The 288,358-nt window shown below is 42.5% G+C and overlaps 2 protein-coding genes across 2 annotated transcripts; both read left to right on the forward strand.

The window, feature by feature from the left end:
• Positions 1 to 26,699: 26,699 nt before the first annotated feature.
• On the forward strand, positions 26,700 to 182,683 carry F13a1 (coagulation factor XIII A chain). The gene is made up of 15 exons (XM_041632770.1): positions 26,700 to 26,745; positions 28,580 to 28,727; positions 40,454 to 40,642; positions 71,825 to 72,076; positions 89,074 to 89,192; positions 90,606 to 90,713; positions 109,464 to 109,638; positions 112,053 to 112,191; positions 136,465 to 136,568; positions 138,166 to 138,254; positions 144,985 to 145,138; positions 151,851 to 152,138; positions 157,286 to 157,446; positions 173,232 to 173,368; positions 180,974 to 182,683. The coding sequence occupies exons 2-15, from the start codon at positions 28,598 to 28,600 to the stop codon at positions 181,125 to 181,127; spliced, it is 2,199 nt and encodes a 732-aa protein (XP_041488704.1). The 5' UTR covers positions 26,700 to 26,745; positions 28,580 to 28,597; the 3' UTR covers positions 181,128 to 182,683.
• Positions 182,684 to 277,090: 94,407 nt separating this feature from the next.
• Positions 277,091 to 285,552, forward strand: Nrn1 (neuritin 1). The gene is made up of 3 exons (XM_041632584.1): positions 277,091 to 277,365; positions 281,321 to 281,465; positions 284,354 to 285,552. The coding sequence occupies exons 1-3, from the start codon at positions 277,311 to 277,313 to the stop codon at positions 284,580 to 284,582; spliced, it is 429 nt and encodes a 142-aa protein (XP_041488518.1). The 5' UTR covers positions 277,091 to 277,310; the 3' UTR covers positions 284,583 to 285,552.
• Positions 285,553 to 288,358: the final 2,806 nt, after the last annotated feature.

The following is a 288,358-nucleotide window of genomic DNA, read 5'->3' on the forward strand; positions in this document are numbered from 1 at the left end:
CCTTAACAACGCTTTCTGAGAAATGCCTGGTCAGATAGTCTCTCTTTATCCAAACAACTCCAGTGTGAGTTTGAACAAATGTGGAAATTAACCACTTGGCATGGCAAGACATAAACAAGAAGTGTGGTAACCAGGAGACATGAAGCTGCTGCCGCGCATGCCTCACTCGAGCTACTCATTAATCAGTTTGTTTGTTTATATATTTGCAAGAGGTAGGGTCTCACTGTGTAACCCAGACTGTCCTCTTAGTCTCCCAAATGCTGTGAGCACTGTAAGTGCCCAGAGTAAGTGTTAATTTGCATTGAGAATTTCCTGTGTGCTAAGCATGGGTCTGATCCATTTGATTTTTTTTTTTGTATTAGAAAACTTATAATTTAGTTTTTCCTGGTTAGTTACAGAAAAGGCATAAAATATCCATTTGTGCAGTTTAACAAGAAAAAACAAAGAATCATTGCCCTGAGTAGTCACCCTGGAGAATGTGCCCCTCCACCATCCCAAGCAGCATCGTGTTCCTGTGATGAAGGTCACCATGATCATTTCTCTTTTGCCTTCCATTTAAGTTTAGTGTCTGTAATGAAGCCCCAACTATAGGATTAGTTTTGTCTGTTTTCTAGCTTTATACAAATAGACATTCTTTTGATATATTTTCTCATTAGAAACCAGAGATCGTTTCCCCCTCTTAACTATTGCATAAATGAACACATAAGATTTCATGGGTATGTGGACTCTAAGTTTGGACAATTAAGAGAAATATGACTTTGAGCCCGCTGTGCACATACTTCAGTCCATAGATTCTTGTGGTTCTTACACATCTAGGGTTGAATGGTCAGCGGGTAGGGTTTCCATGTCCTCTAGTGCTGTCCTGCTCGGTGTACTCTTGCCAGCTGCTTGCAGGAAGGTGGACTTTGGCTCCAGGTCTGCACTGTCACAGGTTCTACTTTCATCATGTTGGTGGGTGCAAATATTATTATTGAATTTGACTGTTTTTTAGATTAATAGTAATGTTGAATACCAGTTCTTGTGCATTAGAGGGTCCTCCTTGTAATGCAGTACTGGGGATCAAGGCCAGGGCCTTGTGCATGCAAGCAACACTCTACCAGTGAATTCCAACCTCATCATTTTGTTCTCTAGTCTAAAATGATTGCTGACATATTTGATAGCTTTTGATTAGAATGCTTTTCTCTAATTTATAACAGTTCTTATACAACCTTTGTCTATTGTGTTTGTTACTTGTATGCGTAATCATTTTTCCTCTGGATTAGTATTTTGAATCTTTTAAAAATATTTATTTTATTATTTCATTTTTGTGGGGTGTGCATGGGTGTGTGTGTGTGCGTGCGCGCGCGTGTGTGTGTGTATGTGCATGCTTGCATACGTGCTTGCAAAGACAGAAAGGGCAGTCAGATTCCATTCAACTAGAATTATAAGCATTTGTGGGCAGCCCGATGTAGATGCTGGGATCTGAACTTCTGTCCTCCGATACAGTAATAAATTATTTTAACTACTGTGCCATCTCTCCATGGGCATATGGACTCTATGTTTGGGCAAAAAGGAGAAAGTAATATGACTATGAACCTCTGTGAACCTACAGCCCCTAGTTTGTTTGTTTGTTTGTTTTTTACTCTTTCTTTTGTCTTGGTGAAATTCTGGATTTCAAAATAATAAAGCCATTCCCTAAGATTAGTGCTTGCTTTAAGTAAGCTTCTCCTCCCTTAGGATGATAAAGACTCTCGTTTTGCTGAAGCTTTCTAGTTTCCAGCATTAAGATCTACATCTTTACACGCCCTGAGTTGGTTTCCTCAGAGAAGGATTTAATTTCATTTTTCACTTCCACAGGGGTATCCAGTTGTTCCTTTAGGTGCGTTCTTCAACTTAGTTCTCACTACAGCTGTGGCCAGTGCTCTCATCCCTGATACTAACACCTTGAATCTGTATCAGTTCTCCAGATTAGACTGATCAGGAAACATTTTTTTAGAATTTTCATTAAAGTGTGTGAGTGAGTTAGAATTCTCTCAGCTCGGAAAGAGGTCCCCTGTGAAAATCCACCCTGGGTGCATTTACCTTGACTTTTGTTTCTAGAAACATCACCATTGATTATAATCTCCAAGGCAAGCAAGTAGCTTGGGTCACAAGTTTACAACATCTCCAGAACTACCTAAAAGCTGATGCAATGCTGCATGCATTTTATTTCATGATGTTAGATGTTTATTAATTTGGAGATGCAGGATAGCTATTGGAAACTAATAATAATATCACTGCAGGTAGGAGCCTGTGCCCATTCAAGATTCTTCTAATTGTCTATTCACATACTCTAGTTAGTTTAAGATGGAGTATGATCTTTCAGCTTACCAACTCAAAAGAATTAATTACTATCAGGTTCTTCATATTTACAAATCATTATTAAAATAGACTTCAAGAATTCTCTTGTAGTGGAGGGAGAGGAAGTGTGAAACAACACCTTCTCTAGATAACTATTTTAAAATATAATGTAACAGTTACCCGAGGTCCTTGGAGAGGGACTAAGAGCAGCAAGTGGAAGGTGGTCCATAGCTGGAGGAAGACAGTGGTGATGCACAGTTCACCAAATGACAGTCACTGGGAACCAGATGTGTACAAGCCAGCTGTGTTAGGATCCAGGGATCAGAAGACAGCGCATGGGACCACTCCATCATCTGGAAAATGAGGGCGAAATCTGGAAAATCAAAGAGCTTGGAAGAAAGCCCAAAATTGTGTGAACAAAATCTTCTCAAACATTTGGCTGAGCACTGAAATGTGCATTCATGGACCAAACAACAAAACTTCAAGAAGCTGCTATGATGCAAGAAAAGCTAAGCTGAGACTTTAGCCACTGCTGACCGCAAACATTACATAAGGAACCGTCTTAAAGGGTCACAGCGTTAGGAAGGTTGAGAACAACTGCTCTGAAGCCACATGGGTTCAAAGACCAGGATCCATAATGACTGTATCTAACCTAACCCTACCACCCACCCAAGGCCTCACTTCCCCCCCACAGTTAGAGTACCTCCCTACTTTCCTGCCGCCCAGCAGGGATCACGTTTCAACACATGAATCCGTAGGAGACAGAACCCCACCTGCTTCAGTACAAATCACACATCCCAGTTCCACTTGCCCACTATGAAGTCTCAGGAAAGTTCTGTCCTTGTTAGGAAGACAGGCTTTCTAGGAGAACTGTGTAGGAACTGAGCATCTGTGACAGTATGTGTCCCATCAGCTGCAAAGTTACCCATTCTAAGTGCTTTGATAAGGTCATGCGGCTCTTCTCGTGACCCCACCCCACCTGAGTGGGGACTCTTTCACTTAGTTCTCCATATTCCCCAGTTTTCAAGGTGTCCTCCACGCCTCCCTTGAGGTGAAGGAATGTACCATTCCAAGAGCTCTTAAATTGGGCACACTCATTTTTCTTTTGAATTCTAGCAGGTATTCCTAAAGAAACGCAGGCTGCATTCTGATTATAATGCTGACATGATTATGCTATCCCCTACGTTCACCTGGTTGTCTGCAAAGGGGATCTAGGACCAGAGAGAAGCAGTTGAATTCACAGAAAGGAATGGTGAGAAAGGAGCCACAGGACCACCCTCCCTTAGCTCCCTGATGTAGGAACACCGCAGCCACTTGCCGGCCAGAAAGCCTACTTCCACTTCCCTGATGAGGGGATGCAAATCTTTGTGAGAGGTGGATGAGATGATGCATGGATGTTGCCCTGTGGTTCATAAGATGCCATGTGATGGAAATGTGATTTCATGGACCTCATGAAAGTTCTTAGAGGAGTCAACAGCACCATTCATGTGACTGCTCAGAGGTAGAGGCTTCTACAGTGACTTCTTCACTGTGGGACTCAGCACCTTTGTTTTCTGAAAAGATAAATCATAAATGTGATGAAAATCTCCAGATGTTCATGTGTCCCCACTTCTGGGAAGATTGTCAGACAATGTCAGAGGTGACCACTGGATGGTATAGAGGCCAACCTGGCAAAAGCTCTCAGTGTCTTACAGAGACAGCCAGGAAATCAGATGGTTTCTTAACCATTTAGCCCATCATTTGCAAGTCAACTGATATTTAACCCACAATGCTCATTGGACAAAGCCTGTATTCATATATTAGACTAAATGAACATTTTAAAAATTCTATATAATCTTGTATTCTATCTAAACTTGTATTGACAAAATAATGATTTTTATTTCATTAAGATATACCCAGGAAAGTATTCATCTTTGAACATAAATGTGTGTGTATGTATATGATGCACATGTAGAATGTATATGTTATCTTCAACTTCTGAAGTGAATAAGTAAGCTAATTTTCTTGTTTGGAAACTACAAATAAAAGCCCCTCTTTCTGTTTTTTTTTTTTTTTATTAAGTGCTTTATTTCCCAAGAGAAATGCAAACTGGAAGCTGAAGTCTAAGAACAGACACACGACGTGGCACTCATCAGTCCTGAAACATTAGATGAGATTTCTTTCAGTTTTTGAAAACCTCAGCCAATCAGAGGTCTGCAGAATGATAAATTGTAGTGTGACAGAAGAAGCCAAGTTCCACATCAACATTTATTATCCCCCGACACACCTTATTTTGCTTTAGTGCTATGCGTTCTTTATTTAGCTACCTCCAAGTGAAATTCCAATCTGCTATCCTCCTTTTCTGACCCCATTCAATATGTCATTCATTTACTTGTTCCTGATGAGAGGGCTAAAGGGTTCTCTGTAAGTGCCTATGTTACACTAGGGTCCTTTGCCATCCCTAAGACATCACTATGTAGTTAAGACAAAAATTTTTGTGGTTCTGGTATAGAAGTTTTTTTTATCAAACTGTTGTGTTCTAATGAAAGTATGATTCAATAGACTATGGCTTCATCTGTCTATAAGTGGGAGGATGTGAGGAAGTTACATACTTCCTTTGTTAAGGTCCCCACATTGGGCAAACACAGAATGTTTGTTTCACTGGAAAACTTGGAAATACACATGAGTTCTCATTCTGCTCACAGACTCTGAGATGGTCATCATTAATTGTGAATGTGACACAACCCAGTATTATCTAGGGAGAGACTCGATGAGGGATTGACTATATCACGTTATGGGCGTGTCCTTCGGAGATTATTTTAATTAGGTTAATTTGTATAGAAAGATCTCTCTTGCTGTGGGTGGCACCATGTTCTAAGCAGGGAGGCCTGACCTGTATGAGTGGAGTGACTAAGCTGAGGACAAGCTTGCATTCATGCATGCATTCATTTTTCTCTGCTCCTGACAGTGATGTGATGTAGCAAAATGTCTCCTGCTGCTGTGACAGACCAAACGATGGGCTGTAATCTGGAATTAACAACTAGATAAATCCTTTCACCTGTTGTTTAATGTCAGGGTTTTATCGCAACAATGGAAACCAAACTAGAACCGACCCGTTAGCTAGCAACTGATATCAGGGGAAGAAGTTCTAAAGAAGTCAATACCTTCTTTCAGTTTTGTAAAAATTCTGCTCTTCTCTCACCTCAGACACAGTGCATGAATGGGTGACTTCGCGTTCAGGTCACACAGGTGAAGGTTTTTCCAAGACCGGACGGCCCCAAGTGCCATTCAGTAAAACTATCATATTCATTTTAAAGTCACATGAGCACAACCAGAGTGTTGTGGAAGGGGGATTTGTTTTCCATTTCAACCCTCTACTTCTTTCCTCTCTGAAAAAAAAAAACCATTTATTAACAAAATGGTTTCTGAGGTACTTCCTTAGAAGTGGCCTATAGGATCAAACAGGGGAAACATTGTTCAGTTTGTTGACTTCTCCCAAAGACATTTCATTCTGAGGAATCACAAAGAATCAAGTCCTCTTCTCTCAAAGAAGAGTGGGGACTTGCTCCCCCAGGATACAGCAGCAGCAGTACTCAGTCCCTTAGAGGCTGAATGAGGGCCATATGGGCCAGAGCCGGGACTGTGAGAGGTAGATGGGGCCAAAAGAACCTGAATGTACTGAAACAAGGAGAGGAAACACAAAGGGGCTTCTTTATGGGCCAACAGTAACTTGATAATGGCATCGAGGGACGGTTCACACCATTACAGGAGCACCACACATTCGTGATTATCCTTCCAACAGGAGAAGTCATGAACAGAGCTAGCACACTGTAATCAAACCATGCTGCTTTAATTGTAGTTATTAGCCGACATTAACTGTGCATTTGGAGGATTTACTGTGGTGTTTTCATATGAACATGTATCTCACATTGACCATGTCCTTCTGCTTCTCATGGCCTTCTTTTTCTCTTGCTCTCTGCTTTCTTCTTAGTCTCTAAGAGTTCCATCTCTATTTCCCAGACAAGTTTGGGGATTCTTATTTCTTGGAGACAACAAGAAAAAAAAAACCACCAGTTTCAACTGGATGGAGAAATAGGAAGAGCCTTGGTGTTCATTTTTAATTTTATGGTTCTGGATCCATTTCCCCTAAGAGTCCTTTGGGAATCTTCTTCAAAACATGACTCCATGGCTAGCAGGGTAGAGAGAAGAGGACAGTGTTACAGACTTCACTCAACAGGGACCAGAGAAAACAGACTTAGGCTTTGAGTGTCGCTGGATCAATCTTCCAGTCAGCACAGGAACCCAGAAAGACCCAGACCAGAGGCTGTCCCTGGAAAGACACTAAGTGAGAAGACTCCAGAATCCCCAGTAGATGCTGTGAGAAAATACCATAAAGCCCTCCAGGAGTTCCAAAGGAAAGAACAGCCATGGTAAGCGCCAGACCTTGAAAATGCCTAGAGAGGATGGCCAATCACAGTTGCTTAATTCACAGACAAGGAATTCATGGCAAAAATAAATCCATAAATTGAATTTTCTGTGTCTTCCTAAGAGTAGTGACTCAGAATTTGGAGCTAAGATTTCATATCTTCAAGTCCAGTTGATTTTGATTCTCATCCCAACTAATAGAAACAAGAACAAAGTTCATCATGTGAGCAAAATTATCCACTGCTCTGGAATCCCAGAAGCTGCTGAGTACGTGAACTCACCCTCGGTAGAGTGGTGAAGGCAGCTTATTTGATGTAACTTGTTTACAAGATCCTCTAATGCCTTCTGAGGACACAGATTACCCCTCAATATTCTGGTGTTTCCTTTCAATATACCTTAAAGGGGAAGCCCATGGTCTGAAAGAGGACCACAGCGCTTGTGAAGAGATGTGATGTTAATGTGTGGGGACACTGGGTAGCATGACAACCTACCTCAACTTACACACAATGCACATAGATTCCTTTGACCTTAAGGCTTGGAGTGCCGGACTGCTCAATTATTAGATTATTATACAATTTTGTTATTTTTGTGAAGCTTTTGTTTAAACTGTGGCTTCCTCTTACTTGCGATAAATCCCAGGATAATAAGAACAATCTTGTTTTTCTACTCATCATCTCTACATATGGGGGAGCATAAGCGTAATCATTCTGAAAATATCTGTGTATACTTGAGTGGACCGTTTATTTATTTATTTTGGTACAGATTCCTACAGCAGTTTTCAGGGATGAAGACATTCACATGAAAAACCTTCCCAGTTCCCTCCTAATGAGCGAGCAACTTATGATTTATTGCAAATCTTGAATGTTACGGCATCAGCAGGCTCAGCAGTCCCACATAGCCGGCGACTGTCAGGTGTCTTCTGTGCTGTAATATGCTTCAGTTAGATTTTAGCATTACCCTAAGGCGGCAGGTAACACGTGTAACCCACTGACTGTTTTTCAAATTCCCATTCCTTGCTTCCAATTGTGTGGTGTTTGTTTAATGGTGTCTTTAGCCTGTGCATGTTTACAATGTCACAGAATCTGAATTTTCCCTTCTACCCCCTTCTCTTTTTGCCGATACACATTGCACCATCTCTAAATACTTGATGAAGGCAGGGAAGGGGATTAGCCCTCCTCACTTCAGTGAGTTGTCAATTTGTTCCCAGTTAGAGGCATGTCTGCCTAGGAATAGCAAAACCAGTGACCTTTCGGATGACAATTCGTTTCTCCATCTGTCCCACGATGCCAAGATGAGAAGCCGAGCTGAGGCAATCGAGCTGTGCTTCCCTTGTTTTGGGCGTCAATACATGGATTTCTGAAAATTGAGGTGCTTTGGCAATTTCATCGCATGCTCTGTCTCCACACTAGTGTGAAGTTTGCACAGATCTCTGGGTACTGCAATGAGCCTGAGCCTGAGAGCCCGTCCAGCTCCCTTTCCTACTTGGTTTCATTCCGTTTTTCTAATATTCTAGTCCTTCTATTCTCCCGAATGAAATTACCCACCTTTTTATACCTACGGAATACTAATAAGTTCCAGGCTCACACCAGAACAAGAAGAATGTTTTCGGGAAGATGTTTCTGTATTGTCATCAGTTTTGGCATATTGGGGGTTGGGCAACTGCAGCCTGTTATATTAGCGTACTATGAAATAATGCTGGAGGCTTGTCCATCATCAATTTAGAGACTTACGTGAACAGCTGCAGTCCTAATTATTGCAGGAAAACACTATCAGTTTAAAGTAAAAGGAATCTGAACCAAGTCAAATTAACTTAAGGCATTTTTATAAATCCAGATTGTAGGCAATTAGTTTTTGAGTCATGGGTACGTAGGAATAATGAGGATGAGCCTAACTGTACATGGTCTTTATTTTCTGCATATTATCTTTGATTAACACTGGGCTTTGTTATGACACATAAGAGATCAATGATTTTTCATTTAAAAACTTTAAAAAAATTTTGATTATCATTCAGATTATATCTTATATGCCCAAGAGTCTGACTGGTTACAATTTGGACTAGTGAACTCCTGTCTCTCAGTCCCAATCATTACTGTGTATAGATTTCTCTCCTTTATCTGCCTAGCATTTGAGTTTAGATTTTGGTCTGAGTCATTTTATTAGTCTCTCTAGGTCCAGCCAGCCTCCAAGATAACCACCCAGATTATAACCCTGATGCCGGCGAGGTGTGATGGGGTCTGAAAGCAACCACACACATGTGTCTTATCTTCCCCTCAATAGCAAACTCCTTGAAGCCCTAGACTGTGCCTTACCCAAAGAGTGAAATCTAGTATAGATGCTGGCACAACTATGCGAGGAGTGTGAGCTAAGAACCCAGGCATCAAGACGCACTCACAGACCAGTTTTATTTAGCTAGAAACGTGTTGTGGAGAAGTCTAAGTGTGTTCAGAAAGACTCCACTATGACTTGCAGGCTCCCCGGAGTGTACGTCATACGGCACCAGCTGACCCCAGGCGTGTCTGGGGCTAGGGATATGAGGTCTGGTCTTCACAGCAGCTCTTCTAGGTTTATTCTGTTTTCATTTTATCTTCTTAAGAAAACCCATTTTATCTGAACATTGGTGGCGCACACCCTTAATCCCAGCACTCGGGAGGCAGAGGCAGGCAGATCTCTGTGAGTTTGAGGCCAGCCTGGTCTGCAGAGTAAATTCCAGGACAGGCTCCAAAGCTACACAGGGAAACCCTCTCAAAAAAAAAAAAAAAAACAAAAAACGCTACACAGGGAAACCCTGTCAAAAAATAAAACAACAACAACAAAAAAAAAAAACCCAAAACCAAAAAACACACAAACAAGCAAAAAAAGAAAATATACCTCTTCCTTTTGTTTCTCCCTTCCCTTTTCCTCCCCTTCTTTTTCCCCTCTCCCTCCCCTCCCCATCCCCTCTCTTTCCATTACTCTCTCCTTCTCTCCCTCCCTCTCTCCTTTCATCCATTCCTTGATTTCTCAACACCTCCCACCTCAGTGTTTGGCCTGTTGGTTTGAGTGCTGGATATCACAACACAAGACAATGCGCTCAAGGCCCCAGTGCACTTCTTCGTCTGAGCTCTGCCACCACCTTTCATCTTTTCAGATATGATGTTTGCTTTGTGGTGTGACATCATCATTGTTTACATAGCGGACATTCATTATACTCTGACGATAGCATAAAGACAGACACCAGTGATGGGCTGTGATGGTCGTGCTATCATCCTGCGTGTGTGAGAAGCTCGAAGTCACTGCGTGAGTGAATAAGATGGGTCACTGAGACACCAGAGACTGTGCTTCCTGGTTGGTTGGCAGGTAGGGCTAGGCAGCATAAACACTCATCTCATGCCTTTAAAGAACAGTAAAGTGTATTCCTTGCTTTTTGTTTGCATTGGTGTTCTAGTCATGAGAATTAAGTTTGTTTATAAGTGATTGAAAGACAAAAATAGCACTGTCTTACCTAAGATGGCCCAGGACTGAAATAGGTGCTCAGATTCATTCAAATCTGTTGCTTCAGCCAAATGTGGTGGTAAATACCCATAATCTCAGCCCTTGGAAGGCCTAACCAAGTGGCTAGTTAGGTCAAGGTCGGTCTAGATTCCCAGAGGAGACTACGTCTCAACCAAAAGAGGAAATAACAAGCAACAAATCTTTCATTCACCACCCTTAAGGTTTTTTTGATCCCCACACCACTTTAGCTTCAACCGTAATATTGACATTCCATTCAGTAAAACGGGTAAAAAAGGCAATGTGGAGAACTTTTCAAAATTCTTCTCTGTAGTGATAGGAGCAGCGGGCTGCGTCCCGCCACCCGGCTAGCTTTACCCGAAATAATTACATGGAAACTGTATTCTTTTGAACACTGCCTAGCCCATTAGTTCCAGCCTCTTATTGGCTAGCTCTTAGATATTGATCTAACCCATTTCTAATATTCTGTGTAGCACCATGAGCTGGCTTACCAGGAAAGATCTTAACCTGCGTCTGTCTGGAGTGGGAGAATCATGGCGACTCTCTGACTCAGCTTCTTTCTCCCAGAATTCTGTTCTGTTTACTCCGCCTATCTAAATTCTACCCTATCAGAGGGCCAAGCAGTTTCTTTATTAGTTAACCAATAAAAGCAACAGATTAAAAAGAAATCACTCCCAAATCACTTCTCATCCTCCCTCCTTCCCTCTCTCCTCCCTCCCTCCCCCCTCTCTCTGTGTGTCTGTACCTGTGTGTGTGTCTCTCTCTCTCGCTCCCTCTCCCCCCCCCCCCCTTTCTCTTTCTCTGTCTAAACCTTGTCCAAGTTCAGCAGTCTGGCCACAACTACCCATAAGAGACATTAGAAAACGTATTATTCTTGCAGACAACTGATCAGCTGAAAACTGGAGGCTTGATTAGTATAGGAGAAAGCAAGAACGGCTTTGAGGGATGCAAGCTGGCAGTCCAGTTCTGTGCCAAGAGTCGCAGTTGGCAGAGGACAAGAAGACAGGGCAGCTGTGTGAGTCCTCAGGGTGACGTCTTGGGAGTGCCAGGAAAAGAGGTGACTTCGAACAGTTGCGTGAGACCTGTGGGCCCGTGGCACGAAGCTTTAGCAGAAGAGGGCCTCGCTGCTGGAACTTGGCTTTGTCTGCCCCAGCGGAGGAACTGCTGTCTGCAGCTGTGTCCGTTCCACAGGAACCTGGGAGCCCCTCCCTGGAGCTACAGGAACTGCTGCAGAGAGCTCTCGTTTGTCTTTTCCTACAAGGCGAAGGGGAACTGTGGCTCTTAGCACTTTGATGCCTCATATGTAGCCCTGGTACCTTGATTCATGACACAACATTCACCCTACAGACTTCACTGTGGCCCAAGGATTGGGTTTCATTAGGGGACAACTGAGCCATCATCTCCCTAATCCAGTCACACACAGCATCAGCCTGGGGAGGAGAAAATACACAGAACACAGATGGAATCCTGAGAGCTCGGGAAAAGGGAAAAGGTACATTTAAGACTCCTTCATTAAGGAGACATTCCCAGAGAGCAAACAAAAAAAAAAAAAAAACATGAAGGGATGGATGACATCAGGAGAAACTCACAAAAGCCAGAATGAGCACAGGAGTCCCCTCTTGCCGCCTCTAGCCCACAGTTTTGACCTCTACAGTTTCAAGTAGTTGAAGTTGACTATAGCAAAAAAAAAAAAAAAAAAAAATATTAAATTGGGTCTATGGAGCTGGGGTAAAAGCATTTGCCACACAAACCTGACCCTATACAAAACCGGGGGGGGGGGGGATTTAATAGATAATGCCCAAAAGAAACAAACCATAACAGTATATTTGAGTGCACTTCTGAACGGCATAAAGAAACTGCATGCTGCCCTGCTCTCTCATGAATGGGGCCTGAAGCATTTTTTGCCCATTGTATCTTTGCTTTAAATGTCACTTTAGTTATCAAATTGCCCCAGAGCTCATTTTGTTTAATAGTAACCCCAAAGTGCTAGAGCGATGTTGCTCTACGTTTAGCAAAATGTTATTATAACACTCTATTATTAATTACTATTAATCTTCTATTGTACCTAACTGATATGTTAAGCATTGATATAGGCATCCATGTAGAGAGAAAAGAAGTATGACAGGGTTTAATATTAATTAATTTCAGGTATCCCTTGAGGATCTAGGACAAATTTCCCTCAGATACGAAGGGCTGCTGTATAGAAAAGGACGGTAGGTAAAGTATATATAAGCACAGAGTGCAACAACTTTTCCAACAGATTCTCCATGTCTGGACTGGTTTAACTTTCTACTCATGACCTCTTTTCACCCAAGAAATTTTTAAAACACCTTAGGGATCTAGTACTTAAAATAGGTATATAAATCAAGCAATTACTTACAATAAATCATAAAAACATCTATTTAAAATATTCTTTGCCATACATACGATTTCATTGATTATTGATGTTTTAAATAAATTGGCATACTGACGAGATGAAGGCGCTTGTTTGTTTTAACATGAAGGATTCATTCTTTTTATCTATCTAGCTATCTGTCTATTTTAAATTTATTCATTTATTTTACATCCCAGCCACAATTTTCCCTTCCTCCTCTCCTCCCAGTTTCTTCCTTTACCCCCTTCTGCTCCCACTGTTAGGAACCCCACAAGAGGACCAAGCTTCACAAGTGTAACATATACACAGAGTGCCTAGGTCAGTCCCAAGCAGGCTCTTTGGTTGTCGCTTCAGTCTCTGTGAATCCCTATGAGCCCAGGTTAGCTGATTCTTACTTTGTGTACCCACTTTAAACCTAGAGCCATCCAGAGACAGTCATATGTACATGTAAAAATGGCAGAGCGGGGCCTGCTTATACTAAGTAAGCCATGTGCAGGTTCCCAAGGTAACAACCTCGATGCATCAGGACACACATGCAACCATCAATGGTTTTTATCCCTTCAAAGGCTTTCTTAGTCCTGGCCTGTTTTTCAGGCTGTACCAGAACATAAGGATGGTACACTCTCTTGCTATTACACGACAGGATTGGAGCAAATAGATGCTTTTTGCTCAGTCTTCATTTATTGTTGTAGAAACTACGTTCCTTTCCAAACTCCTTCCAGCACCTCTACATGCAAGGACTCATTGTCACCTCTTCCAGAAAGCCTTCACTGTTCTCTCCCTGCCCACATCACCCTGACTTTCTCCCCAAACCTCACGTTATCCCAGACAGTGGCAAGTGACCCAATGCACTCATTCCACAATGCTCCTACCATCTTCATCGAACACTGGCATTTGACAACTCAACAGCTCATTTCGGACCTTGGCATATTTGGTTTTACTATACTATCTTCTTGTTGTCTACCTTGAATGTGTTTCCTGTCTTCCCATGAAACCAAAGATTTCTCAGGGGTTCTCTCACAACAATGCTACTCAAAGTGGATGCACTGATGTAGCATCAGAACCAGCTTGGGTAACTTTATAAATGTAAATGAACTGAGTCCTTTCCTGTCAGAAAGTTCCCAGTCATCCACATGCATACTGCAGTTTGGGAGGCTCTGCCCTAAAGCCTCTGGCCTTGTTCTTGGGTCCTAGAAATGCTCAGATACATGCAGAATAGAATTGATTGCTTCCCTTTGAATGAGCCAAAGCTTCAAATAGAAGCATTACCTTTTGTCTTCAAGGACTAAATAAACACAACAGAAAGAATATTTCTTTAGCCTGAGAACACAGGGTAAAAGGCACCGAGAAACAGCTCCTCCCACACATTCAGCCTTCACGCGCAGACTTCAAGGAGGGGGTATTGTGATGGTCTGTGAAGACTGCGTTAAATACCAGCACATTTGCAGACTTAACAGTAATGCCAGGCTGTCTACCAGATGGGAAGTCTTGCAGGATAAAGGAAGCTAATGCCCATGGACAGAGCTGTTTCCTAACCAGGGGCTGCATCAAAAGCAAGACACAAGTGAGTGAAGAAATCTCGGGTACTCTTGAGTCAAAACAATAGATCTAACAGAAACCAGGTTATGCTGGCCACGTGACAGATGGAAACAGGAACATAACCTAAATTTGCCTTCCTTCCTCTTTAAACATTGCAAATCCTGCACATTGCATGTGTACCGGGCATCAAATGCAAACCAATTGGAGGACTCAGGAATAGAAAATTAGACCTGGGCTGAATCTTACATGTGGTTTATAGAGGGTATGTGCCTAACAATCAATCACTATAGAAAGACTATACACACTTCCTGTTTACATCTTTTCACTTTAAGGAAGTCCAGATGACTTGGCTTTTTCCTTCTCCTCCTCTTCCTCTTTGCCCCTCCCTCTTTTACTGAAAACACATGAAGTTGGCAAAAATAATGACATCTGAAACCAGTTAAAGTCGAAGCTAGGAAGGGAGACTCCTGGCAATTGGCAGCTCTTTAAGTCTATCCCTTTATATCACGATGTTTTTTGAACAGTCCATAGAGCCTGCTGGCAAAGGGCTGCAAGGAGGATTCTAGAATAGACCCTTACAGCGACTTAGTGGTTCTGATAAAGTATTCAGAGATGTTCTGAATCCAAGTCCAGGCTACAGATGGAATAAGGACAAAACCCCTGCAGTGCAATGGGCTCATGTTGTATCTAACCAAAGAACCAAAGAATAGGCTTCATTTTCAAGGCACCTTGCCTTGGCTTCCCAGATCCCAAACTCTTCTTAAAACTCAAACTGAAATTACAAAATAGTAATCAGGTTCTGCTCCTGTCAGGGCTTTGGATGCAAAGACCCCACTGTGAAAACACTGATCATAAATCCAAAGAAAAGAGGTATCTTTATTCCAATGATGCCTGATCGGGAAGCCACCCGAGGAAAAACACATTTACAACATGGCCCCAAGATGTTAGCCTGCTGCTGATGCGAAGACTGGTAAACATATTAACGCTACCTTAAAATATGAGTCGTGTCGTAGAACCATCTTGGCAATTAGACATGGCGGGGCAGAGTGAAGAACTAAAAGCCAATTATAGGTCCCCTGGCTCTGGAGAAACTACATTAAAAATTAATGCTGAGTGAAATAGAAACCATCTGAACTACAGCTGGCAAACTTGTGGGAAGCACTGTGACAGCCAAGACCCAGGAACAAAGAACATTCTCTGCTCTCATTTGTAGGCTGGGAAGGTCTTCTGTCTTTGCTTCTTCTTGTGCTGAAAAGTGGTTTTAGATTAGCAAAGAGTTGGGAAGTGAGGGTCGGGGTGAGGTTGACAGTGGGCTGTTGTATTGGGAACAAACATGAGGTTCTTATGTACTCTGGGCAGCAGAAGTGGTTCAGAGCATGTGAGCAAAAATTCTGTAAGACCAAGCCTTGTGGGTGGAAGAATTAAAGGCTGGGAAACCTTGGAATATGATAAATGTCTGTCTTCCTCCTTATTAAACTTGAGAGCTAACTGTAACCTAGAAAGCACGATCTCTCCGCCAGTCCCCATTCCTCCCCTAACAACATGTGTTCTTCATCTTTCTATCACATGTTCAAACACCAGACAAGAGCAAGTTGAACCGATGGAAGCTTAACTTCGGCTCATGGTTTCAGAGGACTAAAGTCCAGGAACAGGTAGTCAGTTTGTGTTGGAGGCTGTAGTGAGGTAGCTCAGCACAATAGGGAACCATACACCTCATGGCAACAGTAATGAAAAGAGAACTGGAGTCCCCATATCCCTTCAAAGACACAGCTCCAAGTAACCTAAATTATTCCCTTTGTGTCCCATCCCCTGAAGATCCCACCACCTTCCCAACAAGCCCTTAGCAGTCCCTAAGATCCGAGGTTTCTCAGTCTCCTCACTGTGCACCAGAGCTGTGATGGACGGTTGCCGTGAGAGTTGAACAGGACTTATGAAAGGGCTTTGGAGGGTGCGAGGTACTGGGCAGCTGGGGGTACTGATACTTTGCAATGCCTCGTGACTGTGCGCTCTAGAATCAAACTAAGAGTAAAAGGACACTTGCTGTTTGTTTTTTTACTAGTGACAGTACTAGCATAGCATGGGTTAAAGGGAAGTAAAACAGTTCTGATTTTCTTGAGGCTGTTCAACGCTATGATATGCATTATGTGTTCAGCTGATCCTTGGTATCTGAGGTCTTTACATCTGTGGGGTCTGCATCCGTTTATAACTCCCCTCTAATCACAAATATTCTTAAAAATTGTGTCTGTGCTGCAGTCATTTTTTTTCTTGCCATCCCCTAAAAATGCAGGCTGACAACAATTTCCCATAGTGTCTGCATGATAATAAGCCTTATAACTCACTTCAAGATGATTTAAAGAACAGAAGCTGGGCAGAGGTTCTGTGCAAATATGGAAGCACCTTTGCCCCATTTTTGTCCCTGATTTATTTTCTCTACAAGCCTTCTTAACATGTTACCTATTATACAATTTTATATACATGTATGCAATGAAATATGATTATGTTCCCTAACAGACTCCCCAACTTCATGACTATTTTTTTGATTACCCACTAAGTCCACTTTGTGCTTCTCAGTTGGTTATGAGTGTGGGGCCATCCACTGGAGTGTGGGAACCCTACTCATGCTACACCCTGAAACATGAACATCTGTGGGTCTTGGTTTTGAGAGGAGGAATATACCAGAACCAACCCTTTGCAGATACCAAAGGATCACTATAATGTATACATAAATGTATGTATGTATATACTGTGTCCCCTTGTAAACACATATACTTTATATACATATAGCATATCCTATAGAATTCCTACATGAAAAAGGGTTATCTGCATGTACATTAAAATATATGGTGTAGGGCAGGTAGTTAGGTAGATGGATAGATTAGAGAAATGATAGACAGACAGACAGATAGATAGTTTTAAAGTTAGTATTGTCCGAAGTTAGGGCAACTGTGTTGAATGGCTACCCATAGAAATCATGCCGCATTGCTTCGCCAATTGATTTAATAAAATCAATTTTTTTTCAGCTTTGGGGCGCTTTATATTTTTTCCTACAGCATTGTCTTTCCAGATCTGCTGTCTTGCCTGCTTCTGTGCTTATGCAGGTGGGGAGAGGAGAGGCTGTTGAACACGGCTCAGGTTATTAGTTAGATTTGCCACATCCTTGGGTACTTAGGCCAATATATCCAAGATCAGTCTCCAAAGGTCATTTTACAAGGCTGTCTCTGTAAATACCTTCAGATTAATAAGAAGATTAGGGATATATGGTGGGCTTCCATATCTGGAAAATATAGTTGATATAAGAAAAAATGATGTAAGCAGCAAAAAGATATGAGGGGAAAGGGCACTCACAACTGGGGTGTAAACGAGAGGCAGGTTACTATTAAGTTGGATGGTGGGGTGGGCACATCTTACTTAGTTTAGAATTACTGTGTATGAATAAGACATTTGAGCGAGCATAAACTCTGCCGTGCACTTGCATTTATTTGGCACTTCCTTTTATGAGGCGTTCAGCCTTGGAAACCCAAGTGTAAAATGAATGACAGACTATTTAAGGCAGGAGATAAAATGAAAACCAGCCCTCCATACGTAATTCAACAAAAGCCTCTACTTTTCCATGTTTGGTCAGCAGCACGTTCTGCATTCACTGATTCGAGAGATTTCACTGACTTTAATTCATCAATTAATCAGCATGTATTTCTACACACACGTCATATGCCAGATTAAGTCCATAAAAGGTATTTGTCATGGGAGTGAAAGATGAAATATTTTGAAATCTATGGAATTATGGGGAAAGGCTTGTTGATTAAATTCTAAAAGACTGGCTTTATTCCCCTTTCCCCCTCTGAACTGTATGCCTCAAAGGCAGACAGCATCCCTTATTCATTGTGCCACCCTCCAATAGAAGGTGTTAGATAAATATTCATTGTATTAAGGTGTTTCACTTATCATTGCTGTGTAACCAAGTGCCCCAGGACTTCATGGATTAAGCAGTCATTTTATTTCATGGCTCACAGGTTTATGAACTTTTGTGTGTGGCTCAGCCGGGAGTTTGTCTGATCGCCATATACTTTTAGTGGGACTCCTCTTCCTCTCCAAGGAGACCCCTCTGCTTTCTCCTTAAGTTAACCTGGCTGCAGCAGTCAGCTAAATGTCCTCATAGAGTTTTCAGGTCCTAAGACCATGAAACAGAAACTGCTAAACCCTTGTGAAGCTCAGGTCCTGACCTGACACAGTCCCATCCATGGCTCCCATGGTTTAAAGTATGGAGCCACCACGGGAGGGACGGCCAAGAGATGTGAAAACGTATCCATCTTTGAGTATCTGCTAGCAGACTGAACTCATGAATACAACTACAAAAGAACTCTTCACATTGAGGGATAATGTTTTAAGAAAAAAAGAAATACTTCTTAAAGCAAAGTATCTGAATAATAGGAGAGAACGGAGCCCTGGGAGAGGCCCAGGAGGTGAAAACATGGTAAAGAAGCACCAGAGCTCAGATCAGTTTGGTTCCATGAACCATGATGGTATAGAATGTCTCGGAGCTAAGTTTATACATTCCTAGTTCTGTTCCCCCAATGAAAAGGTTTTAATGTGCTCAGTGGTCAAGAAGGACCATGGGAAAGCAAGGACAGGGAACGATGTTGTTCATGACTTTCACAGGTCTCCTTTCAGAGACTAATCACATACCATTAGCATACTAAGAGTACTGAAGCAGGTGTGGACTCAAGAGCCCTACCATGATTTCTTCCATTCTTGGGCTTCTGAGCTATCTTTCTTTTTCTTCCAATAAATAAATAAACAAACAAACAAACAAAGTATGAGACTTTCTTCTAGGCAAGTTACATTGTATGAATTTATTAAAAATATTTAAGAATGGTATATATGTAAATTAGAATCGTGGGAAGTATTCCAGTGGATCGTGATAAATGTCCATATGGTATAGCGAAAGCGTCAAATGCTATTTTAACTGCTTACAGAGAGAGCTTCATGAGGGGAGAGATGCACAGTTCAGAAACACTCTCACAGGAAGGGCCCAGGCCGTTATCTGAAACTGTCCTGAAGAAATTGCCGAGTGAGCATCAAAGAATAGAGAACTCGCCCAGTTCTCTGGTGGTGTCTTAATGCATGTGCGTGATTGTGCAATGGCTTTGGACATTCATAGATTGTCTCCAGAGGTTCTGCTGTCAGGAAGCTCCTGCAGAACATCACGTCCACCCAGTTCCTGCCAGTCGCCACTACAAGCTGCCCTCCCAACATCTAGGTTTCAACGGTGCTCTCTATTCTTTCTCCCTCCACAAAAGTACTGCAGGCCTGGTTCTGGTGTCCCCTCCCCGACAAGAAGTGCCACCACATCGGGAACCAGCTGGCCTAGAGAAGGGACTGTTATAAACTGGAAGACCCCTTCAACCTGCTTCCACAGGAGAGTTTGTTAAGATGCCCAGACAAGTCTGCTTGGGAGCCCTACCTGGTTGTGGATTCCCAATTGACTGGTCAGGAGCTGGCTTGCCATTGCTCAGATACTGGACATGGTTCATCAAAAATCCTTCTCTGCTCCTGTCTCCAAACAGCTTCCTTGTAAGATTCAAAAGAGAGGGCTTTCTCATTGCTTCCATTAGAAATAGACCCACAGGTTTGTCAGCATATAAAACCACACCATCAACCAGCATCCATCAACCCCTTTCCACACACTGATAAGTGTGAGTTGCAGAAGAAGCTCTCAAAATGGCCTCTGTAGTGAAAGCTACAATAGATGTCACTGATGGTGTGATTAGCAAGTTAAAGAGTTGTTTACCTAATAATGGAAAAATACAGGCAATAATTACAAGAAAAATGAGAATACTTATCAGGGGTGACTGGACGTTGTTCTGTGCACAGCTACCACTCCAATCTTCACCCCCACCCCCAGACACACCCCTGTGCAAAGATGATTTAGTACTGGCCTCATACCCTGGCGGTAACAGTACTTCGTGGGTACTGTCTCTGGTCTTCGTAACCTGTGTGGCAGATGTGCTAGATGACATTTTACATACACCTTTAGATGAGGTGTTCAAAGTTGCCCAGGGAGTGGTAAAGAAGCCTAGATTCTAGCTCTAACACTGCAAAGCGCCAGTTCCCTGGGATACACACATGTATGCATACAGCTTGGTCAACGCACTGGCAATCTGGGTGAAGGGAACATTATCTGTACACCATCTTTACTGTTCAGGGTTAGCTGTGGTTTTCAGTAGCCACTATTGTTAATTAACACATCGATAACAAATTTGTGGATTTACTCTCTTAGGTTTCCCTTTTGTTAATCATTTTTCTTCATGCATAATGTTACATTTTCTTTTGTTCATTTGCTCACTTGAGATGAGGTTTCTCATGTCTTGGACTGCGCTCGAACTCACAATTCTTCCATCTTAGCCTATAAAGTGCTGCGAATACAGTCATGTACCATCCTGCCTAGCTATGTCTCAATGTCACGTTGATTGTTATTTTGTTTTTGTTTTTCGAGACAGGGTTTCTCCGTAGCTTTGTTTCCGTCCTGGAACTAGCTCTTGTAGAGCAGGCTGGCCTCGAACTCACAGAGATCACCTGCCTCTGCCTCCCAAGTGCTGGGATTAAAGGGGTGCACCACCACCGCCCAACTTGATTGACATTTTTAAGCAGCCTTTTATTACCATGTACTGTTTCCCTCTTGCAAAGAAAAATAGATATAGTGTCTGACTTTACTTTGGTGGTCAACAGTCTGGGCATAACCAGTCGAATAGAACTGACAAAAAAAAAAATGGTGAGATGATAGAGCCCAGGCTGCCCTCAGATGCTTCTGCCACCTGAATGCAGGGATCATAGCCATGGACCGTCATGTTATACCTGAATTAAGATAATAAATGTTGTTATGTATATTTATTTTACCAGAATTGAAAGCAGAGTGGTGGTATTCACAGTGATTTGATTATGTGATCCATGGGATTTTTCTTTGCCCATTGGCCTTCGGGTGGCCTGCCATAAGGAGAGGCAGCCCAGCCACCCAAAATTACTGGGAAGGAAAGTGACGGAGACCACTGACAAATGGAGGTCACGCCTAGGGTAGCCAACACAATGAGTAGGCACCTAGCACCTAGAACTCTCCCCAGCATAATTTAGCTATATCTTGAAAAGAGAAGAGCGCAAAGTGCTGAGGAAAGAGGAGAAACTTGTGGCAGCCTTGTTGGGCCTTTCGCTGTTGTTATGAATCTTTGAAGCTCCCGAAGAGCTTCTTCAGAAGTGAGAGTGTACCATGAGGGTCACTTAGCTGTGCCACCCGAATGCCACTGTGGCTGGGACACAGCTGTAAACTTTTCACCCAGCCTCCCTCTGATTCTCTCTGCCATGTCACCGCCTCTGGAGTGGAAAGTTTCCTCCCCAAGTCTCCCAGCAGCAAGGGCAGTGGAGGAGAGAAGCCCTCCCAAGAGGTGGATTTTGATCCTCCTTGGCCGAGGCCAGGACGTCTTTGTACCAGGCCAGTTGTTATTTACAACGCCCTCTCACTTCCCTCTGGAAATCCAGCGCTAACCCATGAAGGTCTTATTCAGCTGGGAAAAAAAAAAAAAAATAGCAGCATCCAGACATGACTGGGTTCTCTGTTTGAGATGTGAAATTTTGCATGTAAATCAAACAGTGTTTGCTGGAACATTCATTACCTGAGCAAACACAGGCCACCTCCTGGGTATTACCATCCCGGAGAAAAATGGTGGGTTCTTTAGCAAGAAAAGTGTCAAGACTGCTGATGTGAAAACTTTTTTTCTCATCTCAAACACCTTCTGTTTGCTCACAACTCCCCTAGGTTGCTCTGTGTTTCTGATAGAGCCAGGATCCCTGAGTGATGTCTCTGTGCATTCCTGTCCACCCTTGGACTAGGCAGGCTGGTACAAATGTCCTTTCTTTGTGTTCCAGTCAACAGGATATTGGGATCATGACCCTGCACTGTAGAATGATGACAAAGCACCAGGCTCATGCAGGAAGAGGAATGCTGCTCTCTTCAGTGGTTCCATCTGGACCCAGTAATGCCAGAGAAGTGGGCCCAAACCACAGTGGCCATAGTGAATCACTGGTCCTCTTGTTCCAGGAGATAGTTGAGGTCTCAGCAGACATCAACGTCTGTAAAGGGAGCTTGCTGGCTTCACGGCCACTGATGGAAACACTGGAATTGCTCACTTGGAAGGTTCCTAGGGGCTTCTCATCCCTGTGTCCTGCTCTGCTAAGGGTATGGGAACTGCAGAAAAGAATCCCACAGTGACCTCCAAACTGATTGGTATCTAAGAACATGGGTTTCAAGACTCTACCCAGTGTCCCTTAACTGAATAGTGCCACCCACTGTGTCTAAACTCAACAAAACTTGGGCTTTATACAGACTACCTGCTTTCCTAACAAAGTCTAGACCAGTAGTTTTCAACCATCCTAATGCTGCAACCTTTTTAATACAGTTCCTCATGTTGTGATGACCCCCCACCATAACATTATTTTTGATACTTCATGACTGTAATTTTGCCACTGTTATGAATATTATAAATACCTGCTATGTGACCACTATGAAATGATTATTTGACATACCCCCCTCCCCCAAAGGGGTCATGACCCATAGTTTGAGAACCTCTTGTCTCTAACTTGGTAGAAGGTGCCTACATGACCAATTCCTGGTAACAGTCCTGGAACAGAATCCATTTATTTCTCTGGTATGCACCATGACACATGCATGGTCACAGCTCATTGCTGTGGTGTCTGGCACGTCCTATGTGACTTGCATGGGAGAGGCCCCTTGAGACTTTCTGCCTGATTGCCTGTGGACCTCGCCCATAGGTCTTTTTGCTGTAAATCACCCACTTGGACAACTAATTCTGTGAAGCACTGATAGCTCAGTATTCAAGGGTGGTCATGGTGACCCTAACACAGGGCCATGGGTCTGGTGCTGTTTCTCAGAATCCTTTGCCCTCTGTAGGCAAAATGATTTCCAGCTAAGTTCAGCAAAGAGGAGGCAATGGAGGAATATTGGACAGAGACAAACAAACAACCAAAAAGACAGACTGGAATAGTCCTGACCTCAGACCCTGTTTCTAGTAATGACTGAATCTCCAGTTCCCACCAGACAGTCCCATGGGATTCTAGGTCCCGCCACACAACCTCAATTCCTGCTATATGGTGACACCAACTACTCCGTTTCTAATTGTGGGGTTGACTCACCTCCCACTGTTTGCCTTCCCGTCTCTTCTATCACCTGTATAAACATTTCCTCTCTTTAAAAACACCCAATGTGCTTTTCATTTTCCTAGTTTGACCTACATGCTATAAATGTCTTCCTCATGCGGACCAAAGGGCTGTCAGGTATGAAGAACACCATGCCGTACCCAAAGACCTTGGTGTCTAGTCACATAGACTGCTTCTGTACATATCACAGAGGCTGACACAACTCAAGACTCATTCTAGGACCAGAAACTGTTGTTCTGACTCCCAAGTCACAGGACCATGAGGCAATGCTCTAAGGTAAATGAGCCTCAGCCACATGCTAGACTTGGTGCCTCTGACACTGGGTCACTGACTGTCTCTTGAGCCCAGAAAATCTGTAACAGTTATAATGTTGCTGAATTGGTGGTGGAGCACTCTTGAACCAAAGTGTGTGCACATCCACAGAGCTGAGTCTTGGGCCAAATGTAGCATGATAACGATGGTTGGGAGATGACAAGCGAGTCTTGAATGCACAGTCAACCAGAGGGTTGACATCTGTGTGATCGGACGTAAAATGTGCAGCCATGGCCACTCCTCCTCAGATCTCACGTAAGTCTAACAGACCACTGTGGAATCTTCACTCAGATCTTCTGGTAGGCAGCAGAGGACGGTGGGCTTTGCGTGGGTATCTTCAGCAGCCTCTCTCTGACTGGAGTCCCTGCTGCCCAGTGACCCCAGAAGTGTCAGAGCACGGCCATTAGACAAGCTCTTGCCGGACAGCTGAGCCACTGATGTGGTAATCAGCCCTGTAAACAGCAGACTGAGCTTCTAGCAAGTGGAGCAGGGGGAGAGAGACTGTGTTTCAGGCTTGAGGCACAGAATAGGAAGTTTAGTGACTGGAGCAAGGTGTGACAGGAAGTGGCGGCAGGAGATGACCTGAGGACATGAAAGAGGGAGGGCATAAGAGGAGAATAGGGTCTAGGTCATATGGAGTCTTTTTCAGTTGAATTTTCTTTCTTTTTAGAATTTACCTTGAAAGCAAAGTTCATCAGTGATGGAAAGATTTGGACAGAGACTCTGAAGCCAGACTTGAGCTCCTCAGTGTTTATGGTGACTGCACTGTGGAGAAAGAATTGAAAGGGATGTAGGGGTAGGTTCAAGGCTAATTAAAAGGTAAAATAGGAGATATCTAATGAAGGGTTGGATTTGAGGGTTGGGGTGGGGTTGTCTGCCATTTGCCCACGGGCCTAGCTTGGTAGCTACTCAAGCTGCTGGCATTCACTGAGATAGGGAGCTCTGTGATTTGTCAAGTCTTCAGAACAAATTGTTTCCCATCAGGGAGATGATGCGTGTAGGCTGCCCTGGGTGTACCAAAATAAGGTGACCAACAGGCAGCTCGTCGGAGAAGTCTCTAGCTCTGGAAGAAACCGTGGCTGAGCACCTAGATTTAAGAGGGGCCAGGAGATACATGGAAATATAAAACCATCAAAGTTGCCGAGACGATCAAAGGATGGCACACTGCACTAGAGGAAATAGCACAGTGTGCCACGTCTCAGAGACCACGGGAAAGACCTTCGAGGACAGAGTAGGCAAGAAAGCTCAGTGTCCCACAAGATTAAAAACTCAGTCTTCTTTGGCTTGAAAACAGACAATTGGAGGTGCTCTCATTTCCATGTGGCTTCTCTTCTCCAAAACTCGGGTGGAAACTGGGGCCTCTGTGTGATATCATTGAAACTTGATTAGACCTTTAAGAGAGATCAGTGTATTTCTCATGAGACGAGGTTGGTTACTCTGAGGGCAGTTCATTATAAAGCAAGGCTGCCCTCATATTTTCTCTTTTCCAGTCATGCCAACTTGCCCTCCTGCTTTCTTCCTCAGTGAGACATGCTGTGTGGTAGACAGTGTCCTTCTGACCAACCGGCTGCACCTTACAATGTACTCAATAAACCATCCCATCCTCACAGAAGGATGAGAAAGCGCATGGCCTCTGCTAGACACTAAGAAGATGACAACGCCGTGTTTTAAAGATTATCAACCTGGTGAGCCATGAGCTAAATAAATTTTTTTTTCTTTATAAATGTCCTAGTTCAGGTATTTTGTTACAGCAACAAAATGTACTAAGGCAGATACCTTTGCTTTAGCAGTTTGAATACACTAACAGAGGAGATAGAACCCAGAAGCCAGAGGCTTGGTGACAGAGGGGAGGAGAGAGAATAAAAAAAAAAATGACCAGAATAACATGAGTTGAGAAAAGGCTTTTTAAAATATTGAAGGGACTCAACTTGAAATTGTGTCAATGCTGACAGGAAGCAGCTGTAAGAGAGCCAGAGCTTGAAGCCACAGGAGGAAGAGCTGATAAGAGGCCGGGCCATCAAAGCCCTTGAGAAAGTGACATGGAGTACAGCGAAGACACAGATGTTTGTTTTTGACAAGGAGGCAGGGGCCCTTTCCCATTTCAAGGATAAGAAGGAAGAAAAACTTGGTAAAGCTGTAGACAAGTCCACAGATTTGTGGCAGAGAGATGGGGTGGGGAGGGAATATGAATTCCTAGCTAATAACATTTCCCGTCTCCCTTTGAAATTTGAAGACAAAGAGGGCACTTCGAAGGATCTGGGGTTGAAATCAGTAGTCTTTAAACACATGACACTCTCAAAACAGAAATAGGCAAAGCCTGGGGAGGGAAACTTCCTTTCCTTTCTCTGTACATCTTGAAGATACTGCAGAATGACTTCAAGGGAAAACACAAAGCATGTCTAACTGCGTGGCTCTCTTAAGGACATCTACACACTTTACTGGGACTGGACATCAGGGTGGCTGTCCTGCAGGAAGTCCTGTGGTTGGGCTTGGGTTCTCTGGGTAACTCCAGGAGGCAGTTTGCTTTGCACAAGAGGGACTCATTGCTCTTGCTTTATGCGTGGTCACAACTGTTTGTGTGACCTGTCTGTGGGCAGGCAGATCCTCCCTCCCGCCTGCCAGCTCACCACCCATCTGCGTGGCAAAGCATTCCTCCACAGAAAAAAGGACCCGTAAGCCCTTCTGTTCCAGCAGGAGGGCAGGGAGGCTAGCAAACACAGCAATGACATTTGGTAGTTACTAGTGGCATCTGGAGGAGGGGAAAGGCTGACCCTGGAGGTGGGATGGTGAGGACGTGCCAGCATGGGAACCCGGGAGCAAATAGGCAATGGAGGCAGGAAGGAGCACATGCAGGCAGTTCAAAGCTGGGTGGCAGAAGTACGTGGAAAGTCCTAGAAACAGTTCTGCCCCCTCCACCAGCTGTCAAGAAAGGGGAGGAGAAATCCTCTGGGATGGGGAGGAGGGTGGGAGCTGTTAGGCAGTTATTTAAGAGACGACTTTCTGGTCACTTTGCCTGAGTCCTTTTGAGGAAGTACTCAGAGGCACACAACGAGCCTACCAGGGCACCCTCTCAGGAGCTCAAGCAGGTAAGAGACCTTCAGAGCAGGTCTGAGTATCACTGCTCCAAGCTGTGGCTGTCCCTCTGGACCTACATTTCTGTATCTCTGAAGGGTTGGGGAGGGTCAGAGGCAGCCCCTCTCTCCAGTTCCCAGCTTTTACCTCTGAGTTTGCAATGTTCAGTCCTACTTCTAAGGACTTCTTTGAACTCCAACAAACTATGCTAGGAGCACGGCTGGTGGAGAAGACTCTTTGATGGGGATGGGAGTGGGGTTGCTCCTCCAAGAGCAGGTCTGCTTGCCTAAGGGAAACCAACTGTGGAATGTGGAGTAAGGTTAGAAGAGAGGGCAAGGCCATCTGAGAATGCCCACCTGGCTAGAAGACAACAGGTTCGGTTGCCTTGACCTGGTCATTCCTTACCCCATATTAACACAGTGTCTAAACTCAAATCCCTTTCCCTTTGTTGCATCTACCAAGAAGGACAGTTCTCCCTCCTACACTCACCCAGTGGTGGGCACTACCCTCTCTTGGCCAGCGCCTGGAATGTTCCAATTCTTTGCTTTACTTGCTCTCTCCCAGAAGGCTGCCTGACTGCCCAGCACTGCTCCCCACACCCTGCTCCTGGCCTCTAGGGACCAGTCAGTGTGTCCTTGCTATTGACAAGACACCAGAGGGTTGCGTTCTCTTCTTTGTCACTAAACTTTTTCTTTAATCTCCTCCTCTGCCTCAGCTCGCCAGAGATTACCTGTAAATCCTGAAAGGTATTTGTAGATAGCCACTCCTGTCTCCTTCTTCCAAGAGCCCCTGTCTCCTTTCAAGAGCAGATACCTTACCAAGTGTTTCTGTGCTCAGCCTGCTCCTCTCATTGCTGCAACCGTCTAATCAAGCTGATTCTGCAATGGCAACATGTCATCTTGCAAGGGTGTGCCTAGTTTCTACAAACAGCCAGGTTGCCAGGAGTCACTGCACGGTGGGTCAGGTAAAGAGAGTTCAGAAACAAAGTCCCCCTTCATTTTGACCAGCTGGTCAACAAGTCCTTATTGGGCCCTGACATTAAGGTGTGTTGTGTTTAGACAGGCTGGTTGCCTGCACAAACTCGGGGAGGGAAGAGGAAACAGGCCAGACTGTGTCAGAGCACAGCCTACTCACAATCCATCTGAACATAGCCACGGTCTCCATGCCACATACCCAAACAGCATCATGTGTGATTCTTGTATGGTCCATTCCTAACCCCACTATACTATAAACTCTTGGGAAAGAGGTGCTGTTTTGGTTTCTGTTGTACCTACTTAAGTAGTAAGATCACAACTAGGCTCACAAGAAGCCCTCATTAAGTAGTGACAGAATTAAATGGCTGGTCTATTTTATCTATCTATCTATCTATCTATCTATCTATCTATCTATCTATGCTATAATTAAATGAAGACTTTAACAAACTACCCTAACCTGAATGTGTTTTTATGAGTCTGATTCTCACAGTGACTTAGGTTTGGTGAGTCTCCATGAGATGAGTAGGTACATGCACCTCCAAACATATAGGCTTTGGGGGTTTGGGGAGAGGAAAATTCTGCTGTCTGTAGTCTTGAAAGATTTTCTTTGCTTCAGACAAACACTCTTTCTCGTGATCTCTTTATGTTTTACCAAGCAGGACGTCTCCCTGAGATCCTTGGGGAACACTCTCTGTCCCTAGGCGCATCCTCACTGCCACCTCTCAACTCTCATTTGTGTGGGATGTGCATGTTGCTCGCTGTTGCTCGCTGTTGCTCTGCATAGGTGCATCTCTGTCTCTACTTTAGACTCTGGGCCACAGGTGATGCTCATCTCATACTCCTCTTCCATGGACTTTCTTCTCCCTTTCCCAAGGATCCAGTAAAGCAGAGAATGTCAGATACTCCAACAACCACCTTTGGGGGCAGGAGAGCAGTGCCCCCCAACAATTCCAATGCAGCGGAAGTTGACCTCCCGACTGAGGAGCTGCAGGGCGTGGTGCCCAGGGGTGTCAATCTGCAAGGTAAGAGGAGCATACCATTGTATCCAGTAGAGCCAGATCCCCTTTCCCATGATGGATCTGTGGAAGAACTTCTCCCACTAAGATCTACAAATGGCAACCTCTCAGTCTCTGGTGTCCAAGAAAGGGTCCCAAAACTCTCCCAAGCTGCAAAAACACCAAAGTCCCTGAATGACAGCCCTAGTTTTACATTTGCTGATCTTGTCATATAGGGAAGTCACTTCCTCTTTCTATTTCTCAGCCTTTCCTTTTACAACACATGCTGGATCGACCAAGGCCTCTTTCACCCATAATGTTCTGCACTTTGGAGAATGTTCTCTAGCTGGAAGATTCCGCTTCTAAAATATTGTGGCTGCAACTGATTGTCTGGCTTGCAACTCCTTCCTTCTCTCTCCTCCATCCATGGCTGTGAATCTCAGAGCTGGTGCGAGGTACCAGATTCTGACAGTAATAGAGATGAAGCCCTCCATCTCCTGAGCAGCCGGCGAAGGAGGCTAGGCAAGCTGCTTCCTCTGCTTCTTGCCTCTGCCTCATCCTGAGGGACCTGCTCTGGGTGCAGCAGTCACTAGCTGACCTCCTCTTGGCCCTGTCAGCTGTGACAGGGCCCAGGTGCCAGCACCAGCTTGGTGATACAGAAGCCATTCCCTTGAGGAATGAGCAGGGACATTCAGACTCTTGTCCCTGGATGGCATCTAGCTGGCAGGACATTGTGGAATATCGTTTATGCACTAAAACCTGGTTTTGTTCCTGTGGGCTCTCAGTGTTGAGTTTCCTGGGGGAATAAACATCTACTTGCCGAGGTAGGTACAGACAGTCACACTGTGACTCTTAGTGCCCAGGAACTAAGTCTCCCAGCTAAGTGCCACATTCTAAACCTGGACATTAAAGCCACAGAACTCGGGTATGCAACCAACCAACCTCAGCTTCCTTTGTTACAGGTTAGAACACTGGCCTAAAGCCATCAGTGGATATTCTTTACCTCCTTGCTACCCATGCTAGAAGTCCTTTTTGTTTTTTATAAGAATGCAAATAAAATCGAAAAGACTGCAGACACCAAGCTCTCCCATGGGTCACCTGGGGATATTCAACTTTCTTGTAAAATTGCCCTCTGGCAGAGAAGGCACGGTACTCTGGGAAGGAGTACATTGGCTCCAGCAGAAGTCAGACATAGGGAAAGAAAGAGGAAGGGGTTCAGACGCCCATACCAGGATTCATGAGAACACATGGATCTCCAGGCAGGTGGTAAAGAGCCCAAAGAATATCTCTGGCCCAGGAGGCAGAAGACGCAGCTGTCCATCCCAGAACGAGTCATCTAAGTCCCCAAGCCTTAATTTTCTCATTGGCAAAATAGAAGCCATGTGCAGGGTTTTCCTAAGGACTGGATAGATATTGCCTGTGACAGCATCTGACCCACCACACACGACAAGTGATGGCCAGTGAGCCTGCATGTGCACAGAATCCTTCCCCATCAAGTTCAGGACATCACCTATGGAGAACCTAAGGAAATTGTAAATCTGAACCAAATGTTGCCAATGACATATAAAATTCATCAGTGAACCTGAATGGTCAGTTGATTATTTTTTTTTTATCCTTATACCTGAGATAATTGGTTTTCTGTACATCTACCTTTGGAAGCAGAGATGGGGAATAATTCACCTATTTTGAAAAAGCAGTCTTTATTTGCTGTGTAATCATGTGTCCACAGCCCACATGATTTGTTCCCACACAGCCTTCACACACACAGGAAAGTGAGGGGCCAGTGACCAGAGGCCTATCCGAGTGGATGAAGACAGCCAGTCCCAAACTAAATGACTCAGCATCCCTAATCACTATAACTTATTAATGACATATTTCAGCGTCCATATATCAGTATATGTTTGCTCAGGGTTTTTCACTGTATACTGTGACGATGGAGCCTCTGCATCAAGAATCATAGTGGAGTAAGCTCAAGAGAGCTGGGCAGGAGAAAAAATATCAGTGGACATACTCTTTGAATCAGGCTATTACTCTGTAGAGTTCGAATTTCTGTTTGTCTAAAAGCACAGAGAGTTTGACACTAAATATACCAAGTCTTCCCACTCCACCCCACCCCCAAATCATCTTAGTAAAGGGAATTATGAATGCCGAGGAAGGCAGTAAGGCTTTTGCCCTGTTCACATAATCATCTTGCAGTTCACCCAGTGGCCACTAGTGGACCCTGGGAGCACTGATGCCCTCTGACTTCAGGGTAAAAGAAAGGAAATGTCTGGCTCTACTGACGGTTACTGGGAAATATTCGAGAATATTCAGTATACCCAGAATATGGCTAATGTGTGTATATAACAGAATTTCACAAGCTAGAAATAGTTGATTAAGAACCATTTTATGAGAGTGAAAGATGCCATATTCCTAACCACTTGAAAGGCTGAGGTAAGAGGATCGGTTCAAGGACAGCCTGGGCAACATAGCAAGCACCCTTCTCAAAATATTACTTTAGTAAAGTTTAAAAAAAACTACATCAGACTATACAAACTTATATATGCTTCCCCAATTCTTTCTATAGTATTTTAAGAAAAACAGATATATTTGATATTTTAACAGAATCTCAGACGTAGGACCAAGCTGTAAACATGTCTGAGGTCATCACATACTTTTAGAGATCCTTTGTGTTCCCTGTGTGTCCCAAACAGGAAAATTATCATGAATATATGCTCATATTGCTTAGAATGACATCCATTGTGTGTGTGTGTGTGTGTGAGAGAGAGAGAGAGAGAGAGAGAGAGAGAGAGAGAGAGAGGGAGAGAGAGAGAGAGAGAGAGAGAGAGAGAGAGAGAGAGAGAGCACTGTGTGTGTACATGGAAACTAGAGATTAATGTTGGCTGTCATCCTTGATTACTTTCCCTCAAGTATTGGGACTGGGTTTCTCACGAACCTAGCTCATTGCTTTGGCTAGTCTAGACAGCTTGTTCTAGAGATCCTCTGCCCCCACCTCTGAAGTCAGGGCTAGGATCCAAACTCTGGTCCTCATCCTTGTGTAGCAAGTGCTTTTACCAGCTGAGCCATCATCCCAGTCCCATCATGGCATCAGTTTCTAAAAGACTCTTCTACACATTCAGTTGTGTTTCTGCAAAATTTCTCTACAGCCTTCCAGGTTTCAGGTTCTGTGTGGCTAGAAACGTAATGTTACATAAGACTACTTCATCCTCTTGGGCTGTGGGACTCTGTTATAAACAGAGAGGTCATTTGTAGCAGTTATTAGAATATCTACATGGCAGGTCTGTTGTTTGTGGTCAAACAAGGAAGCAAGAATGGCCTGGTGAATGTCCAAATGGAGGCAGATCCTGAAGTTTTTTAGGATAGTGTCAGTTTGTGTGTTTTCCTAAGAATTTATTCCTTCCCATAATTCTTTGTCAGAACTAAACCAATCTCTCAATCGGTTAGCAATCAACTTCTCCTTGGTGCCAAGAAGACTCTTTTGTTCAGGGTTATTGAAAGAATGAGAGAGACATTTGTTATGTGATGAATAAATGAAGTTATGAAGTTCTTCACTCACCCAGTTCACAGATAATAGATTTGCTGTCATTTACATGTTAGGAGAGATCCCAGAGTCTGTCTGAGAACAAGAAGAGGAAGTCAGTCTCTAACTTCAAGTGGCTTTCATTCTAAAAAGAATAAGAAAAGGAAAAATCACTGCAATTCAGTCTAATAAAGACTAATTGAAATTTTGGTAAGTTGCAGTAAAACAGAGAGAGAAATAGGCCTTGTGGCATAGTGGAGCAGGGAAGAGGATGAGGAAGGTTTCTGGATAACAGAGACATCTCAGTTGGGTCTTGTAAAATGACAAAGAATGTTTCAGACACACTAGACATGACAGTAGAGACTTCTAATTCTAGCACTTGGGAGATGGCAGTTGAAGGATAAGCCAAGATCATCCTCAGCTACGTGAGTTCAAGGCTAATCTCTGTGATTAGGAGTCTCTCTCTCTCTCTCTCTCTCTCTCTCTCTCTCACACACACACACACACACACACACACACACTCTTTCTCAACAAATTCTAAAATAAAAGGAATAAAAACTTGTAATCCCAGTGCATTGAAGGTTGGGATCTCGAGTTTTGGAGTAGTCTGTACTATATACAGATGATGTAGACCACATATCAAATGAAGAAAGAGTGATGAAGTAGAGAGATGACTTCCTAGATGAGAAGCTTGATGTGCAGTTATGAGGACCAGATCCTGATACCCACATTCTTAATGAGGCATCCTGCACACAGTCCTCTAACCCCAGGTCTTGTGGTGAGAGAAGATGAGGAAGGCTGAGTTCGTCTGTTTTCAAACTAACTGAGAAAACTCAAATCTCAAGCTCAAGGAGAAACCCTGCCTTAAAGAAATACACATAAAATGATTGAGGATGGCACCCAAATCCAAAATCCTTCCCTGACCTTCAAATATGTGTCCCAGACATGCATACCACCCAACACCTACACACACACACACACACACACACACACACACACCACCTGGTAGGCAGAGAAGAAATAAGACCCTTTTAAAAGTTGAAGGAAGAGAGCAAGAATATATAGAAAATTATTTTAAGACAGCGCATACTTAGTGGTGAGAATTAGCTACAGGACACAGAAAAGATAAGCCTTAGAAACTTGGCAGGAGTCATATTACAATAAGTGTTAAAGATCCCACTGTCTCTCTATTCCTCTGAACACAGGGGACTTGCTGTGGACTCTTACTTATGGTTTATAAGAGTAATTTTCATAGCAGATAGAAAACTGAGTGGAGATATTCCAAGCTAGAGGAAATGTAGACCAAAAAACGTTTAGCCTCTGGAGAAGGTGTGAGTCTCATTTCTCTTGTTCTGGGATTTCTAAAGCATTTTAGGCTACAGGACTTCTTAGTAGCAACTGTTTAAATAATAACTGCGGAAGAAAAATGCCTTTAATTGTTCTAATTCTACTTTCTCCTCCTGAGTCACCAAAAGATGTGGGAGAAAAAGCCTTCCTGTGGCTCTTCCCATCATAAACAGACCTCCTTCCTCACGCATAGCATGAACGCCTATAGCTTGGTAATAATGTTACCAAAGATTTCAGGAAGAACTCAGCTCACCAGGGAATTCCTAGAATATGAACCTAAACATTTAACTTATTTCAAGATTCCATCTGTGACAGGTATAATCATTCTCAGAAGAATATTTTTGCAACCCGGGGAGAAGATAATCCACTTTTTTCATATTAGGGAGAGAGTAGGAGGGTAGGGAGGGAGCTGACGCTTGGGGAGAGACTTTCTTTAACAGCCCATTTTCTCATGTGTTGGGAATTAGACGGAATTGTGTTAGGTAGACTTTTTGAAAGCTGTCAGTTTGAAAGGGCAAGCTGCCAAGTTTCTAGCCATGATATAACTTTATTTAAAGATGAAGCAGTGACTTCCCAGTGTTCTATTTTCTAGGAGCTGGGCTTGGACAGGAAGATGTGAATTCACTTGCTGCCTGGGCTGAGGGAGGCTTGAACAATGACGAAGCTCTTTCTATCTAAGTTAGGTCTTGTTAGACCAATAGACAAAGTGCCACACATCCACCAGCTTAACAGATGTTTTCCGTGTACCATACACTTGGAGAGAGGGCCCTGGTAGACAAATGGGCACTAGAATGCCTTATGTCATTTTTATACCTCTGCTCATCTTCCATGGCAACCAACTGCAGAGTCCTTGCTATAACCACGCACTGTAAGAACCAGATTCTGTTCCTGGGGTGCTCTGTGTGTAACCACCCACGGTCAATCAGGCAAATGTCATTCATTCGGTGGCACTGGAGACCTCGCCTTCCTTCCCCATCACTAACTTTGGGTACTGTGATTTGAATGTAGTTTGTTCCCGAAGGTTCGTATGCTAAAACGTGGTCTCAGTGTGGTGAACTGACAGGCAGGGCCTAGTGGAATGTCCTTGTGTCACTGGGAGTGTGCCCTTGGAAGAGATTAAGGTCCTTCTTTTTTTTTTTAATTTATATATTTATTTATTAAGGATTTCTGCCTCCTCCCCGCCACCGCCTCCCATTTCCCTCCCCCTCCCCCGATCAAGTCCCTCTCCCTCATCAGCTCGAAGAGCAATCAGGGTTCCCTGACCTGTGGGAAGTCCAAGAACCACCCACCTCCATCCAGGTTTAGTAAGGTGAGCATCCAAACTGCCTAGGCTCCCACAAAACCAGTACGTGCAGTAGGATCAAAAACCCATTGCCATTGTTCTTGAGTTCTCAGTAGTCCTCATTGTCCGCTATGTTCAGCAAGTCCAGTTTTATCCCATGATTTTTCAGACCCAGGCCAGCTGGCCTTGGTGAATTCCCGATAGAACATCCCCATTGTCTCAGTGTGTGGGTGTACCCCTCGCGGTCCTGAGTTCCTTGCTCGTGCTCCCTCTCCTTCTGCTCCTGATTTGGACCTTGAGATTTCTGTCCGGTGCTCCAATGTGGGTCTCTGTCTCTGTCTCCTTTCATCGCCTGATGAAGGCTAATATTCAGGAGGATGCCTATATGTTTGTCTTTGGATTCACCTTCTTATTTAGCTTCTCTAGGATCGTGAATTATAAGCTCAATGTCCTTTATTTATGGCTAGAAACCGAATATGAGTGAGTACATCCCATGTTCCTCTTTTTGGGTCTGGCTTACCTCACTCAGGATAGTGTTTTCTATTTCCATCCATCTGTACGCAAAATTCAAGAAGTCCTTGTTTTATACTGCTGAGTAATACTCTAATATGTATATATTCCATACTTTCTTCATCCATTCTTCCATTGAAGGGCATCTAGGTTGTTTCCAGATTCTGGCTATTACAAACAATACTGCTATGAACATAGTTGAGCATATACTTTTGTTGTATGTTAGGGCCTCTCTTGAGTATATTCCCAAGAGTGGTATTGCTGGGTCCAGGGGTAAGTTGATCCCGAATTTCCTGAGAAACCGCCACACTGCTTTCCAGAGTGGCTGCACAAGTTCGCATTCCCACCAGCAATGGATGAGTGTACCCCTTTCTCCACATCCTCTCCAGCAAAGGCTATCATTGGTGTTTTTTATTTTAGCCATTCTGACAGGTGTAAGATGGTATCTTAAAGTTGTCTTGATTTGCATTTCCCTGATCGCTAAGGAAGTTGAGCATGACCTTAAGTGTCTTTTGGCCATTTGAAGTTCTTCTGTTGAGAATTCTCTGTTCAGCTCAGTGCCCCATTTTATAATTGGGACCCTGAGCCAGTAGTTTACATGGAGGTGGGTTTTTATAAAAGACGAAGCCTGATCATAGAGCACTTTCTGCAGGCCTGGCCATGAAATTTCTTCTTCTCTGCCAGCTTCTGCCTTTAAGATGCCAGGTTCCAGAAACCATGAGGCATTGTTCAGTTCCCTCAGTAGAGCCAGAATATGTGGTTTAAACTGTCCATCTCCAACCACCCAGTCTTTGTCCTCTCTTCCTCTCCCCGCTCCCCTCTTCCTCCCTCCTTTCCTCTCCTCTCCTCTCCTCTCCTCTCCTCTCTTCTTCTCTTCCTCTATTCCTTCTTTCCTCTCTCCCTATCAATAAGTAAATACTTTCTTTATAAAAACCCAGCTTCAGATATTGCATTATAGTAATGAAAAACAGATTAGAATACCCAGTGAGTCCACTGAGCCATTAGAAAATTACTCTGAGGAAAAGGCAACATGACTGCCATTTCTATTTTTAAAGAATAAGCCGCCAGTTTTATCTTTCCACACATCTTTCACGTTTTCCTGGCATCTCGAACTTGATTGCTTTGTTTGAAATCTTTTACCTATCAGAGTAGCTTTTAATCTTCCACACCTCAGCCAAGTTTAATTTTTGTGTCCTTTTCTTTTCCAAGTTTCACTTTTTAAACAAAATGTTTTCTTAGTTCAGATTGTTTTAAAGTAGATTCTTAAAAGATTAAATGGGAATTTTTTATTTAGCTTTGCCCTGGTTTCTCCTCACTTAAAATGAAGTGTTTTCCTATGAATTTTTCCCTTCTTTTCCAAAGGCACTGGCTTATTAGGGTGATGTTGTAATAAAAAAAATCAAGACACTCAAAACATGATTTTTGCAAGTTCAATGCTTAAAATTTAATATCCGCAATAGCAGAGCAATAGGCATAAACACACACACACATATGTACACATATGCCGATACCAGCATGTGCATGTACCTTAGTGTCATGTACTTTGTAGATGTGTGAGCAACTGAGTAAGTGTGCAGCTTATTCCTGGTCTGTGTTACTCCTTACTCCTTAGAGACTGAGTGTCCCACTAATCTTGGAACCTACCGTTTGTTTACGAGACTGATGGAAAACAAACTCCAGCCATGCCCTTGCCTCTGTCCTCTACAGTTCGAGGGTCACAGGAGTGTATGACTACACCCAGATCTCAAGTGGGTGCTATGGATCCGAACTCAGACCTTCCTGCTTGCACAGCAAGCACTCCTTACCCATCTCCTGGGTCCTATATATTGTTTCCGAAACAAACTGTATGTGTTTGTTTTCACTAAGAAAAAAATCCCAAGAAACCATAAGATAAAGCGTGTGTGTGTGTGTGTGTGTGTGTGTGTGTGTGTGTGTGTGTCTTGTCTGTCTTTCTTAGGCTTGACACTCACTTCAATAGCACCTTTACTTACCCTTTGTTCCAAACAGCATGAAGACTTGGTGGTCTTATCCAATAGGAAACTAAAGTTCTAACATGGAGGCCTTGGTAATCTCAAATCCTCTTCTCCAATAGGCCATGTGGCCCTCAAAATTACTTGTCTAGAGATTAAACTGCCTGGTGAATGATATTTAAAGAACTGATATATTCGCTTCTGTGGTTAATGAAATAATTCTTTTTAAAATGAAAAAAAAAACCATCAAGACCCAAATGTTTAGATATAAGATTTATTTAAGTGAAAAGCAGCAATTGGGACATTGGGGGCAATTGATCATGAGGGAGGGAGGGTAGTGTAAATGGAGGCAAAAAGGGGAGTACCTTAGGACCTGTAGACTCATGCCCTACAGGGAGACTGATCTCAGTACATTCTTTACCCTAGAATGGGCAACCACTCCCTAACTGGCCTTCCAGATATCAAGACTGACACCATCCCAGCTTTCCCCCACTCTGTCTCCAGAAGTGGTTTAAACTTCTGTGTATGAATTTAAGCATTATGTAAGTTTACTGCTTTGGGTTTTAACTGGATCCTCAATACAAAGTCTAAACCCCTGAACAAGGCTAATGAGGCTTGTGGGAGTTCTTGGCCTTGAGCTCTCATTGTGCCCCTCAACTCCCCCAAGCCAGCTTACTGTCTTCCAGCTTCTCTTGTGATCATTCACCCTCTTGCCTGAACCGTTCTCCTTGCCTGATGCATTCTTCCCCAGATGTCTTCATCAACATTGAGGATCAACTTGACAGAGCCTAGAATCACCTGAAAAGGGAGTCTCAGTTGCATATTTACCCTTACCTGATTGATCTTCAAGTATGGCTATAAGGCAGTGAGGAGGCAATTGCGTAATCAATACTTGGATTCATAGCTTGTGAAACAACACAAAAAAGCACACTATGGAAATCGGACTGTAGTGAATTGTAAATGTACTGAATGCACACTGAAGGTCTAAAATGATCATAAGTGTGTGCAACAATGGACCAATTCTACAAGCAGAAATGTAATATGAATGCATGCAAGGCCTTAAAATGGAGCCACAAACTAAAAAACGGTTGCATAAAAGTATAGCCAAATAGCTGCCCAGGTAAGAGATCTTTGGGTGTCTAGGCTAAATTGCTATACACTATTGATTAAAAGAGACATCAGAATGTGTTTTAAGGATTTTGCTTCAGCAGATGCTTAATGTATAATTCCCTAGTAAGATATTAGTGTCCAATGATGCCTGAGATGAAGAAACCAAAATGTGCTTTATTTTTACAAGATTCATTAATGGTCTCATTGTAGTTTACTAGAAAAACTACAGCCAGAATAATGTATTTTAGTGAAGGGAAAACTCTTCATGAGAGAAATTAACAAAATGAAATCCACTATGAAACAGAGGAATTCATAAAATTCTGGAAGTGATTACTTTAAAGGGGGTAAAATATTGAGGTGGTGTCACTCAGAGGGTGTCTCCAAGTGGTCTTTAAATTCCAGTGTACCAGACAGAGACTTGCTCTGGATCTGTGTGGAAGTTCAGAGCCAGGATGTGTGAAAATCCACAGGAAAGCAGACATCAGGCCATCTTGAGAACAGTAGAGTTGTATAAGAGTAGACTGTATGTCCCTCCTGATAGTGAATGTCCTGTTCAGTCAAAGATCAGAATCTTTGCATAGAGATGGCTCATCCATACCTAGAATATCTACCCAATGGTCCATAAGGTGCCGTTGTCTCTGAGATTCAGTGAAGTTGTGTTATTGGGGCATTCCTTCCACCCCTGTACCCCCTGTTCATGAATGGAGAACTGAAGGATTCATTTTGAGATTTTGGATTGATGATGATGAAAATTAAAAGACATTTTAATCCTGATAAGAAAGAGGATTTTGTGTATGTGTGTGTTTGTGTGTGGGTGTGTGTGAGCGAGAGAGAGAGGGAGAGAGAGAGAGAGAGAGAGAGAGAGAGAGAGAACACAGAGAGAGAAACAGTCAGAGAGAGGGTTGTAAACTAGTTTATATGTATGCTCTGTATGTGCTCACATATTGGTGCACATGTATACATGCATGTGGAGACTAGAGGCCAGGCTACTTTACTCAGCATCCCCTACATGGAACTCCAAATATATGTACAGAAACCAGTTCCCTCACTCAATCTCCTAAACTACAATGTAGATATTTCTGCCTTCAATGTGGTGATCACATGCGTGACAGAATGAAGACAGGGCAAGAGGGGAGCTTGCTTTTCTCCAGGGCTAGCATGTGTCACACTCTCTGCAGGTTCCTTTCACTCAAGGAATCTCGTGTCTCCATCCTATGTGTAAGCCTCTGCAGGACTTTGTAACCTGACACAAGAACCTGCAAAATAAGTGGATGTATGCAAAACTACACAAGTAGCAAACATGTAATTGAAATGTATACTCCTGACTCCAAAAGACAAGAAAGCCATGGAAGTTTTGACATCAAAAAGACAAGAGTCTGACACCTAGATGGCTCATTTAGGAACCAAGGAAGTGTGAGTCTGACTCTGCCCATGACAGTGGACATGATTGCGTGTTGTCAGACAGAAAAGCTGCCTTTCTTTCTAGAGAACGGTTCCCCTCCCCGTCTCTGCCTTTGAGGAATTAGATCTACTTTTAGAATTACAGTCGGAGGACATCTGACCCTTCCTGGGGTAGGAGAAGAAGTTTGGATTAATGGATAGCTTTTTGTCTTTGAAGATTTGTCAGATTTGATCCCTCCTTTTTGAAAGATGGGGTCATTGAAGTGGGAATGTCACACAGGGAGGCATAGTCATGGTGGGAAGGACCTGACTTAAAACCCAGCATGAGATGGAAGGCTTGAACTCTGACCCTCGCTTCTCTGTTTCTAGATCTATAAACTAGGTGCCCGTCTCTCCTGAAGTGAGTATTCTGTGCTCTGAAATGAGTTCACAGGTGGAAAGAGGTTAAAAAATACCTGTCTTCCAAAACAAGAGGCTGATTCTCAAATCTGCTGCCCCTCCCTTCCCTTGCAATTTCATTCAGCTGATCTTCTTCTAGAAAAATAGATTACAGAGAGTATATTTAGGTCAAATACCTTTAATGGTTTCCTTATTTTGCTTTCTGCATGGACAGATTACCTGACTGTCACAGCTGTTCACCTGTTCAAAGAGAGATGGGACAGCAACAAGATTGATCACCACACAGACAAATACGACAACGACAAGCTGATTGTCCGTAGAGGGCAGACTTTCTACGTCCAGATTGACTTCAATCGTCCATATGTCCCCAGGCAGGATCACTTCAGAGTGGAATATGTCATTGGTGAGTGCTGTCTGCCCTAACTACGATACCAGGGGTCACATGGCAGAGAGAGGTGGGAACTGGTATGATAATACTCTTCCCAAGTCCTATATTTAAGACTGGTTGGAGGAATGGTAAAATTGGTCAAGCACCAATCATTTGAAAAATCTAGCATGTTTAGTGTAAAAAGTCATTCAACTGTTTTGTTTTTCTCAAATAATTTTGGCATCCTATTGTTTTGGCTTAACTTTAGAATTGTTTAATCAGTTTCATATGCTGGGAGCATTTGCAAACCTTAGCATCTGATCTTCACATTTGGGGCCCCCCAGTTAGATCTGTAAGAAGGAAGTCTCAGGTGGTTCATGAGAAAAGGATGATTCACAAAATTCACAGGCTAGTTTGTACTCTGTTCTTGAAGACTGATGCTCTACATTAGGTTCAGGAAAGTATCATTTAGCTTTGCTTGGTCCATTGATTCTCAAATTAACTTGGTTCTGCTTCCCTTTTACAAAGTATGAGTTTTGTGTTCAGCTGTGTAATATGGTGACCACAGCTCATGGCAATGTATAACAGGCTTTGGTACAAAGATATGTATTGTTTTGATTTGGTGTTTTCAGACTTACTCTATAGTCTTATGACAGTTTATTTTGGGATGATCTTGTGTGCAAAGGCATACAGGACTCAGGACTGGGCAGAGGGGAGAGTTAAGTAGCAAAGCCCCAGAGACCTCATTGAACCCCAAGGTGTGCTGTGTAGCTGGACTAGTTTATTCGGGGTGGTCCTGTTGTAAAGAAGGGGTTCCTTTTTCTCTGTGCATGGATTGGTCCTTGGTTCTTGGATTCCTTTAGGGAAGGACTATAATCTTAACATAGTTGGTTTCCTGTGTTGGCCAGCAAGGCTCTAAGAGCCGATCAGCAGTGGAGGGCAAGACGGAGAGAGGTTTGGGTCACATATTGCTGTATCCACTACAGTGGGCACCAAGGTCTTTAAAAAGACGAACAAAAAAGAAATAGTGTTGGTTTTATTTCTTCAGTATAAAGGGAGAAAACAAACACATAACTCATCTTATTTTAAGATTAAAAGCGTATATAGTCAAACGAACATGTATTTTAAACCTTGTGTAACCTCTTCACATGTTTAACTTTAAGTGCTGTTCCCTCATGGCTCTTCTGGGAATTATAACGTTAGTGGATTTTCTGATTCCAAATTTGTCATCAATATAAGAAAAAGAAAGTAACAACATTCTATGCTCTACTATTTAGTAGTTGGACCTCTGGCTCTTAAAGGAGATAATTAAAGGACCAGGGATGGGGGATTTGTTTCCTGTCCTTTCTCTGTTTCCCATCATTCAAAATGTAGCATGATCACTGCAACAATAGTGTAAGACTGAGACAGCTGGGGCTTTCTCCAGCTCTTGCCATTTTTCTTCTGGAAGAGGATAATCTCTTCTTCTAGAAGGCTAAGGGGCTGGGGGGTGGTCATTCACATGATGGAATGACATAAGTGATTCCCACAAGCTGCCCTCTCTATGCATAAATGCATGTAAAAAATGCTTAAATTATTTTTTTAAATGACAGGGGCCGGAGAAATGGCTCAGAGTATTGCTTTTGTAGAGGACCTAGATTCAATTATAGCTCCTATGTCAGAAATTTGCAACCATTTGTAACTCCAGAACCAGGGATTCCCACACCCACTTCTGGCCTGTAAATACTTCTGCACTCACATGCGCAGACACATACAACTGCATATAATTAAAGCTAAAATAAATCTTTTAAAACTAGATGGTTGAGCACAATTAAAATACACCAACAATATCAGTTGAAACATTCACTTTAAAGAACATATCTACTACTTGCAGAATTTTATTACTATGTTAAGATCATACACACACATACACACACACACATACACACACACACACACACACACACACACACACACACATCTTCCTGCTGATTTGTTTCCAGTCCATAGCCGGTAATTTTTGTTATTATTTCCTTTTGCTTCTCCAGGACCTTGTCTATAGTGGGTTGAGCTGGGACAGGTTGATACTGCGGAGTGTCGCTTTATGCTGTCCTCAGAACCTAGCTCATGGGTCTTATTTAGGAGTGATTCTACCTTCTAACTAATTTTTTTCCTTTTTCTTCCTCCATTCCTTCTCTTCTCTCTTCCCCCTTAGTCTTTCTATTATTGTAAAGAGACACCATGACCGTGGCAACTCTTACAAAGAAAAGGCATTTAATTGGGGGTAGCTCACATTTACAGTGGTTTAGTTCATTGTTATCATGGTGTAACATGGAAAACCTGGTGCTGGAGGAGCTGAGAGTCCTAGATCTTGATGCTCAGGCAACAGAAAGTGGTCTGAATTTGTTACAGTATGAGCATAGGAGACCTCCAAGCCAGCCCTCACATTGACACACTTCCTCCAACAAGGCCACACCTACTTCAACAAGGCCACACCTCCTAATAGTGCCACTCTCTACCAGCTTATGGAGGCCAACTACATTTAAACCACCACACCTCTTTTTCTCCTTTCCTCCTTCCTTCCTTATTTAGATACACATCTAATATTTAAGTGATTCCTTTTAAGGTATTTAAGCAAGATGGTTCCAGATGAACTTAATGTGTACTGGTTTTCTAGGGAGAAGGTGTCCAGGAAAGTTCTGGGGAGAGTTAGGGCTTTTTCTCTGGTCAGGATTTTGCAAGCTTTTGTTTGACAACTGCAGTCATTAGCTGTGGGCTGACCCAGCCAGCTGGAGCATTGGGTGGGAAGTGCTAATGAATTTGAAGAGGTGGGTGTGGCTTTTCTCTCTCACTCCACCTCAGCCTGCAGCAAGGCTAAAACGTGAAAGCTGGAACAGAGTGTGAATTGTGGCTTTGCTAACCCGTGGCTGCAGCTAGGGCTGGGCAGCAGCTGGTGGTGTTACTTTGCTGTTACTTTAGTGCATCCCCCCTTCTTCATATAGTTGAGAGAGAAAAAAACCATTCCTTTTTAAAATCACTAATGGATTCTGTGTGACATTGCCATACATGTATGTACCATGTTGTGGTGACATTGCCTCACATGTATGTACCATGCTGTGGTGACATTGCCACACATGTATGTACCATGCTGTGGTGACATTGCCTCACATGTATGTACCATGCTGTGGTGACATTGCCACATATGTATGTACCGTGCTGTGGTGACATTGCCTCACATGTATGTACCATGCTGCGGTGACATTGCCTCACATGTATGCACCATGATGTGGTGACATTGCCTCACATGTATGTACCATGCTGCGGTGACATTGCCACACATGTATGTACCATGCTGTGGTGACATTGCCTCACATGTATGTACCATGCTGTGGTGACATTGCCTCACATGTATGTACCATGCTGTGGTGACATTGCCTCACATGTATGTACCATGCTGTGGTGACATTGCCACACATGTATGTACCATGCTGTGGTGACATTGCCACACATGTATGTACCATGCTGTGGTGACATTGCCACACATGTATGTACCATGCTGTGGTGACATTGCCTCACATGTATGTACCATGCTGTGGTGACATTGCCTCACATGTATGTACCATGCTGTGGTGACATTGCCTCACATGTATGTACCATGCTGTGGTGACATTGCCACACATGTATGTACCATGCTGTGGTGACATTGCCACACATGTATGTACCATGCTGCATTCACCCTCTTCTGCTATCTCTTGCTCTTCTCCTTACCTCTTCTGATTTCTGTTTGTTGTGACCCAAACACCCAAGAAGGGAGTTTAAAAGAGGGAAATTATATTCTGGCCCATGACTCAGTGATATTGTTCAGACCCCTTGTCTCTGCTAACTTTGAGCCCATAACTGAACAGAATGTGCGGAGAAGGTGGCAGATCATCTCCCCTATTGTGGACAGCAGAGAGACAAGGAATGGAGAGCCAGCTATAAACTTTGATGATAAGCCTCTAGTGTTCTACTCCTTCCAACCAGAACCCACCTCCCCACCTTTCCAGAACCCCTCCAAGTAGTGCCACCACCTAGAGATCAATCTGTGAGCCCATGGGGACATTGCAGATTCAAGCTATAATACCAGGTGTCTCCAGAGGATGTGGCTAGTTTCCTGTCCATCTTTGTCAACCTGTGAACACACAGGAATAGCCCTTCATAACAGTACCACTAGGGTAAGTCATTTATGATTACAGTCATCAAGTGCCCAAGCATTTCCAGACCTAGGCCAAGTGAAATATTCTACACATCTTTAGCCCTGCAATGCATCAAAATATTGTCAGCAACACTTCAATGTCCTATTTCTTTCATTTCTTGGGTAGCGTTTATTAAAAGTCAACAGAGTATCAGGGACTGGGTTGGGAATGGCATAGAGAAGTCTCATTCGTGACTTGTGCCATGTGGTTGTGGAGTATCAAGACTGGAGGAGAGATGCTCAGAGGACAGAGGATGAGAGAGCCCGGATGAGAGCCGTAAACAATAGAGTAATGCCAGGAGGCACAATGAACAAGACGGGTGTGAGGCAAGAGAAAGAATGAATCAGGGGTAACCTTTGTGTTCTTTTGGCTGTGATGACCAAGCCAGTGCAGGAGAGGAACCTGTGAGTATGGGAAGTGATGATGGTGGCGGTGCTTTTCATTGGTGACTCACTGGCAGGGGGCACATCAGTGCCAGATGCTGTGTGTTTTCCACTTGCTTCTTCCGGCACCATTCTGGATTTTGCACTATGCCCACCTCTTTTCAGATGATATTAAGATGAAATGATTCATCAAATAAGCCCAAGTTGAACCCAAAAAGTACCGCAGCTGTTCTTTGGAGCTCCTGAGTGGCTATGGTGGCTACATGTTCAGAGACAAGCTGAGGATGAAGCATAGGAGTAGTGTTTGGGTTGGACAGAAAAGAAATGGAATAACATACACATCTGGTTAGACAAGTTCACTCAGCAAAAATCAATTCTGTACGTTGGGACAGGGGCTTGAATCCTGGGGGAAAACAACTTTAAAGGAAGATGTCAGAAACTGGAATCCTTGAGGGAGAAGCAAGGGCCAAAGCACGGATCTGAAAGCAGGAGGAACTCAGAGAGGGCACGAAAACTATGAAAGCTAAGTACCTTAAAAGGACAAGAGTGACCAAGGTTAGAATTTCCCACTGGACTCAACAGTTAGGGAGACACTGATTATCTGCCTGACAGAAGCAGTTGTAATGTCTGAAGGTAAATACGGTGAGAGGTCATAGGTGTGGCAAAAGCAGGAACATAAAATCCCAATGGTAACTAGAGATGAGAATTATAGGGAGGGCATTTTAGCTTGGGATTTGTTTCAGGACTTGGGGGGACTTGAATGCAGTAGGCAGATGGGGGATGAACAGCCAAGGAAAAGGCCCAAAGAGTCAGAGAAGCCCTGGGTTCCTGGAGGGGAAGCATAGAGCATCAGCATGAGTGAGTGGGGGTAGAATAAAACCTCTATTGTGCTCAGGTGATGCAGGGGAAGGTGAGGCAGAGTGTGATTGTTTGAAGTAGAGATGTGAGTTTAACTAGCACTGTGCTCATGACTCAAGTTAGTCAAAGCCAGAGGAGGTGAACTGCACTGCATGGGCTTAGGAAAGCAAGGGACTCTTATATCAATGTGTCAGTCCATTTTCCATCACTAAAATAAAATGCCTAAAGCTAGGAACTTCATAAAAAACATCAGGCTGATTGTTCGACATCTGGTGAAGGACCAGTTCACAGTATCCCATCACTGGAGAATGGCATCATGGACGGAGCGTAAGCAAAAGAGAGGGGTCACAGGGAAGAAAGCCAGAGGCAGACAAAGATCAGACTCCTCTATTAGAATAACCCACTCTCTCAGAGCAAACTTCCTCTGCAAAACCAGCATTCCACCTTTTCAAGACCAAGTCCTCAAGAACCTAATCAGCTGGCACAGAGCACTTTGCAATAGTTCTACCTCACTCTGACACGCTCTCATACCAAGGACCAAGCTCCCGGCACACGTTCTTTGGGAAACACATTAACACCTTATGTAAATCATTACAGTCTGAGAGCCAAATCTTTTAGGACCTTGTGCCCTTTCTTATTTTTTTTAATAGTTCAGAAATTCCAGATAAAATTATCATGTGGATGTGTGCTTTTCACACATATATAACTTGGTTTCTCTGCAGAGAAATTTCCTGCCCCAAATCTCATAGAGAAATAAGTCAGAGGCCATGTTGTGTCTACACTTTCCACTTCATTTCGCCGAAAGGGGGTTATTTCGACATTTCGGAGGCGCACTTCTACAGGGTGTCATCTCAAATCTTTGCCCCTGTGGGTTTCCACACTGACAACAGGCATGCTCATTTCTAAGCATCCGTGTGAAGCACCTAATAATGGCATCTGAGAAACTAGGACAGTGTTTCCCAGGCTGCCTTCCCTGTGAACAACTGTCAGGAGATGCTCGCAGGGAAAAATAAGAAGTGCTGTGGTCAAATGCATTTGGCGCATGCTGTGCTTGTGTCTCTTCAGCCACTGCATGCATCTGCATATTAGAGGCTCCGCGTGGCATGCAGTCAAAACACAGATCTCCTTTAGTGGGGTGTTTACTAAAACTATTTTACTGTAAACGCTATCCTAGTCTGTTGTTATTGCTAGAATACCCTAGGAAGTGTAAAGCTCCAACTGGATGTTGCCTTTGCTCTGTGGAGCACTGAGCAGAGTGGATGGTGCAACTTGAGGGAATTTGGAGTTATGTGGAGGATGCCTGATATAAAATCCCTTTTTTTACTATGTGACCATTTAAGATTTTGTGCCAGCATTACAATAAATGTCAAGTTGGCATTCTTAGTCAACAACTTTGTTCTCAAAAATGGTTTTTACCCAGATGGTGGTGGTGCACGCCTTTGGTCCCAGCACTTGGGAAGCAGAGCCAGGTAGATCTCTGTGAGTTTGAGGCCAGCCTGGTCTACAAAGTGAGTTCCAGGAGAGCCAGAGGTACACAGAGAAATCCTGTCTTGAAAAATGAAAAAAAAAATAGATTTTTAAATATCCCCTTTTTAGTCACATTTTTATCATCTATCCTTTTGTTTGGCTTCTTTTACAGTAATGCTCATTTTTTTTTTCTTCAGAGTACACTTAGTGGATGCTTACTGAACATTTTGCATGAGCAAGCACCAGGCTGGGGTCAGGACAGGAAGAACCCTCTGTCTTCCCAAGGAATATGGTCAAAGAGACATTTTGAACAGTAAGATGTTCACTCCCGCCCTTGGGGAGTCCCGTGGTCAGAAGGACAATGTGAAAAGTAGGGTGTTTAGTTGGCGTCTGCCTCCAAGGGGCTGATCCACAGTCAGTGGGACAGCCTGAAAGGTAGAGGTGGAACCTGGTGCCAGCTTCTTGGGCAAGCTATTTGCAGCTATTTTGAAAGCAGTGTCTCACTGAGCACACAGCTCGGGGAATCCTCCTGGAGGAGCTTTTGAAGATGGCTCTGAAATGGGTGGTAGCAGCGTCTATTTTGGGACAAAGGCCAAGAAGGTCAGTAGGACATGAAAACTGGAACATACAGGTTGTTTTGTACCACTTGTCAGCAGTTCCAATGTTCTATAAATAACCAGAAGCCCCGTAGATGGGCTGTAAAGTCAACTGTATAGGAGATCTGAAACCAAGAGCCATAGCTCACTCCTGAAATCCTGGCACTCAAGGGATTGAGGCAGGGGGATTGCTGAAAGTTTGAGGCCAGCTTAGACTAGAGTGGGACCCAGTTTAAAAAAAAAAGAATAAGGCACTTCTCTCTGCACAGCTTTGGGGCCTGAGCCAACTGGAGTGATGAGAGGGTTCAGGAAGGACAGACACATGTACAGAAAAGCTGGAGTCACCTGGGCTGTGCTCACCCTGATGGAGGCCACCAACTGCAAAACTCGGGAAAACTCGGCATGCTTGTTGTATGTCTGAGTTGAGGAGTTGGTTTTATTGTAGACAGCCGAACGAGGAGGTAAGTTCACCTAATCTTGGCAGGAGGCTCTATAGGGAGGCCAACACAGTAGGGCAAATTGATCTTAGACTACAACATCCAAACTTAAGGTAAAAATAAATCTTTTTTTCTTTGTAAGTTAATTCTCTCAAATGTTTTGTCATACACTATGAAGCTAAGTAAACCAACTGATGATGGATTAAGGAATGTAATTTATATAAAATGCCCTTTCGTGCTAACAGCAAAACTGCAAACGACAAAACCGAAGGCAGGAAGGGTGATGATAATCTCCACTGAAATCTGGGAGCCAAAGTTCACAGGGACTCAGTAACTTATTTGAAGATACGGGCAAATGATTTCTATAGGCATTTCTCAAAAGAAGAAATATAAATGGTCAACAGATATTGAAAATATATTCTCCCTCCCTAATTACCAACACAATGTGATTTAAAACCACAATGAGATGTCTGTCACCCTTTAGAATGGCAATTATCAAAAAGTTGATCAATGACTAGTTTTGATGTGGATACTGAGAGAAGGGAATTCTTGTAGATTGTTGGTTGGGATATAAACTAGTAGGTCATTGTGGAAAACAGTATGGTCATTCCTCACAAAAATAAATCCATAGCTTATATGATCCACGGACCCCACTTTAGGTATTTATTCCCAAGTTAAAATAAATATGCTAAGGAAAAATGTGCACTTGTGTGTACTCTTTAACATTATTCATGGTGGCTAAGATATGGAACCCAGACAAGAGCTCATCAATAAACAGGGCGCATGTATACAATGAGATGCTATTATACTCTCTTCTTTGTAATGACATAGGTAGAACTGGACATTCTTCTAAGCGAGATAAACCTGTCACAGAAGACCAAAGAGTGTCCTTCCACTTACAGCTTGAATCTTTCATAAGAAATTTATAGTTTTAGTTATGTGTACATGTATGTGTGGGTATAAGAAGAGGCCAGAGGAGCTCATTGAAAGCCTTAATACTGGAGTTGTAGGTGGTCACGAACCATCTAAAATGGGTGGTGGTAGTCACACTCATGTCCTTTGCGAGAGCAATAAGTACCTTTAGTCACTGGGCTGTCTCTCCAGTCCCCACATGTTGAATATTAAAGGTCAGTTTCATAGAAACAGAGAGTGGGAGGGTCATTTGTGGAGGCTAAAGGCTGGCGAAGGGCGCAAGGAGAGGGAAGGTGTTGATCAGGGAGGGCAGTTTCTACTAGATGGGAGGAGGAGGCTGTGGTGACCAACTGCACAGCATGGGGGCCACAATTAATAATGTGCATGTTTCAAAAATGCTGAAATACTAGATTCTTGATGTTTTCATCTCTCAAAAAAGATAAATTGACAAAGTGGTGGCTATGTGAGTTATCTTGGTCAGTTTTTCCTATGACACATATATGTAGATCAAAATGTCACATTGTGTCCTTCCAAATATCCACAATTACTATTTATCGATTAAAAAGAAATATACTCACAAAGAATAAGACACCCTCAAAAGGCAAATGCAAGGTAATTGCTGTCTTGTCTTTTCCCTCCTGGTGACAAAGACAAGAATCCCTGAGTTTCTACACATACTTACCTAGCATCCATGCAACATTCATGCTGATGACTTAATTAGTTCAAGTAGGAACCCTGACAACCCACAGGCCAACTTCTTCCTGGAATGATTTGTCTTCCATTCTAGCTTGAGTGATGGAGGCTTTCTGAGGTTGAAGTAGGAGGGACCAGGGTCCACGTCTTAGTACCTGAGGCCTCATTGCACGCCTCCTCACCCTCCTTAGGAAGAGATGGAAATAGCTGTGCACACCTTTGGCTGTTGTCATCACCTCTTGCTATCTCAGACCCTTTGCTGCTCCTCCTGCCCCTTTCTGTAATGCATCACTCTTTATCTCTTTTTTTTTATTTATTATGTATACAATGTTCTGTCTGCATGTATGTCTGCATGCCAGAAGAGGGCACCAGACCTCATTACAGATGGTTGTGAGCCACCATGTGGTTGCTGGGAATTAAACTCAGGACCTTCGGAAGAGCAGGCAATGCTCTTAACTGCTGAACCATCTCTCCAGCCCTCTTTATCTCTCTCTTATTCTTACCCTTGTAGACAAGTACACACACACACACACACACACACACACACACACAAAGCATACATGTCTAGAAACACAACTTTCTAGGCAAAGTGAAGGTTCCCAGGCAAACAGTCACCAGCATATTTTACATCCCACATGCTGCATAGAACATGCAAGAAAAGAACTATGAAGGTTGGGATGAGCTCTCACCTGTACCTCTCCCCATCCTCTCTTATTTCTCCCCTCTCCTTTCTGGCCCCCTCATCTGACCTTACCCTTGCCTCTCCCTCCCTCTGTAAGCACAGGTCCCCTACACTTCAGATTAATAAGCTTGGCTCATTAGTATCCACACGCAGAATTGAATCCACTTGGTTAGAAACCTGTAATCTGAACTGAGGCGTGATGCAGAGCGGGTACTGCTCGATGTTCCCTATAGCTCTAAGGAGTCACCAATATGAAGTGAGGAGTGAGAAAAGTGGGGGGGGGGGATACCTAATGAAAACTAATGTGCCGACCATCACACCTTGCTCTTACGGCTCCCATCTAAAAGGAAGCATCGTGTAAGTGGAAAGGAAACTCACTAAAGAAAGGCACTAAGTGGACTAATTATTCATCACCCATGCCCTCTGGTTCCTCCCCAAGCATGCTGCAAGGATTGATGGGAGACAACCAGAAGCTCTTTCAACAGTTTAGTGATAGTTTCTTGCTAATAAGGTGACCCAATTACCAGGCTTATTCTGAATATTGCAAGTGCATAGGAAGCTGCATCTTCACGGCGTTTCTTACAGGAGGATAACCCACATAAAGTGGCACTATAGTAGCAGCCAGACAGGCTGCATTAAGATGAGCTATAAATAGCCTGGCACGTCTTCGGCTAGCCTCACCTAAGATTCCAGTATTCATTTCTTGAACCTTTCTTGAATTTCCTCCTATTTCTGTCTCTCCACTCTTTCCTGTTCTCTCTCTCTCTCTCTCTCTCTCTCTCTCTCTCTCTCTCTCTCACACACACACACACACACACATGTCCCAGGCATAAATGGTTATGAATTTATTCACTGATTAGGAGAGGAATGGTTGCTGCATGGCTCTAACTATTCTGTGTATTCACAATGATTTCTTTAGCTTCAGGGAATTGAGGATCAGGGCTCCGGACCTGTACAACTGACTCTGACTGAACACTATCTTGACTGCTATTTTATTTATTGTGCTAAAGGTTGAATCCAGGGCTTTGTGCACACTAGACAAGCACTGTTTGTGTTCCATCCCCAGCCCCTTTCTTGACTGTTTGTTAATTTCTTTGCTAAATTACTAGAGAGCTTGTGAGGGTTCCTTCAATCTCCCGAATCTACTTACCATCTGTGACTGATCACCAGCCTTTATAAGATCACGTCTAACGTCTAGTTCAGTGAATTTGTGTGACACAAAGCCTACTGTGTCCTGAATCCTGACATCCCATAGTATGGTGTGTGTGTGTGTGTGTGTGTGTGTGTGTGTGTGTGTGTTTGTGTGTGTGTGTGTAACAGAAGCTTAACAACACGTCCTATCTTCATTTAGCTTAATTAAAACGAATTTACCTTTAATTGACAGGTAAGAGTTCCACATTTTCCTAGGGTTCAGGATAATCATTTGGTACATGTATGCAGTATTGATGATCAACTTTACGCAAAGATCATCTGTCTTCTCAAACACATTTCTTTGTAATGAGACCATCCAAACCCCCTCTCCTACCAAATTTTTTCACGATACATTGTTGTTGGCTCTAAAACAAAAGCCATTCCACCTATTTGTCTGTATCATTTTCCCCTTAAGTAGTCTCCTTATTCCTCCTTTCCTCATCTCTCCCCAGTCCCCAGTAACCAGGATTATACTCTCTACTTCTGTGAGCTTAGCTTTTTATATTCTACATGAGTAACCTCATGCCCCATCTGTATTTCTATATCTTGATCAGTTATTTAATACTGTGAATCTGAGCCCACTGGTGTTTCCAGAAATGCCAGGGTTTTACTGTTTTTTTTTTAATTTACTAAATAGTATTCCATTTGCATGTGATTCCCTTCCCTAGGGAACCTGGCTGTTGTGAACACTGCTGAAATAAATACAGAGAAGTAGACAATTGTTTTGCACACTGATTCCTTGTCCTTAGGTGCACACCTAGTGTCCCAAACCTTTCTCTAGAATCTGTCATAGTTAGAGTAATAGGAATTCTGAAGTTAGTCAAGAGTTAGTGGACAGGCAGGCAGTCTGGAAGGAGAAGGCAGGCAAGAATTGAAGAGCAAAATCTTAGAGAAGGCAGGTGGGTCTTAAGAAGAAACTTGAAGAATCAGGAGCATTTCAAGGGTAAGAGCCATGACTGCCTCTAGGTGGAAAGGGGCCTGTTCACGGACATCAAAGGGCTTGTTCTCCAGTTGCTCATCAGCTTCTAATATAAGAGAATTCCTTCATGGACTAAAGCTCCTGGCTATATGCAGAGCTTGGGCACCACTCGCTGTCCAGGCACAGAGATGGAAGTCAATCCTGGGGAGCCCATGAGGCCTGGGCATCATAATGAAGCCAGTCTGCTGTCCTTACTGGGTTGGTAACTGGTTTCCTACTTCTTGGTGATTGGCTGGGACATCTGGATTCTCCACACAGCATGTCATCATCCTCCCCCAACAATCCAACTCATTGTGTTAGAGTCCAGCGCAACCCCCACTCCCCAAAAACCTCTTTCTTTCAATGATCAGAAGCTTATTAAAACAATCAAATCCAATTAAGTCACCATTAGTTTCCAAAGCAGTTTCAAACCAGCTCAAAAAAATGTGCAGGTTTCTGTGGAGACAGAGGCTAGGACCTATTCCTTCTACAGATTACTAAGAGTACCTGTGGAAAGGTTCTAGAAGGTAAAGATGGAGAATCCATATTATCCTGCCAACCTAGAAAGAACATAGTTCCACACTTGGAACTGTGAAACGAAACATACTTTTAAAAATAGAGATTTCTGGAAGAGAAAGCAAAATGATAATAATATGCGTTCTAATAAAACCGAGTATTTAATCTCAAGCCTTCATTTGGATGGAAATTGGAGAATTATGTTCATGAGTCATATAGCTTGAGCAGCTGTTGTCATCTGCCTAGTCTCTGGTCAGGTAGAGATGCAGCTATTTGCATGATGAAACAGGAAGTACTCCCAGAACAGCAGGCTGAGTTCATCCATCATGACTCTGCTTCTGGATAGAGCTATATCACCAGCAGTTTCTTTAATGGGATGAGCATGCCCGGTAAAAGTAGCTAATCTTTTTCTGATGGCCACTGCTTATGTGCTTATATAAATGGGATTCTTCAGATGATCAACTGTTCTTCTGGAGGCAGCCGTGTCCTGAAAAGACACGAGAGCTCCACGAGAAAGTTTGGAGAGACAAAGTGGAAAGCATAAGGAGCTGGGGACCGTGAGTCAGTGGAGGCTAGGATGAGGATCCTGAGGGCTGAATCTGTGGTCAAAGCACAACCAAGGAGTAGAAAGAGGAGATGTGTCTAGGGGCAATCATCTGATGAAGAGTTAGGACCGGCTGCTCTGGTGAACACGTCTCTGTAAATACTTCAATACCTGTATCTGCTCATGGGTAAAGGTGATGTCTATCATGAAGTGCATTTCATGAAATTACAGTATAATACTTGTTGGGGCTGCACAGAACTATTGTCACTTCTCCCAGCCCACGTACTTTGCGAGCCTAGAAATTGTCTACATCCAGTGAAGAGTTTAAATACTCCCCTACACAGGGTCAGACAGGATCTGATGAAGCTGAGTGGGTTATAATCTCGGACACCAAGAGAAAAAGAAAGTCTAGGAGAAATGTTGAGAAAGTTGGCATATAGAAGAACTGTCCTTAGCAAACCTAGGCTATATAAGCATAAGAGAGGCCGGAAGAGGAAGTCACTAGAAACCTAGAGGAATGTGGCCAGGGTAAAGAGAGAATTTTATGGTTTAAACAGTGTGAACACATTTCCAAATGGTACAGAAATTCCATTTCTATGAGAGAAATCTCCAGGAGCCAAGAACGTTTGATTGGATAGGGTGTGTCCTTGGTTGCCCTTAAATGTCACAGTGGTTGCATTCAGCATAGTTCAGGTCAAGCAGAGGTTCCCATTCAAGATGAAACAGGGAGAAGAAAACCAACCTGTAAGGGATGGAGCAAACAGGAACAGAGCTAGGAAACAACTCCAGAAAACACAGAAGACAAAATATGGATTCTTTCCCAGCTCTTCATTGCAGAGACAAGAGGCCCAAGCTTTAGCCACTTGTGTCCTCGAGTAGGAAAGAACCAAACTTGTCTCCAAATCTGCCCTTGCTATGCAGGGTACGCAGGATCCTATAGGCACTCAAGGTTCTGGGTGGAGGTTGGCAGATCTGAGCTAGTGGGAAACTCAAAAAGATCACCTGCAGGGTGAATGGGTCTCACCAGTGGCAACTACCAGAAATTTAGTGTAATGGGGGGAGGGGAGGGCTGAATGGGCCAAGTCACGTGCCTCTGGGGCTCTAACACCCTGGCTGTAGTTTTGCTACAGATGTGGTGTGTGATGATATATCAACGTCAAGAAACCTAGACACTATTGTCCAAGCCTCTAAAGAACTGCACGGAGCTTGCTGAGAAGTTTAAAAGCCACACACTTCAGCTGGCCCAGCCCTCACTGGCAAAAGCTGAGTCAGTCAGTGTCTCCACATACCATCCCCCACACAGTCACATTACAGCTCATTCTAAGAAAGCTGGTTTCAGCTGACAGTAGTGGCAAGAGCTTAATATATCCACTCCTGCTGACCTTTGATATCTATGAAAGTCATTGTATTGACTCTTATTCCATGTTTGTATGTTGCAGGAAAGAATGCTTTAAGACCCAACCTTCTGCAGTGGGGTTGTATCACTCTATAGGACGTGCAAAAAGCATTGGGTTCTTCACATTCTGCATACACTGTCTTCTTCAAAGATTTCTCCAGATCTCAGGCCCATGGTCCAGTCATGATTACTGGGATAAGTCAGTTATCGCAATCTGACTTCCCATGGTCCTCCACTAAAGGGAGAAAGTAGATATGATGAGCACAGTCTTAGTTTAGGCAAAGCAAACAGAGGAGCTTTAGTGTGGGAGCGAAAGAAGATTTGGAGAATCAACTGAGATAGGCTAGGGACTAAATGTATTCACTCTTCTAAACTCCTATGGTGATATCCTATCCTCTGGCGTGATGGTCTTTGGGAGGTGATTGTGTCATGAGGGTGGAGCCCTTATGAATGAAGTTAGTGCCCTGCCCAGAAAAAGACAAGACCAGGCATCCATACTTTAATCTCTCTTTTCTGATCATACATGGACATAAAGACAAAAAGTCATGAATTAGGAAATTGACCTTCACAGGGAACCAAAAGTTCCAGCACCATAATTATCAAGAACTAAGCTTCCAGACGTATGAGAAATACATGCTGGTAGTTGAAGTCACTCAGGCTATAGTAATTTGCTATAACAGCCAAACTGATGCAGATAGGAATCAAGGACTTTAACATCTGACCCTTCCCGCAGTCTGGTAGCAAAGTTGTGACACCTCACACTGTGGTAGTGGGAGGCCCATGGAGAAAGACATCAGCAGGACTTTATTTGAGGGGAGGGAGTCCATTCATCTGCACAAAGCTCTGAGCTCCTCCAATAGAGGCACTGTGTTTTCTATTTGCACTATCATAAGGACTGGTGCTATTTTAAGTTCTGTTTCCCTGTCTAGGAAAAATAGAAAAGCAATGCTCCTTTCTCTCCCAACCTCATACCTGGCTCCCCACAGTAAAAGCCACACTCGCTACTCCACACCTTAAAACAAAGTTGACAGTTACCTCCAGGTTCAGCAGAAAGCTGGTGGCCAGATAGACAAAAGCCTCTAATATTCTGAAGCAATTAATTTCTCCGAGGAGATGAGGAGATGTTTCTATGACTAAAGTGACAGAAATGAGGTAGTGGGAACAGCAAGGATGACATTTGCCATCCAACAGCTTTCAAATTTGTGCAACGTATTCCCAAGTGAGAGGAAATGACTCGCTGCCTCCAGGATCTCATTTCAACCATTTAAATCTTTCCTAACTTTTTGTATTTGCAAAACAAATTGCTTTAAACATGTCAAAGACACTTGAGTTGAGTGTTAGCCAAATTTTAAAAATAAAGATGATTCAGAAAGACAACACTTGTGTTTGTAGACTTCAAGATAAAATTTTAGGGAAACAAAAGCCACAGCCTTGATTATTTAGGGCATAGGCACAAGGTAATACCCTTTAGAAATTAAAAAGAAATTCCCCCTCACACCTTATTTTTGCTTTATTTATTGAAGACCTCACCATTGTGGGAGATCAGTCTTCTCTGTTCTCCTTACAGAGAAGGATTCCTCAGCCTTCTGGATTTGGTCTGCCTTCTCAGGCTAAGCCTTTGCTAGGGTTCTTACCCTCTCCCACCAGTCAGTGAATTTTCTCTGAGAGTTGATGTCTCTTGGGTCCTCCTCATGCCTCTTGGTGGAGACATGATGGTCCCTAACATGCTCTTCTGAAAGACTGGGACTCATGCATCAGATAGAGTTCAAGAAATGTTTCTTATCCTAAGAAATCAGAGAGAGTTGCATCCCTAACAGTTGCATCTGTGAAAACAATGAAGGCCATGAATGTGTGAAATACTTAAGCAGTGAAAAATGTATGCATATTGCATAACTTTTGTTGTATAACATTTTGTTACTTTTTAAACAAATTTCATTTTACAGGACATTTGTAAGAACAATGTAAAGTTCTGTTTTTATTCCAGAGTCGTTAGGGCTTTTGACCTTATATCCCGCCATCCCTGAATTTTGGTGTGTGTGTGTGTGTGTGTGTGTGTGTGTGTGTGTGTGTGTGCTTTACTGACAAAGACTTTCTCCTACAGAAGCATGGAGATCATGGACATATCATTGGTATCATGTGATCACATAGGTTTTAGAACCCATGCGAGTTTCATCATTGTTTCAATAATGCCCTGTATAGTATGGAGACCTGGTCAAATCCGGGATCACATAAATCATTTAGTTGGCATGTTTTATGCCTAAAATCTTTATTTTTCTTCAGTTTGGAATCAATTCAGGTGTTTTGTGGGTTGAATGAGAAATGTCCCTCACAGGTTCAGACATTTGAATCTTGATCTCCAAGTGGTGGTGATGTTCTGGAAGGTTAGTGGGGGCAGGGTGCAGGCTTGCTGGAGGAAGTGTGTCATTAGAATGGGCGTTGAGAGTTGATAGCCTTACATTATTTCCAGGGGTGGGGGAGGGAGGGCAGCCCAGGGAAATATTGCTAGCCTGTAATATTTTGGGAGTCTCTTGGACAGCCCTGATTAACAACTCAAAAGAGGGGTTCTCTTGGCAGGTGTTGGGGTGGGCTATGACTCTTGAAGAGAATTGTCATCCTAGAAAGGAAAATTTCACTGAATATATACTTACACACTGATTTACATGTATTATGGGTATTTTAGGTAGAGAGTTAATAGTATGATTTTCTTATGGATTTTTTGTTGTTATTTTATCTTCCCCTTCTGTACTATCTCCCTCCATCTAAAGAGAGCCCCTCATTTTTCCTGTTTCCCTATTCATATCACTTATACCTCTCTCTATTCCTCCTGCACCTTCAAACCCCAAATAGTTCCTTTTTTCCTGCTTACTAGAGTTATTCCAAATGAAGTACTCACATCTGAATAATTAGAGCTAGGAGCCTCAGATAAGAGAACATGCAACATTTGTCTTTCTGGGTCAGGTTGCCTCACTCAATTATGATCTTTCCTAGCTCAAGTCATTTAAAATTATTACTGAAAATACATGCCAACTGCAGGCATTGTGATGTTGATTTTTGGTGTTATGTTCTCAGTGTCTTTTAGTAACTAAGGATTCTTTTTTTTGTTCCAGAGTCCCTTGGTTCTGCTTATTCTTCTCTTCAATCCCAAATATTGCTTTATGTATTTTTTTTAGTTTCAGTTTGCTGGATATACATTTTTAAAGTTGTTTATATTATGGAAAGTTTCTTTATTTCTCCTTCAACTATGGTGAGCCATTTTCCTAGGATTATTAGTCTAGTATGGCTATCACTGTCTTTTAAGACTTGGAATAGTTTGTTCGGGTTCTTCTGGCCTTTAAAGTCTCCATTAAGAAATGAATTATTATTTTGGTGGGTTTTTCTTATATGTGACTTATGTCTTTTTCCTCTTGCAGATTTCAGGACATTTCTTTGTTCTAAATGTTTAGTATTTTAACAATATGTTGTGGGGATTTTCTTGTCTTGTCTGTTTCTTATTTTGTGTACACCTGTATTAGGACAAGTGTACTATTCCTTGGGATGGTTTTCTTTTATGTTCTTGAAGAACTAGTCTATGTCATTGACTTAGAATTTCTCTCTTTTGTCTATGCTCATGATTTGAAAGTTTGGTCTTTTCATGGGGTCTCACATTTCCTGTATGTTTCTTTTCTACCTGTATTTGTGAGTTCTTTTAATTTTTATAGTTGCTAATTTTGTCTAGGTCCTCTACTTTATCTTCAGGTCCTCATATTTTATCTTCTGTTTGATTCAATCTACTTGCAAGGCTTTCTTTGAGTTTTCTAATTGAGTTATTGAGTTTTTCAATTCCATATTCATTTCTGCTTGAGTTATCTTCAATGTTTCTATCTTCTTATTGCATTCCATTTTCAAATCCTGGATAGTCTCTGTCATTTCCTTCAGCCTTATTTTTGTGGGTTTTTTTTTTTTGTCATCACTCAGGCATTTTTTCTCTTTCTTTTTCTTTAAGTTCATTGGGGTGTATCTTTGTGGCTTCCTTATTGAGGGTTTTTTTTTGATAAATTTTATAATTGTTCTTTCAAGTTCTGTGTCCTGCGCTTCATCTAGATAATTTTCATTGGCAAACATTTCTACAGTACTGATAGGTTTAGAGAGGAGATAATGGCCTAATCTTTCATGTAGTAACTTTTTTGTTATGAGATCTGGTCATGTAAACTTCTTTTGTTAGTTCTGTGTCTGATGCAGACAGATCAGGTTGGACAGATCAGAATTGAAGATATGCTGTCAGGTTGAGTCTAAAAGTTAGAAATGGCTTAAGTGAAATAAAGTATGGCAGACACAGGGTGCTAGGATGGTAGGAAAGATGTGTGTTCTAGCCCAAGCCTGCAGGATGGGGGTAGATTTGTGAGCTAGGGAGGGCTTGTGGAGGGGAAGATCAGGCAGACTCACTTATCTAGACACTGGAGAAGGATGTGCAGGATCTTCCTTAGGATAGGGGTTGGGTGTGGTGTGGGAGGGATTTTGGGTTGGGACAGTAGAGCAGAGTGGGTCCTGACAGAAGCCTATAAATTGGTTGAAGTGCAGATGGGGTGGCCAGACTAGGCTGAGCCCTGGATGTGAGACTCACACTAGATCTGAGTGGTTGGGGGAGGGTATGTAAAGGGGACAATCAGGAAGACTCACTGGGATAGAGCCTGGAGAACGATGTTCAGGATCTCATTGGGTAAAAGGGTTAGATGTGGCATGAGAGGGTCCTACGATTTGGGGCAGACAATATAGGTCTGGGATAGACTCTGGAGAAGGATCTCTTGGACTTTTATATTTATTTTTGTTCTACCCATAACTGGTTGAACTGTGGCAATGGAAACTCATTTGCACTTGCTTGTGTATATTGCACATACAGATTGCATGCCAAAGATGAATAATTGTTGTCAGAATTGGAAGTGATTTGTTCTTGTTCCTGTTGCCATAAAATATTAACAAGAATTGGCTGTTTTGGCTAAAATGCCATAAGTTTGGCTTTGCTTTATTCAGACAAGTTTATTTGCTAAGTCTATGATGCTATCCTTGATAGTTTATAGTCCTTCACTTTTTCTTGATTTTTTTATTGATTCTTTGTGGATTTCACATCATGATCATGCATCCCTATCCCACTCAGCTCCCTGTCCCTTCACTTCTGCCTTTTTCCCATTCCAACTTCCCCCCAAACAAAATTTACAAGTAATCCCCCAAAAATCCAAACAAAAAGACAAAACAAAACCAACCAACCAACCTTCAGTCCATACATCTTTACTTGTAAGTGTTCGTTGCAATGAGTCTTTGGTCTGGTTCGAGGCCTCTGACTTTTGCTACACTATTGATACTGGGCCCTCATTGTGACTCCCCTTGCATATCCTGTTGTTGCCTATGTCATGAAGATCCTAAGTTTTGGATCTTCAGATCTTACCCCTTCACATGCTCCAGCAGTTCATAGATGAGGTGGACGTTGGGGTGGGCTACCTTGCAGTCCTGGTTCTGGGCCTGGGAGGAAGCTGGGTTGGTCAGTCTGCCAGCTTTCCTTATTACCACCACCCAGGTGAGCTATCCAGCACTGCCTAGGCTAGCTGACCCAGTGTAGCAGACAGCAAGGTGTGGAGACCTATTCCCCTGCTCTCGTACACTGAGGTTTGGCTTACTGACACTCACACCACCACACCAGGACCAACCAGCTCCATGGTTTTGTCCAGGCGAGGTACAGGGCCTGCTCTCCGGACGACTGCACTTGGTGAGGGGCAGGGCCTGCTCTTCTCTTCTCATGCCCCAGAGGTCAGCTCATCCACCTGTTGCAGGCAGCAAGGAGTGAGCGGAAGGGCAAGTTTCCCTTACCCTTGCCATCCTATGGCATACCAGGAGAAGTGGGGGCAGCTCTCTTGCTCTCACACGCACAGGCCTGACCTGTGCCTCTCACCCCCCACCAACAGGATCAGCTCTAGTGTGCTGCCCAGGTGAGGTGCCATACCTGCTCTCCTGTGTGCTACAGTTGGTGAAGGGCAGGACCAATTCTCCCACTTTCGTGGCCCAGGGACCAGCTCTCTCATCTGCCTCGGGTGGCAGGATGTGAGGGGAGGGAGGACATTGGTTCCTTGCTTGTGCCACCAAATAGCAGGTGGGGGGCACCTCCTGATCTCATGCCCCCTGGGCCCACTCATCTGAGCCCCTGCCAACAGGGTCAGCTCTGCTTTGCTGCCCAGGAGAGACGCAGGGCCTGCTCTCCCTACTGCATCTGCCAGTGGGGGGACATTGCCAGTTCTCCATCTCTCATGACCTCAGAGCCAGCTCTCCCACTTGCCACAGACAGTGGGAGAGGGGGCAGGGATGGGAGGTCATCTCCAAATCCACCCAAAGTTTGCCCTGTCTCTCTTATCCCTTGGATTTCTAGAGGTCAGTGTGAGAGGTCAGAAAACAAAAAGTATGGAAATACTTTTATTGGCTGAACTAGCTGTAACAGCTGAGATGACATGAGGGGGGAAGTCTAAGTAGACAGCGGGATTTTTGCTCATGTAATCCCATGAGGAACAACAAATTAGACCTGTGTCACCAATATCCTCTCTTTCCCCCACACCTCTGCATTCTGAAAGCTCTTGGCACTTGTGAATTGACAAACTGTCACTCATTAGACCCATGCCACCCCTACAACCACTGACAATGTAGGCGAGTTTCTGGCCACACCTTTAAGGCTGCCCCTCCCCCGACACCCAAATGAGTTTTCATATTGCCAATGTCCTCTTCCCTCCCAGCTATAAGAAAAGTCTTTCATCTTATAGTATAAACAGTTTTTCAAATAGCCTTTCCTGCGGATACAAACCCTTAGCATCTTCTCTGATTTCTCCTCTTTTGGCAGAACTTTCATTTATCTGCAATGTCAGAATACAGTTGGAAATCAAGTGATTCTCACAGCAATCTCTATTGTCTACCTGTAGTCTTCAGATAGCAATCAAAGTGATCATTTTAAATAAATTAAGTCAACCTTGTATCATTTTATAGAAACTTTTATTTCTTATTGCATTTATTTATTTAACATCTAGCGTGCAGTTTTCCCTCCCTCCTCTCCTTCCAGTCCCTCCCCACTCTGCCCTCACTCCCCCCCAGTCCACTCCTCCTCCATTTCTGTTCAGGAAAGGGCAGGTATCCCATGGCTAGCAACAAAACATGGCATATCCAGTTGCAGTTCCTATGTATTAAGGCTGGGCAAGGAGATCCCAGTATGAGGAGTAGGGTCCCAAAATCCAGTAAAAGAGTCAGAGACAGCCCCAACTTCCAATGTTAGGAGTTCCACAAGGAGACCAAACTTGGTCTTACACAACTATACCATATTTGCAGAGTGCCTAGGTCAGTCCTGTGTATGCTCCCTGATTGTTAGTTCAGTCTCTGGGAGCCCCTGGGAGCCCAGGTTAGTTGATTCTGTGAGTTTCCTTGTGGTGTCCTTGACCCCTCTGGGTCCTACAATCCTTTCTACCCTTCTTCTGCAGGGTTTCCTGGGCTCTGTCTGGAACTTGGCTGAGGGTTTGCATCTGTGTCCTTCAGTTGCTGGATGAAACCTCCCTGATGACAATTAGGCTAAGCACCAAACATTTTTTCAATCAGAATAAAATCCGAAACCCAAACAGTAGGTGAGCAGGCCCTCAGACTTCATTGCCAATATTTTCCTAGACTCCAGGCACACCAGCTTCCCTAGGTGCAGAGTATTTTCTTAACAGGGCCATTGCACTGATGGCAATACCATTTCCCCTAGTATTTGTGTGGCTCGTTCCCTCCCTTTTCATGCCTCTCTTCTGAAGTCTTGATGTCGTCAAATTAACACGACAATCCCTCTCACTCTTTGTCCCCTTCACAGGTTCATCTTTTGCCACAGCATACCTTACTTACTGTCTGTTTACTCTTTCTATACTGCACAGTCTATGACCCTATCTGTTGATACTACCCTAGTCTCAATACCTAGAACTCTGCTGGCACCCACATGATACACCATAAATATACTGTAAATTGAATAAATTGCTGAATCAGTAGTCGCTTTCTTTACTTCTCATGTGGTCATGCTCAGACAAATGAAAAAACAAATAAGATGTGTTTAGTGAGTTTCCTTTGCTGTTAGGACATCAGTTATTTTGTGATAACGAGGAAAATAGTACCGTGCTTGGATCCTAAAGTGCCCTTACCATTGATTACAGTTCAGCTGACAGCTATAATGGGCATGTTATGGATGGAAGAGACTAGGCAGATAGTTATCAGGACCCAGGTCAGGAATCTGGATCCAAGTCTGTTTGACCCAGGCTGACGGCTGGAGGAGCTGTCTGCCTAGAGCCAGTCCTCTGTTTCCTGCTCCTTGTTTACCCACTTATAAAATGCAGGGAACATTTAAAGCAGATCTGGAGTGAGTTCTTGAAATGGAACCTTCTTTAGATTTCAGCAGCAGGTGCTTAATTTGTGGAACACAGGTGAAGGAATAATCAAATCGAAACAGGTGACATGGCAAAGCCACCCAGGAATTGGTACCTAGAATCAACCGTCACACCTGGAAGGAGAACCTGTGGAGGACGAGGTCCTGTCAAACCCTGAAGCTACCAGCAGAAACAGGAATTACATGGGGCTAGCAAGGAAGAAAGAAAGCCATGAAGGAGATGATGCTTTACTCCAGATCAGAGAAAAGACAGATGTGCCGAGCAAGACAGTGTGCAAAGGGTCTGGGCCTCAGACTGCAAGCCAGAGTGCAAAGGCAGCTGGGAATGTGGCTTCCTGTGGCATCAAACAGAAAGGCAGGGGTGCAGATTATGGATCTGGGCGCAGTCAGGTGATATAGGCACAGTACCTGACAGATAGTTTCTGCTCCTGTGAAGACAGAAAGACTCCCAAATTTAAATTGTCCAAGACCTCTTGTGGTATCATTTTCTGTAACCAACCTTCTCTAAATTATAGGGGTTTTCTGCTGATTTTCTTTCCTTTTTTTGGCCTTAAATAATAAAAATAATGTGCTTAAGGTAGTTTCCCACTTAAACTTACCCTGTTTAACTATTGGCCTGTCAGCTTCTTTACCAAACCAATCACACCAACATGTATTCACGTGGTATAAAGGAATATTCTACATCTTTAACATAGATCTTAAGCAAGAGATTGAAAGAAAGATGGATGTACAGAGAAAGAAAGAAGCAGAGCTAAGTGTGGGTGTGGGCCCCTCAAGAAAGGGGTTCAGTTTTCATTTGGTGAATATTTTTATAAACAAAGCTGTAAGTGTATTTACAAAGGGTATTGTCCAGACTTACAAATAAAAGGGGAGAGCTGAGGACTCAAGATTGCATATCCTATATAAACACAGTTTATTTACCAAGTTTGAAATTTTTATTTGAGATGTCTGTAGAAAAACAGACTTCCTCAGAAGACAATCTTTTGTTTCATCAATGAGGCCTGTAATTTCTGGCCCTTTCCTGTAGATAAAACAGATTTGATCCCAGGACTCAGTGCCTTCTCTCCTAGGCTTTTCTTCCTATGTCATTGTACTTTCCCTGTCTTTCTAGCCAGCCTCCATTGGACCATGGAAAGCTTTTCAATGCTTTGAGAAGCCCCATATCCAGACCCTCCCAAAATACAGCCCCAACACCTTTGCACATGGTCTAAGGTCCCCACAGCTCTTACCTTTCCAGGCTATCTCCTTCTTTTGCCACACAATCTTTAGTTCTTTTTCCTTCCCAAGATATAGCATGCTTTCATTCACCTTCTGCTACTAAGACTTCTCCCAACTTTGCCCACTGTGTGGGCAAAAATGCTGACATAAGCCGGGCGATGGTGGTGCATGCCTTTAATCCCAACACTCGGGAGGCAGAGGCAGGCGGATCTCTGTGAGTTCGAGACCAGCACGGTCTACAGAGCTAGTTCCAGGACAGGATCCAAAGCCGCAGAGAAACCCTGTCTCGAAAAAAATGCTGACATAAACAACTGAAGTGGAGAAAGACATATGGACTAGCGGTGTCAGAGGTTTCTTCCCATCATGGCGGGGAGGGTGTTGTTGGAGGCATAGGCACATGTGTGCACTTTCAAGTGGAGGCCATAGGATAACTGTTCCTGTGTACCCAAATGGATACAAATAAGTTGGTGATGTATCTTAGCAACTAGGTACTCCACCATCACATATACCTTTATGATTGTATCCCAAAGCCATTTCCACATAGGGCTTTTCTTAGATATCTATGATATTATTACCTACCGCCTCTTCTGGATTATATCCCTCTGTCTTCCTCATGTCTAATCCCAGCAGGGTCTTGGAACCATGCTGGCTCCGTAGACACTTCACAAGATTACATATTGCTTCAAAAGAAGGCTGAGTGACTTAGCATATCCTGAAAGGAAAGTGAAATATAGTTAAGGAATACAATCCACCTAATATTAAGGTAGGGTCTTTCACCAATAGCCTAGGTTGCCTGATCAGTGAGCCCCGGGGGTCCACATGTCTTTATCTCCCTAACACTGGGTTGACAAGTACACACCACCTTGCCCAGTATTTTTTAAAGTGACTTCTGGAGACTGAACTCATGTTTATATCACATGCACTTTGCCAGCTGAGCTATCTTCCCATGTCTGAGACTTTATCTGGTGCTGGACACAGAACTGGAGCCTTGTATATGCTAACCATGTGTCCTAACACCAACATACGCCGCCCCCTAAACTTTGAATACTGGTAATTCCCTCCTCTTGGCTACTACCACCCATGACTTCTGTACCTTCTTGGCTTTTTTTTTCCCTAGCAGTAGTATCTTATTTTTACAGTTGCTAACATGGGATCTAATGATTGCTTAAAGACCGACAATATCCTGGTCACTAGGAACTCCTGCATGGTCCTGAGGCTGTTGGAACACAGTTCTCTTTTCTTTCCAAGCCTATTGCATTCAGGCTTCCAGTCTGCACATGCATCATGATGTCCCTGTAAGATTTCTAGAGCCTGTTTGGAGATTGATTGCTTAAAATGTGAAAGATATGTCTAGGGAAAAACCAATGAATTCGATGGGAAGATGAATTAGCTTCATGAAACTCACCTTGCTAGATGGAAACAGGATTCATTCCTGAAGTTTTTTGTTTGTTTGTTTGTTTGTTTGTTTTTGACAGCCCTCTTGAAATAAGGCACTTTTGAAGGGGAGGGAGAACTCAGCTGAAAATGTTTGTGTATGAATGGAAAGCGGGTCCCATAGGGAAAAGGGATGGAGCTATAAATCTGTCTTTCTTCTGTCTGCAATGGATTGCTGGCTTGAGGCAGACACCACATTTCAGAGTTTCTACAATCCGCGAAATGTTCTTCAAGGATGTAATCCAACAAAGTCCCGGTGACATTTATGGAACCATACTTAGTGTGAAGCAATGAGGCATTCTACGGGTTTTCTACAGGTGGTAAGATCACGTCATAGTTTAGTTTAATAGAAGAAAGGGATATTTAAGTGGATATTAAAGAAGATAGGCTTTTTCTTGAACTTTTCTGGTAGCTAGGAAAGGACTCATATGACTAAGCATTTGCATTCATCAACTCTAGCATACTAGAATAGTCTTAAAATGGTGACATGCCAGAAAGGTGGCAAAAAAAAAATGTGGATGTCCCGAGTTATTGATTTCATTTTAAGCATTGATTGTGATTGATGAGTGTTTTCTGGCCTCGAAGAAAATTTGTCCAAAAAAATGTGTGATATAAAATTATAATGGGAACTATTTGGGGCTAGAAGGAAACAGAGAGATGGGAGAGGGGTAAGACAGGGCAATAGATGGATATGTTGGTGGATACGGCTGAAGCATCCAGTGAACCATGTGAAAATTTAATGAAATCACTCTTTTCTGCCTTGTATACTAGGAATATAGGCGAGCAGAATAACAATGTACAAAGGGAAGACAATAATTAAAGTAAACATACGCTCAATTTCTTGATACCTTGAGGAGATATCACCAATTTTAAGTGGGCGTGAAAGAGCACGATTGATAATTACAACCCCTGCAGAATTCTGCTCAGTAGTCTAGCTGTAACGACTACGTTGTTAAAAATAAAAAGAAGACGGTGTGTGGGAACCTCTGCTTATTGCTTCTATTTTCCTTGCTCTCATTCTCCTTTAACATGAAATTGTGCAATTTGGGGGAAAAATGTCTCCAGGGGCACTACACATTGTTAGCAAACATATGTATGAGAATCACCTGTATAGAACCGCATGGCAGCCGTGCGTGCTGATGGATGGGTGTTCCAAGCCTGGCCTGATGCTGATCTCCAGAACATGCTAACTCCTGAGGCTGAGAGGCTATTTAGCGAGATGAAATACTAGTCTGCCACAGCTTCCTCCCTCACAATTCAATCATGGAAAATCCTTCCCCAGTGCTGTCACTGAAATCATTACACTCAGAATTAAACATGGTGTAATGGAGCCGCTGACAAGACCCTGAGGTCCTATTGACATGCCAGGTCTCACATTAATAATCAGCTTTCTGTAGAGTGGAAAGAAAAAGACCTGCAAATTGGGGGTTGTTTTTGCCTCCCTTTAGACCTCGTGTAATGACTGCCTATTCCTGATTTGTTTTCAGATGTTGATCTGCAGCCCCATGACTTCCCAGGTTAACATGGCTGCTCTGCCTTCTCCCTTCAACCTTCACTGCCCAGCCTTACTTTATAAAAAACAAATCTGCATAGCCCAAGCCTCCCAGCCTTCCCTTCTGCCAACTCTGCCTCCTCATCCCTTTTCTGCATCGGTCAAAGCCTCTCAGTCTTCCCCCTTGTCAGCTGTGCCTTCTCATCCCTTTGATTCACACCCTTGGTGCACACATCTGTTGTCCACCACTACAAATTGGCTCTTTGTCTTTTTCCTCGTATTTTTCCAGTTTTGCAACTTGTTCCTTTTGCTTCTTCCATGTTCCCTGGTTCAACCCAGCATCTTCCACCTGTTCCACAGAGACAGTAAGATACAGAGCAATGAGAACTGTCTTCACAGTGAATGATAGTGGCCCAATCTTTCTTTCCGCTTCTACCTAGTTAAGTAACATCCATACCTGGCTTGGCTGGGGCTCACTGATGCCCAGGCCTTGTGCAGGCTTTCATGGCTGCTGTGAGTTATTGATTGCTAATGCGTCTCCCCCATCCCCCTGCCCCGCAATGACATTTCGCAGACTCTGTCCTATTTTCTGGCTCTCACATTTTTTCTGTCACTTCTTCCATAATCCCCAGGCCTTAGAGGAGATGGTGTAAATGGCTTGTCTGAGGTGAAGCATGCATCTACCACTTAGTCTCGGTACCTACCTTGTGCATTCACGAATCCCTGCATTCACCATCATGTTCACTAAGAGAGAGACTTCTCTGATTAAGGTTGAGAGTAATGATTATCTATGGGTAAAAGCATAAATATTTAGAAGGGAAATTTGGCATTATAGGAATTTGGCTCTACCACAATACTCAGCTCCCCTCTACAGCCCGTGATTTCCCTCTCCATGAGTTTTCAACCGAGCTCATAAGCATGTATTCCCTCCCTGGGAATGTGTCTCAAATTTAATCAGGGAGCAGTTGGTTTCCCTCATGAGAGTCACAGCACTACTACAGAAGTGGGCACATCTTTCCTGGCAGATCTTTCTCACAGATCTTAGATCCCAAAGCCTTTTAGAAATGCCATACTCTCAAACCTAGACAGGCATTTGGTGGCACCCGCTTCTGGAAGCACTATAGTGATTGAATTACAAATCATATTTACCTTAAAAGACTGTCTTTATTTTTACATTATGTCGAAAGACAGTGAAGGTCTCTGAAGAACAGCAAGGCCTATCTATGGGGAGAGGAGGCATTATACCACACAGTCATAGCATGCACAAGGAAGACTAGGGGCAAGCAAGGGAAGACAGACAAAGGTTACTCAAAATAAACATGCTCCTGAGGGTGGATTGATCCAGAAACTCCTTGGAGGCAGAGCCAGTCAATCCCCAAGAGTATTTCATGTTTATACAAAATTTACAGTGTTCAGATTGTGATGTCTTGGCAAAGAACCATGTGTGAGTCTTGATTGGATTATGATCAGTTTATGTGATACTTGTTCTGAATTGTGATTAACTGAATCTCTGGACACACAGAAAAGCACCACGATCCTAATCTCTCTCCCTAGTATAATACCTCCTCTACAAATCATTATTTTCACTAAAATTAAACAACCTTATAGACTTGCACAACAGTAACCTAGGAAACTACTTCCTCTTAGATGTTCTGATATATTCCTATCAAAGGGCCCTGTTTGGACCTTGGTCTCTAGAGAGGTTAAGGTTAGCTCTGTTTCTGTAATTTTCCATACGCTCTATGTACAATGGACGTGAATACACTTTGCTCTGGAAGACTTCTATTTGCTTACAATCCAAATAATTTACAGACTTCTCAGTTTTGTATCTTTTTATAAGAAAAAAGAGAAAAAAAATGTTCTATTTTAAAACAGTTATGAATTTGATCTTTCTTGCAAATTACGCAGCAAATTAAATTATAAGCTAAGGAGTTAAAGAATTATGTGCAGTTAACTTTCTATTTATAGCTTAGAAAGTCGGAAGAAATTTAGTTTTGAGGTTAAAGACCATGTAATAAGAATTTGACCCAAAATGGGAGTAATAAGGAAAAAATAGCATATGCCTTGAGATAGCTTTTGCATAAACTATGATGAGCCAGGAAATATTACAAAATGACCTACTGCTTAATCTTCAGCTAAAATGACAGCTTAAGATTTTAAGGTATTTGTTATACATGATAAATTATGCACAAAGGATTTTGCAGAGATCTGGGCCTGGTGGAACAAACCTGTAATCTTAGTTACTCCAGAGGGATTAAGGCAGGACAGTTTGCAAGTTCAAGGCTATCCTGGACTATAGATTAAGTTCAAGGCCAATCTTAGAGTCTTAGTGAGACTCTACAACAAGCAAATGGACAACAGATGGATGCCCCTCAGCATAAGCATTTCAATGCAATATTTTATTCTGCCTTCCATACTCATTAGTATGCCACTATTTTCCCAACTTCTAAATGAAGATAAGGACAAAAGAATTAGAATTTGTAAGGGGCAAGGTCACCAGGGTGACAAATAGCAGAGCCAGGATTTAAATTCAACTCATTTCACAAAAACACTTCAATTCTGAATCCTAGCCTGTGGCATAAGTCTCAAGCATCAGTGAAACGATAAAAAAAAATGTTTAAGTTGAATATAAAAATAGCTGCATCTTGAAAAAATAATGACATCTCGAATTTCACAGGAAAATGGATGGAGCTAGAAAACATTATTTTGAGTGAAGTAACCCAGACACAGAAAGACAATTATCACATGTACTTACTCATAGGTGGTTTTTAAACATAAAGCAAAGAAAACCAGCCTACAAACCACAATCCCAGAGAATTTAGATAACAATGAGGACACTAAGAGAGTCTTACATAGCTCTAATCTACATGGGAAGTAGAAAAAGACAAGATCTCCTGAGTAATTTGGGAATATGGAGACCTTGGGGGAGGATTGAAGGGGAAGGGGAGAGGCAGGGAGGGGAGCAGAGAAAAATGTAAAGCTCAGTAAAAATCAATAAAAACAGAAAAAAATAGCTGCATCTTAATAACCTAGAAATGTAACTCATTACTGGTGATAGCAGTACAATGAATGTAGAATAAATGAAAAATATTAGCCTTTGACCCTAAAAACAATGTTGTATACTTATAGTGGTACCATCTTAAAGTTTCTTTAATTAGAAACTATTATAACTTTTAACAATAAAGTTTTAGGTTCTGATAATCACAAGCTATTGTATAAGCTGTGTTTCACATTCAAATTAATATTTCTATGTTGTGATAGAATTCATTGTCTAATGGTGTGGTTGCAATATAGTTTGTCTCCTCCCAAATACATGTTAAAATTTTACCTCCATTATGAGGTATTACAAGATTTTAGACCTATTCTGAGTATGGGAGCCTTTGGGAGTCATCAGGATTAGATAGTGTCTTTAAGGCCTAGCCTTAAGATTAAACCTAGTGACTTCATAACATGAGAAAAAACATCCTGTGACACTCTGAGCTGCATGAGGATTGGTGTGGCCCAAAGAAACCTCTTTTCTTTGTAAGTAAATCACTCAGTCTGTGCTTGTAGAGTATCAGCCATAGAAAACAGGCTGAACATCAGCCAATGAAAAAAATCTTCCCAAGAAGTGTTCTTTGTAATTTTTTAGTAGTCATGACAAATCTGAGCCCTGAAGAAACTGGGAGAATCAGCTACTATCACTGATCTTGGCAGCAGAAGAGAAATTCATACCCACTCTAAAACAGCGTTTTCCTCCTTCAGGCCCGAAATTTCAGAGTTGGAACAAGAGGTTGGAGAAACCTTTTCATCTTCCATTCCTTCTTTCTTTTTATAGGTCGCTACCCCCAGGAGAACAAGGGCACTTACATCCCAGTGCCTGTAGTGTCGGAGCTGCAAAGCGGAAAGTGGGGGGCCAAGATTATCATGAACGAGGACCGGTCTGTGCGACTTTCCATTCAGTCTTCCCCCGAATGCATTGTGGGGAAATTCCGCATGTATGTCGCCGTCTGGACTCCATATGGCATCCTGCGTACCCGTAGAAACCCCGAAACAGACACATATATTCTCTTCAATCCTTGGTGTGAAGGTAAGGAGCAAGTATTCCTCCTTAAAAGCTCTCACAACTCCAAAGCATCTCCTTTGTAGGAGTAAAAGGGTTACTCCAAAGGATGCGTCCCTTTCTGACTCTATTAATTACTTTTGGTGGTATGACACCAAACAGTACAGGAAGCGACTTTGAGGAGGAAGGATTTGTTCTGGTCTCATTTGCCTGAGAGCAAAGTTCACCGTGGCAGAGGTGCAGCGGGCAGTCGCAGTACATGCACAGCGAGGGCTCAGTTGAAGTTCTTTCCCCGATTTTATTCAGTCTTGAATCCCCTATGGGATGGTGATACCACATCTAGGATGGGGCTTTCTGGCCTCAAGTTAGACCTCTCTGGAAATGCCTCCTAATGATTCTAAATCCAAGGAAGCTGAACTTATCATCACCTTGGCATACACAGTTTTCTCAAGATCGAAAGTGAGAAGGATACACGATTCACCCTCAGTATAAGGGATATGAATGTTGCTTCGCACTTATTTCAGGAATTAAAGCTGGATTAAAGTTGCAGAGTGAGCTCATTATGGACTTATGGTGTCATCTCGATATATTATTTGTTCTATAAGCAAAAAAAATGGCTTATTAAACTCAACTTTCAAAATTAGTAGAACTCATAACTGTACTTTAAAAAAACAGCAAAGTCAAATATGTAAATAGCAGAACTAACTTCATCACCCTAAATCAGGGACAGAAAGCTTAAAGAATCCCACATAGTTACGTATTCTCATTATAGGTCTATATTTTACAAACCATTGGCTTGCAAATACAGATAGGTAATGATATTTTTAACATAGTATTATGTAATATCTAAGGTTGTTTTGAATTATTTCCTTATGATGTGGAAGCTTAACCTAGTTATATTTAGATTATTCAGTTGAGTTCAATGAGTGTTTTAGCGAGTCAGTCTAAAACCTCACATTGCATAGGATTTTCTCCTCTTCTTCATTTTTGCCATTTCATGCCTCCCAGCTGCTTCCATACACAATGTTGGGCAGCTGTTGTTAGGTCAGTGGCCATGAAGCAGCTTGAGATCTAAGGACTTATCTAAGTCCTGCTCATAACGGCCTGTTGGTGTTGGATTTATCACTCCCCAAACATCTTTCAAATAGGAGTCTTGGCTAATTCTTTTTTATATTATTTTGCAAAACCCTTGGTTTGAAGAAGCTGTGTTGGATCTTGATTTTCTGATGTAGATGTAGACAGCGATGGGGCAGCAATGTTTTCTGCTCCTGTTAAACATATGCCTAGATCTCTGTCCTTTCACTTAATTCTTCGGGTGACCTTGGCACATGCGACCTAGATGATCCTGCACTCTCACCCACCAGCTCTTGTCATTGCCTGCTCAACACTCACATGTATATATGACCCATGTTCAAGGTTGATGTAAGCAAGAGATATCACTTGGGCCATGTGTCGCTCAGAGACAGAGTCCCATTTATAGAAATCTCATCAATTCTATATAAAGCATTTTGCAGCTGAGACATAGCGTGCTATTTGCAGAGATGTGGAACAGAGGTACCAACTCAGAGGCTGAAAGTGAATTGGAAGTGATGGCAAAAATGACCTGCGAGGGTGTGGGTCTGTAGCAGGGAATCAGAGTGCATTTGAGAGTTATCTAGACCTGGAGAAGATACATAGATAAGGGAGGAAAGAAAGACAATATAGGCATAACATCATCTAGGGGTCCATGAGAGAAGTTAGTAAAGGAAAATGAGACTGAAAAATATGCAGAGGGCCAAGAAATTAATATTTTCTAAAGTCTACATTTATACAATTAATCAGAAAATTGTAACTGATTTTCTTTGCACTGAAAAAAGATAGTCATAGGCGTCATGTAATTACCCAGGATGTTTGAGGAATGACATGATTTACCCAACGTTTAATTTGTCACAGCTTTATAGATTATCTCATCCATGTACTATGTGGTCACTCCCCTTGAGAAAAAAAAATGTGTTGCTTGTTTTGCCTGACAGTGATTTTCCAAATGAGCGATCTAAGAGGCTAAGACCTCGTAATTTTTAACCGCTTCATTGCTCTCTTGGTCTGCTCTTGGAAGCATGATAAACAGCTACCAGGTACTTCCTTTCAGAATGTTGCTTAGTGACAATGTGCCCTGTGCCCTAAACACCCTCTTACAACACAGGGACCTCCCCTTGAATCTTGTGCGGGAAAAGAACTGAAGGAAGGTAAGACTAAAACCAGAGTAACCCATTTGAAAGCTGCGGTTCAAGACAAAGATGACCAAAAATTTAATTGTTGTAATGGCAGTGGAAATGAGAAAAGGAAATGAATGAGAGATCAGTTTGGACTTAGAACATTGGTTGCAGAGGAATTAGATTAACGGGGAAATAGAAAGATGAGTTAAGGAGAGATAACTAGATGTCTAGTTTGGTCAACTGGGTCAATGATTGTTACATCTTCAGAACTGGGAAGGCTAGAGAGGTGGAAGGGATAATGTAAAGACATTGAGAAATGATAATACAGTGGTATCTATAAGACAACCAACTGAAGACATCGAGGAAACACTAGAATAATTGGGTACAGAACTTAGACAATATGGCAGAGGTAGCCTTGAAAATACCATGTCATTAAGAGGAAAAGCAGACAATGAGTAACAAAAAGGTGAACAAAGCAGACTGGGAAGGAAAGGTCAGTGGTCTTAGGAAATTAAAAAGAGCAAAGAGCCAAGTACCCCTTCGGATCAAGAGTACTGCAGTTAACTGTTGAATATTTCTACAGAGTTGAATTGGTGAAGGAAAGAAGGGACTTGTTCTTGGTGGAAATATGATAACACTATGACCTTGGAGAGGATGAAGCCACTTAAGCAATGTGGCAGAATCCAGGGAGATATACTACAGCACAAAATTAGAGTCAGGGACAATGGGTACTGACATCTTATTTAAGACATTGGGGTGGTTGGCAGGGGAATGGTTCAGGTATTAGGAATACATACTGCTCTGGCAGAAGACTAGACTCCAGTTCTAAACACCCACTTAAAGGAGATTCAAAGCCACATTTAAAACCAGGCACAGGAGAAACCAATGCCTCTAGCATCCATTGGCACCTTTGCATATATCTACAACAGCACACACACACATGCACTCATGCACGCAAGCGTGCCTCAGTGCCTGTGCAGATATTCTGTTGTGGTTACACTAGAGACATCCTGGGCTTAAGGATTTTTCCAAATTTTCTTGAGTGATTCTTCAAGCCATAGTTGGAAAACACTAGCTCTAGAGGCAAATCAGCCTGGGCAGGATTAGGGGACCAGGTGAAGGGCCTACGAGACGTAGCCTAGGCACACTGCCCTGAGAAAGTTGCAGAGGAGAGAAGAGGGTAAACATTTTCAAAATGCTATGAAGGGATGGATGCACAGTAGTGGCCAATTTTTACTCCCTCCATGGGAGGAGAACAAAGTCATGAGTTGAGGGAGTGAGGATGGAACAGAGACCTAGTCATCAGGGAAGTAGAAGATGAGCTTGTCACAGAAGTGTAACAGGTGGGTCTCCTGCCTTCCTGAATGCAGAGAATTGGCCATAGAAGCCTTGATCTCTTGATTGACCTGTGGAACCCTGAATGTTCTACAAAATTCCTGGAGGGTTTCTACCTTCTTAATCATCTATGACCCCAAGATTCCTGCCACCCTTCTTCTGGAAAACTCAGCCCTTTCCCAGATTCAGAATCAACATTAAAAGTGGTCACACACGTCATCTGCATCCTCCAGGTTTTGGCTGCAGTTCTATGTGCAGAAAAGAGACAGGAGGAAGGGGTCTTCTTGGGGGTCCTCAACCCTAGAGTCACATCAGAACTCCCTCCCACAGACTTGTAGACCAGGGGTCGTGCTTCAGATTTTGCATGCCTCACTAGTTCCCACCTAAGCAAATGATCACAGGTGGGGCCACATTAGAGAACCAGGGGTTTATATAATACACACAAGACCATAGCATTGTAACCTAGAAGGATTTCACCTCCTCACAAACCACTAGCTCCTCCTTGAATCTAATCTCAATCTTTCTCACCTCATCATCTCTTCCTCCTCTTGTCTCCACCACCCCATTTGTCTCCCCTTCCCTCCAAACTCTTCTCTTTGATGTTCTCCCAGGAACAAACTCTTTCTTCTCTCATTGAGAGGGACTCAGCTGCTTTTCTGTTTGATTAATATACCCTTACTTTTGGGGAACTGTATGCCATTGGATAGCATTCCCTGCAGATACCATCCAGTGCCAACATTTAAGACATTTTCTTAAGTACCTTCTCTCAGTGTACACTGAGAACTCTCATGGGGAGGTGTCTTAAACAGGAGTGAGAGGTCCCATCATTTCATTTGTTATGTGACTTTTTAGCCTGACACCCAAATGGTTCTGTATGAAAATTCTCCCACATACCCTACAGGGAACCCAGGGACTGGTGATCGTGGCAATTATGTGCTTGTACAGGCTGATGCATTAACAGGGAATTCACTGAGTCCTAGAATGAGGGTTGTAAAAGGGATGGACCTTGGAGCAAGTTGGAAAAAAATAACAAAGTCGATAAAGCTATGGAAACAGAGTCAGGTGGGTCAAGGTGTTGGCAATAGGGCATACCAGGTGTGGCAGTGAGGACTAGCGTGATACTGTACATTGGGTTGAAAAATTGCGCCAGCACACAGAACATTTGAGAGAAAATATTCAGTTGTGCTCCCAGGGGCACTTCTGACTGCCTCACATTCATGGGCAATTTATCCTCCTTAATCACCAAATCATTAATGGGGATCGATAGCAACAGCAGCCTGGTAGGGGCAGGGGTGGATGCAAGGAGAATTCCTGCATAGTGTTTAAGCTAATATTGCTAACAGAGCATTGAGTCCATTCTAACAGGGAGCTCTTCTCTGTGGTGTTGGACTCAGAACTGTTCCCACAAAGGAATTGTAAGTGAGTTGGGCATTTATTGTGAATTTGTTGTCTGACCACTGAAGAACTATGAATTATTGAATATATTTCACTATTTAAATGTCAAATAATCCATTTTAGTAGTGTGACATTACTGCTAGTGAGTGGGTTCTGAAAGATTTAGATTTCTAGTGATTTTGTCTGGCACTCTGGGCCAGTAGTTAGTGTTGATTTGGGTTATATCTGTATTTAGGTTACAACTATACATTTCAGAGGGGCCTCCCCTCTGGACAACTTGTTTAACTTACCCTCACATTCCCAGAAACCCACAGAGTGCCTGGGTACATAGTTAATGCTTCATAAATGTTTATAGAATTTATTTAAAAGCTCCAAGTAAACAGACATAGGTTTACCAAACCATATCACCACCACAGATCAGACACAAGTGTAATCTCAGACCTCACCATATTGTAAAGAGAAAAAAAAAAAAAAACCTATTGGGAGCAATGGTTAAAGAGCATGTCTCAATAATATATGTGTAGATTTCTCTACCAGTTGTATGATAGGGCCTCTCTTGGCTATATTCCCAAGAGTGGTATTGCTGGATCCAGGGGTAGGTTGATCCCGAATTTCCTGAGAAACCGCCACACTGCTTTCCAGAGTGGTTGCACAAGTTTGCATTCCCACCAGCAATGGATGAGTGTACCCCTTTCTCCACAACCTCTCCAGCAAAGGCTATCATTGGTGTTTTTTATTTTAGCCATTCTGACAGGTGTAAGATGGTATCTTAAAGTTGTCTTGATTTACATTTCCCTGATCGCTAAGGAAGTTGAGCATGACCTTAAGTGTCTTTTGGCCATTTGAAGTTCTTCTGTTGAGAATTCTCTGTTCAGTTCAGTGCCCCATTTTATAATTGGGTTGATTAGCCTTTTGCGGTCTAGTTTCTTGAGTACTTTATATATTTTGGAGATCAGACCTTTGTCAGTTGCGTATCCAATACCAAGTTAGTTTCTCAGATTTCTGCCTTGTTCCATAAAAGTTTTGCATTTCCTTTAAAGCAAGTGCAATGAATTAATTTGATGTAAAAAATAAGGCTTGCCATTTATTGGGTATTTTGATAGAGACTATTAACTATGGACAGGCTGTATTTTATTATTAAATCTGCCTTTCAACTATTTGCTTAGTAATTACACATGGTCATTAAGACCTTTCAGTACAGAATGGGCCGAGATTCTCGAGGAACAATGACAAATAGCCCCTGCTCATGGAGCCCCTTGAGCCTGCATTCAGAATTCAGGCCAGAGCCATTTATTCATCAGTTCACAGATGTAGATGGTATGTCTTGCCCATGGCCATGACAACACAATAACCTATGCATGGTCCAACATCATTACTTACTTATTTGCAGATATTAAGGGCACAGAGCTTAATTCAGCTCTAGGGACAGGCAATAAGAATGACAAAATTTTGCCCTTGTAAAGGTACTAACAGGTTTTACAAGTGAGGTACTAATAAAATCTAATTACAACTGTAAAAAAAAGTGCTAAAATAAATCAGGACCAAACAAGAGCATAAAATAGTGTAGTACCAGGCCGCTTGTTCTTCCAAGCCATCCAGAAACAAAATAATCATACTGAAACTGTATTAATTAAATCACTGTTTGGCCCATTAGTTCTAGTTTCTTATTGGTTAACTCTCACATATTAATTTAACCCATATCTATTAATCTGTGTATTACTACATGGCTGTGGCTTACCGGGTAAAATTCCTTCTGGCTCCAGCGGGGCTCCATGGCTTCTCTCTGACTCCGCTTTTTTCCTCCCATGCTATAGGCCAAGCAAGTTTCTTTATTCATTAACCAATAAAAGCAACACATAGACAGAAGGACCTCCCACCAAAACAAGACCCTCTGACCAAGTTGGAGTTGAAGACAGGGCAAACAGTGGCTTATGCCTTACTCAGCCCTTAGAATATCATCATAAAATAGTATGTCAATTACCAGATCAGCTCTCAAAATATTATAATGCTTATATTTATTTAATCATGATCCCAAAGCACACAGAGCAGGGATAGAATACAGTATGTAGATGGACAATTTGTTCTGACTCTTCACGGCAATGCAGCAGAACCTGTGGACAAAATCCTAGACGTCACACATAGTTCCAACCCTCTTTCAGGTTTCAGACTCTGATTTGCTTATGGAAATTACTCTCTTTTTGTCTTTTTATTTATTCTTCTCTCTTACAATACATCCCCCAACTTCAACTTTCTCTCCCTCCCCTCTTCTCAGTAACCCCACATCCCTTCTCTCACAATCCACTGTTCCTCCATTTCCCTTCAGAAAGGAGCAGGCATCCCAGGGATATCAACCAAACATAGCATATCAAATTGCAATAAGGCTAGACATAAGCCCTCATATCAAGGTTGAATGAGGCAACCCAGTAGGAGGAAAAGGCAAAAGATGTAGGTAAAAGAGTCAGAAGACTTCTTCACCATCACTGTTGGCGTCCTACAAAAAACCCAAGCTAAACAACCACAGCACGTATGCCAAGGGCATAGCTCAGGCCCATGCAGGCTCTGTGACTGTTGCTTCAGTTTCTGTGAGGCCCTGTGAGCCCCTGCATGGAAATTACTCTTGATGAGAAGAGGATGATAACTAAAGCATTCATCCCGCCGTCTAAATCATCCATTCTTTTCATACCAAGTGAGCATCATCCCACAGGGCCCTGCAACCAGAAGGGAAACCAGGTAGCTCACAGGAATGTTTCTAAAAGATGAATCTGGTAGGACCAAAGATGAAAGAGTCTAACCTAGAGTTGTATTCATGTGTGTACTTTGTGTTTATGTCTATCGAAAATCTTCACACTCTTCAGAGTTTGTTCATAGCTTGTGTGTTTTGGAAAATGTGACATTTGGGTTTGGTGACACACAGGTAATCCCAGCATGAGGGAAGGTGAAGGAGAATGGCCAGTTCAGGGCTAGCCTGGGATACACGATGAGATTTTTTTTCTCTCTCAAAAGAAGGAGAGACAAAGTGGGGAGGGGGAGGGAAGGGAATTAGAGAGGAGAAGATGGAAAGGGGAAAGGAAAGGAGAGGAGGGACAGGGTCACCCTCATTCATCAGAAGCTCAGAGTCACAGCTCAGGGAGTATCTGCCAGTTGAACTGATGAACACCACACCAAGAGGCCAGGATCAAATCGTTATGCTCATATTTCAAAAAAAAAAAAAGATGCAGGCCTTGTAATGCCACATAAATTTGTTAAGGTCCTATAGAAAATTAGGAAAAAAACTAGGTAACTGGACAAAACCTTGGGAGTGTCTGGACCCACTTATACCAACCACCAAGTTTTTTTAGGCTATTTGTAACTAACTAGCTTTGTGTATTGTGCTGGTTAAATTTTTGTCAGTTTGATACAAAGTCATCAGATTGGACTTGGCATGTCTGTAGGGCATTTTCTTGTGAAAGGATTGATGTGAGAGGGCCTAGCCCACTGTGGGCAGTACCACCACTACGCAAGTAGTTCTGGATTTTATAAGAAAGCAGACTGAGCAAGCCATGGGGAAAAAGGCAGCAAGCAGTGTTCCTCCATGATCTGCTTCAGTTACAGCCTTCAGGTTTCTACCTTGAGTTCCCAGCATGTAAAAAACTGTAAGGTAAAGTAAACCATTCTCCCCTGCCCCAAATTCTTTCAGTCACAGTGAAATTATCATAATAGAAAATAAGCTAGAATATGTATCAAGAAAAACATTAGATGGCCAGCAGATACAATTCTGTGACCATTTGTCAATGTTGGAAAGTCGTGTCCTCAAAATAAACAAACAAAGGAAAACAAGGTTGATAGCGATAACATCATATGGAAATTCTTCTCTAGGAGAAAAAAGAAAAAAAAAAACAAAATTAAAGTGTGCCGGTGCAGGCTCAGCGTCCCTCAGAGAATACAGCTAAGCAAAGAATCCCTGACATTTTCTTTGTAGAATTGCTTCATGAATAATAGTTTACTTTCTGAAGGCACATAAACTAAAATGTCCTCAAGCAGTCAAACAAAGTAGAGCACACCGAATACACTTACAAGCTGGTGCACACCGTAGCATCATGCGCCATGTTTGCAGAGAGTGATAATGGCCCTCCAGTGTCTCATTGTCCCCCTTCCATACTGAAGTTAAAGGGCACATAGCAAAGGACTCCTGAATGGCTACAGTAGACAAGCAGGATGGAAGTGGTTTGGTGTTGTATAAGGGCTGTTGGTTTGTTTCTCGACCACCTGGCAGCTCAGACCCGAAATAACCACATAGAAACTGTACTAATTAAATTACTGCTTGGCTTGTTAGCTCCAATTTCTTATTTGCTAGCTTTTACTTCTTAGTTTAACCCACTTTCATTATTTTATATTTTACCACGAGAGTCGTGGCCTACAGGCAAGGCTCCAGTATGTCTGTCTCTGGCAGCAGCTCCGTGGCTTCTCCTGACTCCGCCTCTTTTCTTCCAGCATTCAGTTTAGTCTCCCCCCCCCCCATGCTACATGCTATCTGCCCTATCAGGCCAAACCAGTTTTTTTTTTTTTTATTAACCAATGGTATTCACAGCATACAGAGGGGAATCCCACATCAGTTTGGAACCTTCCAGAATAAAAGTCCAGATTTCTGGAATTGGCTTCCTTTGTGGTCCAGTGGGTTTGAACCATTCGAGACAGGAAGTTATCCCTACCATGCCTGCAGGGCACACCGGCATCAGCTTGATCCCTCTCTGATTTGACTTGAGATGGAGAAGCACATTGTGACAGCAATCTGGAGACACGCTTGCTGTTCAGATGAAATCGCCCCTCTGACAGGATCACATGTGCTTTGCTTCTACATGTTCAACATTACACTAAAGGGAGGCCAAGCCGTGAAAGGGGGTCAGTCAAAGGAGTCCTGACCCTTCCTGTGCCTTCTCCAAAAGAGTGACTGATACCCTTTGCCTTATTGAAGGCCGAGAAACATTTTTATTCCTAAAAGATTAGAAGCAAGATGGAGCCCTGGTGGAAAGGCCCTGTGTGGCAGCCTTTCTACAGCCACAGTTTTTTTGCTCCTTCAGCTATTGCCTTGATAAAGCGTATGTGCCTAGTGGCCTTGGACATGAGACCTGCTTTAACATTAACTGTATAAATACCAGAATGAGTTTTTCAGCCTACACACTGATAAATAGCCGCCTTCTCCCAAGGGGGCTATATAGATACGAAAAATCAATGGGCTTGGCATTTGTCCTTACATGGTTGTTGTAGAGTCTTTCTCATGCTGGGTGGGAGGCCAGTGATAATGTCCAAGAAGGGGCCTCAAATGAGGCTTATATGTGAGCCTTAAATTTTTTTTTGCAGCCCACAATTTTCTTTCTAACTCCCTCAGAATTCCTATCCACCAAAGGAACAGTAAAATAAATGAGGTCGCCATTCTTTACTGCTTGCCACATGTACATAGTTAGTCATCTGGGACGACTGGGTATTTTCAAGGCATTCTGAAGTATTCTGTGACAGATATGCCAGAGATGATGAAAGGAGAGACTGCGTTACTTCTGCCAGAGGCACCGCGGATGATCTGTTTGCCTCCAAGTTTAATCTCAATGATGGTCCTTGGCCAAAGGTTACTTAGAACTTAAACATATACACCGGCTAACTACTAACAACTAATTACTAACAGCTAACAACAATCCGGATTACCTGACTGTCAAACTTCTACAACAATGAATTAGCTCTTAGTTTGTTTTTCTTATGCCCAAAGTCTGCTTGACTAAGTAGGAATCTGCTTTCCCTTGAAACGGATAAAACTCATGACCCCTCTGAAACCAATCCCTAATACTAAAACAGCAAGCATTAACTACTAAAACAAAAACCACTGGTGACGATCAAATATCTAAATATAAACATGATTACATTTTCCCATTTTTATTAGCCTTTCTAAAACAGGGAGTTAGGGGAGTTTCCATTGTGATTTTTTTTTTCAATTCACTTTGAACAGCTGTATTTTAAAGTGACAGAGCTGAATAAAATGGGGAATACCAAGTGCAGCCTCCACTTCAATCTTCTCCTATAATTAAAAATTTTAAATTAAAATTGGGGCTTCCCATTTGACTTCCTTACCTTGTTGGCGACTCATGATTATGTCTGCCTGATTTGAGGTAGGATTTAAGTCAGGATAGCCTGGTGTGGGCCACAGAACTCTGCCTGTTCACGGCTCTCAGATTCATGACATCCCAATACTAGCAGCCCACAGCACAAAGGGAAATTATTTTCTTGGACTTCTCTCACATTCCAAGCAAAAACCATTGTGTTTTTGGAACAAGTATTTACCCATTTCCTACTATCCTTCCCATAGTGCTGTGCACTGGGGACAGTGACCTGTTGATTTGTGGTGTGGTAGACAGTTAACAATCAAATCCTGGTTTTAAAACTCACTTAGTATGCCTCAGCTTCCTGGAGCAAAAAAAAATGGATATAATATAGTTCCTTTCTCAGAGGGCCTTCGTGAGTTTTAAAGAATCAGTTGGGCCAGGGTTGTTGGTAGTTTCTTTGTGTTTTTTGAAAGAGGTGGCCTCATATGAAGCCCAAGTTGGGACTCAAACTAACAGTACTCCTGTGTCAGTTTCCTGAATGCCAGGGTTATACAAAATGTTGAAAGTTTGTGGCACATACTATAATACCAAATATATATATATATATATACATATATGTAAATATATGTATATATATATATATGTAAATAAAATTATATCAAGTGAAGGGCCATCTTCAAGAAGTAGGATAAATGTTTCTCCAATACCATTGTGAAATAAGAAATCTAGGCTTAAGCCAGCCTCTTCTGGGAATGGCACAAGAACTTAAGTTCTGTTGATATGAGAGGTAATGAAGACATTGATAATTTCAGTTCTATTGCTTATAAAGAGATATTAATGCATCCAAGTTGGGTACAAGCTGGGCAGTGATACAGACCTATAATGTCAGTGCTTGAGATACTGTGGCAGGAGGATGCTGAGTTCCACAGCAGCCTAGACCACATAGCAAGATCCTGTCTCCAAGATAAAAAATAATAGTTGGACTTCTAAATGTCATCATAAGTAGGTAGCTTTGCTTAAATGCAAATACACTTTCAAAGTTACTTTTTCTGATAATGAAAGTTTTACAGAAAGACAAAACAGACTTGGGGAGATGGCTCAATGGGTAAAGCACTTGCCATACGAGAGTGAGCACTGGAGTTCAGATCCCTAACACCTGTGTAAATGCTGGATGGGCATCGGCCTACCTGTGATCTTAGCACAAGATGGCCAGCCAGACTAGCTAAATCTGTAAGCTCTGGGTTCAAGCGAGAGATGCATACTGGAAAGAGCAACTGAGGACTCTGGACATCAACCTCTGGCCTCCACACACACCTTCACACATTTATGGGCTTCCACACGTGCCCATTGGAAAAGCTTGTTTTATTATAAAAATTTTAAAATAACTCAACAGCAGAAAAAAATAATACAATAAAATTTGTTTACATAGCTCCCAGACTTGACAATAATCATGGCATATATATTATACATGTGTATCTGTGCACACTCTAGTCCTCTAACACGTAATCATATGTCTGTCAATGACCATCTTGAATAAATAGTAGTCCCATAAGGCCATATCCTAATGGCATTAAAACTACTTTAATTTCCATGAGAATTCTCAGAAAATAATGAAGATAGCTAGTTAATATCTCTCAGAATATATCCCTGGTGCTGACTCGTGTTGACTATTACATGATTATATAATTATAGTATCAAAATCAGTAAGAGTTCTTGGTTGCCTATCTCTTAACAAAATTTTACCAATCTAAAATTTGTTTCACAGGCTTTTTGTTGTTCAAATCAATGTTTATCACTTAGACTTTTTGGCATGTCTTCAACAATCCTCTTCATTTATTTCTTTGTTTTATCACAAACTTATTGCCGAAACTGTATTGTCATGTGGCGTTGCCATATTATTAATTTGCTAATTGTGAGCCTTGATGTCCTGAAATATATGCCTGTAAGCCCATGGCATTTGCTGCTAAGTAGATACTTACATCTAAAGACTAAATCGAATTTACTCTCAATCATTCTGTATGTTTCCTCAGTGGAGTAAAATCACTTCCTAACATGTATTCAATCAGTAGATATGGATGTTTAGATTAATCAATAGAATTGAATTTCATTGCACTCAAGCATCCATTACAAAGTTCTTCTTTGAGCTAATGATATCAGCTTACTCCTATGATTTCATTAGGAATTACAAATAGTGATATTTAACTCTTCCATTCTTTCTGTATTAGCATCTGTTGGTTCATCACCTTGAGATAAAAGTTTTTCTGATTTCTTTGTGTTTAAAGCAGTAAGCTGGTTCCTAGCACTCTATGAATATGATCAACTCACTCAAAAACAATATTAATTCACAAATACTGAGACATCTCATGTCTTCTGCTCTTTAGTGGCTTTTGCTTCTCCAGCATTGGCTGCTCCTTAGTCCTGGCCCCTGGACTCTTTGATGATTTACTCATTTTGTGTCAGACACACGGGTTTCAGCCTCCTCTCAGGACCCAACACTGTAATAACTTGTTCTTTTTTTCAAGAGAATTTACCTTGCCTTTTGTCCTACCTAATGCTCTGTTACTGTGAGGAAACAACATGACCAAGAGAGATCTTATAATAGGAAGCACTTAACTGGAGCCTTGTTAACAGCTTTGGAGGGTTAGTCTACGGTCATTATGGTGAGAAGTAGACAGGCATGGTGCTGGAGCAGTAGCTGAGAGCTTTACATCCTGATCCATAGGTAGCAGGCAGAGGGAGCCATGGGGTCTTGTCTGGGCTTTTTAAGCCTCAAAGCCTACCCACTAGTGACACACACACTCCAACAAGGCACACCTCTTAATTCTTCCCAAACAGTTTCACCTACAGGGGACCAAACATTCAAATATATGATCCTATGGGGGCTATTTGTGTTAGAACCACCACATCTTATCTTATATCTTTCTTGTACTTGAACTTTTTATTCAAGAATTTCTCAATTATTCTAGATATACTCACAGTGTTCTTTCTGGGTTCCCCAATGGGCTTCATTTAGCATACATGTATACATACGTATTTCTCAGCCTTTTCAATTAATATATAGTAATAATGAAAGTATATGAATACAGATTTTCATATCTGACTGAACATAGTTCATATTTGACTTTTTTCCACATTTAAATTTTGCTTTGATACAGATGCAGTTTCTATTATTAAAGTTTCTTTCAAGTATATTTCAATGGCTAATTGCTTTTCATAGTGTGTGGGAAAGTTGGAGAACATTTCAGGATTTTTTTTATTTCTTTCACAGTAATTATTATAACGAGCAATTATACTTATTTTTTGCTGCACCTCAGAATTATTTCCACTTGTTAGATAGACACATGGTCTAGAATGAAGGACAGGTTCAGGACTAATGAGACAGTTACCAAATTGCTTTTTGAAATATGTAACTACACTCTTATCAGTAGATTGGCAATATTAGTTGATATTGGATACTTTAAGTTCAAAGCCACTAGTACATATATTTATTATGTTTCACTTTAATTACTCTGCAATTTTAGAATGCTATTTAATAAAGGATGTTTTGTTTAATTTACCTACCATTTGCAATTCCTCCTGTATAAACTGGGTTTCATTTTCTAATTTTCTTGTATGTATTTTGGGAAGTCTTTTTCAATTTACCAGGATTCTTTACATACAGGGAGATTTCGTCAACATTTGTAAGTAAATAGCAATAATTGTTGAAAGTATTTCCCTAGTTGGTCACATGCTTTGAAGTTTGTAATACCTAAAATACAAAGTAAATAAACTATATAAGGCATTTCTTTGGTGCTTTCTAAAAACATTGTTTTGATTTAGATAAAGATGTATCATCTGGAATTGAGTATACTAGTGCACACCTGTAGAAGCAGTGGGTTGCTTAGGGTCGGAGGCTCACAAGAGACAGTGGAGCAGTGTGGTGAGAGAGTAATCACAGACAAGTGCAAGGATGCTGTCAACGTGCATATGTTTAGTGTCTTGATTTGATAACCATAAGTTTGCGCAGTTTATTAGACACTGAAGCATACTCTCATAGCTCAGAACCTACAAGTGATCATTTCCAAGACCCCTCTGCAGGGTAGCAAAGTCAAGACCTTTATTTTAAATGGTGACTTATTTGCATAGATTCTACTCACACCATTCTGAGAATTTGGATACCAACATTCACACAAACTCTCTCTCTCTCTCTCTCTCTCTTTCCTCTTTCTTCTCTTTTCTCTTTCTCTCTCTGTGCACATGTGTGTATGTGTGTATATCTGTGTTTGTGTGTGTGTGTGTGTGTGTGTGTGTGTGTGTGATGTAGTTCCCATGCAAATGGAAGCAAGAGGCGAAGACTAGAAAGAAAAGCTACAAGGAAATTGCTAGAGACTACATGAAGGAATTTCCAAAGGTTTCAGGATGGGATCTAAGCTAACCAGATCCAGCAAAGCCTGTGAGAACCCAAGGTGCCTGTCATTCCCTGAGGATTCCATGCATATTCTTACTCTCCAAGACACGGTGGCAGACTGATATTTTCCTCAGTCCATCAAGCATATGAGGCTGCTTACCATTCATCCATTCTTTGAGGAGTGAGGCAGTATGGCTTTGACTATTCATGGGGGGAGCTAGGATAGAAAACAAGACCCTGATGTTTGCATCTCATCCCATTCTGGAGGTTCAGACTGAATTGATGCAGAGTGCAGCCTTGGTATCTCAGTCAGTTTGCTCTTGCACTGACAAAACACCCAAGAGAAATCCATTTAAAGAAAGAAGTTTTCTTATTGGTTTAGGGTTAAGATGTTTTAGTCCCTGGTCACTGGGACCATTGCCTTTGGACTTGGGGAGACAGAATATTGTGGCCAAAGTGCATAGTGAGGAACCTATGGACACCATAGTGTGGACACCACAGTGTGGACACCACAGTGGCTGGAGAGGAAGGGACTAGAGTCCAAAACCCCATTCAAATGTCCTCTGTTTGTGACCTTATTTTCTTCCATGAGACCCTGATTCATACAAACTCCATGATCTCCTGATACTGCTATGGACCACAGATCAAGTTGGTACTGAATGGGCCTTTGGAACACATTTAAAATTTAAATTTTAACCTCAAATGAGGAACTTATTTGTCTATTTACTTACTTATCCTCTGAGAATTTCATTGGTAACTTCTCCAGGAGGTTATAATGTTCAGCCAAAGTTAAGCATTACTACATAAAATAGATTTCATTAATGAACCAAAGAATAAAGAGGACATTACTCTAAAGACTAATACAGATGAGAGAGGACCAGAAATACATGAAAACATTATCCCCAATCAGAACCAGTATTGACCCTATTTCAGTTTATGCAAATTTATCTGAGCGTCATCTACTCCTATATGATCCCACCTGTGTAGGAGATGCCTTTCTGACCTGGGAATATGTACCAGAGAGATGGCTGGATAGGTGGGAGCAAGGCATTCTTGAGATTAGAGCCACCAGAAAGACCTTGCAATGTTTGGAGTGAACTGGGCAGGTTTACTATGCTCACACACCTACCAAGACATCTGCAAAGACTTTTCATCATGAGATAACCAACAGCCTGCCCCTCCCTTCCAACCAATGGGTCACAATGAGGACTAGCAAATGATCCTTCCATAGATTTATTTGAAGCATCATTTCCAGTTGAGCTACGTTTAACTTCAGTAGGTTGGAAATGACTTTTTGATCTGTGTTTCAAGTTTGCCTGAGCAGCACGGAAACTGATTGTGAATCCATGAAGCACCCGCATCTTAGAATGTTTAATGAGACACGTCAATTTAATTGTGCTTCAAGACATCCAGGGCCAGAGTTTGTCAGCATTTTGCTGACAAATGTCGTCATTTGCAGACTAATCCTCGGTACTGACTATGTTCACTGTGGCTTAAAATATTGGGAAATGAGCTATGCTTTGAGAAACAAAAGACATCTTTTCTCTGGGTAGACAGGCTCTCAGGCTAGCAATGGTATGAACTTGCCATGGTTTGGAAACAGACTGGTGGGTTAAAGGTCACTGTTCTTCCATCCTGATACAGAGGACGCGGTGTATCTGGACGATGAGAAAGAGCGAGAAGAGTACGTCCTGAATGACATCGGAGTGATATTTTATGGGGACTTCAATGACATCAAGAGCAGAAGCTGGAGCTACGGCCAGGTGAGCCACTTAAAATTTGTCATTGTCAAGGACATTTTTCCCTTAATATTTTTTGTCACATTTATTACTGTCAGGTGCCATGAGTCAATATTAGAAAAAGCGCAATTTCCTGCTTTTCAGAATCTGAGACTCCAAGACAGAGTGCAAGGGAGTGGAGACCTGGAGAGAAACTGCATAATTTATCAGCTGGAGCCACCTCTCTTCCTCTTATTACAAATATCCCTGAGATGGGGACACCTACCGATAACATGGCAGTCACTGAGATAAACTTTGCCGTCTTAGAAACCATAAAGTCTCATTACTTCAATCTGAAATAAGTCGAAAATTTTCTTTGCTTATAAAGACATTTTTGATGCAAAGAACATAGCAGAGGTGGACTTTCACTTCATGAGGGCTCCTCATGTCTTATATGCAAGCCAAAATCTGACTACCTTCCTGTGATACATCTGAATGCCATTTATTTTCTTTTATGTTTTATTTATTTATTTATTTATTTATTTAATTTTTTGAGAAAAATGGGGTTTCTCTGTGTAGCCGTAGCTGTCCTGGAACTCACTCTATAGATCAGGCTGGCCTTGAGCTCAGAGATCTTCTTGCCTTTGCCTCTGCTGGGATTGATTAAAGGTGTACACCACCCACTGCCCGATTTTCTTTTATTTATTTGGTTGGTTGGTTTGTTGGTTGGTTTTTCAAGACAGGGTTTCACTGTTTAGCTTTGGCTGTCCTAGAACTCACTTCATAGACCAGGCTGCCTCCAGCTCATAGAGATCAACCTACCTCTGCCTCCTTAGTGCTGGGATTAAAAACAAGCGCCATCACCACCCAGCTGTTTTGTTTTGTTTAATTGAGAACAGATTTTTTTATACAATGTATTTTGATTATGGTTCCTCTCCCCCAATTCTTCCCAGATCTTTCCTCCTTTCCACCCACTTAAACCACATTCTCTCTTGCATTCTCTCATTAGAAAACAAGTAGATATCTAAAAATAATAATAATGATAATAATAATAATAATAAAATAAGAGAAAATAGAAAAACAAGTTGTTTTTGGAGTCCCAAGTGACTTTGGGAATTCATTGTGCTCTGGGCAATACATCCATCTGGTGGAAGGATTGTAATAAACTTGTGCAGTATCCTACAGAGCCTAGAGTCGGTTGTGATTCTTGAGTATGCTGTCTCTCTAATGGTTCTGCTCTTATTTCTGGCTTCCTTTTCTGTTCTCCTCTATTTTATGGAAAAGTAAAAGCAGGACACACCCTTTCCTTCACTTCAATAGTTGATGCTAAAGGGTATAGGAGGTCACTCCATATTTCTAAGCAGTAAAGTTGTGGCTGCATTTTGCTTTGCATACAGTTTATCTTGTTTTGCAGAGTGAAGATTATTAAATAGTTCCTCATTGTTTTCTCCCAAACAGTTTGAAGACGGCATCCTGGATGCTTGTTTATACGTGATGGACAAGGCTCAGATGGACCTTTCTGGCAGAGGGAACCCCATCAAAGTCAGCCGTGTGGGATCTGCAATGGTAAGTGGCACAGCTGATGATGATAAAGGGATATTGATGTAAACAGTGACTTAGCTTTACAGTCTTTCATCTGTTAGGTTCGGGTTGATGGTGTCCAGGTGGGTGTTCTTGAATTCCCCCACCTTTTCATATGCTACAAAATGAAAATTCCTGCTAAACGCAATTTGTGGGTTTTGATTCATGTCAAGCTTGGTGCCAGGTCATTTTGATCCACTGAGTCATTTTTCCAGTCCCTATGCAGCTAAAAATCTCATCTAGAGACTAAGAAATGACCATGACAAAAATGTTAATTACTGTAACCAAATGACAAATCAATAAAACATCAAAAAATACAGGTGGCTAGATAAGACATGACTTTTCCGTGTCTACAGCCATGGAAACAATCAGGAAATAAATGGTTGAGGCTGGAGAGAAGGCTCAGTATGGAGTGTGTGTAGAGGACTCAACTTCAGTTCCCAGCACCAACATCAGGCAGCTTACAAGCAACTGTAACTGGAGCTCCAAGGAAGTGGATCCCCTCTCCTGGGCTCCAAAGAGCACTCATCTACTCAGGTGCACCGCATTCTCAACCTACACACATACACATAATTAAAAATAAAGTAAATCCTTTGAAAAAGAAAGAAATACTTTGTGTAGTCAATCCTAGTTGCTATGCAATGCCACCACACCATGGGGCTTTACCGCTCATAAATAAGTGTTGCTTCTTCCCAGAAATCTTCTAAGTCAGTGGACATTCATCACTTACATCACTTCAGGGCAAGAAAACAGGGCCATGAAAGCTTGTCAGAGATAAAGCTCCTGCCAGAACCTAGGTCTGCCCACTCCGCATCTCAAGGCAGTCTACCTTCCTCATATTCACTGTAGGAGATCCCAAAACCTCTTCAAGAATGCAGAAATCCCCCAGGGGAGCAGCTGAAGAGGAGCTAGAAGCCCATGAATAGGAAGGGTAGGACTAGGGTAGGAAGCTAAATAAGCGACTCTGCATGGTCCTATCCTGTACCGTGTCCATAGTACTCAGATGTACTTCAGTGTATGAACGAGCATCACATCTGGTCCAGGAGTACAGCACTCCTCAGTTATAGTAGGCCACATCATTGCATAGGAAGACTGAATGGAAAACATCATTATAGTACCTATGCCTTTACAGCTCCGAAAATATTTTCCCTGGAAGGATTTTATCTTTGATTTTTGGTTTGTGCATCTTTTCAGCCAAACAGAATCAATTTTGTTGACACATAATTACTAGGCCAGGGAAGATATAATATGTACATTCTGATTGGGTGCTAAAAATAGTGATTTTTATTTTTATTAAGAACTAAGTTACATGGAAATTTAAGACATACTAGATCTTACAAAATGAGAGCAGAATCCAACATCTAAAATCTTGGAACCAGAATCACAGCATAGTGGTGAGAGTAAAGAATGTCTACTTAACATGTGTAAAGCCTGGGAGAGGGATGCTCAACACCTTACCCAAATAATAAACATGTGCATCTAAATACATAAAATAAATAGGTAGTTTTTGCATTTTGACGTTATTTGTATTGCATGATGAAGAGACGATCCATCCTAAAGGCCTTTGAGAATGTCCACAGAGCATCCTTGTATAACACACATTGGACCTGCACCTGTTCATTATGGTTCCTACTTGGAAGTGAAATTTCCCTTCTTTTTCCTTCCTCCTTAGAAGCAACCCTGACAGGTTTCAGTGAAGAGAGAAGCAATATTTAGGAGCTATGGGATATGAGTTGTTTCCCTCTTAAGCATTTCAAAATGACATGGTCTTTGACTTGCCTTTACATACCCACTGTGTGTTCTTCCATCAAATATGGAAATCACAAGCCAATGCAAAGCAGTGCAGAAGGAAGGCAAAAAGAAACAATTTTACCCAGACATCTGTGGCTGCATCTGACCTGGTGAAGGATGTTAGGTATTGAATTAAACACGTGACACCAACTCAAATTGCTTCAACATTTCCTTAGGTCTAAAGAGCATCTACCTAAAGTTCAGACTTGGCCAATGCACATCATAGTTACACAGCCTGGAACCAGAGAGATAAAATGTGCACAGAGGATAGCGTGGTGAGGGTTTGATTTAGTTTCTGGATGGGGAGACCTTGGATGTTAAAAGACAGAGGACTGCTCTGAGCAATTCGTAGTGATCTCTCCACTTCCCCTTGGTTTCCCCCGTGCTACTGTTCACAGTACAAAAAGCTCAATTGTGAGAGAAACTCCTTCACCTCTGCCATCTCTCTTAACCCTCAGAGCAGTCTTGTGAGTCTTTCTGAAATCTTTTCGGCTGCAATGATTTTTAAAGCTGAAACACTGAGCCTCCAAAACTGACCTTCTAATATCCCAGTTAAAGATTTACCCTAAAATGTGAGAAGATGCATTAGGAAAATATGGAAAGAACGGGCATGAGGCTGGGTGAGTGCAGCCATAATCAAATTTCACAGGAATATGGCCATGTTATTCTCCCCACCTGGCCCGCCAAGCCCCAGGCAGACAGCACCTGATGCAGGGGTGTTTTCCTTGTCCCTTTCAAATGTGCTAGAACAGAGACATGTGTGAGCTGCAAACCCTTCCGGAGGACCACACAAACCATGCCTGCATGGATTCCAGTTCTTGCACAATGAGAATCGTTGCAGGTAGAAACTTCCTGAAAGCAGCTAGCTACTCCAGCAAGTCATGGGCAGGAGAGGCCTGGCTCTGACTGGGCACCTGAAGGATGTAGAACCAGCAGGAAGATGGCACAGGAGCATTTGACTGGAGCCCCAAAGGCAAACTGGCTTCCTGCAGTCATGGTACACAAAGTTGTCAAGGACAGTGAAGGAAACTGGGTGTGTGTGAGGATAAAAGAACACAGATGTTGACAAACTTTCAAGTGATAATAATGTAAATTTGGTTTTTAAGTGTATGATTTCCAGACAAAAATCTTTGTAGTACAAGCTATCTGCTATACCAGTCATACAAGGTACCTGCTTTACCAGTCTTGTGTGTGATAGACTGTCCAACAGCATCCCTCAGGAATTCCAGGAGCACCTTCCCATAATGCACCAATTGTGACGTTCAAGAATGTCTTCAGATGGTACCAAATATTCCTTGTGGGTACAAATCAACCTAATAAGGATGCATTGCTAGTCCCCTCTGTGCTCAGTTTTCCCTCCTATAGAATGGATGTAATACCTTCTTGCCTGCGTAGTAGGCCTTATTCTGTCTTGCTTTCCATCCTTTGCTGGAAAGACGGTGAGGGCTGCTTTACACTAGAGGGCCTGTGACTGTGTCAAGAGATGGACCCCTGGCTCTGGTTCTTCTGTTAACCATGTGAAGCAGGGAAAAAGACTTAACTCAAGGACATATGTCTTCCTCTCTCAAAGGCAGCGTCGTGTATTCAGATACCTGAAAATCCTACTGTTAGCAAGAACATCTTTTATATTCTTCTAAGGAAAATTTTTTTATTCTGCTTTATGTATCCAGTATGTTTGGTTGCCATTGTTTCCCTTCGATGAGACAGTGGGAAGGATAGGTGACCATCTGGAAGCTTGGAGTTGTTGGCCTTTCGCCAGGGAGTTCACAACCTGAACTCCTCTAACCCTGCTCTCTGAGAACGGGCCTGAGATGCTGTGATCTTACACAGATGGCATTTTATTTAGAATCACCTAAATGAGGAATGATGTATTTTACTAATATTGTATTATAGGTTCATTTAAGAGAGAAAAAGGGGGAAACCAGGAGACTAGACAAAGATATTTGTGCTAAGTCTTACTCCCTCCCTTTAACTGTTTGCCTCACTCCTAATGTAATAGAACCCTCAGAGAACTGCTGGGAGGTATACCAGGAAAAGTTAAGGGTGAATGGTGACATCTTAAAATGTGTTTCACTCTCCTAATGTTAAAAGTCTTCAGTTGCTGCCCTAGGTTGTAGTGAATCATCTGGGTGTGGGCTCTGAATCCCTAAAAGGACACAGGCTCAGAGACCGCAGGAGGCAAGGGCTCAGAGACCCCAGGAGGCAAGGGCTCAGAGACCCCAGGAGGCAAGGGCTCAGAGACCCCAGGAGGCAAGGGCTCTGAGACCCCAGGAGGCAAGGGCTCTGAGACCCCAGGAGGCATCAGTAATCACAGGCTATTGTCACAGTGGTCTCCTTGTTCCTGGACTGCTCTGTTCTTCCTATATATTTTTATTATTGGGGTGCTCAGAGCTCATACCCCAGGGGGCATGACAGATGGGCTCTGGCACTGTCTCTAGGGGAAGCTGCAGCAGCTGCAGAGGTCTCTCTTGCTGCAGATACCAGGCTGCTTAATCACTGTTCAAGTCCTGCATGCCCTGCCTACATGTACGTTTGCTTTGTCTATAGAGGATCTACACGAAAATCAGTCATGAGGTCTAGAAGGCTCTCCAGGGTCGTGGAGATGAGAAAGCAGAAGCCCTTAGAAGCGATGGCATTCATTCAAGGTCATGGGGGAAATAAGTGGCTGAGCTGGAACTAGACACTGTCCTCTTTCTCAAAACATATTGCTCCAGAGCATCTCTGCCAGCAGAGTGTTGCCAATAGCACAATCGCTGCATCAAATTGTGCGGCTGTCACCTAGAAAAGGACAAGTCCTGAAGAATCGGTGGATTTAAAAGGGGGAATAAGTGAGGAAAGGTGTCAAGATCTCAGCAGCCGGAGGCTCTGTGTCCCTGGGAAAGAGGTCACCAAGAGGATTAGATGCCAAATGTGCTGTGGTAGAAGATTGATAATAATGATAGTGACGGCAATGGTACTGGTGATCATGGTGATGATTGAGAGTGGTGATGGTGGTTATGGTGGTGGTAAGAGTGATAACCACGGTGAGGGTGGTACTATGATGGTGATATGATGCGATGATCACAAAAATGGTGACAGAAACACTGAGAGTGTGGTGAGCATACAGTAGAGGTAACCATGGTGGTGGGGATGGTGATGATGATGATGTCATAGTGATCGTGCTTCAGGTAACAGCAGCAATGATAATGAGGATGATTTGTAGAGGGTGGGAATGGTTGTGGTGAACCAAACATAGTTTCTACCCCCACAGAACTTATAATCTCATAGAAAAGACAGACAAATAGAAAAGTCCAATGTAACACAGAAAATTTCCTGATGGAAATAAGCTCGGACTGTGACGTTGTTGTTGTAACAACAAAACCTCTTGAATATAACTACACAGTTCTCTGGGCCTACACAGAACAAATAAGTGTTGAACTATTGGACCAAAGGGTGCAGGGAATATGTGACAATTATTGGATAATAACAAATAGCCAGGCCGTTATTCATAGAAAGTCTTTATCCATTGTGGATCTTATACAAATGGCTGGTTATCAAGTGCAGAGGAGAACAATGTAATGGGGGAGGGGCTCTGACATGTGCTCCTCTGGGGCCTGCTAACATTCTTCCCATGGGGTCTCAACATCTATAGCCCCTTGATCCCAGGATGCTATGTTTTGATTTGATTACAATAAAAATAAAGCTAACATTAATGGGAAATTTGGGAAGATGAAAAAGAAAAAATAAACATCAATAAAGTTACATATTTTGAATTCCAGTGTTTCTCACCTTTATCAACCTGGACTTCTCAGCCTCCCTTGGGGTATGCACATTTATTTTTAACCATAGTCTTTGCTGATATCGAGCCACGATGCCATCATTAATCCCCATTAATGCCTTGCTCTGACTATACCTTTAGGGAATTAACTCAAGATTGAACTTTTTCCACCAATCGATGGTCTATGTAGTCTTTAGTGCTACTTAAAAAAAAAAACAAAACTGAACTACAGCTAGTAAATCAAACTGACCATGCTGCAGGCAAGTCTCAGGTTCCTCGGACCTTTGAGACAACTGCATTGCTGCTTCTGCCTCCCAAGCCCCCGATCACAGTCAGAAAGTAACTGAAAACAGAGCTCTTCTTACTTGGTCCATCTTTCTCCCTGCTTTTTTCTCTAATTGTTAGGAGATTCTCCCATCTGTGGATGGAAAACATAGTCACATCATAACTACTTCTCTACGTTGCCAAGCAACTCCACAGGGGATGAGGTTTTGTTTTGTGTTTTCTTTCTTCATTTATTTCAGTTGTTTCCTTCCCCATCTTAAATGATGGAATAAACATCAATTATAAATATTCAATTACAGTTTAAGATTTCCTCAAATTAAGAAGTTCACACCTGAGTCATTCCAAATGAGCCCTAAGGTCAGAAATAAGTGTCCGAAATCTATTCTCTGGTCATACAACCAGCCACAGTATAGTCCCTAGCATTTTTAGATTTGAAATTTGGATATTTTAGGTTTAAAATTTTAGATTTGTACAAGGAAATACCCAAATTTCCCTTTGGTCCATAAAGCAGACGAAGGCCCCTTTGTTAGGGAGGGACTCCATCAGAGAAACCCTGCGGTCATTGTCCACCTTCCACCAACTGGGCTCTTTCACACCTTCTCATATGGGTCTTTTTTTTTTTTCACCAAAAAACATGATTAAGTGAGAATGAGTATTTTCCCCATTTTTATGCTCCACTTATATAATTACTGCCCAGTATTTCCAATGATTATGAAGGGAATTTCTAGCAGGTTATCTGCGCATGCACAGGGATATGAGTCCATGCCACCTCTGAGAAGTGGGGGAGAAATCTTTCACTGATGTGTTGTAAGAATTGGGTCCCAATAGCTCATTTGCAAATTCCCAGTCTCTTGGCATTGCAAGACAAAGACTCCTGAAAGGAACTGAGAACTGGGTGAGTTCTATGCCTTCAAAATGATCAGCTTTTATTTCTGTTGCTAGCATCTACCTCCATGATTCATGCCCATAAATATCAGGAAAGGCATTCCTCATTTGGAAATGGCTGGAAACTGCAGCTTGACTGATAATCCCTGAAACCCTACAGTAAGGGCACAGCCCAATCAGTAGGCATACCCATGAGACAACTTTTAGAGAATCTACTGATTGGCGCTCATGAAGAATGCTATGGCAGTCTAGCATGGTAAGAATCTGAAAATGAAAGATGAAGATTTTCCTAAACATGAAAGGCACCCGTGGATCCAGAATGACTATGGAAATTGGGTGACACAGGATTATCAGGACAAACCCATTCCCAACAAGACATACCATGGGTCTCTCTCATCAACAGAGACTGTCACTTCTGTTTACTGAAGATTTTTTGGACAACTGACAAATCAATCAGAAGCCAGAGAAAACAGTGGGAAAGTGGAAATGTTTCTCATTGAAATATCTGCCTAAAGCCAGGCAGTGGTGGTGCTAGCCTTTAATCGCAGCACCTGGGGAGGCAGAGGCAAGCGGATCTTTGTGAGTTCAAGACCAGCCTGGTCTACAAGAGCTAGTTCCAGGACAGGCTTCACAGCTACAAAGAAACCCTATCCTGAAGAAAAAAAAAAAAATCTGCCTAACCTCTTGTGAGAAAACATGTCTGTCTATTCTTTAAACAGCCAATGAGCAGCTGGACAAGATGAGGTATCAGGAAGTCAGGTGATGACCTTATCCAAGGTCACAGCTCTGGAAGCGAACCTCTGGCTGCCTGAGCCTACTGTTGCAAACAGGATGCTACACTGCCCCTGGATGCATCTGTGTCCTGTCCTCTGTCCCTAGCACATGATCTCCCTGGGCATAAAGATATAATTCTTGTCACCCTTTCCATCTGAGTGACTCCTTCCCCTTCAGGTGGGGGCGACGAGGGACAGTGAACTGTTCAGGCATCATTTTTTTTTTCTTGTGGTAAAAGCCAGCGATGTAATGAAGTTTCCATTTGTGGGCAAACAGCTTGGCTTCTCAATTATCAAGGTTACATTTCTTATGCCTGTTTGTCCCATATTTTTGGAGAAAAAGAGACATTTATTACAAGCTATTTCTCCAACGTGATAATCATAGTCAATCTAACTGTCTGCTTTCCCTGAATTGCTTCCTGGAATGAGTTTCAACACTGCATCTATTTTGTAATCACACAGGCTATTTCTGAAGCACGGGCTCTTGCTTTTCAGCACTCCCTCCAAGCTGTGCAGACGGAGCTGGTCTCATCTGGGATCAGCGTCTCTAGGACAGATGGCTACAATGCAGCACAGCCTAGGGGCCTCTTAGGACAGAGACTTAAAGCCCTCTCTGTTTCCATCTCATCTTCCCTCTCTCTGGCTTCTGCCTCTATCTTTTCCCCTCTCCCATCTACCCCTTTTCACTCAAGCATTTTTGATGATCTGTTCCATACCAGTGATTCTCAATCTGTGGGTCGTGACCCCTTTGGAGGGTATATATCAGATATACTGCATATCAGATATTCACGTTATGAATCATAACAGCAGCAAAATTACAGTTATGATGTACAATGAAGTAATTTTATGGTTGGGGGCAGCAACCACAACATGAGGTGCTGTGTTAAGAGATCATAACATTAGGGAGGTTGAGAACCGAGGTTCTATACCAACCAGCTCTATAGCACACAGTAAGGATACGGTGGTGGGAAAGACTAGGTGTTTCTCGCACTTGCCTTGTGTCTCTCCCATTGGCCTGCATCCTGAAGAATGCTGCTGTCCTTCCTTGCTGTGAGTTATACTCACCTCCTCTGGAAACTCACACGGATAGGTCATGAAGACTGAGACTGGCTTCATGCACTCCATAAATTGTTCTCAAGTCTTCACCTTTATGACATTTTATTGTCTTACATATTGCAACTTCTCGCTCTGCTTGCCTGTCGATGGGTATTTTAAATGATTCCCATTTGGGGCCACTACACAGCTACTATTAGCATTCTGAATAGCTCTTTTCTCTTTACATTTTTTTCTTGCTAGCATATATTGATTATATGTAATAATGAATTTTATGTGACATTTTTATACCTGTACATAATACAATTTGATCATATTTATTCCCCCCACTACCTTTTCTTATTCTCCCAACTTCCACTAATTCCTTTCCTCTTCCCAAGTAGCTCCCCTTCCAGGTCCACGAGTGTTACCAAGGTTGTTTACAGGAGTGTGGGTAGGAGTTTGTGTAGAGGAGCTTATGTGTTTTATCTGTGGTTATATGACAGGAGAGTAGAAGTTCCACTCCTCTACCTTCATTTGTGTATAAATCCTCAGAGAGATGTGGAATCCCATGAGGCCTCCCCACTCTATGACAGTTGTTGACAGGTCCTCTCTCATGGAGAGCTCACGCAGGCAATTGCAGCGGCGCTGAGTTCGTGAGTATCATAGCCACACCACACCTGAAAGTCATTTCCCACTGCTCCCTGCCTTCCACTGACTCTTCTTACACTTGCTGTGCATTCTTTCCTAAAGTTCTCTGGGCCTTGGGGACAAGAGAGATGTTCCCTTTGTGGCCGCACATTCAACATTCATTTTTTGTTGGCTATCCATTGCTGGTCATGGAGCCTGTCCTTTAGCATGGTATGTATACACAGTGAGACTCCATTGGAGAAAATTAATTTTTCCTTTGGCAGACATTATCAATTGGAGATGGCTTTTGGATTAGAGATGGACGGGCTTTTGATCAGGATTACAATAACCAGTTGTGAATTCCCTTTTATGGGGAAGTCATAAACTCCATTACTCCATAATAGTCCTGGTGTGGGCACCCATGGGCACGTCTTGCCTGTCTAATCGGTATCCTTGCTCACAGGGCCTACAATGGAGTGAGACATTAGCAACAGTTCTTTCTCTAAAACCTGTGTGGTACCTCCCATCTTTTGATGTGCATATTCTCATCTGTGGAGCAAATGTCTAAAACTAGTATGTCTGTGTTACAGGATACGTATGTGTTTGATTTTCCGAGGTACCCCTCCGTTAGCTGCACAAAAGAGTTGCATGTTTTACATTCCTCCAGAAATTTCTACCTTTTTTGCAGGCTCATCTGTTCCTGGTGACTCCAATCTTTTAAATCTTCCCAATCTAATGTGAACGTAGCTGTATCCAATTGTTGTTTTAATTTTATTTTCTCTGATGTACAGCTATGCTGAGCACTTTTTCATATACGTCAGGCCATTCATATACTTCTGTCAGTACAATGTCTTCCCAAGTCTATGCCATTTTCCTATTGGGTTATTAGTATGTTAACTAGGGAGAAGGAGTTGTTGTGTGTTGTATATTCTGAAACCATGCCTTTCTCAGATACATGTAAAGGCTCTTTCCTACCAGACTGTGCTCTGCTGTGTGTGTGTGTGTGTGTGTGTGTGTGTGTATGTGTGTGTGTATGTGTGTGTGTGTGTGTGTGTGTGTGTGAGAGAGAGAGAGAGAGAGAGAGAGAGAGAGAGAGAGAGAGAGAGAGAGGAGGCGGGGGAAAGATGGGTGGCAGAAAGCGAGTACCATAGTCATGTAAGGAGGTCAGTTTTCTCCTGTAGCTGTTATGTGGGTCCCAGGGATTAAACTCAGGTCACTAAGCTCTCTAGTGGCTTCATTACACTCATTTCTAAGAACATTTAATGTATTTGTATTAGGTTTTGTGGTACTGAGGATCATATTAGGGCTTATAAATGTTGCGTGAGTGCCCTACCACTGAGCCACATCACCATCCTTAAACTGTTTTTTAGAAAATTATATCTAGGACATGTGATTTTTATAGGACATATAGAAATTACCCAATGCTTCTTTTCAAATACTTGCAACTTGGGCTTTCACTTGTTGATCTGTTACCATCTTGAGTTTTTGCTGTGTGGTGTGAGGTGGGGTTAAAGGGTTTTTTATTCTCTGAAAATGTATCTATTTTTGCCAACACCATTTGTTGAAGCCATGATTAGAAACGCCATCCTTTGTTGCAGCATTTCCTTTGCCTCTCTCAGGCTCTCAGGCCGATGCGGTGGCTCGGCTAGAAATGAAATGCCAGACGAGTGCGGAGCAACTGCAGACTCTGCTCTTTCCTTACTCCAGGGCAGCAGGGTCTGCTACCGTGTTACTGTAGCAAGCCATCGGATCAAAAGGCCTTCATATTGATCTCCGTCAGTATAGGTTTGGCCCTTCTTGATCCTTTGTCTTCTGCATAGTGCTAGAAATCTGTGTACTTCAAAAAGTCATTGGCATTCTAAATAGCCCACTGTCTTGGTATAGAAGGAAAACATTAAACCTTTATGAGTAATGTCGCATCTATATATCCATCCATCCTGGTATGGAAAGAAAATGTTAAACCTTTGTGAGTAATGTCACATCTAGCCATCCATCCATCCATCCATCCATCCATCCATCCATCAATCCGAACTCCCTTAGTGCCACTACTGATGAATGGAAACAAGAAAAAAACCTAACAAACAAAATGGAAGGACATGACTGGTCCTAGGTGTGGTGGAGGAGGAGAAGGTAGATGTGAGGGAGAGCATAGTTAGAGGCAGGGACCTCTGGGGAGTCCAGAGTGACATGGCGACTTCTTTCAAACACAGGAAATCTGGAAATGGGAGCAACGGTGATCAACCCAATAATACCACACCATGTGTGAACAGGAGAGCAGTGTAATGCTCAGGGCACCGTGTGAGCAGAGCAGGAACATCACAGTGACAGGGAAATTAACATCTGCTCACACTTCGTGGCCATTTTCAGTCTTTTGGATGGCACAGAAAGCAAGCTTACTGTTTACTCTAGAGTGAAGGTCTGTCCAGTGTGATGCTAAAGAACAAGACAGAGCTTTCTCCATCAGCGTCTGTGCTCCATCAGAAGCAAGCGTGGCCAGTTCTGCAACTGTCCCAGTCACACGGGCTTCCTACACAAGAGGCCTGTGTTTCTTGTACATGTCCCGTGCTTACGTGATTTTCCCGGGAAGAGAAACTGATCAAAGAAACCATCCCGCCGGGTCTAGCTTGTAAATCTGTGAGGTCTATTGTGGTCCATTGTGGTTTCTTACGGGAGGATGCGTGACTAAAAATGACTGCTTCAGAAAACCCATCGCAGCGTGGCTGAGGACTCCTGAAAGCTTCCCGGCAGCCCAAGCCGACATCTTTGAGGGGGAGGCCTTGTGAGTCTTGTAAACTTTTTGAGCTGCTGAGCCTTGAATGTTCCCTTAGTTCCCGAATCTTGGGAGCTGTCCTTCCTTTAAGGGGAATGACTCATGCAGAGGAACTAGCTACAGAAGACCCAAACTGCACAGCCCTCTGGTAGTCTACTTCCTGGGCGGATGAGTCTCCCTTCCCGCCTCACAAAGCATTGCTTCTGCTCCCTCCGCAGCTGAACAAACCTAGTTTAACTACTCCCTTGGACCTAAGTCATGAATTTGGGGTAATAGCCCCACTAGGCACCTTTCCTGATATATGATAAGAGCTTTAATCATCCTTTCCTTTTCAGTAAATAATTCAGAAAATATACTTATTAAAATTAAGAAGAAATTTGTAACCAGATTTTTGTTGTAGAAGTAAAAAGAGTCAGTTTATACACATTCCTATTTCCAATGGCTATTAGAAAAGTACTCTCTTCAGTTAAAAAGAAAGCCAAGATCTTGAGTTCTCAGTAGTCCTCATTGTCCACTATGTTCAGCAAGTCCGGTTTTATCCCATGCTTTTTCAGACCCAGGCCAGCTGGCCTTGGTGAGTTCCCAATAGAACATCCCCATTGTCTCAGTGTGTGGGTGCACCCCTTGCAGTCCTGAGTTCCTTGCTCGTGCTCTCTCTCCTTCTGCTTCTGATTTGGACCTTGAGATTTCTGTTCGGTGCTCCAATGTGGGTCTCTGTCTCTGTCTCCTTTCATCGCCTGACGAGAACTCAAGATCAATGGCAATGGGTTTTTGATCCTACTGCACATACTGGCTTTGTGGGAGCCTAGGCAGTTTGGATGCTCACCTTACTAGACCTGGATGGAGGTGGGTGGTCCTTGGACTTCCCACAGGGCAGGGAACCCTGATTGCTCTTTGGGCTGACAAGGGAGGGGGACTTGATTGGGGGAGGGGGAGGGAAATGGGAGGCGGTGGGGGGAAAGAGACAGAAATCTTTAATAAATAAATAAATTTTAAAAAAAAGAAAACCAAGAAAAGGCAGAAATAAAAGCAAAAAAAACATTCCACTTCTCTCAATAAGGAATTCAAGCAATATGTAAAAAATGAAAAAATAAAGTTAAAACATTATTGCCGTATTTTTCTCCATTTTGACTGGGTATCATTCTCTTGTGTCCATATGCTGTGTGTTCCTTACCCAGCCCCCTATCAGTTACAATGATATCTCTTTGACATCTTGGTTGATGCCAATGCTTTCAGATCCATACCAGGAAGTAGATTAATGTCCCATGTAGTCATTCCTTCAGACACTCCCATCCTGCCCTCTGCAATGTCTGTGCTAACTCACGTCCTCACCAACACTGTAGGAAGGTGTTCCCTGACAACCTTCAGCGAAGAGTCTCTTCTTCTTCAACAGATGCTCATCCTGTCCACCATATGTCTCCTCAGGCTTGTGACTCTTCTAACCTCTGTGAGCCTTCCTGAACCCCTAAGGGCCTTTCCCCATATGATACCCTGTTGTTTTACCTGCCTTTGTTGAACCTATTTTTTTTTTTTTGTCTTGGAAATTTCCTTTGCAACTTTGACAAAGCATTAGCTAACTGTGCTTGTTTGGGTCTATTTTTGCCTTCTTTACTGTGTCCCCATTTGTTTGTATTTATACCAAGTGGCATCATGCTATTTAAAGAATTGTGTTTAATTATACTCCCATCCCACTTAATTGTATTAAATCTACTTTTAACAGAGGAAATGCATTGAATTGTACAGAAAAAAAATTTAAAGTTTAAACAAATGTTTCTTCATAAGAGATATAATTTCCTAACAGATCCTTCCGAAATTAGTTCAAATTATAAAACCAATTAAACATAAAGTAATAATGTACTTCTAAATTATATTTTAATTACCATGGTGTCAATTAACGATGAGAGACCAACACACTAAATCACAATAATTTTCTTTCTTTTTCTCCTTCAACACTCAAATCTCATTTTTCTTACAGTGATTATTGGTCTTGCATTTACAGGCTTTTAAACTCATTCTGTACTGTAGTTTGGAAGATGCTTAAGTGTACTTTTCATGGAGTTTATTTTGTTTTGTTGTCTGAGATTCCTCCTGACTGGAATTTTATGCTGCCTGCCCCTATTCTTGTAAAACTTGGCAGTGCCTAATGTCATTAAGACACCTTTCTCCCGGAACTATGTGAATATTGATTAACAATATTTTGTCGCTGAATGATACTGTGGAGAAATCTTAAGACAGCCCAGTTCTCTCAATTTTTGCTTATTTGCACTATTTGTCTAGATGACCAGGCAATTTTTTTCTTCATTGGAAATTTAAATTGATTATGAGTTCTAGGTAAGGGACCTGATGTCAAACTACAGATCAAAGATGACTCTCTAGATTATGGTCATGCCTTTGGTTTCATTTTGAGGGGTCTCTACTTTAAGGACACTAATTACCTTTGTTCTATATCATCAGAGTCCCTGAGAGCTCTTAGCTTTCCTCTAGCAACTTCTTCTGTATTTCCATTAGCATTTTCTATGCTATCTTTTTTCTCTTTGTCGTCATCTGTTTACTTTTAACACTCTCTACTCTGTATTTTGAAGTTAATGATGTATTATTATTTCAGAAATCATATTATTTGGCCATCCACTTGTCCCTCAAGTTAATCATCGCCTTATAGGTTGTGAGAAAAGGCTTCATGCTCCTTAGTTTTCTTTTATATATGATACTCTCTCTTCTTTCCTCTCTTCCTGCCAACTAGGTCTCCTGTTCTTCTGTCTTCGTGCTTTATTTGTACACAGTTCTCTTTTGGTATTTTATTTGCTCTGATTGATGAAATCTGACTCTTCTCCACCTAAGATAGAGTTTGTTTCTCCTCAGACTTAAAGTTCTGGGGCAGTGTAGTTCATCGTCTGCTAGGAAATGCACGGGAGACTGGAGCAGGGAAGGGCAATGCGCTGAGGAGATGGATCATCTTCTCCTTCTTTTAAGGTTCCATTAGCTTTCTCATGCAGAAGTTAAAGGTATAGAGCTCATTCCTGTGAGGAGACACTCCTGGGTTTTCTAATATTTCCATATTATCATCACAGAATATCTGTCTCTTTTGATATGTGACCCTTTCCCACACATTCTTTTCCACAGAAATTGTTTCCATTTCTTTGGTCAGAATATAGATATAGAATAGCATTATAGTTTCAGATTTTAAAATAAAGATGAAAAATTGCAGAGTTGTGTTACTTCAGCAGTGTGGCTACTGAAGAACCGGTGAGTAGATTGGAATCTGGGACCTGCTGCTTCCCTGGGCCACTCACTGTCCTCATCGGCTCTGGTCACTGGGTGTTAGAGTTTCTTGCATTATCTTGTAACATTGATGCCGCTGGTAATAACTTTGGGGGGAGGTCTACTTTCTCATTTCTCCAATTCTGTAGACATGATGAGATGGAAATTTAACTTTTATTAATTTATTTTTAATTATTGTATGTGTATAGTGTTTTACATGCATGTATGCCTGTGTACCATGTGGATACAGGGCCCACAGAAACTAGAAGAGAGCGTCGGATTTCCTGAAGCTGGATTTACAGATGGTTGTGAGCCAACAAATGGGTGCTGGGAATTGAACCTTAGGTCCTCTGGAAGAGCAGTCAGTACTCTTAATCTCTGAGCCATCTCTCCAACCCCTAGAATGGAAATTTAAGGCAGCCATATTAACATTAATGACTACTTCTAGTTTGTAGGTCCAGGTTTGAATTGTGTGCTAGACCACCAATGACTCAAAGCCATGACATTGGATTCTGCCCCGACTAACCTTGAGTTCACAATAGGTTGCTACAACAACCAACGCTAGAAAGTAAAAATCCCAGCATGCCCTTGAATTTTGTCGTCTAGAAGGGACCATTTTACTTTAACCCCTTTTATCTGCCACTGAAGACGTATCTCTCTCAGTGTCTGAGCTCCTTAGAAATCAATGTTCTAATTAGAACACAGTAGCTAATCTGGCCAAATGCTAATAAGTGAGAATTGTGATTTATCTAGCAACAAAGGCAGCATTCCGCATTAACAATTAAATGGTCTGTAGGGAAGAGGGCTATTTATTTCTTACTCTTCTCCCCAGCTGATTGGGTTCAGTTTGTGCTATTAGTAGCCTTCTATTTAATGGCTATCTATCTGAAAATCAGACATCAGAAACACAGTTTTGGGACTTTTGCCTTTGGGATCCATAAACTCTATTTGACTTTTCAATGACAACATGCTCCCCCCACACACAGAGAGAGAGAGAGGCCAGACACTCCCATGTTCCATCATAGTAGTCAGGGATTTTTCTGAAAATCTAATCTACATGCAAGGACAATACTGCTCCAGAATAGGGCCAGAAGAGTGGGCTGAAGTTGAAGCTTGCATCAAAGGCTTGAGCTTGCTGGCAGAGATCTTTAAGAAACTTGGGAACTTTTCATTCTTTCTACATTCAACACATTAACTAAGTACTGCCTAAAAGCCTTCAGTCTCGCCTGCCTAGACACCAAGTCAAGGAGGGAAATTGCATTCCACTCAATATTGACTACTTACATGAGACTTTTCAAGCCAACTCCAATGGCATCTCCTCTGCCAAACCCCAAACAATCCAACTGCCCTCCAACCCAGCTGATTCTCCTCTTCTTTGAGCTCTACCTCTAAGTGTTTCTCTCTTCCTCGCATCAGAATTTGCTTTCACCTGATTGGCCCCTTTTTCTCCTGAGGAAAAAGGCTTAAGCATAGTCAATGTACAGAGCCTATGTGGTTGTTGGGTATGGACCTGATGATTGAACAGTTTTGGAGCGCCAGTTCTTTATTCAGACCTTTATTTAGAAACACATTCTCACAGTCTGAATCTCTGTTTTCAAAGAACTCTTGAAACATTTCAGAATAAGAGTCCTTTTCAGTCAAGCACAGCAGGGTAAATAGAGAAGTCCAGCAGGTTGCAAGGCTGGGGGGCAGCAGGCCTGTGAAGCAGTCAATACGTAAAGACTTGCCTCACGTTCATCTTTCTTCTACAGCTTCCATAATCTAATTGCTCGGCTTCCATGTTAATTAATGGCTTTTCGCTATCATCAGGACCAACACTTCTTGAACTAACGTGCTTGTAAATGGCCTGTGGATTGTGCTTTCGAATGCAGATTCCTTCCCTGTAGGCCCAGGAGGAGTGTGATAGCATGCCTCTCTGATGAGCTCAGAGGATGTTATCACTGCTGATCCCCAAACCACGCTCGGGAGTATTCAGATTCCCTGTCATGCCAGTTACGAGGCAGCACCCACTTGGAAAAGAACTCCCTCTGTTCCTCACCTAGATTCTGGTTACAGTTAAACTGAAGAAAGCTCCATCCAAGGAGGTAGATTCAGCAGTGTCCAAAAAAAATTGTTTTTTGCTACTTTCCACTCTTTGTTTCATTGTCTAGACACCACCTGTCTTTGCCCCTGCACATTAGGGATACTAGATGTTTCCACTCTAAGTGTGTATCAAGGTTCTCCCAAATATTATAGATTGCCACTTTCTACTTAAGTCTCTACCATATTAAAATCATAATATCTCAGACCCAGTAGGTAAAGAGAAATACCTTTTAATATAACCATAAAACTAGGCTGAGATGTAGTTCAATGGTAAAGTACTTGCCTAGTTAAGGCCCTGGCTTAATCTCCAGCTCACATGTGCATATATATTTACATACATACATATATATATATATATATATATATGTGTGTGTGTGTGTGTGTGTGTGTGTGTGTGTGTTTGGTATGCATATATATGCATATATATGTACATTAATCATTTTTTTTTTGGTTTTTTGAGACAGGGTTTCTCTGTGGTTTTGGAGCCTGTCCTGGAACTAGCTCTTGTAGACCAGGCTGGCCCCGAACTCACAGAGATCCGCCTGCCTCTGCCTCCCGAGTGCTGGGATTAAAGGCGTGTGCCACCACCGCCCGGCTTACATTAATCATTTTAAACAATGATTAAAGACTATTTTTATTTTATTTATTGTGTGGGTATGTGTGGCATGTTATGTGCTGTATGCACACATGTTGAGGGCACACATGTCCATGTAGAGCACAGAGGAGGATATCAGGTGTCCTGCTGTATTATTCTCCTCCTTACACCATTGAGATAAGATCTCTAAGAGCTGCAATCCTCCTGACTGCTTCTCACGATACTGGCCATTTCCAACTTTTAACACAGATGATAAGAATTTGAAAACAAGTCCTTACACTTATTCAGCAAGTACTCTTATCTACTGAGTCATCTCTCTAACCTGAAGAGTATTTCGTTAGTTAAATTAAAAAAAAAATGATGTACAGTACCTGTGAGAATCTACTTTCCTACTGACTTTTAATGGTGCCTTTGGCAACAGGTATTATCTTTGTTTCCAGTTCATAGCCCTACTACCTACCATGGAAGTCAAAGCCCACTGGATCACTGATTTCCTATTTGTTGGTCAAACCCACCTTTTACCAATACAAGATCCCATCCTAGCCTTTCCTTCCCCATATTATTCTAGGCCAAACCAAGTACTCAATGTGGATCTTTTTCAAATCAAGTCTAGAAGACTCTTCTAACTCACCGTTCAACTACACTTGATAACACAGCTCAGGAGAGTCTTAGTCATCAGATCTTCCCTTTGCACACTTTGGTCTTCCATCATTGCCCTTGGTGGTAAGATGATAAACTGACCGGGAATGGGAAGTGTTTTCACCATGCAGGATACACTGAAGACACTGGGAACCTCAGTTTGCTCCATGCCAGTCTAGGGAGGAGGTGATCTTCTAAATGACCTTTCTTCTTTTTCACCTCTTATGGCCTCATTCAGGTAAATGCCAAGGATGATGAAGGTGTCCTAGTTGGATCGTGGGACAATGTCTATGCCTATGGCATCCCTCCATCGGCCTGGACAGGAAGTGTTGACATTCTACTAGAATATAAGAGCTCTGAAACACCCGTCCGATATGGCCAGTGCTGGGTTTTTGCTGGTGTCTTTAACACATGTAAGTATCCGATACAGTAATGATTTTTAACACAAAAGAAATTTTACTTCAAGTCATTTTATCTATAACCTGGCAAGGAGACTTAAAAGCTCCCATTGGCTCTATAGAATTTATGGGTGACTATTCTGGGATATAGTCAATGCATAATTAAATTGTGCCGGGCCAAATATGCTCACAGTCTCTCAGACTGCAGAATCTTTATGGGAAGAATGATAGACTGTCTCCTGCATGATCCATCACTCGACGCCCAGAGCAGTGGAGGGTTGAAGGGGCTACGGAAGGAAACGGGGAAATCATGAGCCATTTCAAACATGTCTTTTAAAGATTAAAGGAAAACTAAGATAACAAATAATAAGGAAAGATATGTTCTGATTTTTTCTTGAAACAGTCTATAAATACACTTATTTGTTAATTGATGAGGTGTTTAGTACATACATAGAAGCTTGTCCTAGATTTGAAAGGGACAGTGAGACCACTTCATCTTCCCCTTCGCCTGTCAGTCTCAGGGAGGCAGACCAGGTAAGGATCAGTTCTCACTGAGCACCTTGACCTCCCCAGCTACCCTTCTGGCGTGAAGTCCATCCAACATCCAACCTGCAGAGCAAAACAGATGAGGACAGGCAATTCTCTTGAGTGTTCTGCTTCATTTTACCAAAGAGCACCCGCCTTCCTTGGCCCAGGCAGTGCCACAGTTAGTCCAGTGGATACTTTACAAACTCTGCTTTACTGTCTTCATCGTGGTAGCGATTGCATTCACACACTGTCCCTACCACCTTGGAGAAACATTACGTTCAAGTCCTTTCTGCCACCCATTAATAAAGAGTGCTTTGCCTGGTTAACAGTTTTTAATAAAGCATTTTTAAAGTGAGAGTCTGGGGGATATAGGCTTGGGAAAGGATGCTGTTTTAAATGGCTGTGAGGCCCATCTATTTTAGCAAAAGGTTGTGACAGACCAGGACCTAGTCCTGTTCCACAATAACAGAAATGTCATTTTTGTTCCTTTGTTGTCATTTCCTATGGCACGGCTTGCATAAGAATATTTTCTGAGCAGTTTGACTATATGCAAGTATTAGAGAACATTCGTTTCTTGGGAGCAACTGCCTTCCGGGAGACTGGTCCTGATGTCAGACAGAAGCCCGAGCCATTGTGGAGGAAGGGTGGATGGACTGTGTTCCCAGGGACTTTAAAGCCAGGGCACAGAGAGGAAGTCGCTCCCCTGAACTCATTTCAGGCAACTGTAAAAGACCTCAGTCCTTCCCACATCTAAATCTCTAATCTAACCTAATATTCAGCTGCTGCTGTAGCTCAATACCTCTGGGCTTAGAACCAGATAAGACAGCGAAACCTTGCATCTACATATGCTGTTTGCATAAAGGAAGTTGGTTCTATGTGCCTGCGAACAGGCTTTGGCTGTAAAGTACGCAAAGGCAGATTTGCACTATAAAGAGTTCACAATATGAGCTTGTGTTGGTAGGAAGAACTGGTACCCCAAAGTCAGTCTTCCCCTGTCTTAAACTGAGAGGAAGGCAGACCCTGGAACAAGTCCCCTTCAGGAATAATGTGAACCCAGTATCCAACAATTCCCATTCGAATCCACCAGGAACAGACCATGAGTGCCCATCGTTGTACTGGTCAATAGAGGTTGCAGAGGAATGTAGAAGTGAGAAGCCAGTGGTGGCTGTCACCCTGCTGTTTGGTGGCTGAGGCCAAGTCATTTAAAGGGCAGGACTCAGAGCTCCACTTAACTCACATTTGGACTTCCAAGGTGTTCTGTTGAAAGGGCTGGAGAGTCTTTGTTAAAAAAAAAAAATGCTAAATTATTCTGATGGAGGGGAGGGGGAAGGAAGCCAAGTCATTAATCTTGAAATTGTCAGCTGAATTATTTCCAATGAGCCCTGATGTCTGTCATCCTGGGAGTTAGAGAGGGCATTTGGATTAAGCTTAATCAATAGGTGCATATGGCAAGAGATGTACCCAGGTAATTTATTATCTAACGAGTCCAATGAATCTGTGGTGCACTCTGCACAGAGTGTTCCAAGAGCGAATTTCATCCAGAAGTAGCGTGCCCCACTGAAGGGTTTGATAACCCTAGCTTCTGGTGGGTTTTCTAAAGGCTGTGTTTTCAGAAAATCCCCTGTACAAGAATTACTGCTCCTTTGATGACGCTGTGGTTAGGAAGTAAACTACTAAGTAGCATGTGACTTCTGTTACGAATGATCTCCTTGGCACCCGATCCGTGGTTCCAAAAACATAGTTTCTCTCCAGCTTTCAAGGGACTGAACAAGTTGCACTTCTTAGGTGTGGAGCACCCGAGGACGGGCCTTTTTGTGTTGGGAAGGAGAAAAGCCCCGCAGAGGGAAGGACTTTTCCCTGTGTTTCTCCAGAAGAGCTTATGCAATTGTTTTCACCTACAGTTTTAAGATGCCTTGGGATCCCAGCACGCGTCGTTACCAATTATTTCTCAGCCCATGACAATGATGCCAATTTGCAAATGGATGTCTTCCTGGAAGAAGATGGGAACGTGAGCTCCAAACTCACCAAGGATTCAGTGTGGTGAGTCTGACTCCCAATGGCGTGGACTGGTGTTGGGCAAGCAGGCCATTCTGTGTGCGTTACAACATGGATTTTGACAAGTGTTTCTCTCTTCCATTTTAAGGACCTTTCGTCATCAAGGGCATAAATGTCTTAATGTCACTGATTTTTTTTTTAAGTGGTGAATGGGAAATGTTACTGAGCAGACAGTTTGGGTCCTAGTGATAAAAGACAATCATCCATTTATATGAGAACAATCATCACAGGCAGCCATGGGCATACCTAATTCACGAGTCTGGTTGGTTCTTCTGTATGGTATATGAATCAACCATAAATACTATGGTTGATTGGGGATTGTAACCAACACGCACATCTGCCCATAATTTCCTGTGCACCAGTTTATGTGTTTGTATACTCTTACCTGTCCTAACAATTATATCCAGTGATTGACACAAGAGCTCTTGTTTACAGATGAAGAAACTGAGGCCCAAAGAGATTTCTTTCAAGGTTACATATCTCATAAACTGGCAATACACTCCATCTTCTCCTATTCTTAACCCCACCTATTTTTACCTCTGAAATATGGGATTTCTCCTTGAGTATTGGCTCGAACTTGGCCTTGACAGTGTGCCCAGATTTCATTTAGAGATCAAGATGGGAAAGGGTGACACGGCTTCCAAACACTAGCTTCATGTGTCTTTCACTGCATTGGAGTTCAATACCAGAGGCTGGCTTTCCTATAGAGTGAGCGCCCAAAGAGACTGGGCTTTCCCGGAGAACCTATCGTTCTGATGCAGCGTCCTTACTTACTCCTCTGGGTCCAAATAGAGGAAAGTCTATGTGGGATGAAACTGGGATGGAATTTGAGTTGTCACCAAGCACTGAACTGGGTAACATTTCCAAGCCAAAAATGTGTCCTTCATATTCATCCTTTGTAAGTCATGAAGCTAAAATGTTGTCCATAGTAAAAGCTCCCAGATGGGGATGGTGGGAAGTTACAAGCTCATTTGGAAGAGAAGTTAAAAGTTAGATGCACCTGAGAAAGCCGCACTGTGGGCATGGGTTGGCTTCGGGAGCAGCACTAACTCACTAGGATCTGTAAGTGGCCACTAGAGAGGGTTGAACAAGGGAAATGGCTGAAATGCCCCCAACTCACAGCATGAGGTTATCATGAATAGAGCCTCGAGTTGAGACAGGGTGCTGGAGGGCTTGGGCAAGATAAGGTCTGGCCCATGGAAACCCAACAGCAATTTAAAGGGCCATTTAAGTCAGTGGAATTGCAGTTGACAGCCCTGTCTGTCTGAAATGGCCAAAACATTAGCCCCTAAAGTTCACTGACAATGGTAATGGCAGGATGAGAATTATTCTATTTTCCCTGTAGTACTGGAACACACACACACACACACACACACACACAATCCCTTTATATAGGCACCTTCAGCCTCCCAGCTCCTTTATCCAAATATTTCCATAGGTTCCCTATAAGGAATCTACCAGAAGTGCAATGAGGCCCCACATACAGTTGGTATAAAGTCATGAGGTGGACTGTTCTTGCTGCTGCCATCCCTTTATCTCTGACACTTTTGAGCCCTGTTCCCTGTCTCAGAGCCTTCCTCCAGTATTTCCCCAAACTCATAAGTCCTTGATCCTAGTCTGATCCGCCATAACCCCAGTGTACACAGTGCCCTAGGTTTCCCTTTCCTCGTCAGCTAAGACTAGGGGGTTTCAGTGTATGGAGACAAGGCATCTCTTTGACAATGGCCTGTGCTATCCCAACTCAGGACATACCCAGACTCCAAGGACAGGGACGAAAGGTCTCAGCATCTTGGCTCTACTGCAGACCAGCTGTGTGACCTTGAGAAAGGCAGACTTTCTCTGTGCCTCTCTCCTCCTCTAAAGCAGAAATGACTGAATTCCCGACTTCACTCAGGCAGAGCCGAGAGTAGCAGGTGCCTAATGAACACTGGCTGCTGGGATCGCCATCTTTATTAGATGCACAGCTGGAGTCTCGGGGAGGCAATATGCTTCCATCCTCCTGAGCACCTTCGCACACTCAAAAGAGAGGGGTGCGCAGTGTCCTGATATGACTGGTGCCTCTGTGACTTTGGGGTCTTTTAAAGAAAAGGTAGACACTTGTCGGGCTTGCACAGATACCAGGGTACTCTATAAACTATGTATGTTCCAGGAAGCCAGACCATGTCAAGGACTCTCCTTGCTTGAGGAGCTGGTAAGGACTGTCCTGGACACAACAATCAGGATGCAGCCATCACAGCCACACCCCCACATCAAGCTTTGGGTTAGGCTGTTGTTTGCTGTTTGTCTTTAAGGAAATGACTTCACTTCTCTATGTCTGGGGTCTTTATCATCCCAACAGCTCCGGCTTCCTAGCAGTGACCGTGACGAGTAACTCAATGAGGCTGTCCAGGCAGAACATAGGTTGCTCATGTCTCACTCCCACACCCTAAATCTGAACTATTACACAATCCAGCACTTCATGTGTCCATGCAGAGAATTCCGCACCTGCTCTCATGTGAGAATGAGAATCACCACAGAACACGCTGAAATGTGCCACGCGGAATCACCGTCTGATGGTGTGTGAAGGGTAGGACACCAAGGTCACTGTCAAGTCTAGATTTGGGTTCTCCCAGTAAGATACCTTACTATGTATATGCAGATGTTACGATATCCGAAAAGATCCAGGAACTCTGGCCCTGGGATAGTGTTCTTAGTCTATACTGACTAGTGGCAGGGCTGATGCTGGTTACAGCAAGGCTGGCCAGTGGCAGGAAGGAAGGTTGATCTGCCAGCTGGGGGAAGAGACTGGTGCTAAACAGAGGCTAAAGAGTGGGCGGAAACTTTTGCTGAGCATCCTGTGACTACTCAGACAGAGGTCACTCTTGACCTAGGCAGTTTTCTAACACAGTTCTGAGGAACAAGCAGCCTCGCCCAATCCCATAGACTCACCTCCCTCATGGACTCCAATGTCCCCATCAAAGGATCCCACCCCAGCCTGACTTCTCACTCCTGTACTCGGTAGTCAGCCGCTCCTCTCTCTAAGGAACCCACAAGAATGGATGCGCCACCTTTCTCTCGACCCTTTGACACTTCATTCCCAAAGTCCATGGACTGTACTAATCTGATTTGTTTAATTTAGGACTCTGTGACCTAGGGCATCTCCCTTTCAGAATTCATCCAGGTTTATGAATATGAAAATCAGGACCCAGACCAGCAGAGCCTTTCTGAGAGCAGGCTCAGGAATATGCAAGGGGAGATGGTGTGGAACACCAAGGACAGGCTGTTTAGCTTCCTACTTCTGGTTTGCTGTTTTAGGTCCCTCATGGTAGACAGTCTCCCTTGAGGGTGCCTGGAGAAAATGCAGCATGTAGGGGAGGCCCCTGTGAGTCACTGTAGGCAATTTGCTAAAATGGCTGACCCAGAACCTTACTGCTGCATTATGGGAATGTGAGGGCCTCTCTGTGAGCGAGAGTCATTCATGCTGGGTGGACATGGCAGCTTCACTGGGCTTTACAAGAGCTGTTTGGCCACCTCATGATTTGCAGTGAAGTTGGAAACAATTTTAAGACAGAGATGGTGACTCTTACCAGGTCAGGAAAGGTACTTCACAGCAGGGCTAACCCTCCTGCCTGTGTGTCACCCTGTGTCCCTTGGCTAGAATGAGTAGAGTCTGGTTTGAGGACTCTGAGTGGAAAAGTGTACCCTTCTTGGCGATAGAACGCAGCTCCCATCAGGGAACGGTGTCTGGTTTCTTACTTTTGGAGGGGGTTGTTTAGTTTTGTCTTGTTTTGTTTTTTGCCTTCATCCAGCAGCATGCAGGGCATGGAGCAAGTGTGGAGTAAACAGTTTCATGTGGGAAAACAGTAAAATGCTCAGCAAATGAATGAACATCATTTTCTCATCCTACAAACCCTATGACACATAACTGTCTCCAGACCTCAGGTACTGAGGCTCCGAGACAAAGTAATCAGGCTCAGTGCCCTTGAGAAGCTCCCCAGTGTTTGTCAGGAGACAGCACATATAGAACGCCCTCCATAAGATGCAAGGAGGCTCATGATATGCACTGGGAAACAGAGAGACCAGAGGGAGATTTTTATTCTAAACCCTGGGAAGCAAGGCTGCTCCCATGAGAAATGGCCATGGGAGTCAGAGTCATTATCCTCCTGCAAACTTCTGGCTGTGTTGGCCAAAGATGGAAAGCCCCAGGAAACACCTTTAGCCCACAGATGGAACCCAGGGGCATGTCACTAAAGGTCCAAGGGCTGAACTGAAATAGCCAGACATTTACTGCTTCTGGGACCAGGGATGGACCTGCATGCAAGGATTATCGGTTATTATGAGATAGGCATTAGACATTCAGTCCATTTTCACTCTCATGGAGGGGCCTTTGTAGTCTTTCCAACATGTCGGCTAGAGCCTCTTACTTCATGCCATCCTCTGAAGGGTATAATGCCCCCCCCCCAGCACTCAGGAGCAGTTAGTTCTTGCTCACTATGGCTGAGACTGAGTAGCAGTTACCTAGGTATCATCGCCTCTCCCCTACCCCCATATTGCTGGCCTGTTATGCCCTCAGCCTCCTTAATGCAAACCCAGCCCTTGCTTTCTGATCTGCTTTAGAGGCTCCAACTGTGAATATCCTCCCAGAGTCTTTCTTAGAACGAACAGTTTCACTACCCAAGGATCAGTGACCCTTGATTGTCCATATCCTAGAGCTTCCCTCCCACCCACTCCAGCATTCTCCCTGGGCTAGAGGAAGCACAGTTGCCCCCAGCTTAGGCATGGTTTCAGTTACCACTGTTGACCTTACAATGCAGCAAAGGCACTTCACAATTTAAACCTGACCTTATCCACAGCCGGCAAACTCTAAATGGATCCTCTCTTGTGACCCTGAGCCGAGGCAGATGATCATTGCTCTGGGTTGGACGTACTGCCACACAGAGAGAAGGGCCCACACTCCACAGTGCAGATGCTCGGCTAGTTAGCTAGAGAGAGTTCACACTTAGGTGTTTTAACTTAGGCGTATTCTCTAGAGAAGGAGACGGAATGTACATATTACAGACATGTAGTATAAAAGAAGGCTTACTAGAATGTACACACTGTGTCCAATATTAACATGTGACATTGCCATCTACAAAGTTCATGCTCTAGTCTCTCTTACTCATACACACAAACATACACACACACATGCACACATACACAAGCACACACACAGAGGGCAGATATGCAGAAAGACATTCATAAATATAAAATAATATTTAATAAAGTCTCAATATTTTAGGTAAGATTGTTATTTTGTGTTGGTTCACATTCAAAGCTACCTGAACAGCTTGTAACTCTCAGGCCATGGTTGGCCATGTGCATCCTGAAGAAGCTTAGAACCCAGTAGTTGCTGAGTTCATGAAGCAGAATGTCTCAGTGGCCTCAATCTGGCACTGAAGACCTGGGCAATGCCCAAAGAGTCACTGGTACCCAGTCTTCACTAGTAGGCAAAAGAAGTCACATAGAAACCTATTCTTTCATGAGTTAAACTCTCTCTCTTTCTCCAGCACACACACACACACACACACACACACACACACACACACGCACCCATGTGCACACACACACACAGTGTAAGGTGGTATGATAGATCTGACACTAATTACCCAAAAGACCTTGGACAAGCAGCTCATCATCTCAAGACCTTTACGTCCTCCTATGCAAATGGAATACATCAGTATTAATGAACTGTAGAGCCCCTCCCAGCTTCAGAAATAGCTTTATTTTAATAAGTTATGCTGTTCTTCTCTGCAGGCCTTTTCTGTATAGTTCAGCATTGTCTGTCACTTGCTTTGTGTGATGACTACAAGCGTGCATGTGGCCAGGCTGTGGCCAGTTCACTCATACCGAGGGGCCTCTGGGTTAAGTGACCTCACATCAGTTCCCCAGAGGAAAGAAAAAAGGAAATATTGACCTTCCTTCACTACTTTCTAGAAAGAGCGCAGTTGTATTGTCTGTGCTTTGCATTTCCATGTACCAGTCTCTCTGGAGCAGAAGTGTTAATTTATAAACCAAGCCCTGGCAGAGCAAGCCCTGGTGTCCTGTCTGGAGGCTCATCCTCCTACAGTTAATGCCCAGCACACCCTACACGGTGGTCTATGCAACACAGGTACATTTTACATTAGCTTAGATGTGTTGTATATTTCTATAAGTTGGACTCTCATCTTGCTGTATCATCTTCAGTTTCAATCACCGTGAAAAATAGAATGATCTGAAAATAAATTCCAAATAAAATAGTATAGAAGAAAAATCCTGAATATAGACTGAACTGCTTAAAGATGTTAGAGGCTTTGTAAAATTAGCTCATCATGCATCCAAGTTACTAATTCTGAAACTGTATCCACGATGTTTGTTTTCAAACATTACCTTCCTAGCCATACTTTTGGCCAACTCGCTCTTCTGACAATCAGCAGGAGCTACCCCGTGAGCTCTGTCATTTGCAGACTGGGAATGTACAGCAAACACGGACCACCATGTGAAGCAAAGAACATGCAGTTACTCGAAAATTTACCTCCAGGGAAAATATTGTGGACCACTTTCTGTGCATTAGCCATTGCTCTAAGCAATGACATTTAACCTGTGCAATTCTTACCAGCTTCTCCAGAAGTTCCTGTAACATGGAGGGGGTGCCTGTTTGTTGGTGTTTTTGTCCCACTCAGTACCCCACAACTGTTTAACCCCAAAGAAAATCACACATAGGTCTCCATAAATTATAAGCTGATTGGCCCATTAGCTCTAGCCTTTCACTGGCTAACTCTCACATCTTGATTAACCCATTATTTTAAAATCTATGTTAGCCATGTGGCTCAGTACCTTTTTTCATTGGGGCAGATCACATCCTGCTTCTTCGGTGGTCTGGACAGGAGTGGGAGAAATCAACTTCCTCCTTCCCAGAATTATCCTGTTCTCATTACACCATTTTTACTTCCTGTCTGGTTTTTCCGCCTATACTTTCTGCCAGGCCAATCAGCATTTATTTAAAACATGATTGACAGATTACAGACACTTCTCCCACACCAGGTTCCTATCATTGTCTTCATCTAAAGATGAGGAAACAAGCACAGAACTTGACCAAGGTCCCAGTCAGTAAGTGTCAGATTGAATTGCAACCACATGGACCTAAGCAACCCTCATTATCTAGCACATTTTCATCACTCCCAAAAGAAACCTTCTCATTCCTCCAGCCACTGACAGCTGCTAAGTTTTTCTGTTCTGTGGAGGTGCCTGGTATGGACATTTCATGTTCATGGAATCATACACTGTGTGGCCTTTTATACTGATTCCCTCCACAGATAATGCTTCTCATGGCTCATCCATGTTGGATTACATGCTAAGACGTACTCTTTTTAACTGATGAATGCATCAGTTAAAATGTCTGTGGACAAAGCACATTTGATTTAGCTCTTCATCAGGTGTGCTTTGGAATTACACTAGGGCCTTCTATGAATAACCCATGCTGATCGCCACGTAAGCGTCTTTGTGAGAGCATATGTTTCTAGTTCTCTTAGAATCAACATAGTTAGCATGGTTTGGTCATATGGTAACATTATGTCTAACTGTTCGAGAAACTGACAAACTTATCTCCAAATCAGTCCCACTGTTTTACATTCTTACCAATAGAACACAAGGGTTCCAACTTCTCCACATCTTTGCCAAAATGATGGTTTTCTTGGGTTTGGTTTGGTTTTTAAATTGCTCCAGCCATCCTAGTGAGAATGAAAAGGTATGGTAGATTTTAATATCCATTCCTCTGTGGAATGATGATGTTGAATGACTTTTCTATTTTACTGTTCGTGTATAATTTTTGGCAAAAATAGTCATTTAAACCCCTGTTCAGTTTTAAAATTGGGTTGTCAATCACTGTATTATAACTGTAGTTGCTTGTCCTGGATGCAAATAAGCATTTCTCTAATCTCTGGGCTGTCTCTTTCATGCCATTAATGGTCTATTTAAAAGCAGAAAAATAAGTGTTTATCAAAGCCATCTTATATTTTTCTCTTTGGTTGCTTATACTTTATTATCATATGTAAGAGATCATACAGTTCAAGATCAGAAATATTTACCCCTCTTTATTTTTTTGAGTTTTCTAAGTTTAGATCTTATAACTGAATCTAGGACCCAATTTAAATTAACTTCTACTCAGTGGGAAGGGAAAAGAAAAAGGAAGGGGAAAGTTCAGAAGAGTTGCTTCTAGCTGTTATAGAAAAACCAGGCTATGGGTTTTTCTATATACCAAGTGATCACTGAGTCGAAGGAATAAGAACAAATCCCAACTTTAGAACTTTTCAAGAAGTGTCTAGAACAGCATAATAATAACAATGGGAGTAGAAGGAGCTTTGAGGGCGTTCAACCCTGTCTCTTCTCTTTGCTGAACTAGTTCTAGGCTGTATACGTTCACAGCTACTGAAGCTGCTTTCCAGACTGCCATGGAGATTGGCAGAGGTGGGTGAAAAAAAAAAAAAAAAGAACCACAAAGATCAGGGCGCTTACCAAGACTGACATGATTTTCTTGAATAAATATTGTTTAGCTTGTTGTAAGTCCCCTGTTCATTACTGGAATTCTAGAAGACTTGCTCCGTTTCTCTCCCTGACATTATTATTGCCATTCTGCCATTGTGGAAATGCTTCCCAAAGTGTATTCTTGTAATTGTTTTTTTTTAAATGTGCATAGGTATTTTTTCCGACATGTATGACTTTGGACCCCATCCTGCCTAGTGTTCACAGAAACCAGAAGAAGCCACCGTATTCCCTGGGACCAAAGTTACAGATAGATAGCTATGAATTGCCATATAATATAGGTGTGGGAAACTAAACCCAGATCGTCTGGAGAGCAGCCAGTGCTTTTAACCACTGAGATCTCTTCAGCCCCCACAGTCTATTCCTAACACTCCTTAAGTGGATCCAAATGAAGGAATCCACCAGACCCTCAAAGGGGCTATATTTTATAGAGATATTTTTAGCATCTAATTTAGTCTTCTTACATATATATCTTGAAATATGTAATGCACAGTAATGAGTCACTTAATGAGGAGGATGCCTTCTGGGAAATACATTATCAGGTTATTGCGTTATTCAAATATCATGGAGCACACTTACACAAGCAGAGACACTACAGACCAGCCAGTTAAATTGGCCTTGTAAAGCCATCAGGACATGGTGGATGCGGTCTGCGTGTGCCGCTGGTGTGACACAGTATACCACTTAACAGTAAACTTCGACTCCTTTTATTTATTCTTTGAGATGGCCAAGGAGACATTGGAGGCGTTCTCTCTAACAGCCTTCTTAGATCCACCTTTCAACTTCATTTATGTATTTATTGGGTTTTTGAGACAGGGTTTCTCTGTAGCTTTGGAGCCTGTCCTGGAAGTAGCTCATGTAAACCAGGCTGGCCTTGAACTCACAGAGATCCACCTGCTTCTGCCTCATAGGGTTAGTGAATAACTTGAAAGAGAGGGGGTAGAAGAAAAATTTTAAAAGCCAGATGTTGGGAAAGATTCCTGCAAATGGTGCTGAGATTAAAGGTGTGCACCACCACTGCCGAGCCCTCTTTTTTATTTATAATAACTCACTAAGTCCATTTACTAAGTCCATTGTATACTCATGTGCATGGGGCACCACCCATTGGTGCATGAACAGTTTCACAGCGGCTCCATCCCCAGACAAAACTGATTCTCCAATCCTCAGCAGCCATCAATTCCTTCTGAGCTACTCAAGAGCCACTTCCCCATTTCTATTGGAATGTTGACTAGCTTGGGCATCTCTTGTGAAGGCAGTCATGGCTGCTATGACTTCACAAGGACACCCACCGTAACATGTTGAGAAGACACCATTTGCAGAAATCTTTCCCAACATCTGGCTTTTAAATTTTTTCCTCTACCCCCTCTCTTTCAAGATGTTCCCTGACCCTATGAGGTAGGGAGTATGATGTAGATGTCCCATTTAGGTTTGAGAACTCCATAGTCTCTGTTCTTGGTCCACTTGTGACTTTCTTTTTTTGTTTGTTTGTTTGTTTTTTTTTTCATTTTGTGGTTTCTTTTCTTTTTTTTAATTTATTTATTTATTAAAGATTTCTGTCTCTTCCCCGCCGCCTCCCATTTCCCTCCCCCTCCGCCAATTAAGTCCCCCCCCCAGCCCGAAAAGCAATCAGGGTTCACTGTCCTATGGGAAGTCCAAGGAACCCCCACCTCCATGCATGTCTAGTAAGTTGAGCATCCAAACTGCCTAGGCTCCCACAAAGCCAGTGCGTGCAGTAATAACCTTCAGCAGGCGATGAAAGGAGACAGAGACAGAGACCCACATTGGAGCCCCAGACATAAACCTCAAGGTCCAAATCAGGAACAGAAGGAGAGAGAGCACGAGCGAGGAACACAGGACCGCAAGGGGTGCACCCACACACTGAGACAATGGGGATGTTCTACTGGGAACTCACCAACGCCAGCTGGCCTGGGTCTGGAAAAGCCTGGGATAAAACCGGACTCTCTGAACATAGCGGACAATGAGGACTACTGAGAACTCAAGAACAATGGCAATGGGTTTCTGATCCCACTTGTGACTTTCTGTGTCAATTGCCATCCTCTATCAAAAGAGGCTTCTCTGATGAGGGCTGAGAGTTATATTAATTGGGTACAAAGGAAAGTATTTAGAAGGCAGTTTTATACTGTGCACATTAAACAAAATAATAGTAGTTCTCCTTTAGGAGCCTGTAGCCATAGGTTCTCTGTCGATTGTCCAATGCCAAGCATAAATTCTGCACTGTGGAGCAGGCCTTAAGACATTGGCTCACTTCTGCAATGGCCCCTTCTAGTTTCCTGGATTCTTCCAGTACTCAAGCGAAACAAAAACATATAAATATGAAGAGCTAAGGTCTACCTGTGAGAAAGAGCACTCCGTGTTAATCTCTCTGAGTCTGGGTTACCACACAATATAATTTTTTCCAGTTCCTATGTATTTAAACTTTGTAAATCAATAGAAGTATACTCTGATGTAATGTTTAAGATATGATAAAAAAATACATAGATCAGTAACCTAATTGTCACATACGGTGTGCACAGTAGCATGTACTAAGCTTTGAGGGATAGGCAACATGGGAAGTTGCTTTATCATGGTGTCCCCCTCCCCCCCGGCAGGTGAGAAAGACAGTGTCGTAACACAGGACATCACTGTGAAACAGTAACTTTAGCTCAACTTTAGTAATATGTTATTATTACACATGGAATTCCCCATCAATCAAAACATTGTTATGACACATGACTATATAATACACATGACTTTGCATCTTCATTCCTCCTATATACCATTAGGTATTACACTGAGGTTTTAGAAATTGTGTATTCATAAATATGTCTACAGGTTCCATGTTAATATGGTAAATAAATGTTAGAGAGGGAGATTTTGTCTGGGGGAGGGTACTGGTCTTTAACATTTCTAGAATATCACATTAGATATCTTCTTCTCACTACCATCCTGCTGGGATGAACACTTGAGTGTATGTTCTAATATCTTGTCTGAGAGTGGACAAATAGGATTGCTGTACTTATTGTGTTTATTAGTCAGAATGAGAAAAAAAGTGGGGTATCATCTATGCGGGAAAAAAACACATGCTAAGATATTTTTGTAAGGAAATTCCAGGTTCTGGTTTATCCTGAATTCTGTCTAAGAGAGATGCACCATCTACACCATTCATAGTTACCAAAAATTTAAAAAAAATAGGAATTAATAAAATACATATCATCAAGGCTAATTTAATTAACTAGTTAATAAGATAGCTTTAAACTTTAAAAATAAAAGATATCCTGTACCAGTAAGATAAATGTACTGTTACCCTCTCATTAAAGACACTTCTCTTTGTAATAGACAGAAAGCATTACAGAGAACCATGTCTGGTCAAAATGTAGAGAACAAGAGATCATGGGTGCCCAAGCCTAACTGTTCCATTTACAACACTACTACTGCACCTAAGTCTCAAGAAGCACAGCAGAAGAGGGATCAGAAAGACTGTAGTCATCAGAGAATCAGAAAATCTGCTATGAGATTGCGTCTCCTAGAGATGGCAGGAAAGCTACATCCATGATGCCTCCCTCACCAATGCGACTGCCTAAAGATGACCAGAGAAAAGCTAACACCAATAGCCATGCTAACATGGAAGAGGGGAATCTGACAAGGCCCCATCTTTACACAGAAAACTACAGGTAGCTAAGGAACGCAGAGAACAGGAGAAATGCTTATCTAACACTAAGTGGTCAGCTCTAAAATCATGTACATATAAGTAATATTAAATTAATTGAGCGGGTTGCATACACACACATACACATGTACACAATTAAAGGAAAGGAGACTATGATTTTGAGAGGGAAAATGAGGGGTTATGGAGGATAGTTTGATGAGAGGGAAGATATGATTATATTTTAATTTTTTAGAAATTAAAGAGAAAAAGTAATCCTTTAAAAAGTACAAGATAAGAGCTATCATTTCTAAAATATTTATTCATAGACATCTCTATAATGTAAAATAAGAACTTTGGAATCTACTGAGACTGTTGTCAAAATGTTTGTAATCCTCTCTCATAATTAGGGGAAAACTTGGGCTGAATTTATTATTATAGAAAGTTTTTATACGTTAGAGTTATACAAATGCAGATCTTCAAAAATCCAATCTTTTCTTCATTTTCAGGCAGGAAGGCAATTTCTAACTTGCTAGCCCAGAAAGCATGATGAAGTGATCAGGGTCTCATTTTCAATATGAATCTGGCAGGGTTGTGGGGCTGGTGGCTTCTGCTCACAGTGACAAATACAAGTCAACATGAATGGGTGCCGCTTATTTGAACACTCTGATCTTTGTTTATATTGGGTTGTTTTTCATTTTAAAAATACACAAAGGTGCTGAAAGAAGAAAAAAAAGATATCTGTGTGATCATTCCCTAATTTTCTGAAAATTTCTTTTATTCAAGCAAAATTTTCCCAATAAATGGTCAAGTTAGCCGAGTTACATCTCCAATGTACCTCGAAGATAGAGTGGAATAGAACTGGTGGAGGGCATATTCCCAGATGACCTGTTGAATAGACTCAGATTAAGTACTGCTTTTTCTGTAAAGCAGTTGCGTTCCAGACTATTGTTTAGTCAGTGTTTCCTATAGGAGCCACACTGTTATTTAGAGTCAGTGTCCTTCCTCTTTGATTGCAGTATTTGATGGGTAATGCGTGTCTGTGTCAGGGAAGCTGTTAATGATTTGGGTAAATACACTACTAGTTTTGTGTTGGGCATCACAACACATCCCTAAGTCCACTCCCATATGCACCTTCTCCCTACCTGTATCTCATGTGACTCAAGAGAGTATATTAAAATTAACTTGCCAATGAGAGGAATAGAATCCCTTGCCTTCAGTACAAATTAGAATAAGCTCCTTCGTTACTTATCATTTTTCTTTATGGATAATTGGCGTCTTTCATGGCATCCTTCACTAATCTCCCGCTGAGCATCATCACACAAATTATCAGGGATGGTTCAAGGGGTTCCTAACTGGAAAGAACTAAGGCAACCATGCTTTAAAAAGAGGGGTGAGCTGGCTAGTTTCTGCCTCATCAAACCTCTAGCCTTTGACATGACTCGGGAGTATCGAGGTACTCCTTCCCAGTTTCAGCACTTTGGCAGCCCTAGCAGAGACCAGCTGCATTCTGAAGGAATCCATTGCTCCCAGCCCCCTGCTTCATAAATTATTCCCCAGCCTATCTCTGAACAATTTCATTTCGCCATCTCTCATCATCATATTTCCTTAATGGTCAGGGTTTTCCTCAATCTCAACTTTCATTTTCACTTTGAAGTGTCTCATTTGATAATTCTGAGTCCACCAATTTGATCCCACTTGTTGCTCCCAATTCCCACCCTCTCCATCCCAATCCCATCCGGTTCCCACTGCCACATTCCACGCATGCTGTCATTATTGTCCCCCCCTCCCCTTCCTCATGACTGTATTGGAAAATCAGCAGACCCAGGGATCTTGAGCTAGCTCCATCTGCCACCCAAACACAGATAATATGCAAGGCATCCCTGTGCCTGCCTGCCTTTCAGCTGCTACCAGTTTTGCAAATGAAAGAATTCTAAACATTTGGCTTACAGTTGAAACTGCTCCAAGATCTCCCTCAGAGGGCTTTCTCTGCATCTAATTTGTGCTCCGGTGCAGCTTTAGAAAGAAATACAAACAAATTATTAGCTTCTTTCTTCTCTTTTAAGAACTCTTCCTGTGGAACTTTTCTGGACAGATTATAACTGTGTTGCTTTGCTTGGGTATTTAAACAATTAGCCAAGGCTATTAGGGGGTAATTAAAGAGTTAGCCAAGGCTATTAGGGGGTAATTAAAGAGTTAGTCAAGGCTATTAGGAAGGGGATTAAACCATTAGCCAAGGCTGTAAACTAATTAAACAATTAGCCAAGGCTTTGTGAGGTTTAAATAGTTAGACAAGGCTAGGAGTGTTTCAGCTGTTAGCCAAGGTAGAGGTTTGTTTGCCTAAAGTCACTACTTGGTTTTCTTTGAATCCAAAACAGATGCATCCAGGAAGTCCATCTTGGTCTCAGATACATTCTCTGTCCTCCATTCCATGGGCTCCTGCACCTCTGGACAGGATTATCCTGGTGATAGGCCTAGGGCAGACCTTGAACCATGCTTTAACTTCTGATAAAAAAAAATAGTCATTTTGGGCTGATGAGATGGCTGAATAGATAAAGGCACTTGCCACCAAGCCTAGCAACCTGTTTATTCCCTGGAATCTGAATGGTGAAGGGAGAGAACTGACCTCTGCAATTTCCTCAGATCTCTAGTGGTCTTGGGTAGGCACACAGAAAGAAAGAAAGAAAGAAAGAAAGAAAGAAAGAAAGAAAGAAAGAAGAGAGAGAGAGAGAGAAGGGGGAGGGAGAGAGGAAGGGAGGGAGGGAGGGGGGGGGAGGAAAGAAGGAGGGAGAGAGGAAGGGGAAGGGAGGAAGGAAAAAAGAAATAAAAAAGAAAAAGGAAAAAGAAAAAAATTTAAAATAATATTAATATTCATTTCTGGAAGGAAAGGTAAGGCATGCTTATCATCAAAATTTTTAAAATATTGCAAAAATGTACAAAAGCAAGGGTCACTTTTTTCTAACTACTCAGAACATTGCTAATATTTTTTAACATTCTTTCGTGTCTATGTATAGTGCATGTATTTTTATTGCTGCATAGTGAAGTTTCACAAACTTATCAGCTTTAACCAACATGTATTTGCCATCAAGCAGTTTTTGTGGATTGAAAATCTGGCACAGGTTGGGTGGAGCATTTGCTTGGATCTCAAATGGGCACTCAGATTGTTGGCTGGGGCTGTTGTCCAGTCTGATTCTCAAGGTCTTCTCCAAGCTCATCCAGACAATGACAATGAGCACGTACCATCCATGGCCCTGAAGCATTTCTTCTGAACATGCGTATACCACAGACTTTATTCCTGCCTGCTTCAGGTTTAAAAATATTTGGTCACTTCTTGGACAGCTTAGGTTGTTGTAGTTTTCAGTTTCCCATTCAGGTAAATCTTTCTTTCTTTCTTTCTTTCTTTTTTTCTCTTCCTTTTTCAAGACAGGGTTTCTTTGTGAAACAGCCTTAGCTGTCCTGGAACTAGCTCTGTAGACCAGGATGGCCTTGAACACACAGAAATCTGCCTGTCTCTATCTCTGAAGTGCTGGGATTAAAGGTGTGTGCCACTACCACCTGGCTGAAACCATGAATCTTTTCTTGTTATTACTATTATTGTTGTTGCTACCAAACATTCATTGTCTGAAACAATGTGGTGTGACATTCCTACATAGGCAACAATGTATTTTGATCATGTCCCCCATTTGTTATGTGTTCCCTTTCTCCCTTTCTCTTTTTCTATACTATGTTCGACTTTTACTTTTATGTTCTTTTCCTCCCACATTCCCAGTAAGAGGAACACTGGGCAATGTTTATCTCTCTTAGACTGGCTTATTTCACTCAATGCGATCATCTTCAGTTTCCCTGCAAAGAACCTGATTTTTCTTCCTTTGTAGCTAAATACAACTATGCTATCGGGCAGGGTATAGCTCAGCAACAGAGCATTTACCTAGCACGTTCATGACCCCAAGTTTGATCCCCAGCACGGCAAGCAACAAGTAAATAAAATGAGAAACTATTGTGTATATACACCTTGCAGATAGCCTCACAGTTCTGATGACCAGTTAAGTGGCCCTCCATCAAAGGTTTCGCTTTCCATGAATCTAGTTACCCTCGATCAACCACAGTCTGAAAATTAAGTGGAAAACTCCAGATATAAACAATTTAGAGTTACAAATATTTCTTCTTTTTACCTTGTAAGGTGTGTGTCCATATGTGTATCTGCACAGGGATGTGTGCACATGAGTAGAGTATCTTCAGAGTCCCGAAGACTCCATTTGATTCCCTGGAGTTCAAGTTATAGATGGTTACAGGAGGCATCTAATGTGTCTTCTACAAGGGCAGCAAGTCCTCTTAATGGTTGACCTATCTCTCCAGTCCCTATAATTCATAATTTTTAAATTCTGTGGCATTCAGAGAAACATCATGAAATTCCATACCACTCTGCTCCGCCCCAGCCAGGATATAAAGGACCACATTCATACAAATATTGTTGGCAGTATATTTTTATATGTGTCCTGTTGAAATATTTTATCCTAGGTATGACAAGATAGGAAAAGCTACAGTCTGTGTCAGGTTTGGCATTGTCTGCAGTTTTAGTTATTGCTTAGAACATATGCCTGGTGAATAAGAGGGCCATCTGCGCCCAGCTCCTCCTGGCTGTAGACCTAGTTCCAGTGGGGAGAGCAAGCAAACAGAACCTTAGAAGCAGATTCATATGTGTTACTGCATTACTCAGCACAGCATCCAGGAAACGTGGCCAGCCTTGATGCCCATCAGAGGATGAATGGATAAGAACAGAGGGCCGCATATACAAAATGGAGTTTTATTCAGCCATTACGAAAAATGCAATCACGACATTTACAGGAAAGAATGGATAAAACTAGCAATTATTATATTAAGCAAAGTAACTCCAATTCAGAAATATAAATGCCTCATTTTCTCTCATGTTAAGATCCTAGAGTTTAAAAAAATAATCCTACATTTTAAGTCATATATATGTGGAGGGTATAGGTCATAAAACGAGAAAGGAGGCTGTGAAAGGACTAAGGGAAGGCTGGGTAAGGAGGAAGGGGCAACAGCATGCATACCACATAGAAGCCAAGTGGGGCTCCTGGGGGGAGGAAAACAGAGAGAGGGTGAACACGGAGAAAAGTGGGGGAGGATCAATGAAATAAATATATGAGAATACCACAATAAAGCCCAATGCTTTAAATGCTAATTTGCAAAGAATGGATTCACACCCTCTACAAATCCATGGCAAAATTGTAAGATGAGAACAGAAAGACTTAGGGAGATAACTGGACAGAGAAGGCTTAAGATGAGAAGCAGCATATTGGGAACCTGTTAACAACTGGGGAGTTAACAACTGGAGGCAATCAATTCAGGATGAACAAGTGCTTCAGATCCATGGTGCAGCAGAGTGGCTCGAGTTAGTAATAATGCATTGTATGCCACGCAGTTACTGTGAGAGTGTATTGCAAATGTTGGCATCTACAACAGGAACATACATTTAAAAAAAATCACACTTGGAGCTGGAAAGAAGGCTCAGTACTCAAGAGAAGGTGCAGCCATGTCGGGCAGCTCACAACCGCCCAAAATCTCACCTCTAGGGGATCCTACACCCAATTCTGAGTGTTTCAGGCATCACACTTGCATGTACAAACCCATTCATACACATGCGTATACATATTCATATACATATACATGTGAATTTTTACAGGGCTGGAGCCATGCCTCAGCCATTAAGAGCACTGACTGCTTTTCCAATAGACCTGGGTTTGAACCCAGCAACTACATGTTGGCTAAAAATAGTGTCTGTAACTCTAGCTACCGGGAATATACCAGGCACACACGGGGTGCATAGACATACATGTAGAGAAAACATATACACATAAAAGTAAAATAAAATTTTAAAACCTAAAAGTATATTTGAAATCACATTGGATACCACAAATGTATATTCAATGGGTAGTATTTTTTTATTATCATTATTTGATGATTTAAAATAAATAAAAGGAAATGTTAGTAGAAATCTATCAGGCTAAAAGGAAAAGATGCCATTTGGAAATATCAATCCTCAGAAATGTGTGTAAATTGCATCCAAAAAAAAAAAGTAATTGATAACAGCCAGAAACAAGTTTTTCCCCATTCCACTAAGTACCTCAATCAACCATCTAAATATTTTAAATGAATAATGTCCTATAACTATTGCCTCTTTCATGGGGAGATCTAGGATAGAGCAGACCAGTGTGTATGCTGGATGGAGAACTCTCTCGGTGCTTTCGCATCTGTCCAGAGCAAAGAAAACCACATTGTGAACGGAGTGTCCATGGCTGCTGCTCATGGCCAGCTGACTGCTAAACCATTGGCCTGCCACACACTGCCAAAACCCAACCACAGGAATACAATTTCCAGTCAGTCTCCCTAGCCTGCAAGTGCCTCCACCTGTGAGATGTTCCCTTTCCATACACAGACAGCATCTTAGCAGTTAGTGAAACTGGAAGCTAGATCTCATGGGTAAGCAATTAGGTGACAGACTGAGAGGCAACTTTCTCCACCTCCTGGCCATTTGAAAAGAAATATTATCTTCAAAGAAACGTCTTTGCCTGAGATCTGAACTGCAGAGAGTATTTTTCTTTTCCCAGGCTAACCTTGCCAAGGAGATATGCATTTAAATAAGGATAATTTGGATCCTATTTATCTAGTGGGGACAGGTAGAGTCATAGAAGCCCGGTACTGCCCACTCTGCCCTAGAAAAGTCTTTTTGCTGTCTTTCCTGGTCCATCTGCCTCTCTTCTGGAGCTAGACAGGCAAAGTGCCACACACCCAGTGAACTTCCTGAGACAGAGGTTGTTGTCTGATGGGATCCTACCTCCTGCTCCTGCTCCGGACCACATACTATGGCCATTATCACATCCTCACTGCCCTGGAGACCTGGTATAGTGTCCCACACTTGTTCCACAGATTGCTCCTGGCCTCTGCCTCTTGACCCCTGTTCTTTGAGCCCCTTCTTCCCACTTCCTATCCACTGGCCCTTTCTAAACTAGAAGAAGGAAGTAGATAGGAAGTAGGAGTATATCAGTCACCCCTAATGTTAAATACTCAAAGCAGTCTTCCTTGTGTTGCGTTATATAACAGTCACCCCAACCCCAACCTCGCGCGTCCCTTTTCTCTTCTGGAATACAGTACTGCTCTCTGCCCCATCTTAACCAATGGGATTTCGCCTCACTCTACTACCCACGAACATTCCAGCCATCTCTTTATCAAATCCCAGTAATCACATGTATGAACAAAAATGCCTCTGGGAAGTTAACTCCTGCATTTCCCATAGGCAAGCAAGCGCCTGGAGTCCAGATGGAGCTGATCACCCCCAATCCTCACCACAGCCAATATAAACTTTTGCTCTTTGCTTCTTCACTCTGTCAGAACTTAAGTCTTCCTTGGGGCTTGGGACATAGCTCAGTCGGTAGAATACTCACCTAGCATGCATGGAGCCCTGGCTTCAATCCCCAGCTGCGATGACACTGGCTTGTTGTCCCAGCCTTCCAGAGGTGAGGGTGGATCAGAAGTTCAGGGTAATTCTCAGCTATAGAGAGCTTACCGAGGCACTGGAGTTGGGGTTTCTACCTCCTGTAGTAATGATCTCTTTGTGGTAGATATACTTCATTAGAACTTTGTAGAGTGCTGTAGCATTCTTGTGTGGATAGGAACTCTGCCCAATATGAAGACCCGTCCCACTACCCCTCTTCCACAAACACCAGTTTGCAAATTTTACTCTACTTCTCAAATTATTCCTAGCTTCTAATAAGAACAAAGCACAGACATTAATTTATTTCAGAATGTCCACAATTTTTTCCTTACCCCATAGTACAGCTCAGTACTTAGGAGCATTGACTACAAAGCTCTACCATTGATAGCATATGTAATCTAAAGCTAGGTTCCCTTCAGTCTCCTCCCTTGTAAAAGGGGTGGGAAGGAGTTACAGGAAGGGGTAGTTATGATAGAATTCACAGGGTTCAGGGTCTATCAGGTGCGTTAAGATAGATAAAGATTTTTAGGATGTTGGAATGTTAGGGGTGATCGTTAGTTGTCCCCCAACTCTGATAGGTTTTTTTTTCAGGTGTTTTATTTATTTATTTATTAAAGATTTCTCTCTCTTCCCCGCCACCGCCTCCCATATCCCTCCCCCTCCCCCAATCAACTCCCCATCTCTTATCAGCCCAAAGAGCAGACCGGGTTCCCTGCCCTGTGGGGAGTCCAAGGACCTCCCACCTCCTTTCAGGTCTAGTAAGGTGAACATCCAAACAGCCTAGGCTCCCACAAAGCCAGTACGTGCAGTAGGATCAAAACCCAGTGCCATTGTTCTTGACTTCTCAGCAGTCCTCATTGTCCACTATATTCAGTGAGTCTGGTTTTATCCCATGCTTTTCCAGACCCAGTCCAGCTGGCCTTGGTGAGTTCCCAAAGGAACATCCCATTGTCTCAGTGTGTGGGTGCACCCCTCATGGCCCTGAGTTCCTTGCTGTGCTCTCTCTCCTTCTGCTCCCAATTTGGACCTTGGGGTTGTAGTCTGGTGCTCCAGTGTGGAACTCTGTCTCTGTCTCCTTTCATCGCCTGATGAAGGTTAATATCCAGGAGGATGTCTATATGTTTTTCTTTGGGTTCACCTTCTTATTTAGCTTCTTTAGGATCACGAATTATAGGCTCAATGTCCTTTATTTATGGCTAGAAGCCAAATATGAGTGAGTACATCCCATGTTCTTCTTTTGGGGTCTGGCTTACCTCACTCAGGATAGTGTTTTCTATTTCCATCCATTTGCATGCAAAATCCAAGAACTCATTATTTTTTACTTCTGAGTAGTACTCTAATATGTATATAGTCCATACTTTCTTCATCCATTCTTCCATTGAAGGGCATCTAGGTTGTTTCCAGGTTCTGGCTATTACGAACAATGCTGCTATGAATATAGTTGAACATATACTTTTGCTGTATGATAGGGCGTCTCTTGGGTATATTCCCAAGAGTGGTATTGCTGGGTCCAGGGGTCAACTCTGATAGGTTTATAGTGCCCCAGACATACTGTGGTCACTGCTTTCTGCCTTCTGGCTTCTCATCAAGGCCCTTAGACCAGCTGTCTGTCACTCAGTGATCCTAAGCCCCACCCCAGTGAATTTCTATTTCAGCACATGTCACTTTCATTAATTATGTTTAAAAACCTGAGTTCCTTTGCTTGAGCATTTACATAGCCCTATTCTAAATACTTTATTCTAAATAATTTATTCTCTTAATTAAACTTTGCCATAAATATAAAACATGTTTTAATCAGTGGCAAATAGTATGTATGTTGTTATTCCTTGTAGATTGTGAAGTTCTTTATGAGAGATTCTACAATTTATATCCTGATCATCTTTGACTTTTCAGCACTCAGAACAGTATTCTGTGAATAGCGTGTATGTGATTAGGTTAGAAACTCTTCATCGACCCAATTAGAAATACCTAGAATTGAGAGAGAGACATGTACAAACTACTGACATTGAGGGCATTCCAGGAAGATGGATGATGGCTGGGTCTGAAGCCCTCAGCGCTATAAACAGAGGCTGCAGTAGCCAGCATTAAATCCTGAGCACTGTCTGAGCATTTTCTACAGTGCTCACAGGTTAATGTGCTCTCTTTTGATTCTCTATTGTCGTATAATCCCAAGTCTTTCCAAGGACATAATAATACAATTCACGATGACATTTCATTCTGTGCTCTTGTTTCAAGGGGTCATATGCAAGGTTCTGGGGAGTTTTAAAAGGCCTTACCTCAAGGGGTGCCTGCTTTTGGTGAAGCGTAAAGAGACACTTACCCTGGTGACCTTTTCTTCTCATTGAACAGCAAATGCAAATTGCTATAGATTTAGAGAATTATAATCAGTAGCTAAGGTTACCATTTCTTTTTTTAGTCCTCATTGTATTTTTCTGTTTTTTCCATGTTTTTATTTAGTTAATTTACATACCAACCACAGTTTCCCCTCCCTCCTCTCCTCCTGTTCCCTCCCCCAATTTCCCTTCTGCCACCACCATCTACTTCTCCTCTGTCTCCATTCAGAAGGGTTAAGGGCCTTCTATAGCATATCAAGTTGAGACTAGACCAAGTTGTATCAAGGCTGAGCAAGGCATCCCACCAGAGGAAATAGGTTCCAAAGGGCCAGCTAATGCATTGAGATCAGGTCCTGGTCCCACTGCTAGGATCCCCACAAACAGACAAAGCTATACAACTGTTATTCACATGCAGAGGGCATAGCTCAGTCCTATGCCAGCTCCATAGCTGTAAGTCTGGAGTTGACGAGCTTCCACAAGCTCAGGTCAGCTGTCTCTAAAGGTTCCCTGTCATGATCTTGACACCCAATTCTCATATAATCCCTCTTCCCTCTCTGCAATTGGACTCATGGAGCTTGGCCCAGTGCTTGGTTATGGGTCTCTGTATCTGCTTCCATTGGTTACTGGATAAAAGCTCTTCGATGACATTTAGAGTAGTCACCAATCAGATTACAAGGGAAGACCAGTTCAGGCACCCTCTTCACTACTGCTAGGAGTCTTAGCTGGGGTCATCCTTTAGGTTTCTGGAAGTTTCCATGGCACTAGGTTCTTCCCTAACCATATAATGGCCCCCTCTATCAAGATATCTCTTTCATTACTTTCCCCCTTCATTCTGCCCTCAACTGGTCCATCTCAGTTCCTTATGTTCCCCTGCCCCCAAGCCCCCCTTACCTCCTCACCTCACCCCCATCCCCAGTTTACTCTAGAGATCTAATCTATTTCCTCTTCCCAGGAAAATCCAAGAGTCACTTTTATGGTCCTCCTTATTATCTAGCTTCTCTGGGGCTATGGATTGTAAACTAGGTATCCTTTGCTTTACAGCTAATATCCACTTATGAATAAATACATACCTAGTGTTTGTCTCTCTGGATTTGGGTTACCACACACAGGATGATTTTTTTTCTAGTTTTATCCTTTTGCCTGTATATTTTATGATGTCATTTTTTTCCACTGAGTAATACTCCATTGGGTAAATATACCACATTTCTTTATCTGTTCTTCTGTTGAGGGGTCTCTTGATTGTTTCCAGGTTCTGGCTGTTATTAATAACTCTGCTATGAACATAGTTGAGCATGTGTCCATGTGGTATGACTGAGCATTCTTTAGGTATATGCCCAAGAGTGATATTGCTGGGCCTTGAGGTAGATTGATTCTGAGAAACTGCCATACTGATTTCAAGTTTGTACTCCCATCATCAGTGAGAGAATGCCCCCTTACTCCACAACTTCTCCAACATAGGCTGTCATTAGGGTTTTTGATCTTAGCCACTCTGACAGTAGTAAGGTGGTATCTCAGAGTCATTTTGATTTGCATTTCCCTGGTAGCTAAGGATGTTGAACAATTCTTTGAGTGCATCTCAGTCATTTGAGATTCTTCTATTGTTTAAATCTTTACCCCATTTTTAATGGGATTAGTTGGTATTTTGATGTCTAGTTTCTTGAGTCCCCTGTCAGATATGGGGTTAGTGAAGATCTTTTGATGCAGAATGCATCAAATGGTGGGAATGCGAGTCAAATAATCCCAAGCCAACTCTGAGTAGAGTATTCTAAGTTTTTTCTTTATTAAAAGGGAATTCATGGATCACAGCGAGGAAATAGGAATGGGGTCCAACATCCAGGTATGGCTCGGGGAAGAAGAGAGGCGGAGCAGGGGGGACCACGGCTTTGTGGGAGCCACTGTTATGCCCCAACCTGGTCCAGCCTCTTAAGGCCACTGGCATTTCTTTCCTGCCTTTGAACACTGTAAGCTCTGTCTCAAAGGATGGTTTAGATCAAAACTATTACATTATCTCTGGATGATCTTGAAACCAATTTTAGCAGAGGAAAGCAATGACCAGTCATGTCAGGGACCCCAAATGATGTGCTATAATCTCAAATCAGAATACGCAGGCAATCTCCAAAGCCCTCAGATTTAGTTTGATCTACCCTAGTGATCACAGCACAGAATGGAGGTGACTCTGAATGCTTAGATACCAGGGTATTATGGGAAGTGTAACCTTATCAGGGTTATCTTCTTAGGAACTACCACTGTTGGAATGAAGCTTGGATGACAAGGCCTGACCTTCCTGTCGGATTCGGAGGCTGGCAAGCTGTGGACAGCACACCCCAGGAAAACAGTGATGGTAAGCCTGCCTCTTCCCTATTCACCCTACTGCTCACCTCGGTGTGTGGGTCGCACACTCGTTAGGAACCAACCCTAGAAATGTGCTTGCTGGGCATGCATACAGAATTCAATGCCTGTCAATCAAGTCTCACTTCATTTCAATAGTACGCTTTACCCTGATTGTTCTACAACTTTTGGGAAAGGAATATAACTTATATAACTCATCAAATCTTGCTTTGATAAGCAGTTTTGAAGACAGGGCAAAAAAAAATATATCTGGGTAAGCACTTTTACTAGGCTATAAAATATGACTTCAGCCCTCACTGATCCACAATGACGAAGTGATAAAAGACAAGAGAAAAAAATAAAAGATAATTATAAATTACTTATTAAATTGTTCTTCCAAAGGCTGATGTCTTTTCAAAACTTGAGTGGGTAGATGTCTCTCTTCTAACTTTCCAACCCTGCTAATTAGGAGTGGCTGTGACCAACCCCAGATTTTTATAGAATTGCATACTTGTTAATATGATGATAAACACCAAAGGACTGCAAACCCTGGCTGCATTCAGCTCTTTCCTCTGCTGTTGGTCAGAGACAGAGATGTTATATGTAAGTCTCCATAGATAGGGAAGCATTCAGTCCACAGTCACGACGAAGCTACGCTGTGATGCTGGATTTTATGGAGAAAGCATCAGGCTATCGATTGTTCTGGACTTTATAGTATGAGGAGACCCAAAGAACCCACAGCAGCTAATCTCTTAGAAAACGTGGGTGGGTGGCTAAACTTCCAGGGATCTTAGAAACATAAACATGGGAGTGCTAAGGCTAATGAGCATGGTCAGTGTCCAAATCTACAACTCACCCTGACAAATGTCATAAACAACAACAACAACAAAACAATAAACAGAACAAAACAAAAAGAAAACCACGAAAGCAAGATCAATACAACTACCAAGGATGTATCAGAGACAGCCCTAGTTAGGTTTCTGATGCTGTGATAAACACCACAACCAAAAGCAACTTGGGGTGGATAAGATTTATTTCAACTCGCAGTCAGAGTCCATCATGAAGGAAAGTCAGGGTAGGTGCTCAAGGTGGCTTGCTCGGTCTGCTTTCTTATACAACCCAAAACCACCTGGCCAGGGGATGGTACCACCTACAGTGAACTCAGTGCTCTGACGTCAATCATTGACCAAGAAAATGCCCCCACAGGTCAGCCTGCTAGAGGCATTTTCTCCGTTGAAGTTTCCCTCCCCTAAATGACATTAGCTTGTTCCAAGTTGACAACCACTAACAAGGATAATTTGAAGGAGGGATAAGCGTGACCAGTGCACGTGTTTGTAGTCAGCAGAATAGAATTAGGAATAGTGTTGACCCAGTATTCTTTGCCTGGCCTTTACACTTGGGATTGAGCTGGCATTTCTAGCAGAACTCTTTGGATTAAGCATATTGGTCACCTGTCTTCTGTAGCCAGCAAAAACATTTAGACAAAGTCACTGGTGAATCTGGGGAGCACCGGTGTCTGTAGACACCCCCCCCCCGGCACAGGGCTGTGTCAATGGGCAGAATGGAAAACAACCAACTCATACTGCCTTCCTCCTTGTTGTGTGTTCTAGGCATGTACCGCTGCGGCCCGGCCTCTGTTCAAGCTGTTAAGCATGGCCACGTCTGCTTCCAGTTTGATGCTCCATTTGTTTTTGCAGAGGTAAGTGGAAAGCTGGAGGGAAGTGTCAGCTCCCATCGCAGCCTCTTAACACATCAAAGAGTTAGACACCAGGTTGTTACTTCTCGAATTCCCAGGTACATGGCGTAGGCTTCGCGTCAACCAGACATCTTTCCATCCTTGGGTTCTTAATGCCTAATGAAATACCTACTTAACACTTTCCTGCCTCGAAGTCTTGAGATTGTTTTTCTACTGAAAGCAAGAGAGTTACAACCCCGAGTTTAGTTCTGAGTACCTAGGAACTAGAATCAATAGTTCTGAAGACATTAAGTGATGAACCGGATCACTCAACTAAAACTTGGTTGGCGGCAGCAGCAACAGCAGCTGTGGTAGCAGTAAAAAGAGAAGGTTATAAAGAGCTACTCAAGAAGAGAAATTCAGGCCACTTAATGGGTTGATGATGATGTTAAGTGAAGGGTCTAAGATTCCAGAACAACATGGCAGGAGCTAGAAAGAGGAAACAGCTAATTAAATCAATGTAAGAGGCTTCAGGTAAAAGAGAAGGCTAGGAGTCTCTTGGGGGGTGGAAGGCTGAAATCCCGTATTCCCTTGAGATATATTTGCAGCAATCAGCCCTGGAATGGGACGGCTCTCGTATCCATCTCCTTCTGGACAATCACTCTGGCTGTTGTTTGATGCTCATAGCAGCCCTCTTAAAATGAGTATTGCGGGCCTCCCCACTCAACAGACAAGACAACCAAGGCAAAGGCAAGCAGAGTGCCTAATAGTCTTTCCCTGGTAATCTAGCTAATAAAGAGAGTGCTGGATTTTGAAAGCAGGTGGGCACCTGAGTTTAGGCTGGCAGCCACTCTGGAAAGAGTAAGTATTTAGTGTTAGCTCTCATCAGGGAAGGCTATGGGGAGCTCAGGGACCCACGTACTTGAGATGTGTAATCCTCAGAGGGGAATTTGTCAGTAAGTCCATTCACACAGTGGTAGTTAAAAGTGACAATACAAAGAACACATATACACAACTGTTGTATGAGCAATATAGTCAACATGAGATTGCATTTGTACATGGAGATGCATTCATTGAGAAAATCAAGTCAGGAAGTGAAAGACAGCAAAGGCCTCAATACTCTAAAGCAGGAAGAGACCTGGCAACCATGACTCCCTGTGTAAAAACAGTTGGCCCTGACCCATGAAAACTTCACTCATAATCTTTTAACTTTGTAATGGTGCAAAGAAATACAAATTCAATAGGAACCACACTTTGGATTTTGGATTCAAATGTCTTGCTCAGAGAGTCATGCACTGTTAGATCCTCTCGGATGATACTGGGTGGCAGCGAGCTGCAGCTCCCAGACACCCCATAACCACAGGGAAAATAGCAGACCCCCACAGTGGGCCTTGCCACTCAGCTATGATGTCCTGCAGGGGAGGTATATGAAGTGCATTTTCAGCTCATCATACCTTCAGTTTATAGTGAGTTTAATCGAAATACAATCTCTTTAAAGCAAAGAGCATCTTAAGGGCATAGTCCTGGGAGCAGAACACTGCGGAGTTACAGGGGAAGGAGTAATAGTTACTGTTTATTCAGACAAAGGAGATTAGGAAGAGGTTAGGAGTTGCCCAGTGAGATGGCTCTGTGGGTGAAATCACTTGCTGCCAAGCCTGATGGCCTGAGTTCCATCTCTGGGATCCACAAAGCAAAACCCAACTCGTAAAGTTGTCTTTGACCTCTATATACATAACATGGCACACACATTAAATAAATAAATTTGAAAGGAAGGAAGAAGTTGAGAGAGAAAAAGAAATTTCAGGCAGAGGATGACCTGGGCATCCAAGGGCTGTGTGTGGGCAGCTAACAGCTCTAGAGAGTCACCAGCATACTCATGATGTATCAGGGTGTCAAACAAAGGTAAAGTCTAAAGGCCTATGTGAGATCTTCACAACTTGAGAAATTAATCCTTTATCCTATATGTTAGGGAGAGTTATCAATGCCAAAGGCATCCACCAGGGCACCGACAGCCTGCAGAACATGGGTTGGCTAGAATTGTCACTGAAGATAGGGGACCTACCTGAGAGATTATTGTCTCTCTATGAGGGAAATGGGAAGGCTTCATGTCATTCTAAGCAAAAAGAAAAAAAAATCCTAACAAAAATATCTAGGAAAAGAATGATTTATCTGGGCTGTGGTTTGAGGGGGAATGGGCCACTGTGATGAGAAGGTATGGCAGCTGAGGCAGGAGCCTGAAGCAACTGGCTACCTTACCTCAGGAAGTCTCCTGGAAGCAGGGTTAGCCTGCCCTGAGCAACTCACTTCCTCCAGCTACAGCCAACTCTTAAAGGATCCACAAGCCTCCCCCAACTGTGTCGTCAGCTGGGAACCAAGTGTTCAAACACATGATCCCGTGAGGCACGCTCACACTCAAAGCTAAACAAACGGCAGTCACCAGGAAAGGAGGAAGAGCGTTGAGAAGTACGAGGGAAATAAGTGTCAGAATTTAGACGGCAGAAGCACAGATGTGAAGTGCACAGAAGTAAAACACTGTACCTGCCATGGCGGTTTCCAGATGCCTCGGGAGACTGGTCTCACTGTGCTAGGAGTTTTATCCATTTGATTTCACTTTGGCATTTGAAAATTCGTACAAACCTTCCCTGCTGTCATCTGACAGTTTATGACACTCTGAGAATCTCTTAATGGGAGATCATTCTGAAACCCATGAAGCTTTATTTTTCTATTTTTTTTTTATTGTACCTTATCGCTACAAAGAAGGAGAGAGGCTGGCCTCCTTACAGTAGTGAAAAGCCTAATCGCTGTTAATGCAATCGCTTTTTGCTGTTATTAAATATAGATCAGGGTGTTGGGAATGTCATCAGGATTTGCAGATAATTGCCCTCACTTGCTGCAGGAGAGGCTTCTTTGTCAGAGGGTGCAGGCTGTTGCTTTAGGCTGGGCTGTATTCCAGGTTCAAGATATCTGTCAGAGATATATGAGCTTGCCTAAAAGCAAATGAGGTTTCTTCTCTCAGGAGTGCTCGCCAGAACCCCGTAGGGGTGAGCTGGTAATTTTACTATGGGTCTCCGTGACTCAGTGTGAAGCTGCCGCCCCTTCCCTCCCTCCACGTGTGTGTCATCCTTCCTCTTCCTGCCCCAGGGATGTTGGTAGGTAGCTTGCCTCTTTTTGCCTCCCAGCACACTGACATCTTAGCCATTCCTTTCCAGCTCCCAGGCCATCCAGTTCACTGATTAATCGTCAGCTTTTCTAGGCCTTTCCTTGGACTCTGAGTGAAAATAGAACTTGAAAGGGGAAGGAGGCATGGAAAATGTTCTCTCCTTTCTTCTCTCTCACTCTTCACAAAAAGAAATGTGGGGTGCTTTCGGATGTCACATCTCAGTCTTGCATTCCATCAAACCCCAAGCATGGTGATACCCAAGTAGAAGAGGAAGTATACAATGATGTTCAAGAGGAGAGGGCCAACCCAGGGAAAGTCCAAAGGGATGAGGTCATGGACTAGCCTAGGGTGAAGGTCAAGGATGGGCTGTGGATTTCCAACCCAAAGTGAAGGTCAAAGAGACCAAAAAAAAGGGAAGATCAAAGGAAATAGGTTGTGGACCAGCCAAGGTAAAGACCAGGAGAATGATCTATGGGTTGGCTCGGGATTGTAGCTCTCCAGTAGCTACTCTCCTGATCCATGCCCACAAAACTTCACTTGGCTGATTGATGAGTCTTGGTGATGTCATCTGTAGCAAATATAACAATATAGACTTTGTGAGATTAATGTTCGAGCCTTACTTTATCACCTACAAGGTATCTTGAAACACTGTGGTCATTTACCCAGTGCTGACTGCGTCCTCCTTAGTAGGGGCCTGATTTGTGTAAATTCAGAACAATTTGTGAGGAAGTGTGGAAGGTTGTTCTCTTTAATCTCAAGTTTTAAAGTTAGGAGAACATTGTCATGTTCCCACCACTATCCCCTAATGGTCACATCAGTTATAATCAATTAGGAACTTTTCAAGCCATGTTCACATGGATTTTTCCTCATTCTGGACTAAAAGATTCCTATGAAACTAGCGAGGTGGGGATGATGGTTTTTCGTGTTATAGAAGCCAGAGCTGAAATTCAGAGTTAAGTTAACATGACTTCCTGCAGGTCCACAGCTAGCATCGGAGCCAGGGTTTCCCACAGCTAACCCAGCACCTCTCTGGACCTTGAGTCTTTGCACCTGCCCATCCGATGCCTGCCTTCCCTCATTCCTCAGCTCATAGGCTGACTCCTATGCGTCTTACACATTTCAACCTGTTACTTTTCGGCCACCTCCACATTGCTCTGTGAACCCACAGGGAACTTTGGTGTTGCCCTCTTACTGTGCTTCTTGCACTGTATTCCAAAAGTCCTCAGGCCTGGATATTCATTAGGGTCCTCTGAGACCACTTTAAAACGTGACCTATTTAGAACCCCACCCAAGCCTCCATAATAAGACATCTACCTGTTTTTAGCAGTCCCCATCCCCACTACACAATACACTCAGATAATCGTGACTGCCAGAATCTCCCCTACCTCTGTGTCAACTCTAAAATGGAAGGACCAGATCTATTTTGCTCAACATTACAGCTCTGGCTCTCTGGACACTATCTGAGAAAGCTATTAAATAATACATAATTATTGGTAACATTTACAGAGTGTTACCTCTATGCCAGGCACTATGGTAAGTAGTTCACGTGCATTTACTTCAGTTAATTCTGCCAGTAATTCTGTGAGGAAGGCGCTTTTATTACCTCACTTAAAGGAACAGAAGCTAAGCCTAGAGAGGGCTGGAAAAACCTCCGGTAACTACAGCAATGACCATTGGCAGTGGAGATGTTTCCCACCCATGCCCCGGTAATTCATGGATCTCCAAAACAGAGAGTATATGCACCACAATAGGGGCCTGTGGAGTCACCTTTCAGATAGATTTGACAGTGCTTCTAGAAAGCACAGTGGGGACACAGCACCTTGGAAGAGCGTGAGTTCAGCTTCACTGCAAGGCACTGTCTCCAGTGCCTAGTTTAGATGGTGAATCACCAAGAATTGTCTAAATTCCTCCTGGACGGTTTAATTATACTTTTATATTCATTTTTTGGCTACAAGTAACACAGTTACTATGACTGAAACAGGCAAGAATTTATACTTATCTAAGAAAGCCTGAAGTTGGCAGTCCAAGCTTGGTCCCTTTGAATGGCTCACAGGGCTGGCAAGTCTCCATCCTCGCTGCCATCTTCTCCTGTCTGACCAAGCTTTTGTTCACTGTCCCAGGTAGACAACAGCTCCAAGCAGTATGTCACTGCCCATGACGACATCTAAGGAATAAATGGAGGGATAGACTCCCCAAGTCCCTCTCTCCTTCTGTAGAGGTCAGAATTCTTCCCAGAAAGTCACGTAGCCGACGTTCTTCCATCTTACAAATGGATTGTACAGCCTTTGCTAGCTTAGCAGCATCCAGGAAGGCAAGAAGTGAGCACGATGCTTTAGGGTCCTCTGAGACCACTTTAAAACATGATATATTTAGAACATCACCCAAGCCTCCATAATAAGACATCTACCTGTTTTTAGCAGTCCCACCCCTATACACAACACACTCAGATAATTGTGACTTGCAGAATCTCCCCTACCCCTGTGTCAACTCTAAAATGGGGGTTCAAACAGGGTTGAATTTACCAGGAAGAGAAAGAAAGAAAAGAGACGTTCATTGATGAGACAGCTGACCAAGCCTGCCTCAGATATTCTTCCTTGATTCATGAATGATCCAAAGTGGATTCCCCTTCAGAATTATTTAAAATCCTTTATTTGTTTATTTGCTTGGGGTGTGTGTGTGTGTGTGTGTGTGTGTGTGTGTGTGTGTGAGAGAGAGAGAGAGAGAGAGAGAGAGAGAGAGAGAGAGAGAGAGAGAATGTGCATGCCATGGCTAATGTATGGCAATCAGAGGACTCTGCGGAGTTAGTTCTGTCCTGGCATCCTTGCATGGGTTCTGAGAATCAAACTCTAGTGGTCAGGCTTGAATGGCAAGCACTTTTACTGGCAGAGCCGTATCTCTGGCCCAAGAATGTTTTTGAAAGGAGTTTGCCTGCTGGCTTCACTTCAGTCGAATAAAGGAACACACCAGTGCTAGGGTCTGGATGTCTATAATATGGAACAGCAAAGATTTTTGGAGACAAGAAATTTGCTTTTTTTCCTAATTAAGACATGACATTTGTGCATCTCTGTCTGAGATGGCAGTGTGTGAGGACAAAAGATATTAATTCCAGTTCTTCAGTCATTGTATGTGCTGGGAGCTTTATACTTTCTCAACATTCAAGTGTGTGCCACAGATTGTATTAACCAATGACGTCGAAAAGTCAGAAGGAATTTCATCAGTCAAACTGAAATGTGTTGCTCTGGACTGAACTCTTTCTCATGCCCTTCACTTCACTTCCTTGGCTCTAGTAACCCCTGTTCCATTCTCTTCTTCAAGATCAGCATTTCCGTTTCCGTGAATAAGTGAGAACATGGGGTATTTGTCTTTCTGTATCTGGCTTATTTCATTTAACATAATGCCTTCTTACTACCTGTACTGCTACAACTGATAAGATCTTATGCATTTTGTGGTTAATATTCCTTGCCTATGTGTGTCCCATTTGTTTACGTTTTGACCCACTGGCAAGCATCCGTGTTAATTACGTTTTAGCTATTGTGACTATTGTAATTTGTAACAAAAACATTTGATGCTAATGTTCTCCTCTCCTGTTCCCAGGTCAACAGCGATCTTGTTTACATTACAGCTAAGAAAGATGGCACTCATGTGGTAGAAGGTGTAGATACCACCCATATTGGGAAATTAATTGTGACCAAACAAATTGGAGGAGACGGCATGCAGGATATCACTGATACTTACAAATTTCAAGAAGGTAATTTGCTACAACCAAATTTATTTTTCCCCAATTCCGTTTAGTACTTATTCACTGTCAGAATGAAATATGTTTCAGAGAATGCCCTGGCATTTGCAGCATCTGGTATTAAGGGCAGAAACATAAACTCTTGCAAGCAACAGACACCCACAGTTCTTCATTATTTTGCTTGCTTGTTTTGAACAGAATTCCCCTTGACATGGCTTGTGAAGTGAGTTTTCAAATTCCATTTCAGTAGACTATAGAATGTGTTCTTGCTTATATGAACCTTAATTGTTAGTAATCTATTATAACACACTATCTGGATTATACCAACATAGATAAATAATAGAAATTAAAGTCACTTCTTCATATTTATTGAGTACTTCACAAATTATTTTTAACACATTGTTTCATTAGGTTGTCATGGAAACCTGAGGCATATGACAGATTGATAAGAGAGTGCAATCTCACTAATATAGGCCAATTGGTTTGAAGGCCAGTTTCAATTACAAAGTAACGTTTTGATGGAGGCTTGTTAACTTTGATTATACGATATATGTCAAATGGTACTATTGTGTTCAGTTTCATCTCAATCAATACTATATCCACAGTCCTAACAGTGAACAGGACACAGCTTCTGTCCCCATACAAGAGTTAGAATCATTATACAGAGAAAGCTGTGGGAACAGGGAAACACTGGCTCCTATCAAGAGAGTCCAAAGAAGTGAAGCTTAGGAAAAGACCACATTTAAAGAAAACTGTACTGGGGGTTCCAGGCAGGAGAACTATAGTTGCAGACAGGAAATGTGAAGCGGTGCTAGACGTTTAGGGTACTGCAGGCCTCCATACCCCTTCTAGCTTAGAATGCCCGGTGCCATCTGGGTGAGAATACTGGCAGTTTCGAGAGCAGAAAGATACAATATCTTTTGGAAATGTTTCACCTCCAGAGATTCTTCAAAGTGGCATTTATTTTAGTGAATGAAAAAAATTATAACTAGTTAGCATATGCTAAATATTCATTGGCATTCCTGAAGTGCCAGTGCGTGCAGGGTTTGTTTTAAATGTTTTATACTGCCTTCTTGCTCTTATTTACAAAAACAATTTGCATTATAAAGACAAAGCCTGCTGAACTGAGACAGGTGTGCAGTGTTGGAGTTCAGAGTTTTGGGCACTTGAACTTGTGAAGTTTTACTGGTTTTCTAAAGTAGTTCTGTCTCTGCATTTGGTTGTCATCTGCTGCACAACATAAACACAGAAAAGCAAACCTCTCTCCTTCCTCTAGGTATTTTGACTTTCCTCTAGAAGGGAAGTTAAAAACAATATAAACACAATGAAACCACGCAAGCAAGCAATGCACTCTCTTACTGAGATGCAAAGGAAAAGATTTGAAAAAGCAAAAGGGAAACTCCTTAGAGAATGTGGAAGAACTCTCTGGATCCATTGCAGTCACTCAGTAGCCCACTCTTAACCACACAGCACAACCACATGGAGCTGGGGACACCCCAGCCCTGCCTTCTGGCTTACTAGTAGACAAAGCAGAGTCCATTCCTTGCCATGCCATAAGACAGGGGCCATGACATGGGGTGGGCAGTTGATCCAGGTGCAAAGAAGGACACCCAACAAGAAAGGGGCCTGAAATGCTCACAGTACTCATGACACAAACCTATGTCTGTACCATGTTGATGTCTGAGCAGAATTGATGGAATAATTCATTTGGTCCCAACCTGATAGACTGGCCCCCTAAATGCCATGAGGCCATGATGTATCCACTTGCTCAACACATTGAATTGGCACCTACTGTTTTCAGTGTGACTGAAACACTGACTGAGCTCAGTAGTAGAGCACTTCCCAGATTCGAGTCCTGGTACCACCAAAACTCCTATCCAAGGAATAAGTAAGGATTTCAAGTAGTGCTGGAGAAAGAGTTGTTCAAGAAGATGGGTAGAGCAAAATGACAGTGTAAACTGCTTTTCTTTTCTACTGATGAGCTGGTAGATGCTTCAGTGGATGAGAGGTGAGCTCACCATCGCATGTGAGTAGTGCTTAGACATGGGGCCGGATGCTAGATCAAGGCAGCAGCAAAAACTACTGGAAAGAGATAAACACATGCAGCAGAGCCTAGCCACCATTACCTGTCACCTCCAAGGTAGCAATGGGGACCAAACATGAATGGGGCCAGGATTAGATGTCATAGAGGAAGACACACATCTGTCTGTGAGATAGAAGTTGGGGCTTGGCTATGATATCCAAATGTTAAAATGCAATGCTCAGCTCTCCATGGGGGAGACTTCCGAGCTCCAATGCCACACCTCCACAAGCTGATGAGACTCAGGGAAAGAATGGTAGGAGCTTTGAACCAACTAGAACTCTTAATACATGTGACTAGTTGTAAGAAACATTTCAACCACTTTCTGGGCTACAATTGGGTCCTAAGTGAGAATTAATCTCTTCATCAAGGATGGTGCATGGACTTCACATTCTAACTTGGCAAGTATCCCAAGGGAGTGCTATTCGGAAACTCTAGGGACATGTAGTGGGGAGAGGGATTGATTATTGATGTCTGCTCCAGGCATACAATAAAGCCAGCAACGATTGCTCCTGGCTGTGGCTTTACCACTCTGATTGTCATGCTACATCTTCTATAACCTCTTTGAATCCACATATACTGAAAAGATGGACACTATGTCTATATCTATGGAGATAATTGAGGACAGAAAAGAAATTATACCAGATACGGGAATGAGCTGATTTATAATTGTGAAGAGATTATTTTTCACTTCAGCTAAAACTTAATTTTAACTTTTTTTCGAAAATGTAAGATTAAGAAATGTTAAAGCTTTGGAAACCAGAATTCTGAAAATTCTTCTGTGGCAATATGTCCTCTTTTGTTATGATATATGGACCCATTCCCTCTTCAGTTCATCCATTACTCCAGCTACTGCTTGAGTTTCTCTCTCTCTCTCTCTCTCTCTCTCTCTCTCTCTCTCTCTCTCCTCCCTCCAATAAGCAAGTAGTCATCTCCCATATTGGATTCTTTCTCTAAACAAAACTGTTCACAACACTGTGTTTCTCACCACACATGCCATGCCCATTCTGGGTTCTCCTTATCTGCTAGCCACCATCTTGAGAGACCTGGAGGGGAGGGATTATATCTAGCCTGTTCCTTTCCTGTCCATCCCTGTCCCACTGGGCCCCATCTGCAAACAGAACCCCCTCGAGGCCACTCTTAGTTGCACGGTGGCCGTGTGGCCAGTGTCTACAGGTGCCATCCTACTTCCCTATGTACCTTCCTGGGGGTGTTCACTCTTTTCTTGACACCACACCTGCTTCTGCAACACTAAAGTTGCCTTTCTCCACTCCCTGCTGAATGCCTCTTGATTTCAGTTGCCCTCTGTGAGTCCCGTGCCTACCAAATTTAGGTTCCTCCTAGATAGCAGTGGTTGGCTCTCACAGGTGTGGTGGCCACACCCAAGTCTGCATTTCACCACAGGCCTTACATGAGTGTGCCACAGAAACCTGAAGCCAAATATTCCCAAGTTCTCCTCCCTCTCCCTCCTCTCCCCTGCCTGGTCCGTTCATTCTTCACTTTCTATTAGAATGAATACAACTACCTGACAATTAGGTTGGCAAACCCTCTACTTGTCCCATCTGAAACAGCCCTCCAGTGCACCTTTTCCCTCTGGTTCCTTAGCCATGGTCTGAGAATGAAACAGCACCCCATGTAGAAAACCTTAATAGAGAGCCTGACTCAGGCTGAGGGTCCGGCCAGAGTTAGTTTCCCCATCTAAAAGTAGAGCTACCACAGCTGCCATAGTGCTTGGAGTATCTTAGGCTATGACTGTTTTGGCTGGAAATCAGCCATAGCTTGTCACCCCCTCCTCAGGGCAACCCTTTCTCTCCACAAAAGCTGTACTCCATGACGTGTAAGCCCAAGGCCATCAAAGCCGAAAACACAGCCTCCTGTCTTCCCATTGCTTCCAGAATGTTCCAGAAATTACCCACAAAACCTTGCTAGCTGCCTTTTTGGTCTTCTTGCTAAACTGTCTGATCATCTACAGCTGTACAACAGCCAGATGAGTCTCTTCCTTCTTGTAGCCAGGCCCTTGCATGTTCCCTCATCTTCGCTCGCTGTGTTGAAAAGAGGACTCCTGTGCCATGCAGGCACACTAAGGGTATTTCATGCTTCCAGTTTCCACATGCCCGCATCTGTCCCGGCATCTGTGGTCCACAAATCTATACTGTGACAGATCTTCACTCGCCCCTCTCTACCCTTAAGTGAAAGACTGCCTTCCTTCTTTCCTTCCTTCCTTTCTTTCTTTTTTGAAGGACTCTGTCTTAATGATGCCAAGCACAATGTCCAGTGTCTGTCTGTGGGACTGCAGGGTTGTGCTCTCGGGACAGTCTCTCAAGTTGCTCAGAACACAAACCTCTCTTTGCCACTTCTTGCCTGGACCGACTCAGCTCCTGTATCCCAGGGCAGCCCCTCTCTGGTGCTTTGCCTGGGCTTCCTGTGTTTTGCCTAAATGCATATTTGGCACTCATCCAAAGTGATAATCGTTAATGCCTTCCTTCTCGTGGACCTGTTTGCCAGATGATCGCTGCTAAAGTAGTTTCCTGAACTTTCAAGGCTGGACTTTCTCGTCCTCTCTTCCTGTCTTCCTCTGGTGGCTCTATAAACATGTACCCAAGCCAATTCTGGTAATAGACCTATTGTTTCTGGCACATTCTTTCAGGCTTGACAGTTAAGTTTAGAGCAAACACACATGCACACACATGTGCACACACACACACACACACACACACACACACACACACATCTGTTGATCTGTCATTTCTTTTTCTCGGCCCTCCCAAGCCAGTTTCCATTTATTACATGCCTGCTCCCTCTGATCCACCTAATGGCCCTGTGATGTACATTCCCTTATATCACCGGTAGTATTCATATTCCCTGCCTTGTAGTTGTTATGACGTTAAACAGAGCTACTGTGAGCAAGCACCCATCCCACGGTCTGTCTCATAATTAGCATTTACTGATAGTTAATAGCATCCACTAGCCTCCTCACCATCATTAAATTCAATTATTATTTTCCAACCTAATTCTCAGTATAGCAGAAGGTAACATCTTTAAATGAACATGATTGGAAAAGCCAGCTTTCTTATCTTAAAGTGATCTTTTCCCCACCAGCCATTCTGATACCTAGACCTTATAAAACAAAGAATTTACTTCCATCTTTTCATTTCTGTCCACCACCGTGAAGAACCTCTATACCGAGTTGCTTAGGGTAGAAAAAGAGAAGGGACACCATCTTCCGTACTTCCAGCAGTCTGCCCCCTTAGCCAGGTACTTTATACAAGGATTGTCAGCAATGTTAGTCTACAGCTTGTAAGGTAGTCTGGGTCTGAGCACAGCCACTGTGAGGCCACACTTACGTCCCTGTTGACTGCTTCCTCACCTGCTTATGCTATTTCTTTCTTTTCTCTGTCTCTGCATCTATCTCTCATTCTATGTGTTCATATGTTCTTTCTGTGTCTTTGTCTCTCTGTGTGTCTCTCTCTGTCTTTCTTATTCATGCTCACTCGTGTGTGTGTGTGTGTGTGTGTGTGTGTGTGTGTGTGTGGTTGTATTTGACGAACTAGGTATGGAACACAGTACTTTGCTAGACAGGTGTTCTTCCACTGAGCTGTGCCCCTCAGCCTTTGATTTTTGAAGCAGGATCTTGTAATTAGCCCAGGCTGGCCCTAAACTATCTTCCTGCCTTAGCCTCCCAAGTGCGAAGATTATAGATGCACACCGCCATGCTTGCCTCTTCCTCTCTCCTTCTCCACTTTCTCTCCTTCTTCCTAGAGCAGATCCTTTCTCTCTTTTTCCCTCCAACCCTAATGCCATCCCTCCAGAAACTCCCCCTAAAACATATTAATTGATCAGTACCTACCCTTCAGATAGTCTTACAGTAGAACTGCACTCCAATAGTGGTGCCTCAAAACTCTGGGCTCATACTGAAGTTACAAAGCTATAGGGATTTTCCTCCACACCTTTGTGAGCTCAAAAAAGCTGTGAACCTTCAGCAGGTTGGATCAGGCTTCCTCTAGGGGTCTAACCCAGAAGACCTTGGGCAGGGGGCATTTAACAGTTTACCAGAGTCTAGTGCCTTGAAGTAATCACTTTGGGGCTTGGTGGGCACTGCAGGAGGCATAGAAGGGCATGGAAGGACCCCCTCTTGTCCCCCAAAGTCAGCACAGGAAGGATCCAATTGAAAGGATTAAATGGGAGAAGGGTTGGGGGGGACAAATCCTGTTTGGGTGCAGGGAATTCTATGGACTGGAAGAAACATATACATTAGGAAGTCATCATTGTCTCTGAACTCTTTGCTTTGCAGACCCTAAATTTTAATCTCTTGACTGGAACTCAGGGAGGGAAGCAAATTGCCACCTGCCAAGCCCATAAATAATGTCCCTAGAGAATGGATCCCTTGTATAAGCCCCTTAGTAGCCCTCATAACAGGTATACCTTGCCTAGTCACCAAGTTTTTCTGACAGCCGAGGTAGCCACTGTCTTTCTGGAAGCTTGGTTTTGCAGAACCTAACACAACGGTGGCGACTGCACAGAAAGGTTGATGGGCTTTCAGAGGCCATCAGCGCGGGGGTGGGGACACAGAGTGTTCTGAAGTCAGTGTCTTCTCAGTGAAGTGTTATTTCCCTTTACCTGTCATTATCTGTGGATCTCTCCTAGGTCAAGAAGAAGAGAGACTGGCCCTTGAAACCGCTCTGATGTATGGAGCCAAAAAGGCCCTCAACACTGAAGGAGTTGTCAAATCAAGGTCTGATGTGGACATGGACTTCGAGGTGGGAAACGCTGTGCTGGGCAAGGACTTCAAGGTCACCATCACCTTCCAGAACAATAGCTCCAGCCTGTACACCATCCTGGCCTATCTTTCGGGCAACATCACATTCTACACCGGGGTCTCCAAGAAAGAATTCAAGAATGAAGCATTTGAAATGACACTGGAGCCCTTATCCTGTAAGCTAACAAATACGTTGGTCTCTCCAGGACCTGTTTGTTACCTGTCTCTGTCTCATTGTCAACACTGTCAGGGCTTTGGTTCTCACCAGATCCCAGGATTGTGGGACACATTGAGAGGGAGCTTTAGAAAACCCTCAAGTCTTCCATTTTTGTGTCTCATGAGCAGAAAGGAACGCTGAAATCTTCTAAGCCTAGAGTCCCACGAATTGCAGGATCTCTCTCGCCCATCTCCCTCCCCCCATCTCCCATATGTCTATCTGTGCTGTTTCATCACCATAAGAATTCAGGATATTTGAAGCGGGGCAGGATGGCCATGTTGAAGCCTGCACTGGGGACTGCAATTTTGAGCATGCTCATTCTTCCTGGGGATACGAGGTAGGCTCAATATTCAGCCCCAAGTTTGCATACAGAAAGAACTACTGTAGGCAGAGAGCTAAGTCAGAGAAAACTGAGAAGCACTTCCTGGGTCTCTGGACCTGACATGTGGTGCTGAAATAGAGAAGGAAGGGAGTACCAGAGCAATACTGTCCCCAAGCAGAGACGAGCAAGCAGGCCACACCCAACCTATGAGCCAATCACACACCTCTGTTGTCCCTGAGCTCCCTAGACACTGTAGCTATCCCAACCCTGTACCTCCAGAGAGGAGTTTATAGAAAAAAATAAAAAGCTGCTCCTAAAAATTTGGATTCCAATAAACCCAAACTGACAGAGATGAGTATTCCCAGGTTTAGTGATGTAGCCAGCAGTCAAAAAAAAAAATCACCATGATATTGTCTATGGAAACTAGATTTGACTGCCTCCCCCTCATCCTCCAAGTGGGAGAAAAGGCTTCTAACCAAAAGGGATAGTCAGCATGAAGGACAGAAGGGGAAAGCACTCCCGTGCTTACTGGGAACAGGCACACTAGGTGTGTGTCCCCAGCAGGTTGCCTGAGAGGTCTGGGCTCTCTCCACTCATTTGTATATGGAAGCAAAACCTGCCCTACAGAATTGTTAGTCCATTCCCTGCTAAACTAATCTTTCTTGTCAGATTGATGTGGCTGGGAAGAGGGAACCTCAGTGGAGGAATTGTATATATCAGTTTGGCCTGTGAGCATCTCTGTGCAGCATTTTCTTGGTTGCTCATTGATGTAGGAGGGCCAGTCCACCGTGGGTAGTGCCACCACCATGGGTTGCTAGTCCTGGATTGTATAAGAAAGCTGGCTCACAAGCAGAGAAAGCAAGCAAGTAAGCACTCCTTCATGGTCCCTGCTCCAGTCCCCGCCTCTATGGTCCTGCGCTGAGCTCTTGTCCTGGCTGCCCTCTCCTGTGGCCAAATATTCTTTTCCTCCCTAAGTTATTTTTGGCCATGGTGTTTTAGCACAGCAACAGAGAGCACACTGGATCATCCCGGTTCTAGCATGTGCTGGACACAGAGGAGTGCAAATCTTTGTGGATCTTCTGGTCTTGTAAATGAACAAGGCAATAAGCAACCCAACTAGCTAGGCAGGGTATATCATCTGATGATACATAGAATACGAGAATACAAAGCAAATTACGAGCGAGAGGCATAGAAGGTGGAACCTTTAAAAGGCAGAGTCTTGTGGAAGATAATTAGGAGATGAAGGCCAAATTGACCTTGGAAGGAGTTGCTTCTGGTCTGTGGAGTGAGTCAGTTCCTGGGAGAGAAGCTTATTATAAAGTGGGGTTGCTTTGCAAGCACATGGCCAGTTCTCTTTCTGTAATGCCAGCACCATGCTTTTTGGGTGCTCCAGCCACTAACATGGCTTATGAGACAACCAGACATATTTTCCTTATAAATTTCCAAGCCTCTATAATTTAGTAAAACAACAAAATCAGACTCAAATAGGAATAAAAACAGCCAATGGAAATTGAAGAGCTGAAATCATACAAGGAATTGCAAACTTGGGCTTTATTTCCAGTTGGTATTTCCTTTGAAGACTTTGAGCGCGACCATACTCAGGACCATACCTAGGCTGGTGAGATACTTAGGAGGTAAAGGCACTTGCCACCGAGCCTGGCGACCTGGGTTCCATCCCTCACACAGTGGAAGGAAAGAACCAACTCCGGTCCATTATTGTCTTCTGCTCTCCACTCACGTGCCCGTGCACAAACACAGAGCAAAAATGTTCTAAATTAAAAAATAAGCAAGCTCACACTGGCTGCTGTGCTGAGGAGAGACTCACGAAAGCAAGAATGAAGCCTGGACACCAGCTAGGATGCTTTAACAATCATTGAGCTGAAATGTGGTGGTCGCGCTGCCGACAAGAACAAATCAATTTGAACGTACTCTGAAGGAAGAGTCCACCTGATTGGCCTATGCAAATGAGAGGAAGAAGCAAAGGAACTCCATGAGTGACAGGTGTGAAATGCCTTGCTAAGGTTCCAGCTTAGTGGGAAACTGAGACTGGATTCACGCGGTCAAGGCCATGAAGATAACAGAACTTAGATTCCCCTTGGGCAAGGACACTGAGCCAATGGGTGCAAACTTGGGCCCTGAGTGAAACTGTCTACAATCCACCAGATCTCCCTACACCTTTCAAACACCCTGTCAAACTTCCTCCTTCTCTCCTTAACCCAATTAAAGGGTGAATTTAAGTCATCTAGAACTTCAGAATCAACATGACCAACCACTGCAGACTCTCGTTCTTACTCTCAGGCCTTCCCCCATGATTATGGACTGTATGTCCTCAAAACATAAACCAAAATAAACCAATCCATCTTAAAAATTAAAAATGGGGGGATGGGTTTATACGAGTTAGAATGAAGTAGAATGACGTAATACATTATTCTACAGAGTCATTCGTGTAGGGACCTAAGCCTAAGCCCAAGTCTATTTTAATATAGCTCCACCCACTCAGAGCACCCAGTGCTTGTCCTAGATAACTCCAATGAAATTAGAATCTCATTCTTCATTTGCTCATTTACTAATTAATAAAACTTAGTGGTGTCAGTTGCATGCCATAAAACGCACGCTGCAATCTGAAGTATATCCCACTCTTTGGCAAAATCACACACCTCTGCCCCTAATCAAGCATTCTTAGGTGCCTCTGTTGCAAATCAAGTTTTCCACGTAGACTAGGAGGCAGACTTTTCCAATTGCTGATTAATGGAAGTGTGTGGGCTAGAGTCAGCTGGGGAAGTTGGAATAACTTAAACCACCCAGAACCTTCAAAGGTGCTGCCATCCCTGTCACTTGGCTACATTTAGTTGCCTTTGCTTTTTGGAAGAGACGAGGCAGCTCCAGCATGTGTCTCCCCTGGCTTTCCCCAGACACCGTAAATGATGTTGGCAGCCTCCCATATCTACCACTCACACAGTGAAAATCTATTCCTCCTTCTCTTGCCGCGTTTAATAAACTTTATCTGGAACGATTTCTTGTGCAGTGGCAAAACGCGGCACTTATATAATGCACTATTTCAGGAGCACTGTTCTCTGGGGCTCTGAAGCATAGCCCGCTTCTCCAGTGCTGTGACTGAGGGAATGGTCTGCCTCCAAGAAGAAGTCAGCCCTGAGGCTGAGACTGTAAGTGGTGACAAGAGACTCTACAAAGATAGGTATGGGGATGATGGACAAGTCCTCCTACCCTAAGGAAACCTAATAGTCAAACTCTTTTCCCCAAGAAAAGCCAGGAGGAAACCACTGTTTATTACTATCCCTGGAACCACCAGGGAGCAAAATGCACCGTCCATGGAGAGCCTGTAAAAGACGTGTGCTTGTTTGGGTTTATGTGTGACAAAGGGAATTTGTCGGGTCAAATTATTTGGGCTTGATGTATAGTTAAGAGGTAGGGTGCCATATTTAGCATGTCTGAGCCTCTGAGATCAATCCCCAGCTCATGGAAGTAAAACAAGGAAAGAGAGAGGTGAAGGGGGGGGGGGGGACTGCTGTCTGAGCCCCTGTCCCCAAGATTGTATGACAGTTTAAGACTGTATAAGAATGGATGAAAGCCAGTTGGGTGGGTTTACATTGATCCTGAAACAAGAACATAAAGGCAAGATTAGAGATCTATCAGAAAGCTAGAGGTGGCCTGAGAACCTACACACTGTAAAAAATAAATTAAAAAAAAAAAAAGAAAAAAAAAAGACATCCAGAGGCCAGAGGACTGCTACCTATGGCAGGGCCCTCCACTGGGTTCTCAGATTCCAGGACCAGGAAATTAACATAGATGTAGGCCTTGTGTGAGTATCCCACTTGCACAGACGAGCCACATGAGATGTCTCTCATTCCAGAGGCTGTCAAATGCCATCCCATACCCTGGTATGTGCCTGCTTTCAGCTGCTTTTCACCCTCTCACAAGGCAGTCACTTGTAGTGGGTTGAAATGATCCACTCAAGTGCTCAAACTGCCAGCCATAAGAACTCCTGCAGAAAGGAAGAACCAAAAGCCCAGGCATGGAGCACCAAGATGGTGGGCCTATGGCTTGTTTGTAGAATCTGTGTCCTGTGTGGGGCAATGAAGGTGTGGCTCATGCATCTACCTCTGGGCCTGCCAGCTGATGGCACAGAACAGATACCTGTTTCTGAAAGCATCAGTAGGCACCATACTCGGGTTCAGCCTGCAGAACTGTTCTTTGTGCTCTGGAATCCTGGGCTGTGGGAAACAGAGCCACAGAGCAAAGGGACCCAGGCCACAGATATAACTCTCTATTCTCAGCCCCAATGGAGATTGGAAGGGAAGGGAAGCCACTCATCATCCTCCAAGGCATTCTGCACAGTGTATCCTCAGCCCCTAAAGCTAGAGCAGTGTGTCAGCACAGACGTCTTCCAAATTACAGAGGAGAGAGGCTTCAAAAGCCTTTGGTGGCCTCAGACTTCAGTGCTCCTCTTCCGCCGTCTTGGATTTGTCTTGGCCTGAGTCAAAGCAGCCATGGTTGAAGCCCTTTGGCTCCACTTTTAATATCTCTGTTTGGGCTTTCTATTTTCCAGCAGCAACTCTTTTCTCTAGTAAGACTTCACTGAATATTATATTTCTTTCTTCACCCAAGAGGCAGGAGAGTTTACCCCTGATTGATTCTTTGTACCTGACTTTTGTGGTGTTCCTGGTGCCTTGGGTGCTAATGTGGGGGGTTTGGGAGAGAGCATAAGCCAGATCCCATATCATCTCAGGTCTTGATGGCAGCCTGTTGGTTTTTACTCCCTCCAGTCAAGAAAAAGGAGGTGCTGGTCAGAGCAAGTGAGTACATGAGCCACCTCCTGGAACAGGGCCTCCTGCATTTCTTCGTCACAGCTCGCATCAACGAAACAGGCAATGTCCTGGCCAAGCAGAAGTCCGCAGTGCTGACTATCCCCAAGGTCATCATCAAGGTCAGTGAGCATTTCATCTCAGATAAGAAAAGAGGGGAAAGTAGTCAAGAAGTCTCTCTCTCTCTCTCTCTCTCTCTCTCTCTCTCTCTCTCTCTCTCTCGTGTGTGTGTGTGTGTGTGTGTGTGTGAGAGAGAGAGAGAGAGAGAGAGAGAGAGAGAGAGACAGGTTTCAAAAACATAATGGAACTAGGATCCTCCTGTTCTTTGAAAGAAGCAAGCCATCCTATATATAGTCATGTACATGTAACACTCCTCTTCTCTCCTTATTTAAATATATAGATGTGACTGCAGATATAAATATAACCGGTGGTATAAACACACTTGTGGAGGAAGATAAAGATGTGTAATGGAGACAGAGACTAAGAACTCTCTGTGTCTTCAGAATAAAGTGGGTCAGGCTTGCAGACTGCCTACATTGTCCTACCTGCATTCTGGACAGTCAAGTCACTCTCTGAGGTGTTGACTGTGTACAGTAGGATTATACAAGCTGGGGTGCTGAATATACATATGCCACATACTGTAAGTACCAACAGAATGGAAATATAAATTATTTCCAGTTCTCCAGAAAGTTCCTTCCTGCATTTTCCTGTTTACAGTCTTCCCCACTCACCACGATGACCAATTTTCTGGTTTCTGTCACCATGGCTTCTTTTGCTCACTTAGCTGATGACTTTAGTCATGCCTTTCCGAGAACTACAGGAAATTTCTTCTTAAATTACTCAGGGGGTATTGGTAAAGAAAGTTTGGGGGATGGGGTTAGAAGACAGAAATGGGGGCCTGTTTTATCTGCTTCTCATAGCATAGGCCAAGATCTTGTGCTATCAGTACATAGCCTTACCCAAGATGCCTTCCTCTCATGGAAGAAGGAAAGCAAGCATCCTGTGGTCACCTTGGAGAGTGACATTTTATGCCATCTAGGTGTGGACTTAGAGGCCTTTCCTTGGTGTCTAGAGAGCATTCTTCTCTAAAACGACTGAGCAATTGGCATAGCTCCTGCTAACATGAACCTCCCTAAAATAATCAGACAATCCAAGTGGCCCCGAAATGGGGCACTGAGCAAAAATGAAAGGTGAATCTTGATTCTTATGAACCATGTACTGGAATCATTTTTTAAGCTAGCGACTGTCGCACAGCTTTCAATATGGCTCCTCTGCATGGTTACAAACTGGGCTCAAGCAGCTGCCCTCAATCTATATATCACACATATAACTGCAGGTTCAACATGCAATAACTCCTCCAGATGAACAGTAAAAATATTTCCATTTTATAAGTGAGAAAGCTGAAGTACAGAGAGGCTGAAAAACTTGTGTAAGATCGTATAGTCCAGAGGTAGAGCTAAGCCTCCGACCCCAGCAGCCTGGCTACAGAAGCAGGAGGAGAACTGTCTCACCCACTTCTCAAAGTCTGGCTCTCTGTAGATGGTGCAGGAACCACCCCCAAGACGAGGCTCACCCAAACCTGAAGCTGTGTAAGACCCACTGAGGCAAGGAATGGCATTCCCTCTGCATCTAGGAAGGTCTGTGTCATCGTATCTCTTGTTCTTTAACTGCAACCACTTATCATAGACCCCTTGTAACGGGTACTGTCTGCACAACTGGCCTTAAGAGGCAGAATGCAAATGAGGATGTATAGGCTAAGAGAATCAGAATTCTGTAGGTAGAAGAAGGTAGAATCTGAAACGAATGCTAAACAGAAAAACGGGCACATGGGATGCTCCAGGGGTGCTATCCTCCCATGAGAGAATGAATTCAGTAGCTCGGAGCCCAGGACTATAGTAGCAAGAGTCACTCTGGCTCTCCCAGTCAAGAGCCTTATTGAGCTCCCTCCGCTACACAGTGAAGGTATCTTTTGCTACTCTTAGGGGGGTGTTAAGCAGGGATTGTGCTCGTACTCAGACCTCTGTCTTTCCCACCAGAGGCAGAGCTCTCATGCTCACCTCATTATGAAGCAATGGCTTGTCCCTGCCAAGCTCTCAGGAGAAGCCTTTCCGAGATGTGAAGTGCTCAGACCACAGCACAAAATAGAATTTAATTGCACCGCTGATAATAAACTGTGTGCATGGAAAAAAACCGATATCTTTGATCTTTTTAGGTATTATTAATTAGAAGGGTTATTTATTTAGGTGTCTACTAGGTTCTTTAAGAGTAACTGAACTCTCCAAGATGTATCAGTGATGTCTCATTCTATAAGTTAGTAGACCAGAGAAGAACTTGAACCAGGGTTGGTGAGGTTTAGTTTGGGTTGGTTTCCATGACAGAAGCAGGAGTGCTAGTTCCGGAGGAAGCTCATTCAGAGCCAAGGCCATTGGCTGAGACTGAAGTGCAAGAGAGAAGGGAGTTCTGATTCTGTCCAGTATGAAACCTGTCTGGAAAAACTATGGATGAGCATTTGTAATGAGCCTTTCTCTGTCCCACTAGCCAGCTCACAAATAATGACACAAAGACTTCTTAACTATGAATGTTCAACCTTAGCTTAGGCTTGTTCCTAACTAGCTCTTGTCACTTAAATTAACTCATTTCTATCAATCTACATGCTACTACATGGCTTTTCCCTCTTCTCCTGCTTCCTCTGTGTCCAGCTGGTGATTTCCCCTTTCTTCTTCTCTGTCTAGAAATTTCATCTGTACCTCCTGCCTTGCTATTGACCATTTAGCTTTTTATTAAACCAATCACACTGACATATCTTTACACAGAGTAATCAAATATATCACAACAGACATTATCATGCAAATCTTAACCATTAACCCATTTTCTCCATACAGTGTTTATGTAAGCCTACCAAGTCACCGAGCCTCTCAAAGTCTGTTTTCCCACTGCACAGAGAAAGGCAATAGCAATTCTCATGTCATGGAGTCTTTGTGTTGACTGAGCAATGGATGTCTGATATATGTATATCAGATACTGCAATAGATACCTGATACATGTCACTGGATCCTACTGTAGTTGCTTCTCTTCATAAATGACGGGTTCATGATCATACTTGACTAGGGAAGGTCAGAAGCCTCTATCCTCTAGTCTTTTGTGGTGTAAATGTGACTTATGAGCTACATCGTTCTCACGCTGGGAATTTTATAGGCAGCAGGAATGGTGACAGCTTCAACAGAAAGGTTTGTGTGTTACAAAGTGGGGCGATTGCAGCTTTAATGAATTATCAACCAGAAAGAATAAGCTATCTTTAATGAATGATTATCATTCAACCAGCAGAGATGGATAGAGAAACTATTTTAGATACTAGAGAAAGGCATGAGAAAGTGTATCAGTGGAGGTAGAGACAGAAGAAGTGTCCTTTTTAGGGTAGAGGTTGGGAGCCATGTAAGACTATGGATACCTACCAAAAAAGCATGTAGGGCCATTTTTAGTTGAGTCTAGAATGTATGGACAAAACTTTTGCCATTGACTCCATGGATAGCAAAGCATTTGTAGAAATTCATGACCATGTCTGTAGCATGATCCTCTCTGCCTCCCCAGAGGTCTCCTGTCTCTTTCTACAGAATCTTTGCCCCAAAGCGTTGGCTTCTGGGACTCTCTTGTTTGACCTGAGGAATGGAGTCACCTGGAAGCTAGAATCCAGCTGTTCTCACCCACCTCCCTTTTCAGAGCGACTCTAGACATCCTGGGATGATAATCTTATGCCCATCAGAATCTAACCTACCGGCCACCAAAGCACAAGGGCCAGTGGCCAGATCCTTAATCCCGATGAGCGCATATCAGACTTAATTCATTCCCATGGCAATAGAGGCTGGGTTTGAGTTAAATTTGTTCTCGTTTGACTGTGCCCAGCATACACCACTCGTGAGTCACGGTGTGGGATCCTCATATGGAAAGCGGCAGGGGGAGATGCTCATTAAACTTTAATGAGCATACATCGCTTTTCCCGTGCTATCAAAATATTTTGATGAGAAAAGTATATTTTATTAAAAGCAGACTTGGAAGTTTTCTCTGCCTTCCCATGTGTTGATTGTCAAAAGCTGCTTTAAGTCAGGGCGGGGAGGTTCTCCAGCATTTTAACTGTTAACGAGCAGTTGCCTTTTGGAGAGGAGGGGCCCAGAGGCCACAGACAGAACCAAGCTGGTCTCCAGACTACGTACACACTTGTCTACGCACCGTGACCCACGGTGTGGGAATAGCAATCTGATGGGGTTCTCTGCTTCTCACCAATGAGGGCTGGTAGTTCTTATGCTCAAGATGGGCAGCAGCAGCTGTGGAGGAAAGCAGGCATGCACAGTACCGGGCAAGCCTCCAGACCCATATTCCCACCTAGAAGGCACGGAGCTAATAACATCTTCGCAGCCACTTTGGGCTGGTCATAATAGGTCACATAGGGAAATGCCACTGCTGATGCTATGAGTAAAATTCAGTGAAAGCCCCATCTCATCCAGCACTTACACCTACATGGCTGTGTCTATCCAGGCTGGGAAAGAGAGACGAGTCCATCCACTCACCAAGCCTGTTAGCCTGGTGGGAAGTTTCACCTCCTGTGAGAAGGGAACCCTTCCTTACCTGGCCTAGGTGTGCAATGGTTTAACCCCATGTCCAGATTTCATCTAGCCCTAGTTACTAGCAGATAGTAGCATGGTTTGTCCCAATAATGATTATAATACTGTGTTCCAACTGGAGCCTTCCATTGCACACCTATGATTCTCACTGAGGTTCCCAGGCCATCTTTTTAGAACCTCGACTCTGTGTGTCTCTGGAGTGAGGCAGGGAAGATGCTAAGGGGAGTTCTGGGTCCTGTTCTCTCAGCATCCTGACTTATACTCCTCTGTCTCAAAGGACAAATTAACGTTTGGGAAACCACTTGGGATGCAGTCAGTATCCTGAACCACTTAACAGTTACTAGGTGAGGGTTGGTAAAGCTTCCATTTGATCTATGGGAGCATAAATGTCCAAATTTTTCATCAATGCCAAGTAGAAAAACAAAGGGCTCGTCCCTGAGCCCTATGATAAGGCTTGGGAACTGACCACTTTCCCTTCTCTGTGTGACAAATACTTCATGTATATCAACTAAAAAGCAGAAAGGGTGATTTTGGCTCACAGTTTCAGAGTATCAGTCTGCAATCAGTTGTTACTTAATGATGGTGACAGAGAAATATGATAGCCAGGAAGGTGTGAAAGAGAGACAGAGGCCCAAGCCCTAGCAGCTCTTTCAAGGACATAACCCTAATGGCATAACTTTCTTCCACAGCCCTAATTCTTAATGTCTCTACTGCCTCTCATGCTTGTAGCCTAAGATCCAAACCATGTTATCCTCCATGTTTTCAATAAAAGAAAAAATATATACTCTCTCCAGCCTCGTTGTTCTACAATGATTTTGGCCCAATCACCATGACACAGCCCTTCCCTTCAAGGGTAGATCTAAGGGCCAAAAAACCAGGATGGATGGATGCTTTGTCCTCTCTCTGAACTTCCTTCTCCCAAAGAATGCCTAATGGGGGAGGGGGCTTTCTGCTGTGGCTTTTTGTGCTCATGCCCTTCTGTTGCTTTGGGTCAGAGATAGCACAAACTGTGTCAACAGATAGGGCACACTCTGGACTGTGTGAGCTCCAAGGCGCTGATGGGTGCACCCCATCATCTCACCTTTCTGGACAGATGTGTAACAGTGTTTATGTGAAAAGCAAAGGGAAGCATCAGGCTATGGTAACTGAGATACCCAACATGTAGGTTGTTCTATGCATTTCCTGTTTGCTGTTGTCTAAATCTTCAAGAAGACAAACACACAGAGGAAAGCATCTGGAACCAGCAACCACATCTTCCTACCCTGTGATTCAACTAGATGTGGACTACAGGATCTCTCTTGGGAAAGTATATTCCCAGTTTCACCCTAAATAGAAAAATCCCATTATCATCCAGCACTGTATCTTAAGGCCTCAAGGCTACCTTGTCACATTTCACCCTGGTGCGGGAATCTAATTCTTTCCTCATAAAATCAAAAAGAAAAAGGTGGGTAGTAGCTGTGTTTTCAAATATAGTTCAGGGTCAACTTAAAACCATTGCCCTCAGAGGATGGTTTAGCAAAAACATGAAAAGCTAACGCAGCAAATGATTCTTCAGTGGGATGCTATTTTTATCCCATCTGTCAGAGATCACAGCGTGGGTGGCATTTCAAGGAGAATGTTTTAAGTCAGAAAGACCTAGATTTATTTCCAGGTGGATTCTTCCAATTTACTAGCATCGAGTTATCTTCTAAGTTTTGCTTTCATGCGAAGAGAATAGAGGTAGTGATTACAATGTGTATCTCCAAGTCTGTAGAGCAGCAAGGTTTCAAAGGACAAAGGAAGGGAAATGATGGGCAGCGTCCCTGTATTGCTAAGTAAATACCACTGAAAACTGCCTGCTTATTGTTATTGTTATTAGACAGACCTAGGACGGGATACGGTTAGGCAATGCTCTAGTACCAACTGCATTTGTGTCTCATTCTCCTCCTTACTGTATGAATTCAGCCAAGTAATGCAGCTTCTCTGTGCCTCCATTTCCTCTCTGTAAACTCTCAGCATCTACCTGGCATCCTTCTATGGATTAAATGACTTGCTACAAGTTTCCACAGTGACATTTATTTCAGATCCACATTGTCAACACGGTGTATGTTAGCCCCACAAATGTGGCAGGTACCATTGTTGTATGAGGTCGCTTGTTCATTCCTGGCCGCTTAAACCTAAAATAACCATACAGAAACTATATTGTTTACAATGCTGCTTGGCCTATTATCTTATGCATCTTTTAAGTTCACTCTTAAATCTTAAATTAACCCATTTCTAGTATTTTATATTTTACCACGATGCTCATGACCTAGCTATCAGCAAGGTTCCGGCTGGCAGCTTGTGTTTTATCTCCTCTGGAGGTTCCACGGCATTTCCAGTTTTTGTTTTTTTAAAAAAATGCTAAGTGGGCATGGCTAGGGCCAACAGGGCCCTGCCTGCTTGCTCTGCCCAGTCCAGCATGGTGAAGGCAAGTTCACTGCCTCTGCAAGCTGCGTACACTGCCCCAGTTTCAAGTATGCAGCAGGTCTATGTTGAGCCATTAAGCAGTTTGTAACATGCTGCTCACAGACCCCATTTAAATGCTCAGCCTCCTGAAAGAGCCAGAGTTCATGCTGGCTGCATGGACCTCTCTTAAGAGAGCTATGGCATGCTACCAGCTGAAAAAAAATATGGCTAAACTTTGTTTTTTTGTGTCTAGAGTTCCTTTCCAAGCCCTTTCAGGTTTTTTTTAAATATTTATTATTTATTTATTATGTATACAATATTTTGTCTGTGTGTATGCCTGCAGGCCAGAAGAGGGCACCAGACCTCATTACAGAGGTTGTGAGCCACCATGTGGTTGCTGGGAATTGAACTCAGGACCTTTGGAAGAGCAGGCAATGCTCTTAACCACTGAGCCATCTCTCCATCCTGCCCTTTCAGGTTTTATGTAGATTTTAGCTAGCACACATTGGAGTGCCAATTTGTTTTAAGAGGCTGCTTGTTCGTTCCCAGCTGCTTAGACCCCAAATAATTATACAGAAACTATATTATTTACAACACTGCTTGGCCTATTAGTTTATGCATATTTCAAGCTCACTCTTATATCTTAAATTAACCCATTTCTACTATTTTATAGTTTACCATGAAGCTGTGGCTTACCCGCAAGGTTCTGCCAGCACCTGTCTCAGGTGGGACTACACAGCGTCTCCCTGACTCTGCCTTTTTTATCCCAGCATTCAGACTAGTTTTCCCTGCCTTGCTCGGTTCTACCCTGCTATAGGCTCAAAGCAGTTTTCTTTATCCATTAACCAATAAAAGCAACACGTATACAAAAGGACTTCCCATATCAATACCACCAAAGCCTGAATTTTTCAAATTTCACTTTATTTTAATTCATTTAAGTCTAACATAGCCACCTGGGCTAGTGACTATGACCTTGGTCAGCACAGACTTTTACATGACTTGGCCTGTGTGTTAGCAGAGAGTAGTACCAGCTCTGGAGCTGGTGAACAATTTACAAACAAGCAACTGCTTATTTCCAGCAGTGACCATGGGGTGAGGAGGAGGGAGGAAATTCAATTTCCAATGGTACGTGGAAATGATTGAAAGCACTTCAAATAAAGACTGTTAGGTGAATCTAATAAATTGTGTGAATCAAACTGTCAACTTAAGTCATTTTCACTCTCAAAATTTTCTTTTATTTCAATCTCCTCTGTGTGTGTGTGTGTGTGTGAGAGAGAGAGAGAGAGAGAGAGTGAGGGGGGGGGGAGAAGAGGAGAAATAATGACTTTCCCTTTTGTCAAAGAATCTGAGTAGCTACTCATTATCATGTACATGTATAAAGGGCAGAACTCAGTGCTTTAGTATTGATGAGTACAATCACCTTGGGAAAATGTTATGTTATAGCTTTATTTTTTTAAATGGATAGTTTGAATAAAATAGTTATATTAGTTATTTTTCTGTTGTTGTGATAAAATACCATAACCAAGATAATCTACAGATTGACAAGTTTCTTTGAGTTTACTTGTCCAGAGGAATAAGAGTCCATCATGAAAGTGAAACAAGGCAACAGTCAGACATGGCAGTGGGAACAGGAAGCTGAGAGATCATGTGCACAGCCACAAGAAGGAAGAAGGGGGAAAACTGGAAATGGTTGAGGCTGTGAGACCCCAAAGCCCAACCCTAATGATGTACTTTGTCCATCAAACTGCACCTCCTGAATATCCCCAACATCACTGCAAACTGGAGGCTGAGTATCCCAATGTCTGGGCCTTTGGGAAATATATATTAGAGTACTACTCAGCAGGAAAAAAATGACATCTTGAATTTTGCATGCAAATGGATGGAAATAGAAAACACTATCCTGAGTGAGGTAACTCAGACCCAAAAAGATGAACATGGGATGTACTCACTCATAATTGGTTTCTAGCCATAAATTAAGAACATTGAGCCTATAATTTGTGATCCTAAAGAAGCTAAATAAGAAGGTGAACCCAAAGAAAAACATATAGTCATCCTCCTGGATATGGGAAGTAGACAAGATTGCCGGGCAAAAATTGGGAACTTGGGGGTGGAGTGGGGGTAAGGGGAAATGGGGAGAGAAAATATTTCTCATTTAAACTGCAAGGCAGTGAAAACACCAGAGTCATGAGATGTGTGTAAAAACATGAGGCATCTCCAAGGACAGCATGTCCTGGGCTCTTTTTCTCTGGTCTCTGTCTTAAGCATGTCTCTCTAAACTCAATACTATGAATGCTCTTTCTTCACCTAAGATCCCATAGATTTTCCTAAGGCCTGCTTTTATTTGAGGCTTTATGAAAACAAAGAAAGAAAGGAACAAACGAATGAATGGAGGGAGGGAGAGGAAGGAGGAGAAGAAAAAAGAGAGGAAGGAAGGAAGGAAGGAAGGAAGGAAGGAAGGAAGGAAGAAGGAAGGCAAAAGGACAGACAGACAACAATATTGGCATTGAAATGTTTTCACAGCATAAAAAAAGTAAACTGTTTAGAACACAGGAAGAATGAAACACAAACTCTTCCCCCCACCCCCACCACACGTAGTCATTGCTTTCTGCTCCACAGATACTATAACATCTCTTAAGTCAGTAAATACCAAGAAAATGTTCTATTCTCTTCTTAGAAAATGGAAAGAAAAATAGCCTCTCAAAATTTCCAAACAGGACTGTTGAATATTGGATAGTTAAGTATTGTGTTTAGTTTGGTTTGAGTTTGTATTATTCAACATCCTCTCAAGAGTCAGGGACAGGAAGCTGAAATTCTGGAGGGAAGAGACAAACATAAGAGAATAGATACCAAGCTGTTGTTAATTACAAAAGAAATACACAACAGCCTGCGCAGAGCCCTCCTTCATCAACCACCTCTCTCCAGCCTCCTCCTAGTGACAGTATTGATATACTCAGTGCAGACACTAATTACAGAGATAATACTTGGAAACAAACTTATTGAGTGTGACACATGAAATTAGCCAAGAAGAATCTGTATTGTGATCATATTCATATTTGATGCCCATCTACAAAGGAAAAACACCAGGCAGCCTTTCAAATACATATTGGGCATACCTAATCCAAAACTCCAAAAGTCAAAAATGTTTAAGCTCCAGCTCACCATGCAAAATGTTCCAGAGTTGGAATATTTCACATTTTGGGTATTTTTTAAAATTAGGAACACTCAACTAGTAAAGTGTATATAGAAATAAACTAAAAATGTCCATGCCTCTGAAATCTAATATTCTGGTCCTCAAGATTTCAGAAAAATATTCCCTGTCATAGTCCGCAGTGACCTGGGAGGGTATGCTTTTCCACAACACAAAAATCATCCTGGGAATTAGCCCAATAGCATAGAAAGGGTGATTAATCTGCGGTTCATAGGCCCTAGAAAATAATAGATAACCTTCCTGGTTCAGAGTGAATTCATGTGATACAAATGCATTCATGTAGTACTGGATATATCTGTGTGGAGAAAGTGTTAACAGCAACTGGCATTTTTGTTTCTTTTTAAATATTAACCATTATGATTAATTAAACTTGTTCTCACAATGTCACAGAGGTATATAACAAGTTCTGAGCGCTCTCGCACCAACTCTCTCCTTCTCTCTTTACTCCTGTCAATCCTCCTCCTCCCTGACAGTCCCTTCCCCACATTCATGGCTTTTTACTTTCTTTTGTGGCTCATTGTTTTGAAGCAGATTCCTCTGTGTGACCATAGATTTGGAACTATGTATTGGAGCCTGTTGGGCTCGCCTTTGGGTACACCCTAGTAGACAATGGCTGCTTCTCCCCTCAAATCCATCAGTTGACAATAGTTTAACAAGGATGAATAGTGCTACATAAATCCCTCCTAGATCTATGATTGACTGTTGATGGACCCAATTGGTATCAGTCTGGAAATTTTAAGTTTATTTCTTAAGAGGCTTCTGTTCATCCTTGTGATGACCATGACAGATGTACCAACACACTTCCCACAGAAAGAATTAGAGTCATGACAGCAAACATTCTTGCTGAAGGTGTCTATGTAGCCTTATGTAATTTAGATAAAACTTCTATTTTTATAATTCCACTGTGTTTTGAAGTTATTTTAATGAGAAACACTAGAATATTAAACTGAGGATGCCATATAAGACACTCAAATTGGACCACGCCAAAACACCTGGGAAGAAAGTGACAGGTTAAGTCTTTCATCGATTTAGTAGCAATGACTTTCAAGGCCGGGGCGGGGAGGGGAACAGACTTTGCTTCCCAAGGGATAACTGGCAATTTCTAGATATCTGTAGTTGTCATGATTTGTGGGGTGCTGTTGGCCATTGGCATCTAGTGGGCAGAAGTCAGAGATGCTGTTAAATACCTCCATGATGTAAGACAATTTTCACAACTGAGATGCATCTAGTTCAAAATCTCACTGGTGCTGAGGTTGGGAAACCCTGGTCTTGGGCTGACTATTGACTTTGCTACAGCCTTCAGACCAGGCTAATCCAATCCATTCACACTGTACCACTCCAGAAGCTACAAAAGTAACTTCTGGCTCATGGGCCCATTCTTTCATCAGTTAGCCTATCTCCTTCTCATTGAGCCTTATCATTTTCAGTTTTGTCAGTTTGGCTTCAAATTCAGTTCTCTCTACACTCTTCTTTTTTGCCACTTTTTTTTATTATTGACTTTTATTGAGCTCTACATTTTTCTCTGCTCCCCTCCTTGCCTCTCCCTTCCCATTCAACCCTCCCCCAAAGTCCCCATGTTCCCAATTTACTCAGGAGATCTTGCCTTTTTCTACTTCCCATGTAGATTAGATCTACGTAAGTCTCTCTTAGTGTCCTCATTGTTGCCTAAGTTCTCTGGGATTGTGGTTTGTAGACTGGTTTTCTTTGTTTTATGTTTAAAAACCACCTCTATCTTGAATTTTGCAGGAAAAAGGATGGAGCTAGAAAACATTATTCTGAGTTAGGTAACCCAGACACAGAAAGACGGTTATCACATGTACTCAATCTACACCCTTCTTAAAAGTTCCCTTACTCCTAGAGAGCCCGTGAACATGAGAACAAAATAGCTTAGCTTTGTTGTTTGGTTACCACTGGGTTACAGTAATTCCAACATCTCTGGCCATTGCGTCCTTAGTTCTAAGTTGACTCTTTCTCATAATAAGACTTGAATTTGAATCCTATCCTGGTCAGTAGCTTCAAATTTTTGTGTAAATTTATCTCATAGAAAATAAAACACCAACACAAATGACCCTGCCTCAGAAAATCTTGTCCCCCTTAAGGGATGACTATGATGTGAACATCTAGTTCCTGTGTGCCTTGGAGCTAAAAGTGATGTAGCCCTTGTGTGAGAATTCTCATGAACAATGCTTCTCAGTGGAGTTTAGTAATGTGCCAGAGTGTTCAAAACAAACAAATTACTCTACCATTTGGAATTCTAGCTTTATGATCTGGAGTGGGCTGAGACTTCTGTAGTTGTAAGTCCCCACTGCTTAAAGTAACAACCTCTTTCCAGCACACAGGCCTTATCTTTAAATAAGCCTACTGATGTCTCCGTCGATATTAGCCTGCCCTACACAGAGTGCCCCTAAATCTATCTCTCCACCTAGGAAGTGGGGGCATGAAATGAACATGAAGAATTGGTTGAAAGTTTTATTTTTATGATAGAATTTTTTTAATCCCATGAACATAAATTTAGTCACACACAAAAAAAGCAAAACCATAAGATTTTATTCTTAGCTATAAAGTCAGTAAGCAAGGGTCCTCTTCTCCAGGCAATGTTCTTCCTCTTAATCTCCATTCATATGAAAGTCTCATATCTGTGTGTGTCTTCATATATTATGCACTGGCTAAAGACACAATGTAGTAATGTCAGGCTGATACATACAAAACTCAATGAACCAGTAAGTGCCACTTTGAAACAATTCTTACTAAAAATTGTAGAGCACAGGATAGGTACTGGAGTCAAAAGCAGCACTGATGTTTTAAGAAGCTTGAGCTAGAATCTCAGGGCAGCTTGAAAGCTGATTTTTTTTGTGCATCATCTTCTTCCATTCCTTTCTTACTAAGTAAAATCATCATCATCAAAATCATTTTGTTCTCAAGTGACTTTGATTTTATACAGATCCATTTAGCAATCCAATCTCTAAACAGACAATGAAATTCCACTGCTGCTTGATCATTTTCCAATACATTGATTCTATATTGAGAAAGCCTTCCCAGCTTGTGGCACTTACTAAATATAACAGAAAGGATAATAATATCAATTATATATATAATAGACTTTATATAGATAAAGAAGTATATTATATATTATAAATATAAAGAAGTCTATTATATACTTATATATATAAAGAATATTATATACAATAGACTTTACATATATATATATATGACTTATATTTGTATACATACAAATATAAGGGGATGGAAAAATGTAAGAGGTGGATGAAGAAGGGCTATGAAATCCTGACTTCTTGGCACACATATATTGTATGTATACAAATATAAGTCTTCTTTTAGAGACAACAAAACTGAATCTACTCACAGTTTTCAAAAATAGAATAAATGTCCAATAGCCACATAAAAAATTAATAGATTTAACAATCAAGGAAATTAAAATCAAAACTATATTGATTGTAAGTATTTAGAAGAGAGTTTAGTACCATTCCACTTGAGCATAACAACAGTATTAAGGCCACTCATAGGGGCCTAAGATACCTCCTCAGCCATGTGTGTTTTGATTGGGTTTATAGAACCAGGTATGAGTCCCCTTTTGTGGAGGGGTTGGCCCTCAGATCCTGGCAGAGGGTAGTTAATTACACAACAGCTGGGCACCACCATTGCACCACCAACTGTAGATCACAGGGCTTGCCTCTAAGTAAGACCTTGATGCCTTTTCTACCCCCAGTTCCCCATATAGCAGAAATTTTATCTCAGCTTTAACCAGAGAATCCTTTTATTTATTTATTTATTTATTTATTTATTTATTTATTTTGGTTAACAGTAGTGATCACAAAGATGCAGGGGTGTTCACGGTGCCGAGAATAAGTTACAGCTAGGTATTCATCTACAAATATATGTTGTAAATATATCGATCTTACAAAGCTCAGGTATGAATAAAGAAGGTATGAAATGAAGAAGGGCTATGAAATCCTGACCTCTTGGCATACATAGCTTAGCCAATACAGTCGCGACTTTATAGCATTCATGGAGCTATCAACAATCAGTCATGGGTCAGAGAGGTGCACTCTGTACTCTACTTCTTCTCAACTATTGGCAGTGGATTCTACGGGAGGGAGTGTCATTATCTTCAGTGTGTACCCAAGTGATTGTCATTACCAGGCTCCGTGGTTAGTGTCTGAAGAGGTGAGAGAGAGAGAGAGAGAGAGAGAGAGAGAGAGAGAGACCACCGCAAAAAGTTATGAATGTGGGAAGGGGACTTACAGGGAAGAGGGCTCATAGTAAAAGTAAAAGAAAAACTAAATGGGGATTTACAGTAAACAGAGTACATGTTATACACATATAAAACTGTCAAGGAACAAACTCAATAGCTATTTTAATTTTTAAACTACATTAAGAATCCATCTTACCCTAGTTAGAGTAGCTATCATCAAAGAAACCATGTTGAGAATACAGAGGAAAAGGAACCCTTATACACCATCAACAGATGCAGCCACTACCCAAATCAATACAGAGGCTAAAGAGATGCCATAACCAGAGGAACGTTGTAGAATCAGCAGTTGGGATACCCATCTACAGATGAGCAGATAAAGAAGATAAGGTGTATGTACATAGCCAGACAGTTCTGTTCTATCAGAAAGAGGATGGCATTTGTGGGGAAACGGATGGAGATGGGAATCCATATGTTAGTCCAGACTCAGAAAGGCATATACTGCATATGTTCATTCATATGAAGAGTCTAGATTTGTTTAAGTGTGAAATTGAAAAAAGACTACTTGGCAAGAAGAAGAAGACCAGCAGGCATGGGAGAGGAGGCAAAAGAGGTAATGGAAGGTGTGAACAAAGGACATTATATGTATAACAAAGGACATTATATGTATATACAAATATGGCAAAGCCTGTTATTTTAAATAATTAATAAAGCTTGTAAAATGCAAATAAATAAATAAATTTGAATGTTTGAGTGAATCATCCAAGACCACAACCTGAGTAAATATCACCACTAACATCAGGCCCTGGTTGTCACAGAAGATACTCTGCCAAATTCACACAGTTTGGAGGATTGTTCTGGGTCAACTTTGCACAAATAGTCTCACATTCTCTGGATTTCTCCCCTCCTGGACTCAGATGTAGATGCAGATGAAGTCCCCTGTACCTACTTTAGCACAGATGTTTCTCTCCTTCGAGCTAGACAAGGACTCTCTTGAGGGGTCTTTCTAACACATCTACAAGAAAGCATAAGTCTTTGCAGTGTTTCCTGTCTCTTGACCTCAAGAATCCCTCATGACCTGCCCAGAAAATTTGAGTTCTTTCCAGTAGCAGGGTTCACTTGAAACTGCCCTCGTTTTGGAAATCTGTTGCTCCTGCCTCCTGCTGACAGAGAGCCGCCAAAGGCCCCAGCTATTAACCTCAGCTCTAATGAGAGGGAGTTTCATAATGAGGAAAGGAGTGTGATTGTAATTAGTAAGGTCCCATCTTTTCCTCAATAGGTATTGCCCAGTCAAAGCAATAGTCTCTTCTCTCTCTGGTGAGTTGCTGAGGAGTAAGCACACTGCAAAACTTCAGGAGAGAGAGAGAGAGGAAAGATGCCTAAGGAGATGGCAGAAATGCTGTACTGTTGCTGACAAGCTGTATTGTCCTCTAATTTGTTTCACAGGTCCGAGGCGCAGTTATGGTTGGCTCTGATATGGTTGTGACTGTTGAGTTCACTAATCCTTTAAAAGAAACACTGAAAAATGTCTGGATTCACTTGGATGGTCCTGGAGTGACGCTGCCCAAGAGAAAGATGTTCCAGTAAGTACCAGGACAAGGAGGAAAGCAGTGGAAAGCTATTTACCTGTCTGTCTGTCTATCCATCTATCTATCTATCTATCTATCTATCTATCTATCTATATGTCTGTCTATCTGTCTATCTATCTAATTGCTCTGTCTCTTATATCTAATCCCAGTGAAAACACCTGACAAGTTACTCCTTCTTATGGACTATTTCTGTGGGGTATGGTGGAAGCAGGATTATACACTTCCATTAAATCCTTTATACCACCTTGCTGAGGTAGATGCAGGAATATGGAACTTTAGTGGTAGACTAATTTGCTCCCATGATATATAACAAAAAATTGAGAATAGAGTCAAAATTCTGTTCTAAAGTGGCTCACCCCAGAATAAGTTCAGATTATCTTGCCACACTACCTCTTCAGGAATCAATCGGTGTTATTGAATATCTTCAGTGTGTCAGATATGATGATGAAAGATGTCCCTTTTTATAGGTCTTGTTTTTCAGCTCCATCCTCCAGATTTTGCCAACAGTCACTCCCTAGAACTGTTGGCCTCCATTATTGCTCTTTTAGTTCAACCTGAAGAGTTCTAGACTTGGTTCCATCTTTGAGACAAAGGCTAGTTCAGCCTATGTAGTAATGGGAATAGAATTCTGTCTCCTCTATGCCCAGCACCACCAGGCTGCACCCAGCAGTTCTCTCTGCCACCTTTATTAACAGGTCGATGCTCACATGGCAGTTCATGCCAGGACCAGGTAACTCGAACTGCACACCCTTTCTATGTTGCCATCTTACCAGTGATCCTAATTTCTTGACTGGCACAACATAAATCTTATTTTTCTTCATCTGGTGCCTTGAAGATGTTTACAGAGAGCTTTCTCTTATTCCTTGAGTCTTCCCTACAGGGACCAAATACCTATCCTTATTGCATCTTTCCCACCTCTAATGTGATGCCAGCTCCCTCCCTCTCTTAAACTCCAATTTGTCAGTGTTCCTCTTAAAGTGTGACATCCAGAATAGATCCCAATCTTTGAGGTTTATTACTTTCATTTCTACCACAAATAAGTCCCTGTCAACATCAATCAATCTAGCACATTTCTTGGGGATGACCTTCTAAGGCACAGAAAAGGAGGTAGTCTCTGGAGACTGCCTTATGACCCTATATGCTGGGAATTTTCCCAATGCCCTTGGTAGAGGTCATCCCTCTCTGTAAGTTGTAGTACAAACACCAGGCCTCACTCAGTTTTACTGAAGCACCTTTATAGCTCTTAAATGCTCCCCACATTTCTTCTCAGCTACAGGGCTTACAATTTCTGCATCCCATCATCTCAGAGTAACCCTATTGTGAAGACAATATACAATAGTGAAAATTATCTGAGTGCTTTTAAAAAAAATGCAAACACAAACCATAACAACCTCCCTGCGCTAATAAGAAAGTTGCGAGGAAAAAAGAATCAAATTAGAAATCAAGGCCAGCTAGAGGAAGAGGTCAATAGCAATAGCCCTGCTTCCATCCGAAATGAGAGTCTCCCTACCCATTCTCACACCTTCCAATTCTAATTAGATGCAGGAATTGCTCAGGCAAAGTGAAACACATTCTCTTTGCTGAACGGCCGTCTGCTGTATCCAATTTTTCCTTCTTAGTAACACAAGCTTTCTCTGGGGTGCCAGAAAGTCCTGCTATACCTGCACTTTGACTGTCCTGGGAATTCCACCTTGACGAAGGCAAACACATGTGCTATGATTTGTATAAGTGACTCCTAATGTTCCACATAAAAAAGTCTTAGAGGTGGGAGATAGATAGATAGATAGATAGATAGGTAGACAGATAGATAGAATACTGTTATGATACACGTTCCCACCATGAACATGTCACTTTCACTTGAGACTCAAAGTCTTGGAGCTACACAGCATAGGATTTGAACCTTCTGAGCTACAAGCAGAAGGTTTTGAACTTGATGAACAGCTTATGTCAGGTACTTCATCATAGTGTTTGGAATCTAATACAGCATGCATAGGGATGCTGTGTCCCATAAATATTGAATCTACATAGTACCTACCATACAGGAGACATAGAGGTCAAAACTCACAAAGTCTAGGAATTTTTTGTTAATGTCTGGTAGTTGGATAAATCAAGGAAAGCAAGCATGAAGCCAGTCCTCATAAGAAAGACATCCTCCCTATACCTTGGCTCAAAGTATGCTGAAACACATACAATTAATGCCTAAGTATGTGACAGATGGGCCCAGGGATAGGCACTAGGACTTCTGTGTTCATCAGCTGAGGATGCTACCACAGACATCTAGTGATTGGGAAGTTATACAACAGACCTTTATTACTCAGACTTCTGAAGCCAGGGTAGTCCAAGGTCAAGAGCCAGCTAATTGGGTGCTGATTCACGACTCTTCTTAATTGACACATAGTCATTTTCTCACCAGGTTTTCTCATGGTAGAGTGAGAAGGTAGGTAGGCACTCTGTACCTCTCTTCCAAATGTTCAAATATTATCCCAAAGGCCCTATTATCACAACCTTTTCCAAATAATTTACAAAAGCTATAATGGTATTTTGAAAAAAACAAAATATTCAATCCATAGTCATCCTCAATCTCTTATGGAAACTCAGACCTAGAGTATTAATCTCTCCAAGCAAGGGAAGCTGTCTTCTTCAGAGTCAGAAATGGGGTCATGAAGGGGGTGGAAGTATGGCAGCAAAATAATTTGTTCTCAGGACTTAACGTGAAAACTTTTGCTGTTTCCTTCTGCCTTAGGCACACACATTTTCAACTATGACCAGAGACATCCAGCACCACAGGGCCAGATAACTAGAAGCATCCTATTGTGCTTGATGATACTCCTAGATCTAACCCAGGAGTACCATATTCACATAACTGCTTGAACACCCAGTACGATTTCATAAGCCCTTTCCAAGGTATAGGGCTCTGGGATCTTCGATCTTAAATAGTCACCTTCATCCATTCCCCCAGAGAGTCATATCTAGTGCAGAGAAGTTTTCACGCCTGAAGTAGGGGACCTAGAGCAGGAACTAGTAAGCAGGGAGTCAGAACCAGGAAAACAGAAAGCAGTGCTGTGCCACCGTCTCCACTTAGAGCACACATTATTGTGGCATGGTTTATCTTCCAGCACCTGGCTCTCAGCCCAGCAGCCTCTCGCCTGCCTCAGCTGCTCAGAGGTCTGCTTCCAGTGACCCTTAGTTTTTACCTTTCTGTATTTGATACTTCCAGAATGTTAGGTACTATGTCTTCTAGATTCATTTTTGTCTTTAAATGCATGACCAAGTTCAATGAATTAATTCAAGAGAAAAAAAAAATCCCCAACTTGGTGATATGACTTTATCCTTAAGTTCTCAGAAGCTAAAAGCTAGACGGGGGAGGAACCACAGGTGCTTGCATCTCATTGTGATGATAACCGCGTTTGCCTGTGTGAGTTTAGGATGATGAATGGCCAGGACGTCCTGATGGCTCAGCACATCCTGCAGCATCGTTCTTCACACCATTTGTACCCAGGAAGTAGGTTTGCTCCGACATTATTCCACTGACTGAAACGAACAACCATTTTTCTTCTTTCTGCTCGACATTCATCTACGAGCAGAATGCCCACAACTGAATTTTCATATTGAGTATCTTCATCTGTACACCTATTATACAGATGGTTTGGGGTAATAAGAGCAAAAGAAGAAGCCAGGCTGAAGATTTTGTTTCTGTGGGAGGGAATTTCCTGCTTGCACCAGTCCAGGGTAGAGCCTGAAGCAGGGTAACTTTTTTACAAGGCAAGAGATTGACTGATGATATGGGAAACCCCTGGGGAGAGGATGAGTGGATCCAGGAAGCCACGCCAGAACTGTTTTGAAAGAAACATCATAAAACCACATTCATATTGAATTATCCACTGTACATTACGGACCAAGCCCCGTGTGTCTACGTGCAGGAACTGCCCAAGACAAACAGGGCTGCAGGAGAGCAAGCAGCAACCGCAAAGATGGAGGTGATATTAATAATAATAACAGTGGTACACTTCTTGCCATAATTTTCAGGGCAGAACAACTGTTAGCTTCCTGTACCTGCTTCTCGCCCTATTCAATACATAACACTCAGCACCTTTTGTAAGGGAGCAAAAGTGACGTCAGTGCTTTTCAAACTGTGTATCATGAAGTCAGTTTGAAAACAATACTTAGATGGAGATTAAACATTTCACATAATTGGGCACTGATGTGAACAGTGAGTGAAATTCTTGACTGCCTCAGCCAGTCTGAGATGAGACCCTGGGATTGTGACACCATTTCAATACCTAGGGCAAAAATCAAATTATGCAAGAACATTTTTTCTCTAGCCGGGCATAGTGGTGAATGCCTAAAATTCCAGCACTCAGAAGGCAGAGGCAGATGGATCTCTGTGAGTTTGACGCCAGCTTAGTTTACAGAGCTAGTTCCAAGGCAACCAAGGCCAAAACCTAAAAGTGTGAGAGAGAAGAACACCTCTCTCACTGAATAGGTGGGTAGGATTACAGCTCAGAACCGTGCCCTGCTAATTCCCTTTCCCAATCATCACCCCCATCCCTACATTTCCTTAATCTGGATAAGAGCCCTTTAAGAAGTGAGGCACCCTGCTCTTTCCTATAGTCAGGTATGCATTCATCTGTGCACAGTAATGCTCATAAGGTGCTGACTCAAGCGGCCCTTCAGGCTCACACAGCTGGGGAAGAGAGCTTGGCACAGAATTCAGCCAACTCACTAAGGTCATCAAAACTGCTGTGGTCCCAGTTAGCAGACTTACTCATCTATAGTGACTGATCCACCAGCCACGTGGTGTTGTCGCCTTCACTTCCTGTTTAGCCCTAAGTCAGATGAAGGCCCAAGGAATGTCCTTGCCTCCGTGTCACCATACCATGGACCATCTGGTAGAAATTCCATCACACTGTGAATTTATCTGGTAAAGATTAGAACCACTCTTTGGTCATAACCAAGTAAAAGATCTGATGCAGCTCAAATGTCCCCTGATGTTTGCTGAGTCTTACACGCTATGCCCAGGGATGCTTGCTAAGTAAGATGTAAGCTCTTTGCTAGATTATTTCATGTAAATCTCACAACAGTTCTGTGGAGATAAGTACTATGTGAGTCCCACTTCACAGACAAGACAGAATTTGAACAGTTCCCCAAGGTACAACACAATCAAACGCAAGAGACAGGACCTAAGAGTCCCAACCCCAAGGCTCAAGGAGCTTGTGATCACGAAGCAGTTTTGTATCATCTAAACACTAGGCTCTGAGGATTGCTTAGACAATACGATCTGAGTTTTTAACTGGTTAAATTAATTTCAATTTTCTCGTCTTTCTGAAACTCCAACTGATAGGCAGTCATAACCATGAAATAAACCCGCCACACAATAATGTTTATTTGGGAACCCTGCTATGAACAAAATGGTTTTCCTTCATATTCTTAGATAATCAAAACTTCCATTTTTCATAATATCTAAGCACCTAAAATGACTAAAACTTTACAGCACCTTTGGGGCTCCAAACCCACAGGACAACACTGGCACACCGGTGATCCATTTGGAACAAGTCTGCCCTGGGCAGCCTGCGCTGTGCCACTTACAGGTGAAAGCGAGCAATTCTTCTGCGCTGGTGTTCTGACAGTTACCGATTGTGCTTCCAGATATTCGGGTTTCTGTGAAATTCAGCCTAACCCACAAGTGAGAATCTAGAAGGAATCTACCACTGTCTCCAACTCCTGTTCTCTTTTGTTTTTTCTTCTCTCTTTTTTTTTTTTTTTTTTTTTTTTGGTTGGATTTTTGAGACAGGGTTTCTCCATAGCTTTTGGTTCCTGTCCTGGAAGTAGCTCTTGTAGACCAGGCTGGCCTCGAACTCACAGAGACTCGCCTGCCTCTGCCTCCCAAGTGCTGGGATTAAAGGCCTGCTCCACTATGCCCGGCTTCCTATTCTTCTCTTATCAAGGGCATTAGGTTCTGTGATCCTGGTGATTCTTCAGGTCCTTTAGGGCCTGCTTTCTCACCTATAGAATAGGATATTGGATTAAGTCATTTCTGACATGCTGTTCCTCCATAAGCTGATGAATAGAATAAACCTGTGTGTGTGTGTGTGTGCGTGCGTGCATGCATGCATGCATTTACATATGCATGTTCCCAAATGTGTGTTTACATGCATTTGACTATGAAGACCTGAGGCTGACATCAAGCATCTGCCTCAGTGACTCTCCATCTTCTATACTGAAGCAAGGTCTCTCACTGAACCCAGAGCTCACTCTTCTGGCTAGTCAGGGCAGCCAGCCTATTCTAGAGGCTCTGTCTCAGTCTCCTGTGTGCTGGTATTGACACACTCACAGTTGTTAGCTATTGAGTTAGTCTGTTTGTCTGTCTTTTGTTTGTTTATTCTGAAATAGGTTCTGGAGATCCAATCCTGGTCTTTGAGATTTCAGGGCAGCCACTTTACCATCAGCTTGGCCATCAGCCAAGCCCTCTGTTGTCCAGGCTCCTTCCCACTCTCCCTGAAAAAGACTGTCCCGGTTTCCAGGCAACCCAATATTTGTCATTCCCAAAGGTCAGAAAGCCCAAGTCAGGAATCCTCCTTGCATAACTCTTGCAGGAAGCTTTTCATACTGAACCAATCGAAGTCAAATACCTTCTTAGAGAAATAAAACCTGAGAAAAAGCAAGCATAATAGTCATAAATGGCATCTACTATAGACTGTAATATGAAGTGCAGTGTTCAGTTATAGACCAGGGAATGGAAGGTATAACTTGCTCAGACCTTGTTTCTGCCCATTTGCTAATTATACAGTCTTGAAAAAGTGGCCTCCCTGGTTTAGCTGTTAAGTAGCTACCTAAATTGCATACATATGAACTTGCATATATTATCTCCTTCCAGGTTTATATGGAAGGATGGGTGAGAAGCATCCTAGAGAAGCTTAAGCATCTCCCAGTCCTCACTAACATCAGTCATCCCCACGGATGGGTTGGTCCATGAGACGTGGGAAAGTCTCTGAGCATGAACTGTGAGGAGAGATTAGGGATTTGGCATAAAGAAAACAACAGAAAGACACATTGGTAGAGGGAACCCAAGTTGCTGATTAAATTACAATTAAATTACAAATATAGATTACAGAGAATGATGATACTCGATTTTAGGTGATGCTCAGATATTGTGCCAGGGAGCAAGGTTTATTCTATGAACATTAGTGAGAGCTAATGAAAGTGTCAGATCCGCAGCAAGGGCTACTGAGGTTCAAGCAGGACTTTAATCTTAGGAGGGGACCAGCAGAGCAAAGTTGAGATAAGGCAGATCATTCCCACGGACGAGGACAAGAGTTCATAGTTAGGAATGCTTAGCCAAGCTCTCTCATCCTCTGGGGGAGCAGCAAGTGCACCCAGGTAGAAGAAGCTATGCTTGGTAGGACTCTTGGTGGCCAGTTTTGCACAGCCTTATGAAGGGACCTCAGCTGACCCATGACTTGCTGAATCAGCCAACTAGATTGAAGGTCCTAGTAGGTGGTCCCTTGGCTATCATCAGCTGAGAGAGAGTAGTGACAAGTATCTCAGACCTGGGTTCTGGAGCTGAGTCACCAAACTTTCCTGTGCTTTTCCTATTTCCAGTGAAATCCGACCCAACACCACTGTGCAGTGGGAAGAAGTCTGCCGGCCTTGGGTCTCGGGCCCTCGGAAGCTGATTGCCAGCATGACCAGTGATTCCCTGAGACACGTGTATGGAGAGCTGGATCTGCAGATTCAAAGACGCCCTGCAGTGTAAATGCCCAGGAGGTCCAGATGGGCCTAGGCTCATGATCTATTGCAGCCTTGGTTATGGAAATCCTAATGCAAAAAAAAAAAAAATGTAACTAGCTCTTGCTTTACTTGGGATGTGAAGACAGACAGATCCCAGCTTGGGGAGGCTATGTATTTCATAGACATGCTTTTTTAAACCCAGCTCATTGGATGAGGGAGTTAGTTTTGAATTGCTCCACCCTCCAAAGGATCTGAGCATTAGCTTTAATTAAGCTATCATTAAGCCTTCATAGCTCATAAGAGTAAAAGTCATCATTTATCACTGCAAATGGCTGCAGCTCCACATATCAGAGGGTTTCCCTTGAGCTGGGGGGGGGGGGTGTGCCCAATACCTGGCCTCAATTAAGACTTCAGATTCCCCACTCAGTCTTTTGGGGGTAACATACTCCCCCAAAGGAGTACCTGATTGGATCCTTACAATTCTATTTCCCCTATTTTAGAATCAGGTTGTACCCTCTGTGTTAAAATATTTTTTCCACAAATTAAGCACGGCATCATTTTTCTTCCTGGCAAAGCCAGAGAAAGGTCTTTCATCTTGCACCTGCAGCCAAGGAACTGCCTGCCAAATTTCACAGATTACCTTGTGAGGAGATGTGGCCCCACATTAACAAATTGCATTTGTGGAGAACTTAATCACCTTCGAGGAGATAAGGAAGCAGGTGCGGTGCTTGGATCTATTAAATAATGTAGTTTATGGTGCATTTTATGGGTGTCACACTGTGGCCTGATCAGCAAGAATGAATAACCCTTACTTTAACCCTTTCTGGGGTAGAGAGCTAGAAAGTAAGGACATGAATTTGAGATTAGAGAAATGAAGAATTGGTGTCCTTACTTAGTGATTATACTTCACCCATCTCTCTGAGATCAAGTGCTTCACACAATGACAGAGGCCTAGGGTATTTTGAGTGGGGTTGTTTTAAGACAAAAAGAAGCTTTGAGACACTAGGAGATTTTGTGGTTAGACTGCATGGAAGATCAAACAGATTCTCATTCCCCCATACCTTCATATTTACTATACAAAGACCTTTCCTGAATTCTTGGGTATGTAGAGGTAGCATAGACTCGGCCTTGCCATTTATCAATGTTACTGCTGACCCAAGGGCAGAGGACACCAAAATCCCTTGCCTTACGTGCCAAAGTTCCATGAGACTAGATTACCGGCGTCTATTTGTAAGGCAGATTTAAAGTTAGAATTTGCCATTGAAATGCCCTGGGTGTGATTTTGGTCGGCTGATTATGATTCTTAGCCAAAAAGAAAAAAGAATACGCGGTAGGAAATAAGTAAGGGAAGGAAGTATAGCAGAATACTCTAGTCTGTAGCTATGCTCTGATTTACTTCAAAGCCTATGAGATGTTCCTGAGCACTAACCCCTGAGGGTCATAGATAAGCATAACTCCATGAAGTCATCTCCAACATTAGCGTCTAATTCCAAATGAAATGCATTTTGCTATGCTTTAAACCAGCTTCACTTGGTATGTTGTTATTAACAAGAGTGTAACAGATGCCTATAATAAAGTTGATCTGATTACATGTGCACAGAAGTAAATGGTGTTAATTTTCAACACTACATATGGTAAAGCTCAACTGCCTGGAAACCTCTTCTCCCCTGCAGTGTACACCCCACCCTGACTAGGACATGCATTTGCCCTGTAGGGAAAATGACTAATAGTTATTGATGTTGTCATTAGCATTCCTCGCCTTCTCTTTGCATTTGGTTAACCATTTTCACTGAAGAAGGAAGTTTGCATGCTTGGCTTAAAACTCAGCTTCTAGAAATTGAAATTCCTCCATAGATATCTGCTTATCTACAATTTCAAAACATCACAATGAGTGGGCAGACAGGCAGCACGGACACCTGTCAAGATAAGCACCTATCATTGTGTTAGAACAGGAATGGGAAACAGATAAGACAGCATGTTAAGGAGCACTGATGGGCACAGCAAACCTCTCCAAACAATTGCAGACAGGGCCTTAGGATCCTTCTCCAGCCCCAGCTCCATCTGATTCAGAGCTGGCACTCAAGGTGAAACCTATTCATCATACCCATCTTAGAACCAGTCCATGCTCACTGACAGCTTGGATTCCATAATGCACAATATAATGTTACTGTGGTGTGTGGATGTTGTCTCTCAAAGGTCAATGTAGTCAAGACTCAGTCCTCTGCATGACCTATTAGGAGATGATAGACTCTTTCAGAGATGAGGTCCAATGGTGTGTCTTCCTGTCATCAGAGGAAATGCCTCTTCTTCTTCAATCTTTGACTTTCTGGTTACAAGGCGAGTTGTTTTGCTGTTGCCGTCTTACCCAGCCATTATTCACTCAACAGAGACTCAAAATCAATGGGGCCAATCAACCATGGCTGGCACCTCTGAACTGAGAGTCAAAGGGAACTGATCTCAGGTATTTGTTGTAATACTTCTAAGCAGGATAACAGAAATGCTGTCTCTCACCGCCGGATTTTAGCAATGATAACAAGCAATATGTCTCGGCAGACATCAGAGAGTGTCAGTTCTAGCTCCTGCTTGTATTCAGCTGTGATGATTCTAAGCAAATCCTTCTGTGAGTTCAGAGCTTCGAGGCAGAATAAGGGTAACAATGGTTAAACGTGCACATGATTCTTCTCAAGGACATGTCAGTATTAATAACATAGAAAACAGATAGAAGATCAGTAGATAGACTGATTATACAGATAAGGACAGATTTCATGGTTTTTTCCATATGCTTATGCCTCGTCAATCTTGCAAAGAAGGCAAATATAACTATTTCCAGCCTATTAGTGAAGGATCCAGGAAGCTGTGAGTCATGGCAAGTTCATCTTGGATGATACTATGCAGTGAAAACAAGCTCTGGTTTCAGAACAAACATCTGTAGCACAATCTTCAGTCTTGTCGGGCTCAGAGTTTTAATGGGGTAGAACTAAGTCCAAAGATGTGTATAGTGGCAGACCTCGTTCACATCGACTGAAACAATGTGGTACTGAAGGTTATGCCACAGTGGAGTTGAGGGACAGAGAAAGAGCACACTAGTGACCTAGCAGATAAAATGAGAGGGGCAATGTAGGAGAGGGGAGTGTTACAAACTAGCGAAAGCGTGACACACAAGATCTTAGCAGGTAAACCTGGGACCACCAGATAAACATGATGGACAAAAACCACTTGCTGGTAGCCCAGGATCTTGCTGACAGAGCCATGGTCCCTCTGTCTTCCAGAAAGTCCTCCCACTTAGACGTGCTGAGGCACACCTCTCCTCCTCCCCCCATTTCCCAGCTCTTTCACATGAACGTTCCCTTCACATGGGTCTACCTTTCTAAATTTTTTTTTAAAAAAAAAGCTTAATATTGAATCTGCAAGAATTCACTTTATCAAATTGGGTTCTGAAAAAAAAGTATTGATTCTTTGGGAATTTCACATCATGCACCCCAATTCCAACCATCTCCCAGCCCCTCTGCATCTGTCCCTCACCCTTGTAGTGTCCCCTACAAATGAAAACTAACAAAGAAATAATAAAAATAAGATAAAAATTAAAAAGAAATAAATACATAAATTTACAAATAAGAATATCAATTTTGATTAAAAACAAACAAAACAAAACGAAAGGAAAAAAACAAAAGCCAAACATTTTGCTTCTCCATCTTTGCCTCTCCACCACCTCTTCAATCTTCTTAGCAGCCCTGGGAGCTGCAGTGTCTTGTGGAGTAGACCATTTTGTCCAAACAGCTCCACTTGCAAACGTTCACTGTATGATGTGTTGTTGGTCAGGTTCAAGGCCCCTGGTTGCCAGCGTGCCATCAACACTGAACCCCCATGGAAACTCCCTTGACATTCTGCTGTTGCAGTCATGGTTCAATAGAACCTGTTCCTTTATGTGCTCTAGCAGGTCATAAATGGGGTAGGTGCTGCACTGTGCCAGCACAAAGACCTGGATGTGTACCTGAGTGGCTGCTGAGTCAGTCTGGGCTGCTGGGACTGCTCTCTTCAGGTGAGGGACAGGGCCAGCTTTCCCATACCCATGGTAATGAGTGAGGCCATCTTTCCCATGTGTGAAGGACCCAAGTCTTCTATTAGGCAAGGCCAGCTTCCCTGTGCTAGGGCCATTGGGGTCGTTATCCCAGGACTGGCAAGAGGTGTGGTTAGCTCTCTGGTGAGAGGCAGTTCTTCCTTGGAGGGTTTCTCTGTAGCTTTGGGGCCTGTTCTTAAACTATCTCTTGTAGACCAGGTTGACCTCAAACTCACAGAGATTCACCTGCCTCTGCCTCCCAAGTGCTGGGATTATAGGTATGTGCCACCACCTCCCTGCATACCATTTTATTTCAAAGCACCACATTCCACTCCTATTTTCCCCATATCTTAATATCTCCTTAAACATGAAACTTAGCTCTATTCTACTTCCTTTTCTTAATCTGTTCATTTTGTATTTTTATTTGCTTAGGTTGCTCCTTTTCATAATAGATCGCCATCAAAGTTAACACTAATAACCACACAGAACAGAGTATACTAGGCTATTGTGAGATTTCCTCTGCCAATGGAATTAATCCACAACCCTTCACTTTAGCCTCAGGCAGACTTTTTGGACAAGGACAAAAAGCAGACACTTTCTTCACCAAAATACCCTAAGATCAGTCTCTATGCCACATATTAATATTCTTCTCCTCTGAAATCTCTAGAGCCAGCATCCCACAGTTCCAACTGCCCTTTGTGCCACTGTCACCCATGCTTCTACTAGTATGTCCAACAGTTAAAGCATTTCTCTGTTCTCCTAACCCAAGCTCCCAAAGTCCACATTAATCAAAAAGAAAAAAAAATGCCTTGGCCTATCACAGCAATACCCCAATCCCTGATCCCAACTTTTGCCTTAGTTAGGGTTTCTTTTGCTGTGAAGAGACACCACGACCGCTGCAGTTCTTATAAAGGAAAAAAACATTCAATTGGGGTGGCTTGCATTTTCAGAGGTTTAGTCCATTATCATCATGATGGGACATGGCAGCATGAAGACAGACATGGTTCTGGCTACATCTTGATCCTATAAGCACCTGGAAATAGTCTGAGATATTGGGTGTGGCTTGAGCATATATGAGACCACAAAGCCCACCATCAAAGGACACACTTCCTCCAAGAAGACCAAAACGACTCCAGTAAAGCCACACCTCCTAAAATTGCCACTCCCTTTGGGGGCCATTTTTTTTTTCAAACCACCACATACAGGAAGCAATTTACCAATTGAGCTACCTCTCTAGCCTCTGGCAGCTCTATTTTCTTAATGATGTGTTATATCCACTTATCTTTTACTGTTTCTGGTTCTAGTCCCCTATGTCTATAATATCCATGTTTAAAATCTGAGCATCTATATCATATAGACTTTCAGAAATCAAAGATGCCAAAAAAGGGGACATAGAGGCTGAACTACCCAGGGTGATGGACTGGTACTGATAAACGTGTTTGCTGTCTGTTAATTCTATTCCAGAGGCAAAGCTGAGCTCAAGCATATTGTACTTTCATCTTGACTATAGCAGTGAATTCAAAAATTATGACTCCAATAAAGAAACCTGCCTTTTATGTTGGTCATTGCAAAGAATGCTGGGTATTTTCAGGACTACCCCAATTAGCTTTATAGAGTGCACAATGCTAAAAGCTCATATAGATCGACCAAATATTCATATGACACAAAGTTGACTAATAGGTATAATACAATAAAACCTCCCTCTACAATGAAACACAACAGCTTCCGTGATGGCTCTGCTGCCAATGTTAGCCAGGAAATGCAGGCTGTGCACTGGGAAATGTGAGCTTTAAAAGAAAGCACAAGCTAGATACTCAAAGAATAATAGAAAGGTATTACACTTCAACTGTTTTTTCTTTTATCCTGATTATCTCCTAGAGGCTAATTTAAAGCCAACCTGGTAGCTATGAGTTCTAAGATCTTAATGTTTTATTCTGTCAGTGCTGGTTACACATAAAGTGAGAGCTCATAACAGAGCACTGACAATACCTTGAAATTTGAAAATTAACACTTAATATAATTAGGTGTCCAGAAGACTCTTTTATTCTTTTTACATTAGCAACATTGTTATCTGGAATGCACACTATTAAGATACTGTGACATACTCAGTCCTGTGCTACACCAAGAAGAAGCCAAGGATCCTGCTGAAATAGTGAGATAAAAGATAGGCGCCAGGCTTTGCGGGTATAAATTGGACCAACCCCTTCGGAAACCTTTTTTGCCATCATATACTAATTCTCAAAGCACAATGAACCAGTGACTCCTCTCCTACGTATATATATTCTAAGTGTGTGCTATAATGGAGTGGATAAGTAACCTATGGCATATTTGTACAATTAAGTTTTACATACTGCAGTAATAAATATATCATAATATAAACATATCCATTTAAAATATTCTAAAAAGAACTTTCACCTAGACTGCAAAACAAGGAGTCAGGTGCTGAAACTGAGGATACTATAACACAAATCTGTTCACTCAGAGGTCAAAAACAGGCAAAAAGGCAATCAGTCAGGCTTAGAAGCCAGGCTAGGGATTGACCTTGGCAGAGGGCTAGTGACTAAATTGGGACATGAGAGACTACGAGAGATTCTGGCAATATTCCACTTCTGGCTTGAACTATTGTAAAACTTACATTGTTATTGCTTTGTTATTTATTACTATTGAGGTAAACTATCCCCAAAACTTCATTGTCCAAAATATCATTCATTTCTCATAGTCTTTGTAGGTCTGGGGTCTAATGGTCTTAGCAGTATTTGTTAGAGCAAGGCTCCTTCAAGCTGCCATTAAGATAGCCCAGGCTTTGGGATTCATCTGTGAGCTTGACTGGGAGATGTTTTACCTTCATTCTTTTCCATACCATCCTCACAGAACTGGAGGGTTGGTCCTCAGCTCCTTACCATCTGTTGGCTGGATGCGTCTCCCAGTCCCTTGCCATGTAGGTGGCATCAGACTCACACCACAGTGCAGAAGTAAAAGGCAAAGACAAGTCCTGCAAGGCAGAGTACAAATCTTGTGACCTAATCATACAAGAGATTAGATATAATTTTTGTTACATAGTTATTAAAAATTAGTCACTCTGCAAAGAAGTTATGGTGGGCCACAGCTTTCTAAGCATCACATTAAAGGGAAAAACAAGAGAACTGCACCCTTTTCTGGTTTCCGTTTCTGGGGTATCTTCCCAGCTCATCCCTGGCCCTTCTAATAGGCCCTGCCCCTAACCTGGGTGGGCTAATTCCACTCAGAAGCAGACCATACCAGCCAGAACTGGTGAGTGACCAGCCTGCCCCCTGAACCTTACCCCTCCCTGGTTCTGTTTCCAGGGTCCCTTCTCCAGACCCATACTGTCCCAGTTTGTCCCTGGTCCCACTGCTGGGCCCTGCTCTCACCTCGGGCAAGACTTCCTCCACTCAGGAGCAGGCCACACCAGCCAGAACTGCATCCCTCTCTGGTTTTTGTTACCTGGGTCCCTTCCCCAGGCTCATGCCATCTCACCTTATCCCTGGCCCCACTGTTGGACCCTAACCCCAACCCCTGTAGACTTCCTACACTCAGAAACATGCCAAACTAGCCAGAACCAGTTGAAGTAACACCAGTTAGAAGAGATACAAACCACACCGGCTTGAATGGGCCCTAGTGACTCAGGTGCAAACCATATCAGTTAGAACAGATACAAACCACACTGGCTTGAACAGACTCTAGCTGTTCAGGTGCAAACCACACCAGTTAGAAGAACTGGGGGGCAGGCCACACTAGTCACAAGAACAAAGACCCCCTGCTGCACCAAAGTCCAAGCTAATCACCAGAAGGCCAACTCCCAATTTAGAAAAAGACTCTCACCTAGACCAGCGGTCACATCAGTTACCAGAAATCCAGGTGCAAAGACTAGAAAACCAAAGAGGAAACAGGAACCAAGGAACAAGACAACCATCCAACAAAGACAAACTCAGAAATCAGAGACTAGAACTAATAATCCCAAACAAGATACCTAAACACTAGCATAAAAATACAACCAACAATAGCCAGGTCAATATGGCACCACCAGAGTTCAGATAATCCTATGTCAGCAACACCTGAATAGTCCAGTGCAGCTGAAGCACAAGAAAATGACTCTAAAAACAACTTTATAAAGATTATAGAGGTCCTTAAAGAAGAAATGAACCCCATAAAAAGAAATCTAAGAAAAGACAAAGAAACGTTAGAAGAAATCAACAAATCCAAAAAAAGAATGCCAAGAAAGCGAATAAACAAACAAACAGGTGAAAGAAGCTATTTGCACGAAAATAGAAATAGAAGCAATAAAGAAAGCACAAAGTGAGAGAATCCTGGAAACGGAAAATCTGGGTAGTGAACAGGAACTACAGATGGAAGCATCACCAACAGAATACAAGAAATGGAAGAGAGTATAGATATAATAGAAGAAATAGATTCATAGTTCAAAAAATTTTATATCTAAAAATTTTCTAACACAAAACATCCAGGAGATCTGGAACACAGTGAAAAGATCAAACCTAAGAAAAGCAAGAATCAAAGAAGGAGAAAAATCTCAGCACAAAACCCAGAAAATATATTTAACAAAATCATAGAGAAAAACTTCCCTAACCTAAAGAAGGACATGCTTATAAAGGTACAAGAGGCTTAAAGAAAAACCAACAGATTGGATCAGAAAAAAAGGTCCTTGTGTCTCATAATAACCAAAACATTAAACATATAGGACAAAGAATAATAAAAGTTGGGAGGGAAAAGCGCCAAGCAACACATAAGGGCAGACCTATAAAAATTACACCGGACTTCTCAACAGAGACTCTAAAAGCCAGAAGAGCCTGGACATACATCTTGCAGACTCTAAGAGACCACAGATGCCAGCCCATACTCATAGACCCAACAAAACTTTCAATCACCATAGATGGAGAAAACAGGACATCCCATGATAAAGTCAAATTTAAGCAATATGTCTCCACAAATCCAGCCTTACAGAAGGTACTAGAAGGAAAGCTCCAATTCAAAAAAGTTAACTACACCCACAAAACCCAGGCAATAGCTAATCTCACACCAACAAAATCTAAAGAAGGGAAACACACACACACACACACACACACACACAACCACCAACACCAGCACCATAATAACAGGAATTAACAATCAGTGGTCATTAATATCTCTCAATATTAATGGACTCAAATCACCAATAAAAAGACACAGGTTAACAAAATGGATACAAAAACAGGATCCATCCTTCTGCTGCATACAAGAAACACACCTCACCAGCAAAGATAGACATTATCACAGAGTAAAGGGTCAGAAAAAGATTTTCCAATCAAATGGACCTAACAAACAAGCCAGTGTAGCTATCCTAATATTTAGCAAAATAGACTTCAAACCGAAATTAATTAAAAGAAATGGAGAAGGACACTTGTAGTGTCATTTCATTTGTCTTTTAATAAACAAAGCTTGCCTGAGGATCAGAAAAGTAAAAGAACCACACTGACCAGCCTTACATCCCAGGCAGCAATGACACACACCCTTAATCCCAGTAGCTACACTAGTTTGCCATAGAAACCAGGTGGTAGTTGTGCACATCCTTAATCCCAGAACTAGAAAGGATTATAAAATGGGAGACAGTTCTCAGTCTCAGTCTTATTCTGAGATTTCCTGGAGGCAGGATCTCCATTTTCAGAGTGAGGTTGAAGTAACAACCAGTGACTGTCTGTTTTTCTTTTCTGACCTTCAGATTGAAACCCAATTTCTGTCTCTGGGTTTTTATTAATCATGCTTCAGACAGTTCATACTCATTAAAGGAAAAATCCACCAGGATGACATCTCAATTCTGAACATCTATGCCCCGAATGCAAAGGCACCCACATTTTAAAAGAAACATTACTAAATCTAAAAATCATACATTGATTCCACATATTAATAATGGGAAACGTTAAGGCCCCACTCTCTCCATTGGACAGGTTGTCCAGACAGAAGCTAAACAGAGAAATAATGTAACTAATAGACATTATGACTCAAATGGACCTAACAGATATCTGCAGAACATTTCCTATACTCTGGAATAAAGCTGAGCAGATTCACTGAAGCTGTTTTCCAGAGTGCTGTCTCTATCCTACCCACAGCCATTCAAACCCCATTTCCTACTTCTGCTCCCTCCACCTTATTATACCAGTGCAGTCAAAACTTCCAAGAAAGAAGCAAACACTACAGAAGATAACATCCTGAACAAAACATCAATTGTACAGGCACTAAGATCAACAATTAACAAATGGGACCTCATGAAACTGAAAAGTTTCTATAAAGCAAAGGTCACCGTCAATAGTACAAAAAGGCAGCCCACAGACTGGGAAAAGATTTTCACCAACTCCGCATCTGACAGAGGGCTAATATCCAAAATAAATAAAGAATTCAAGAAACTGGACTTTAGTAGCCTAAATAATCCAATTAAAATGGGGTACAAATTTTAACAGAGAATTCTCCACAGAAGAATTTGGAATGGCCAAGAAACACTGAAAGAAATGTTCAACATCCTTAGCCATCAGGGAAATGCAAATCAAAATGATACTGAGATCCTATCTATGTCTGTTGGAAGGACTAAGATAAAAAAAACACAAGAAACAGCTCATGCTAGAGAGAGTGTAGACAAGGAGAACACTCCTCCACTGCTGGTGGGAGTGCACGTTTGTGCGGTCACTTTGGAAATCAATATGGTGGTTTCTCAGAAAATTGAGATTCAATATACCTCAAGACACAGCTATGCCACTCCTGGGCATATACCCAAAGAATACACAATCATACCATAAGGACATTGTATAACTATATTCATAGCAGCTTTATCTGTAATAGCCAGAAACAAACTAGATGTTCCTCAACAAAAGAATAGATAAAGAAAATGTGGCACATTAACACAGTGGAGTATAACTCAGCTGTTAAAGACAATGACATCGGAATTCACTGGCAAATAGATGGAACTAGAAAAGATTATCCTGTGTAAGGTAGCCCAGACTCAGAAAGACAAACATGGTATAAACTCACTCATAAATGTATATTAGCCATAAAGTAAAAGAGGACCATGCTACAACTCACAGCCCAAGAGAAGCTAAGTAATAAGGAGGACTCAAGGGGGAGGGGGGTACCTGAAGATCACCATGAAGAGAAAATAGAATGGACATTGCCAGTGGATACGGAAGGGTTTGGGAAGGGGGAATGGCGATGGGAACAAGGACCAGGTGGAAGGAGAACACAGAGAGAGAGGGAGAGTACTGGGAGAGACAACTGAAATCTGGGGACATCTTTGGAATGAGCTAGAAACCTAGAGCAGGGAAAGTGCCCAGAAATATCTGAGGGTGACCCTAGCTAAGATTATAGCAATAGAAGACATGGAGCCTGAACCACCCATCTCCTGTAAGCATGCAGGACATCCAATGGAGAGTCTGGGACACCAACCCAGCTACAAACCCTCAACCAACAATTTTTCCTGTTTACAAGATGTGCTGGGGGTAAGGATGGCACAGAAATTTTGAGAGGTACCAACCAACTGATGAATGGCTCATATGGAGACCCATACCCTGAGAGCGAACTTACCATTAAGGACCAGGACCCAGAAATGGGATACCCCAGAGGCCTAGCATACAACCAAACACTAATGGGAAAAAAAAGTAGATGAAATGACTCCTAATGATATTCTGCTATATTCATAGACTGGTGCCTAGCCCAGTTGTCAGTAGAGATGCTTCACCTAGCAAGTAATGGAAACAGTGCAGACTCACAACCAAACAATAGGCAAACCTTGGGGAATCCTGCAGAAGAGGGAGAGAAAGGATTGTAGGACTCAGTGGTGTCAAGAGTACCACAAGAAAACCCACAGAACCACTGACTTTTTTCTTGAGACCATGTTAATCCTGAATTCTCACTCTATTTCTTGGGGCATCTTCCTCCAGTCAGAAGGTGTCAAGTTCAAGACTAACTTCTTGAAAGCTCCACCTGACCAGCCCCCAGCTGAGCCTCTTTAGCCTGCCAGAGGCTCCATTTACTGGCTAAAAAACAACATGAGGACCAGATATAATTGTGCTATCCTGTAATCCCTGCACTGAAAAAGCTGAGGCAGGAGGATGGAAGGTTTGAGGCCAGTGTGAGTAAGATACAGTGCTCCAGGACAATATGAACTGCATACCAAGATTCTATTTCAAAAACAAATAAAGACAATGTCAAGATGTCAGGGGAGAGTTTCATTCTCATGGAAGCCTCACATTATAGACTTGGCTTGGAAAAGGTTAGAAAGGCAAGACTCTTCACTATTAGTTTTGGACAACCTCAGTCGGGGTTCACATCACTACTCAAAATCAGGTCAATAGTGCAGAGGTTGTTCAGCAGATCATATGTCACACACAGGCCACTAATACCCACCCTGAATCAAGATGTTTCTTCCAACTGTTGCACCTTAGCATGGCTTCCATGATCACTTCTAAATAAGGCTGCAAGAATTTTCAGTGTTCAATGACTTCCTTGACCAAATATGCCTGAAGATGACTAAAATAAAGCCCTTCCAGGCAGGCATCCAATTCCCTTTATAAACAGGGCTCTGAGCCTCGGATGTATGCTATGTACATGGTACCGAGTAAGCTTTGTTGATTGAGTGAATGCAGTAGGGAAGGAGCATGGTTCTTCATGGTCTTCCATAGCCTGGGCTGTCCTCACTCCTGTTCCATCACTTTCTATGCCACTCAAGTCCCAAACTGTCTCCAGGCAAGCAACTTCCTTTGCACTATTCTGACTTCAAGTGTTACCCTAAATAAAGGATCAAAACCCAAAAAATATCAAAGAGGTGAGAAGCCAATATGGAGCATCACCATGATCAATCTATACATTCGATGCAGTCCTACCAAAATTCCAGCACAATCTTTCACAGACCTTGAAAGAACAATAATCAACTTCATATGGAAAAGCACAAAACCCAAGATAATCAAAACAATCCTGTACAGTAAAGGAATTTCCAGAGGCATCACCTTCCCTGACATCAAGATCTATTATAGAGCCTCAGTAATGAAAACAGCTTGATATTGGCATAAAAAAAGACAGGCTGACCAATGGAATTGAATCAAAGACCCAGATATCAATCCACACACCTATGAATACCTGCTTTTTGACAAAGAAGCTAAAATTATGCAATGGAAAAAAGAAAGCATCTTCAACAAATAGTGCTGGCATAACTGGATGTCAATATGTAGAAGAATGCAAATAGATCCATATTTATCCCCATACACAAAACTCAAGTCCAAATGGATTAAAGACGTCAATATAAATCTGACCACACTGGACCTGATAAAAGAAAAAGTAGGAAGTAGCCTTCAATGCATAGACACAGGAGACTACTTCCTAAATATAACACTGGTAGCACAGACACTGAGAGCAGCAATAAATAAATGGAACCACCTGAAACTGAGAAGTTTCTATAAAGCAAAGGACACAGTCAACAAAAAAAAAAAATCGGCAGCCTACTGAATGGGAAAAGATCTTCACCAACCTCATGTCAGACAGAGGACTAATCCACAATATATATAAAGAACTCAAAAAATTAGACATCAAAGTTTCAAATAATCTAATTTTAAAAATGGGGTACAGAACTAAACAGAGAATTCTCAACAGAAGAATCTCAAATGGCTGAAAAACACAAGGAAATGTTCAATATTCTTAGTCATCAGGAAAATGCAAATCAAAACAACTCTGAGATACTATCTTACACCAGTCAGAATGGCTAGGATCAAAAGTACTAATGACAGCTTATGCTGGAGAGGATGTGGATTAATGGGAACACTCATCCATTGCTGGTGGGAATGCAAACTTGTACAACCACTCTAGAAATCAGTATGGCAGTTTCTCAGAAAATTGGGAATCAACCTACCTCAGGACACAGCAATTCCACTCTTGGGCATATACCAAAAACATGCTCAACCATACTACAAGAACATTTGTTCATCTATGATCATAGCAGCATTATCTATAATAGCTAGAACCTGGAAACAATCTAGATGCCTCTCAACTAAAGTATGGATAAAGAAAATGTGGCACATTTACACATTAGAATACTACTCAGCGGTTAAAAAAAAAAAGCAAAAACAAAAACAAAAAAAAACAATGACATCTTGAAATTTGCATGCAAATGGATGGAACTAGAAAAAACCATCCTGAGTGAGGTAACCCAGAACCAGAAAGATGAACATGTTATGTACTCACTTATAAGTTGAAACTAGCTGTAAATCATGATCCTAGAGAAGCTACGTAACAAGGTGAACCCTAAGCAAAACGAACATAGATCCACCTGGAAAGGGGAAACAGACAAGATCACCTGACAAAATTGGGATCATTGAGATGGGGGGAGAAGCGAGGGTGGAAGGGGAAGAGAAGAGAAGGAGAGGGGGGAGGAAAACTTGAAGGAATGGGATAGTCAAGATGGAGGAAGGACAGAGATAATGACAGCAAGGAAAGATATTTTGATATTTTGAGGAAGCCATTTCTGGAGATATCAAGAAATCTTACACTAGAGAAATCCCCCAGAATCCACAAGGATAACCCCAGCTAAGACCCTAAGCAATAGAGGAGAGGGTGCCCAAACTGGCCTTGTCTTGTAGTCAGATTGATGAATATCTTAAATGTCACCATAGAACCTTCATTCAGCAACTGATGGAAACAGACAGAGACCTGTAGCAGAGCACTGGGCTGAGCTGTTAAAGTCTGGTTGAAGACTAGAAGGAGTGAGAATATGAGCAAAGAGGTCAAGACCATGATGGGTACATCCACTGAAACATCTTACCTGAGCTAATGGGAGCTCACCAACTCCAGCCAGACAGGGAAGGAACCAGCATAGATCCAAACTAGTCCCTCTGAGTGTGGGTGGCAGTTGCGAGACTGGGGCAGACTGCGGGGACACTGGCAGTGGCACCAGGATTTATCCCAACTGCTTATACTGGTTTTTTGAAACCTATTCTCTTTGGATGGATACCTTAGCTCAGCCTAGATATAGTAGGAAGGGCCTTGGTCCTTCCCCAAAGCAGTGTGCCTTACCCTCTCTGAGGAGTGGATGGGGGTGGGGTGGTAGGGTATATGGAGGGAATGGGAAGAGGGAAGGGAGTGGAAACTGGGATTGGTTTGTAAAATAAAAAAAAATAGTTTGTTTTCTTTTTAAAAATAAAATAAATTATAAAAAAAGCAAAAACACCAAATAATTATATTAGTTGCTTAAAAGAGGTTGATTTTTCAAGAGGCACAGCATACGTATTAGAAGCATAAATTACTCATAGAGGGTGGAGACTTCTATTTGACAGAAACCCATTCATAGCTCACCACCATCCAGAATATAGATGATTGAGATAAATAAGAAAGAGAAGGTAAGACTGGCAGGAAATGCTGTCTGGATGAATGAGCCAAGCTACGTAGAATGAGATGGAGGCCCTTCCTCCTTCTAAGTTGGTTGGTCAGGACCATAAGATGTGGCAGTAACTCTTCTGTAAAATTGGGAGAGCACCAGGCCAGAATGAAGACAGCAATGAAAGTACCTGGACCCAACAAAGGTCACCATATAATAGAGAGCAAACATTTTAATTTGGGAATCTACTATATTGTCCCCTACTATGTAGCTCAGCATCCACATAACATTGTTCTTAGAATTGGTGAAAGCCTTTGCTTGTTCCTCAACCTTGGTCGTTGGGGAACGTGTTTCTTGTGTCTTACCCACCAAGGAGTGGTAAAGAGCATTCCATTGCACAGAGCTGAGCTGGTTCAGAATGTCTGTAATGCTGCTGCGGGAAGGAGGGGGTCACAGAAATGAGGCTGCTGTTCAGTAAGTAAGAAGGCACTTTAGAGTTGATGATATAAATGTTACTGTCAATGAACTTCATCTTCTCCGAGCACAGAAAACATCAGCCCTGCCCTGAATGAGTTCAGGTTCAAATTTCATCTTGTCTTCCCTGATCTAGTTTTCTGAGAAAGAAAGGGATACATTGCAGATACACAGATGTCTCACTGTAAGTGAAATGCAGATGCCTATTACTCCCAGGTTCTGTATAATAACCATGACCTCAGAGAGATAGCAATTCACAGAAATGATGCAGTAATTAGAAGTTTCCTAGATGGGAAGATGGCTTGGTGAGTGTACAACAAAAGGAAAACAGAAAACACTGGAGCCTGAGTGCCTGTATTCCCAGAACTGCTGCAAGAAGCAGGGAGGTTGAGACCAAGACAGAATAATACCCAGGAGGTCGTGGACCTGCTAGCCTGGCCTATGAAGTGAAAAGGCAGAAAGACGACTATTTCTCAAACAAGGTGGAAGGTGAGGACCAACACCCAAGGTTGTCCATGGGCAAGGAGGACACCAAGCTGTGGTGGGGTGTTGCATACATCCACCCACACACACAAATATGTGAATGTGTGTGTGAGAGAGTGGGGTGAGTGCGTGGGCAGGAGTGGAGAGAGAAAATAAAAATAAGTATTTTTCCATTTTTTCATTCATTCAATTAATTTATTAGAAAGAAGTCTGATGGAGGAAGGTCATTGGCTAATAAAGGAACTGCCTTGGCCCATTTTATTGGTTAGAAGATAGGTGGGAGGAGTAAACAGAACAGAACGCTGGGAGGAAGAGGAAGTGAGCTCAGATTCCACAGCTCTCCTCTCGGGAGCGGACGCCTCAGAGAGACGCCATGCTCCCAGCTCCCAGGCAGACGCACGCGATGAAGCTCCGACCCAGGATGGACATAGGCTAGAATCTTCCTGGTAAGCGCACCTAGGGGCGCAACACAGATGATTAGAAATGGGCTAAATTAATATGTGAGAATTAGCCTAGAAGAGGCTAGATAGAAATGGGCCAAACAGTGATTAAATGAATACAGTTTGTGTGTTGTTATTTCGGGCATAAGCTAGCCAGGCAGCCGGGGTGCTGGGGATGCAGCCCCGCCGCCCTTATTACTACAGAAGTCTTTCATATCTGAAAACTAGTCCCAGCTTTATACCATTGACTATTAAATGCAAGGACACCACTTGGCAGGGACTGAAGGACCTGTGGCATTGCTCTTGCAGACTTAATGCCCTGCCACATGGGCTCACTGAGGTCTCTGTTCTCACATTTGCCTTCTCCTAACCCTTAGAGAGGGCTCTTAGCGTCTTCGCTTCACCTGTGTATCTCCTGCAGACTTTGGCACTCTTGGGTATGCGTGTGAACAGTATTGAAGGAATTCTGGGAAAGGACACTAGCATTACATGTATCACCTCCCTGTGACTAACCCTAAACGATATCAAGACATGAAGATCACAAAAGTAATATCAACCAGGAGGGCCACCAAAAAGATTCTAATTTTGGATAGTAAAACAGCCTGTGTTCTGAAGATGAAGTCTTCAATAGCAGGGCTTAATTTTTTTTCTCTCTTCTTTTTGTAGCTTTTGATAGTTTCTTTTATTTTTGAGATTATAATACAATTGCATCATTTTCCCTTCCCTTTCCTTTTTTCAAACCCTCCCATATACACTTTCAAACTATGTCCTCTATTTTATTATTGTTGCATGCATGTGTGTATATGTATATTCCTAATCATAACCTGCTCAATCTATACAATACATAAATACATACTTGTATACATGTTTTCAGGACTGACAATTTGGTATCGGATAATCAGCTGGTGTGTTCTTCCCCGCAAAAGGCAATTTCTCCCGTTATTAATTTTCTTTATTGCAGTTCTTTTCTAACTGCAGTTCTTCGTGTAAGGCTAAGGCCTCATTATTTTTCCCTTTTTTACTCTGGCTTGTCTGTTGTTGTTGTCCTTGTTCAGCTCACGTTTAGGAAGTTATGTTGGTAAGATTTTATGCGTGTAAAATCTGATGTTTCTGACATTGCTACAAACCACGATCCTACAGAAAACTTCCCGATTCTCTGGCATTTATCATCTTTGCATCCCCTCTTTCACAATGTTACCTGAGCCTTTCATAAGGGAGTTGTTTCATAAAAGTATTCATCCAGACTTGGCTTCATAATTTTGCATTGCTATTGGCAATAGCTTTCGGTTTCCGTTACAAAGAGAAGTCTCTTTCATGGGGAGTGAGAACCACACTTATCTGTAGATATAAGAACAAATATTTTGGATATAGTTAGAGATTCCACTAACTTAGTAAAGTGGTGGTTGTTGTTTCTCCTCCAAGAACTATAACTTCACTAGCTCTGGGGACTTGGCTAGGTGTCCAGTACTAGGTAGATTTCCCTCTTGTTGACCTGGTCTTAAGTCCAATTAGAGAGCTGCTGATTAGCATCAAGACATCCATGTCCGTTTCTGCACCCTTGGGGTTACCATGCCATGTTGGTCATTGTTGTGGTCCATAGGTGTCATAGCTGAGTAGAAATGTTGGTTATTTCCCTCCTTTGGAAGGATGCATGGTGCCTTCTGGTATGATGGAAGTTAGTCCTCAGAGAAGAGGTATTCAGGTCTATTCCTTCTTTTCTAATAAATTACTTTATTATAATGAACTGATGAATAATAAAAGAATCATGCAGCTAGGTTAAGGTAGTAATTCAAAGAAGTACTTATGGGGTACCAAACTCTATATATCTCAATTAACTTCTATGGTTAGAATATCCATTCTGAAGCCATGACACCTCGTGTAGGCTTTTACACTTTCACTATCAATTACATTTTTATATATTTATTCACCACAAAATATAAAAGAAAAATGACAGAGTTAAAACAGAGAAACAATTAGCTTTGCATCCTCTTTCATGACTACTGTGGCCTTCTCCTGTGTTCCCTCCTTCTTCATTACCTAAAAATTACTTTTCTAGGTCTCCTTTCTATATAGACTATATATTATACTCAAGCAAAGCTTAATTTTATTAACATTTGTGCTCATTTCTTATTAGTTCTACTATGCTTCATTATATTTCTTGAATAATAAAAGAATAGAAATATATATCAGAAGTGAATAAAATGTATTTCAAGTTAAATTATGACCATCTATGTTTTGAGATCCATAATCTTTTAATGGTTTGGGTAATCTATTCTATAAAACAGTGGCAATGGTTTTGTCATTTAATCACTGCTGCTATGAAGCATCATTTTAGTCTTAAAGTATCAATTCATTATATTATTTTTGATGAGTACTTTTAAGAACATAAACAGCAACTGAAATACCAAATGTTACAAATGAAAAGATGCATTTCTCAATTTGCAAATTAAATTGTCTTTCTTAATGAATAATTTAAGGTAGTCTTAATGAACCATTTTGTAAGGCCATCCAGGTAAAAAGAGTGAAATCCCAAATGATTTCTATAATGTCTAAAATTTTTCCTGTTTCCTATGTATGGTTTTATATGTAGTGAGTTCTCAATTAGAAGTGAACTGAAATTTAATTTCATTTTCATTTATTGGATATATTCATAACCCATGTGGAAAAGAATTCTTAAATCCTCTTGCTTACACTATAGAAGCAGAAGGCCTTTGAGCTCTTATCATTTGGTTTTGTCTGTCCCAAAGGCCATGAACTTACTGAGAATGGAAACTATTTTAAGTTTGATTCTCAATGTGTTTAATAAGAGCACTAGCAGATAAATGGAGAGAGTTAAAGACACTCTCAATGGCATGGCAGGAACAGAGACCTCACTGATGCCACCACTGAGAAGGTGAAGCATGAAGTTTCCAAATTCAAGCTCCAAGACTCTTTATCACTCCGTCCCCTTTCAAAGCCTAGGTAGACCCTAGTGTCGGTCTCACAAGATCTCAGGTATTTGCAAATTTTATAAAATAATCATTTTTCTTCTAGTCACTTCCTTTTGTGTCCGGTGATATTAGACACTGAGCTGAGATGTGGGGAGCTTTGATGAGGGAGTAATGAAGTTAGGATAGATTCAGTCTGCATATAGTTCATCATCACTCTATGTACAGGGCAGTTGCTACCAATGGTGCCAACCTGAGAGTAACATCCAGGAATATTGTCATCTTTGATTTACAAAGGTTCAGAGATCTACTGTGCACAAATACGACCTGTGGTGCCCTGTGCTGCAAGAATATGCAGATTAAGACCTGAAAAATAAGAGAGTAAACTTTCCTGCTTTTGTTTTTTACTCAAAGTATAAGAGAAAACATAATATTTGTCTTTGTAAGCTTGGTTTATTTCACTTAACATGATAATCCCCATTTCTACTTATTTTCCATAAAGTAATATGATTTTGTTTTTTGTTGATGACTGCATAATAATTCTTCTCTTTTGGTGATTTTAATGACTAGAGATTTTCCACCAACTTTGGCATGTTGTGAGAAGTAATATGATGAGAAAGTATCTCCATATTCTATGCTTAGGAACTCTGTCCAGGATTAGCATCTATCAAGTATTTTAAAGAAACTAGAATGAGGAAAGTCTTAATCACATTGCTTATATTTTTAGAGTTCTGCACATGTAAAAGTTTGTTCGTGATTTGACAACCACTCAAAGAAAAAAATGCTTTCCTATGCTGCTTACAAACTTAAGGCTTCTTTCCACTGTGAGTCCTTTCATAGTGATTATAAAAACTGAAAACATTCAAAACTTTGCCTTGTTACATGCATTTATAGGATAACTATCCATTGTGAATCTGTTTCCGTATTCAAAAGGAACCAAAAGAAACAAAATTAAACCTTTCTTATATTTCTCATGGGGTTTCTCATCACTGAATCCTGTCAAAATACCAAAAGGAATTGTGAATAATAAGGTTTTATCAGATGGCAGACATGCACAGAAAGACATACATGCTCTTCAGTGTGACTTTATTTATGTGCTTGAAATGAATTGAGGTAATTGAAGACTATCTCATATATATATATATATATATATATATATATATATGGTCTGTTTCTAGTCTAAATTGTTTTAATTAATCAAGTAGCTGAAGGTTTTTGACACATTTCTTACATTTTATTTCATTTATTGCACTCCAATGTTTGTTCATGTCTTTGACTACTATTCCAAAAGAAACGTTCAGTTTCTTTCTCCTGTGAAATTTTCATGATATTGAGAAGAACTGGGATAAGTGGCTGCTTTATTGTGTCACTAAAACACACATATTTTCTCTCTAGGGTCAGGTTTCCTAAGTGTTTTCATGTAAATGAGACTCCTGAAGGTTTTCCTACCTTGGTTACATTCGTAGCATTAACAAAGCTTCCAGGGTAACTGAATGCTTTCCCGTGTTCCCTAAACATAGAAATTCTCTTCGTATATGTCATATGCCTAATTCTTTTGTCCAATCTTAACAGTGATTGGCATATATAAGGATGAAAGACCAATGAGGATGTCACAATCATTATACAACACAGGATTTTTACTTCACAACAGTAACTGAAGCCTAGCTAGAGAGGTGTCCATACTCACTGTCTTTATGTTGTCTAACTACGTCACTTCTCATTTATCTCCTGGAGTTTTTATATTCATTCTTAGTGTTCCGATCATCCTGTGTTTTTCATGTAGCAACCATGTTTCTATGGGTCTCCTGTATCACATCTTCACTAGAGTTTCTGCTGGGAAAAATCCAGCAAAGTCCATTTTCTCAGGGTGAGGTTCACAGCCATATCCTCAAAAGTAGCAGCCTCCTGGAAGTTGAATACTCCAGAATCTAAGGCCAGCACGGGTTACATAGTGAGTTCAAAGCTTAAGTGGGCTTTATATTCGCACCCTCTCTTTTCTGGATTCTGGGGTTTTATAGTCCTCTACAGATACATCACCATTAACAGAAAGTGCAGGACAACAGAGACTGAGTCACAAGAGATTCTTTTCAGTAGCTAAAAGAGTTCAGAAAGTATGGCTCCTTCAAGAAGTTTGAATGTTATTATTGGCAAAACACATATTCACAACTTATCAAGGTCAACTTTCAATAATTCTGTAGTGATAGCCACAGAGCATCTGCCAAAGCAGAACACAGATGATGTTACAAAGGTATTAATCTCCATCTGTGGTTCCATATCCATAAGATTTAGGACCCATTAAGCAAGGATAAAAAATATTTGCAAAAAAACTGCACCTGTACTGATCATTATCAGGCATTTCCTCATGTCCTTATTCCCTAACCGACACACTATAATGATCGTTTGCAAGGTATTTACCTCACATTTGGTGTGATAAGTAATCCGGAGATGATTTGAATACTACAGAGGGATGCACATAACTTCTATGCAAATACTACAGCACTTTTTAGAGGGGAGTTGAGGAGAGAAGACTTTGGAATCTGCTCTGTTTGAGTTCCTGTTCTGACTTCCTTCTATGATGAACTGTGATGTCGAAGTATAGGCTAAATAGACCCTTTCCTCCCCAACTTGACTTTTGGTCATGATGTTTCATCAGAGTAGTAGAAACCCTAAGACAAGTACATAGAATCCATTCTCTCTGCATTGTTCAAGAATACAATATTTAGGAAACTGTGGGCTACCTATCCATGGCTTTCCTGGTTCACCCCCACTGACCAGCACCCTATGTGGACTGTCCACATGTGCTCATTGACCACCTCTGACCCAGCATGAGTCGATGGGACTCATACCTCTGTGCTCTGAGTTCACCAGTTAGAACTCTCAGGAAAGGTATGGTAATGTGCTGGCCCCAACAAAGGTTTTGGATTGCAGGTCTCTTGTTCTCTTTCTGGCCATAATCTGCTGGGGAAGAATATATGCCCTGAATGGTTTCCTATACCCCATTTTTTTTCCCTGCAAGCACACTTCCTGTATCTCTTGAGAACCTTGAAGTAAAACCGGTTACTGCCATTGGTATGTTTCATTGGGTTGCCTCCTCTGTGTCTCTCACCTGACTGGAATGTTCAACTCACCACCTTGCCATGTTTTCCTAGAAAGTAGCTATCTTGATAGAAGTCAACGAGACGCAGTTCAAACAAGGACTCCAAGAGTCATCTTTCAGGATATAAGTATTCTGCGGGAAAGACACCGGGGCGCTGGGCTGTCTTTCATAACAAATAAATAGCCATGCATTGTAAGCCCCCTGACAAACCCTCAGAACAGGGATTGTGCTTATAGCCACTTCCAGACAGAGACCTCTAAACCAAAATAGATGTGGGGCTAGAGCTCAGTGGAAAAGCCTTCGCCTATAATGCCCAGAGCTCTAGGTTTAACACTCAACACAAGAACAACACAATAAAAAACAACAGAATACTCATCAGCTTGTCTTTCTGAGAAAATGTACTGAGAAAGGAAGCCTTGATTTTATTCTTTGCTTTGCCTCTCAGAGAGCCAACTATACTTTCATTTTAGTAGATTTGGAAAAGTAAAAGTAACAATCTCAATTGTCAAAGGGTAAAACTTGAAACCAAAAAGACAACGGTTATGAAATAGAATTTTATCAATACAGCCTGTGGTGCCTTGGTCCTCATTAGTAACTGTCATGGATGCCGTGTGAAAACTCAGTGGTGGGCAGATACGCTAATCTATGTTCACGTCTCTCAGATCCTAACAGCCAATTTAATTACACCTCTTCCATAGTTTCTGCACTTTGGGAAGGTATCACTGAAGGTATCACTCAAGCAAGTTCTAGCCATTCAAACATGGGACAGTCAGTCACAAGACAAGATTTCTCTCTTTATTTTCACCAAGCTAGGAGGGGTAGAAAAATATGAACTATATTATTCAGTTAGTTCCCAAATTCCCCCCAAAGATTATTGCTATTCCCATGTTGATACTACTTGGAAATATTGATGTTTAAAAAAATTACAGTAATTTCTCCCAATGGAGTCTTGTTGGGTATATAAACCATTCTTAAAGGCAGATCCCATGCCCAACAGCAGATGGCCACCACAAAATTAGCTCAATAGTATTTTTGTAGATGTATTTGTCGCACATTGCTTTGGGAATTTCTTACATTACTGATTTTTTACCTGTGTATTATGTTTTTTTATTTTGTTTTTATGGGATGTATATATGCGTGTGTGTGTGTTTCTGGTGCTTTTTCCTTATTTTGTTTGTTTGTTTGCTTTATTTGACTCATTATTTTCTAAGGAGACAGAGAAAAAAGGTGTAGAGTTGTGTGGGTGAGTAGGTGGGGAAGATCTGGAAGAAGATGAAGGAGAGGTAACAGTGACCAGAATTTATTGTAGGAAAAACAAACTATTTTCAATAAAAAAAATCAACAAATAAACATCTCAAATGGTAAAACTATTTTATGAGATCAAAAGCAAAATGAGTGAAATTCACTTAATTGATGTATCTCATTCAACCCAATCCCAAGAATACTACTATTCAATATGTAAGTCAATGCATTGCTTTCTCATGGCTCTTATACAAACTACTATCAACACAGAGAACCAGAAGACGACAAATAGCCAGGCCTGGAGTCCCATACCTGAAAAACTGGCCTGAATTTGAGGCTAGTCTGAGCTACATGGAGAGTCTCACTCCCCAAAACGCTATAAATTAAATAAGTATTAAAAGTAAAATGAGACAAATACGCTGCATGGAATTTAGAATCTAGAATGGTTTTCACTGGGCTAAAATCGAGATGTTGTTAGGACTTTGTTCCTCAAAAGTTCATAGAAAGCAGGTTTTCCTGACTTTCCTGCATTCTTTGGCTTGTGACCCTTCCACCTACAAAGCCAGAATTGGTCATGAGTCTTTTTTATTTAAGGTTAACTCATTAGCAAACCTGATTCTATTTACATCTTTAAATCCCCCCTGTATATAACAGAACCTACTCACATGTTCTGGTGACAAAATAGGTGTATGACACAAAGTAGGCCTAGCGCAAGCAAAAGAAAGCTTATTAATGGCAGACTATTTTAGCCTCGTGTTCAAATTGACTTCAAATGTTCCAGTTTACTGTTCTGGTAAGTCACATTACACCTGCTCTGCAGAGCCTAGGTACCAGGACGCTTGTCAGAGGATTTTGTGGGTAGAAGGCTGGCAAGTTCTGAGGTGAGGCAAGAAGAAGCCTCATCTTTTTCTGGATTGTTGAGGTGTATCTCCAATATTGCTTACACTCCTCCACTCTACTCCCCTCCCCTCCTCTCTCTTTCTTCTTCTTCCCCTCCCCTCCTCTCTCTTTCTTCTTCTTCCCCTCCCCTTCCCTCTCTTTCCCATTCCTCCCCTCCCTTCCTCCCTCTTCTCCTCTCCTCACTTTCTTCTCCTCCTCATCTTCCTACCTTCTTCCCTGGATGCCTGCCCTCTCTCTCCATACAGAATGAGAGAGAGACCCTTATTTTGTAACAAAGCCACCATTAGCCTTGGTTTGTTTCATCTGTTCTTCTCCCACCTTGCTTCTTCACCTCAACCACATGTGATTTGTAGTAGCAAAGGGACTCGGCTATTTCCCTGCGCCTGCTCAGGTGAAACTCTTGCCCGAGTGCATCTTCCACCCACACTGCAAGGCCCTCCTCAACAACAGAACTACCGTGAAACCCTATCACTGTATTAATTATTTTTGCCTTTGCTGTGATAAAACATCTTAACAAAAGCAATTGACGGAAGAAAAGGTTTATTTTAGATTACAGTTCTAGAGATAGCATCTTTCACAGTTGATGGTGTGGTGAAAGGAACAAGAAGCTGCTTGATCACATATTCTTACACAGGAAACAAAGAAAGAGAACAGGAATTAAGTAAGTTTCTAAACCCTCAAAGCCTACCACCAGGGACATAGTTCCTCCAGCAAGGCTCTACTTTCTAAAGGTTCTGTATTCTTCCCAAACAGTGCCACCAACTGGATACCAAGTGTTCAAGCACATGAGCCTATGAGGAACATTACTCAGCCAAACCACCACATCATCTGAGCTCACTACTACTTTATCAACCTCTGTGTTAACCTGGGTTCTCCTGGAAAATAAACAAACTCAGAAAGATGGGTCTATACCAGCATCCCTTGATCTCTACTGGACAGTGGTTCCAGAATCTTCAGACACTTGAATCCAAGACTGTCAAAGTTCCTCTTGTAGGGGATCCCACTTCAGTGAATCCAATCAAGGTAATCAATCTATCATGACACGGCTAGGGACTAACCTAATCAAAATGATCTTTCACAGCACGCCCAGATGTTTGCCTCCTTGATTATAATAAGTTGTCAATATTAATTGTCACACTCATGGGCTGAAAATGTCATATGTTGACTACATATCTTGGCAACATAGTCCAGCCAAATTGGTACAAACCATCATGATGTTTTAGCACTTCAAGAGCAAAATCACTATGGTCTCATCTACAGACTTACCTGCCATGTATCATGATACTGTAGCATGATTGCCCACAGGAAGCCCCAACAAATGTGTGCTGAGTTCAGGCCCAGCAAAAGATACTCAAACAGACAGACAGACAGCATTCTTTCCCCAGGCCAGCCTCCACAGGGAATGCCTCTCTCTCTTCACCATGAATGCCTATAAGTAGTAAAAGTAAATACCCTCAATTATAATTACATATGCTCCAAATATTTCTGATACTAAGAAAATGGCAAACCATAACTGGGAGCATCAGAATGGCCAACTATTCCTGGTCAGTCAAGCCCATAAATATAAGACAGTTATGAAAAATTTGTTTGGTCTACTTAACTGGGGATTTTCCCAGGATTGCGTAGCCCACTTGGCTTTATCACTGGAGCAGACAAAGCCCAAAACAGTGCATGAATGTATATTCAGAGACTCACATCAGGGTGGAAGGTTTTCAAGATAAGCCACAGGGGGACCACATCCCAGCATCCCTGGTCAGTAGGGCCGAGATGAATAAGCAGCTGGCTAGCTGGCTGTAAAGCTCTGGGGGATTGCAGCAGGGAGAAATGGAAACGCAAATCAACCAGACTTCCCCATTTGTGGAAGGGGCCCTTACTGGAACAGATAGAGCTTGTAGAAGATCATTTCCTTTTTTTCTCTTCCACTAAGGCCCATATGGTTTTATAATGGCATTTTAAGCTCTGTTAATGTGGGTAATGCAGTTTGGACAAAGCAAAAAGTCCAATTATAAGAATCAATATATTGTGTGGAAGGCGAACAAAAGCCTCTATTAAATATGAAGCAAGGCCTCCATTCCAACCAGAACTAGGCCAAACAGGGAAACTGAAACCCTTGCATGAGACCGTTGTGAGTGGGGGAGAAAGGAGCTGCAACTTCATTCATTTGTTCCTCCTGTTGAAGATGCTGCAGTGTCTTGTGCAAGTTATATTAGGTGAGGAATCTCAGGCCCACCTAGCACCTATCACATGATGATATCAGAGAAGTAATCTTAGACCCAACCAGCACAGAGCATATGATAGCTCTCAGTCCATAGTTATTAAATTAATGAATGGGGGAGAGGTGTGTGGATAGTTTGTGGGTGTCCTTCTTTATTTCTTTAATTAGATCATTTCAAAATGGGAGCCCTCCCAGATATCAGCCCCTTCACCAGGAAACTTAATAGGAAAATGATTCAGCTTCCTAAACTGTGGCAATAGGACCTAGCAGTCTGTCTTGATTCTTACTCATGTAAAAAAAAAAAAATAGAGAAACTCGTTTCCCACAAATCCCAGGAACTCTACCACCCAAGGAACACACTTCTAGAATTATGGCAATGAAAGTGTAAATCTCATAAGTCCCTGCCCTTGTGAGTTCTTTTTCAATAGCACCTGTTCTTCAGGAAGAACAGATGGGACTTTAAGGGTACAGCTGGAAGTTTGCTTCTTTCCCATAGAGTGAGCTGTGAGTTAGGATTTTCCTCACTCATGGATTAAATCTCAAGAGTCAATATTTCTCAAGTTCTCCCCAATATGAAAGCAGTTGAGTCCATTTTAAAAGGACACTTTTGTTTTAGGAATTCAAATATCTAATCGAATCTTTAGCCATCAGGGAAATGCAAGTCAAGACTTCTTGAAGACTCTATTTCATCCCAGTCAGAATGTCTATCATCAAGAAAACGGCAAATACTGGGGCACAACACCTCCCTTAAAACTCCCAGGGGCTGGGCCTCTGACTAAAAGCTCCACCACTGTCCCCACCTCTTGTTCCAAGGCCTCTAAATTCTTAGACTGAGCCTTATTGCCAATTTCTCTGACTTTCGAGCTTTTGGATTATCATCATGTAACTTCCAACCTCCATGAGCCTGTCAGTCAACTCTACGTTATTATAACAAAATATCTGAGCTAATTTTAAAGGGGAGAAGGTTTCAAGGTATCAGAAGCTTTGGGCTATGGTCAGCTGACCTGTGACTTTGGGGCCTAGAGTGACATGACATGGCGAGAGGCACACGTGGATAAAGTTGTTCAGCTCCATGGGATCTGAGAAGCGAAGGGGTTGTTTAATATCCCCTTCAAACACCAGTCTCCAGTGTCATATCTTCCTCCAGCTAGGACCTGCCCTTTGAAGTTATCCCTACAGACCAGATACCCACATACAACAGTGATCAAGTTAGCCAGTGTATACATATGTACATATAAACATACATACACACATACATTTAATTTCATTCTCTGGAGGCCCTCACAAAGCCTCATGTTACCACCATATTAGGCCTGGGGGTTCAGCATATGAATTTAGAGAGAGCATGAGCATTTGCCTCATAGCAAATTTTTCTTTGAAATGAGAAGTTGACTGAGACCTGTGGGATCTCAGAAACTGGAGCTGTATTTTAATATCCTTGTGCACTGTACATATAAATAACTAATATTTATGTTGTGCTTTCCAGTTTAATAAATTGCCCCCCTGAAGTGTTAGAGGTGTAATGGCTGTAATGGAAATCAATACGTTTTGTAAGAAGTAGCGTTTAGAGCTTAGAAAATATAAAAGAGAGAAGGACCACTTACTGCTGGAGGTTGGGATGCTGTTAAGAGTAATTGCTAGCAAGACAGGATTTGTTGAAAATTTTAACAAAGAAGCTCTGGAGTTAGCCCTCTACTCAAACATGCCTTTGCTCCCCCTCCTCTCCCAGCCTTACCCTTGTCTCTCCCATTATGCTAGTTAGTTTTTGTCAACTTGATACAAAAGTAGAGTCATCTGGGAAGAAGGACTCGCAGTTGAAGAACTTCGCTCATCAGACTGACCTGTGCAAAATTTTGTTCTGATTTAGAGCTGATAATAAGTGTGTATGTGTGTCTGTGCGTTATGTTTTCTTCATACATATAATCAAATATGTTAATCCCACGTCATAGCCATTGCTAGTAATACCACAATGAATGTGGACACTCAGTTTGACTTTCACTTGCTACTTTCTGGTACCAGTCTCTTTAGATCACATGGTAGACCTATTTCTGGTTTCTTGAGATAGCTCCATAAGTGTTCATAAGTAGTCCTTCGTTTTTTCCTGTATTCATTTGTGTTACACTCTGTTTAAAATCTTATAGCAATTCTCTAATCCCATAGGCAAAATTCCATAGCAAACATTGCATGAGAACCACAGCAAAACCCAGGATCCAACAACTTTAATCTTTGATTTTCTATTCATATGCTCTCTCTACCGTAACCTCACATTAAACTGTATAAAATTTTCACCCCATTATGGGTTTCTCTGAATAAATAAAGCAAGCACTACAGAGTGAACAAGCCAGACCTCAGCGACATCACATCCAGTGTCCACAAAGCATATGTCAAAGACGTATACCAGATGTCCCTGTTTCCTGAGCACTTTTCTGATCACGGTGCCAGTGATGTCAGCTTTTTCTATGCCACATGACCTTTTCTTAGCCCAAACTCAATCTGCCAAGCCTTACCACCCCCTTGATGCATTATGGAAAGCAATGGGGTTCTGTAGAAGCAGAAACCGGTAGAGATAATGAGCATGAATTCATGGCTTGAGTTCAAAGAGTTTAAACCCCAGTCTGGTCACTTCCTGAACATGAGACTAGATTCATTATCTTTTGGTGCTCAGTTGATTTCTGCATGCCTGTTTATCAGCAAGATGGCGATAGTAACAGAAAGCACCTGCTTAGGGTCATTGTGAGGACGGAATGGATGAGCAGATAGATGTACAGAACTCGCACTAACACCTTGGAACTGCCTACCTGTTTATTAATGTTGCCACTGGACTTCCCATTCACAGAAGTCAAACAAATGTGCAATCCTTGCTTAAGCAAATGGGAGCTGGTTTCCTACCTCCTTGTCCTAAAAGACAAAAAGACCATTAGGGGCAGGCTTCATTTTTCTCATTTTTGCAGTGTGTTAGCAAATACCTCAGCTGGAAGGCATATTGTTTTCTGTCTCTACTTGCCATTTTAGCCATGGGAAAGTAAAAACAAGGCCTACGTAAAAGTACTAATGAGGATTTTTTCCCCTTAGATTTTCAGACACACAAATAATGTAATTCCTCTAAACATCTGATTTACATACTTCTTGCTTAAATACAACTTTTTTTGCACTGTGAAATATTTTAGTAATATAAAAGCTCTGAAATAAGGCTCCACAGAGGAGTGGGCAATTGTAAACCCCAGAACACACAAGAGAGAGGCGGAGGTTGGAGACAGATCTGATCTACGTGAGTTATAGATCAGCAGAGGCTCCATAGTAAATCTATATCTCAGGAAAAACAAGGAAGAAAATTGCTACAAATAGCACGCTGCTTTTCTTTCTGGCATGCTTATAGTTTATTTTCTATAGCAGGTGTTTAACCCATCAGGAATTTGTGTGTGTGGATACTAGCAGAGAGGCATCTGGTTGAATCTTTTCCCATCGAAATAACCGGTCGTAGCTACTTCCTTAATTAAATAATCAATATTTCCTCTAATGCACTGTAATTCTTCGTCATCTGATTTCCAAGATATCTGCAGCTGGTTTCCAGATTATTTGTTTCCTCACAGGTTTGTCTGTCTCGGGCGTTTTTATAAGCTGCACACTGGAGCCCTGAGTGTTGGGGGTGAAACCTCCACTGCTCAGCATCACTAAAGACACAGGCACACTTTCTAGGAACCTGTCATTATCTCGGCTGACTGCTGATTCGTTTTTGTTTCTTGTTACCTAACTTTGTTTCTTTATTGCAGCGCTTGGCATTGAACCCAGGACTTTGCACATGCAATGCAAGTATCCCAGCGTGAAACTACATCCCTAGCCTCAGACGATTGAATTTTGATAAATATTTGTCCTATCTAGGGCTGAGCACATAATTTCTTTATAATCTGTTCACGGAGTAAACTGAATTAATGTGTATGTTCTGTTAGACTATTAATGCCAAATCACTTGTCCTGTGCTTGGTTTGGGGCAGGGTCACTGTATTTAGGATGTTTCCTTCAGTGATGGGGAGTGAGAGCTGCACAGACTTCCCCTTCACAGTGCCCTTGGCCAATTTGATAACAAAACTATACCGGCCTCATAAAAGGAACGCGAAGGAGAAGCTGCCTTCTATTTTAGTTGCTGGAACACATTATATAAGACAAGAATTATTGGTTCCTTAGTATTTTATGTGAATAATTAATAATAGGGCCAGAATTTTAAAGAGAAATTGCTTATTCATTTAAAAAATTTTTCAAGTCAGACTCGTTTTCTCTGTTGCTTTGAGTACCTCAGCAGAAGTTATACTTCCCTAAGAATCTATTTTTACTAATCTTTCAAAACTTTTGGCAAAGATTATCTTATGTCTTAAAATGCACAATTGCTAGACTTAAAATTTTTTATTTCTAATGTCACTTTTGGTGACATTGTTAATCATAAGACTTCATATTATTAACAGTTGGGGGTTTTTTCTTCAAAAAGTTATTTTGCAGATAGTTTCCTTTATAATTTATTTTCCATTTTCAATTCTGTTTTTTATTATTTCTCTTTTTGAGCTTATGCTGTTCTTATTTTCCTAACTCCTTGAGTGGTATGCTAATTTTGTGAATTTTAAATGTTTTTCTCTTTTAAACTTAGTTTAGGAATATGGTTATTTCTCAAAATACCGATGTGGTGGTTAAAATGACAATGCCCTCAATAGGCTCATATGTTTGGATACTTGGTCCCCAGTTGGTGGAACTGTATAGAGAGGATTTGGAGGTACAGTCTTATTGGAGAAGATACGTCACTGGGGTCAGTATTCGAGGTTTCAAAAGACCACACCATTCCTTGTTAGCTCTCTCTCTCTCTCTCTCTCTCTCTCTCTCTCCCTCTCTCTCTCTCTCTCTCTTTCTCTCTGCCTTATGGCCGTGTCTTGGGGTTTAAGCCTTCAGTTACTGCTCCAGTGCCATGTCTGTTTTTTGATGCTCCCAAACAGGTCTAACAACTGGGGACCAAGTATTCAAGTATATAAATTGACTGGGCCATTCTCATTCAAACCACCACACAATGTTTGCCTTGTATATTTGTTAACTGCATCCAAGTTCAGGATTGCTTTACCTTCTGGTAATCCCCATCTGTGATTGGTTAATGGTTATCTTTAAAATCTATTTTTGCTATTAATATCACTAAATTTCTTTGCTTTTAATTAGTGTTTATCTGAGATAGTCTCGATCTTTGGTTTATTGTTTTTACTCATAAAGTTTTAGGTATACGGTTGTTCTTCTTTTGGTGTTGTTTTTATTTTATTCGTGTGTGTGTGTGTGTGTGTGTGTGTGTGTGTGTGTGTGTGTGCCTGCTTGTGTGCACACAGAATATTGAAGACAGGGCCTTGAACATGCTGAGCAAATGCTCTTTGCTGGACTACCTTGCCAGCACTGGTATATGTATCTTGTAAACACCACACAGCTAGATTTGGTGGAGTTTTCTTAATCTGATTTAAGAATCTCTGGTTTAAATTAATTTTTAAGTTCCCTTATTAATATTGCATTTCAACTCCTTGTTTTCTTCCTCTACCAATAAAAAAGTTATGTGTTGTATTTTTATTTTAGTAGTTTAATTTGAAATATGTAATTGTTAGGACAGAGTCTCCCTTCTTGAGCAGAGCAAGGACCTTATGTAACCCAGTCTTACCATTTGACACACAGGCCAAAATAACCAACACAAACAGGAATTGACTCTTAAACTGTGTTTCATTTGGAAAGTCAGCAATCTGAGAAGACAGTGGATTAACATCTTAACATTTCATATCTAACCAGCATGTTGTACAGGAAGGGGAAACAAAGGCAGCTGATCATTTCAAAGACCAGTGGAACCCCTTTCAAGTCTAGTCTCTGAGAGTTATGATGCTGGTCCTCTTCCCTTATCCTCTCCTCTCTGTAGCATAGAAAAGTTTGCAAATGCCAAGACCACTGAGTCTTACATTCTTCCTGATCTAATCCTGTGGGTGGCATCTGGATTGAAGACTGACTCAACACCAGCCATTAACATCATCTGTATGTAGATTCCATCCTACAGAAAAACTACGGATGTACTCTTACCACATAACCACGAAGGGCCCTATCACCTATACCTTCTCAACTCAGATTCCTCATCCTTTCTGCTTTCTCTGTGAAATATACTTTCCATTTCATTGTCTTTGTATCCCCTAAACAGTCCGCTATTACCGATATTGTATTTATTGGGGCCTTGATGAAGATGATTTGTGTCTAAACTTATATGGTTCAGTTTCCTACTTATCGTTGCTCTTCAGCTCCTTACTTTCCTGTTGAGCTTCTTTTCTCCAAAACTATTTCATTTTGTGAAGATTCATAATTATAACTCTCTTTGTTTTAGTTTGAAAATAATTTTATTTTGTCCATACATTTTAGTGTATATTTCTTCATGTGTAGACCTCAGCATTGATCCTTAGTTCCTTGGCTTCCAGCTCCTATTGTTACGATGAAATATCTTTTGAAGCTCTACTATTGTTCTTTTGTAGGTAATTTTCTCTGATGCTCTAGAGTTTTTTCTTTGGTATTAGCACAAGTAAACAATTTTACTATGATATGCTATAGATAGGTTTATTTATATTTCACCTTCAACATGAAGCTTATTTTCTTAAAATCCAATAAGAATATCTTTCACCTATTATAGTGGGGGCCTCTTTCTGTTTATCCTTCTCTTCTAGTGTGTATCCCAGATACATGATAATTTCTTATTTTATTCTCTGTACTATTGATTTTGTTTTTATATATTCCAATTTCTCGTCTTTTTTGTTATGCCCTGAGCAATATTTTTATTATAAATAGATTTTTTTCATACAATATATTCTGATTATGGTTCCCCTTCTCCTACTCTTCCCAGATCCTCCCCACCTCCCTACCTAGCCAACTTTATGCTTTGTTTTCTTTCTCAAAAAAAGAAATCATAAAAATTAAAGTAATAAGAAAACAAACAAAAAAAAATAACTGCAAAGCCCATACTCACACAAACAAAAGTAAAAACCATAGACTTTGTTTTATGTTGGCCAACTATTCTTGGGCATGGGACTGTCTTGGAGTGTGGTTGACTCTACATGAGAAAAAAAAAAGATTTTTCCCTGGCAACAGCTATCAGTTGTAAATAGTTTCTTGTGCAGGGGTGGGACCTTGTGTCCCCTTCCTCCTCTCAGTGCTGTTACTGTGTTTCCAGAAGAGTGTGACGGAACGTGGAAGACTTGCCCGGCACATGGGCTGCATCTTGTCATAGGCTGAAGTCCAGGACCAAATAAAAAGGAGAAAGCAAGGTGAGCATTGGAGCTTCTCTCTTATTCCTTTTTAGCAACAGACATCTTATGACCAGCTGCCTCCCACTCCTGCTGCCATGGCTCCCCCACTGGGAGCCAAAACTCCTCCTTCTTTCGGATGCTTTTGACAGGTATTTTGACACAGGAATGAGAAAACTAGCATGAGTACCAATAAAACAGTACCTTTGAACATTAAATATATATACATATATCATACATATATGCATATTATATATACATATATAGATGTGTGTATAAACATATGTGTATACTATATATAATTGCATTACACATATACATTATATGTATATATTATATGTAATAATAATGTGTGATTATATATGTACAATTATATACCACATAAAATGCTATACATAATGAACATAAAAAATATATATAGTAAGCCAGGTGGTGGTGGCACACACCTTTAATCCCAGCTCTCAGGGAGGCAGAAGCAGGCAGATCTCTGTGAGTTTAAGGTCAGCCTGGTTTACAGAGTGAGTTCCAGAACAATCAGAGAAAAATAGAGAAACCCTGTCTTGAAAAACCAATAAATAAATAAATACATACATATATAAATAAATAAATGGTGACTATATAATATGTAAGTATATAAGTAAAAATATATAAAGTACATAAGATGTACTTTATTATAAATACATTTTTTATATATACATTGTATTGTTTCATCAGAAAAAATACCCGGAAGCCAAACTTCTATAAAAGAAGTATACAAATTCATTTCATTTCTATTGGCTACTTAGTACCTAGGAATTTGCCTGAAGATCAGCTTCCACAGCAATGCTTGATAGCATCACTTCTCCATGACAGAGCACTATAACAGTAGACAAAAAGAATATACACTTAAAGTACCATTGGGACACAAATTTTTTTTCTTTTTTTGAGACAGGGTTTCTCCATAGCTTTTTGGTTCCTGTCCTGGAACTAGCTCTTGTAGACCAGGCTGGCCTCGAACTCAGAGAGATCCACCTGCCTCTGCCTCCCGAGTGCTGGGATTAAAGGCATGTGCCACCACCGCCCAGCAGGACACAAATTTTTATGGCCACAACACATTGTTTATGGTTTTAAAAAATAAAAAACTGTGTTTCCCTAAGTAAAATTCATGCATTCCAAATGCATTGAAAATTCTAACAGTGATGGAACCATGTATATAATTTAACAACCCAGGAACCCCTGCTGTTAATGTTTGGGCTTCTAACTTCTCGGATTTATGGTTTACATCTTGCTTATATTTAAATTCAAATGGTTTCACACCATTATAAATATGGAAACATAAAATTAAAAATAAGTAAATGCCAAACATAGATACAGAAGAGATTGAAAATTATAATGATGTATAATATCATATTTTAAAAACTAAACTTAGAACAAAAAGGCCACTCTGTGCAAAAATAAAGGTACCAAAATTGCTCATGAAGAAATTAAAGCTGGCAGAGAATAGTAACTGTAGAAATATGAGAAGCAGAAGTTTCACTCCAAAAGGCTCTGCGCTTCCATGTTTTACCAGTAAGCTCCTCTGACGTTTAAGGACCAGAACCCCCAACCCAAATGAACAGTTTCATAGTCCAAAAAAGGCAAGGGTGGGTAAACCAAATGGCTTACACAGCAAGATAATCAAGAAGCTATTGGGGAAGGTAATAGAACATGTGACTTGAAGGTGGAAGAGCAGAGATGAGAACAGAGGGGTAGAGGAGGGCAGCCTTTAACCAGAAACAGGCATGAAAATGCTAAAAAGGAAACCTGTTACTTTGTATATGGATTAAAAATAAGCAGTTGAAAAAAGTATGAACTTTGAATGAGGACTGCTTCATTGTCCTCTTATATACGCATCTTTGCTATCAGTGCATGTACATTACTTACAGAGTGTTTGTGAATGGAGCTCAGACATGAAGCAATGATAGCACGGACCCACTTTGGGTTCCACTCCAGCAAAGGCAAAGGTCCCCAGGGTTGTTCTTTCTTTTTTTTTTGTTGTTTTTTGGGGGGGGGTTGTTTTTTTTTATTGAGAAAAGGAAAAAGTAAGTATCCGCCTCCTCCCAGCCTCCCATTTCCCTACCCCTCTTCCTACCCTTCTCCCCTTCCCCTAAACTCCTCTCGCCCTCCCTCTTCAGTCCAAAGAGTAGTCAGGGTTCCCTGCCCTGTGGAAAGTCCAAGGTCTGCCCCCCCTCCGTCCATGTCTAGGAAGGTGAACATCCAAACTGGCTAGGCTCCCACAAAGCGAGAACATGAAGTAGGATCAAAACCCCGTGCCATTGTCCTTGGCTTCTCATCAGCCCTCATTGTTCGCCATGTTCAGAGAGTCCGGTTTTATCCCATGCTTTTTCAGTCACAGTCCAGCTGGCCTTGGTGAGCTCCCAATAGATCAGCTCCACTGTCTCAGTGGGTGGGTGCACCCCTCGTGGTCCTGACTTCCTTGCTCATCTTCTCCCTCCTTCCGCTCCTCATTGGGACCTTGGGAGCTCAGTCCAGTGCTCCAGTGTGAATCTCTGTCTCTATCTCCATCCATCACCAGATGAAGGTTCTATGGTGATATGCAAGATATTCGTCAGTATTGCTATAGGATAGGGTCATTTCAGGTTCCCTATCCTCAGCTGCCCAAGGAACTAACTGGGGACATCCCCATGGGCTCCTGGGAGCACCTCTAGGGTCAAGTCTCTTGCCAACCCTAAGGTGGATCCCTTAACTAAGAATTGTGCTTCCGTGCTCCCCTGTTCAACCTTCCTTTATCCCAATCCTCCTGTTTCCCCAAGTTCCCCCCCTCCTTCCCTTCTCACTTTTCTCTCCCCATCTCCCCTTACCCCCATCCCACCCCACCCCCAAGATCCCAATCTTCTCCCCGGCAATTTTGTCTACTTCCCATAGCCAAAAGGATAACTATATGTTTTTCCTTGGGTTCACCTTCTTATTTAGCTTCTTTAGGTTCACCAATTGTAGTCTCCGTGACCCTTATTTATGGCTAGAAACCAATTATGAGTGAGTACATCCCATGTTCATCTTTTGGGGTCTGGGATACCTCACTCAGGATAGTGTTTTCTATTTCCATCCATTTGCATGCAAAATTCGAGAAGTCATTGTTTTTTACCTCAGCGTAGTACTCTAATGTGTATATATTCCATACTTTCTTCATCCATTCTTCCATTGAAGGGCATCTAGGTTGTTTCCAGGTTCTGGCTATTACAAATAATACTGCTATGAACATAGTTGAACAAATGCTTTTGTCATATGATAGGGCATCTCTTGGGTATATTCCCAAGAGTGGTATTGCTGGGTTCAGGGGTAGATTGATCCCGAATTTCCTGAGAAACCAAAACACTGATTTCCACAATGGTTGCACAAGATTGCATTCCCACCAGCAATGGATGAGGGTACCCCTTCCTCCACAGCCTCTCCAGCAAAGGCTATCCTTGGTGTTTTTGACTTTAGCCATTCTGACAGGTATAAGATGATATCTCAAACCCTTTTATTTTCAGTTTTATTACAAGTTTCTAACTCTTCTATGACCTGACTCTTTTTTTTTATTTTTTATTTTTAATTTATTTATTTATTAAGGATTTCTGCCTATCATACAACAAAAGTATATGCTCAACTATGTTCATGGCAGCATTGTTTGTAATAGCCAGAACCTGGAAACAACCTATGACCTGACTCTTGAAGGCTGAGGATTACTCAGATATAAACTTGCTTTGGGACCTGGTTTTGTAGCTCAGTGGTAGGGAGAGTGCTTGGTGCTCAACCCCCCAGCGCGCGCGCACACACACACACACACACACACACACACACACACACACATATCCGTATGCACACACGCACACTCACATCAAATTTCACCTTTGAAAGTTTCCAATCTTTTCTGGTTACAATTGTGTCACATTGCACAGTGAGGGAGATAGCTAAAATGTAACTTTTATTGAAAAATAATTTTTCCAAATTTATATTCATGAGAAAAACTTTCTGTGACTTCTCAATAATATAGAAATCTTGTAGTCTTTTTTTAGTCTCTTATTTTCATGATCTAGATGCTAGTGAAAATATTCGGTTTCACCTATTCAGGGATGATTAATCAAGATTATAAATTCTGTTTTTATTACTTCTCATTTCCAAATCAAATTGCCTTATAAGACTTCTTACACATTATGTAATGACTTGCTTCAGCACTATGGAAATGACCCAGGAGTGCATTGTTTTCAGAAGTCACGGTCTAACACATATCATTTACCCTGGATAGGTAGATACAGAATTGGTGATTCGTGTACTTAATGACCTTAAAATGTCTATCACCAAAAAACAACTGCAGACTGAATCTGTCTAGAATTAAAGTGTTTTCTGGAAAATGCATTGCCGGAGTATTAGAAAGTAAAATGTTATAAAACATAAAATAACTTAGTCCTCAAAGACCCTAAAAGATTAGATTCTTTTACTTCAAAAGCTCTTCATGAAATTAAAATGCCTGTTCTGAATTTTTTTAAAAAAAATTAACTTTCATACCTATAATAAATACCCAGTCTGATAATATATGCTCTTTGAAATTTAGAGCTAAAAGACATTCAACGGGGCAAGATTTTATTGTCTTTTTTACACATAATATCGTTATTACCGCTTCTGCTAAGACTAATTTAAATAAAATAAAATGTGTGAATAAGAAAGTATGTTGAAAAGCCAAGAGTTACCTTCTCCTTTGTTTGCTCCCATCTGTCTATAAACCTTGGGTTCACTGTGTGCCAGAACATGTAGACCTACTTCAGGCTGAAACACAACAGGGAGCACAAGACCCGGCTGTCTTACATTCCACTGAACTTTCAAATGCATAGCTGATTGATGCTACTTAGAAAATCAAAAATATTCATGGAGTCTGTAACTGTTACTTTCCAGAGGTGTTGAAAGACAGTTAAGTCTCAGGTCTCACACCTTTAAATAACCATAAACAAGGTAAAATGTAAAGGAATGGACCACTTAGCACACAGTTCAGAAACTACAGGATGGCAAAGACAAAGAGATGATGCTAGAAGTAGCCACGGAGATAAGACAGGTACTCTGAAGAAAGGTCAGACTGAAGGGTGACAGAACACAGGCACCATCTTTAGTGACCAACACAAGAGTCAGTGTGCAATCTTAGAGTTTAGATGCCCAGTTCAAGAATAAGAATGGTATGAAGATAACTCTCAAATATTATCTGAGACGAATTACTTATTACCAACAGATATATACCAAAAAAATCAAAATAGTTGTGATAAAAACTCATATATAAAACAAGAAGGTATTGTATAAGGCCGTTTGTTAAAGTGGGGTAGCATTCAAAATGTTAAATGGGATATAAATGGCTTGCGTGTACAGCTTCAGTTCCATTCATTTCCTACTTTGCACTTAACCCAGCCAAGACCCACTGCCAAAACAGCTTTCCAATAGGAGAAGGGCCTACGTCTTTGCTCGCTTTCTTATTATGAGAAATGCGTTGAAGACTAATCCTGAGGCATATTGACTGATTTTCAGAAAGGCCAAACCAGGCATTTTCTGTCCAGTACAGGTGGGATGTACTTTCACAGTATGGTCTGGCTTTTGTTATTGTTGTTGTTTCTGCTGCTGTTATTGCTGCTTTTCCAATTTGTTTTAGCTTGTTTGTGAAGCAAGGTCTTACGCTGTATCTCAGGTTGGCCTAGAACTCACTATGTAGCTCAGACTAGACTCCAAGTAGCCAGGTTTCTCCTGCTCCAACCTCCCAAGTACTGACATTACAGGTGTGAGTTACCATGTCTGCTTGAGTAGTCGGAGTGTTTGTGTTTAAACTTTCATAAGTGAAATGTGAAGAAATTGCCTTGGCTTAGCATAGGGGAAAGGATATTCAAGGCCTTAGAAGATGTAGTCACGGGACTCCTCCAGTTCTGTGTTACCAGAATTCGTTCACTAGTAGCTATCCATGTGTCCAGTCTCTCTAATATTTTTAATTTTATTTATTTATTATGTGCATGGGTATTTTGTCTGTGTACGAAGAACATGACTGATGCCCAAAGAGGCCAGAAGAGTACAATGGAGTCCCAAGAGCTGGGGTTACAGAAGGTTGTCCGCTACCACGTAAGTGCTGGGGACCAAACGAGTGACCTTATCTGCTGAGCCTTCTCTGGAACCCCTATCTCTGTATTTAAATGATTGTTAATGGCATTAGCAGTTGTGGCATATTTACAGATGTTACTAGTGGAGCAGACCTTTCCTTCTTAGTTGAGGAAGAAGAAATATTCGGGAGGCAGGAGCAAAAGTTTCAGAGATGTGAAAATTCTCTTTCAGACATTGTGAGCTCTCACACCGGTCAGCCACATCTCCCAGAGGAATGGCGTTTTCCTGCTACAGTCCAATCGCTGAGTTTAGGACAGTAGAGCAATTTTATCTCCTTTATCCTCGAGAAGGTGGCACAGCAGCAGAAAAGGTACAAAGCAAGCCCCTCTTTAATAAAGGCAGAGTGGGTCTCCGGCTTTTCTTTCCAGCTGAGCTGGAATTCAGAGGGTTTCCAAGCTTGTATTCTGCAGAAGCCTCATGTTCACCAGTGAGGAGAAACTGATTTCTTCTTAGTCACTGCAGTTAAGTTGTTCCTGCCATGGAAAACCTCATCTGTCTGCGTTGGGCTTTAAAACCAAATTTCTCCACTTTAACGATCTGCTTCGCTGTGTTTTGCTTCCCCTTGCTCAGCACACTGGATGCGCTATTGAGTAGGAAAAACAGTGGGCAACCATCACTGAGCAAAGAGCATGCTCAAGGGCAAAAGCATCCTTCCCATCTCAGTGCCTTTCCGTAGTCGTTTTGCTGGGGGCCATTTGAAATTGAGTATGTGGAGAAACTTCAGTGGGACCTCCGTGAGCGGGGACAGGCCCCTCGGGAAGCCAGAGAGGCTTCAGGGAGCCAGGGACTTGCAGCTGTGAACCACAGGCTCTTCTTTCAGGGCATCTCCAGATCGAGGCTCTGGGGACAAGCACAACAGGAAGCAGCCGAAAAGCAAGGTTCTTACCCTGGTGTTCGAGCTATGAAAGTCGTTTACAGAAATTTCTACCCTCCTAGAAGGCAATGCAGTAATCTCCACCCTTAAAATCTACAATATTGAATCAAGACTGTTGCTTTTAAAAATAATTCTCTACTTTTCTCATTTCCCATATCTGTTGGTAAAGAGAGGTAAATATTTCTCTAGTTAGTTCACATGCAAATACAACATCATGAATATCTCCTCTTCAAATCATGTCTTCATTCAGAAGCAATTTCCCTAAGCAAAGGCGAGAAAGGAAATTTTCATAAGAATTTTAAATATACCCAACGTGCAGTGCTATGTTATAATATACGTTGTTATAGTACATATGTAATAGTATATAACATACAGATAAATGCATACGTAAGGACAGAGATACAGTGCCCTCTACTGGTCAGACTGAGTGTACTTTTAACCTCTTCCTAGAAATGGGCAGTTTGATGTCCCTCCAAGCAGTGGTGGAAGCCAGAGCACATCCTACTGTCTGACTCTGCTTCAAGCTAGGTGATACGTCTCAAGCTTATGGAGGAAATAAAAACCTCCTTGCATATGTTTTGTTCTCAAACAAAACTTGTTCACTATACTTGCTTCCCTGTCATTCATGTCCAAAGAACTATTCAAAATCTCTCCATGGCTGTCTACACATATATTACTTTTCCGTGGTATCTAGAAGACCACACACAAAACAAATTAAAGAGAAAATTGACTGAGCAATGATTGATCTGAGCCATCTAAGGAAAAATTCAGGCTCTGCAATTTCCAAATGGAAGGCAAACCTCCCTTACTATATAAATTTGAACTTATCAGAAGTAATTTTCAAAACTAGACATTATACTCATCCAAAGAGATAGTTCCAAGACTTTACACAAATTGAGAAACACTTGTCTAAAACCAAAGTGGCAAAGGTGACTTATGCAATATAGAAATTATCAACCTAACTAGTAAGGACTCTACAGAAATATATATTTGCTAAAAGTAAAAGCAATTTTACTTCAATTTTCTTGAAATCCTTGAAATACAATAGTCAAGTATCCAGTAGTATAGAAATTATTCAGAATGATGAAAAAGCCAGTTTAAAGTAGAAATAGTTCCAAACACCCTAACCACTTCAAATTAATATGCACATGACACTAAGGGAGAACCAGAGAGCTGAAGAAGACTGGGGCTGGCAATGGGTCGTAAATATTCTCAGCAGTGGCACTAAGAATGTTAGCATTTTCTGTTCCTTTGCATCCTGTGTCTTCCATTTGGTCCTAATCTGCATTTCCTCTGCCGGCCACTAAATGAAAAACCCACTAAATTAACCTGCTCCCCATCCTCAGAAGCTGAGCAGAGCTTGATATGAAAGTCCACAGCACAGCCCCCCAAAGCTACTAGGAAACAAGTGTCTGTCTCCTGGCTGCTGAAAATTCAAAGGGATGGTGTTAGACCAATTGCGATTCCATTCTACCCTCTGCTGCAAAGACACACTGGAGAAGAATTTTCCAGAGTTTCTCAGACATCCTTATCACTAATATGAAACCTCGCAACGTTTGCCTGACAGAAGAAACGTGGTCAGAAGCAAGACATGGCTCTGGAGTCGACAACCCATCTGTCCTATGAAAGGTACTGTTTTGAAAGAGCTCATTCTTGTGCGTGGTAGAGGGTAGTGAGCCAGACCAGGAAACCTGCTGCTGGAGGCTATCACACAATGGGAATAGGTGGGAAATCCAGAGCTTCATATGTGTTGGGGGGGGGGAGCCCAAGATTCTGCATTTTAATAAGAAAACCAGGTAACTTGGATGCAGAGGATCCTTAGACAATACACTGTGGGTGCCTGTGAGGAAGCATATCCAGCTCGGCGCACCAACACCTTCAAGCCTCTTTAGTGCATCCATCTTTTAATGAGATCCACATAGAATAAAATCTCTTTCATACAGATGTCTGTCCTTGTATAAATAGTATTAAAATAAATGTAGCTGTGACCTTGAAATTCACCAACATGATGGCAATCATGACTGAGTGTGTAGACACTCCTGGGACATTTTGCTAACCCAGGCCAGCCCCTTGTAATATATATATTTTTTTAATTTTATCCATCCGTTCCAGGGAACCAATTCTCTTTTCTTTTTTAAATTTCTCTGTTCTTTTCTTAAAATTGCCCCCTCTCCTTTCTGACCAAAGCCCCTCCCTATATCACTACAGAATAAACAATCTCATTGCTCTTGTTCACCTGTCCTGTCTCTACATGGATCTAATCTACATGGGAAGTAGAAAAAGACAAGATCTCCTGAGTAAATTGGGAGCATGAGGACCATGGGAGAGGGTGGAAGGGGAGGAGAGAGGAAGGGAGGGGAATAGAGAAAAATGTAGAGCTCAATAAAATCAATTTTTTTTAAAAAAAAAAAAAGAGGATCACCTATCCTGTCTCCAAAAGTGCATGAGACATTTTAGTCACTCTTTGAGGCTTTATTTCAAACAAGGAAGAAAGACAAGAGGAAAATAAATACGGACATAGAACTGAAGACAAATCTCAGTCTCTTACAAAAGTCAGTTTTTCGTTTTCCCTTCAGTGACTTCTGACCCCGTGGCAGTAACTCTCTCAGTTCTTTCTTGTTTCTTTCCTTCCTCTCTCCCTCTCTCCTTTGCCCAAATTTGTTTTGGGTGTTTCATCTGTGCTCAATGGTAGAAACCATCTTCATTTAATGGTGCCTCTAGAATGGAGCTGTTGGGGTAAGGTAGGGGGAAGAGGGAGGAGGGGAGGGAGTGGATACTGGGATTTGTATGTGAAATGAAAAAAAAAAGATTGTTTAAAAAAACTAAAAAAAAACAAAACCCACTAGAGCAGAATAAGGTTTAAAAAGGAATGGCGCTTTCTACTGAGGCCTCACTAATGGCGGGTGTGCAGAGTCCAGGTGAAAGAGGGATCTGGGATGACTTTGGAAGATATAAATTACCTTCCATATGCCAGACCTCTAGTCTCGGTTATTTCAGAGGCTGAAAGGGAAAGGGTCGCATGAACCCAGGAGCCAAGGACCAGCCTCAAAAATTTAAAAAATAAAAAATACTCCCCCCCCCAAAAGGAGACCCCTGTTGAAAGCCACAGGGAAATAAGACAGGATGTCATATTCCTTGGTCCCTGGTAATTGAATGGATTTGGAAGGCAGACATTGGCAAATGTTGGAAATTGAACTAGAGTGGTGAGCCAGGGCAACTACCTGAGGGCCTCACAATCTGCATGAGGAATCACATTTGATGATTTTTATAACCTACAAACCTGGCAATGAATAATAACTTAAAGCCCAAACCAAGCCAAGAGGGAATAAAAATGGAAACAGATAAGGCCAACAACTATAGGTATGACTAACTGCTATAGTTGTAGCTGGTGCAAGCCATTGTCTTGGGATAACTAGATGACCATTCTAGCCACGTACATGGCCAGGCCAGAGAGATAGTGGTCTTTGACTCGTTATTCCTCCTCTTTGTGAGAAAAAGTCTTCGTCTTGTGTTCTACCACCTTCATGGCTACATATCATAGGCAGAAATGTGCGGGGACAAACCAGGCACTTTGTTGCCTTTTCTCAAAGGAACACAGTACCTAGACTGGCTCACTGCCCAATGCACACTGGTTTTTACAAAACGAAAATGCTGTTGTGAGCTGGCCAACAAGGAGATGTGAAGCATGCTTTAATCTACCACCCTACAAACTAATCAGGAAGGATTCTGGCAGCTAACCAAGGGTCTAGGGACAGCTGCACCTGTACAGGGTAGAGGTAGAGTTTTAGGCGTACTTATGGGTGCTTTTTAATTGAGAGATCTCTAGTCTCTGAGTTATTATGATTCATCTTGCAACTCCTGGCAGCACCCCTCATTTCCAATATAAGTCAGAGAGGCTATATTCCCTTCGCTCAGGGACATTTGGTTCTGCCTAGTTCTCTAGGTGATTTTAAGGTCATGTCTTTCAGTTCTGGGTCCAGGAGGACAGTTTTCAAAACAGGGAAGCTGCCATTTGACTGCCCAGTTCTAAGCTTCCTAGGCTGCTGTTTAGAGATGAAGAGGTAAAATTTAAACATCATTTCTTACATGTGTCAGGCAAGGACTTTGCCACGGAGCTACACCCCTAGCCTAGAGATATTCTGTTTAATTAAGGAAGGGGGGAATGTATCCAAGAACCAGGGAAATGGCTTGTCAGGTAACAATTCTTGCAGCCAACCCTGAGAACATGAGTTCAATCCCAGGCCCCAAAAGGTAGAGAAGCAGAGAACTAACTCTCACATGTTGTTTTCTGATTACCACACATGTAATCTGTAGCATGTGCATACATACACATACACACACACACACACACACACACACACACACACACACCATACACATAATAAATAAATAAATAAATAAATAAGCATGATATTTTAAAATTAAAGATAGAAACCCAAAACTATCTTCAGCAAGTACACAGTGCATGCCTGTAATTCCAGCACTCTGGAAGCTGAGGCAGGAGGACTGGGTGTTCAGGGTAAACTTGGGATATCTAATGAGACAGACCCCCTCCCCCCCAACAAAGGAAAAACGAAACAGTATCTTCTGGAAGGCAAAAGCGGTATGGTTCAAAGCATAGTAATGATACTGACCACAGTTTGACCCATTCATGGTCTTACCTCTTCAAAAGTAAACAATAGTTGCCCATAGAGCTGAGCAGGTAGAGATCTCTATATTTATCTCCATCTACTACAAAGGGGAGCTTCTCTGCTGAGACCTAAGAGTTGCACTAATCTGCGGGTATAAAGGAAGCTTTTTTTCTTGGGCCAGCAGTTATTGTAGCTCCTATAGTTTACAGCTGTGTAAAACTGTTGTTCTTCCCCAACATAATTCATAGAACTCTGTTGTCTGAGCTTTCTGTCCTGCCCAGTCCTTCCTTATTCTGCCCAGTTCCCACAGTTGTCAAGTCCCAAAGAAATCATACAGAGGTCTGCATTAATTATAAACTGATTGGCCCATTTGCTCAGGCTTCTTATTAACTCTTATAACTTACACTCGCCATTATTCTAATCTGTGTTAGCCATGTGGCTCAGTACCTTATTCAGCAGGGCAATCACATCTTGCTTCTTCTGTGTCCTGGACAAGACTGCAGAGGGAGCTTCCCTCTTTCCAGAATTATCCTGTTCTCATTGATCTGCCTCTCTACTTCCTGTCTGATTGTCCCGCCTATACTTCCTGCCTGGCTACTGGCCAATCAGCATTTATTTAAAACATAATTGACAGAATATAGACAACTGTTCCACACCAGAACACCCCCAGCACTTTAAAATTTAGCCAGTAAATATTAAGCTTCCGGGTGAGCACTGGCTTAAGTTCTCCATCCTCTGTGACTCAACTGTGGTACTGTCAGAAATAGGGTCTTAGCATCAAGTTCTGGAAAATAACCAAGAGCAATGGAAGTAACCTGTTATGTTTGGTGGAGGGTCTCTGGGACCTTAAAAAGTAGTAAGCCATACCTGACTCTGGGCTTTTTATTTGCTAGCTGGTGGAGTACAGTAAGAACACTATCACCCAGGTATAAAGTGGCTTCATTTAAATTCCATATATATTTTTAAAGAAGCTTTTACAGTAGTTTCTATATGGGTTTTTCAAATGTCTTTATTATTAGTTATTCGTTCCCATATTCCCTCCTCTACCTTCTCTCCAATATCCAACCCCATTTAACTCTTCTTGTTCCATATCATATCCCATTCCCACAAGGCTCAGGATCACCAGGGAAGAGGGGATAGAAAGATCCAGAGGTGATAGACACCTACAGGGAACCGGTGCTTTTCAAACATGCCAGCACAGCTGCACATGTGAGCTCCATGGCTGTAATTGTATGTACAAGACCTTAGAGAAGATCAATCCAGTCAAAATACCATGATGGGGAGAGGAGGAGCTCAAGAAGTCTCCCCCCCTAGCAGGGGAGTCAGGGGAGTTATTAGCAGGCGATGATTGCTGGGAGAGGGAACTAAGTTTCTTCAGGGATGCAACCTCTGAGCGACTACCCATGCTCTACACCTGTGCACATTTGTGGTGTGATATAAGGATAGAAAGGATTCAATGGGGAGGGGACTAGAAGGAAAAGTAGAGGAAGGCGTATGAGGCATAACTAACCCTAAAGACCTTAGGAAAAAACACATGGTAACACGTTCTATGTGTGTATTAAATTCTCACACAATAATAAATTCGTATGGTCCTATTAAAATAAAAGTAAAAATTAAATAAATAAAAACTACATAGTTCTGAGTTAAAAATAACAACAGGGAGGGCTGCCTCCCTCCTGATTAAATAGGCACAAAATCTGTCATTTCTTAGTATCAGCAATATGTTAAGTACTTTTATTGAAATATTCATATTTTAAATCCAAGTTTTGCAAAAACATTTTATCTAGGGGCTCAGGGAGTTCTCAGTCAATAATATCATTATCATCCTGATATGAAGCTCATTTAGAGAGTCAACAAGGAGAGACCAGCCCCCGGACATGCTTCCCTGGTTGTGAAGTAAGAGTCTGCAGGCAGAGAAGATAAGGCCTTCTAGATGCCGATGGCATCAATCACTTTTCACTCATATGGAAAAAAAAATCACAAATTAAGCAAGTATTTGGTATTGCTCCAGGGTTTCCAATGAAATATCTTTATCCGAGGACTAAAGAGTTTCAGTAGCAGAAATGTTAGGATGTTGTTTCTCTTTCAAAGCTCTTAATCCTTTTTACTAGCGAGGCCAGATGTGCACTAAATGAGCATTAACCCCATCCCACACGGGGCCACGGGAAGCAGTTTGGCTCCACTAATGAGAAAACGCAACCTCGTCCGGAATTCACTACAAAGGTCACTTTGTCCTGCCCTAACAAATACTTTTTTATGCAGCTAATTATAGGAGGTGGTCCAGAACTGTGATTTGTTAATTGGTGCTCACCTGGTCCAGGGAGGGACCCAAACATCCGCATTTCTAACACATTTCAGGTGATAACGCTGCAGGTCTGGACCACACCATGAGTCCTAAGGGTCTAGAACATGTTCAGAAACTAAGACATGGTTTGAGATACTGCAATGCCAACATAGACATCAACGCAGAAAAATTAAGATGCTAAATCAATGTGTGGTTCTATTTATGCCCAGAATCCCTTAGAGCCTTAGTGTGTGGATAACATTACGTTTTCTCCAGTAGTTCGGATGGACCTAATTGTGGATCCTAACCAGGATCACTGATTGGCAAGCTGGTAACAATGGGGCTTATCATTAGAGCCATGCTTGTTTGTATTCTGTGTGTGCGTCCCATTTCATGCTGCCCACCAACTCTTCACTGTGTCCTCCCTTCAATTCTTCATCAAATAGCATCTTCTCAGTTCTGCTCCTCAATCTCTTACCCACAGAAACAGGAGGGAAGTTTGACCTGTTGTCCACTTGAACTGATTAGGGACAACTCAGTGTGAGACTAGCCTTGGCTAAAATGATGGAGGTCTAGTAATAGAATTTCAAACGCCATCAGGGGAGCTCTAAAGCATTTTCAGAAGCAGTCTAGAAAAGTCCTAATATATTTAGGTCTGCTTCTGGCTCTCCTGTGGACTTGGATCCCTCAGATCCAACTCCGAAATACCCATCACTAGTATGTCCCTAGAGTCTGTCCTAAGGCTACCACAGGGCAAGCAGGCTCACAGTCGGGTTCTATGAAGGAGAATTACATTCCTGATCTTTAACTCAAAGTATTTAAAGGGGGATTTCCAGCTTCAAATGTCTTTCACACGTTGAAAGAGAAAATGGATAGTGCTAAAACACCACCCTAAGTGAACCTTCCAGCCTCTCTGCAGCTCAGATTTTGCTGGGAAGGAAGCAGAGGAGGCCCGTGTTTATTCCTCATCTTCAGGTGCTGACTTCTGGCAAGTGTTGAAAACGGGGTGAAGCAGAAACAAATGGTGGATCTGTCTCCTCGCCTTTTTCTCTGGTCTATGCCCTCAAAAGCCAGGCTACGTTCTGGCTCAATGGAAAAATACCATAATCCATACATCCCATAGGCTGGATGTCTGGAGGATAAACCTCTGGGTCTTCGCCCCCGGGGACACGCTTGGGAACAGTGTTTGCCATGGGTAGCCCCAGCTGTCTATCATGTCATTTAGGAGGTAAAGAAAATGTCGAGTTAGGATACAGGAGGACGATGAATCCAGATGCCCAGCCGGTGGAAAGATCCATAATGAGAAAACAGAGCTGACCTCTTTCCGCGAAGCTGGGAAATGGCAGGGGAATGCAAGAAGCAGCTGCTCACTTTTGGCAGCTGCCGTGAAGGGCAATGCTACGGAATGTCAGAAAACAGCATATTTCATTGCAGCCTCTCCGCTGGCCTTTAATGATTCAAGAGCATCCCATCTTTAAGGACACTTGGCAGGCTGCTTGGTTTAAAGACAAATAAAATGTCCTCGTTTCATCAGCCTTGCCAGAGAAGGAGAACTTGAAAATGTGAAGAGCAAGGATGATGGTAAAAATGTGCCTTCTCCTGTACCACTTGGACCCAGGTTGTAACCTGAGAAGACAAGAGTCCCCACTCTCCCTCCCCTCTGCCTGTGAAATCATTCCCCAGGAGGCTGTGCGAGTACCCACTAAGACACTCTTTGTTCTCTGTCTTGCCATCATGGTATCTAATATGCCAAGTAATCTGGATCATAACCTAAGGATATAACACCAGTCATAATGGAAGCAATTTTTATTTTTTTAAAGATTTATTTATTATGTATATAATATTCTGTCTGGATGTTTGCTTGCAGGCCAGAAGAGGGCACCAGATCTCATTATAGATGGTTGTGAGCCACCATGTGGTTGCTGGGAATTGAACTCAGGACCTCTGGAAGAGCAACCAGTGCTCTTAACCTCTGAGCCATCTCTCCAGCCCCTGCAAGCAATTTTTATGTCAATATCCTTGCCTGACACGTCCCTAAACACAGTAAACAACTAGATTACTGGTTGTAACACACTCACTTCAATGAGCTCTAGCCCAAAATGTCCACCCCAGAAGTCATTAAATGAGATACATGTTTTCTCATAGTTCAGCTCTGATATGCTGTGGAGGAGATGAGGATTTTGGCATTTGGTCAAATAGAAAACAATTCAACCAATTTTATGAATTCAGTCAACATAAGGGCCACAATTTATTTTGCTTACGGGTTGTTATGCCCAAGTTCAATAGAGAAATAACAGATTCTCTTTCATTGATAGCATTTCTATCATGATAAGCAATGTAAAATGTGTAATATGCAATGGATTGCACTATTTGAAATCATTGGTCTTCTACTTGGGGGAATATGATTTTTGAGACACCTGGCCTGTGGATATCAATTCTGAGGTGTGGCACAATGATTCTGTCACATTTAATTGTGAATGTACATGAGTGTTTAAATAATTGCCTTTTATGTTAACCTTCTAACTCTCTCTCATGTGTGTGTGTGTGTGTGTGTGTGTGTGTGTGTGTGTGTGTATGTATGTATGTATGTATTCACACACTCTGATTAGTTGGTTCGGGGGGGTTGTAACTTTGCTTTGTCTGTCATTTCTCAATGCTGATGACTGAACCTGGGATAAGTGTTCTACCACTGAGCTATTTCCCAACCCTTGTTTTTCCTATCCTGAAACCAACGTTTCCCAGGCTGCCTTTGATTCCCACTCTGAAACCCAGGCAGACCTTGCACTTTCCGTCCTTCCACCGGAGCAATGGCAAGCAGTAGCTAGGATTACAGGCCTGTTCCATCATACCTGCTCCAAATGACTTCCATAAGCCAAATGGAGAGGAAAGAGTGAAAGAGGAAGAAGGGAAGGAAGGGCTGGGGGTCAGAGAATACTGGAGAAATAGTTGTCGAGTCCACACGGTGATAAGCAATAGCAAGAAATCACAAACACATCCATCACGATGTTTGATGGAGCCTCTCTGACTTCCCATTCCATTTACCAAGCAGTCTCCCACAGTGCCCCCAGCTTGTGCATCCTGGAGGAAAGGTAGCAACAGAGCTGATCTTTTTCTTTTTCATCTCCAAATTTTCATCTTTTGTTCGTTTTATATTATTTTAAATATTTATATATTTTACATATCAACCACAGTTTCCCCTCCCTCCTCTCCTCCCTCCTCTCCTCCCATCCTCCCCTACTTTCTTTCTATCCCATTCCCCATCCACTCCTTAGAAAGGGTAAGGCCTCCCCTGGGAATCCACAAAGCATGGCATATCAAGTTGAGGCAGGACCACGCTCTTCCTCTCCCCCACCTCCCCCCCGCCCGCATCAAGCCTGAGTAAGAATCCAAAAAGCCAGCTCATATGCCAAGGGCAGATCCTGGTCCCACTGCTGGGACCCCACCAACAGACCAAGCCACCCAACATGCAGTAGGTTTAGGTCCGTCCCATGCAGGCTTCTTAGCAACCTTGTCTAGAGTCTGAGTTCCTAAGGCTCAGGTAAGCTGTCTTTGGTGGTTTCCCTGTCATGACCTTGACTCCTCCCCCACCCCCCCCCCACCCCCCGCCCCCGCTCCAGTTGATATAATCTCTCCTCCCTCTCTTCAGCTGGACTCCTGGAATTCGGCCCATTGCTTGGCTGGCTGTGGATCTTGCAGAGCTGATCCTACAGCCAACCCTGACCTGTCTTTCCCTAGGAAGCAATTTGCTAAGCAGGCGGAGGGGTATGAAGACCGCCAGGAAGCCAGAGTGACCGACAGAGGAAGTGGAAGAAGCTACACCATCTTCTCACATCACAAGCCTACTTTTTTTATTTTAAGAACGTGGGCACAAAAGAAAGTATCTGAGTAGTCTAGCCATTGGTGCACATTAAAACCAAAGTGAAATGGAAAAGGGCAAAATTTATGGAATATGACAATTGGAACCTTCAGTGAAATTACAGAAGTTTAGGATAGAAAGACAAGATCAGCAATAGAACAATATAAGAATAAAACAGAACTCAGAAAAAAAAAATAGGAAGCAGATGGTATGATCTACAAAACAGTCCATAAGGCTGAGCTAGAAACTTTATAAAACTACACATTTCTGGTAAAGTTAAGAAACAATAACAGTTATGGTTCTTCCAGACTCCCCCATAAAAATAGAAATAGGATCAAAAACAAACAAATAACAAAAGCATAGGTGTGTCAAACCATCATAGTTGTTACTGCAGTTAGCCTTTCTTCTAAACATAAATCCAAACAAAGACAACTCGCCAGGAAGACTCACATAAAAGAAACAGAAACATAAGGGAAAGGAGACATGTGAAACTAAAGGACACATACATCCTAATAAATACAAACACACACACGCATGCACATGCAGACACACGCACGCACGCACACACACATGCAGGCACACACACACACAGACACATACATCCTGCAGCATTCACTAACACACCACACAAACTCGCAGCTTCTCAGTGCAAAACCGCAGAGAGAGTGAGATAGATTGAATGCTGGGAAAGTATTTTAGAACCCTACTTCTAAAAAGAGTCAATATAATGGACTTGGATATGTGATAAAGAAATCAATTCAGGTTCTAGAAAAAAAAGTTGCTAACATGGATAAAACAATCAACAACTTGAAAAAAATATTTAAACATGAAAGAAAAAATCATCAAGGAAATTGAAACACTGGGAGAGAAAAATTCTGGAACTAAAAGAATAAGTAAGTCAATTTAAAAAGAAAATGGGAAGAAAACATCATCAACAGAGAAGGCCAAGAATAAATTTTAGGGATGGGAGATGATAATATACACAAACATATATTTAAAAAATAATAATCAAACTCAAAACTTCCAAGAAAGACATTCAAAGACCAAACCTAAATATCAATGAGTTACAAAAAAGCTGAGATAAAGCCCATAGGCTTACAAATCTATTTGATTAAATTATAGATGAAAATTTCACAAATCTAATGAAATAGACATCCAAATACAAGAAGCATTTAAAAGCCCAAATAGATATGACCAGAGAAAAACCCCTCCTCAACACACAACAGTCATATGTCCAAAATACAAAGCAAAGAAACAGTACTTAAAGTCATAATGGAAAATACCAACTCACATACAGAGGAAGAAGCATCAGAATAATGCTGGACTTTTTGTAAGCAGTTCTAAAAGTGGGAAAGCAGGGAATGACAAATTCCAATCCCTGGAAGCAAATAATTATCAAACAAGGTTGCTCTAGCCCACAAAGTTATCTCTTACAAAATATGCAAAGAAAAAATATTTCAAGAGAAGCAAAAGTTAAGGAAGTTAAAGACAACTGATCCAGCATTGCAGAAAAGTCATAAGAAAATATTATACAAGAAGAACATTTCATTCATGAGAACACAGGAAAGCTATATTACATAAGAGGAATAGGGACAGAGAGAAACCAGTCAAGAGCCAGTCATGTCCAATGCAGCAAAACAGCAAGCTTCTAATACCATCAAGAGAGTTAGAAAGAACTAGCAATAAACCAGAAGAAAAAATTACAGTGCATGGATTTCATCTCCTATTCAAGAAAACTATTACAAAATAACTTGCAAGCAGGAGTGGTGATGTCCCTATCCTCTCAGCACCTTGAGGATAAAGGCAGGTGAATCAGGAGTTCAAAGCCAACCTTGACTGCACGAGACCACATTTGATTAATGTACTAATAAAATTTTTTTTTGGTATTTACTTTTAATTATGTCCATGTGTTTGTGTGTGCATGCTCTAGAGTTGGTGCTGCAGGTGGTTGTAAACCACCTAATATAGATGCTGAGAACTGAATTCAGGCCCTCCACAAGAGCAGTGGGTTTTGTTGTTTTGGTTTGGTTTGATTTTTGTTTGTTTGTTTGTCTGTGGTTTAGTGTTTTGATTTGGTTTTTAAAGCAGGTCTTCTCTGTGTACCCCTGGCTGCCCAATGTAGTGAGATTTTGTTTGTGTTTTAACAAATAAAGTTTGTATGAAGATCAGATTGTAGAGCTAAGCCACTATAGGCCACATTTTTAATCCCGGGACTAGGGAGACAGAGGCAGACGAATCTCTCTTAGTTCAAAGCCACCCTGGGCTACACAAAATTGATCCAGTCTAAAAGAGAAACAGAGTTCACACTTGGAATCCCACATCTTTAATCCCGGGGCTAGGGAGGTGGAGACAGGAGTGATATGGCTAAGTAGAGAGAGGACTATAAAGTGAGAGGAGAGAGGAGGTCAGTACAGTCTGAGCAAGCAGTTTGAAGCAGTAAATCTGGGCATGCAGTCTGAGGCAGTAGTCTAAAGCAGTCAGTCATAAGAGGCAATCTGAGGACAGGATCTCCCCTTTGACCTGAGCATTGTTAGAGGAAGTAAGAATTCTAGGGACTAGCCGTTCTGCTTCTCTGATCCTTCATCTTTCACCTCCTGATAGTTGACTCCAAGCTTTTATTATTAAGAACTATTAGAATTTGTGCTACAGCCCAGAGCTCACCCTGTAGACCAGGATATCCTTGAACTCGGAGATCTGCCTGTCTCTGCCTTCTGAGTGTTCGGGATTTAAAGCATGTACCACCACCACCTGGCCAAAAAACTTTTTTTAACTGATAGACAGTGGGAAAAATGTATGCCATGAATATGTTCAATGATATCAAGAGACTGTTGCGGGGCTGGAGAGATGGCTCAGAGGTTAAGAGCATTACCTGCTCTTCCAAAGGTCCTGAGTTCAATTCCCAGCAACCACATGGTGGCTTACAACCATCTGGTGCCCTCTTCTGGTCTTCAGACATACACACAGACAGAATATTGTATATATAATAAATAAATAAATATTAAAAAAAAGAGACTGTTGCCACCATTATTCAAATGTGATAATATTTTATATGTACACTTTTAAGAGACAGTCCACTTCTTCTAGAAACGCATACTAAAATAAAATGCTTAAGTTTCATAACCTATGAATGGTGGGGAACAGTAAAGAATTGGCTATGGAGTGATGATTGTTTGGTTTAGTGAAAGCCCAGGATGAATTGTGCATTGTGACCTTCGTACGTGTGTGAATAAGTGAGTGTGTGTGTGTGTGTGTGTGTGTGTGTGTGTGTGTGTGTGTGTGTTGGAATATCCTATAATAAAATATAAAAGAAAACCAAATAGACTAGTTTATAAATATCAGAAGCAAACTAATGCATACATAGCCAGCAAGGTACTATAATGAAAACAGAGGGATATAGTCCCTCATAATAGAATCCTCAAAATAAATTAGGTGCTTTGATTCAACTGTAGAAGAAGCAGAGAAATTACACAACCGGACTGAACAACAGGGTCAATCATTAGGCATTCTATATTCTGCATAGAAGCCTGCATAAGGATACAAATTACTCATGGTTTTGCCTGTAAATTTAATGCAACTCTAAAACTATACAAAGAGATTTTTGACCATGACTAATTAGTTGTAAAGTTCAACCATAAACAAGAAAATAATAAAAAAAAAAACATTGGGGGAAAAGGTCATTCCCCACACTAGCTAACAAAATCCATGTGAAGAGTAGAGAAATTAAAACAGTACTGTGCCAGTCTACCCCAGACAAATCAATCAGTGAAACAAAATAGCCTTTCATCAAAGAGATCTATGTTGTAGGATATTTGTACACTGTGTGAAAAAAAATATTGCTGTGATTTATTTAATAAAGAACTAAAATACCAATAGCTAGGCAAGAGAAATAGGTGGGACTTCTGGGCAGATAGAGGAAACTTGAAATGAATCTATGTGTGAAAGGAGATACCAGAAAGACATGGAGAGAGTCAGGCATACGAAAAGGAAAAAAAGGCAAAAAGCCATGAGACAAAATAGATTAATATAAATGGTTAATTTAAATTGTGAGAGCTGGTGGGACAAGCCTAAATTAAGACCAAGTTCTCATAATTAATAGCAAGTCTCTGTGTCATTATTTGGGACCCGGCTGGTCGGAGAGAGAAAGACTCATTAAAGACATGTTTGCTTATATGAATTTATTCTGGGGGTAACATGACATTTCAAATAAATTGGAAAAAGATGGATTATTCTCTAAATACTGTTGAGACAACTGAATTCCTACTCAGGAAAATGTGAGATCAAACTTCATAGCAATGCTCTCTGGACTGATAAAATGTATCCCCTAAAAATTAATACTGTCCGCAATCCCCACCACCTAGCCAGCAGGTGAAAGACCTGTCTGCAGACTCTACCACCATTGCCACCAACCACTGGATTCTGTTCCCCCAAGACCCATTCTGCCACCCAACCCTACCCACCTCATTAGCTTCCATATGGTCAGCCCTTCCTTAAAACTCCAGCAGACTCCATAGACAGGAGTACAGCCCACACCAGTTAGAAGGAAGAGGATCGGCTGGATCTAGACACCCAAATCCCTACAAATGTCAGCTGAGACATCCTACTGGACCTGAAGATCTGCCAGTCACCAGAGCCCTTTATCATACAGCCAGAAGACTAACAAAACACCCATCCAACAAAGGTAAATGTAAAAATTAACACCGAGACCTGTAATCATCCCAGATCCAAATGCACAAATGCCAGTATAAGAAAATATAAAATAACAGAAAAGGCAATATGGCACCAACGGAATCCAGTAATCCTACAATAGCAAGACCTGAATATTCCAATGCAGCTGAAATACAAGTAAATAACCTTAAAAATACTTTATGAAGATGATAGAGGCTGTTAAAGGGGAAATGAAAAATTCCCTTAAAGAAATTGAGGAAAAGACAGACAAAAAAATGGAAGAAATCAATAAATTCCATAAATAAAGCCAGGAAAGCCAAGAAAAAAATTAATGAAGGAAACAATTCAAGACTTGAAAATTGAAATAGAAGAAATAAAGGAAACACAAACCAAGGGAATTCTGAAAATGGAAAATCTAGGTAAGCGAATAAGAACCACAGATGCAAATATCACCAACAGAATACAAGAAATGAAAGAGAAAATCTCAGGCACTGAAGAGACGATAGAGGAAATAGATTCATCAGTCAAAGAAGACATTAAATCAAAAAATTCCTATCATAAAACATCCAGGAAATCTAGGATATCATGAAAAAAATCTAAGAATAATAAGAATAGAAGAAGGAGAATTCCAGCTCAAAAGCACAGAAAATATATTCAACAAAATCATAGAAGAAAAATTTTCCGGTACAGAAAAGGACATGCCTATAAAGGTGTAAGAAGCTTATAGAACACCAAAAAGAGTGGACCAAAAAAGAAAGTCTCCTCACCACATAAAACACTGAATGTACAGACTAAAGAAAGATTATTAAGAGCTGCATAGGAAAAAAGGCCAAGAAATCATATAAAGGCAGACCTATCAGAATTACACCCAACTTCTCAATGAAGACTTTAAAAGCCAGAACGGCTTGGAAAGACGTTTTGCAGATGTCAGCCCAAACTAATATTCCTAGCAAAAATTTCAGTCACCATAGATGGAGAAAACAGGACATTTCATGACAAAACCAGATTTAAACAATACCTATTTACAAACCCAACCCTACAGAAAATACTAGAAGGGTAACTCAAGCCCAAGGAAGTTAGCTATACCCACAAAAATACAGGCAATAGATAATCTCACACCAACAAAACCCAAAGAAGGGGAACTCATACTACTAACACCACCAAAACCAAAAATTAATAAGCATTAACAATCATTGATCATTAATCTCTCTTAATATCAATGGACTCAATTTACCAATAAAAAGACAGAAGCTAACAGAATGAATATGAAAACAGGATCCATTCTTCTGCCACATCCAAGAAACACATCTCAACTTCAAAGACAGACATTATCGTAAAGAGTTGAGAAAAGATTTTCCAGTCAAATGGATCTAAGAAGCAAGCTGGTGTAGCTACTCTAATATCTAACAAAATGGACTTCAAACTAAATTCAAGCGCACCCACAATTGTAAAAGAAACATTACCTGCAGGGCGGTGGTGGCAGATGCCTTTAAACCCAGAACTCAGGAGGCAGAAGCAGATGGATCTCTGTGAGTTTGGGGCCAGCCTGGTATACAGAGCGAGTTCCAGGACAGCCAAGGCTGTTTGTTACACAAAGAAATCCTGTCTCAAAAAATCAAAAGAGAGAGAGAGAGAGAGAGAGAGAGAGAGAGAGAGAGAGAGAGAGAGAGATTATCAAAGCTTAAATCACACATCAAATCCCTCACATGAATAGTGGGAGACTTCAACACCCTACTCTCACCAACAGACAGATCTGCCAGACAGAAGAAAAAAAAAACAGGAAAGAACTAACAAATGTTATGACTCAAATGAACTAAACAAACATCTACAGAACATTTCACCCAAACAGAAATGAATATACCTTCTTCTCAGCGGCTCATGGAACCTTCTCTAAAATTGACCACATACTTGGTCATAAAACAAACCTCAACAGATACAAAATAATTGGAACATTATCTCTTGTATATTATCAGATCATCATGGGTTAAAGTTAGAGTTCAACAACAACACAAACTGCAGAAAGCCTACAAACACATGGAAACTGAACAGTTTTCAACTGAATTACCAACAGATCAAGGAAGAAATAAAGAAAGAAATTAAAAACTTCACAGAATTTCATGAAAATGAATACAAAATATACCCAAACTTAATGGGACATCATGAACGCAGTGTTAAGAGGAAAGTTCATAGCACTACATGCCAGAAACAGATGGTTTTAGCACAGAATTTTACATAAAGAATTTGGAGGAATCTCACACTAGCAAATTAACAGCACACCTGAAAGCTCTAGAACAAAAAGAAACAACATACAAGAGAAGTAGACTGCAGGAAATAATCAAACTCAGGGCTAACATAAAAAAAAAAACAGAAACAAAGAGTAATATAAAGAATCAATGAAACAAAGAGTTGGTTCTTTGAGAAAATCAACAAAATAGACAAAACTTTATCCAAACTAATTAAAAGGCAGAAAGAGAATATTCAAATTAACAAAATCAGACATGAAAAGGGGGACATAACAACAGACACTGAGAAAATCTAGAGAATCATTAAGTCATGCTTCGAAAACTTGTACTACACAAAATTGGAAAATCTAAAGGAAATGGACAACTTTCCTGATAGGTATCACATACCAAAATTAAACCAAGACCAGATAACAATTTAAATAAACGTATAACCCCTAAAGGCATAGAAGCAGTCATTAAAAGTCACCCAAGCAAAAAAAAAAAAAAGCAGGACCAGAAGGTTTCAGTGCAGAATTTTGCCAGATTTCCAAACAAGAGCTAATACTAATACTCCTCAAATTGTTCCACACAACAGAAACAGAAGGAGCATTGACAAACTCCTTTTATGAGGCTACAATTATCCAGATACCCAAACCACACAAAGACTACACAAAGAAAGAGAATTATAAACCAATCTTCCTCATGAACAGAGATGCAAAAATACTCAATAAAATGCTGGAAAACCAAATTCAATAATACATCAAAAAAATCACCCACCATGATCAAGTAGGCTTCATCCCACAGATTCAGGGATGTTTCAACATACAAAAATCTACCAATGTCATCCAACATATAAACAAACCGAAAGAAGAAACCTTATGATAATCTCATTAGATGCTGTAAAAGTCTTCCACAAAACCAAACACCCCTTCATGATAAAGGTCTTGTAGAGATCAGGGATAAAAGTAACACATTGTAAACATAATAAAAGCAATATACAGCAAGTCGAACGCCAACATAAAATTAAATGGAGAGAAACTCAAAGCAATCTCACTAAAATCAGGAATAAGACAAGGCTGTCCACTCTCCATATCTGTTCAATATAGTAATGGAAGTTTTAGCTAGAGCAATAAGACAACAAAAGGAGATCAATGAGGTACAAATTGGAAAGGAAGGCCGGGCGGTGGTGGTGCATGCCTTTAATCCCAGCACTCGGGAGGCAGAGGCAGGCAGATCTCTGTGAGTTCGAGACCAGCCTGGTCTACAAGAGCTAGTTCCAGGACAGGCTCCAAAACCACAGAGAAACCCTGTCTCGAAAAACAAAAAAAAACAAAAAAAAATTGGAAAGGAAGAAGTCAATCATTCACTATTTGCAGATGATATGATAGTATACATAAGTATACATAAGTGACCCCAAAAAGTCTACTAGGGAGCTCCTATAGTGGAAAAACACCTTCAGTGATGTGGCTGGATACAAGATTAACTCAAAAAAATCAGTATCCCTCCTATACACAAATGATAAACTGGCTAAGAAAGAAATGAGAGAAACATCACCATTTACAACAGTTACAAATAATACAAAATATCTTGGGGTAACTCTAACCAAACAAGTGAAAGACCTGTATGAACTTTAAGTCTTTGAAGAAAGAAATTGGAGAAGATATCAGAAGATGGGAAGATTTCCCATAATGATGGGTCTATAAGATTAACAGTAAATATGGCAATCTTTCCAAAAGCAATCTACAGATTCAGTGCAATCCCCATAAACATTACAACACAGTTCTTCACAGACCTTGAAAGAACAATACTCAAATTTACATGGTAAAACAAAAACCCAAGGATATCTAAAACAATCCTGTACAATAAAGGAACATCCAAAGGTATCACCAACCCTAATTTCAAACACTGCTCTAGAGAGATAGTAGTAAAAACTGTGTGATATTGGCATAAAAACAGACAGGTGGATCAATGAAATCAAATTGAAGACACTGATGTAAATCCACACACCTATGAACACCTGATTTTTGACAAAGTCAAAATTATACAATGGATAAAAGAAAGCATCTTCAACAAATGGTGCTGGCATAATGATGTCGACATGTAGAAGAATGCAAATAAATCCATATCTATCAGCCTACATAAAACTCAAGTCCAAGTGGATCAAAGACTTCAACATAAATCCAGTTACACAGAACCTGATAGAAGAGAGAGGGGGGACCTCCAAATCAACAAATAAAAAAATCTGCAATCCTTACACTCAGACAAGAGAATCACAAGTTGGGGGCTAGCCTGGGCTGCACGGTGAGTTCCAAGCTAGCCTGGGCTACAAAGGTAGATATCATATTAGAACAATAGCAATACACATACAACAGAAAACAATGCACAGAACATATATATGTGTTGTATGTGTGTGTTCCCACATTTTATGTAGAAAAGGTAAAAATAGACACGAGGGTTGGCATTTGTTTCTATATGCAAAACTAAAGCCTAGAAACATACATTAGGCAAGCACAACAGCAGTGCCTGCCACAGTTGGTTGGGAGGCAGGAAACGAAGAGGACAATCACTGAGGGAAACGGGAGAAAGAAATTCTTCACTCTCGAGCATTTTTTTAACGTTGGAATTTATGCGGATGCCATATGCACTTTAAAATCAGGAAAATAAAGTTCATTTAAAATGAAAATATTTTCATGGGAGCATAAGCAAACAAACTGAACTGAAAAGACCAGTGAGACTAGAAACGATGGAGATGGAGACGAATCGGCACGAAGCTCTAAAAACGGGGTAAAGTGTGCAGCCAGATAGAAAAGAGGTTAGGGCAAGAAGCAACCACTCGAACTGCTGCTCTGCTTTGGGTTTTGAATGTCCTGAGCTATATTCCCTATCTTGGTACCTTTGGGAGGTGACTGCTCCTTTAGGGCGTAGAGCCTTGCAGAAGGCCCTTAGGTCGTGGAGGAAGTGCTCTTGAAGGGGATTATGGGATTCCTCATAGACCTCTCCTTCTCACCACAGAAGAAAAGCAACTGGGCCAGCAAACGCTAAGAATGGAACCGCCAGAATTCTAAATCAAAAGAAACCTCCCCTCTTCCGAAATCCTTCAGGTTGTGATAGTAAGACCACTGACACATATACCCCCACTAAGTAACTCCCCCAAAATGCTCAGCGCTTGAGAGAAAGTCATATAACACCAAACATTACAGAGGTGTGAGTACAGTAGCCTGGTTGGTGGTAAAGTCTTAACTCCACCCACTGCAACACTAAGTTCAAGACCACGTTTCAGTATCTCGCAAGTAGAAAAGCATGTGTATTTTAAACTGTATATATACAAATAGCATGATACAGGCTGCCTAGGTTGCTTGTATATGTTTGGAAATAAACAATTATATACAGGAAAAAACCAACAATTAAAGAGACCATGAATTTGAAAGAGCTCAAGGTGGGTGGATACATGGGAGGGTCTGAGGGAAGAAGGGAAGGGGGAAACTATGTAAGTATATTATCATCTCCAAGCAGTTTTTATATGGATGGGGCTAGAGATATGGCTCGGCAGTTAAGAATACTTGCAGCTCTTTTATTTTTAATTTATTTATTTATTAAAGATTTCTGCCTCCTCCCCACCACCGCCTCCCATTTCCCTCCCACTCCCCCGATCAAGTTCCCCTCCCTCATCAGCTCGAAGAGCAATCAGGGTTCTCTGACCTGTGGGAAGTCCAAGGACCACCCACCTCCATCCAGGTCTAGTAAGGTGAGCATCCAAACTGCCTAGGCTCCCCCAAAGCCAGTACGTGCAGTAGGATCAAAAACCCATTGCCATTGTTCTTGAGTTCTCAGTAGTCCTCGTTGTCCGCTATGTTCCGCAAGTCCGGTTTTATCCCATGCTTTTTCAGACCCAGGAATATACCCAAGAGAGGCCCTATCATACTTGCAGCTCTTGCAGAGGATCAGTTCCATCAGGCAGCCCATGTTGCCCGTAACTCTAGCTCTAGGGGGATCTGATGCCCTCTTCTGGACTCTGTAGGTACTCACACACACATGCACACCCATGCACACAATGCACATACGAACATAAATAAAAAAAAAATAAATACTTTAAATTTTCATGGATGTATTTATACCCACAAATGTGCACAAAATGAGACTCTCTAAGGTCTAAGAGTGTCCCATCGGTATACTATGGTTATATGTCTAAACTACATCCTTCATTATGAGCTTCATCCTTAGATTATATAATGTGCACATGCTTTATAATAAAAAAAATAATTCTACTTAAAACTTCATTGGGAATTGTGTGTGTTTGAGATGCTTCTGATTCGTGGCTTTATAATTAATTGTGGTAAATTATGTTTTACTTGGTCTATGGGGCAATTCTCCAGTAGGTCAAGAGTATGATTGCTGGATATGCTCGTATGCATATTGCATAAGGAGAAAGGATGCTGTGAAGATATCAGCCAGTTGTATCAAAACAGTGACTCCAAAACCAAAGCTCGACTACCTGACTATGCACATGAAATCAGAAGCATCTTTCAAAGCATTAAGAGTAGCAACAAACCAGCACCTTGTGATTTGGGGCAGTGGATAACTTTATCTGTGCTGATCCTTTGACAGCACAGACTTTGAACCACGGTAATATCACTTACGGAATGATAGTCTAGAAGCATCAAGTCTCTTTCCATGAGTTCAGGCATTTCTTCAAAATTGAGTAAGTCACATTTTCTTTGTAAAAGGACAAATGCTAAAACCTCTAAAAGGCTGATTCGTTACCTAATTGCATATAAAAATGTACTTTATGTATGCTCATAAAATTGCAATGTCACCCTCTTTATTTCTGTGCAGTATTTTGTGGGGATTCATAAAAGTTCAGGATGAGCATGGCCGTTTGTGGTGAGTGAGAACACCAACCATCACAAGTATGGAGAAAGGAAGGGGTTACCCAGCAGATTAGGTCTGATGAATAAAGGCTGGAGCCACACGGATGGCATCTCAGCCTTGGGGCCTGCTCACAGCTGAGTTCCGTACATCTCATAGCCTTCTCCTTCTCTCTGTGAGATCGTGATTATAACTCTGACAGCGCCAGAATGAAGGCCTTCCTCACAAGGTCCTGTAATAGAAGGGGCAGTGCAGAATTGCACAGAGAGAGAGGGGTTTGTGCCCTTGCCCTGACCTTAGCCAGGAGCTGGTGATGGAGCAGCTCCCTATAGATACTTGGAAAGCAGAACCAGGGATGCTTCATACTCCAATCTGATTGCACTTGCCACCTGCCTAGACAGCTACAGTGACTGCAATGATCGTCTTGACTAGCAATCACCATAAGCAATAAGTAAGAAAACTCCACTGCTTAGGAAAAGCAGAGGAGTTTTTCTTTTTTTTTAATTTCCCCTGCTAATATTAAGAAGAAGTTCATGAGATAAATGTGGGGTGTTGGGCATTGTGCTTTCTTGCATCTGTACCAATACTTAGTTAATATTCCATTGCTCCTGAAAATGTCACTGACGAGCATTTTCTTGCTAACACAATCTATTTTTCTTTTCCTGCAGCTGCTTAAAACTCCTGGGAGAGAATAGCATGAAGAAAACAGGTTTTTTTTTTTCATTTTGTGTGTGTGTGTGTGTGTGTGTGTGTGTGTGTGTGTTAATGAGATCATTTCAAGTGGGAGACTTTGGGTATGTGCACTTGTTGGTTATGTTAACGCTTTCCTTTATCAAGAGATTGTGGCTTATACTGACCAGTTGGCCATGTGCAGCTCACTTAGCTCTACTGTTACATGGGCTCCATTTCCAAAACCCAGATAACATGTATTGATGAGGGTCCTCTAAGTTCAGGGCTTCATCTACACACAGAGGCATCTAAGGTCGCCCACCTGCCTGCTCAGCTGTGTTTTAGCAGACTCAGAACTACTCATGTGGGTAGAAAGTAAACAGATTCCAAGTGGTACCTCATAGTCTTGGCTGTAGTGCACCATACAGCTTCTTCCTCGGACCATGGTCTGCAAGCTGCTATACACATATCCTTCAGGTATCCTGTTTTGTGATGTGCAGAGATCTACAGAGGGTCACCCTAAGATATCTGTTCTCCTTATGGATGGAGCAATCAACCCATCAGGCTCCTCTTGGACCTAACTAAAAGCAGAAGAAAACCTAACAATGGTATCTTCTTCTACCCCCAGGTAGTCACAACAGAATCAAAACAATCACGGCTCCCTTTACTCCAGACTGCTTTTAGTTTAGCTCTATATCAACGAATTCTATTGCCACTAGGATTGGTATAAGTGATCCTAAGATGTCTAAAGCTAACCCAAATTGTAGCGGTACCAACGAAAACACACACCATATGATGGGACTGGTCATCATATGCTCCCTCTAGAGTCATCGCAGTACCAAATAATACATCTTCTTACACTATGGAGGATGCTCCCTGCCTGTGACCAGCACACCAGCTGACTCACCCCTACCAGGGCAGGGGCATCATGGCAAGAGTCACTTGGAGTCTTTCTATCAAGAAATAAAGCAGAGAAACTAGAATACACGGTCTCTAACACCAGACAGGATCTGGGTGCTGATGCAGGATGTCTGTCGAGACAGGATGCGATGCGTTTCTGGAAGCCTTCTGGCTGTCATGCAAATTGATCGGCTCATCTCTGTTCCCGCATTGACTCCGAGCTCTTGGTTGTAACACTCTGGCAACAGGCGAACGCTCTCTATTATTAGAACTTCTCACTACATATCCTTTGATGTTAACAGATGTTCATAATTTCCAACTTGAAAAACTCGAGGATTTTGATATTGTCAGGGGGAAAATTCCACTCAGTTCAATTTTAATAAACCCAAATGCAGCCTTTGGTAGGTAAGCTCTCTCATCTCTCTGTCTTACCAGAATGCGCGTCAGTGACTTCTCCCATCCCTATGACCAAAGGCTTGACAGTAAACAATTTCAAAAGGGAAGGATTTATTTTAGTTCACAGTTTTGAGGGGATGTAGCCCATTGTTGCCAGAAAGGTGCAGCAGGGGGATCATGTGACCCAGGACTCCTCGCGTCTTGGTGGGTCAGGAAGCTGAGAAACAGATTAGTTTGAAAGCATAGCTGGGATTGGCTCTTATGACCTACTTCTCCCCAGTGGCCTACCCCTCCAGCAAGGCCCTAGCCCCCAAAGTTTCCATACCCCTCAAATAGCACCACCAGCTGGGGACCAACTGTTTAAATATTAAGCCTACGGGGCACATTTCATACTCAGATCATAACAGAGTGTTATATTCTAACCATTCTAGAAAACAGCTTATTACATATAAATTATTTTGTGTGTCTGTCTACATGCAATTAAGACCTCTGGCACTGTGGCCTTATATATTGAAGGCGACATTTTGTTGAGATTCTTTTTCTTAGTAAAATATCAAGAATTATTAATCATTCATAAGAAACATTTTTGGTCCCTGGCTATAAAGTGTTAAGTCCACAGAAATGTAATAACCTTCATATCCAGAATTCTAAAATATGACCTATATTTTTCCCAATGTAAAAAAGACATAAGAAAGGGGGAAATCTGACTTTCAGTGGTTACAGTGAGTCTGAAGAATCAGGCCAAATTGATCCTTTTCAAAATGCCTCTGAGAAGGTCTTGATCATAGCCCATAGGAGTAGCTGTAGTCACAGCCCTTACTGACACTGCTCTGACTGACCTGGTCCACAATGCCGTGAATCAGGTCTGTCTTTAGAATCAGGATCAAAAGTGTTAGTCTTCATGTGGCCCCAAAGACACATAGCTCAGCTGTTGACTATCTACCATTGACAAGTTACCTAACGTGGAGAGTGGGTTTAACCTAGTGCCTGTGGACAAGAGAAGCTTGTTAATGTAGAAGAAATCTTCATAGGCTCCTATATGGTCTCTCACCACTTTTGGATACCCCACCCAGTACAGATGACATTAGTGAGCCTCCCAACAGTGTGTGTTCCACAGTCATAGACCAATCCCTATGGTATTTGAGGAATAAAGCCAAATCTAACATTTAAATGCAGGTCAGTAGGTAATTTTGAGTACTTCATAATTTAGGATTTTCAGAGGGATCTTTGTCCTTAATTTGTTCTTAAACAATTTTATGCCTATGCACAATGAATATTTAATAACTTTTACCCTCTCCCCTCTCTCATATCCTGTATAGATAGAAAAAAGACATATTATGTGGTACTGTGATGGCTTTAGGGGGAGCATATGATGACCAGACCCACCATATGGTGTGTGTTTTCACTTACCCCTATAATTTGGGTTGACTTTAGACATCTTAGGATCACTTATACCATCCCTAGTGGCAACAGAAGTTATAAATACATAGCTAAACTTAAAGCAGTCTAGGGTGGAGGGAGCCGTGACTGTTTTGGTTCTGTTGTGAGTGCCTGCGGGTAGAAGATGTCATTGTTAGGTTTTCTTCTCTCTACCCCTATCCAGTGTAGACAGGGAAAAAAATGACAATAAGTTGCCACACTCAGCAACTACCAAATGCGCTGGTTTGTTATTCATGAAATGTACACGGGAGACAGATACGGTGACACATACCTGTATTTTCAGCACTTGGAAGACAGAGGCAGGAAGACTACATTAAGAGGCAGTCTCAGTGATAAAGTGAGACCCTGTCTCAAAAACAAAAAGTGTGTGTGTGTGTGTGTGTGTGTGTGATGCATAGTATCTGCTAGGCTCAACTTGAAAGCCAAATGAGAATCATTTTGGTTCCTGCCCTTAAGTTGCTCATCACCCAGCCCTGAGGACAGGTGCTTGAATAGAGGAGGACAGCTGAGTTACGCGATGCACAGTGGTGGAAATATGGAAACACCTACAGAGGAAGATTGCTCCGCTCTTCAGACCGACTCTGCTCTGCAGCGAGACATGTATATGTACTGGCTCATCTCCTGCCACAATGACCTTATCAGAAAAATTCTGTCAGCCTCATAAAGCATGTGCGTGGGCTGGGAGCACAGCTCAGAGGCAGAGTGCTCATCACCAAGGTGTCAATTGGTCAAAACTAGGGTGTCATGTGATCTACTGCTTGAGACAGGATACTTTTGGTTAAAAAGAAAAAAATACTAAGATATATAAATAGTATGTGTGAAGCCATGGGTTTGATTCCCCACATCACGCACAGAAAAGCACATAAAGCAAATGGGAACGAGGAAGATGTAGCCTGTTTGAGGTCAGACAGGTGGTAAGTTACATAGCCTAGTTTAAGTCATGACTGCCCCGCCTCCCTCACGCATTCTTCTTATGATAATGTATGGTATTTATTGAATATTACATGGTGAAGACAGAGAAGAAATGGAAAAGGTCTCTCCTAATTATTTAACATAGGCACCTCCCATTTGATAGGGTATTAAGTGGAAAAAGAGAATAAGATGGTTTTTGAGATTCAACATAGTGAATACTACATTTTTCTTGCATTCTAAGCAACTAGTATGTTTTCTGCGCAATCACACGAATGACTTATGACGAGTCTTTCCAGGAAGAAAAATAAGGTCACAGCCAACCTGATACATCTTATCTGCTGAAGCAAGGTAAAACTCTTCTGAACATTTTTTGCTAGAAAACAAGTGATATATATTATTGCTGCAGCTATCACAGTGTCTGTGAGTGCAGAATTGTTCATTATTTATACAGGAACATAAACGCATATGGCAATTTACTATACATAGCACTTGCTGAACAAACAACTCCCCCAAAGAGCTGAGAAGAGAACAATGTAGAGCAGCACACGGCAAGGGAAACACATCACCCAGATAAATAGGAGGTGGTTTGTGGTCTTTATGACCAGAAAGCTCCATAGAAGGCATATTATTCCCTGCTAAAAGTATTCAATGTTGAGATGTTGTATATCAAATCTTTAAAATATGGATTTGCCTAATCAGATCTATCATTTTTATGTCCTTCAGGAAACCAATGAAATAGTTTCAAAACCGTCTCTTTGGGCAAATCAAAGGGGAAGCAAGGGCAGTGGTTGAGAAGGTAGAGTTGATAAACGAAGAGCAAAAATGACTGAGCATTACCCCATAACACAGAGATAATATCGAGATAGCCGTACTCTCACAAGCATTTGTATGAAATATCAGATGAAGAGGCGCTGTCTGGTAGAAATGTGTTATTGTGTTGGACAATGGACTGGAATAAGGCCCTTTGTGAGTCATTCACTTTTGTGCATGGCCATAAACTCAATCTCCAGGATCTACACAAACAAGTCTAAAATGTGGCTTGTTATCGTAAGAGAAAGTAGCTTGAGACACAGAAGATATCCCTAGTCTAGTGAAGTTATTTGGTGCTATACAATGGGGATATTGATTAATCAAATCACATACTATTGGAAACTTGTTTTTAAATAGACACGACTCCGACTATAGCTATTCTGTAAAATGGTGCCAATGAATCACCAAAGTGTCAGTGGATCAAAATCAGGGTACCATGTGATCTACTCTTCCAGCCAGAATGTTTTTCACAAAAACTAAAGTATGATGTCTGGTCATTCCAGAACACTACCGGCCAATCACAACTGTTCTGGGCAAACTGGTTCCATGGTCACCCTAACTATTCATAAATCATGTATAAAATGAAGAAACTAGACCACTAAGGAAAAAAATCAAGAAAATATCAGTCCTCTGTGTTCATCCTCAGCACTCCAAAGCATCACGACTTCCGCAAAATCAGGATAAACCCAAGGTGCATTCAACACAGCCTACTGGAGAATTAAGCAAAACTGAGTTTCATGCACATTTTCCAGGTGTTTCCTTATGAGTTTTACCGCCTTTAAAGAAGCTTGGAAGAAAGTGAAGAACCATTGCCATGCAAAAGGTACAGTAGGCAGGATATTTTGTTTTCTCGCCTAAGGAACACCTACCTGGTGAATGAGAGCCAGCTTGTTTAGCCGTCCAAAATTCCCCTCACTTCTCAACAGAAGAAAATAACACACTTCCTAAGAATAGACCAGGGCTTTAGAATCTCAGAACTGTAAACATTTTCATCTGCACAGCTCTTTTGTGGTAGAGACTGTTCTTTACCTTCCAGAACAAAGTAGATCCAGGTATCTGCTGGTGCGCTTGCCAATAGCATCCTCTCACAAAGTGATAACCAAGTGTCTCTAGTTACTGGCAATACACTCTGGAAACAGAGTCCCTACTCAAGAACTATTGGCACAGGTACATTTGCCACTCTAATCACTAAGAATTATTTTGCACCCTGAATTTGACAAAGTTCTTGCTATAGAGTTCAATGCAAAAACAAACAAGCAAGCAAACAAAAATAAAATAAACAAAACACTTCTTTTGTACATTTGCATGTATATTACAGTACATGCAGTGTCCCTGGGTCAATCTAGAGTCTGCTTTGTTTCTCCAGTGTGAAAGGGTTTACTTCCTCATAAAATGTTCTAATTCATGCATTGGCATTTCAAATACGAGAAGATTTATTAAAGTTGACCTGAATCAGCTTCTGAATGATTGATCCCTGTGGTCCCAACTTTCCCAAGGGAGCTCAATGGAAGGTGTCTATACACAGTCCTTCTAATATGGAATCTCCTTTCTTCCCAGAGAGGCTTCTCTATTTCCCTCCACAGTACCTCCCATGACCCTTCAATTTATGCCTGGTCTCAAGTCTTCCCCAAAATGAAAATAATGACATCAGCCAGGATGATGTTGAGAGCAGTAGTGATGGGGTACTGTTATTGGTACTTGCACATGGTGTTGAGACATAGTGATGACAGGGATTGTGATGATGATGGTAGAGGTAGTGATGATGATGAAGGTGGTAATTATAGTGATAGTGATGATAACTAATTATAGTAGTAATAATGATAGTTATATTCATGATGGTAGTGGTGGCAATAGTAGCGATGACATTAGAAACGGTGATGATGTCAAATGTGGTGGTGGTGGTAGCAATGGTGATGGTACTAGGCTCTGGTTGCCATCTTCCTAGCTCCCTGTTCCAATTTGACAGTAGTTGGCTTGAACAAAGAGTTTCCAACACTACCCTCTAACAAGTGGGGGAATTCGAGAGAAAAAATGCTGGCATTGCTTGTTTAGTTAGGTGCACAGTGCTGCAGAGAGGGAACCTATTCTTTAACCACGGCTTAGCTGTGCTGTTAGTAGCCACTCCATCAGAGACAAGAGTGTTTCTCTGCAAAACCAGCCATTTGAGCTTCCCAGAGACGAAGGGGCGAGCACAGGGATGACTAATGATGTCATGAACTCTAAGACTTCGGGTGGGAATAGCGTGGGCAGGGAAGGGAGCCTGTGGTGACACAAATGAGTCTTTTGATTTAAAAATTAAGTTGACCTGAGTTCCTCCCAGTGAGGACTAGAATGTCTTCTCATCCTGCCAACCCTGAGGTGGAGCCTTTATTCCTTGGCTGGCTCCATTGTGAAATCAATTGTTGTACAGACACTTTTATAACCTATTCTTGCTATATAGCTTGACTCTTCTTACCTAAACACATAGTAAAATTTACTCCCCGTTGCAAGAAATTAAGAGTAGGGCCACGTGGAAACTTCAAGAAGTGATTATGACATGCAGTCAGAGAGCGACCTTGAATTATGGATCCATTAATGAATCAGAGCATCTCCCAGTGGGAGTATTGGCAGTGCCACTTTGACTCCTTTACCTAGTGCTCACAAACTGATGGCTTGGACGACCACAGAACCCTGCAGACAGTCCTCAACAGCAGAAAGACCCTCGAACTTTCTCAACCTGGGGCCTCCCAGCGTCACCAACGGTGAACTGAGTAAGTTTCTATTCTCCATTAATTACCCAACAGTAATAATCATCTATAACAACAGAGAACTGGAGTGAAAATTGCCAACGTGTTTCTGGGATGTTTTTCCTGATAGCTGACATTTATCCACGTACATCTGTGTCTATCGCCATGAAATTTGGACATTATAATGAAGGATGGAAGAAAGGAAAACTGTGTCATTATGACCAGTATCAGTAACAAACTGTTGGATTACATAAAACGTCAGAAATTTGGGTAAAACATTGGCCCAGATATATCACCCCTACTTTGTCTCCATTTTATTCCCCAAGAAACACAAAAGATCCCAATATGACAATTCCCTAGATATATTTTTCGTGACATCCACATGCCAAGACTATGTACACACATGCATGTGAACACTTATGTCAGGAGTATGAACACACAGGGGTACAGGTATTTCTAAAGGACAGAAGTCATGGGGTCCCCCTGGAGCTGGAATTACATGTAGCTCCAGTCATGGGTGCCAGTCATGGGTGCTGGACTAAATTTTGGTCCTGTCAGGAGCAATGAGCACTCTTAACCATTGAGCCATCTCTCCAGCCTCTTGGTCTTAATTTCTGATACCCATGTTGTACAGTTCTATTTTAAAGGAAGAATGAAACATATTTTAATAAAACTAGCTTCACGCTTCCCCATCAAAACACCTTTGTCACACTATAGGAGGGGACCATAACTGCCACAGCAACACTGAATTTATTTCAAGGTAGGTCACAACCTGCTACAAGTATTTAGGTGACTGAAAACACCTGGCAGAGGGGCTGTGTTTCATGGGAGGCTTTACTTATAGGAAAGTGGGGGCAAAGAGCTCCCTGGAGGTGAGCAGAGCTGTGACATTCCCGGACAGAGAAGCACAGGAACAGTAGCCCCTCAGTTCATCAGGCAGTAGTCACTGAAAGAACTGTGCTGGTGGCTGCTCCTTGGCTTAATACTAAATGACTAGGGGCAAGAAGGGAAGAAGCTCAAAATTCTGAGCGTCTAAGCAGTAGTCTAGCCTTTTGTTTTGCTTCTAATAAATATTTTATTATTATTTGGAGAACAAGAAAGTAGAAACAGCGATTTCCTCTCTGTTGCTTTCCTGGTAATAATAGTCACTTCTTCATGAGCAGAAGAAATGAGAGTTCCCTTCTAGTAAGTAAAACCTCACTTTGCCATCCAGACAATATGCTCCATAAAGAAACTGAGTAAGAGGTGATTTCGCTTCAGCTTCACTCCATAGCTAAACAAACAAGTATTAAATGCTGGTCAGTCTCGGCTGAGGCATTTGCTTCCAGAGCTGGCTTGCTGTAATATCCTTCCATACTTTAAGAGGTCCATTCATAGAGAAAATATTCAAACCAATTTTAAGACGTTTGTAATTCCTGAAGTGCCTCATCTTTCCAGTGATTGCAGGAGATATCTAGTTCCCCACAAAGGATAAAACCCCTCCAAGCACTGACATTGCGTATAAGCTCTATTTTCTAAGATGTCATCATGTTTGTGAGAATCCCCCAGAAGTGTACTATGCATCCACCTGTTATTATGTGCAGATTATGCTGTCTTTGGTTATTGAAAAAGCTGCCAGCATTTACTACAGCTAGTTCCAAGGGGAAGCACTATAAATCAGGGAGAGGACTACAGGGTTCAGTACTTGGATCCATCTTCTGGAATCACCCAAACCACCTTGGAGATCTGTTATCACTGTACAACATGAGAATCAAGGATGTAAAACCTCTGGAGGGAAAAAACATTGACTCCTTGTCAAATACCCCAGCACCCAACTATTGCCACACAAGCTCACAAAAACAGAGAGAATTCCAGGCATGGTGGTGCACTAGAGTCATCCCAGCACAGGAGAGATATGGAGGCAGGAGGACCGGGAGTTCAAGGCCATCCTTTGCTATACAACAAAAATGAGGCCAGTCTCCTCTGTGTGTATGTCTCTCTCTCTTTCTCTCTCTCTCTCCTTTTACTCTCTGACTCACTTTCCCTCTTTCTCTCATGTTCTCCCTACACACATACATAGTACCTATGAAGGAAAAATATATTGTTTATCATAAGTAAGCAGGAAAAAATTCTAGGATCCTAGAGAAAGACTAATTATTAACTATCCTTCTTGAGTATAGAGCAAGAAGGTCTTCTTTTCCATCTTGGGACCACTGGGATGTGTCAGTGGTCATATTGCCAGCTCTTCTACTTTTGTAAGAATGTCTAGAACTGTATTTTATGAGGTCTGCCCTTGTTATTAAAACATTTTACACATTCAGCCAACTATGTTTCTCCAACAAGTCAAAGGTAGACTCAGGGACATCTTTGAACAATAGCTAGCAAAAGGTACGGGGCTACAGCTCAAACATGGATACCTCTTAACACACATAAGTGAAATTCTTCCAGGGGATTAAAGCATGTTCAAGCTTCAAAGTTTCCATTCTGAGTCTCTGGACCAAGGCCTGTACTAGAAATAAGATTGTTCTGTTGATTCAGTCTGCTAATGCCTTGGGAATGCATTAGTTTCTATGGCCACCATCATCTTCTCTTCCCTGCTACTTCAACTACCTCCTGCAAAAACATCTTGCCTTCCTGCTACCACCCTCCATAGCCCTATTCACTGCTGTGGATTCTTCTCTGCCCTTGTATGATCCTAGCTTTTAAAACCCTTCAGTGGCTTTATGTGCTCTTAGAATAAACCCCAGGCTCTCTAGAGTAGCATAGAAAACTGCCTCTATCCCACTCACCTCTTGTTACTCCACCTTCACAGGCTGGGTGTCTTCCAGGCCCTGCTAGGGTTTTTATTTCTTCCGGAAACTCTACCCCTGTTTTTTTTGTTGTTGTTGTTGTTGTTGTTTTGTTTTGTTTTGCTTTGTTGTTTTGCCAACCGTTCCTATTCTTCCTTTAAGTCTTACTATAAGGATCACTTCTTTGAGAAAAACATCCCTCTTTCCTATAGGGAGTGAATTATGTCCTAAAACAATATGCTGAGTCTAAGCTTCAGGTACCCATGAATGAAATTTATTTTAAAATGGATCTTTACAAATATAATCAAGATTAGAAGTTAAACTAAGAAAAAGAGGTGGGAGAGGAGAGGAAAAGAGAAGTGAGGAAAGGAGAGGAGAGGAGAGGAGAGAGAAAATATGTTAAGAGAAAGATATAGATAGTATAATAACCTTATAAACCAGGGAATACCAGAGACTATCAGCAGTCAATAGCTCAGAGAAAAGCAAAAAAGGTTTAATGGCTTGAATGAGAAATGGCCTCCTAGGCTCAGGTATTTGAACACTTGGCCCCAGATGGTGCAGCTACTTAAGACGTTATGGGACTTTTAGAGCATGAAGTCTTGCTGGAGGAAGTATATAATCTGGGCTGAACTTTGAGAGTTTATAGCCCCATTCCAATTCCAGGTCAAGCTCTTTGCTTTTTAATGTGTGGTTGAAGATGTGATCTTCCAACACCAGTTGCCTGCTTCCATGTCTCCTGAGCTATTATGACCTCTCCTTTTGGAAACACACAGTGAAATAAACTCTCCTACAAGTCATGTTTGGTCATAGCATTTTATTAGAGCAACAAAAAAGCAAACAAAAGGGAAGGATTCAGAGGTAACATAGCCCTACCAATGTGTTACTCCCAAGCTCCAGGCCTCCAGAAATACATTAGGAAATACATTGCCATTGTTTTAAGCCACCACATTCGTGGTGAAGGTGTTATGGGAAGTAGATAACAATCACTCAGTTTAGAGTAGCCTCTTGTTGGTTCTTCTTACCACTTTCAGAAAGTGTGAGCACCTGTGGTTATCTGTGATTCTTCATTTGCAGCACTTGACAGTGTCAATGAACCTTCTCTACGAGACCATAGAGGTTAGGAAGCCAGGCGACCCATTTACCATCACGTTCCCAGAGTGCACCTACCACGGGGGCAATGACAACTAAGGAAAGGATGGCTTAACGCTAGAAATTATGCTTAATGTGTACTTCTCTGGGGTATTTATTCATTTGTTTCTATTGATTCATTACATGTGTTCATTTGTGTGCATGCACGCATCATGTGAGAGGGCACAAATGTCCCTGGAGCTGTCAGAGGACCACTTTTGGGATTCTCTGCTTGCAGTTTCACACAGGTTCTGCCCATCAAACTCTGAGCACCAGGCTCGTGCTGCAAGCACCTTTACTTCCTGAGCCATCTTGCTTTCCTCTCCTCTGAGATCTTGAAGCTATGTGGAGTGGTATATCTGAAAACTAAATGGTCCCGTATTGCTGCCCTGTTATAGACTAGCTCCCTTGTCCTCCTGGAATCACAGACTGGCCGTGCTGGAGAGATTCTTGGACTCCCCCTAACTCCCTGCTACCAGCCCCCACCGGCTTTTCAGATGAGAGAATTGTGCCTTCTCCATATGCTACGCTGTCACTTCTTACAGCTGTCAGTATATTCCTCTCGCGCACGGAGCAGCAGCCCTGTATTGGCTACGGCTGCCTAGCCTGAGGGTCCAGAGGCAGCTTTCCCTCCCCTGCAGACAAAAGCACATGACTTTGACAGCTACTCACTGCTGGATGGCATTTTTGCTTAATTAGAATAATGGAATTTTAAGCCTGGAAGGTCCTTAGACATCATCTGAGCAACCTCATCTCCTTGTTTAATTGAGTAAGAAAAGTCTCAAGTTATATACACTTAAACCGTAGCAAGATGGATTGCCAAGATTCACCCAGTTAATCACTTCCTAGGCAACACTCAGGTATTTCTGAGCATTTCCTGCAGGTCCATGTCCAGTGAGCTGAGGATCTGCCCCTCAGATTATCTATTTAATACCTCCCTGGACTGACCAAGCCTGGGATGCCCCATCCAGCCTGGGCTTGAGCCTCCTCTGGGTTCTGTATCTCAGCACCTTCTTCCTCTCACACCTTTCACGTTCAAGACCTCGCTTATCACCTTACAGCTGCTGCTGGCCCTAGATTTTGAGAGAGACTTCCCTGAAGATTTAGGAATAACAGAGGGGGAATGGAGCACAGAAAACAGCGCACATGGTCCTTGATGTAGCATGACTCCGAAACTGTACTTTAATTTGATGCTTTGATCTTTTTTTCAAGGCTAGCAATAACGTGGATATGATAGCTGCCCAGTGTTCAGCTGTAGTCTTCAGTGTACTTGACAGGGAGTCTAGGCCAAGCTGTGGTCACAAACATTAGTGGACTTCCACCCCACAGGAAGTGCTTCAGGATTCCAGAGTCAGCCTGGGGGGTTCTGATCATGAAGAAGACAGGACCTTTCCCTCAGTTCAGCCTAGGGCCCACTCACTTTCTGCTCCAAGACTTGGTGTCCTCTAGGAAGTCCGTCCCCTCTCAGAATGCACCAGCACTACCTCAGCATTGTCATTTTTTTTTTTGTCAAGGCTGTCACACAAAACTATCAGTAACTGAGAGGTTTAAAAACCAAAAGTGTGTACCTCACAGTACAGGAGGCTAGATGCCATGACTGGGGTTGGCAGAGTTGATTCTCCACACAGCCATAAGGGAGGCTGGTCAGGTCAATATTCTGGTTTCTAGGGGTTTTCTGGGAGGCTTTAGCATTCCTAGGCCTGTCCATGCCTTTCTCTAACCTTTATTCCATTATTATATGACTGTCTTGAAGTCATAGTCCCGCTATGAATGTCTGTCTCCATGTCCAAATTCCTCACTTTAAAAATGCTATGTATTTGGTGTGTGTGTGTGTGTGTGTGTGTGTGTGTGTGTGTGTGTGTGTGTAGATGCATGAATGCAATCAAACTCAGGTAGTAAGGCTTGGTGGCAAGTGTCTTTATCTAAGCTTTATAGGTTGTTTGCGATCAGGGCCCATTTTAATGTCCTCTTATGAACTTTATTACCCTTTGGCTTCTCTAAAGGGACTCTTGGTAGACAGCATCATGTGGCAGGCTACATGCAAGAGAGAAAGGTCTCATGGCAAGACAGAATGAAACAGAGTTGGGGAGGGGGGGAAGTCTGGCTTACTTTTGTATGACAACCTGCTCTTCCCAAAAGTAAATCTGTCTTTCTTTTTTCCTTCCTTCCCTCCTTCCTTCCTCCCTTTCTTCCTCTCTTCCTTTCTCTCTTCCTTCCTTCTTTATTTATTATTTATGTGGTGCTAGGGATCAAACTCAGGGCATCATGCACTCTACACAGGCAGTCTCCCAACAGAGTCATATCCCCAGTCCCTAACCCACTTCACAAAATGATTGGTAATCCAGTCTTGAAGGGTTTCATCCCTTAAAGGTTCATCACCTCAGCAGCGCCACACTGGCCACCAGCATATGACCAGGACAAAGTGTACGTGGCCATAGCAGTGTCTCCCACTTCCCAGTCCAAATTTAGACTTGAAGTTAACACCCTACCCATCTGTATCCATAAAGAGAAAGAGAAAGCTACAAAGTGTACCCCAAGTCCAGGTGCACAGTAAGTTTTATGAGAGACTATAACTTCCTATAGGAGGTTCCTGAAGACACAAAAAAGCCCATTCTCCAACATGAGAATTGAGCAATAGCACAGTCCTAATTTGTGTATAAAAGGTGACCCCAAAGACCAAGATCCAAGGAGCCAATATAGAACTGAGCGACAAAGAAACCAATGGTGGTTCCCTGAACAGAGACTCATAGTGATCTGACCACAAAAACCTGAGAAGGCAAAGACTTATTCCCTTCTCCATCCCACACCCCAAAACCACATCTTCCAATCCAGTATCATGGTCCCCCTTCTCAGCAGCTCTTGTGCAGCAAACATCTTTACATACATCTTAGACAGGGAAACTGAGGTTTCTGAGTAGTGAGTGGACCATACTTTCCAAGCCAATAAATTTAGAAGGGAAGCCAGAACTTAAGTCCTTTCTCGGGTTGCCTGACTCCACACTGTGATCCAGAAAAGACCCGTTTCCACTTTGTTGATGAATGATTCATGATGGTCAGGGGTGTATTGGTAGGGTCAGATCATCCTTCCTGCCAGGGTTAGACAGAGTAACTTCCAAACGTGTGTTACTGGGAGCCTCTTTATACCCACAGATGGAAAGGAAGTTTATCTAAAGAGTTCCATAAAAATTGTGCTGGAGCCCAGGTTCACATCAGGGATGGAGAGAGGAGCCAGGAGGCCCTTGTGGTGGCTGTGTTACTGCCAGCTGGGTGTTCTTCCCAGCTCCTTCACAAAAGAATTGTTGGTGTTTGTGGCCATCCTGGCCCCAGAGCCAGAGTGGTTGGTCTCAGTATCTCACTCCAGATTTGAGATGTTATCGCCATTTTCAAAATTACACTTGGAGAAAAACTCTTTATCTGATAGGCACCTGCTTCAAACAGATGAAACGGTTGTGTGCGTTTGTTCATTTGTTTTTCTTTCTGTTACAGTCAAGTTTCTAAGCAGGAAAGAGTCCACCAAGCAGGCTGTGAATTGGTTGCTCTTTCCTTTGTGTGGCCACGGGGCCACGGTGAGAAGGTGAAGAGGCGCCGTCTCTACTGACAAACAGTCATACTATAAATGCCACTTTTAAACCTTCTCCAGTGCCAAACAAACGATGGACTTGAACTACTTCCCACTGAGGTAAATAAAGAAGGCTTCCTAAAGTTAATAAATTCCCCCAGAAAACAGCTAATAAGGTCATTCCGCAAGGAAAATAACAAAGAAAGATGAATGCCAACACCTTCAGGCTCTCCTCTATGCAAACAAAGGGCTGCCTGGGTGGCATGGGCTCAGCAGTTGCCATGAGACAGTGGGAATGCCAAGCTGGGCGAGCTGAGAGGAGCAATAATCCTGAGATACACCTGTATTTGTATTTGAGGGGGAAGTATTTAGAGAGTTAAATAAAGCCTAGAAAAGAACAAAATACTAAGAGATAATCAATAGCAAACATTCTTGGGAATAGTTTATTTCTAACTGTTTTAAAGCCTGCAGTGTCTGTCCCTCTCCTGTCACAGAGTCAGGTGGCCAGCCTGACCCAGGACAGAGATTTAGGGGGAAACTTGTAGACAAGCTTGCTTGGGCCACGACCCACCTGCAGAACCACCTGGATCAGAACACCATGTGGCAATTTTTAATATCATCCATATCCAAAAGACATTTGAATCTCTGGAAAACTGGTCAGAGGGAGAGGACTAGAGCCAGCAGAGAGGAAAGAAGGTTTAAAGAAAAAAAAATGAGAGGAGAGCACAGAAAAAGCTTAGAGATGGGAGTTCGGGGAATCACTAGTTCGTGTGGTGGCAGAAGTTGCTGTAAGCCTTGAGAATTAGAAAACTGTGTGTTTACGTTTAGGCCACTGGGTCTGAGTACTGAGGCTGATCGTTTTTTTAGCAAGACAGAGAGACTTTAATGGAATTGAGTCCAAGAGGGGAAAGAGACCAGAGAAGGTGAGTGCGCACTCTAGTAAGAGCCCATGGTTAGCTCACGCTCCATCAGACAAACAGGAGAGATGGAGCAAGCTCCAGGAGAGAGCTGACAGAGCAGGCAGGAGAGAAGACCGCCTTCAAAAGCAGATCCAAGAGCAATGGGAGAGGCTCATTGAAAATGTCCCGAACAGGAATTCTGCCACAAGGGAGGGTTCCAACAGAGAGAGAGCTAAGTATCTTAGCACAAAGATGCCCTGAATCACAGTGGAGGAGCATAGAGCGGACTCCAGAGCCAAGGAGAAACAGCTTTTCCATGTGGTGGGCACCCAGGAGGGCATAGCAGGCTCCAGGCGTGGGAAAGGACACTTACAGAGAGGGTAAGTGATAGGAAAAGGTAGAGGAGAAAAAGACCGGAGAGGAGGACTCTGGAATCGGAGTCAAACATGGTGGGTGGCAGGAGCCAGTAGAAACAAATGACCGGAGGAGAGTCAAACCAGCAGGTTGATTTAGTTGGGAGAGACCTGGCCCATGGAAAGGGGTCCATTTGGGTTCCTCCCAATTTTCAGCCCCAGATGTATGAGAGGAGGTGTGATAAACAAATTGTTGACGTAGCCACTCTACTATTAGGGGGAGGTTCTTTATTGTGAACAAGAGGGAGAAAATACCAGAGTCATCCGGAAGAGTCCAGAGCAGAGAGAAAGAGAAACAGATTGGACATGCTCAGGGTTGTCTGTGAGAGAGACAAGAGAGCAGGAGAGAGCATAGCAAGGGACAAATAGTGGAGACAGACACCAAGAGAGAGAATAGAGCGTGGCAAGAGAGAGGAGGGGACAGGGAGGTGGGTGGACAAATCATGTGGCTCATAAAGAGGGCAGGGTCAGGCTGGCACATACTTTGAAATATATAACAGGTGCATGTGATACTGAAAGAGCTGGGGGCCAGCATGGACTTTGATGTGCTAATAGACACCACAAGTAACCATATGTCCTTTCTGTCAGAAATAAGGGAAAGGACTCCTTTTGGCAAATGGGAACTGGTTTTATAAGTTCTTAAGGAATGCTGGCTTTAATTTAACCTCCAGAAATCCTTCTACAGTTCAGCTTGAGCTCATTTCTGGATATATGGACATCCTGAGACCCAACAGTATTGGGTGGAGTCCTTGCAGAACTCCAAGGCAACTAAACACAAGGATCTTAGACCGTTCACTCTCCAACAGGGTGATCAGTAGTCATTGTGTCTAATTAGAATTGAATTATGACTATTCTGGATGTGTAAAATACAAACTATTTGAGGACAATACAAAATAACTTAACTTAATAACTTTTTGACAGATAATACAGATTGGATTTATAGTATTCTTGTATATAAATATATGTTGTCATTAATTATTATTAAGTAAAGTATATTGTTAACTGACTTTCACCTATGCCCTTTTACATTTTAACTCGGGACTAACAGAACATGTCAAATTCTGCATGTTGTTTGACTTATTTTTCCAGCCTCGCTGCTTAAATTGCTTTTGGGGGGCTTTCAGGCTCCCTCTGTGTGCCTTAAGTTGAGAACTGACTGAGCTGAAGTGATTGTTCTCTTTTCTCAGAGATGCTGGAGCTGTACAAATCAGTCGATCCCAATTTGCACTTGTCAAAACGCATGGAATGTTCATGGCAAAGAAAGCTTAATGGCATGCTCAATTTCTGAGAAATCACGTAGGAAGTCGAGGACTATCAGCATGGAGTTCAGACTGGGACAAGAATCTAATCATATGGCAAGCGCATGAGATATCACTGAGGGCGTGAGGGGGAAGATGCTGACCCAAGAAACTGGACTGAGTGGGGTCTGCAGGACAAAAGCAAAGAGGGGTGTCTGTAAGCACCATCCATCCTCCCGTTGAAAGCTCTTTCCCATGGGTCAGCTCTGACACCACTACACATCTTGGAAGTGAATGGGTGAGTGAGAGGATGGCAGAAAGTGGGTGTCAGTTGTCTCCCTATTGGAGGAGAGGGTGACCAAACCTCAAGGGGGTAGAAGGATCCCTGTGAGGCTGAGTGGAGTCAGAGACGTCATATGGGTTCATGCTTAGCTTAACGTAGGCACAGATACAGCAAAGTATTTACTGACCTGTGTACATACACACAAATTCATATATTTTCTGACTGAGTTGGATGGAGGGGCTGGAAACAAGACCATCCCTCAGCAGCAACAATACACCTACCATCCAGATTTTGTTTGCAAGGTCCAAGGAAATGAACCAGAGCTTCCTGGAGAAGTGGCCCATTCTAGAGTTGAATGGAACTCTATCAACCTCTAAAGGGTTGTCCTGGAGAGCTGCGCTGTGTCAGAATGAAAAACAGAATAGCCTACAGTTCCGGAGTCTGTCCATGAAAGACACAGGCCAATGGAACGAGTTCTATCTCAATGGTCACAGCTGGGACAGCACGAGCGGAAAACAAAGCAATACAGTTTATAAGCAAAAATAAACAAATATCAGGCAGTCCACACAGATGGGAAGAGAGAACTGAATAAATTAAAAACCAAAATCAGAGACAAATAACCTGCCCAGAAGACATTCCCTCTCCCGTTATGCAGCCTCTGCCCAGGACCTTGCTCATTGCTTCTTACTTCCCACTTGTGGAAATAATGTCTGATTAAAGTGCCTTCTCTCCAGACGGCACAAAATGGGGAGGGGAACAGAGAGTGACTTCACAGCGCAGAGGCTCAATAAGCACCTCGCCAGGTGATCAAGGTTAACAGCAACAGATATAAATCATGTCTTAGCTCCGGCTCCAGCTGCCTGAGAGTGGATGGCCTAAACAGCAGCGATTTCTTTCTCACAGTTCTGCGGGTGAGAAATCCAGCATCGAGGCTCCAGCAAGGCTGACTTCATTATGAGGCCAATGCTTGTCTCGTGTGTGGCTGTCACATCACTGTGCTCATGTGACCTCTCCTTGGAGCACACACAAGGACTGGGAGCAAGGGAACCTAAGGGCCTTAATTCAGCCTAAGACCTGAATCTAAACCTCCTGGGACAAAAGAAGGGAAAATCTACTTCGTATTGACCTGAACAATTTTGCGTATAATCCCAGAACACAGAAAGCAAAATAAAAATAGACAAATAGCATTAAATTAGTAAACTTCTGCACAGCAGTAAGAATACAAAGCTTAGAAATGGCCCTCATAAAGGGACATTTGAAAAAGGAGTCAGTGCCCAAGCTACTCAAAATTCAATTGCAAGAAAAAAATAAGCCAATTCAAACATGGGCAAAGGAACTAGAGAGATTGTTCAGTGCTTAAGGGTTCCAGTTGCTCTTCCAAAGGAGCCAGGTTCAATTCCCAGCACCACGTGGAGGCTCAGAGGCACCTGTAACTCCAGTTCCCGGTAGCTAATGTGAAAATTGAAACATAGCATGGGCATTTGGGACTCACTGGAGAATTTTTTGGTGGGTGGAGGAAAAATCTCACACCTCTGGTCCCAGAAGTTTTGTGTTAAGTGACTCTGTTAGAATAGAGATTATAACTTGAGAAATGGCCAAAGGCAATCAAACATCTCACTTATAAGGGCTATTTTGGCATAGATGAAAATGAAACAGACAGTAACAGTGAGTACTGGGGCTGTGGGTAAGGTCACATATAATAAATAGTCTGTAGTGTACTGATATTGAATTTATAAATATAAACTAGTAGTTTTATGTTAATAGCATTTTTATAAAGACTGCCTAGATACAAAAATGGAGATGTGTGTGTGTGTGTGTGTGTGTGTGTGTGTGTGTGTGTGTACTAGGACACCACTGTAATCTCAGACTATTTCTCCACAGTAAAGAGGATTCATCAGCTACAAAAGAGGAAATAGTGAATCCAAGGGATGGCTTCACAGGTAAAGGTGCCTCTACCCAAACTGATAACCTGAGTTCAATTGGTTCAGTCCTCTCCTTCTAAGGAGAGAACTGAGTCCCAAAAGCTGTCCCCTGAGGTCCACATTCAAGAGAAAGAGAGAGAGAGGGAGACAGTGAGATGGGGTGGGGGCAGACACCAACGCAAGCTTGCACCAAAGCTGCAGCCAGTCAGCATGGTTATGAGAAGTAAAACAGCTTTGAAGGTCTGCGGTGAGCCAACTGTAATTCCTTGATCACAGAACGGTACAGTGGGAATGTGAGAGGGGCCTTATGGGAATCATCCTTGTACCAGGTGCTCTTGAAAGCCATCGTGTACCAGGCTTTTTCTTTTGGGCCACCAACCAGCTCTCAAATCATGACATGGAGACTTATTAGTTTTGAATACTCGGTCTAGCTTAGGCTCACTTCTGGCTAGCTCCTTTAACTTAAGTTAGCCTGCTTTTCTTTATTTAACTTTTGCCTCAGGGCTTCTTACTTTTCTTTCCTTCTGTATAACCTGCTTTCACTGCTTTTCCTGTATGGCTGGTTGGCTGCTGCCTGGCTTCTTGCCCTGGGTGTGTCTGTCTCTTTCTCCTTGTTCTCTTCTTTCTTCTCTCCTGCCTAGATTTCTTCTCCTATTTTTTCTCTCTGCCTGCCAGCCCCACCTATCCCTCTCCTGCCTAGTTAGTGGCCATTCAGCTTTTTATTAGACCAATCAGGTGCCTTAGGCAGGCAAGGTGAAACAAACGTGACACATCATTACATAATTAAACAAAAGCAGCAGAAACAAATGTAACATACCTTCACATAGTTAAATATTCCACAATACCATCTAGGACTTGAAACTCATGAGAGGTTTTTAATGTTAAGCCAGTTTCACTGTGTTGTTGGATTAAATTGTATGTGTTTTTTTCATTTATCGTGTGTGGGGGCATTGCTTTTAAGCAAATGATTTAGGAGGAATTCTCAAGTTCTTGACAACAATTTTTTTTAGACTTGTGCAATATTAATTTATTACTACATGTAATATGCTTACATGTAAAATATCTGAAAAGTACCCAGTACATGACAGCATTTTTTTTCCTTTTTTATTTACCCTTCTCTTATATATTACATCCAACTGCAGTTTCTCTCCCCTCCCCTAGATCCACTTCTGTTGTGTGTGGTAGTACACACCTTTAATCCCAACACTTGGGAGGCAGAGGGATTGACCTCTGTGACTCAAAGGTGTGGTAGCACACGCCTTTAATCCCAGTGCCTAGAAGGCAGAGACAAACAGATCTCTGTGAGTTCAAGGTGTAGTGCCATATGCCTTTAATCCCAATGCCTGGGAGTCAGAGAAGGGCGGATCTCTGAGAGTTCAAGGACAGCCTGGTATACAGAGTTATTCCAGGACAAAGAAATACAGAGAAGGAGTCTCAAAAAATAAAAGTAAAAATAAATGAAATAGAGTTTAAATAAAGTGCACAAAGATGGAAAATACACAGAGAATTTTAATACTGTATGCTATTATGCTCTCTTTGAATTGTTTGAATGCTGAGGAAGGAGCAAGAGCTACTAAAAGATATTTGTTTATAAATGATGCTGAACTAATCCAACATAGATATTTTGAAAATGCCTTGACTTTGAAATTTGGATCTAAGGACATGATGCTTTGGAAAGGAGTTTCTTATCTTGTTTTCACAGAGGATGAGACCTTGTTCATTTCTTCTATTACGATATGGTATGATGGACCATGCCCTCCTGAAGGGTTGCTGTGAACATCTTCAGAAAATTGCTTTGCTCAACTGCCAACTGAGATGAAACTAGCACACAGGTTATACCATGAAAGACCTAATTTACGATGCCCCCATTCAGCAGGAAGCAGTTTGGAAAGAAAAAACTGTGCCCATGTTCCCAAACATGGTTTATAAATGTTCTTTTACATTTAAAGGGGGATATGATAGAGATATGAATAATTTGCATTAGTATAGATTTTGCTTTATTGATAGAGATTTAAGGTCAATTTTGTTATATGTACATGTATTTCTGCTCTTGATTAAGGTATTGTGATTGTGTAGTTTATGTAAAAATGTAATGTATATAGGTTGTTAATAGATAATCATAATAGTCAAGTTTGTAGTCATGTTAGTTAAGATTTTCTAGATGTGCATAGATATATCTTAGATAGGCATTCTTTGTATCTTTCAAAGATTATAGAATATGGCATTTTAAATGTTTTAATAACTTAGGACTTTTCATGACAATGAGACACTCTGCTCCTGGCAGCACCAATCTACTTCAAGAAGAAGATGGGCATCGAAGAGGATCCTTATGGAGTTTGACAGCTATTTGGGCAAGAAACTGTTCTTGTCTGGACTATTGCATAAACTGAACACAGAGAACCCGCAGAGAGAGGACTGCTAAACTTGCCTAAAGGTGAGATGGTCTTTCGGGGTTCCTGATTCATGAAAGAGTCTGCAAGACATTCTTCAGGACAAGCAGATAGTGACTGCCTTTGAAATTTCCTGCTTTGTGGAAATGTCTGCTGGAAACTATGGGCCTGTAGGCCGAAGATAGATGCCCCAACGGTACAGAGGAACTTTGGTTGACTGTACAGGCAGTGAGATGTCTCTGTCATTTCTAGAGTTTTAAAAGTTGTTTATTTCTTGTTTGCTTAGATAATATTGTATCTTTCTGGAGTCTTTGATGGAGTTAAGAATAGTTATAGTTATAGTTTTCCTTAGTTATGATAAAGATTATTGTAATTTTTACTTGATAACTGTTTTGTTATATGTAATTATGCTATGTTAAAGTTAAAGCCTTCCTTTGTTTTTGTTTAAACAGAAAAAGGGGAAATGATGGAGGAAGGTCATTGGTTAAAAAAATAAAGAAACTGTTGGCTGGCCCTCATAGGTTAGAACACAGGTGGGTGGAGAAAACAGAACAGAACGCTGGGAGGAAGAGGAAGTGAGCTCAGACTCCACAGCTCTCCTCTCCGGAGCAGACGCCTCAGAGAGACGCCATGCTCCCAGCTCCCAGGCAGACGCACGCGATGAAGCTCCGACCCAGGATGGACATAGGCTAGAATCTTCCCGGTAAGCGCACCTAGGGGCGCTACACAGATGATTAGAAATGGGCTAAATTAATATGTGAGAATTAGCCTAGAAGAGGCTAGATAGAAATGGGCCAAGCAGTGATTAAATGAATACAGTTTATGTGTTGTTATTTCGGGCATAAGCTAGCCAGGCAGCCGGGGTGCTGGGGACGCAGCCCCGCCGCTCCAATTACTACACACTTCTCTTTTCTCTTCAGAAAAGGGCAGGCCTCCTGGGAATATCAACTAAACATGGCATGTCAAGTTATAATAAGACTAGGCACATCCCCTCATATTTAGGCTGGAGGAGGCAACCCAGTAGGAGGAAAAGGATCCCAAAACAGGCAAAAGAGTCAGAGACAGTCCCCACTCCCACTGCTGGAAGTCCCACAAGAACACCAACCTACACAATTGTAACATAATTGCAGACGACCTAGGACAGTTCCATCCAGGCTCCCTGATTGTTAGTTCAGACTCTGTGAGACGTTATGAGTGCTGCTTAGTTGATTCTGTGGTCCATTTTCCTGTGTCCTTGACTTCTCTGGATACTACAACCCTTCTTCCCCATCTTCCATAGGACTCCCAGAGCTCTCCCTACTGTTTAGCCGTGGGTCTCCGTGTCTGCTCCCCTATGTTGCTGGGTGAAACCTCTCTGATGACAATTATGCTAGACTCTGATCCCCAGGTATAGCAAGGTATCATTACGAATCATTTCATTGACTTTTTTTCTGTCCTCTCATGTTTGGTTCTATCCTAAGTCTCTGGACTATCTAGGCAGCAATTATTTATATATATTTTTAACATAATTTTTATTGATTCATTGGGAATTTCACACCTTGCACCCTAGTCCTACTTGTTTCCGGGTCCTTCCATATCTGACCTTCACCCTTGTAGCATCCCCCCCCAAAAAATAAAAAGAAATAAAAAACTAAAATTAAATCAAAAAATAAAAACACACAAGCAAAAACACAAACAACAACAAAAAACAAAATAAAAACAAACAAGCAAAAAAACACTTTGTTCATCTGACTTTCCCACCTCTCCATCACCTCTTAATTCATATTAGTGGCACTGGGAACCACAGTGTGACATGCAGTAAACCCTTTTGTCTTGATATCTTTACTAACAAAAGTTCATTGTGCAATGAGTTATTGATCAGGTTCAAGGCCCCTGGCTTCTGGCACACCATCAATACTGTCCCCTCTAGGATATCCTGCTGTTGCCCCAAGTCATGAAGATTGTGTGCCTAGCGTGGCACAGGACCAGACCCTTTGTGCACTCCAGTAAGCCATAGATGGAGTAGATGTTGGGGTAGGTCAACCCAAAGCCCTAGATGTGTGCCTCAGAGATGGATGAGTTGGTCACTCCAGACCGCTAGGACCACCTCTCTCAGACAAGGGATGGGGCCAGCTTTCCCCAATACAGGAGCCAGCTCTTCTGTGAGAGAAAAGGCCAGCTCTAATGAGGGGTAGGGCTAGTGAGGGCCAGAGCCAGCTCAGCAAAGCCCTAGGACTTCAACAGTATCGGGGCCCCTGTGTTAACATGGGCAATGATGGTTGTGTGGTCCCCAAACTCCAATATGACCTCAGGTGGCAGCTTAAACCCTAGGCATCTTCATTAGCAACAAGATTAACATCAACACAGAGCCTGGCTGTGGTAAGGTCAAATTTCACATTTGGCAACAGCTCGGGGCTGGATGACACCATGGCTCCCAATGGCAGCATTAGGCTGCTCAGATAGGCATGGCCCCAGATGCACTGTGGCCCTCAGACACCAACCTGACCTCAACTGGAGTGTGTCCCTCGGATACCAACTTGGCCACATATGGTGGCCCAGCCCTTGGGCATCCATGTGACCTTTGGGGACAACACAGACCGTGGATATCAACACAGACTCAGCTGCAGTAGGGCCACAGATCTAGATATGGCCCTAGGCTGCAGCTCAGGCCCAGATGTCACCATGGCCTTGGATGGCAGCACAGACCACTAGATCAGCATGGTCTTAGTAGCAGTGTGTCCCTCAGACACCTTCATGACCTCAGGGGTCGGCCCAGACCCCAAGCATCTGCACAGCCTTTAGTGGTAACAGGAGCCACAGACATCAACCCAGACCCCAGAGGTAGGGGGGCCACAAACCTAGACTTCACCATGGCAACAGGCAGCAAGCAAGCCACCTACATCAGTCAACTCCTCACCACCTTCACCTCTTTAGATCTGCCTCTCTCCCAGAGCACATAAGCCATTCTGCCCCCCCTTCCCCTCTCTCCCTCCCTCCCTCCCTCCCCCATTTCTCCATATATTTGTTCACCATAATAGCACACACCACCCAATGACACAGGTATGAGGCAGGACTATGGTTGTCTTCTACCTGCCTGGGCCTAGTGGTACCAGGTGGACCTATGGGTGTCCTCCACCCACCCGGGCCTGGTCTATTTTTATATATTAATACTTTGAGACTGTCATATGATGCATTTTGATCAGATTCATATCCTTTTCCTCAACTCCTCCCAGACCTCCTTTCAATACCCTGCCAATGTCTGTCTTCAGAGAGAGAAAGAGAGAGAGAGAGAGAGAGAGAGAGAGAGGAGGGGAAGGAGGGAGGGAAGAAGGGAGGGAGGGAGGGAGGGAGGGAAGAAAAAAGGAAGGGAGGAAGGAAGGAAGGAAGGGGACCTATCAAGTCAAATTAGTCCTGCCTATATACTTGGATGAAGCACAACCCACCAAGGGCCTCACTGTTAAGGAGGACTGATTCTTCCTCTGTTGGATTTCAAGAGCCAATATCCCCACAGCTACAGATGGGAGATCCTACCCAACTTCTTTCTCCAAGCTGGGCTTGGTCTGGCTTGAGCTTGTGTATGTCTTGAGTGTGTTCTCACAATCACCATAACTTCATACATGCAACTGCCCTATTGTGTCTGGAAGATTTTCTTCTAGTCATCCACTGCTCCTCTCTCTTACAATCTTCCTGCACTCTCTCCCACAACAATCCCGGAGCTTTGGGAGGAGGGTACATAATACAGATCTCCCATTTGCAGCTGAGCATTCCAGGCTGATAGGCTCTGACCAGCTGCGGGTCTCTGTTAGTCGCCCTTTTGATACCAATTTTTGTGATTGTAATTTGTTTTTTTTTTTCATTTTCTTTAAGGTGCTGTTGAAGAAAAGTTTTCCATTTATTATAATAAGATTTATCAATATTTTTCAGTTCACAGTTTTTAATGTTTATCTAAGGCCTAATCTTCATCTAGCTGAGTGTGGTTTGCATGCCTATCATCACAGCACTCAGGCATGAAAATGGTAAACTCGGGACAAATCCAAGCTGCATAGTATGTTCTAGGTCAGCTTGGACTGCACATCAAGATCCTGTCTTGAAACAACAAAGCAACAAATAAAAGCCCTTCATCTTATATAGTAACTTGTATTTCAAAGTTTTTGGACAGTTAAGTCTCTATTAATATTAGACTAATATTAATATTAGTCTATTTACATTACTGCAACAAAACACTAAAGATGCATCTTCTTACAAACAAAGACTGATTATGGAACAGGGCACCAGTGGCAAGAGACAGGGTGTGTGTGTGTGTGTGTGTGTGTGTGTGTGTGTGTCTGTGTGTGTGTAAAATGTATATGTGTACAGTATATATGCACGTGCACGTAGACAGTACATGTCTATATAATGTGTATGTATTGTGTGTGGTATACCTGTAGTGTATTGTGCATATGTATATTTGTATGCATAGAATCGTATTGGCGCGTATGTGTCTGTATGGTTAGTATGTGTGTAGTGTGTGTATATATGGTATGTATGTGGTGTATATGTAGATAGACAGACATAGATTAGATATAGATATTAAGTTTTATGGTCAGTCTCTCTATGAAGTTAGCAGTATTCATTCATGGATCACCCTGATGATCTTACCAGATCCCAATCACTTCCTAAAGATGCTATCTCTAAACAGCATAGTTTCATTATGTTACCACTCTCTTGATACCTCATTATAGTGATGAAATTTAAATACAGGAACCATTGAGGGACACACTAACCTTATGAAAAATGTAACAAAGCCTTTAATCATGTAGAATTGATTTTTTTACTTTTATTAATTTATTTTTAAATAACTTCAAACATTAAAGAAAATAATGCCAGGAGAAAACAGAAAACTCAAGTCCCTCTCCATTTCCCCAGCTCTTGACATTTTACTGTATTTTTAGCATGCCATTTAATTCCCTGTTCTGTCTGTTCTTTTCTAAATGCTGTGGCCCCATCACTCCAGGGTAGAAGGCACCACCCACAAGGGTAGAAGAGGCCTCCTAAGAGAGAGCGATTCCCTCTGTCTCTCTTTCTTTTTGAATTAAAATTTCTTTTTCACATACAAGACAGCGTGTTCTATCAGGACATTTTACAGATGCAGTCATCCTTTTCTGTAGTCAGTGCACAAATCTCGGTCGGAAATCCGTGCTCACATGACACAGTGTCACCTACGGTCCTCATTCAAGTATTTAATTGTGCCAGCCATACCTTCGCTCCTTCTGGTCTAGGGGTCACACAAGGAAATACAAGTCGCATTTTATCCTTATTTCTCTTCCAGCCAGTGCAGTGTGGAGAGACATTTGCACTGTCACACACCATGCAGCTGTCACCATGCAGATGTTCACCTTGTCACACACAGGAGCTGGGCGCAGCCTCGCCTTGTGAATCATTCTCAGTGTCCGTTCCACAACAACAATGCTTATTTTTTAAGAGGAGCGCATTTGCCTGCAAAATCCAAATGTACGCATTTAAATCAAGTTTCCCCAGTCAGTCGTATGTTTCAAGCCTAAAAGTTCCACCTAATTTCAGAAAGTTTCATGATCTAAAGTGGAGAAAGTCGCCTTTGCAAGGAGTAAACACGAGGGTAGAGAAGAGGCCTCCTAACGGGGATTCCCTCTGTCTCTCTTTCTTTAATTAAATTTTTTCTTTCACATACAAGATAATGGGTTCTATCAGAACATTTTACAGATGTAATCATTGTCCTTTGATCATATTCATTCTCCCCACTATTAACATGTCCTGTCCCTATCCACGAACTCACCTTCTTTTTGTACATAGTCCCCCCTTCTACTTTAGTCACACACACACACACACAGACACATACATACGTACACACACACACACACATACATTTTACATATGAGAGACAATTTGTGACATGTGTAATTACTCCCTGCCTTTTCCCCTTCCCACATTACAAGGAGTTTTATTGCAACCTCAAATGACATAATACCCTACACAAATTCACTTTCCTCCTAGTTTAAATACGGTATAGTCATTTCAATGAAAAGAACTAGCAGTGCACAATTATATTCATACTTTGATTAAAGGTTCTAGTTGAAGGTTAAAAACAATGACAGGTTGAATTTGAGGGAGATGTATTGCTAGGGCAATCCATTCTAGTACAACAATGGCTTTTTTTTTTTTTCTGGCCTAGAGGACAGAGATGGAATCTCCCACTGACCCTGGCAACTGCTCTTGCAAACAATTCCAAGGGGATGTGTCTTGAGATGGCAGCTTTTGAGAAGGCCATGCAATGACGGATTAGCAGAGGAAGTTGAGAAATCAACTCATAAACTGCTCAGTCAAACTGGAGTGGCCCAGCCTGAACTGGGAAAGAACCCGGATGCTTTAAGGAAATGGAATTTTGTCTGCCCGTCACTTAATTCTGCATAGCCACTTTAGGTGCTTTCTGTTCAACCTGCAGACCCAAACAGCAACAAGGACTTTTTTTTTTTCTTCCTGAACTGTGCTTTTTTTTCTCTAACTTTTAGAGCAAACATTTATTTGAAGAAAAACAGCTCTGCCTCTGCTGAGCCATAACAGGCATTCTTGCATGGACCTTATCTTACCCTTTGGCTCCAAGTGCATTCCCGCTTCCAGGCATGTCCCTGCTATTCTACAAACGCTCTGGTTCACAAGAAGTCAAAGTTGAAGATCCTTTGAAGATCGAATCATAGACATATCCCCTTTGTTTTGAGATTGGGAAAATGCGACAGGGAACCTTCCAGGGTCAACCAAAAAGTCACTTGAAGGCCAGGGCTATTCCTACCCTCCTACAGGGCCATCTTTCATGTTAAATATGGCATGGATAGGCTTTTCAAATTAATAAAAGAGGAAATGTCCTCCAATCCAGTCCCAACTGTGATCTCAGTCACCCTTGCACATGCTTTTCCATCCTGACGTTTGTTACCTGTCAATAAAGGAAACAGGGAAAAACAAAGCCTGCCTGGGCCTAGACTGCAGAACGACCTGCGTGATTTAAAAGGTTAGAAATTTCAAAAACAAAACCATCGTTAGCATCTGCTTTCAATTATTTCATTCCCCGGATTATTTCTGGACAGTACCTCTGCCAGCCTCTCACTTCACTTTAACGGAGGGGTCCAGTATCAAGAAAAGGGCCAGCAGAAGACCCAGAGGTGGCTAGGGCACAGCGGGTGCCGAGTCTACTCACGCGCGCGGGACTGCGGACGCTTGCCCTCGCGCACCCCTTCACTCAGCTTCAGTCTGTCAATTCACCCTTCTCACTCAAACCCTAAAGCATCAAGTTCCGAGTGAGAAAGTGTGTATTGAGTAGGATCCCAGGGCACCGACAGAAAATGTTCTAGAAGGTCCCGAGGAGTGAGCAGGAGGAGGGCAAGGACGTTGAGGGCACGAAATGTAAATTCATCAGTTTCCTGGACTCTGAAACTATGGAGCGGAGTGGGGAAGACTCGGCTCAGTGCCACGGACGGGGGTGGAAGAGGGGGAAGCCCGGCAGCCCTGTGCGTGGAACCCTGAAGGGACGGGAGGCTACGGAGGCGGGCTTCCAACCTTGAGGTCCCGCCCCTGGCCGGCCCCTTCTCTACCATTGGAGGGCATCGAGGGAGGATTCAAGGAACGCCCCCCTCTCGCCACCCGTTCTCTCCCGCCTCCATCCCGCCCACCTTTTCTACTTTTCTCGGTACCTCTGAACACTAGAATAGGAAACCCCCGGCGCTGCCACTGGGACCCTGAACACCGGGAAAGTGCGCCCCCGCTGCCCCTCCCACCACCGGTGACATCACCGGGGGCGGAGCACGTGGCTCCACCCGTAGAGTTCAGGTGACCTGCTTAGGGGTCTGTGGTTCTGCAGGGCTGCGGGCCTGAATCCCTTAGGTGCGAGCTCTTCTGGTTACCCCGCACGGCAGTCAGGACCCCCGCAGTCTTCCTCTGTCCATCCACAGTCAGTCACCTGACTCCGATTTTGCACCTTTCTCTTCCTCTCTCAGTCTGTGTGCCCAGATAGATGGCTGTGTGGGCTCCCAGTGCCGGGATCTCGAGAAGCTACTACAAGGGACGCCCCATCTCCCTAATCCCTTTGCATTTCTGCTACTAACTTGATAGCCTCACGCGGTCGTCCAGCAGTCTTGCAAAATATGAAGATTCTTTTATTTTCTACTAATCTTATTTTCTCCTAATTTTTTTTTATTTTTTTCCTAATTTTATTTTCTTTTATCTCTTTATCTTCATCTTTTATCAAGTAATAAAGTTCGCCAATGCGGCCTTCAACATTCGATTAAAGACGCTAGAATTCAGACTGGGGAAGAGGGTATGGTGCATTGCAGAAAAAAAGAAGAGAAAACCAAAACTTAATTGCATTAAGAAGTAGATGTAGTTATCTTTCCATCTTACACGACCCACTGCAGGACCTTGCACAAACGCAGCTGAAGAGACATTTCATCAAAAAAAAAAAAAAAGCGCAAGTTTGTATGGGTCCGGGCGTGCGTGTGTGTACGTGGTGGACGTGGGTGCGTGTGTGTAAACATGCAAGTGCGGCCCAACCAATGACCCCAGGGAGCACCCAGAAAACAGCCTGCACACCGGAGAGTGCATTGGAAATTTCCTAAAAGCTCTAAGAGTTTGTAAATCAGAAGAATCCGAAAATCGTTTTAGCCAAGCCTCATTGCCCGGTGCCTCCTAGCCCCACCCACCAAAATAGGTGTCTCTGCGTCTGGTGTAGCGGCCCCCGCGGGTGGGTGAGGGTCGCCAGTGGTGAAATTCACAAGAGGGCATGCGGAGTCTATTTCTGGGGCCCCATGTGTGCAGAATGAACCCCCGGGGCCTGGGCGTTCGCGCGCGCTCTGGAGCGGTGTGTGAGGTCTGGCTCGGGGGCGCTCGGCTCTGCTCCCAGTCGTGCGCGTGTGTGTGAGTGTGTGCGGGTGCTGGGTGCTGGGGGCCGGGTTGTGTGCTCACGCACTCCAGGCTGCGCCCAGAGCTCAGCCGCCGGGCTGGAAAAAAAGAGTAGGCAAGTGCGGGGTCTGCAGGCCGCGGAAGGGGGGGGGGGGCGGCGATTCGGCTCAGATGAGTCCCCCCCTCCGCCCCGGCCAGAAGCACCTCAAACCTCGCTGCAGGGTTGGAAGTGTCTGGGTTCGTTGTGGCGCCAATGGAGAAGGGAGCAGGTTGAACAATCGAGTGGGCGCGCCAGGACTCCCCGGCTCCGGGCGGGGAGAGGAGAGGGAGCCCCGATTCTGCGCAGGGAGGGGGCGGGGCTGGGGCCCCTAGAACGAGGAGGCGGGGGTAGCTACCGGTATGGGAAGCGGTCACCCCAGAGAGGCGAGATTTCGTTGAGACTGCACATTAATTGGAGATATCTTATTAATTCCAGAGTCTTATGACTATAAATGGCGATTCTCTACCAAGGTGTCTATATTAAAAAAAAAATCAATCCGTGTCATCCCCCACGTCAGGCCTGCTCGTGGGCGTGAGGCTGTACTTCCTCCGCCCCCTCCTAATGGAGTGAACCATTCCCAGCTCTACCTCCCCCCCCCCCCACACACACACACACACACGAGCCTCTCACTCTCTCGCTCTCTTTCTGTCTCTTCCTCGCTCCCTCTCTTTCTCTCCTCCCTCTGCCTTCCCAGTGCATAAAGTCTCTGTCGCTCCCGGAACTTGTTGGCAATGCCTATTTTTCAGCTTTCCCCCGCGTTCTCTAAACTAACTATTTAAAGGTCTGCGGTCGCAAATGGTTTGACTAAACGTAGGATGGGACTTAAGTTGAACGGCAGATATATTTCACTGATCCTCGCGGTGCAAATAGGTAAGTGGCCGCCCTGTCCGGCGTGGTAGGCGACCGGAGATTGCCAGCCCCGGAGGCGCCTAAGGGGACTTGCTGGCCCGCGTCTGCCGCTGGATGCAGAAAACCCTGCAGAAACCCAGGGTCGGGGTATTAGCTGTTTGGGACTCAGGAGTCCTGGTTTGGTTTTGCTAAAGTAAGGGACTTGAAGTATGTGCGGCAGACTATTTTTCAAAGAGGATTTCTCCTTGCTTTCCAAAGCGCAGATCCATTTTTGCTACCCTCTCCCGGGTTAAAGCAGGGTCGGAGCGCTCTTAGCGTGTGGCCCCCATATACTGTAAGGTACTATTCTGAGGGGTCGAAAGGTGAATGCAGAAATAAGATGGCTAGGCATCTAGGTCTGAAAAGTTTACGTGCAGAAAGCAAAGATATTCCAAGGCTGCCCTCAAACTGCAGCATTTAGAACTTTGTCCTTCCCCCCCTCCCCCCCCCCCATATCCTAGCTGCAGCGTTTGCTCCGGGCACCGCAGACTCCGACGAGGAGGATAAATCAGCCAAATATGCACCGATATACTTTTTCAGGGTCATGTGTTTGTGTGTGTGACTTTATATACAAGCGTCTCTAACATTGCTATGCAGAAAAGGGTTTTACATGTTTACAATATGTAGGTTCGTGTGTTTGTTATTTTTGTTTGCGGCGGTTTTATGGAAGGATTGATTTAGTCCCCCATTTTATGTTAAGGAATGTTGAGTCTCAGTTGCACTGTAAGAAAGCTTTCTTAAAGTTCATATTTCTCCAACCAAAATGCAAATGTTGTAAGTGCTAGAGAATCCGCTTGTCTGATGTCGGATGGGAACATTAATTAATGTAGCCAAAAAGTGAAAGGAAAGCAGCTTATTAATAGAATGGACAAGAGAAAAAATAGAAACTCTCCAATGGGTTTTCTGGAGATGGAAGGAACTGCTATCATGTCAGGCTGTAGAATTCTTCATAGGCAAATCTTGCAGTAGCTCAGGGGTGCGTTAGGGAATTTGTGTGGGACAAGAGAAGGAATGCTTAATGGCTTTTCTTCGTAAGAAATGTAGAAGAATCAGGGTTCCCAGAACATTAAAATTGATTCTTCCCATCGGGGTCTATATGCATTTGACATGATTCTGAAATTCTGATTTTAGAGGATTTTTGTCATTTTGCAGAAACTGGGATTTTTGCATAGCAAGGACCATGCACCGGGATGTTGGCTTTTCCTTTAATTTTAGGAAATGACTTAATGCTTTGCATCTGGTGGTTTTGCGCCTCTGACATTAGTTCAAAGAGCTGCAACAACCCTAGGACACAGATCCCAAGGGCAGCAAATTCTTAAAGTGCTGGAAATAAGAGACTGTGGCATTTTGCAGTTAGCCTGCAAACGTTTATAGATCAGGAAACAGCTACAGTTTTAAGACGGGGGTTTCACCTGGACGACGTCCGGGGGCTCTGCTTTCCTTGTGGGTCAGAATAGAAGATAATGAAGCAGTGATTGTAGAAGGGATGCATTTGATGAACCTCAGCCTGAAAATGACCAAAATATTGGCAGTGGGATTGCAATGTATATGTTCCCAAATGTCTACTCTTTTTTTTTTACATCAGAGCCTCAGTCTTTATTAATTCATGGATGGAAGCTGTCCCAAATCACTGACATTTGGCAAGAAAAGTGGGGGGTGGGGAGGGGCGGGGAAGTAGAAGATGGTGAACGAATGAAGAGGCGCCGGGAGGAAGTTTGGAATGAATGAAAGAGGTCCAGCGAATGAATGAGCAACTGAAAACCGCACTGGATAGGGATGTTAGAGAGAACAGAGGAGCTGAGGTCGACTGCCTTGGGGGTGACAGAAACCGGGAACAGAAAGAACTGAGAACTCCGCTTGTGCAGAGACTTGCGCCGGCAACCTCTGTCCCGCGCTTTGCTTCCGGCTTTCCAGTGAAAGCTAGATCTCTAGAAGCCACAATTGCGAAACACAGAAATGTTCCTGAATTCGTATTTTACACACGCTCACACACATGCGCGCTGCGGGATCTGCCCCAGCAATGCCTGAGACAACAAGGTGAGGGGAGCGCTTCCTGCCCACAGAAAGCCCTAACAGTTCTTTTTAAATCGTTATGGCATCCTTTCGGACACCAAATGTTGGGGCTTGAGAGACTAGGTTGCATTTTGTTTCCTTCCCGCAAAGGCATGTTTGTAACATACATTATAGAGAAAGCTGTGTAGGGTTTCTTTCATCGTGACCGAGCTACATTAGAACAAATATTCATTTATTCATAAGACGCGATGTCAGTGTTTAAAATTTTGCTTTTATTATAGTGCCGGGTTTTTTTTTTTTAAATAGGTGTGAAGGAAGCTAGGTTTATGAAAGGTTATGGTTCTGCCCCTGCCGAGGTGGAAGTTAACCTCCGTCCCTTCCGCAGCGCTTCCCGTTCCGGATTAGAAAGCACTAGTCCCGCCTAGCTCTTCCTGCGGCAATCTGCCGACTCACAGCTCCTTGAGGCTGCGTCTGGTTGGGTCACCTTCCCCCTGGTCTGCAGTAGCCTGGCGTTCAGAGACGGTGGCTGAGGGGGTGCTGAGTGTTCCACCCATCCAGGAGGCTTTCAACGGGGATGGCGGCACAGGAGGCCTGTACCCAAATCCCCTAGAGCCTAAGGCCCGTTTCCCTACTAGGATTCACCCTTCCCCGCCCCAACAGCGGAAATGGGATACTCTCTCTAGTCCTTCTGGTACCCCAGGTATTTGACCCTTTTTGCCCGCTGTTTTGTTGGGGGCCGAGCCCCCAACCCGGTCGTTTGCCACCGGGTGGGAAGAAATGGTTATGGGGCCGCGCTAGGCGGCCTGGAAACTTAGTAGCTCTCAATTTCAGCGCTTCAGATTTGGTTGACTTGAGTTTGGGAGCTAGGGCCCTAGAGTGTCCTGGAATTTTCCCTTCTCTCTCCTTCTGCCTCTGGCCCAGCTTCTACCTACTTCAACTCCCCCGCCCCCACTAGAAGCCAGAGTGCTAGGCGGCAGCCTACCGGGCGCCTAGCAAGCTGGCTGCAACCTTGAGAGGAAAGATCTGCTCTCCTGAGTGTTTCCAGGGACATTAAAGGGGAGTGTAGAGGTGAGACGTGCAGAGAAGGAAAGGGAAAGATGCCACACAGGCGCGCGCACACGAACGCACACACCAGGCTCCTGGCATTGACTGTGGTCACTGGTACAGATATATCTGTTGCACACACACACACACACACACACCAGCTACTGAGACCAATACTTATCCCTTTAGGGCCCTGGACATTTAAACTGCCGTGCTTTAGAGTGGCAGAAAACTGTACACCTAAGGGTCTCACAAACAACAGACTTCATGTTGGGCAATCGGTTTTGAAATAAAAACATCCCTTCCCCGTAGCTGTTGCGATCTTCCAAAGACTTTATTCATTCATTCATTAAGCAATATTTGCTGTGTACCTGACAAAGACCCAGGTGCCTGATGGTTACCCTGGGGGTGTGGCTCTTGGTTTAGCAGCACAACCCCGGACTCCACACCTCTCTGACTTTTTTTTTTTTTTTGCCCCCCAGCACTCTGCTTCTCAGACCCCCTCTGTCACCACAAAAAATGGAAAATTGCACCGCGAGACGTGACAGGGAGGAAGTGTTGAGAGACAAGGAGGGAGTGAGGAAAAAAGAGTAATAAAGGAGATGAGGGAGGTGAGAAGAGGGGGCGATGAAAACAGAAAAAGAAATAGAGCTCAGTTAGGAGCGAGCTGGAGAAAATAAATGGACTCACCTCCCCGCCACCCATCTGTACCCACCCACGCCCGGATCCCTCCATCTGCACCAGAGGTGGGCCCAATGCAAATAGGTCATTCTGGGGCCACAGCGCTGAATTTTAAGAGACCACCCCAAGGAGCCACAGGGTCAGTAACGGGGCAGGGTGGTGGCGTGGCGATGCTGACTGGTGTCCCTCCTCCCCACAGCTTACCTGGTGCAGGCCGTGAGAGCAGCGGGCAAGTGCGATGCGGTCTTTAAGGGCTTTTCAGACTGTTTGCTCAAACTGGGCGACAGCATGGCCAACTACCCGCAGGGCCTGGACGACAAGACGAACATCAAGACCGTGTGCACGTAAGTGTCCTCTCTGACCCGGGGTTTCCCTTTTGGGGGCGCTGCTGAGGTCAGAGTTCCATGCTACTCTCCACCCCCTGTTCTCTGTCCTACCCCCTCCTTTTCTGTGCTCAACATTCTACTAGTGAAATCTGTGACTTTCTGCCTTCTGGCCAAGGCTGCTAACAAGCCCTCTGGCCCTGAGGCCCAAGTCTCTGGTTTAGAATTTGCACTGTTTAAGGGAACTCCATGGCCTGAGGTCGGCTAGAGAAGAGAATTCTCCCACTAGCCTAAGTTTTCCAGTTTTATGGGCCTGTACCCAACAGGCATGGACCCAGGGCTAGTGACAGAGTGTCTTTTTAGGGGTTTCTCATTCAACAAAAAAATCTCCACTTTGAGATAATCTCTAATCTGTCTTCTTCTGAACAGTTGACTCCGGTTTAAGAAAAGTTGGTGGTAATACAGATTTACCTAAAAGAGAAGCCACCACCCCCACCCTGCAAAAATACACCAAGAAAATGCAAGTGCAGGAAAGAACCACAGGTCTCCCTGTTTCCTAGAGAAAGCCTGAAATAATATTGTGTGTCAATGACTTTGGGGTTTGGCAGGTTTTGCTAAGTTTGTGGCCCTATTCCAGGTTTGGAGTAGCTACCCTCCTTGCTACCTTTCCGTTTTCCACATCTATATGATCTCCCCAGACCGGGCAGCTGCAGGGCCAGGGGGAAAGAGGCCTTCATTGCCAGCTTCAGTGGTTGACTAGAAAGCCTGCAGCTGGAGTAAAGGGGCGTCTAGCAGAGCCCTGCTGTGTGGACCTCCACATCCTAACTGCTACAGGTCTCAGAAATGCCCTCATCTTTGTATTCCACCCTCTCACAAAACGGCCTTGCAATAAAGCTAAGGCAAGAAGCATTCTTTGTTCCCAGAGGTTGAATTTCCCATAGCTATGCCCATTTCCCATAGCATGTGTGTGGCTCTTCTCTTCCTAAATAGGGGAGAGGTGTATTCATTTAAGCAATGACCAAATTGGGGGGAGGGGAGGTAGTCTATCTTGCTATAAACCTTCTAAGTACCTCAGCACTCACTAGCAACTCCAACAAGAAAGTGGCTGGTACCCCTCCATCATAAAATGGAAAAGATGTATTTAATCCCAAACATTTATTTAAAAAAAATGAATCAGAAAAGTAGGAGAGGTTCACATACTCCAGAACCTCCAGCATGTTTGCTAAAACATGGTATATTCCTAGTCACTTTAAATTTTTTTTGGCAGGACTAAAGTCCTGCAAAACATGGACAAGAGAAGGGTTGTCCCTGAGGTTGCAGGCAGCTGGATCCAATACCCACTATGTTAATTATGCCCAATTGCTCAGCAAGTAGGTGAAACTCACCTCTCCCAGCCCCAGGTGAATGAATGTTTGCTCTTCTCCACACCCCACATCTCAGAAGTGGTCTGTCCCTTTGTGGGATCCCCCCCAAAAAGGAGCAATTTATTACAAATTGTGGAACCTGAAAGTCCTGTGCTCAGGTCCCTAAAAGGTCCGTAGAAGGCAGTCTAAGTTCCAATAACTCCAACAAGAATTTATAACTCGCTATCAGCCAGAAGCCAGGTTTGAAGTGGAAGCAAAGGTTAAGCTTGACTTCAACAAGCTTACAGTCCCCGACGCGCGAACAAAAAGGAAAGAGCTGAGAAAAATGCAGCCACACTGCTAAGGGTGGTTGCTGACCCAGGTGAGCTCTGGGTCTGGGCGCAGTGGGAGCCAGACGCGTAAATCGACCCACCTCCGAAAGGAGACAGAGCCTTAGAAATCGATCACGGCTTGAGATTATATTTAGTTTCGGGATCTATTTTGGGTTTCCAGAAGAAAAAGGGACAATTAAAAAAGAGAGAGACAGGTTGGATGAAGGTTGTGGGGGCGGGGCTGAAACTGAGCCGTGGAGGGGGGTGGGGAGAGCTTGAGTTCCTTCTGAGCTGATTTGGGAACCGACCCGGGGTGGAGGATCCGGAGCCGGGTCAGGGAGGGAACAGCCTAGGTGTCCATCGTGCCCGCTTTAGGGAAGTGGGTGCTACAACCTGGGGGGTGGGGGTGGGACCGAAACTCCTGGTATCCAAACCTTTGAAAAAGGCTAGGGAGGAGGTTAGAGGAAGCACCCAGCTCACAGACCAAGAGCACAGGGGTTTGTAAGAGCTGGACCACTCACCGACTGGGTTCCCCAGACGCCTCTGGAGCTCCAGGACTGTTCAAAGGCGGGATGACCTCGGGGGACCGAAGCGAGTGGGGAGAGCAGAAAAGAAGAGAGGGAAAACAGGGGGAAGGAAAAAAGAAAGAAAGGGGAAATGAGGAGAAACTGGAAACAAAAGGAAGGTGTGGGGGCTGGGTGAAGCGGGAGAAGGAGGGAGAAGGCGAGGGGGACAACGGCTAGGAGAGGTGGAAACAGAAGGGGCGAGGAGGGAGGAGAGTGTGAGGAGCCTGGAGGGGAGGGCCTGGCTCAGAGCAAGTCACCCATCTTGCGAGCTAAGAGGCATTAATGGGCCGCAGCTTGCAGGGCTTAGTGCTGTTTTCTTAGCTTTCCCGGAGGAGGGTGAGCAATCTGCACAGGCCATGGTGCCAGCGCCACACAGCGGGTGCGACCCGGCTCCTGGCTGTCAGGTCCCCTCTTGGCACCGGACTAGGGAAATCAGACTGGGAAAGGAAAGCCCCACACTCTTGGACCTGGTTTCTGGAACGAGACAAAGATCTGGGGGTTTGCTACCTAGTGAGAAATAGGTCCAGGAAAGGGGAGCGGGGGAGGGAGTGGGTGAAAGAGGCTCCCTGGGAGATTGGCAAGGGCGCAGTCACCCGCGGCGCAGATCTGGGGTCCTCCAGCGCCCAAAATGATCCTGCTTCTTCTGCTTTTGTTCCGTTCCTCTCCAGATACTGGGAGGATTTCCACAGCTGCACGGTCACAGCTCTTACGGATTGCCAGGAAGGGGCGAAAGATATGTGGGATAAACTGAGAAAAGAATCGAAAAACCTCAACATCCAAGGCAGCTTATTCGAACTCTGCGGCAGCGGCAACGGGGCGGCGGGGTCCCTGCTCCCGGCGCTCTCCGTACTCCTGGTGTCTCTCTCGGCAGCTTTAGCGACCTGGTTTTCCTTCTGAGCGAGGGACCAGGTTCCCCCCACCCCCGCCCCCCCGGCGCACCCACCCACACTCACTCCATGCTCCCGGAAATCGAGAGGAAGAGCCATTCGTTCTCTGAGGACGTTGTGATTCTCTGTGATGTTGAAAACACTCATATGGGATTGTGGGAAATTCTGTTTCTCTTTTTTTTATTTTGTTTGATTCCTTGTATTTTTATTTGCCAAATGTTACCGATCAGTGAGCGAGCAAGCACAGCCAAAACCGGACCTCAGCTTTAGTCCGTCTTCACACACACAAAAAAGAAAACGGCAAACTCACCCCCATTTTTAAATTTTATTTTTTATTTTTTTGGCAAAAGAATCTCAGGAATGGCCCTGGGCCACCTACTATATTAATCATGTTGATAACATGAAGAATGATGGGCTCCTCCTAATAGGGAAGCGAGGAGAGGAGAAGGCCAGGGGGAAGGAATAGCAAGAAGAGCAGTGTCCACGTGGGAAGCATCTGGCGAACACTCACACTCACGTCTTTCTTCCACAGTACCTTGTTTTGATCATTTCCACTGCACATTTCTCCTCCAGGAAAAGCAAAAATACACGGTGTGGGCTTTTTGCATCTTAAGGCTAAGAGCGAGCTGAAAGCAGGCGGGGTGGAGTGGGAAAGGTGGTCAAAGGATCTGCTCAGGTCACTGAGGGGCTGGCTTCACCTACTGTCGATGCATCTTTCAGGTCCACCGCCTTTGTGTTCCCTCCTCTCTCTTGTTTTAGCTGTTCCACATACAGTAATACCTGAATATCCAACGGTATAGATCACAAGGGGGTAATCAATGTTAAATCTAAAACATAGTTAAAAAAAAGATTTTGACATAAAAGAGCCTTGATTTTAAAAAAAGAGAGAGATGTAATTTAAAAAGTTTATTATAAATTAAATTCAGCAAAAATTTGCTACAAAGTATAGAGAAGTATAAAATAAAAGTTATTGTTTGAAATGGGGGCGTCGTTTTATTTTTCCTCGGCCGAGTTTCCAGAATACCTAGAGAAACACATGGGTGCTAGGTGATAAATTCACCTGTTCACCAAAGGGGTCGAATGACCTGCTGTCTTCACGGGGACCTCAACAGGACACTTGACTGTGTCTTCCAGTTTAGGCTTATCTTTGAAATAAAAAAAAAATACTCAAAAAGAAAAATGTCGTTTTCAAATTAGAGGCCTTTTCCTACGTGTGCACTGTAGGATTTCACAGGCAGATACAACGCCCGCGGTCAGCCCGCCGCCCAGGTCCTAGGTGGGCCTGAGCTGTAACCCTTGGGCCAGGCCCTAACCGCCACACGCCTCTTCCTCTGCGGTGGCTAGAGAGGCAGCCTGCAAAGGAACCGCCATTAAGGGCTCTGCAGAGGGACAGAGAGGCTGCGTTCCCAGGCGGGGATCAGGCGAATCCTTTCATAATTAATAAGACAGCTCAGCTAAAATGGTGAGGAGACGGGGCCCTATTGATCTGCCAGTCGATCTACTTCCACCCCTCCTATTTATAGGCTCCTCATGGCTTTACAGATTAGTAAACCGCCGCAGTGGAGACCCGGGTCCAGGGTCTGCATACGTGGTGTAGACTGGGGAAGGAGAACTACACATAGGCTATTGGGTTCATTGAAATCAAAATCTGCTTTCACTGTAGGTAAGGATGGGAGGGAGTTCGTGGGTACTCCCTAGGGTACGTGGAGGGGCGGGGGAAGGATGAAGCCTGATCCCGGTGCTGAAGCAGGCTCCCACACCCACAGCCCGCAGCGGGGAGGGTGTGCCAAAGCTCTGAAATGCAATGTGTAAACAATCGCTAGTGTAACAGTTCATAAATCAAACCCAGTGGGTCGCAGCCCAATCTGCATTCCCCCCACGGATTGAATTCCAGCAACACATGCGTCCTTGCGCCCCGAGCGCTGGAAGCTGCACGGATTCTTAATGGCAGCATACATTATGGGCTCTGGTTCACGCACGCGCCTCGCGGGGCCACTCTGGGGAACAGTTCCACATGCTTCCCACTCCCAGCCCCTCCTCCCCACCTCGACCTGGATCTCAGCCCAAACCAAAGGAGATCCCGCTGCCTGGGCTGGGGTGCTAGCCCGCGCCGGATCGCTCATTATTTTAGAAAACAGTTGGAATTTCTTCATAATTTCATTCCGATGGCATTTTCAAAAAGTCTAAGTATACAGATGACCAACCTAAGCACAACCGCTAGAATTTAAATGAAAACATCTAAGCCTGTCGCAAATACCAATCCGTTTAATGGGGTGAGGGTACAAAGAGAAAAAAGAGGGTCTCTGCGTTTCTGTCTTTTTGTCAGGATGACTTGCTGACCACGATTCTTTTTTCTTTGTGAATCGGGACGATCCAATGCCCACCACTGAGCTCCTAGCGTGTGGAAATGAACCCTGCTTCCTGTTCTCTGCGGGCTTTTGAGGGAAAAGCAGACTGGCGGACCACTGCCGTCGTCCCCTCCCCCAACCCCACCCGCGGCAAGCTTCCGACTAGATCCACCTCCTAGAAGACCTAAGTAGGCGAGGCTGTGGGAGGAGACAGAAGGGATGGGGGGGGGCGGCCTGGGGCGGGCTGATTTGTTCTCCCAAGAGAGTTCCTTTCCAGGAACCCCTTTCTCTGAGTGAGGTTCCAACTGCTCCCCAGGTGGAACTGCTCTAGAAGGAGGGCTCCCCAACACTAATCCCTCTGGCGCACCTACTCCAAGCGGTCCCCCGGGAGACAGGAAACACCGGCTTACTGTTTAAAGCCGTCTTACCCGGTCAGGGGACCACCACGCTCATGTGCTCTAGGAGAGATCTCTAGGAAACTCAGATTTCTGGATCTGTCTTCTCACGGAACGTTTCTTTTGTTTATGATCGCTTAGATTATTATCGTGCCGTCTCCAACTATCAAGTGCTGTTTAATCACGTTGGCTGGTGTCACCGTTTTTTAAGCAGCAAGGCAGAGGTCCCAGTTGCCAGTTCTGGAAGGTGGTGTATGTATCTAGGGTGGGTCTCTCCTAACGCTGTGGTGAAGTGGACCGAGTGGGCACCAAGTTCAGCACACCGACCTCCTCTAGGCTTGACCTGCGAGCATCCTCATAGGCTCTCCACTCGGTCCACCGCTGGTCCGTCTTTTCCAGCACTTGAATCCATCCTTGGCAAAGTAGATTCAAGACAAGCTAGTTCTCAGAGCATCAACTCCGTGTGAAAATGTGAGAAAGGCCTCAGTCAGGAATTTGAGGGCTTGGTGGGAGGAAGAACAAATGAGAAGGAGATAGGCCGGCGAAAGACACCCTGTGGAAACCTCTGGAAAGGTGGGGAAGGCAGATACAGAAAGTGAGGGTAACGGAGAGGAGGGAGCGATTTGTGAAATAAGGAAGAGCATGATAGGGGAAATTAGAAGCAAGAGAAATAAAGCCTGCACCGGAGAAAAGGAGGCCGAGGTGAAAACCTTCGCTTTCACTTAGGACTCTCAGGGAAGCCAATGTTACAAGTGACCACATATACTTTCTTCCTGCGAATCCAGAGAGCTTTTCCTTTACTGCGATTAAAAAGATTTTTCACTTCGGATGGCTAGGGTACAGATGCCCGCTGCATCTTGGCTCTGAAGTGCCCCTCCCAGAACCCACAGCCTGAACCTGCAATCTTGGACTCTGATCTCCTGGAAAGTAAGCAAAGCGTTTCCCCGTTTTCCCTTTCCCGATTGCCCCTTAAATCCCTACAGAGGCTTCTGGGAAGGTCTTCCAAGATCCCCTGCGTCCCTTCACACCCATTTCGCCATATG

This window comes from Microtus oregoni, unplaced genomic scaffold, assembly GCF_018167655.1.
Source record: "Microtus oregoni isolate MIOR12 unplaced genomic scaffold, Mior012 000042F_ref0000377, whole genome shotgun sequence".
NCBI classification, from domain to species: Eukaryota; Metazoa; Chordata; class Mammalia; order Rodentia; family Cricetidae; genus Microtus; species Microtus oregoni.

Bases quoted from the DNA above. Each gene is read 5' to 3' on its own strand.
- Nrn1 (XM_041632584.1), top strand. From the start codon at position 277,311: ATGGGACTTAAGTTGAACGGCAGATATATTTCACTGATCCTCGCGGTG. The intron at 277,366-281,320 runs GTAAGTGGCCGC...TCCTCCCCACAG, and splicing joins GATCCTCGCGGTGCAAATAG to CTTACCTGGTGCAGGCCGTG. The intron at 281,466-284,353 runs GTAAGTGTCCTC...GTTCCTCTCCAG, and splicing joins AACATCAAGACCGTGTGCAC to ATACTGGGAGGATTTCCACA.
- F13a1 (XM_041632770.1), top strand. From the start codon at position 28,598: ATGTCAGATACTCCAACAACCACCTTTGGGGGCAGGAGAGCAGTGCCC. The intron at 28,728-40,453 runs GTAAGAGGAGCA...CTGCATGGACAG, and splicing joins CAGGGGTGTCAATCTGCAAG to ATTACCTGACTGTCACAGCT. The intron at 136,569-138,165 runs GTAAGCCTGCCT...TGTGTGTTCTAG, and splicing joins ACCCCAGGAAAACAGTGATG to GCATGTACCGCTGCGGCCCG.